Source organism: Mytilus galloprovincialis, chromosome 5 (genome assembly GCF_965363235.1).
Source record: "Mytilus galloprovincialis chromosome 5, xbMytGall1.hap1.1, whole genome shotgun sequence".
Classification (NCBI taxonomy): domain Eukaryota; kingdom Metazoa; phylum Mollusca; class Bivalvia; order Mytilida; family Mytilidae; genus Mytilus; species Mytilus galloprovincialis.
In genome coordinates this window covers 8,542,958-8,775,885 of record NC_134842.1, presented here as the reverse complement: position 1 = coordinate 8,775,885, position 232,928 = coordinate 8,542,958, and the positions used below count along the sequence as shown (strand labels likewise).

At 32.0% G+C, this 232,928-nt stretch overlaps 5 protein-coding genes and 2 long non-coding RNA genes across 8 annotated transcripts; 4 read left to right on the top strand and 3 right to left on the bottom strand.

The window, feature by feature from the left end:
- Positions 1-13,515: 13,515 nt before the first annotated feature.
- LOC143075086 (uncharacterized) lies at positions 13,516-36,792 on the bottom strand. The gene is made up of 5 exons (XR_012978226.1): positions 36,557-36,792; positions 35,306-35,454; positions 25,355-25,609; positions 22,682-22,765; positions 13,516-21,019 (listed from the first exon to the last, which is right to left on the bottom strand). It is a non-coding gene; the product is annotated as an uncharacterized LOC143075086 (long non-coding RNA).
- Positions 36,793-37,843: 1,051 nt separating this feature from the next.
- Positions 37,844-64,944, top strand: LOC143075074 (uncharacterized). Its single transcript, XM_076250334.1, has 2 exons — positions 37,844-37,895; positions 63,771-64,944. Exon 2 carries the CDS (start codon positions 63,776-63,778, stop codon positions 64,607-64,609), a length of 834 nt encoding a protein of 277 aa, XP_076106449.1. The 5' UTR covers positions 37,844-37,895; positions 63,771-63,775; the 3' UTR covers positions 64,610-64,944.
- A 27,880-nt stretch (positions 64,945-92,824) lies between these two features.
- LOC143074308 (uncharacterized) lies at positions 92,825-110,323 on the top strand. Its single transcript, XR_012977788.1, has 3 exons — positions 92,825-92,938; positions 106,253-106,333; positions 109,035-110,323. It is a non-coding gene; the product is annotated as an uncharacterized LOC143074308 (long non-coding RNA).
- Positions 110,324-115,265: 4,942 nt separating this feature from the next.
- Positions 115,266-129,262, top strand: LOC143075073 (uncharacterized). Its single transcript, XM_076250333.1, has 7 exons — positions 115,266-115,356; positions 117,589-117,738; positions 119,083-119,301; positions 120,594-120,875; positions 121,370-121,972; positions 122,201-122,428; positions 124,805-129,262. Coding segments are annotated over exons 1-7 (1,905 nt in total). The 5' UTR covers positions 115,266-115,355; the 3' UTR covers positions 125,227-129,262.
- Positions 129,263-131,652: 2,390 nt separating this feature from the next.
- On the bottom strand, positions 131,653-132,150 carry LOC143076989 (uncharacterized). The gene has a single exon (XM_076252880.1). It carries the CDS (start codon positions 132,148-132,150, stop codon positions 131,653-131,655), a length of 498 nt encoding a protein of 165 aa, XP_076108995.1.
- Positions 132,151-133,134: 984 nt separating this feature from the next.
- Positions 133,135-231,076, bottom strand: LOC143075072 (5-taurinomethyluridine-[tRNA] synthase subunit MTO1, mitochondrial-like; the record flags this gene model as incomplete). The annotated part of the gene is given in 16 exon segments (XM_076250332.1): positions 133,135-133,469; positions 148,575-148,632; positions 149,132-149,228; positions 149,797-149,912; positions 150,532-150,694; positions 151,095-151,299; positions 153,078-153,208; positions 156,779-156,895; positions 160,323-160,396; positions 225,899-226,011; positions 226,605-226,717; positions 227,193-227,369; positions 227,896-228,067; positions 228,918-228,973; positions 229,640-229,735; positions 230,833-231,076. Coding segments are annotated over 16 exon segments (1,995 nt in total). The 3' UTR covers positions 133,135-133,367.
- On the top strand, positions 177,112-209,204 carry LOC143075071 (uncharacterized). 2 transcript variants are annotated; one of them, XM_076250330.1, is made up of 2 exons: positions 177,112-177,236; positions 207,430-209,204. In XM_076250330.1, exon 2 carries the CDS (start codon positions 207,502-207,504, stop codon positions 208,777-208,779), a length of 1,278 nt encoding a protein of 425 aa, XP_076106445.1. In that variant the 5' UTR covers positions 177,112-177,236; positions 207,430-207,501; the 3' UTR covers positions 208,780-209,204. The 2 variants fall into 2 exon arrangements, with proteins under 2 accessions (XP_076106445.1, XP_076106444.1); XM_076250329.1 differs by lacking the exon at positions 177,112-177,236 and adding an exon at positions 182,422-182,703.
- Positions 231,077-232,928: the final 1,852 nt, after the last annotated feature.

Here is a 232,928-nt window from a genome sequence, read left to right as displayed (position 1 = left end):
TAAAAAATGTGTCCGATGACCCAGCCTGCCAAACAAAATGGCCGACATGGCTAAAATTAGAACATAGTGATAAAATGCAGTTTTTGCTTTATATCTTTGAAACTAAGACATTTAGGGCAAATCTTTCAAGATTTAAATGTCCATCAGAATAAGATCTATCCTCTCACATATTTTGAGTTGAATCGGACAACCTGTTGTTGGGTTGCTGCCCTAAAATTGGTGATTTTAAGGAAATTTTGCAGTTTTTGGTTATTATCTTGAATACTATTATAGATAGAGATAAACTGTAAACAGCAATAATGTTCAGCAAAGTAAGATCTACAAATAAGTCAGCATGATCAAAATTGTTAGAGGACCCCTTAAGGAGTTATTGCCCTTTATAGTCAATATTGAACAACTTTTCGTCATTTTTGTAACTTGTATAAAAATCTTTTTTAAAACGACTTGGCCAAATTTAACCAAACTTGGCCACAATCATAATACTAGGGTATCTATTTTAAAAAAAAGTGTCTAATGACCCCGCCTACCAACGAAGATGGCCGACATCAGTAAACACATTAACAGGTGAGCGACACAGGCTCTTGAGAGCCTCTAGTTTTAGTTTCTTCTAATGTTATACTTCTATAATACCACTGTTCCAGGTTAGGGGAGGATTGGGATCCCGCTAACATACTTAACGCCGCCACATTATGTATGTATGTGCCTGTATCAACTCTAGAGCCTGTAATTCAGTGGTTGTCGTTTGTTTATGTGTTACATATTTGTTTTCGTGTATTTTTAGCTCACCTGGCCCAAAGGGCCAAGTGAGCTTTTCTCATCACTTGGCGTCCGGCGTCCAGCGTCGTCCGTCGCCGTCCGTCGTCGTCCTGCGTTAACTTTTACAAAAATCTTCTCCTCTGAAACTACTGGGCCAAATTTAACCAAACTTGGCCACAATCATCATTGGGGTATCTAGTTTAAAAAATGTGTCCAGTGACCCGGTCAACCAACCAAGATGGCCACCATGGCTAAAAATAGAACATAGGGGTAAAATGCAGTTTTTGGCTTATAACTCAAAAACCAAAGCATTTAGAGCAAATCTGACATGGGGTAATATTGTTTAACAGGTCAAGATCTATCTGCCCTGAAATTTTCAGATGAATCGGACATTTCGTTGTTGGGTTGCTGCCCCTGAAATGGTAATTTTAAGGAGATTTTGCTGTTTTTGGTTATTATCTTGAATATTATTATAGATAGAGATAAACTGTAAACAGCAATAATGTTCAGCAAAGTAAGATCTACAAATAAGTCAACATGATCAAAATGGTCAGTTGACCACTTTAGGAGTTATTGCCCTTTATAGTCAATTTTTAACCATTTTTCGTAAATCTTAGTAATCTTTTACAAAAATCTTCTCCTCTGAAACTACTGAGTCAAATTTAACCAAACTTGGCCATAATCATCATTGGGGTATCTAGTTTAAAAAATGTGTCTGGTGCCCCGCCCAACCAACCAAGATGGCCACCATGGCTAAAAATAAAACATAGGGGTAAAATGCAGTTTTCGGCTTACAACTCAAAAACCAAAGCATTTAGAGCAAATCTGACACAAGTAAAATTGTTCATCAGGTCAACATCTATCTGCCCTGAAATTTTCAGATGAATCTGACATTCCGTTGTTGGGTTGCTGCCCCTGAAATGGTAATTTTAAGGAAATTTTGCTGTTTTTGGTTATTATCTTGAATATTATTATAGATAGAGATAAACTATAAACAGCAATAATGTTCAGCAAAGTAAGATTTACAAATAAGTCAACATGACTGAAATGGTCAGTTGACCCCTTTAGGAGTTATTGCCCTTTATAATCAATTTTTAACCATTTTTCGTAAATCTTAGTAATCTTTTACAAAAATCTTCTCCTCTGAAACTACTGGGCCAAATTAATCCAAACTTGGCCACAATCATCTTTTGGGTTAGTAGTTTGAAAAATGTGTCCGGTGACCCGGCCATCCAACCAAGATGGCCGCCATGGCTAAAAATAGAACATTGGGTAAAATGCAGTTTTTGGCTTATAACCCAAAACACAAAGCATTTAGAGCAAATCTGACATGGGGTTAAATTGTTAATCAGGTCAACATTTATCTGCTCTGAAATTTTTAGATGAATCGGACAACCCGTTGTTGGGTTGCTGACCCTGAATTGTTAGTTTTAAGGAAATTTTGCTGTTTTTGGTCATTATCTTGAATATTATTATTGATGGAGATAAACTGTAAACAACAATAATGTTCAGCAAAGTAAGATTTACAAATAAGTCAACATGACCGAAATGGTCAATTGACCCCCTTAGGAGTTATTGTTCTTTATATTCAATTTTTAACAATTTTCATAAAATTTGTAAATTTTTACTAACATTTTCCACTGAAACAAAATAATGGGCCAAGTTCATTATAGATAGAGATAATTTTAAACAGCAAGAATGTTCAGTAAAGTAAGATGTACAAACACATCACCATCTTGTCATGAATCCATCTGCTTCCTTTAATATTCACATAGACCAAGGTGAGCGACACAGGCTCTTTAAAGCCTCTAGTTTTTTTATATAAATAAGGCCGTTAGTTTTGTCGTTTGAACTGTTTTTACATGGTTATTTCGGGGTCTTTTATAGCTGACCAGGGGCGGATGCAGGAATTTTCGAAAGGGGGGGTGCTAACCCAGGGAACCCAGGGCAAAGGGGGGGGGGTGCAAAACATATGTCCCGATACAAATGCATTGATCGGCAAAAATAAAGGGGGGGTGGCGCACCCCGGAACCACCCCCCCCCTGGATCCGCCACTGCTGACTATGCGCTATGGGCTTTGGTCATTGTTAAATGCCATACGGTTACCTATAAATGTTAATGTCTGTGTCATTTTGCTCTCTTGTGGAGAGTTGTCTCGTTGGTAATCATACCTCATCTTCTTTTTTTTTTTATATTTATCCGTTTCAGATCCGTTCATCATCTGTTTTATCCATTATACGTCCGGTAGAAGTCCGTTTCACATTCGTTCAACATCCGTTTTATCCGTTAAATGTCTAGTAGAAGTCCGTTGGTGACTTTACCTGCGAGACCTCCAACGGATGTATAACGGAAACGTAACGGACGTGTACCGTACAAAACGGACGCCTACCGGACGTTCAACGGACATTTCATCCGTTAGTTGTCTGTTCAAAGTTTTGAACATGCTAAAAATTTTCCAACGGACATCAACGGCAAAAACGTACGCTAAACGGACGTGCATATGATATGGACGGACGTCTAACGGATAAGAACTAACGTCTAACGGACACGAACGGATTGAAAAAAAGTTATCCGTTAGACGTCCGTTCGAGCTATCCGTTAAGGTGTGTCAGTTGAAAAAGTAATAGTACCAAAAAGGACCTTAAACAATAATGGATATTATGGAGATTTGGTTTTTGATTGTATGTCCACGTTATGGCCGTTATTGATACAAGTATTGATGGGCTTTGAATGTTTGCGGTTTTCATTCAGAATTTCTGATGAGGGCTTACCTAGAAAAAGCTTCAGACTCACAGAATTTTACATAGTGTTATCAAAACATTGGTTCAGTGTTATCTGATCAATCTAGTCGTGGATTTGCTTTTTATTTTAATACTAAAATGAAAAAATTCTGATTGTTTACTACCTTGACGTTTTGACTTTGTCTGGATTTGTACACATGAGACACTTTCCCTGATTATATAGCCGGTGCTCTCCTCTGTATATTGATGTTGAATATTGAATTATTGGCTCATTTAAAATGAATTTATGAGATTAAACATGGATTAACTGTTGTAATATGGTAATTAAAAATTTTGTCAGGACGAAATTAACTATCCAAATGTATGTTTATGAATTTTTATGTCTGGAATATATTATATTTTTGAAGGCTTAGCATATTATGCATTGTAGAAGAGAACCGCCTTGCCAACTGTCCAAGCTTATCAAGTGTTTTTAATAAAAGTCAACACTCATCAAGGATACCACACTAACAGTTTAGAACACCCGCCGCCCGTTTTGTCTACATAATATTTATCCGTATACTCCGAACAAACAACAGTTAAAAACCACATCAAGATTTTAAACATTTATTTTCAAAACAAGTTAAACAAAACAAATACCCCATCTGCATGTTTAGTGGACCATGAAAATGGGATAAAATCTCTAATTTTTTATTCAAAATTAGAAAGATCATATTATAGGGAACATGTTTACTAAGCTTCAATTTGATTGGACTTCAACTTCATTAAAAACGACTTCGACCAAAATCTTTAACCTGACCTTGACCAAAAACTTTAACCTGAAGCCGGTCGAACGGACGGACGAACGGACGAACGAACGGACGGACGAACGAACGGACGAACGTACAGACGGACAGAAGGACGCACAGACCAGAAAACATAATGCCCATAAATGGGGCATAATAAATGGGACATAAAAATGAAGATTTTTAGTGAACATTGAAGGACGCTTTTAGAAAAAAAAAGTTAGCTCATCATTACATGCATATACAACTTTCCGTTAAACCTTTCCTTTTGCAGACATTAAGTCTTCGCGCCACGTAATTAATTTTTCAAATGTCTGAATGCGGTGATTGCTGATTCATAAATAATTTGGCCTCGTTGGCAATCATCGCATTGTCAATATTCAAAATAAAAACATTTTTTACAGAAATATCGAAATCAATGGTAAATTTAAAAAAAAAGTAATAAAAAATAAAAAACAAAAAACAAAAAACAAATGCTCGACTATACCAAACAACAGAACATATGGAAACAATTACACCATATTCTTGGCTTGATATAAACATTTTCGGATATATTCGGGGATTCACCTGGTTTTATAGCTAGCTTATCCTACCACTGGTATCACAAGGTTTTGATATTCCGTCATGTAAACCTACATAATTCGTTAACGTGACAATAATAAGGACCCAGTAGCTAAAATTCAGTAATATATATTATAGATATACAAAATAATCCAAACAAACATACCAATATATCTGACAAAGATGAAAAAAAGTTTTTGAAGTTGATATGAAATAATGTCACTTTATATGGGTCCTTAAAAATAGATTTAGCCACATCGCATATTTCCTGTTCTCGCTGATATAAGACGCTGAATGATAAACACAGTTGACAAGACACTGTATCATGTTTGCTCCAAAAAAAGATATAGGCGGTATTTATTGAATATTCTATGTCTTTGATTTCTTTGCATCATGTTAATTGATGAACCATGAACATTTAGAAATAAGGAAATGTGGCATGATTGCCAGTGAGACATCTATCCCCCTTGGCGTTGAAAAAATGATTTCGATAAAAGCACCTATAGGTTACTGTATGTCCTTCAAAAATCAGAGAGAAAAAAATTCCCTAAGGTCAGCTATATAAGGTCCCAACATAAGAAATTTTACCGTGCAAGGGCTGTACAGCCAGTCAATGTCGTTAAAAACTTCCATCATGGAAAAAATTAAACGAGAAAACTAACAGCCTAATTAATAGCTGGGCTTTGAAAATACCTATAGCACATGGACAAAGTTTCATGCTAACCATGAGCCGTAAAACTGACTTTGATCCAGGTTTTTAGTATGTACCGTTGAATTCAAACACGTGGAAATGTTTCAAATTGGAAAAATTAAAACGAATTTATTCTGAAAAAAATCATAGTACACCTATTTAAATGAGAAGGTGTCAAAAATAATTCTGATACTAATTTTTATCTTCTTTAACCTAATTTCAAATGTCGGTATATTGGTTTGGCGTTTGTCTACATTCTAGAATTTATACTTTGAAATTCATATTATCATTTTTTTAAATACAAGTGAGAGGTTTTGCTTGCTATAAAACAAGGTTTAATCCACCGTTTTTTACATAATAAATAGCCTGTTCCAAGTCATGAATATGACAGTTGTTGTTCATTCCTTCAATGTGTTTGAGCTTTTGGTTTTGCCATTAGATAAGGGACTCTGCTTTTTGAATTCAGTATTTTTGTGATTTTTAAAATTTAGAATGGAAATGGGGAATGTCTCAAAGAGACAACAACCCGACTAAAGGGCAGACAACAGCCGAAAGCCGCCATATAATTCTTCAATGTAGCGAGAAACTCCCGTACCCAAATGCGTGTTTCAGCTGGTCCATAAACAATTGTGTATACTAGTTCGGTGATAATGTACGACATACTAAACTCCGAATTATACACAAGAAACTAATTAAAAATCATACAAGACTTTCAGAGAAGTCCGAGTCCGATGTCAGAATAGGAAACAAAAGAAAATAAACAAAATGACAGACTACTATTAGTAACTTAAACTGGTTGAAAGATTATGTCTTCATCATATGAATATCAGGCAAAATCCCGCCTGTTAGGGGTTTAGTATTATACCATCATACAATATATGAGAAGAACATAAACCGTGTCATGCCAATAGCTGGTTTTAGAATAAATGTGTTTAATTCCAATGCAAAGACCTAGCTATAAGTGAATCAATATTAAAGCCAAGATGTGCAATCCTTAATGACCTGACAACAGTATCGTAACTTTATCCCTTCTTAAAAAGTCTGTTTAAAAGTTGTGTTAGCTTTTGAGGTGAATACAACATTTTTGTGAAGAATATTACCATAAAAGATTGGATGTGAAATACCCGAACGTATAAGATGTCTGCATGTTGAGTTATATTTGCGAATGATGTCCTTATACCAATGATAAAATTTAGTAAATGTTTTGACTAGTTTATGATATCGAAAACGCTGGTGAAATAATTTTTCAGTAATACATAACTTTCTCTTGCTTAAATCTATATACACGAGCGAATCGTACAAGTTGAAATATATAAACACCATAAGTTGGTGACAAGGGGACGTCACCATCTAAAACTGGATAATCAACGATAGGAAATGAAAAATTATCTCTTCATCATACATTTTGTAATTAAGCTTCTCGTTAATGATATAGATATCAAGATAGAGGAAAGGGAAGTGGTCATTGTTAGTATTAGTTTTATTTAAAAAAAGGTCAACAGGATAAATTTCTCTGATATACATACTGAAGTCGTCATTATTGAGAGCCAATATATCATCAAAATATCTAAACTTATTGTTGAAGTTTTGTATCAGAGGTTGTGTCGAACGATCCTTGCTGATTTTAGTCATACATTGTAACTTATAACAATACAGAACAGGTCTGCAATAAGTGGTGCACAGTTAGTCCCCATTGAAATTCCGATAACTTGACAATATACGAAATCTCAAAAACAAACAAAAATGTCATCAAGTATATATTCAAGGGCAGATATAGTATCAAAGCATGTCCAATTGACATAGTTATTTTGTTTGTTGCTACTAAAAAATGACCTACTAGAGTTTGAACATATGTATTAGCATTCTAACTTTTTAAATGCCCATTTAATTAGATGATTATGTTTTCTTATTAAGAATATGAGGCAAATGATTCATCAATCGATAAAGAAAAAACAAATCCGGGATACAAACTAAAACTGAGAGAAACGTATCAAATAAAAGAGAACTACGATACAACTGAGACACAACACCGAAATGTAACACACACAGAAACGAACTATAATGTAACAATGGCAATTTTTTTGACTTGGTACATGGCATTTTATGAAATGATGGGTTGAACCTAGTTTTGTGGCATGCCAAACCTCCCGCTTTAATGGCAGTGTTAATTATAACATTAAAATGACAACATTACACGACAGGGTTACAATAAATAAACAGATAAATGGGAGAAAATATAAGACAGAGAAACAAACGAATAATAGCCGTCTAAAGATAAAAGGTTAAACAATATTTTTATATGCCAGACGCGCGCTACGTCCACACAAAACTATGCTCAGATGTAAAAAGTTTAAAAGCCATAACAACTACAAAGTTGAAGATCGCCGAGGACTAAAAGTTCCAAAATGTTGTGATGCCAGGGTTATCCGCCTGGGAAAAAACATCATTATTATCAAGAATAATACATAGTTTTGCAAACGGTAAATCCTATAAAATGACTATATAACAGATAAACATGATTTAACTGAAGTGGTGATTAGCTTTAGAATAAAACCGAATACATTACAAAATCACAGCCCTGTTAGTTATAGTCAATGCAACGCCCAAAGTGACGTCATATTTAAATTTCTAAAATGTGTTCCAAAAATTAAGAAAGAATTTGGATGAAATTCAAGATTAAATTTGTATGACTTATCTAACTTATATTAATGACAGTGAAAATTATGATACTAATTAATATTCAATTGTAGTAGTAATTAAATAATCAATTGTATTATCTAGCTTTGAGGATGTTTCTTCTGATCAAAATGCAAGCCAAATATTATAGTGTAAATTTCGTTGATCCAAAATTAATTCTACCAAATGAACTGGATGAGTAGTTATTCCCAACACAACACACGAATACAACAGAAAAAAAAATACAATTTACAACTACAAACGCTTAGACATTTGACAAAATCCGATGACAACAACAAACACAACATCAAAACCCAACAAATCAATTTGGGATGGAAAATTACCGTGCCACGTTTTAAAGCAATACGAATTCACACTCAGCAAAACAGTCACATTCGGGAATAAGTCATGTTCGGTAATAAAAAGATCAGACGACGTGATCTAACACGTGGTAAAAATGTCCATAGTTAGTTTGGACAAAGATACATCGTATGGATCAACCAATTAGTAATGGTGTCCGTAAAATATACGGAGTGTTATTTTTAATCTGTCCCCCTTAGACGCCCCTAAGACGCGCGTCTGGCGTATAAACAAATTTTAGTCCTGGTATCTATGATGAGTTTATTTACTACCACTGGGTCGATGCCACTGCTGGTGAAGATTTATTTCCCCGAGGGTATCACAACCCCAGTAGTCAGCACGTTTGTGCTGACATGAATTGTCATTGATATGGTAATAGTTATAAATTTACTGTTTACAAAATTTAGAATTTTTTGAAATACTAAGGCTTTTCTACCTCAGGCATAGATTAACTTAGCTGTATTTGGCAACACTTTTAGGAATTTGGTCCTCAAAGCTCTTCAACTTCGTACTTGTTTTACCTTTTTAACTTTTTTGGATTCGAGCGTCACTGATGAGTCTTTTGTAGACGAAACGCGCGTCTGGCGTATATACAAATTTTAGTCCTGGTATCTATGATGAGTTTAATTATAACTTTGTTGGAGCAGTTTCTGCGTTAGGAGCACACTCCTTAAATGAAGTCCGTATAGTGTGAAAATGCACGAGAATAACGTAATAATTGAGATATGTAAATACCATACGAAGGGAGAGAGGGTATGTTACTGCTGAGAAATGGAAAATTGATAATTGGGAAGTTGAAATCGTCCCGTTTATCATAGTTTTTTGTGTGAAGTCGTCAATATGGGTCAATATTGAGGTCAAGATATGAAGCAGTCGTTCTAGTATCAGTAGTATCCTTAATTTCAAGTTCACTGGAATATATGAGATGCAAGTATTGGCTGAAATATGGGTTATCAAGTGAAAGGACATAATCAATATATCAGAAAGTGAAATTAAACAATTTCGCAATGTGCTTTTTCTGTTTGTCAGATCGGCTAGGCGGGTAGCACAATTAGTACCCATTGGAAAACCGATTGTTTGTTGAATATATTGTCAATCAAAACGTCTAGCATTTTAATAATATCTTCTTCAGTATATTTTCTGGTAGATTCAGGGTGGTCTTCATAATATATGAATCATTATAACCCAAAACAAGAAATTTGTATCTACGATTCCCATTTTTATAGAAATAGCTCTGTTTAATGAGATGGTGGAGTCGATCTTTCAACTGAGAATGGGGAATAGTAGTGTAAAGGGTCGAACAATCAAAAGTCTTCATGTTGCTGCAAAATTGCAAAGATTGTGAACGAAGATTAAGCAGTAGATCTTTCGAATTTTTTAGAATCCACATTTGGTTAACACCACTGGTAGAATAAATCTCATCACAATATTTTTGAAGCCCATCTTTAACTATAGAAAGAATAGTAGTCAGTACTTTATAAAGATGTTTAGTCGAACATTTTGACGATCAAGCTATGTTCTTTATATGGAGTTTTGTGTAGTTTTGGTATCCAGTATAATGATGGTAAATAAACTCATCATAGATAAATTTTCTCTGTTTTCTTTGATGTTGATACCAAAAAAAAGAAGGACAGATTCGTGATTTTGTGAAATCTTGACCTTGGTGAATGATGTTAAGGAATATGTAGGATTACCAGTTGTTCTATTTATTCCAAGCTCTGTTGTGAGACATTACACATAATGGTTTTTACAAATGAAGACAATATTATAAGAGGCTTTATTTGCTGGAACAACGACATATTTGTCATGCAAAGAGGATAAAGCATCCACAACATCTGGATCCTTGAAAGGGTTAGCAACTCGCGCGTCTGGCGTATATATACAATTTAGTCCTGGTATCTATGATGAGTTTATTCGTTATAGTACATCGTAACTGTTGAATGCGCATCTGAATGCACGATCGAATAGCTTTGATCCAATCAGACAAGGTGTCCAGTTCTGGCTCGTCTGGTATGCGCCTTACCCATTTCCTTGCATAGTCCTCAACTGCATCCATCAGTAACTTGAAGTTCTTTTTCCAGTTGATGGGCTTGGGAATTCTATATGTTGGTCCCTTGGCTAACAACTCTCTAAGTTGTTCATTGGTAACGATGACAAGGTCACCTGTAATTACATGACCAGCTGGACTATAATTGAATTGTGACGATGCAAATGAGCAATCCGGAGGCTTGGATTTCACATCTTTGAGGTTAAAGGCCTCTTGTGGTTGAAAATCTTGGATGCAATAGACTTGGTGTAAGTATAAAAAATAACAGGTGTAGCTTTATTTTTGAAGTAATCAGATATAGTTTTTTGTACAGATTTCTGATGGAAAATATTGCTAATATTTACAGCATCTAAACCTTTATTGGCAAATTCTACCTTAAAAAAAATACGTTTTTTCTCATTTTTGGATGTAGTCGATATTGGTTTGAATAGTCTGTGGTAAGCAATGTCCATGACTATTGCAACTTATCTATACAAAACAGAACGATAATCAGTAACGGAAGTATGTTTGGCTTCTTGAAATAGAAACTAGATGTGTCAAAGCGACATGAATGGCACCCGTCTCGAAAATTCGATAAATCTGCAATTTCCATAACACCTGTGGACACAAACATAATGATAGTGTCACATATTAAAAATAAGCTCAAAATCTGGAGGCGTATAGAAAAAAGTCTGTATAACTGTGATGTCCTACAATTTTTAAAGTTGTAAACCCTTTATTTTGGTAAAAATTAGCGGAGCGGAACAAAACTTAAACTTGATCTGAAACTCATCATGGTGAACTCACAGATCAAACATCAGCCAAATATCTGAAGGCGTTTAGAAGAATAAAATGACGGAATGACGGAATTTCGGACAAGGATAACACTATATCATTATATGGCACCGACAACTTCGTTGCGGGGCCATTAAAAAAGTTTTAACAATTGAATGGAGTATAATTTAGTTCTAATTTGATTGATTCCTAAAGGTTTTTGAACATACATTAACAAACTATTAATTGTCACGGTGTGCATAGTGGGTGGTATATATTTTCTGTGACCATGACTTCTATTCCGTCGAGCAGAAATGTTAAATAATTGTAATGTATTGACAGTACTACACCTCGGACTAGACAAAATACCTTTACCTTCAATCTTGTCATTGCATCAATAGGTAATAGCTGTTACCAGCTCTCTTATCCAAAAGTTTACTCTTTGTAAACGATATGGTGTACACAATATGGGGTCATTTGTTAAATGATATAGTTTCTCTATAATCCGGTCTTTCATTGAAACAATAGAATGGTCAGGCTGATGAAATGTTTATAGAGAAAGTTGTTGTTAGGATCATTTACATTGGATCGATGATCATTCATTCTAAAATTGAGTCCTCGTCGAGTTTCCCCGACGTAGATCAATCCACAAAGAGTACATTCAATACCTTACACAATATTGGAAGCAGTGCAATTCAAATCCTCATGCCTGTGTGTATTGAAACTTTTGGTGGTTAAATTACTTTGAAAGAGAGTATCAGATATTAGTATATCACAAGTTGTACAATTTTTACGGTTACATTTGGAAATAGAGCAATATTGTTGGTTGTCATGGAAATCCAAAATATTTGAAAGTTGAACAGTACAGGGCCGAATATAAACGAACTTGTTAGAATTTCTATAGTTAAATGAGGATTAAGAAGACTGCACATGTGTTATTTTCATTACAACATTTAAGATGATCCTGGGGACACTTGATAAAATCGATGTACTTGACAACAATCGATTGACACCTTTTTATCCTGGGCTTTTTATCCTGGCAAAGTAGTATATAGGGTAGAAAAATCAAAACTTTAAAGAGATTCAAAATCACCAATATATATGCATGCAATTTATCAAGTACTTCCAACAAATTGTTGACACTCCAAAAGTAATTAATCTCACTATTTTCAAATGCCTTATTTGAACAATTTATTATCAGGTTTTTAATTGTACCAAGCTAAATGAACTAGTAAGTAAAATAGACAATTTAGTAATGGAACAATAGCTTGGAGACGAAACAAATCTATATTTGTAAGGTGATCTGGAAAGCTTCGGAAGCCAGAACATATGATTTTATTGTATTTGGTTCTGCTTGTACAGAAGTAGCTGTTAGTTTCTGTTTTACATATGTCGTTTTTTTCTGAAAATGAAGTCAGTTGTAATGTTGGCGAATGGGTGATTTTCTTTAACAGAAACTCAATGTAAAATTTACGTCAAACAATAATGGTATAATTAGCAGCTTTATCAACCGGGACAATAACAAATTCCTTGGATAGATCTTTTAGTTTTCGATACGAAAAAATAGGATGTTAAGGGTTGTTGGTAAGAGTAAAATGTTCTTTAAAATGTTGTATACGTATATCAACTATCTTCATAGCTGAATTAAAAAACGAGTCATTTTTCCCGTTTTATCCATTTCAAACAGTAAGTACGGAGTAAGTTGTGGACGATTATACGACACTCATCTCAATTAATAATTGACGGGGGACGATATTTAGGTCCTTCTCTGAGGAAAATGATTTTAACTTTCGGTTGCGAACGATGTCAAGGTCTTCTGTTGTAAAATGGGAAAAGGGGCCATAAGTGTTTTTGGAATAACTGCAATTACATGACGTATGTGTATTTTCACTTATATTTAAATCTTTACAGACTTGGCTATAATTTAACACAAATGTCCGGGTAGATTTCTTGTAAATATAGCAAACAAGAGGGAGTTCAGTATTACCAAAATATCCAGGAATTTGTTCTTTAACAGAAAGGTCGTTAAAAATACCGGCAATATATACCAAATCAAAACCTTTATTGACATACTTTATTTTAATAAAATATCTTTTATGATCTTCAGACCGATCAGTTTTGGGAAACAGTTTATAATAACAATATGCCATTGTAATTTGAAAAATTCCATACTTAGGACTGCAATATTAAATTGTGTGTTGCTATCCTTTAAAATTTTATTTTATTTATTTATAGGTAAAGAACAGAGTTTGGTTCATAGATAATGTCTGTCGTTGTTTTTTTAAAATAGAAATTAGGTCCGAAATATTTGTATGGTTGGTCCGAAATTTTATTTCAAAGTAATTTTTCTACGTGTATGATAACGGTTTTAACGAACAGTTTTAGAAACTATACCCAAAGTATTAACAGAATCGGTTCGAGATATATAACCAATTCATGCAAGTCATTTTAAACTCATAAGTATACACAAGAAACTTAAAGTAAAAATCATACAGGACTAGCAAAGGCCAGCTGCAGGTCCTGATTTGGGACAGGCGCAAAAATGCGGCAGGGTTAAACATGTGTTTTGAAATCTCTACTTTATATTCACCTGAGTGCAATATAAAAAAGGAAGACAAACATAAAAAAAATCACACATACATCACATCAATGCAAAAATAAAAAGACAAACATAAACAATATACGCATATTTAAAAAACAACAAGGTAAATAAATCAAGCAAATTTATAGTACAATGTTTAAAAATTGAAGAAAAATATACACAACAAAATACTAGTACCCAAAAAACAAAACAACATCCCAAAGGCATAAAGGCAACAGAACTATACCCTGTTCGAAAGTCATAAATCGATTGTGAGAAAACAAATCCGGGTTACAATCTTAAACTGAGGGAAAGACATCAAATATAACAGAAACACTAAAGTGCAACAAAAATTCACAAACGACAATGCAACACGCACAAAAACGAACTATAAGATAACAATTGACCTTTTCCTGACTTGGTACAGGATATTTTAAGAAAACAATAGTGGGTTGAACCTGGTTTTGTGGCTATCCAAACCTCGCTTTAATGGCAATGTTAAATATAACACTAAAATGACAACATTACATAACAGGACTACAATTCAAATAAATGGAAGATCATTCAAGATAGAGACATACACAAATTAACAATACAATAGAAATTACCACATGCTTATAGTTATTTATGGTACCAGGCTTACACTATAATACGCGACACGCATGTTTCGTTTACATACGACTCATAAGTGACGCTAACTTTAAGGCGCACAGTTTCTCTCTGCTTTCAAAATCTTTATGTTTGAACCCGTCCTGGATTTCTTACTACAATAAACTTATGAACACTATTTTTTATTTAACTTTTAAAAGAAATTTATTATTAAGAAGACAACGATCTTGTTATATTATGTACTATAGTATAAGATGTATATGTATAAAGGGTTAAAAAAAAAAGATATATATGTATGTATATATATAGAATCAACAACTTGAATTAAATTAAGTGGGAACATGGGGATCAAGAACCACATTTAAACAAAATACAATAGCATTGAACCATAAATCAACAAAATACAATAATAAATATAATAAAGTGAAATATCTATAGAGGGCATTATATTATGAAAACAATTGATCTAAGCGCTTCATTAAAAAAAAAAAAAAACCAACAACAACATAACAAAATATAAAATATAAAGCACTACAAACACTACAATTGAAAACATTAATAGATTGTAATCCATACGTTAGCATATCTGTGAATGTATGACCCTAAATAACATTTCTAAGTGAAACGTTATAATAGTTAATGTCCTTAATCGCTCAGGCGTACACGTTTAATGTTCATTTTTTATAGTTCATAATCGATCTCGATTTAATTTACGACCAAATTTGACGACATGTAATTGTCTTATTTGAACGTTAATTGTCACATCAGAAATCAATTGAAAGTATGTCAATAATGTTTTTAGTTGACTCATTCAAGTAACGAGGCAGGTTACATATAAGTGTATTTTTCTTAGAAAATATGATTTATTTTTTAGTATGTCTTTTAACATGAACAGTTATTTTCTATAATAATTCATTCACACGTGGTTGGTTTTTGTTTAAAACACCTTTTCTCTTCGTACTGCGTTAGTTTTATACTGTTCATTTTAATCACTGTACAATGTCCTCTTAGTTTTGTCAACCATATTTTCCACTTAATACTGGTAAAATGAAGCAATCGTTATTTTGCAAAACGCATCCCTCAAAGAATTCCTCAGAGAGACTTGTTAGACTTTCAAAATATGTCTTGATAATTAAACCCTCATTGTTTGATGAGCTTTCGGTGACAGCTCATAAATGAAATCAAGAAGGGTCTTATTCGATATGTTTTCGTTGTGGACGTTTTTAGATTAAGATTATGATTGACTGATATTTAAGATGCGTTATCATCCTATAGTCTTGATTAGGTAAATGTTTAACGAATTTACTGTGATCAATATTCAATGGCAATGAAAAAAATTAGATACACATTTTTAAAGATTTGTTTTCCAAACTAAAAGTGTGTTAAAATTTGTGGTACTGATCCTCTATATCAATTGTAAAGCTTATTCAGCAAAGATAACAATACCCAATCAAATTAAATACCAATATTTCAACGAAAATCATTACATCAAACGGTATTTCATAATCTCAGCTCATCCTCTTTTTTAACAGCGAATATTACTTATAACATTAAGAGAACCTATTGCCTCTTTTTGACTTTTATTTTCCCACTGTGCCAAAGAGTCCGGTAATTCTTCATCGTATTCCATGACAAAATTGTCTTTATACTTGTGTAAAATGTACATCCAGTAATCTGAAGAGTCCATTTGCATAGAGGGTGGAATATCCCATTCTGGAATAAATTTTCTGTATTCCCTAAATAAATGTTTTTTTGGACTGTCTATTGTTCCGTCACATTTACCCGACTTTTGACAACACCTCTTGCACAAATCACAAATAAATTCACAATTTTTTGATGTGATTAAGTAACTGCATGTTTCTAATCGCAATAGGCCAGTTTGTTGATCGCTGACTCCATGAAGAGCCAATGGTCGATGTTGTATGCATGTATGCGGTTCTCCTTTATGGTCTTTTGACGATTTTTGACAGGTCTCCCCGCAAAATGGACACCGTTCATTGCAACCCCAAACATATTCTAATATTTTGTGTCCTTGAATATGTGATTGATGATCAATAAAATTGTCAGCCGAATTTGCAAACTGACCAATCAAGTTTGTTCTATCATGATCTAATTGTGTATGTAAGAGTCTCTTGAAATCCGAATAATCTTTAATTCTGATATCCTCAACAACTGTTAATAAGACCTTCGAAATAGGTACGTCTTTAGAGAGCAGGTATTTATGAAAATATTTTATCCACGTATGAATATTTTTCTTTTTGTCAGATTTCATAATCTTCTGTGTTGCATCGTCTATACAAGATTTTATAGAAGAAACATAAGAGGTGATTAGACTGTCAGCTAACAATTCGTACCTAGACTGTCCTTCGACATGTTCATTCATCATCTTGTTGGAGGCATATTTCATGACCCAGAAGAAAGCAAAACGTTCCGGATCTTCTATATAAGACTGTATATCTTCAAATTTTCCATTTTTTGCGAGATCAGCCATGATACGAGTTGTAAGGACGTATTTTGTTGTAAATTCCTCTGTATATATTATGTTTCTTATTTTTTCTGGTAAATCGTCGTTCACAGATGTTTTGATGAAATCTTTCATCTTTTCACAGAGATTGCAAGCCACTATGAATTCAGTGCTCTTTTCGTCTACAGTACTTATAAATATTTTCCATATAGATGTTTGGTATTTTTGCATTTGAACTTTAACATTGTGTTTCATTTGGTAAGCCTCATCAGCTTTAGTAAAAATTACTTTCATGAAACATGCCACATGTACATATAGCCTGACACGCAATTTTGCAGTAAACTTAAAATCATAGTTTTTATTTTCATTGTGACTTCTTATCTGGTCATGTAATTTTCGCAAAATTTCCATCGCATATGTTTGGTCAAAAGGATCATCATTTAGTAAAAGTTCCTTGATTTTATCGTCAATTACTTTGAACATATCATTTATGACAGTTACTGCTTGATTCTTGCATACTCTCTTAACTTCTTTCTTAGCCTTTGTTTTTAAATACAGACTAATGTCACGATCTACTTGTATTTCCTTTACCATTATCGAGTGTGCAAGTATTGTCATTCGTTCAAATATTTTTTTAATTTTTTTAGAATTTTCCATCTCACCAGGCAAAAGTACTCTGTCATCAGATTTAGTGAAGTCGTATAAGATTTTATCTATTTCAGCATTTATAGATTTTGTACTAGGTGAAAGGGATAACTCAAGGCCACTAATCCACGATTGCCACATTTCATTAAAATTAGAACGAAGATCAACTCCTGAAAGTCTCTTCCCTCGATACTGTTCTGCTAAACGCATTGACTTTTTCTGAATCTCCTTTTCATGTTTGTCCTGTTCACACCTTTGAATAAGAGTTAAAGCATACTGTTTTTGCACCGTTTGAATATCGTCATCTCCTTTCCGAATTAATCGATCCACTTCTTCACGTAAACGACATACTCTTGATTCCTTCCACTGTACCAGAATTGCGTTTGATGGATTTTTGTCTATAAAGTTATACCAGTCTGTGACTAATTTGTTTAAACATATTTGAAATCTGGATCGCAAAATAGCTTTTAGATCCTCTACCAACTCACTAAGTTTTTCTTTTATTTCACATTCAGCAAACTTTAATCGTACCGTCGACCTGATAAATTTCTGCAACATGTCAGCAGTTTCTAGAATCATGCCTTGATATTGATCTTCCATCACATTGAACGCTTGAATTTCAAGAGAGTTTCGAAAGCTATAAACAAAATCATCCGACATTATACCTTTCCAAAGCTGATCAATTCGCAATGAGAGCTGTGAAAGAAAAAGGTTATTACATTTTGTTTGTTCAATATTAAAAATTCTTTCTTTCAGATTCGCAACATCTATACTGTACCCCTGATTTGCATGGGCCATAGGAGGATCACCACTCCAAAGATCAGAAAAATGAAATACAAGGTTTTCAAGGTCCGTTTTTAAGACTTGATTAAAAGATTTAATGTCTGCTATTCCGAGCTGTTTCGCCGCCGCTTCGGTCATCCCATCCAAAACTTCTATTAGCTTAATGTTCCCTGGCGATAAATGAGTGCTTGCATTAGCAGATGGGACGTTCTGATGGACAAAAACACAGGTTTGGCAAACATCAATTCTAGGGTTTGTCATCTTCAGTCTCAAAAATGCATGAACAGCTATCTCTAAGCAATCTTTCATTTCATTTGTATTTTCTCCCTTGATGTTTATAATGGTCAGTTGTGCTAAGCCTAAAACAAATGTTGCTAATTCATTGTCGTGGTCATAATTGTTCTGAATGATTGAAGTTGACCTTAGTCCTTCAGTATCTATGACTAGGACAAAATCGTATGGCAGGTAACCTTTTTCTACCTCCACCAGCTGTATAAATACTCCTTTGGTACAACTGCCGGCTCGGACAGAAAATTGTAACCCGAACAGTGCATTTAATAAGGTGGATTTTCCTGAGCTTTGAATTCCAAGAACAGCTAATGTTAATATTTTCTTATCGTTCAAATCATTTTTCATCTCTCTAAGAACAGCATTTATCCATGTACTGGGGATCATTGATGTATCTCCATCAAGTATCTCAAAAGGATATCCACTTTGAATCAATTTGCTCATAACTTTAGGAAACTTTTTCACCTTTTCATATTCAAATGCGTCAACTGTTGACTTCTTTTCAATAATTGCTTCATAAATTTGACCGACTTCTCTTATGACATGTTCTATTCCAAATGATGCTTCTAATAGTTTTTGTTCAGAATCATTGAATTGAATCCTTAATTCGTTAATCTCATAATTTTCTATTTCATCTTTTGCTACTTTCAACTGCTTCCAAAGTTGTTGATATTTTTGTATTCGAGTAGGCATAGTCATTTGAGTAATACCATCGATGTAATATTTTAACCATGAAAGAAAAAACTTTAATCGAGTTATGTGCTCATCTTCTATGTAGAAACTGTCAAGAAAATCATTTAAAAACGGAACGGATTTTTCTAAATAGGTCTGTATCTGTTTTTTCCTGATTGTGTCAAATTCAGTGTATATGTAGCAGTCACTATCATTGTATTTAGCCTTCAGTTTCTTTCTCTTCAAAGAACACCATTCCTTCCAGTCTGGTCCTTGTAGTTTCAATAAATCCCGTTTTGGTAAATACTGCATTAATTTTTCTGATGCTTCCTTCTTTGTTGTAGAAGTCGTCTTTATGCTTTCTTTTTCTTCATTAACCCAAGACGGTAAATTACATATAACTTTAAGTGCTTGCTCTTTTCCCTTTTTACAATCGATGTTAATATTCTCGTCATCTTCACAAAGGCTTAATGGTAGGTTTGCTAAACATTTCTCAAGCTTGCAAGACGGTTGATCTCTGAGCTCTTCGTTTATAGAACAACGTAGATCATTAACCAAATCAGAGAGACCCATTCCTCCTAACTCAATCATTATTGTTCTTTGGCGGTCTTCTTCTCTGAACTGATTCTTAAATTCTTCTAAAACACGATCATCAATTTCATCACAGTCAAAAACACAAATTATTTTCTTTTTGAAGGAATGTATCACCTTCAACTTTTCAACAAATAACTTGTCTGTCAAATAGTCTACTGGAGTATGTATTATAAACATACTTGATAACTTGCAGAGAACTTGGAACTGCTTTTCAAAATCCAAAAAATTTCCTCTCAAGTTTAGTGTCATGATTAAATCACTGCACCAACTGGAAAGACTTTTGGATGGAATAAACCACGATGCTTCTACACAGCCTTCTGCAATCACTCTTTTTGTCTTCCCAAATCTGCATTCACGCCAGAAAAAGGTTGCGTGGCTTGCATTTATTATGCTGTTTAAAAGGTTAGACTTTGATAGATTAGTTAATTTCCCTGTTCTCACGAATGCTATTATTTTTGTATCTAAGCATACAATATTGGTTTCGTATCTGTTTTCTAAATTTACATCTATACCTCGCAGCGGCCATTTTGATAAAACTATTTTGTTATTTGTATTTCTGTAAAGGAAAGGAATTGCTAGTCTACATGTAAACATTTTGCGTGCTAGTTCTTGTTTCAAAAACGGGTCACAGCATTGAAATATTATCATAAAGACATCCATAGGGTTCCAATTACTTACGCGGGAAGCTAATTGTCTCGATTTGTCTCTTTTCCTCGAGTTAATATATTCCAATTCGGACTCTCTCGCTGTTAAACATAGCATAATTAGTTTTTTCAACATCCTGAAAGGAATATCAGCCTCTGAGATATTATCTTGTTTCTTTTCGGATATTTTCATGGCTTCTTGTAAAGACAGTTTTTCCGGAAAGTATTTTTCCAAAGAAAACGCTTTGAGAAGTTTTATGCTTTTTTCTTTGAAAAGTTTGTGGTCAGATGTTTGTTCTTGCGGAGTAATTCTTTCTCTCGAATACAGCAGATCTGTTGCAGTACGGGTAGTCTCTCCTGATTTATGCTCTTTAACAGAAAAAAATGATTAGATTATTGAAAATAGAATAATTAAACAGTTAAAAACAAATAAAGAGGTCATTTTTGATAAGTAAAACGATTCCGATATAATGTGTAATTGTCCCGAAAAGTATGCGTTTTCTGCTCAACATGTACTTAGAACTTTCTTTGTAGCATTGATTATATCCGGTATAGAAATGATTATATCATGTTTAAGTATACACAAGAGTGCATACTAAATAAGTATAAAACATTATGATATGATGTGAAATCTTCCTGAAAAGATGCGTGTTGTGATCAACATGCTCTTAGAAAAGTCTTTGCCATCTTTTGTTTTATCCAGTATTGAATCGGATAAATTGTGAGTGGCTTTGAAGTAACTGTCAGTAGCTTTGAGTTCTCTCAGATCTGAACTCAGTGTAGTTTTGTTGTAGGGATGTACAAGTACCCAGCCACGTCAACTTGTGTTTATGTAAGATGTATTTTTATATGTATCAATATGATGAGTTAAGACTTTTTCGACTGATTTTTATAGTTCGTTTTATGTTCTACTGTTACACCAGTGTCCCATGTAATTGAAGGGTTGTATTCCTCGTACATAGGTAACCCCACCATATTTCGTATATATGTACCTGTCCCAAGTCGGGAGCCAGTAATTCGGTTGTTGTCATTTGTTGTCATTTGCTACATATTTGTTTTTCGTTCATGTTTTTGTACATTAATTAGGCCATTTGTTTTCTAGTTTGAATTGTTCTATGTTTGTCATTTCGGAGCCTTTATTGGCTGACTATGCAGTATGGGCTTTAATCATTGTTAAATGCCGCTTAGTAACCCATAGTTGTTAAATATCACCTCATCCTCCTTTTTTATAATAATTGATACCGGATCACAGAATATAATTTTTGCAATACCAATTGTCTTAAATATGTATCCAAGGTTTATGTTGCCTCCCTGTTAAAACAAATGATCACAAGTGAGATCTTCAAAGAAAATATGATGACATGAAGGTCAAAATTTGGCTGCCATTGGAAAGTGAGGGCAGAAATATTTCCTCTTAAAAGAGGGGCGAAAGATACCAGAAGAAAAGGCAAACTCATAGATTGAAAACAAACTGACAGCGGCATGGCTAAAAAAAGACACAAGACAAAGAAAGCACACAAGACACAACATAGAAAACTAAAGACTCGGCATCTCCCCACCAAAAAACGGGTGTTGATTGCAAATGCTCAGTAAGGGTAAGCAGATCCTGTTCCACATGTGGCACCCTTTGTGTTGTTCATGTTATCAAAATCCCGGTAAATAGTTTTAATCGGTAGGTGACATTCGTAAAAAGGGAACGGGATTGTAGTTACGACATAAGGAACATATCCGATATCACCGAAGGGATGATATCCTGGTACCTTTGATAACTATTCAACTTCACCATTTGACCTCACCATTTTTATGAATTATCGCAGGAGTTCTTTCGTTTACCAAGAACTTCCACTCCCTTCACAACGCATCTATACAGTCTGGTGTTACAACCTGTGTAAACAGCTAGCACATGATAATATACGACCCTTTTCAGCTTGAGTTATACTGCCGGATAGATGAACATCTTTAAATACCTCTAACAGCAACTCTTGGGAGGGGTTTAGAAGTTTTAAAGGTATGTCTTCCTAAAACTATTACCTTTGACTGAATGTATACTTATATCTCTGTCAAACGTGATGCACTGTAACCTACTCCAAAGAACCTCAGGTAATGGTCCCAGGCCTGTGAATAAATAAGATATTTATATTGATAATTATGATATTTAAAGCAAATTATTTTTAAACATTTTGAAATTCTGTTTTTTTTACATAAACATTCACACTTGTTGATTATTAAACTTGAAACTTACTTGAATAAAGATACGAAAACATTATTTTTTTAGTTTGTGGTTAAATATATTACTTTGGATATAAGAATAAGATTATCTTACATTGATATAAAAATTTTTTACAGATATTTAATAATAAATAATGTCATCACTCGTATACCGCTGTTCAAAACTCGTAAATCCATGGACAAAAGAACCTTTTCTATTTTTAAAGGATACTCATATACATGTACTTCCGGTTGAACAAATATCATTCCAGAAATCGATAGAGCGATTCAAAATATATGATGAATTTGTAGTTATCCTTCATGTAAGGTATAATAATCTGATGTTCAGTAGTTGTCACTTGTTGATGTGTTTCTTAAGTGTTTCTCGTTTCTTGTTTTTTTTTATACACATTAGATCGTTAGTTTTCCTGTTTGAATAGTTTTACAGTAGTACTTTTGGGGCTTTTCATAGCTTGCTGTTGATGTGAGCCAGTTCTCCTTGTTGTAGAATGTATTTTGACCTATAATGGTTTACTTTTATAAATTGTGACTTGAATGGAGAGTTGTCTCATTGGCACTTATACCATATCTTCTTATATCTTTTGTTGTTATATCACAGTTATTCTAAGGTTTCTTTGTACTTTTGTGTAGAATAAGGAATTTGAAGAAAAAAAATGAATGTGAACAAAATCAAAAGATGTCTTCGCGGAAAGGTTGAAAGACAATAATAAACCCAAACTAATGAGTATTATTATCTATAGTAACGACTAATACGATAATAAAGATATTACTGTGTGCAATTTCTCTCAAATGCAGTCTATCAAAAGGATAGAAATACTTTTCAGACAAGTATTAAAGTAAATACAGCACTTGCCTTAGTTACCTAAAAGCTCATCAATAGCTGCAACTTTATTACTATAAGATGTGTTAATTTAGAAGGAGAAATACACAAGAAAATTTTGCAAACATTTGGTAATGTAATTAGAAATGATAAATACATTGAAAGAAACATTGGGAATGAAAAATGAAAAATCTTCGTTTCGTGTGTATTTGAGTCTAGACGCCATCTAAGAAACTGTCGAGTTGACCTCCAAAAACCTCCGATAGCCATACAAGCGATATAAACATAACTATAGATATAAGTAAATATCAGGGGTCGATTTCACAAAAAAACTTACGACTAAAATTTATCGTAAGTATACTGATTTGTTCATGACTTAAGACCAATCTTAGTCGTAAGTTGTTTTTGTGAAATCGACTACCATACTCGTGCATATTATAGATTAATATTGTTTTAATTGGTATAAGAAAGATTTTTTTGTGGATCGATTTAGTCAATCAAAAGATTTAGCTTTGTTTCATTTATAATATTGACATTCACTTTCTTTGAATAATTCAACACCCACAATGCATGCGGTATCCATCTCTAGCTAAGGGGTAAAACTGAAGTTCACATAAACACGGATTCAATTAGGTAGAATAATTCACTTGCAAGTGAATAGGTCATCATCAATGTTTCTTAGCTTATATCGTTAAATAATTGAACCATACTGGCTACTTAAAGCGATATATTATTTCACTATTTCACTTTCAATCATGATTGACAAAAAAAAATCATGCGAAAAGGTACAAAAACGAAAACATTACGAAATTCTAAAATGTGTGCAGACTTGTGATCTATCAAACACATTTACTTTTCCTCATATCTTAAAGCTGTACGCACCTTCAGTTGCTGACCCCCTCCTTTGTTTTATAAAGATTTTTTCAATAATTTTCAATGTACAGTTTAAATGTCTCAATTTTCCAATTCCAACTCCGGTAGCGGTGGGGATAAGGCTCTCGCTTACAAATAAGATATCAACGCAATCTAACCGGGCAACAGGTCGAATCCCATGCAAGGACAGTTGATCTCTATACTATTGAATAACTTAACTTAACTTAATTTAACTTAAATTGAAATTTCAAAAACACAAGATGAAAAAGTGTTTGTACTTTCCAACATGTTTAAATATTGTTTTCCTTTCTTTAAACATGTGTACAACTTATGAAAAATTACCTTTTATCTCTATAGTGTTGTACATGGTTATTTTTTCGGTCAGTATAGCGTTGTTCCGAGAATCAAATGATTTTACACTTGCTCATATAAAACAACACAGATATTTCTACATCTTTTTCCCATTTTGATTGACAAATTCGGGATAGCATTGACAATTTTAATTCTGTTTACATTTGTTTAATGTAAATTTTTCGGATACATTCGTTTTTCAAAAATATTTTAACAAGCTTTAACAATGTTTCCTGTAAATTTTAATAAAAGGACTTTTTGTACCTTTTCGCATGGACTGGCTCATATTATTTTATATCTCGTAGCTAGCGGCTCTTTAACAATCTCATTTAGCAGAAACGTTTCAGTGATTACCTTACAATAGGAAAAACAAACAGAAAACTCGACTTCCTACCAGTAAATCAGCCACTAATTTAGGCGTGTTCACATACCACTTGTGTTAACATCAAGCCAATCAGCTTGGTCTTTTTTGTCTGCAGTCGTCAGTTGTTTGGCCAAATGCTCTCTCTCGTTTAGATTTAAGGCTGCTACTAATTGACACCATTTAAGAAGCATACAGAAATTTCTTGCATGAGGATTTTTGTCGTATATGCTCTCTAACTGATCTAGTTTAGCTTTAGGAAATCCAAACATAATACCAAGAGTTTGCCACTCATGACCAATATGTCCAGCAATTAGTAAAAGTTCTGAAAAAAGTAATGTTGAGTATTATAAACTAAAAAATATACATTGGTTCATAATTTGAAGATATATAGCTTTAGTGTAAGGCGATATTAAGATCTTTTAAAATCTCTGTGAAACGTTTCACAGATGAGATACCACCAATCCATATGACACCCATAATAATAGTCTTCCCGACAGAAACCTTTGGCGTTTGTGATCTGATAATAGGATATTGCATTGTTATACGCTGGACGCATTGTACTGATCAAAATAATATGTTGATAAATACCTTAAATTGGTGACATATAGAGTAAACACTGACAGTTACAAAAAAATAAATGGTCCGTGCCTAACACGGGATATCAACGTGGTGTCATTATACCAACCCTCAGGGAATGTGTATCACAAAGTTTTTCAGTGTAAGGTCAATCCACATCTTATTTCAGGTGTATTCGTACTCAGAACAACGCCGATATATAAGTGGGCTGAAAATTGTATGCAATAATATATGAATTGGGGTCATATTCCAGCCACACTTCTGTAACCATTTTTAATCGAAAACCGAAGTAACCCCCCATCCCCATCCTTTTAGGTATACTTTCGCTGAGGAGACCATAACTTGCAGACAAAGCGGAAATGATGACGGCACGAACATTTTTACTGATTTATCTCATTACATTTTGCAACATGTTACGCTCCGCGGAACAAAATGTTTTGCCTAACATTCAATCCTGGATCCGCACCTGATAACTTGTGTTTCCGTGTTCAAAACCACCTCCATACATGAGTGGGCTGAAATTTCTTATACAGATATAGGCAGATGTGGTATTAGTGCCAATGGGACAACTCTCCATCCAAGTCACAATTTATAAAAGTAAACCATTATTGGTCAAGGTACGGTCTTTAACACGGAGTATATGCTCACACCGAACAGCAAGTCATAAATGGACACAAAATATTACTAGTGTAAAACCATTCAAAAGGGAAAATCAATAGTCTCATCTATATAAAAAACGAGAAACGAGAAACATTTATGAACAACATTAACAAACGACAACTACTGAACATCAGATTCCTTACTTTAAAAATTCGAAATATAAATATCTTTTCGGGTTTTCCTAAGCTCACATATTAAATTGACAATAAAACTCGCGGTTGATACTTTCCTTAGAAATTTGCACATTCTCGGTTCACACTTAAAAATACTACAATATCATTTTGAGTGGTGGTCTGGTAACTTGTTAAGGAAAAGGAAGGCACATTCTTTGACATTATCCTTCTTCATCATCTTTGTGCTCTGACACTTGTGGCGTACTATTAAGTCTGAGTTGTAGCTGCAAGTTCTTGAATACCGAAGAAGTTGAGAAAAGTATACTCCATACTCGGGTGAAGTCTGTGTATTGATGCTAAATAGGATAAAATCTCTAATAACAACATTAACATGTTGTTTGTCATTGATTCAAGAACTGAGTGAATGCATTTGTCGAATTCGAGGTATAAGTATGAAGATGAGACAGAGGAAGTTGTGTCTGTTGTTTCTTTTATTTCTAGTTTTATATAAATGGAACCCAATCAGAAAAGTCTGGATTGTTAATGATACAAGGGTATAACAAATAAAACAAACATCATGAAAATATCATACGTTCAAATTACACCTCTGCACCGAATTAAGAACACTCAAAGACAAAAACTAGATGCACAAGTACCAAACTTCGTCTAGAGATGTTCTACCAAACGTATCATTGAAGTACAAATAAAATTATAGGGACTACAAAGTAAACAAAATGATCCACTACGGCACAACCTACAATTTATAACTCAGGACCATCCAGTATATTTGTAAAGTTAACACTGAATATTTATTTATAATGATAAACATTCATGAACTTTTTGAGAAAATATACTAGAGTTCATGTACAACAACATGGCTCATTAACATGTTTCACAGATATTGATGAAGTTTTACGAAGTCTGAGTAGCAGTTGAAATTGAAGTCGTCTCGTTTGTCATTCTCCAGTACTCAGATGACTACTTGCATGAATTCGAGTTGTATGTTAGCTATTAGTCGTGTGTGTCTTTGTCAAATATGTTCTCCTATTATGTTGTGTTGTCATTTTAATGTTATATTTAACATGGCCATTAAAGCGGGAGGTTTGGCATGCCACAAAACCAGTGTCAACCCACCATTCTTTTTCTTTAAAATGTCCTGTACCAAGTCAGGAATATGGTCATTATTATATTATTGTTCTTTTCTGTGTGTGTTACATTTTAACGTTGTGTTTCTGTTGTGTCGTTTGTTTCCTCTTATATTTGAGTCAGAATTAACATTATTATAAGACGTGTCTCGGTACTTTTCTATCCCAAATTCATGCATTTAGTTTTGATGTTATATTTGTTATTCTCATCGTATTGTCTAATGCTTAGTTCGTTTCTGTGTGTGTTACATTTAAATGTTGTGTCGTCATTCTCCTCTTATATTTAATGCGAATCCCTCGGTTTTGGTTTGTGACCCGGATTTGTTTTTTTCTATTGATTTATTAGTTTTGAAAATCGGTATACCACTGTTGCCTTTATGTATGTCTTAAATTGATCCAGAGAAAACTGTTTCGGTGGGTCTTTTTTCCTATAGTAAAATGAAACAAAACTAGAAATGTTTGAATTGTTTAATGAGAGAACATCATTGAAACACTTGTACGTGAATTAAAATAATAAATCTTATTTTGATTTCTTTTATTTCTATAAGCATCTGAGGAATATCCTACACATATAAAAGTCCACAAGGAGAGGCGTTTAGTTTGGTCCTATAGTCTCGATGGCAAACTCTAACTTTGCATTCATCAATTATGATGACAATGAGTATATACAGTATACTGATCACTTGTTCTTAGGTGAAGCATATTTTATCCTCAGGTTCACTTTTAACAAAAGATGCCAAAGGAGTAGGTCCAGTAAGGGCCGGTTTTGGCCTCAAATTTCAAGTTCATCTGACGAAAAAGATTTTGGACACTTTCTAAACACTTAAATGTCTATTTCAATTGATTCAATTATTTTTTGTGAAAGATTTCAACTGATTCACTCATTAAAAACGCTCCGATTCTAGCTTAAATATGAAAAATCTATCAAATATGCCAAAAACTGTCACTTTTTATATGGTTTTTGTCAAAAATGAAAGTGGCCGCATCCGTGTTTATCCTCGACCTTTATGTTATGTATTATCATTAAACACAACTTACATTTCAATATCAAGAATGAACACGAATGCGGCCACTTTCATTTAAGACGGAAACCGTCTAAAATTTAACTAAAATACTGAAATTGTAAAGCTTTCAGTAATTAAGCATGACTTAATGATGCAAGTACCCGATATATGTGCATTGTAATGCCAAAAACAGCCCATATTTATGTAGCAGAGGCATTATATTTTCCAAGAAATAACTAAAAGTTTACATTTAAACAATTTTGTAAAACTGCTATATTTTGGGGCCAAAAAGGGGTCTTACTGAACCTACTCCTTTTATCCAAGTAAAACAAATTGGTAGAAAATAGTATTTTTTTTATGAAGAAAAGCACTGTTTATATATCTTTACAGCACACTGACTTGAGTGTATAGTTAAAAGCATTTTTTGTTATCTTCCTTGTTACATGAACCATGTAATAGTTATTACCTAAGTTAATACCAACCATGCATAGGTCTTCAGCAATTTTTACTCTGTTAATAATTCTTTTTATGTATTCAAGCACACACACAATATGCCTGTCAATTAGTTTGTAATTAGCACTTGGTTTCAAATTTAGATTGTTAATATATCTTAAAATCTATTTTATATAATATACTGTGTTATTCGTTGTATCATATATTTAGAGTTTACTAAGCTTACAGTATTGGGACAAGTTAATAGGGTGATTAATTATTAGAAATTCAGGAGGAATGTCTAAGAAGTGTTATTTAAATGTAAATATTAAACATTGTAATATTATAAATCTTAGTAAATATAAAATAACTCTCTCGATTATATATCAGCATGTATATCAGAAAGATACAAGATCTCAACCGTTACAATAACGATGATTACCAGTATGTGTGTATGTTTAGAATTAAAATAGTCTAAATTGAAAACTACGTTCAAACCTATGATTGCGTTGGATAAAAACCGAAATTTGTATACGTGTACATTTAAAACAAATTTAGTTGTAGAAAGGTCTAAATACAGCACAAACAATATTTTCCAAAAAAGAAAAACATAAACTTGTGGCAAGATGTTGTACCACAAACATGCAAGAATTTATACACCGATCCGGATTTCGACAATAAATGTCTCTTCAGTGATGTCAGGGATCGAAACGGTTTTTGGAAGGCCATATAATTTACCTCAATTTAGGATAGACTCTTGAATTTTAAAGAGTCAAAATAGGATGAACGGATCATGTAACCGGAGGGAAAATATGATACAAGCCCAAACGAAAATATATTTGGAATTGTATATACCGTTCCTAACACAAGTATCATTTTAACGGTTTATCTAAATTCTGTATCTGATCTTGATGGCATATATTTGCCATAGCATTCTGGTTTGCGCACTTCTTTTCATCCTATGCGTAATTCGTAACAAATGTAATACTGGTTTATTTTACAGTATTTTTTTGGCAAAAAGGAATTCCATTTAAATGTAGCATCAAATAGTTATGCTAAAGGCTTATATCAATTTTATTTTGCATAAATACATTATATTTGGATACGAACTATAAGTAACAAAAGGCAATCGGTGAATCTTATATGAACAATGTAACCATTGTTCATATATTAAGATTCACCTATTAAACCAATTTAATTCGTGAAAAAACTACTTTTTTTATTAGATTAAATTGCTTTAGGACAATATGGCAAATTCTGTAAAAAGTTAACAAAGAGGTAAAACATGCTACACCGAGGAAAAGTCTCTCCTTGTCGAGTTGGAGTCCCTTCATATACTTGTCAAAGAACAAACAAGACAGCTCATTTCATTTTTATTTAGGTTCCATTGACAAACCTCGAACAACTACAAACTAAAGAATCAATAGACACAGCTATCTCATTTTAAACTTGTACCTCGAATTTCACAAAAGAGGTTATCGCAGTACCAGAATCTAGTACAAACGAGACGATTTTAATGATGAAATTATAAATTCCCCAACCTTAGCATCAAAATGCTAACTTCCCCTGCATATAATATATACTTTTCCCAACCCATTCGGTAATCAAGAGCTTGCAGTTGCTAGTTAGACTTTATAAAAAGTCAACAGTGTCCGAGGAGAAAGTAAATGAACAAAAGTTACGGCATATGTAGTCTCGTCCCTTAAAGAGTTAATCGTGTCTACTTCATAAATAATACATGATTGTCTCGAAGTATACATTCTAGGTAAGAATGTTTTTTTTTGTATCTTAATAAGAAGCTAATCGACCAAGTCTAAATATATAAACATCACAAGATGACGACAAGGGAACGCCACCATTTAAAAATGAATAAATGAATTTAGGAAATGAAAAATCTTCTTTTTTGTGGTAAATTTTGGTATATAGCTTCCTGCTTAAGATATAGATATAAAGATCTAGGCAAGGGATGCACTCATTGTAAGCATCAGCTTTACTTCAAGTCAGTTTAGCAGGATAAATCTCTTGTGCGCATACTGAAGTCGTCATTATTAAGAGCAAACAAATTATCCAAATATCTTAAATCAATTGTTACATGTATTTATTTTTTAATCAGATGTTGTTTCGGTCGGTTCTTTCTGATTTTATTGTAAATCGAACAAATTCGGAAACAAGTCTGCAATAAGTGATACACAGTGAGTCCTCATTAAAGTTCCGATAACTTGGTGATATACGGAATCTTTGTAACAAATACAAATGTTATATAGTAAGAATTTGAAAAGTAGTTATCGTATCAAATCATCTGTCGTTGTCAGTTTATTTTTGATTTATGAGTTTGACTGTTCCTTTGGTATCTTTCATCCCTCTTTTATTAACATAGTTCTTGTATTTTCTAAAAGGGCATAAAAGAAACTAAGCAGATATTTTTGTATTCTGACTATTTAAATGACCATTCATTTTTTTTTGTAATTTTACTTTTTGCTTTGTACATTGTAAATGTGGTTTGCTAAGGACGCATTATTGAAAAATCTATCAATACTTTTGTGAAACTAATATGTATCAGTTTTAATCTGCATCATGACAAATGTGATCAAAACCCTTACAAAATTTGTAACACTAAACGAAACCATACCCATATCTTTATAAAACAATGACAACTATCAATATCATGCGTTTAATATTGAAAGTGTGATTGAAACATTTAACTAATAAAATTGAGAAAGGAAATGGTGAATATGTCAAAGCGACAACCACCCGACCATAGAGCAAACAACAGCCGAAGGCAACCAATGGGTCTTCAATGTAGCGAGAATTCCCGCACCCGTAGGTGTCCTTCAGCTGGCCCCTAAAATATGCATAATAGTACAGTGATAATGGATGTCATACTAAACTCCGAATTATACACAAGAAACTAAAATTTAAAATCATACAAGACTAACAAAGGCCAGAGGCTCCTGACTTGAGACAGGCGCAAAATTGCGGCGGGGTTAAACATGTTTATGAGATCTCAACCCTCCCCCTATACCTCTAGCCAATGTAGAAAAGTAAAAGAATAACAATACGCACATTAAAATTCAGTTCAAGAGAAGTCCGAGTCTGATGTCAAAAGATGTAACAAAAGAAAATAAATAAAATGACAATAATACATAAATAACAACAGACTACTAGCAGTTAACTGACATGCCAGCTCCAGACCTCAATTAAACTGATTGAACGGTTATGTCTTCATCATATGAATATCAGGTACAATCCCTCCCGTTAGGGGTTTAGTATCATACTATCATAAAATATATGAGAAGAACATAACCCGTGTCATGCCAACAACTGTTTTTTTTAGAAATAAATGTGTTTAGTTCCGATGCAAAGATAAACATTTTATTTACTCTTTGCATAGTAGTACATATGTGTAACGAACTTCGAAAGGAAAAACTTTTAAGACCAACTGAACCAAAACATGACAAACACTTTTCGATATAACGACGTGACTACCTGTGATTAGTGTCTAAAAATATATTAATTGTGTATCAACAGGTTATATTTCCATTTAAACATTTCAAACTTGTTTTAGGCATTGACAAATAAACCTGTGAGTGTGTTTAAATTTCATTTATATTCTAAAATTCCTTTCCACTTGAGAACACATAAAGGTTTATCTTGTTTATAAATGTCAAATAGTATTGCACATTTGATGTATTCATTATTCATCTCCGGATTGATACCTTGAGTAAGCAATATTTGCACATGATGATTCTTTTCATTGTTTTAAAAGAACTTTTTTGCCTCAAAATATTTTGCTAATGCTTTGGAAATAAACTTAAAATCAATATCATGATTGACATTTTGTACGCCGAATGTGGTTTCGTCTACATCAGACTCACCAATGACAATCGAATAAAAAGATTGAAAGGCTAAACATAGAACAAAGTTAAAGATCTAGAGATTTGGTAAATTAAAATTCCTGAAACATTTGCAAAATACATCTTAAATAACTTATTCATAGCATATTTGAAGAAGGCAGTTTTATCATCGAATTTGTCTCCTTAGTATTTGAGACTTTTGTATTAATTATTTAATTTCAACTTCTGAAACGCAGACTAATCAATTATGATAATGGTAATTCTAAAAGGTAAATTTCACAGTAGTTCCTCGATCCAGAATATTGTTGTTTCAAGGAAGTCAAGTTGTATAGTGCCACATTATAGTAAAAAATCACGTTAGATTCTAGGCTGCAGCCAAGATTTTCATAAAGATTTTGTGTGCTCAATGTTTTATTTTTGAAGTGATTTTTTTTAACCTGTTGTAAATTTTTCTCGTAATGTTTCGGTTGTTACGCCCTGGTATTGCCAGTAGGTTTTCGACTTATAAATCTGAACGATTTTTACTATTTCCCGTCCCTATTTTAAGTGACAATGATGTTTCTTTGATATATTTCCGTTGAAATGGTGAGGTTTAAATTTTTTTTTTGGCTCTTATGATTTCTTATTAATAAATAAGTCCCTGGTGCAAAAGTTCATTTTAATTTTAAAACAAGTATCTTAATTTTACATTTAAATACACAAATGGTTGGAAAAATATTTTGTGTTTTTATAAAAAGAACTAAAAGTTTAGACAAACGCTTTATGAATGGATATAGATACAAGGAGATATGGTATGAATTCCCAAATAAACAAGTTTAAATGAAGTGAATGTAAGCAATACTATGCAACCGTACGACCTTCAACACTGAAAAAGTCCATACCGTTTTATCGACTTTATAAGGCCCCGACATGTAACGTATGACACATCTCATTTGAGAAAACCAACGGCCTAATACCAGTATAGAACAAAACCATTTGCAAAAAAAATATGACAGACATGAACCAACGACAACCACAGAACTACAGGATCTTGAATTAAGACAAGCTCATACAGAATGTGACAGGATTAAACTTGTTTGCTTGTGTCAGACCCTCCTTCCTACGTATTGACAGTAGTGTAGCATAACAGAATAACCTATGAAAGGTAATTGAAGAGGACTTAACTTGTTCGGTGTGAGTCAATGCTCTGTGTTGAGGACTGTACTATGGCATATCATGGTTTACTTTTAAAAATGATACTTGGATGGGGAGTTGTCTCTTTGGCACTCATACCACATCTGTTTATATCTTTTAACTAATCCGTTCGATACAAAGCAGATTACATATAACGAAACGACGACAGACTGCATGTTGCAGCGTATCTATACACACAAGACGAAAAGAAGACATTAAGTATTGATTTGAGATTGCTCGCAGCTTATGTCAGCTAGTAAATAGTGAATTATAACTATAAGATAGACCAAAGGGAAACATTTAGCAACTTCCGGTTTACATAGTCATATCGGGTTAAAAACTTCAATTTAAACCGAAACGTTTTTGTTTAAACATACTCTGCTTGAAATAAGAAAGTCAGTTAGCTAAATACAGTACAAATACTTCTTCTGGGGCCATATGAAGATTTTTCTTTATAAAAATTATATAACTTAACAGTTACTATATTATGTTTCAATATTAAGTTTCTATTTGACGTTAAGCAATCAACAATTAATTAAATATTATAATATAAAGTTATATAATAATGTGTTCAATTCAATCCTTGTTCACCTTTTTCTATTATTTTTACTAAATGCCCATTTTTTTATTGTTTGAAGTAACCATATATAAATCTAGATCTACAAATTTAAACATTGCAAGGAGAAAAGCAACTATAGATTTGAAATATTGTTTCAGACCAGAAGGAAGAAGCGGACATTTTGAAATAGTTCTTTGAAACGTTCACTGTATTTTAAGGGGAGATGTAAGAATAAGCAATGGTCATAATTAAGAAAATGATCTTTTCATTTGTCCATGACATCAACTTTTAAGTAGTGATCCAAGAATTTAAAGGTTATGATGGTGTAAATAAAAAACAAGGAGCATAGTAAATGACGAAAGGGGGAATGTCTTCTTAAAAAAAGCCATTGGATCGATGAGGTAAAAATTGATCGAAGTATCTCATATTGTTCTTTGTATGGTATAATTGGAATATATGTTTGTATCTATCTTTATTGTATTTTTACCATATGTTTTCTTACCTTCTTCTGTTATTGTTTTTAATTCACTTTGTCTGTCTTGTTGTTGAACATCTTCCTCTGCCGAAAAATACACTTCAACGCCTTCCGGGTCTATGGTATTATTCTTTTTTGAAGCCATTATAATGCAAATGCGGTTGCAAATTGATTATCTGAAGTAAATAAAAGGAATGCACATACATAGTTCTTTATTTTTAATATTTTGTCTGTTTTTATATCAGTACAACATTTTCAGTAATCTCATACGCCTAATTGGAGCACTGAATACTTATATTCCACTAAGAAGTGGCTGACCATATTTTAGTGAAAAGTATAACTTCAGGGATATGTTATTTCTGTTCATATCAAAATAACTTCTCTTTAATATTCAAGCTAAGATTACAATAAATGTGTGCTGCTTAACCAAATACACAAGAGTGTCCACTATGAAATAGTTGGCCCTGTATGAACGAATTTTACATCTAACATGAAGGGCTTAATCAAATTAATTAGTTGATATCCAATGATCACACGTAATAGTGTCAAGTTCAGATTGACCCTGGCTGATGTATGTATACATAATGCCATTATTTAGTACACCGAAAATACTTGTTGCGTTATCTTATATCATTATAACTCGTTACATTAAGAAAGGACCTTAAAGATGAACTCAGGGTAAATGAATCTACAGAGTTCAATACATTATTCGTTATCCAAATAGATTATCAAAATAGTGTCAAATTTAGAAGGACCCTATCATGTACATGTACGCATCACAATCATTATGTACATCAACAATACTAGTTGCTTTTTTCAATATCAGCGAAACGAATCCATTTCGAAACGTTACATTGCAAACGGATCGTAAATTGTGATCAAAGTGCCATAACAATAAAAGACGACTGGTATATATTGGATTTTCCAAATTCCATATCTGCCACAGAAGTTTTCAATTGCAAATACAAAAAATCCAAGAATGATGGACGAAATTATAATGTATGCAACAATTTTCCTAAAGAGTTAGACCTAATCATTCAAGAAAATTTAAATGATTCTACATGTTATGTCTAATTTAAACTGTCAATATAAATTATAAAAGTTACTACCAATTGTTATCAAATGAACTGTAACCTCATAGTGATGAAAACCATCTGGTACCGCCTAGTTTCGCCAGTGTCCCATGTTCTCTCATGTTTTGTTTTGCTCATTGTTGTAATGAAAACTCCTTCCCAGATCCTTTAATATATATGAATATGGATAATATTTGATACTTACGTCACATTTCCTTCTGATTTCTCCTACCTACTAAATGGGAATTAAAATACAAACGTTAACTTGTATAACCAGTAAAAAAGTTCACGAATTTGTCCAGTACTAGCCAAGAAACATTCACACAGTTTTCAAAACATATAACGGATTATTTTTTCAACAGTATTTGTTCTCCAAATTGCTGTTTATCTACACATACTAAAACAGTTTATAATTTTTGCCATCATGACTCCGAAAATGAATTATGGTACGTATATATCTGATTATTAAACTCCTTGTGAAATTGAGAGGCGTCGCTACTGAATTGAAGGCAATCATAGGGCTTACAACAAAATGCTATCAAAGTTCAGAAAGTGAGATAGCGAGTTCAACCATATAAAAAATTGCCACCAAAAAATGTTTAATTCTTCAACGGAAAGTATTGATCGTTTTAGAAAACAAAAATACATATTTAACCATTTGATTGATCCCAGTTGTACCCCAAAAGAATAGAAATTTCCGGCATTGAATACCGTACGTCATTCTACTTGTTTTTGATATTTGGAATCCCCAAATTTGTTTTTTTAATACCTACAATCGATGACCCATATATAAACACTAGAGATAAAACCTGACGGTTGTATACTTATGTGCCCCATTCCCATGGATCACTAGTGTTTCATATGATATTACTATGAATTAAAATCTACCTTTTAGAAATTTGAAAACATACCTTTAACGTTCCGTTTGAGTTAAAAGCTCGTTTAGCCAACAAAGATATAGTTTCAATAATATGAAACTTATTAAAAACAATCATATCATTAAATAAAAATGTTAGGGCAATTTCTCAATGTTGTTCATCAATTCATAGTTTATTGGAAATTACTTAAGCAGATTTTTAAAGTATTCCTAGCTGATAAATCTGCTGGCATTCATAACTTTCCTCAAATCTGTTCAGATATACATATTAAACACACATAGCTTCTTCTTTTACCATTATCTCAATCTTTGTCCCCCCATTCTTACAGTAAATCTTTCTATTTACCCTTATTCAAGACCGTTAATGACTACTAAAATTAACGGTACCAATTATTTAGCACTTGAAATATTCGAAAATCCAAAACCTAATTAAAACGTTGAGAATCCATCAAATCAAAATGGAACTAAATCATGGCCAACTCTGGGCAGGTTTTCATGACTATACATGAAGAATATAATCCTTAGTTTAAGATTATTTCAAAAACTTTGTAACGGAAAATGTCATTCTAACAATATTAGTATTTTCATTCCAGCACCAAAGCACTGGCTCCTGATATCGTGATTCCCTCGAGGACCAACAGTCCACCTGAAGATGTATTGACCAATTGTAAGTAACAAATTATTGTTAGCAATGTACTGCGCCAGGTGCGGATGCCGAAAATGAATATCATCAGTTTTTGGCGGGATTCGTGTTGCTTAGTCTGTAGTTTTCTATGTTGTGTCTTCTGTAATATTATTTGTCTGTTTGTCTCTTTTTTTAGCAATGGCGGTGTCAATTTTTCTAAATCTATGAGTTTGACTGTCCCTCTGGTATCTTTCGTCCCTCGTTTTTAAATGATGCTCAGGAAGAAATTTTGAAAATTTAAAACGTTTAAAAGCTGATAAAAAAAGACATAAAATCGTGTAACAGCAAATTTCATTTTAACAATTAGAGATTTTAATGCCGTACCGAAATTCTTGCTATTCTGCTTGTGGCCATATTTGAATAATGATTCACCAACAGATGTATCGAACCAGTGGTAGTAATAAAAATACCAGTTCCAATTTAGCTATCCTTAATGCGGATCTCGACAGTAAATAACTCTTCAGGCCGACATATTTGAAATTTCAAAACTTAATATCAAAGAGATGATCAGACTAAGATGGACCTCAAATAAAGCCTAATCCGTACAAGGAATCAGATTTATATTTATGACACACAATTTTTTCATCACTGCTGGTGGACGTTTCGTCCCCGAGGGTATCACCAGCCCAGTAGTCACGATTCGGTGTTGACATGAATATCAATAATGTGGTCAATTTTTTAAATTCCTGTTTACAAAACTTTGAATTTTTTGAAAAAACTAACGATTTTCTTATCTCAGGCATAGATTACCTTAGCCGTATTTGGCACAACTTTTATGATTTTTTTTAATCCTCAGTGCTCTTTTATCTTTAAACTTGTTTGGCTTTATAAATATTTTGAGCGTCGCTGATGAGTCATTTGTAGACGAAACGCACGTCAGGCGTACTAAAATTATAATCCTGGTACCTTTGATAACTTATTGCAATATATTTAACATTAGACACTGTAATACTTGAGTTGTTGTTGGTGGAACCTCCGTTCCACGTTTTTATCCGTTCATTGTTATATTGTAATATGATGGACTTTTTAACAGGTATTTTGAGCGTAACTTTAACATATTTTTTTGTTTTACAACCTTTCGGGTTGACATTCTTTAGACATATAGAACCGATATAAGACATACATTTCGTTTTGTGTGTTAAATGATTGATAAATGATCTATAAGAAAGTATCATTCAAAGTAAACTTAGAGATAATTTATGTTTTTGCTGTCAATATGGGTATTTTGATATTGTAAAGTGCTTATTAACCTTTAATTTTTGTATCTCAGTCAAACATTTCATGTGTATTAAAAAGATAAAAGAGCATATTGACTGATATTATAATTTCATATTGTGGGTTCACAACCCTATATGACAAGTCGAAAATAAACTTACAACGCCATGGAAAAAAGAAAAAAGACAAACAATAGTATACAAAACACTACATAAAAGACTAAAGATTAAGCAACACGAACCCCACCAAAGCCTGAGATGATCTAGTGTTCTAGAAGTGTAATAAAATCCTGATGATCATGTAAATGTAGAACGTACGTGTGTGATTAGTCTTAAACACTGGACTTCTTGCACATTTATAATTCAATATTTTTCAAAACATTATGATAAATAAAGATTAAATGTGCACTGAGCTAAAATATTGTTCAATGTTATTTTTTATACAGAGAAATGATTTTTTATGATATCAATAACACAGATGTTAAACTGCTCCTGATTTGAAATAATGCTTCAATAATAAAATGTTATTGCCAAACATACGCCAGTTAGTATATCTCATATCGGCCTCTGTAACATTTGTATCAACAATATGTTATAGTTATTTGTGTCCATGTCTGCATGTCGGAGCCATGTAGAACGTTTTTGTGATATCTACTGTTTTTATTGGGAAAGCATGTATTCATCTTGAATTTGAAGATAAATTTTGGTTTATAACCATAATGATCGTGACTCAGTTGCTATTGTAGCAAAACGCTAATCTGCCAAAGGAGTCCCTAAGCAAACACCAACGATTTAGTTCAATTGCAAAGAAGAAAATCTTGGCATTAAATATTGAAGCCTAAGAATAGTTTTTCTTGCCAAAGTAGTAATATTATCATCAATTTAAAAAATTTGGAAAAACTATAGTCTGTTTCTAAAATGTTTTTTTTTTCTGCAAGAAACGGTTTCATTCAAAGCCATTCTTCAAAATTAGATGTAGCTTTTCCATATCAGTACGGTTTTGTCGACAATCTGATCAGTGCTGGATGACCTTTGAAAAATTAAGCCAGTAAATAAACATTATCTTCATGTCTTTTTGAACAGTACTGTATTTGGTGAAAAATCAGTTCCAATTTTTGGCCTGCTCGGCGGCCAAAAAACAATTTTCCACATTCACAGAGTGATCAGATAATGTTTTGAAGATGTGATTTTATCTAGATAAACGCTAGCGCTTCTTGTGCCCCGGGCGCTTAGTTTTCGAAAATTCTTTTCATAACAGTACGTGTATAGGTTACACGAGCGCAATTATTTGTCTATATTTTACCGGCAAGTTTTTTCCCCAAGATGGTACTCAGAATAAAATCCTATACAGCTTCTGATTTGATAATACAGGATTGGAATTACATTTAATGGAAAGCTTATCTAATTCGGTTTAAAAATTGCAGAAAATAATATTCACATTTTACAAAATATAGAAAATATCTTCCATTTCTGCACGTCGGAGCCATTAAAGACCCTATATATATTCTTTTGGTTGTAATGCAACACTGGCATTTCTGAAAACAGAAAATATATTTATTAAAGTTATGTACACCGGTATGTAAACATTACCACGTGTATTAGTTTATAAATGTTCACTTGTTTTGAAAGCATATAATAGGCTAAATGTTTTTCATTGGTCGAGTTAGAACTGACCATTATATTTGAATAAGGTCATTTCAAATAGTTCGTGCTATACTTTTGGCGGTTTTGTAAATTAAAGATATTGTCATTATAGGTTCGCTTTTGGTGCAGTAAAGTTGTAAGCTTGTGCTTAACCTGAGTATGTCTAAGAATAGAGAAAGAAGTCCAATGTCTGAAGGTGAAACTGAGTATTCACACATTTCAACCGGTAAATCACAAAGTAGCAACCACATAGTATACGAGCGCCGTGATTTAGCCGATACTTTTGAACTTTTTATAGTGTATTTTGATAATAAGCTAGTAGATCTTAAATCAGATTTGGTCCGTGAACAGGACGTTATTTCCAAAAAGTTAATAGAAGAGGTTTCCCTTAAATTCAAGCACGAGGGCAACAAAATACAATACAAATTTAACGAGGAAACTATTACCGAGTTAAACAAGGTTAATAGCTTTGTTCCCCGTTCCGAATCAAGGTTTCTCGTATCATCATAGACCTCATAGATAAGGTTAAGGATAGAAACAAACTGATACGCATAGCAGATACTTCTGCCGGTGGTTGGGCTACTGTCAGAGAGTATGAAGCAAATGTTATCGCTTCAGACTCTGAAGATGAAAAGACAATCCTCCAGGCGGAGTCAAGAGCAATGCGTTTGACTACAGGCAAATCCCCTCGCCAAAATCTCTACAAGACAAATTCTAGACCGGCTCCTGTTGAAACTGCTCCTAATCCTTTATATTCCAATCAATATCAACGTCAGAACCCGCTGCCCTTTCGAGCTGGCAGCGGGCGGCGTGAGCCGTCCCAGCAAGATATGTGCCATGCCTGTAAACAATTTGGCCACTGGAGGAAGGACAGTCCATTTTTCAAACGCAACCAGTTCAACTTCAGCAATACACAACAGAACAATTAACAACGAACAGTTAGTTAATGATAAGTATTTATATGTATTTTATGATTTTGATAATGATAATTGTTTCAATCATGATATTGAGATTTTGCTAACACAATTCAGATTTTTTGAAAATTTCAAATCTAATACAGGTATTTTCTCTGGTGTAAAGGGAAGGTTAGCAACAAATATTCACCACTGGGAGCATATTGGTCCTAATTCTTTATTTTAAATACATTCAAAAAATGGTTATCTTATTCCATTTATTGATAGCCCTTCGAGCATGTACATGCAAAATAACAAATCTGCTCTTCAGAATAATGATTTTGTTAGAAAATCTGTAAATGAACTTGTCCTTTCATGTTGCGTCATTGAGGTCCCATTTCAACCTTACATTGTCAATCCGCTCAGTGTAGCTACTCAAAATTCTGGGAAAAGGCGTCTAATTTTAGATTTGAGCACTTTTAATTTATCGGTAAAAAAATAAATAAAAAAAAAATTGAAGTTTGGAAAATTTCTGTGCAATACTTTAAGAAAAATGATTATTTGTATAAATTTGATTATATCTGGTTATTTTCATTTTGATATATGTCAACAGCAGCATACGTATCTATGTGTTTCGTGGGGAGATACATTTTATTGTTTCACTGTTTTAGCATTTGGTCTTTCCACGGGTCTTTTCATATTTACAAAGTGTCTCAGACCATTGGTCAAGTATTGGAGAAAAAATTGTATAACAATAGTTTTATATCTTGATGATGGACTTGGTATGAATAACGAAAATAACGAATGTATCAAAGATGCTAAATTTGTGAAACAATCACTTTTGAGTGCGGGTTTTCTTCTTAACGAAGAAAAATCAGTTTTTACTCCGGTACAGAAGTTGGAGTTGTTGGGAATCATTTGGGATTCATGTAATTTCACTTTTTGTATTCCTCAAAGGAGAATTGATTCTATTCATAATGTTTCAGTGAAATTCCAAATATTTCTGCCATAAATTTAGTCCGGGTAACGGGTAGCATTATAAGTATGTCTCCTGTGGTCGGAAATATTACTTGAATAATGACTAAATATAGCTTTATGTCTGTGGAAAGCAGAATGTCATGGGATAGTTTTTTAATTTTAGAACGTAAATTTTTGTGATATCAGAATTAAAGTTCTTGCTTGATAACATTGCTAATGTAAATTTTAAAACATTAAATCAATATAGTCAGTCGCATGTAATGGTATACTCTGATGCTAGCAGCATAGCTGCCGCAGCAAGTACAGCAGAGTTGGAAATTAAAAATTTTCACACTATGTGGAAATCCACTGAAATGTTAGAGAGTTCCACGTCGAGAGAACTGAAAGCCATATAATTGGCGTTGATGTCTTATCAACATGCATTTGCTTGAAAATCCTTAAAATGGCTAACTGATTATCAAAGTTGTGTCAAAATTGTTCAAGCAGGAAAAATGAAAGGAAAACTGCAAGATATAGCAATTTCCATTTTTTCTATTTTACAAAAGGGAATCTCCATTCACATACAATGGATTCCGAGAGGTGAAAATTCGAAAGCTGATTATATCAGTAAAATCATTGTTTATGAAGACTGGGGTGTTTCAGAATTTTTCTATTCTTTTATTAACGACCTTTTGGGTCCTTGTACAGTCGATCGTTTTGCTAGTTCTCGTAACACAAAATTAGAAAGATTCAACTCTTTATTCTGGAATGTAAATACAGAAGCTGTAGACTGTTTTACTCAGAACTGGTCTGGTGAAAACAATGGATTGTACCACCTATTTACTTAGTGTTGAGAGCTATAAAACATGAAATTGATTATAAAGCTAGAGGTACTTTAATTGTACCAAAATGGATATCTGCGACCTTTCATTTTTGATAAAAATATGAATTACAGAGATTACATATCTGATGTTATTGAATTTAAAAATACTAGTGGTATTTTTGTCAGTGGTTCTAATAGAAAATCCATTTTTGGAGTTGAGCCTTTTATTGCTCCAGTATTGGCAGTAAAATTAGATGCGACAAGGATAACAAGGCCCTAGTGCACTTATATGTATTGTAGCTGACAAGGTCAAAGTAGCGAGGCCCTAGTAGACGAATATGTATTGTACCTGGCGAGGTTAAAAAGGCGAGGCCCTAGTACACGAATGTGTATTGTAGCTGGCGAGGTTAAAGCAACGAGGCCCTAGTATAAATTTCCTGTATATAAAACTTTGAAATTTTTGAAAAACTAAGGATTTTCTTATCCAAGGCATAGATTACCTTAGCCGTATTTGGCACAACTTTTTGGAATTTTGGATCCTCAATGCTCTTCAACTTTTTACTTGTTTGGGTTTAGAAATATTTTAGATTTTTTAGCGTCACTGATGAGTCTTATGTAGACGAAACGCGCGTCTGGCGTACTAAATTATAATCCTGGTACCTTTGATAACTATTTACACCACTGGGTCGATGCAACTGCTGGTGGACGTTTCGTCCCCGAGGGTATCACCAGCCCAGTAGTCAACACTTCGGTGTTGACATGAATATCAATAATGTGGTCATTTTTATAAATTTCCTGTATATAAAACTTTGAACTTTTTGAAAAACTAAGGATTTTCTTATCCCAGGCATAGATTACCTTAGCCGTATTTGGCACAACTTTTTGGAATTTTGGATCCTCAATGCTCTTCAACTTTTTACTTGTTTGGGTTTAGAAATATTTTAGATTTGAGCGTCACTGATGAGTCTTATGTAGACGAAACGCGCGTCTGGCGTACTAAATTATAATCCTGGTACCTTTGATAACTATTTACACCACTGGGTCGATGCCACTGCTGGTGGACGTTTCGTCCCCGAGGGTATCACCCGCCCAGTAGTCAACACTTCGGTGTTGACATGAATATCAATAATGTGGTCATTTTTATAAATTTCCTGTATATAAAACTTTGAACTTTTTGAAAAACTAAGGATTTTCTTATCCCAGGCATAGATTACCTTAGCCGTATTTGGCACAACTTTTTGGAATTTTGGATCCTCAATGCTCTTCAACTTTTTACTTGTTTGGGTTTAGAAATATGTTAGATTTGAACGTCACTGATGAGTCTTATGTAGACGAAACGCGCGTCTGGCGTACTAAATTATAATCCTGGTACCTTTGATAACTATTTACACCACTGGGTCGATGCCACTGCTGGTGGACGTTTCGTCCCCGAGGGTATCACCAGCCCAGTAGTCAACACTTCGGTGTTGACATGAATATCAATAATGTGGTCATTTTTATAAATTTCCTGTATATAAAACTTTGAACTTTTTGAAAAACTAAGGATTTTCTTATCCCAGGCATAGATTACCTTAGCCGTATTTGGCACAACTTTTTGGAATTTTGGATCCTCAATGCTCTTCAACTGTTTACTTGTTTGGGTTTAGAAATATTTTAGATTTGAGCGTCACTGATGAGTCTTATGTAGACGAAACGCGCGTCTGGCGTACTAAATTATAATCCTGGTACCTTTGATAACTATTTACACCACTGGGTCGATGCCACTGCTGGTGGACGTTTCGTCCCCGAGGGTATCACCAGCCCAGTAGTCAACACTTCGGTGTTGACATGAATATCAATAATGTGGTCATTTTTATAAATTTCCTGTATATAAAACTTTGAACTTTTTGAAAAACTAAGGATTTTCTTATCCCAGGCATAGATTACCTTAGCCGTATTTGGCACAACTTTTTGGAATTTTGGATCCTCAATGCTCTTCAACTTTTTACTTGTTTGGGTTTAGAAATATTTTAGATTTGAGCGTCACTGATGAGTCTTATGTAGACGAAACGCGCGTCTGGCGTACTAAATTATAATCCTGGTACCTTTGATAACTATTTACACCACTGGGTCGATGCCACTGCTGTGGACGTTTCGTCCCCGAGGATATCACCAGCCCAGTAGTCAACACTTCGGTGTTGACATGAATATCAATAATGTGGTCATTTTGATAAATTTCCTGTATATAAAACTTTGAACTTTTTGAAAAACTAAGGATTTTCTTATCCCAGGCATAGATTACCTTAGCCGTATTTGGCACAACTTTTTGGAATTTTGGATACTCAATGCTCTTCAACTTTTTACTTGTTTGGGTTTAGAAATATTTTAGATTTGAGCGTCACTGATGAGTCTTATGTAGACGAAACGCGCGTCTGGCGTACTAAATTATAATCCTGGTACCTTTGATAACTATTTACACCACTGGGTCGATGCCACTGCTGGTGGACGTTTCGTCCCCGAGGGTATCACCAGCCCAGTAGTCAACACTTCGGTGTTGACATGAATATCAATAATGTGGTCATTTTTATAAATTTCCTGTATATAAAACTTTGAACTTTTTGAAAAACTAAGGATTTTCTTATCCCAGGCATAGATTACCTTAGCCGTATTTGGCACAACTTTTTGGAATTTTGGATCCTCAATGCTCTTCAACTTTTTACTTGTTTGGGTTTAGAAATATTTTAGATTTGAGCGTCACTGATGAGTCGTATGTAGACGAAACGCGCGTCTGGCGTACTAAATTATAATCCTGGTACCTTTGATAACTATTTACACCACTGGGTCGATGCCACTGCTGGTGGACGTTTCGTCCCCGAGGGTATCACCAGCCCAGTAGTCAACACTTCCGGGTTGACATGAATATCAATAATGTAGTCATTTTTATAAATTTCCTGTATATAAAACTTTGAACTTTTTGAAAAACTAAGGATTTTCTTATCCCAGGCATAGATTACCTTAGCCGTATTTGGCACAACTTTTTGGAATTTTGGATCCTCAATGCTCTTCAACTTTTTACTTGTTTGGGTTTAGAAATATTTTAGATTTGAGCGTCACTGATGAGTCTTATGTAGACGAAACGCGCGTCTGGCGTACTAAATTATAATCCTGGTACCTTTGATAACTATTGTAGCAGGCACGGTTGTTGCTGATAAGGTGTGTATATACATTGTAGAAAGCATGGTTGTATTCTACACGGCACTAATGTATATAGCATTGTAGCTGGCATGGTAAAAATCAGTATTGAACAGTGGCATGGTTCACTTGTATATAAGTTTTTATACTTTGACATTATTCGAGCGTCACTGATGAGTCTTTTGTAGACGAATGCGCGTCTGGCGTATATACTAAATTTAGTCCTGGTATCTATGATGAGTTTATTTATAATGTTTGTTTTCATGATTGCACATTTTTCAGATATTTTTTGAGTTGGAAGATAGAAAGAGAATTCAGATATTTCAGATGAATTTTCTACATTGAAAGCTAGATTACCAGAGTACTGCTTGAGCTCACGTTCTTTGAGTAAAACGTAACAGTATGCCTTTAATGCTTTCTGTAAGTGGACTTAAATACAAAATATTACTCCATTACCTTCATCTGATTATACAGTTTCTCTATATTTGATTCACATTTCACAGAATGCAAAATTGGCTAGCAAGATAAATATAGTAATATACGCCATTAGATGGGCACATAAACTGGCTGGATTTAATAATCCTTGTACATCTGAATTAGTAACGTTTGTTAACGAAGGAGCAAAGACAAAATTGGGACATTTTATTACTAAAAAAGATCCTATTACACCAGACATTTTGCGAAAGATTGTTCATACTTATGGTCATCTTAATAGAAATCTTAAAAACTTAAGAACTGTTTGTATGTGTTTATTAAGCTATGCATGGTTTTTAAGGTTTGCAGATCTAGTTAATTTGAGAGGTATCGATATAACGATTTATTCTACACAGCAAACTCATATTTGGCGAAGAGTAAAACTGATATTAACAGAGAAGGGAAGGATGTGGTTATTTATAGAACTAATCTTGTAACTTGTCCTGTCTCTATGCTAGAACGATATCTCAAATTAGGTAGTATTACATCAAATTTAATGAATTTATTTTTAGATCTGTTAATTTTTGTAAGTCTGATAATTCTTATAAACTTAGAAGTACAGGTCCGTTGGCATACACGAGAGCTCGGGAAATACTACTTTCAAGCTTACAGAGTATTGGCTTAGATAGTAAAAAATTTGGACTGCATAGTCTCCGTTCAGGAGGGGCATCGGCTGCTTCAGCGGCTGGTGTAGAGGACAGATTTTTCAAAAAGCATGGTCGGTGGAAAAGTGACACAGCAAAAGACGGTTATGTTAAAGAGTCGTTGAAAGATAGACTTTCTGTAAAAAATAACATTGGAATTTTAATATGTATTTTTTCTTTTCTTTTTTCTTTACCCTTTCTTTATTTTTCGAAGCTTTGCTGCACACTGTCAGGCGATCAGATCCTATACAAAGGTTTTGAGTTTGTATTGTAAATAATTTATATTCGCTTGAAGTTATGAATTAGAACATAAATATTTCATGTACACCGGTATGTAAACATTGCCACGTGTATTTGTTTATACATTTACACGTGTTTTGAAAGTATATAATAGGTTAAATGTTTATTTGTCGAGTTAAAACTGACCATACTATTTGAATAAGGTCATTTCAAATAGTTTGTGCTATACTTTCGGTTTTGTAAATTAAAGATATTGTCATACGAGGTCCGCTTTTGGTGCAGAAAAGTTTCCCACCCTCCCTTCCAACTTAGTGTATTTTTCTTGTTTTATTTTTTTTAATGTGAATAATAATATGTGGAAAACAGAATCTTTATTTGATTCATAATATGTATTTGCGTACATAATGAAAATTGTTTATATTTTTGTAGATTGGTTTTTGTGTTTGTTACCTGCAGCGTCCTATGCAGACAGTAACACTGATGAACATTTATTGCATTGCATTTGTCTTTAATAAAGCTTTGCTGGACATTGTCAGGCGAGCTGATCCCATACAAAGGTGTTGAGTTTATTTTGTAAATAATTTATGTTCGCTTGAAGTTATGAATTAGAACATAACTGCTACCCGTTTTCCCCTAGTTTGTGTAGTCTTTGAGAGAAAAAAATACGGAACACCAGTGGTACCCTATGGAAAATACATTTCGAATAATTGCGCTCTTGTAACCATGAGTCAGAATAAAGAACAAATTCCATATCAGAATAAGAGAAAGAAAGACATCTTCGATTTTTTTCAGTCCAAATAAAATTAATTATCCAAAAGCTACTGTATTATCAAGTATAAGTTGAAGACCGTTATGGAAAATCTGTTTCACAGATGATAACGGTTGTGTTCTTAATTTCGTAACTACAATCCTGGGCATTTCCCCGAATGTAATCTGCCAAATTATAGACTTTTTACTGGTTGTGTACTCCAATGAGCAATATGACGTGTGCTATATGTGAAGCAAAATTTGTTAAATTCTCTGGAGCACCTGAGATCAACCCAAGTGTTTGGTGGGGTTTGTGTTGCGTAGTTGTAAGCTTTTTCTGTTGTCTTTTTGTACTATTATTTGTTGTTGGTTGTTTTATTTTTTAGCTATTGAGATGTCAGTCTATTACAACTGACGAGTTTAAATTTTCCTCTGGTATCTTTCGTCTCTCTTTTCAATTCTTATCCTGTTTTAGGCAAAGTTTTTATTTCTTCATCAAAATCACATTAATCAATGGTCGTTACATTACGCGTACGGTATATATAAATGTCATTCGTCAAATATTTTTTATTGATTTAAAAAAACTCACGATATGACAATAAAAAGTACTAGAATGTAAGTACTTTTTGACTTCCATTTTTGATTATACAAGTACTTTATAATCAAATAATAATAGAGTTTGTGGGTATCGTGTTGCTCAATTTTTATTTTTTATTTTTCTATGTTGTGTTGTGTGAACTTTAGTTTGTCTGTTAGTCCTTTTTGGTTTCAGTCATGGCTTTGTTAGTTTATTTTCGAATCCTGATGAGCGTTAATCAAGAAAAGCGCTTTGTGCCCATAAAAGATTTAATGAGTATCAATTTGTTAGAGGAATGTAACAGCTAAATATTTTCTTGATGTTTAAATAGAAGATATGGTACGATTGTCAACGAGACAACTCGCCACAATAAATCAAATGACACAGAACTATATGTCACCGTATGTCCTCCAACAATGAGAAAAGCCAAAACCGCGTAGAACGAAAAATAAATGTGAAACAAAACAAAAAACAACAACCACTGTATTACAGCCATTCGGACAATCACATATACAGAATGTGGTGGGTCTAAACATGTTAGCGGGCTAACTTGGCACAGTATTGTAACAGTACAATATAAGAACCAACTATACAAATTTATTGCTTGGATACAAATGGAACAAAAATAAAAACAAAGATTGGACTAGGACCGGTACTTGTACAGAGACACCAAGTACATATAAGAGGAAACTAGCAGTTACTTACAGGTTGCTAAAAGAGAACTAAAAACAAAATCTTGAATCTTAGCATAATAAGTTGTGTCCATATTATCTTTGTATAATTGCTGCAACTTCATCAAAAGCTTTAGATGTAATAGCAGTTCATGTGCACATTTTTATTTTGTTTAAGAACTGAAATTCTTTCTCTGTCTGTATTTTTTTTTTACATTTTAAGTTAAGCCCACTTATCATTGTTTTTTCAAATAATATGTAAAAAAGATTTTTATTTTTAAAACTGCCAAGCCTTATTGCTTTTATTTTCAATGTATCCATTAATTGATAGCATCAAATTAATTACTTTTATACAGTTTTGGTTGTAAAGTTATATAATATTATTACATTGGTTGCAATGAATAACATTGATATTCCAGTGAAATAAAAACCGACAATTTCACATGTGAAATAAACTTGGTTATTTTACTCCTCTGACGTCATACAGCGTTGTCAAGACATGGGATCAAAACCAATTCAGATTGCGTAGAGAAAATTATGTATTGTCTATTTAAATTTCATAAAAAAGCCATTTGCCAATGAAATTAAAAGAAAAACTAATAAAATAACTCAGATATAGAAATATATTCAACTCGTGCCCGAACAAAGCTAATAATTACCTCATGCGCTACGAGCATTCGTGAATTAATGTATTGTTCGGTCACTCGTTTAATACTTTTCTTTATTTAATTTCTTTGATTAGTTACTCTATATTTCTCTACCTTACTAGTGTTATGTGAATGAACAATATATAATATGAGGTGCATTTTCTTTCATCTCAACCATACCAAAGCAATATAATAAAAATCAATGGTCAGATACCCATTTACAAAAAAATGATGTGTGCATGTATAACATACATTGAAAGCATACTATTAAAAGTTGTACAAGATGCGGAGAGTATCTTTTTGTACTGCCTACAGTTTTATCAACAAAAAGAAAGAACTCAATTCCTTTAAGAAAAAGTATCTATCAATGCTTATTTTCGTAATTAAATTACAGTTAACAATCTTATTACACTAGAAATAACTTTCTGAAAATGGTAGTTAAATTTACTCCCTTAATTTACAGAAAGTATTTAGAAATCATATAATTGTGGATTCAGAATATATGCTCTATCATCTTTTTATTTTACAATACAATTGACAGACAACTTTTAACTCCTAACAAAGATCACAAACACTCATGAAATTAATTCATGTATTTGTTTTAGCATGCTTCAATATCCAATAGTTATCTTTACAATGTATATATATAGCAATGTTAGTGCCAAGGGAGGTTTACTCTAGACGATATGGCCTTGTTTTAATTCTCTAAAATATCTCCTTTATCATGATTAATTTTGCATTGTAAATCTAGGTATGAACGAATATTTGTCAAATGTGCTGAGTTGATTTTTTTTATCTACATCAATGAATGTGTATGTATGAAAAGTGTCTGTTTATTAAGTGTTTTTTTTTCATTTCTACAAATGTATCATGTAATTTGAATTTTGGTTTCAGGAATACATGGTTGGACATAAAGGGTCACTTTCAATTATAATCTGGATGATAAAATATTGTTAGTAATATATCGAATTCCACTTTTAAACCAAAAAGGTAATAGGACATTCAGAAGTTAGACTCCATTGTTGGTCATCAGTTGAATTAAAAGCGTCTTTCATTGAAAAGGATGACCAATTATTACATCCAATTAACCTAGAATTTAGTTACAGATGTTATAGAGCTGTGAGTTAAAAAAAATGATATAAAATTGCGAAATACTATAAATATTTTAGAAATACGTGTCAGTTTTGTGATATTGTGAGATTTCTGATTGAAGCAATTTAAAAATGTATGACAGAATTTTGTGGTGATGCAAGGTATTATGTGTATTAAATAACGATATCTTTATATAAATGATAATAAAATATTTATTGAGAAGCAATTTGTTTTCATCACATGCAAATACAAGGCTTTGTTGGATGCATATCAGTGGGATGATAACTCTACCTAACACCGAGGACACAAACAATATCATATAAAGATTAACAAGATCTGTAAAAAAAAATATGAAATATGAATATAAATTTGAATATATAACAGGTATTTAAGTAAGGCCTATAATTTACTTGACACATTTCCAATAACCATCTGTAATTAATCAACAATTTAGATTAGTTCACTATTTTTTTTATCAGGAATTGGCTTCAGACAGTTTTAAATTATAAAACTTTTAATTAGAACAAACCATTGTTTATTAGTTTATTTCCAATCAATCATTATGTCTATTTTAGTTATTTGAATTGTTATTAGAAGGGAACATATATTTTTGCAATCAAGAAAAAAAACCATTTCAATAACATAACTTGTTTATTTTGTTTACCTTGAAAAAGTACATTTTCAATGCCCTGTGTTGAAAAATACTTAAAAAAATTGATCAAAAGGCACTTTACAACTTTTAATCTTCTATGTCGTTTAACCTCTTTTCAACTTACAAAATGCCCCAAAACAACATTTGTAGTTTATTTTTGTTGACACTTTAAAGTTCTTAGCTGTTGGTCTAGATTTTATGTCTTACAAGGATAGTTGGTAACATTAACTAGAAGAAATTTTGATATAATTGTTTTTTTTTCCAACATGTTCAGAACAAGATATTAACTGCAGTTTTAGTAAAATTGTGCAAATTAAGAGACCCATATTATTTAATTTGCGCTCATTTTATCCTCATACTAAAAAGCACGATTCCCTCTAAAGACCGGCTGTTAATGCAATTTTCAGCAATAGTGCTTTATTAATGTTCATTTTCCCCCACATTCTATAATATGAAAGTATTCCCACCACTCTTCTAATCTTTTTATGAGTGATTTCCATCACTTTGATTAATAAAAACCAACACTCATCAAGGATACCACCCTAACAGTTTAGAACACCAGACGCAAGTTTTTTCTACATAATATTCATCCGTATACTCCGAACAAAATACAGTTAAAAACACATCAAGATTCTATACATTTATTTTAAAAACAAGTTAAACAAAACAAATATCCATAGTAAAAATGAAGTTTTTTAATGAACATTGAAGGACGCCTTTAGAAAAAAAAGTTAGCTCATTATTACATTTATATACAACTTCTTATGTATCTTTTCAGTCATTCCTTTCCTTTTGCAAACATTAAGTCTTCGCGCCAGTATATGATTTTTCAAATGTCTTAATGCGGTGATTGATGCCTTATGAATAATTTGGCCACATTGACAATGATTGCTGGTAAATATTTAACAAAATAAAACATATTTTTACAGAAATATCGAACTCATAATAAATTTTAAAAAAGTTTTAAAAAAGCTGACAAAACCAAGTTTTTGACGATATCAACCAACGGAACAAGGACAATACAACCACACCATATTCCTTTACTTGCTACACACATTTTCCGTAGAAAATTGGAGATTTACCAGGTTTAATAGCTAGCTTTAACCTCCCGCTTGTTTCACAAGCTTTTAATATTCCGTCATATTTACAGAATTTAAAAAAAAAAAAAAAAATTGAAGTTGATAAAAAAAATGTTTTAAAGTTCAGAAAAAATAGTTATCAAAGGTACTAGGATTATAATTTAATACGCCAGACGTGCGTTTTGTCTACACAAGACTCATCAGGGACGCTCAGATCAAATTAATTGTAAAGCCTTACAAGTACATGTACAAAGTTGAAGAGCATTTAGGACCCAAAATTCCAAAAAAGTGTGCTAAATACGGCTAAGGTTACCTATTCCTGGGAAAAGAAAATCCTTAGTTTTTGAAAATTCAAAAATTGTAACAGGAAATTTATAAAATTGACAATATAATTGATATTCATGTCAACACCGAAGTGCTGACTACTGGGCTGGTGATAGCCTCGGGGACGAAACGTCTACCAGCAGTGGCATCGACCCAGGGGTGTAAATAGTTATCAAAAGTACCAGAAATATAAGTTGATACGCCAGGCGCGCGTTTCGTCTACACAATACTCTTCAGTGACGCTCAGTTCAAATTAGTTTTAAAGCCAAACAAGTGCAAAATGGAAGAGCATTTCGGACCTAAACTCTACAAAGGTGTGCCAAAAATGGCTAAGGTAATCTATTCCTGGGTTAAGAAAATCCTTAGTTTATTGAAAATTTAAAAATTGTAACAGAAAATTTATAAAATTGACCATATAATTGATATTCATGTCAACACCAAAGTGCTGACTACTGGGCTGGTGATACCATCGGAGACGAAACGTCCACCAGCAGTGGTATCAACCTAGTGGTGTAAATAGTTATCTAAGGTACCAGGTTTATAATTTAATACGCCAGACGCGCGTTTAAAAAAAATTATTTGAAATTAGTATAAAAAAAATGATTTTGAAGTTGATATAATTATATATCAATTCGATAATGAAAATAATGGCATTTGATATGGGTCCTTTACAATAGATTTAGCCACAACACATATTTTCTATTCTCACGAATATTAGACGCTGAATGATAATCACCGTTACCAATATCATGTTTCCAAAAAATAAAATGTGCGGTATTTATTGAATATCATATGTCTTTAATTTCTTTACATTATGTTAGTTGATGAACCATATGCATGAACATTTATAAATACGGAAATGTGGTATGATTGCCAGTGAGACAAGTTTCCCCCTTGACGTCTATGAAAGCACCTATAGGTCACCGTATGTCCTTCAAAATTAAAAAAAAAAAAATCCCTTATATTTAGCTTTATAAGGCCACGACATTATAAATGGAAAAAAAAACTTTTACTATTAAGTCTAATTTTGGATATATCCATTTGACATTGCTCGGTGCTTATACATACCGCCATTGTTATATTGTGCTATGGTAAATTTTTATATGCTTGTCTTTCGTTTTGCTCATGTGCTATGTCTATATGCCTATTTGTTTTTCCTTGTTGACACATTTGTTTGCTTTGAAAGTGATCAAGATTATAACAAATAGTGACTGCTGTACCCGTATTTTTAACATTTTTACCTATTGTAACTGTTTGATTTTGTTCGCACATTGTTGTCAATATAATGAAGTTTTATGCAACTATCATACAAGTGAGAGGATTAGCTAGCTAAAAAACAAGTTTAATCAACCGTTTTCTACATTTGAAAAAATGCCCGTACCAAGTCAGGAATATGATAGTTGTTATCAATTGGTTTGGTGTGTTAGATATCTTGAGTTTGTCCTTTGATTGTAGAAGTTCCTTTTGAATTTGACTCGGAGTTCGGCAGTAGTGTGGATTTACTTCAAAACAGTGTTGTATATAGATATACTTTCTTTTATACAACTAATGTTTAACCATGAAAATGGCTCAAGAAATAAAAATCTCCCCCACTTGTCTGACAATATAAAAAGGAGATTTGCCTAATTCGTAATTTACTTTGCAAGACAGAAAATTGAGGATATGTTTTATAAAGAGGAACAGAAGTCACTTTCCATTTCTAAGTAGCAACATCCCAGCAGCACCTGCATACGGGGTATATATCTCCCAATTTCCTATCATGATTCTCTTGATAGAGGGTTGCTGCTCACATGGAAGCTATTAAACCAAAAGTTCCAAATCGTGAAGTTGAAATCGTCGCTTCGTAAATTTTACTGACGCCATCACGAGTTGGTTGACCATTATGGAATAACCGTTTCACAAATGATATCGGATATGTTCCTTACATCGTAACTACAATCCCTTTCCCTTTCATGAATGTGACCTACCAAATAAGACTATTTACCGGATTTGTTATCACATAAGCAGCACGACGGGTGACACATGTGGAGAAGGATCTGCTTACCCTTCCGGAGCACCTGAGATCACCCCTAGCTTTTGGTGGGGTTCGTGCTGTTTATTCTTTAGTTTTCTATGTTGTGTCATGTGTACTATTGTTTGTCTGTTTGTCTTTTTCAATTTTAGCCATGGCGTTGTCAGTTTATTTTAAATTTATGAGTTTGACTGTCCCTTTGATATCTTTCGTCCCTCTTTTATTGGAAATTCGTTGTAACACAACCTCGAAGACAAATTTCAATTATAAACAGTTCAAATGAATTTGTTCCGAAGAAATATTACGTCTATTTAAATGACAACATGTAAAAAATAATGATGCTCCTTATTTTCTTTATTGAAATACTCCCACATGGGGATTAAGAATTCCTATTAAGTAAAAACCAATATCGATGCATAATTTACACGGGGTTGTTGGTTAAGATTTATAACACGACACGTGTCTCGTATTAAGCAGGATTCTATAACTTTTTCAGAGCAACTAATTTCTGTGTAGTTTTATTGGTGTGATTCCGGTTGCTCTGTCTAAAGTTTATCTTTCTAGGTTGTGTTTTTTTTCTCTCGATATAAAGGAACTATAAACAACTTTTTTTGACATATAGGGGGTTTAGCTATTTTTATGCTTTCCTCCTTCAACCCAAACAAACAACGAGAGGTTTACCTTTCACTTGAATGAATCGGCGAGTATCTCATGTATTTAACATTAATTGGACCATTTGGGCAATGCATAAATGAAAAGAGAACAACAAGAAGTTGAATTGCAATATTTTTACTTATTCAGAGTAAAAATGTTTCTCATACAAAAATAAACAATATATAATATATACATATACATTTTCCAACAAGATAATAACAGAGACATATAATGTATTATATGTCTCTGATAATAATGAATGCAAAACATAAAACAATAATAAAATAATACAGAATACAATAGCTTGGCCTAGGAAGGGGTCAACTAAGCCATATAAAGATATAAAATGATAGATGTAACACATGCTACATAAGCATACAAAAATGAAGATGGTAGCCAACAAACTTAATAAACTGGCGTTATTACCAAAATACATTTGTAATCGACCAAAAATATATATGAACATCTAACCAATATCTTAAATAAAAAGCTAAAGGTGTTGAAAGGGGGAAGGAGGGTGTGAAAGTTTATAAAATCTCAAAATAAAAATCTTGTTTACAAAACTATCGATCTGTAGATAAGCAAGAAAGTGTAATAAGATACATAGTGAAGAAACTAACCAATGGGCATCCAGTCAAAAGAGCGTAATGCAGGGGTTTCCCAAAGGATTATGAAAATAATCAAAAAGAAATGAATTAATGGTTTTCGTCGTTTGCATAAAATAAGTTATTAAAATAACTTGCCTTTGTGCTTTCCTCCTTCAACCCAAACAAACAACGAGAGGTTTACCTTTCACTTGAATGATTCGGCGAGTATCTCATGTATTTAAAATTTATTGGACCATTTGGGAAATGCATAAATGAAAAGAGAAACAAGAAGTTGAATTGCAATATTTTTACTTATTCAGAGTAAAAATGTTTCTCATACAAAAATAAACAATATATAATATATACATATACATTTTCCAACAAGATAATAACAGAGACATATAATGTATTATATGTCTCTGATAATAATGAATGCAAAACATAAAACGATAATAAAATAATACAGAATACAATAGCTTGGCCTAGGAAGGGGTCAACTAAGCCACCAGGAAAGATGAAATAAAATAAATCTTTCCTACCCCACAAAGGCCAAGCACTTGGCAAAATTCAGAACTGTTCGTCATATTTGATGTTTAACAAGTTATTTATGCCTTCACAAGATGTTCAATTTCTCATATTAGTTTCATTAGTTCAAGCTCAATCTATGTTTGTAACTAACAGTGAAAATACTGAATGTGATTAAGAATATTTGAAAAACCTATAAATAAGTTGCAATACAGTACCAGCCCAAGCAAGTTCTGCAAAATAACAATGAGACAATGTCCTTGTCAACAATCTTTTCAGTGATTATATATATATTACAATATCAAACTACAATAAAAGACTGTTTTCACCTAAACAAAACAACTATATGAGCAAGACATATAAGCAAATATCTGAATGAGAGATTAAATCAAGCATTCATTTTGTAATAATGGCTATTTATAAAACCAGATTTAACCAACTATTTAGTTAGCGTTTGATTTTGTCAGTTTTATGAACTTCCTTTTTTTAATTTGCCTTGGACTTTGATATTTTTGTTATACTTTTTATTTGTAAATTGTTGTTTGTCATTTTTTGCCATGGGATTTTAACTTCGTTTTTGACTTTTGAGTTTGAATATTTCAGTTAATTTCGCCTCTCTTTTATAATTCTACAAATCAATTGTTGGTGCAAAATTAAGTCTTTGACACTAGCTAGGTCAACCTATCAATAATACGCAAAACCAATTTACTCAAATAAAAATACACTTCTGCACTATTTGTTCCGTATACTCCAGTTGATCCGCGAGGTGTCTATGCAATACGTTTAGCTCTACATTGCATCTAGTCAAGCAAGATGAGTAAAAAATTAACAGTATCGATTAGAGAATTTGTCATCAATACTAAATACTGTTTATAGAAGTTTAAACTAAATGGTTTTACCGAGTACATTGCATTACAATTGCATATTTAAAATTTATTAAAACAGCAGACTGATTTGATGATTGAGAACAAATATCGTACATATCGTTAACAATGAAGATATCAAGACCTACTAGAATGTAAATTTGCCAAGCACTGAACTCATTTTTATTTTTCAAAATTATTAGAATAAACGCATTCCAACAAGGATATTTCAACAGGTGCGGAAATAATTGTTGCCATCTTTGTTCATACAATGCAATTTCTAAATTTCAAATCAATTTCAGAAATTACTATAACCTTGACTGATGTTTGATTATATTAAAAAAGAAAACCACTTGACAGAAAAACAATCGAAATCACGAGATTTAACTAAGTGCATAAACATGGAAATTGTTATAAGTGTATCACTCAGTGAATGACAAAAAAGGATTCAATAAGGATGGATAAAAATCAAATGTTTAAGAGGATGTCCATGGAAAAACCAGGCAGTGGATGGCACATGACATATTTTGTTTTCAAATTTTTTTCATCTATTTCATATCACAAATCATTCTTTCTCAAAGTTAAATTTTGTTTTTTTATTATCTGCAACAAATAAAGAGAAAAAATACATAGAAAGCACTGAAAATTCATTGAAAAGGGGAGATAACTCTTCATTTTGTACAAAATTTTGTTGCATTGTTAGTGAACTTTAAAATCATTTTCTGAGCCATCCACTATTGATTCAAAAATATCTTTGACATACATATCCTTTGTATGACATAAACATTGCATTGGAACCAAAAATTCAGTGGGAAAAAATTATTTTGTGCCACCTATATCATAGGATTTGCCTGATATTTACTTGGAAAGCCTCTTAATACAATACAATGTCTTAATTTCACAGTTGACAATAAAATAATTGTATTAATATTTCTTATGTTAACATTGATCCACTTTCTTAATTTAAAATGTAACAAACTTCACTTACATCAATAAAAATTTATGCAGGTTCAGTGAAAAATACAGAAAAGCGTACAGAAACCAAATATTATGCCCGCGGTAGACGAAAGACGATGGGAAGGAGAGATGGGGGGGGGGGAGAGGGTCTATTTCGTGCGTTATTTAACTTTACAAATCAACTTGATGCATGCGCTAATTGTTTACTTTAATGTGCCCTTTTCATATATAAACGGCAGATAACGGTTTTGGCCTTCGACACACATCTCACTAAACATGAAATGTGATAATTTGAAGTAGGTACTTTCTCATGTTAAAGTTTTATGGTAATGATAGTTATATTTTCGCGCGTATTTTTAATGTATTTTTTTCTCACTTTTGTACATATTTATTACCTGCAGTATGATGCGCAAAACATGCATCTGCATCCTGTATTAGACAAAGTTATTTTTCCATCAAAATCACATTCCCCATGGTCTTTCCTTTACGCTATCAAATATTTTGACGAAGACTATGTTTTATTTATCTTAATTACAACCCGTCCTTTTTTCCCCCGAATGTGATCTACAGAATTGGACCCACATCGGGTTTGTTCTTGTATGAGTAACACGACGCCCGGTTTAAGGTGTTATTAAGAGTTTCAAAAAACCGAAATGGATTTGCGCGTTTAAAAAAAAAATGATTCTATGTATAAATAAGAAGAAGACAATTATCAACTGGAAAAAAAATAATAGCTTACATTAAAAAATGTTTTTTTTTTAAAACAATAAAAGCATCTCGAGAGCTACACACAAAAAAACTACACCAAAATATGATATCAATAACAACAGTAACAACAATGTTAAATAAGGAAACAAATAAAAGATATAAATAAACAAAAATCATTAAAAATCAGAAACAAATCCATATTGATTTTTTTGTGCTTGATTTAAATTAAATCCTAAAAATTGTTGATGTGAGGAATTTTGAATATTCATTTGATTTTACAAAAACGAAACTTAGATGCTGGGTTAAAATTGATGATATTTCATTTTCATTGGTTATTAACCATGGTATTTTGTTATATAACTGGACGCTTTTCTGTATTTTTCACTTAACCTGCATACTTTTGTATTGATGTAAGTGAATTTAGTTACATTTTACATTTAGAAGGTGGATGAATGTTAACATAAGAAATATTGAAAAAACTATTTTATTGTAAAAAGAAATAGCTCAACACACTTCTAATCGTAATTATAGTTTCGTGGAGAATTAAGGTGTTTTGAGTTTTCTTTTTTATCGTACATATATGTCTTTTCTGACATGCTCAAAAGATTTATTTTTAAATAGCTATTATTGCTTATCAGTCACACAGTTGACCAAAAAAATCAATTTTATGCACTGACGGCGGTTTCATTATTCATGTAAAAAGAGCAAATGATACATTCGAGGACATTCAAACACATAAGTCGAAAATAAACAGACAACGTCATGGCTAAAAAAAAACCAGACAAACAAACGTACACAAAACACAACATAGAAAACTTAAGACTGAGCAATACGAGCCCAACCAAAAACTGGGAGAGATCTTAGGTGCTCCGAAATGGTAATCCGATCCTGCTCCACATGACACTCGTGTTGCCTATGTTAAATTAGTACAAACCCGGTATTAAGTCTAATTCGGTAGTCACATTCGTGTAAAGGGGCCGAACTTGTACTTACGACATAAGAAACATATATGCTACCATCAATGAAACGGATACTGCATAACGGTCAACTAACTCTTGATGGCGTTAGTAAAATTTCCGAAGGGATGCTTTCAACTTCACCACTCAGAACTCTTTGTTTAAAAGCTTCCCTGTGAGCAGCAACCCTCTATAAGGAAAATCATATCGGTAAAAACAAGCCCTGCTATATCGTATCAACTGGGAGATAAATACTCAGTATGCAGGCACTGTTGGATTGTTGCTACATAGAAATGTAAAGTTTATAGTTAGATAGCTGAAATCATCTCTTTTGTCGTAAAGTTTTGCTTTCAAACGACCCTCATTGTCCATTTACGGATGTAAGTCAAGGATGAGGCACACTTTACTGTATCTGAAGTATATATATATATGGTTTGAACGTAGTTTTCAATTTAGACTTGTTTATATTTTTTCGTTTGAGGTTGTATCATATTTTCTCTCCGGTCTATATGATCCGTTCATCCTATATTGACTCTTAAATTTCAAGAGTTTAACTGAAATTGAGGGTAAATTATATGGCCTTCAAATTACCGTGTCAATCATTAACATCACTGAAGAGACATATATTGTCGAAATCTAGATCTGGTGTACAAAAAAAATATTGACACCTTGTGTTTGTGGCATAATATCTTGGCCACAAGTTTATTCGGTTTTCTGTTTAGTATTAAATTTATATTAAGATTCATTTTGTTACATCTTGTGATCAATTTTATTTGGCAATCACCAATGGCAGTCAGCAAGGTTTAAGAACATCAGTTGTTCGACCTGTTAGTCAAATGTGTTTTGTTTAAATATATTTTTTCACATTTTTGGTCTTTTGGAAAATGTTGTTTGTGCTGTATTTAGGCCCTTCTACAACGAAATTTGTTTTACATGCACACGTATAAAAATTGCAGTTTTTGTCCAACGCAATCATAGGTTTGAACGTAGTTTTCAATTTTCAACAACTCGTCTAAACATCAACCCAACAATGTTAGATCTGTAAATTTGCTTTCGCAAATTTTTGGTTCTTCACTCGCCGGGATTCGAACCCATGCTACTGTGATATCGTGACACCAAATCGCCTGCACTGTAGCCGTCCCGCTAGACCACACGACCACCTGGGCTCTCAAAAAAAGAGCTTTCACTGGCCGTGTGTTACCTTTCCTCGTCAGTTTTAATCTAGCGGCGTACTACAGTACATGATATATAAGGCATGAAGATGTTATTGTTACAGATCAGCTAAATTATCTATAGTAAAGGATCCTACAAATTAATGTAATATACAGTCACAGAAAATAATTATATTTATAAGTATACGTCTGAGTCAGTGACAACTCTACAACAGATGTATCCATCGGATCGCCATCAATGATGGTGATACTTGGCTGTGTACATAATGTATATACAACTCGTCTAAACATCAACCCAACAATGTTAGATCTGTAAATTTGCTTTCGCAAATTTTTGGTTCTTCCCTCGCCGGGATTCGAACCCATGCTACTGTGATATCGTGACACCAAATTGCCTGCACTGCAGCCGTCCCGCTAGACCACACGACCACCTGGGCTCACAAAAAAAGTATAAAAGTCTATAGAAAGGACCAACCAGCAAATTTACTACGTACCGGATCGTCTAGAATAGGCGATACTATGCAGATAAGGAAAAAATTATATCAGTCTAAAAATTTGGACAACGGTACTGATATAAGATGTTATAATACGAAAATTTTGTTATTAAATCGTTTTGACAAATATTTCGGCTCAACAAATGGCCTTCTTCAAGTGTCACAAGTTTAAACAATACTGAACAGTGCATCCAAAAGTTTATAATTAGATAGCTCAAATCATCTCTTTTGTCGTAAAGTTTTGCTTTCAAACGACCCTCATTGTCCAATTACGGATGTAAGTCAAGATATGAGGCACACTTTACTGTATCTGAAGTATATATATATGGTTTGAACGTAGTTTTCAATTTAGACTTGTTTATTTTTTTTCGTTTGGGATTGTATCATATTTTCCCTCCGGTCTATATGATCCGTTCATCCTATATTGACTCTTAAATTTCAAGAGTTTAACTGAAATTGAGGGTAAATAATATGGCCTTCCAATTACCGTGTCAATCCCTAACATCACTGAAGAGACATATATTGTCGAAATCTAGATCTGGTGTACAAAAAAAATATTGACACCTTGTGTTTGTGGCATAATATCTTGCATAATATCTTGGTCACAAGTTTATTCGCTTTTCTGTTTAGTATTAAATTTATATTAAGATCCATTTTGTTACATCTTGTGATCAATTTTATTTGGCAATCGCCAATGACAGTCAGCAGGGTTTAAGAACATCAGTTGTTCGACCTGTCAGTCAAATGCGTTTTGTTTAAATATACTTTTTTACATTTTTGGTCTTTTGGAAAATGTTGTTTTTGCTGTATTTAGACCCTTCTACAACGAAATTTGTTTTACATGCACACGTATAAAAATTGCGGTTTTTATCCAACGCAATCATAGGTTTGAACGTAGTTTTCAATTTAGACTTGTATATATATCATTTTTAAAGAAAAAGAATCGCCTATAACGTTTCGTATATTTTTATAAAAAAATATATATAATGGTTTTTTTCTGAGGAGGTCATTGATCTTATAACTTGCATGACGTTTGCAATAGTTGTTAAAGCACCGATAATATGAATATTTGTCTTTTCAGATAATATGGCAGCAGAAGCATCTACAAAATTGTTTAACTCTTTTATAATAAAAGCAGCGATAGAAACAGCACGCGAACAATGTCCAGAAAAGACTTTGGACCAAAACACAGTTGCAAATGCACGGCAAAAGGCTGCATCAACAGTAAATGATCTATCCCAAATCTTACATAAAATAAGAAAGGAAGGAAAGAACGGCGAAGAAGTAGTTTCACATTTAACACCTGAAAGGATAGCAAAGATAAAGAAAGCCCTCGACATGAAAACTTATCAAATCAATATCAACGAAAAAGAGAAGAAAGCTCAAATTAAAAGAAATGGAAAAGATATGTATCCTGCAATTACGCTTGGTTCATTAGGAAATTTGAAGCAGGCAAGTGACTATCAAATAGCAAGCATTGTAGTAGAAGCTATCATTCTTGTCCTGGAGTTGATCGGAGTTGAAATTCCTGATGACGAAGAAGAAATTAAGAAAGTTATTGATATTGTTATTATAGAATTAGATAAAGACCATAAGCTGCTGGAAGACGTTGAACAGATAAGGAAGGATAAGGACAATTACCCAGCTATGGCAAAAGATATTTTCGTTCTGGTAGTTGATACCTTTGAAGACGGTATATTCTGGCAGATTGTAAAAACACTTCTTTCTAACATGCCTTGGTATGAGTGGGTGGCGACCTCTGCACAGATTGCTGCCTTCATTGCGATGTTGGTTGCTACCGGTGGAATTGCAGACATCGCTTTATTAGTTGCGAAGTTAGTAAATGCTGCATTCTTTTTGGAAAAGCTTGTTAATCTAGGAACCCTCAGTAAAATGAAGATTTCTCTTTCTGCATCTTAACTTTTCGAATGTAAATCCAACTTAAAAAGAAAGTGGAACAATTGCGATGACTTTCATTTAATAATAATAGCTTCGACTCTAGAACTTCCAATATTCTATAAGATACAAATAGATCAATAAAAATTACCATAAGAGAAGTGTACAAAATCAGCTCATATACCGTATCTTAATACATGCAATGTATGTAATATGTGATGATCTGTTACAAAAATCAATGATATGATAATATTTTATCATCCGTTTTTTTTTTTTTATTTATTTATATTCTTATATCTACAGTCCTTATGTTCTAATCTTGAAGACAAAAAAATAAACATTACAAATAAAAATCTGTGTCAATATTATCATTGATGATTAACATCCGAATTATGAAAAAAAGGAGTGTGTTGTGAACCAATGAGGCAAAAATCCTTGAATACCAAAATGCCAGAAAAAATATTTCGAGAGTAAAAACTAAGGATTTTCTTATCCCAGGAATAGATTACCTTATCTGCATTTGGCACAACTTTTTTGAATTTTGGGTCCACAATGCTCTTCAACTTTTTACCTGTTTGGCTTTATAAAATTTTGGTCTGAATGTCACCGATGAGTCTTAGGTAGACGAAACGCGAGTCTGGCATATTTAATTATAATCCCGATACCTTTGATAACGTAATACACGATGTTTGGAAAGATGCTTGACTGTGGTTATGGAATATCACAGTTTCACATTTGACGACGTAATGTTCGAATAACTACAATGTCGTCATGTTACAGATATCGGAGATGAATATCACTATATTTCTGTTTGCCCAGCTTTATAAGATGAAAGAAGACGATTCATTCCAAATAAACTAATACACAGACATAACATTAACACACTGTTTAATTTCAAACAACCGAAAATCTGACAAAAATCACAAACTAGAGCCTCTAAAGAGCCTGTGTCTATCACCTTGGTCTATGTGAATATTAAACAAAGGACACAGATGGATTCATGACAAAATTGAGTTTTGGTGATGGTGATGTGTTTGTAGATCTTACTTTACTAAACATTTTTGCTGCTTACAATTATCTCTATCTATAATGAACTTGGCCCAGTAGTTTCAGTGGAAAATGTTAGTGAAAATATACAAATTTTATGAAAATTGTTAAAAATTGACTATGAAGGCCAATAACTCTCTATCTATAATAATATTCAAGATAATAACAAAAAAAACATCAAAATTTCCTTAAAATTACCAATCCAGGGGCAGCAACCTAACAACCGGTTATCTGATTCATCTTGAAATTCCAGGGCAGATAGATCTTTACCTGATCAACAATTTCACTTTCAGATTTGCTCTAAATGCTTTGGTTTTTAAATTATAAGCCAAAAACTGCACTTTACCCCTATGTTTTATTTTTAGCCATGGCGGCCATCTTGGTTAATTGGCCGGGTCACTGGTCACATTTTTTAAACTAGATACCCCAATGATGATTGTGGCCAAGTTTGGTTAAATTTGGCCCAGTAGTTTCAGAGGAGAAGATTTTTGTAAAAGTTAACGACGACGGACGACTGACGACGACAGACGACTGACGACGACGGACGACTGACGACGACGGACGACGGATGCAAAGTGATGAGAAAAGCTCACTTGGCACTTCGGACCAGGTGAGCTAAAAATGACAAAAGAACTCCCTTAAGATTAGTGTACTTATTCTATTATTTCTTTCTTCTTATTTATCCTTTCTTAATTTGTATATAGAAAAAAATCGAAAAAAATCTTAGTTTTAGAGGAAATTGAAATAGGAAAAGAACAATGAAACATTTATGGACTAAGTGATACGTACTTTATTTTGCCTTCCGAACATCTTTTATTGAGCGTCGTTATTATCAGCCCAGTAGTCAACATTTCGGTGTTGACATGAATATCAATAATGTGGTCATTTTTATAAATTGCCTGATTACAAAACTTTGAATTTTTCGAAAAACTAAGGATTTTCTTATTCCAGGCATAGATTACCTTAGCCGTATTTGGCACAACTTTTTGGAATTTTGGATCCTCAATGTTTTTCAACTTGTACATGTTTGGCTTTATCAATATTTCGATTTGAGCGTCACTGATGAGTGTTAGGTAGACGAAACGCGCGTCTGGCGTACTAAATTATAATCCTGGTACTTTTGATAACTATTAGTATTTTGTTGACAAAAACGCGTATGACGTTGTATTTATTAATGCGAACTTTTCGACAAAAACGAATTCCTGTTTCCGAATTCATAAGAACACATCTGCTACGTGCGAGATTCGAACTCGCAACCTCCGTGTTGACAGACTCTTTCTGTCAACCATTGGCCTCACCAGCCATCTCAATTATCTGATAATCAAGCATTGTTAAGTATATCACCAATTAAAAACCCTATTAGTAGCTAAATTGTTAATACATTTTACATGTTTGTGATTCCTTAATTTCTGGTGTAAAAGTCTCTTTGGAATTGTCGATCAATTCCAAAATCTCAAACTTCATTCAGTATTTTCCACTTGAGAATCCTGCAAAGTATGGCTCCTATTGACAAATTCTGTTTTGCAGAGGGTGGTTTTACAAAATCTGATAATGTACTGAAGATGATGGAATCAAATTGATGACTATATTCCATACAATAGTCGAGTCAGCTGTCATTTTAGTCTCATGTTTAAATATGTCTTCGCCTAGACCCACTTAGTTTGGTAGGCAATATATAAATAAGATATAACCAATTCAAAAAATTGAATTCTTAATCCATTTTACATATGCAGGATTTGTTTATTGCTCGACGTAAATCAAGATAAAAATCATAAATGATTGTTTTATTGATTGATGGTTTTAAATAATTCATTCATATTCAGAACGAGAACAAACGAAAAAAAAAATAAATAGGTAGATCTTGTTAAAGAGGCTGTCCGGGATAAAGGTCGATTGAAAGTTCGATAGCCACTAGAAAAGAGGGTATATTGGATAGGGGAAGAATTATGTTTTGCAACGGGCCTTCTATGGATTCATCATAGAGTTGTGTTCCTGATGTGTTTTTTTATACTCAAGTTATCGAATGGAACGTTCCTATTCTCACTGGATTGATCTGCGTACGTGTATTGTACATCACGCACAGCCAGCCAGATGGACCTCAGGCAACTTTGAAAACTGTTCCTGTTAGTAAAAGATACCTATCGGTACATTATTTCTATTCCACAGTCACATTCCTTGCGAAACCACAAATAAAATAAAAAATAAAAAAAATACATATATCTTGTTCATGAAATCACAATGTCCTGTTTTAATTAATACCTTGATATAATTTTGTTAAATATCAGTATACGTATATCAAATAATTAAAACGTTCTTATTTTGCTTAGGCTAGGTGTTTACTAAGACAGAATAAAGAATAAATTGAATAGCAAAATAGGAGATATAGGAAGAAAGACAACTCGAAATATTTTCAGTCCATATGAATTAATATCCCTCACTAGTATGCTTTAGCAAAGTTACTTTTTCCAAAGTGTAATATCAAGTATAAGTTGAAGATCGTTATGGAAAATCTGTAATAACAGATGGGTTCTTAATTTCGTAACTACAATCCTGGCCACTTTCTCGAATGCAATCTACCGAATTATAGACTTAATACCGGTTAGTTTAAACATATTTTATTGTTAAAAATGACAAAAGAATCAGAAACAAGTTTTACAACTTAGTAACGTCTTCTCAAAAACAAAACAAAATATACACATTAATTAATTAACACATCAAATATTTCATACTAACATATAATTTAAGAATAAAGACATGAAAACAAAAGGAAACTTTTTGAAGCGAATCAATGGATTTTAATCGAGTGCATCTTTTTACAGTATAAATAAGACGCAAACACACCGAATAGTTAGTGGAATTACCTATGCGCAAATTCTTTTCGTGTGGACATAACTTTAATAAGTGTCTGTGTTTTTCTTCGATTTTGAATAAAGGAATAACATATGCAATTTTCCTTTGATCGGGAAATACTCCATCATGAAGTGATTTATCAAAAAGTAAACATAATGGTTTTGAAATTTCATGTCTAACAGCAAGTACCATTCTGTTGCTAACAATATCTGGTTCCACCGCTTTATTTGGATCAAGCGTGGAAACAATATCAAGTACATCTTGTTCACTAACAATTATTTGCGAAAGAAAATCATGACAGCGATCATCAAATTCCGGTAAATCTTTATTAGCATCATCTATATTAGAAATAGAACAAAAATATTTATTTAAAATCTCAGACTTTTCTGTTCCTTCATACGCAAGCATATGCAAATATTACCGCTTGTGCACCCCAATGAGCAATAATACGGATGCTATATGTGGAGCAAGATATGTTTACCTCTCTGGAGCACCTGAGATCAACATCAGTATTTGGTAGAGTTCGTGTTTCGTAGTCTTAAGCTTTCTATTTTTTTTATTACTATTTCTGATTTAGCCATTGCATTGTCAGTTTATTTTCAACTTATGGATTTGAATGTCCTTCTAGTATCATTTGTCCCTCTTTTCAATTCTTATCCTGTTTTAGGCCAAGCTTTTAATTTCTTCATCAAAATCACTCTAATCAATGGTCGTACCTTTACGGTATATATAAATGTCATTTGTCAAATATTTCTTTTTGTTATACATAAAAAAAAAAAATAAAAACACGTTTAGACAAGTGAAAGTCATAGAAAGTGAACTCTTTTTTGTCTTCAATTTATGATTATACTTGTAACTTTTTTTTGTTGCTCAGTTTTAAGTTTTCTGTGTTGTTTTTTTGTGTACTTAGTTTGTCCGTTAGTCCTTTTTTGTTTAGCCATGGCTTTGCCCGTTTTTTTCCGAATCCTGTTGAACGTTGATCAAGAAAAGCGCTTTGAGCGCTTGAAATTTATAATGTGTTTTAATTTTTTTGAAGAATGTAACAGTTACATTGATAAATATTTCCCCCTAATAATCAAATAGAAGATGCTGTATGATTGCCAACGAGACAACTTTCAGCAAGAAACCAAAGACATAGAACTTTAGGTTCATGTTTGGCCTAAAAAAAATGAGCAAAGCCCAGAGCGCACAGTCAGCTATAAATGGATCAGAAATGAAAATATAAATAATAAAACAATCCAAACGAGAAAAATAACAGTCTAATTCATGTACAAGATAATGAACGAAAAACAAATATCTAACAAAGCAAAAAAAAAAAATCAAAAAAAAAATCAAATGAATTACAGCCATCTTGACAGGCACATACTGTGGCGGGTTTAAACATGTTAGTGGGCAGTATTGTAACAGTACAACATAAGAACAAGCTTTAAAATTCATTGGAAAAGGCTTGAATACAAATAGAACAAAAACAAAACCAATGACCGGACGTGGACCGGTACTGGTACAAAAAGACACCAAGTACAGATAAGATGAAACTCGCAGTTACTGACACTTTGCTCAAAGCCAATATCAAATAATAAAAAAATGAAGCATTTAAGCCCAATAAGTTGTGTCCGTATTATCTTTGTATAATTAAAACACCTTCATCCAGTGCTTTAGATGTAATAGTACACTGAAAAGAATGCACATAGAAGTTCTAAATGCAGAAACAAGAAAGTATCGAAAACTCTTTTACAAAAAGGGAAACACAAAATTGAAACTACTGATACATACCAGGTAAACAAGTCCAGACAAAAAATGTTTTGCACTAAGAAATCGAATTAACAATTTTGGTAAACATTGAATTGACAGGAGATCAGTATGTCCTCCCAAAGGGTTAATCTATTGTATAAAAGATAATTCCTCATTGTAATGTGTAAAGCATTGTTGTTAGTGTATATGTGTGGTGTATCACTAGTTTATTGCTGGAAAGAAGATCTGAATATATTTTCAAATAATATGTAAAAACAACTTTTATTTTGAAACTGCCAAGCATTATTTCTTTTACTTTAAATAATTTTAATGTATCCGTTATTTAAAAACATCAAATTGTTAACTTAAACATTTTATGGCTTTAAAGATTCATTTTATCGTTCATCTTAACTGTGTTTTTTGTAAGTAAACAATAGATAATTTTGAGGTGTACATTCTTTCATTTTATCCATACCTAAGCAATTATTAAAAATCTATGGTCAAATTTACAAAATTGTGCTTGTATAACATTCAAGAAAAACATTTTATTTAAAGTTTCACAAGTTATAGAAAGCAGTTCTATCTGAACTACCTAAAGTTTTATGAACAAAAAAGAAATCATTTAATTCATTCAAGAAAAAGTACCTAGCAATAACATATTTTTGTAATCCGTGGTATTTGACACAACGTTTTGGAATTTTAGATCCTCTTCAACTTTGTACTTGTTTGGCTTTATAAATATTTTGATATGATCGTCACTGATGAGTCTTATGTAGACGAAATGCATGTCTGGCGTATTAAATTATTATCCTGGTACCTTTGATAACTAATTAAGTTAACTATTGTATAACAAAATAAGGGACTTTCTATAAAATGGTAGTAAAATTATCTCCCTTGATTCATAGAAAGTTTTTAGAAATCATATGTGTTTGGAATCAGTATAAAATACCAAAAAACTTTGAACTCCCTGCAAAGATCAGAAACACTGAGTAAATTGATTCATGATTATTTTGATTTAACATACCTTAATAGTTATATATGTATAGCATTGTTAGTCCTCATGGAAGTTAACTCTGGATGCTATGGTCTTGTTTTTGTTCTCCAAAATATCTGCTTTAACATGATTAATTTACCATTGTGATACTATGAATAAACGAATATTTGTCAAATGTGTTGAAATAATTTTTTCTATATCAATTAATGTGTATGTATAAGAAGTTGTATCAATTGTCTGTTTATTAAGTTGTTTTTTTATTTCTACAAATGTTCATACATATTCAATGACATAAATATCATTTTACTTCAATTTGAAAATTTGGTTTTCAAGAATAAATCTTTGTTCATAATGGTTAACTTTCAAATATAATCTGGATGATACAATAAATTTGGCAATATATCTAAATCCACTTTTGAAACAGGAAAGAAAAAGAGCTGGTGATATATTGTTGGTCATCAGTTGAATTCCAAGCTTCTTATATTGAAAAAAAGTAGACCAATTATATATATTATCATATGTTAACCTGGGATTTAGTTACAGATGTTATGGATCTATGAGTTTAAAAAAAAGTTATAAGAAATTGGGAATTATAACATTTTTAGAAATACGTGTCAAATTTGTGATATTGTGAAATTTCTGATTAAGGCAATTTAAAAAATATATGACAGAATTATACCATGATACAAGGTATTATGTGTATTATATAACTATATATTTATACAAATGATAATCACATTCAAATTAATACAAGGCTTTATTGGATGCATATCAATGTTATGACACCATCAAGAACACAAAAACATCATATAATGTTTGATATATAAACACTTTAAGATTCGTCGGAACAAAATGTTGTTATATGTCAGTCGGATTTAGGGCCCCTTCTTGTGAAGCAACAATGATAACATTGTCAGGTTGAAGAGGTGTGTTACTAAGGGACATTAAAAACTCCTAAGTAATAGAAAAACTAACAAAGTCATGATAAAAACGAAAAGACAAACAAATTCACAAAACACAATTATTAAAACTAGATTGAGCAAAACAAACGCCACAAAAAAACCCAAACTGGAATGATATTTTTTTCATTTCATCTTTTATACATTTGTTTATACCAGAGCCTGTGAAAAATAAAATAACAAAAAAAAACGAACTCTAAATTCAAAACGGGAAGCTCCTCAACAAATGGCAAAATCAAAAGCCCATAAAAATCAAATAATGGAAACGAATGTCATATTTCTGAGTATAACTGAGGAGTAAAAGCTGTCTACATGATATAGATTTTTGGTCATTCTATAGCCTGTTCTGTTTACTATAGTTTCACGACATCCCTGTCATTTGTTCTCTGATAGATATTTATTTTAATTGCAATCTTGCCACTTCTCCTTACACAATATTTTTTTTCAATCAACAAAAAACAAAACTATCAAACATGTTTATAAATCATAAAAATCAGCATTTGTAAAATCATTCATTAAAACAAATCACTACTGGTAATTTTAATGACCGGTTTTTGAACATTAGTAAACTAGTATTGCTTTAATTTATAAATTAATTCTGCTTCGAAAGTTCGATCATTTTCTGCAATTTTACGATTCACGATAGATGAAGATTCCTATATCACTTTCAGAAGTACACAAGATATTATTTCATTTTGTCCTCGAGGTCATCTTCAGCCTTTAACAAGGAATTGTATATTTAAATATACAATTCCTTGAAGGAAATAATGAAGAATTTTCAATACACATTTTAGGTTTTTTTTTAAAACAACGTGATAATTTGATATGTTATTTTCTTTACATGTGGATTTTTGTTAAACCTTTCATTTTGAAGACATTTCGTGTTCATAGCATTCAAATACTCTTTTCAAATTTCCTAATCCGGTGATGACTGATTATTTACAAAGTATATTCGAAGACAAAAAACGTAACAATATTGAAATCATGTCACTGGATTTAGGACCTTCAAAAATAGATGTAGCATTGTACATAGTACCTGATCGTCTACTAGAATTCGCATAGACGCTGCTTGATTAACTTCGATATTTATGTGACATTTTCACAAAAAAAGAGTCGGTTGTATTTATTGAAGACGTCATTGAATATCATATGAATTCTTTCAACACATGATAAATGTTGCACCATGAAAATATATAGGGTAAATGTATGATTGCTAGTTAGAAAATATAAACCTGAGTGCAAATGAGGTCGACGAAAGCAACTTTAGGTCACCGTACTGGGTCAACATTATGGAGAGAAAACCATCCCCTATAATCAGCTATTAAAACCCCCGACATGAAAAATGTTTCAGAGTATATTCGTGCCTGGAAAATTCATAATTAATTACAAGTTTTCGATTGCTTACAATATTTTTTTAATTTGCGCTGAAAAGCTTGTAATATTATAAAATTTAACCATTGTTGACAATTTCTACTGCTCCATTTACTGAGTTTCATATGTTCTATGAAGTACAAAGGTCCTCTGTATGAAATAGGATAAAACATGGTAAGACAATCGTGTATTATCGTACAACACGGAGTTCGTAAATGTTCTTCCACTTAGAATATTATTTGGCATTTTTTAAAATTTGTTTTATTCAAACGTAATTGATGGGTCTTTTAAGGACAAAATGCGATTCTAAGGATTGTTATTTACCATGAGTTTATTTATAGACTCATGTGATTTTTTAAAAATATTCTTAACAAACGTCCATCAGTGCACCGTAAATGTGCCATTATATGGTTGATCACAACATTGAAGCTGAGTGATAAGACAATAACAATCAAAATCAAGAAGTAAACAAAGACTAAAAAAACCAAAGGACATTTACATCAACAGTTATAAATAAGAAATAAGAAACAACACGAACTCCGCTAAAACAAGAGAAAGTGACATGTTCATAAGAACTAGATCACAATTTAGTGATCGCCTTTTTGTCTTATCTTTATGTTTGCCTCCTGTTTTTTAGTTTTTAATTGTAGGTTCCGGTATATGATAGTGTTTGTCAATTTAGTTGCCATTTACTTTTAGATTAAGAGATAGATTGATTGTACATAATAAATAACCATTGGTCGTTGTCTCTTTGGTTCATTATCTAAATCAACTATATAAATATTTCTGAACCTGAAACTGTCTTAATTACTTCCTTAGTATAAAGAACATTTATTACAAAATTTCGTGTAATGCAAACAGTAAATATTTCATTGATGACCCCCCCCCCCCCACACACACACACACACACACTTTGGTGAGCATCAATAGTATAGATGATAACAATACACTCAACATTATGTAAAATAAGGAATAATAATGTATTTATCTTGTATGATGTAGTGGATACAATAGGTTAATTATCGTATATTAGTTACTATCACAAAAAATATATGTTTTAATTTGTAGATCTAATTCAGTTTAAGCCTGCGAAAAATAACAATATTTTTTATGACAAAAAATACTCGTTCGGTACATATTTAAGTATTTTCGTCAAACTGCAAGCAGGGGCTTTTGAAAGAATGAGGATGATTACTTTTTTCTCGATTGGGTACCTCTAACAAAGAGAACAACACTCTTAATAATAGAACACATACAGTGTGTATAACAATTTAGATCAGAGTTGTGCCGCTTTATCTGACAAATGTTAAATAATAATGAAACTGACAAAACATATAAAATCACACACTTAAAATATTAACGTTATCTCTTCCTGTCTTAAAATATCTTTTACAAATCTTGAAAGACTGTTAAAAAGTGATACATGAATTACAATGGATACAACATGTGGAGCAGGTACCGTCGAGTCGAAACCACTAATTATAGACTGATTATCCTGAAAGGAATTGCAAACACACTAGCTATTAATTAAGTACTGACATAACATACAAATATTGTTCGATTGAAATATTATGCTTTTAAATTTTTTTAAATATATTCAAATTGAATGATATATATCCCTGCTTCAAAGATCTGATTAAGTTTTGGATATTGTTGTTTTATAGTTTTTCATTTGTTCAGTGTTTGTATTAGACATTGTAACTTTAAATCTTTTGGCCTTCAGTTTCCGTAGTTGTCGAAACGAACATCCGATGCAGTACATTTGGTACCAATAATTTTTTATGGATCTTTTTAAATATGCACTCCGCCATAAGTTAAGCACCACCAATATTTTTATCAATAAGAAATTTTCAAATCCAAACATTCAATATTTTTGAATAAGAGTTAATCGTGTTGACATTGGTTAAATAAAATGTAAATATTGTGCAGTATAAAAAAAATAAAAGTTAGGTTTTTTTTATGCTTTCTGCTGTGTGAAGGGAACTTTCAATTTTACGTTAAAAACAACAAGTTAAAATCCCTATAAAATGTTTTAATTTGTTGATCATTTTCATTAATTTCAAATAATGATACAGTTTTGAACTTTTGGGAAAACAATCAAGTATACATTTACTGTCAATTAAGGTTCATAAAGTCAATATCGTGTATAGCTTACGCGCTTCCGGTAGAGATTCAATACACGTCTCCTCATTCCTTGCACAAGTCGTCGTAGCCTATACTGTGGAAATCTCTGCCATTCCTGTACCAAAGCGACCCTCAATTCTGGTATTGTTGCACATTTTGGTTGTCTCTGGTTAAGTTTACGGCCGATTAAGTCCCATACATGTTCAATTGGGTTCATGTCAGGTGACATGGCCGGCCAAGGTAAAGTGTCTATTGATTCCGACGTCAGGTATGCGTTGATAATTCGTGCGCGATGAGGTCTCGCATTGTCATCTTGAAAGACCGGTCTATCAGCTAACGCGTGATTGTCAAAATGAGGCGATACAATGGTGTTCAGGATGTCATCCCGGTACCTTTGTCCATTCAGGGTACCGTGAAGAACATGCATATCAAGCTTACAGTCATGGGAAAAACATCCCCATACTGTTACACCGCCGCCACCGAAAGCTGTTGTACCAAGAATGTTATTGTCCCGATATGCGGTGTTTCTTTCCCTCTAAACACGTGTTCTGCCGTCGACGGGCTTCAGCAAGAAACGACTTTCATCGGACCTGTGAATTCTTCTCCAGCTGCGTAAAGTCCATCGGCGATGGTTCCTAGCCCACTGTTGTCTTGCTCTACGGTGTCTTAAAGTTAATTCCGGGCGCTTTATTGGCCTCCGAGCCCTTAGACGGAAACTATGCAACCTACGTATCACAGTCCGCACACTTACTCTACCCCCAATAGGCCAAAGGCTACGAAGCTGATCAGCAGACGAGAAAGGTTTCAATCTTGCTTGCCGGGAAAGATTTCTGTCTTCTCTGGGAGTAGTTTTACGTGGTCTGCCTGCTCTAGGGCGGTCTTCAACTGACCCTGTCTGTCGGTATCTCTGAACGAGCCTGATAATCACAGTATGGTTAACACCAAAATGGACCGCTATTCTACGGCAACTTAGACCTGTATTTGCCATACCTACAACTTGCCAGCGTTCCGCAATACTCAGTTTTCGTCTTGCCATCTTAAAAGTTTGATATCAATAGCTAATTCAAGTTCGAAATGCACGTGCTAAAATCATTTGTGTTTAGGCAAAAACAGTAACGCGAAAAACACACAAGACAGGTTGTTAAAACTGGTTTTGAACAATCAAAATGTAATCGATTGACATTTTACCTGTATCCAAAAGTTACCTATTGTTTACAGGTTTAATATATAGTATTTCTTTTATAAAAAAAATAATTAAGAAAATAATTATTTCGAAATTAAATTGGGTGGTGCTTAACTTATGGCGGAGTGTATAGTAGGTCGAATTATCGAAATTTATTTTCGACCTGTTAGCTTCAAATAAATAAAATATTTTTTGACCTTATGCAAGATATGTTTATTTCATCGCCTCCACCAGCCTAGTTCCTATATGAGTTTATTCAATTCCACTCGTCAGTGTGTGTTACGAAATTTGAATATCGGTAATCAGTAGGTATTAAAGAGATCGTTGTTTATTGTTACTTGCCGTTTGAATTTGAATTTGAAATTGATATTTTTCTATTTCTTACAATTGTAATGACGGTTTTGATCACATGTTTCTTAAATGCCACTTTCTTGATAATTTCTGGAGTAAAGTTTAAAAACTCCTAAAAAAACTGAATATTAATAATAATATTCTAACACTAAAAAATTTAGTATGGGGTTATAAAATAAATGAACAATACTTTGAAATTAATTAATTATTTGATTACAATTATAATGTGTTGTAGATATGTAGGAATCAAATCTATGGTGGGTTCCAAAACGGTCAGATTCCAAATCTATGGCAAATAGGACGCCATGCCATCCTAAATCTATGGCATGTTTTGTCATTTCCTAAGCTATGTCGAATTTTTGTTGTTTCCAAATCTAAGGCAGAGTTTGCGGTGCAATTGTAGAACAAGGCAGTACATATACAGTCACTAGTAAGTTTAAATGTACAACAACGGGAGCATGTCTATTACATTTGTGAAATAAAAAAATCCATAATGGTCAACCACAGCGTGATGTCAACCATAAAAAAGGTATAGGAGTGATATACCATAATACAGAAATCAGGATTCAAATGATCTTCCACGGACAAATAAGCATTTACTAATCTGTGCATGGTACCTGTTTGATCAATTGATTTAAAACAACTAGAAAAAATGGACGTCCCTTAACAAACAAGAAAGCAGTTTTTTTTATATTTTTATTTGAACGTTAAGGAATAAAACCACTAATTAATTGTCCCATTGCTTTCTATGTTAAATTCCTTGATTTCAAGCTTTCATAGCTCTTTCGTTTTAAGTTCAAATGATATGACACTCATTCTATGTCAAAACAGTACCTTCTGGTAACCCATGCTGGAAAAATCATCATACCTTTAATTGCATATAAGGACGCACTGGTTCCCCGAAGTTTGAAAGTACTAAAACACGTACTTCAGATCTGGGAATCAGGCAATAAAGGCCCTCATGTTTCAATTTCATACAACTTTTTTCTTATTTAATATAATCATTCAACAAAGGTTCTACAATGACCCACAGTCATTCACCTTTCATTTGATACCAAAATTGCCAAAATATTTTACAAATTAAAAAAGTTACAGCTAAGCGATGAACTCTTTTGTTTTAAGGTAGCACAATACAAAGATTTTATAACTCCAACTCCCAAGTTTTAAAATGCTGTAACTTTCTTAATAATGCTTGAAAATTTATAAAAGTGGTAGTTTTGGATAGCTAACAGATTACCCTTTCAAATTAATGCAATGTTAGTATTATGCAACAATTATGTAACCAATTATAATGTTAACTGTGTCTAAAATATTTTTTACCAAATTTCCACTTTCAAATGAAATTAGCTTCTGCAAAGGTATCCCTAGAGGGTTGATTTTATTATATGTTGTTCCTATGGCCATTATCTACAAAAGGGTGTCTCAGATTTCAGATAGAAAGTATAAAACAAATTTTACACCTAATTAAACATTATCTTCTTTTATGTGGTTAAGATGTTTACACTAATTAGAGATTTATGAGAGAATGAAATATCATAGAGACAATCTGAGACACTCTTTTGAAGCCCATTATGTGTTGATTAAGATTTCGTTAAAATGTTCTTTACAGTTAAAGAGATGATAGAGCTAAATTCATTCAAGTGAACTTACCCATATTTTGCCCCGAATTACATTATAATTGATTACATAATGGTTGCATAATAAAAATATTGCATTCATTTAAAAGATTAATCCTTTATCTATCTATGTATACCTCTTTTATTATTTTCTATGCATTCATAAGAAAGTTACAGCATTTCAAAGGTTGGTGATTGGAAGTAAAAAAATCTTTGTATTGTGCTACCAATATGTACTACTTTCTTGTATGTTCTTTCAGACCGGGCCCGAATTAGTGGTTCTATACCTTAATCTTTTTTTTAATTGGTAAAGATTTAAGTCAGGATGGTATCCTGTATTTGTATGTTATCATGTGCTTTAAATACTTTGCCAGCCGTAGACGATAAAATATAGACTATATCTCCATTCCTAAAATATACACTACAAAAACAACTGTGCCTTTCTTGATCGCGGGATTGGACGGTATATCACATATTATTGTCCCTCCTATGGATAAAAGATCTCATCTTCCTTTAAACCATCGGCAAATTGTTCTAGAGTGAAAGCGGAAAGAGTTTTCTTGAGTATATTTAACACAAGACTTCAGGAAAGTTTGGAAAGTCAACTTGTTTACTGGAGTCGGCGACGTCTTATACATGCGTTATTTTATTGTGACGTTATATTTTACTCTTTTAAGTAGTCCCTAAATCTGCCATAGATTTGGAGACAACACAAATCTGCCATAGGTTTGATCTGTTTGAATTTTGTAACGTCTCATTTGCCATAGATTTGGAATCTGCCATAGATTTGGAACCCGCCATAAATCTGAGTCCTACATATATAAGGCAAATTATACGTCTGAACAGAAAACAAAATTTTTAGATTTATATTCTGTATTTAAAGCAGAATTCATGTACAGCTACAAACATTCCGTAAATGATGAATCCATAAGACTTAATACAGACTTACTGATTGAAATGATGCGCCCCGTAAAAATAAACATTTTTTTAATCTGTGCATGGTACCTGTTTAATCAATTCATTAGTATGTTTCTTAGCAAACAAGAAGGCAGGTTTTTATATAAAAAAAGATAGATAAAACTGAACAGTTTGATCTTTCACATATTTATTTTTCATTGTTAATACTTTTTTTTATTTGATTGCAATTTAAATCCAATTGGTATCTGGTTATTTGATATTTCACTTATTAAACTCCTTTTCTAAAATATCCGGTACTGAAAACAGCGGTGTCCTTATTCATCGCGGGCTTCGGTCGGTCCAGCACATTTTATAGTTCGCACCTTCTTTTAAACCACCCGCAAATTGTTGTCGAGGGAAACACCTTCATTTGGAATGGTATTCAAATCTATGTGTTCCGCAATCGTAAGCGGCGGTGACGATGTAATGTGGCGTTATTGAATTGTGACGTTATGAAAAAGATCTGCCATATATTTGGAGAAAACAAAAATCTGCCATATACCTGTTTGTAACGTCACATTTGTCATAGATTAGGGATCTGCCATAAATTTGGAACCTGCCATAGATTTGAGTCCTACATATCTGTTATATATTATATTCAACAGTTTCTGCATACATGTAATAAATGTAATAAATAATAAATAAAAATAAAAAATAATAAATAATAATAATAAATAAGCTTTATTTAGAGTCGGCAAAGTATACTTTTAACCTACATACAAGACATTTATAACAATACAACACATAATACACATGCAATAAATTATACAGCACAAAATGAAGCACTAAAAGCATGGTTCATGGTTGTAATAAGCATGATAAGCTAGATATTAAAGCCAAAAGCATACTATAGGTATGAACACAAAGTTTAAATACTGTAATTATAACATAACATATAACATATATACAAAAAGTAAGCACTATAAGTTCTAACACTCAAAGTCAATTTGGTGGTGGTCCGTAAAGTTTTAGTCACTGAACATTGGCACACTCCTTCAGGAGTCTGGACGCGGAGATGCTGTTGTTGCAGTACTCGTCCCACACAGCAAAAATATTTCAGTTCTTTTGTACAGAGAGTTCAATCAGTAGAACCTGTATGTTTTGACATTTAAACCTTGTCTAGATCAAGTACTTAAACAAACTTTGGGTAGGCCTATTCGTTATACAATAAAAAGTGAACAATAAATACCAAAATATTAAAGTACTGTAACTCTGGGAATAATACATGACCATGTTATATGTCGATATTAACTGCATCGCGCTATGTCTTGACATATTTTAAAGACTGATATTTAATTTTTTTTTCATTTGCATGTGGTATAAAATCATGATCCATTTGTTTTTAAAAAGAAAAAAAAAGAAAAAAAACAATAGTGTATATACCAACATATTACTGAAATGATAGAATAAATTTGTCAACAGAGGGAAGTAACTAGTAAACTACTATAGGGACATCTTGGTCGAAAATTTTACATTTTATTTTACTATAAAACCATGTTTAATTCAAAGTTTTCTACATAACGAAAAGCCAGTACCAAGTCAGAAAAATGACAGGTGATTTCGACTTTCCGTTTAATATGTTTTTTTGGAGTTCGTTGTTTTTTTGTTTTTTTTTGGGGGGGGGGGGGGGGGGGGCGGGTATTTAACTTTTTGCTTGCCCAGCAGAACTTGATGTCTTAGATATACTTTTATATATATATCTAATACATTTACACGTCCAAGCCTTCTCCTTTGTAATTTAAGGCTACGCAAAATAAAGATTATAAACACAATGAGAATGTATTCAAATGAATGAAATAATATAGAACACATTGTTAATGCGCTATTTATCAAAAATAATATTATTTATTTATTCATATATAACTTTTCTTTTTCTTAAAATTGAAAGTAATAATTCGTCGAACATTTACATAAAAACTACATGAACGGAAGAAGACAATTATGTATTTTTAATACGAATAAATCTGTTTCTGGGAAAATTATGGAAGGAAAATTTCTCTAAAAACCGACAACTAAAGCATAATTCTAAATGGTTATATTTCCACGGTATCTGAAGTTTCAGGTTTTATATATATGACCAACCACGACATATCTAGGCTTATGGAGGTAGAACGTCATTGTGAGAAAACGCCGTTAACTATATGTGACTAGCCATTTCCAGGCTTAGGAGAGTACATTGCCTAAAATTTGATTTTTGAATATTCCGAAAAAAAACTCTCTGTTATGTTATTATAACATATTTGTTGTAATAGCAATGAAACGAGTCATTTCAAATACCGGTATGAAAATGAGACTGTTCTATGACGACTTTTATTAATTGAAGGCACTAATTTATAAAACACAAAATTATTGTATTTGTTTGCTTTTAGTGATGTTCAATAGCGTATTTGAATAAAATTTCAAAGACTTAAATTTACTACAATGCAAACAATTCTTAGCTCTATTTTAGAACATGTTGAAATAAAGTTAGTTTAAAATTTGTCAAAGTAAGCTTTAAGAATTCCTTTTTTTTAAATTTAGAATTATTATGCATGTCTCTATACATAGTATGCGACGCGTAACAGTTTATAAGTAGGTGTTCTCTTATATGCATTTGATACGGTGCATTTATTATGGATATATTTCAGACTTCATTTATGAAAGGAAATCTATAGAGCAGAATTTTGATTTTTTTTTGTACCAATTTAAAATGTAGATTCAAATATTTTTCACTTCAAACGATAAAGTAAAACTTCTTCAGAACTTATATATGATGTATAGTTCGGCGTCCGCAAAAAAGAAGCCAAGGAAAGTGTTTATCTCTTCTTCACAAATACGTATTTCCTTGAATCTATATATTTATCATGTTTATAATTTTTCTAACAATGACGTTCTACCTCCATAAGCCTGTAAATGTTATGGCGGGTCACATATATCCAATCAGGTATAATACTAAAAATACTTTTAGTCTTGAGTGTTACAATAACGTACCAGTTTGTTACTTTTTTTCATTTTATAAAGAGAAATTAAAACAAAACAGGATTATAGAAAACAAGAGGCTCTAAAGAGCCTATGTTGCTCACCTGTCTTTACTGATGCTTTGGAAATCATGTAAAATAAGGTTAAAATCATAATTTATAGTATAAGCTATCATTAGATACTATACTAATATCTAAGATAATAGCAAAAACTGCATAATTTCCATAAAATTACTATCTCAGAAGCAGCAACCCAACAGGTTGTCGGATTTGGATGAAAATTTCAGGGCAGATCTATCTAAAAATGATGAAAATGTTTGCCACCAGTCAGATTTGCTCTAAAAGCTTCAGTTTCAGAGATATAAACCAAAAACTGCATTTTACCGTATGTACCATGTCTGCCAACTTGGGCAGGGTCATTGGACACATTTTTAAAACTAGATACTGTTATGATGATTGTGTTACATTTGTAGTAGTTTCAGAGGAGAAGATTTTTGTAAAAGATTACAAAAATTTAAGAAAAATTGGTAAAATAGACTATAAAGGGCAACTCCTGGTCATTTGACTTATTTGTAGATCTTACTTTGCTGAACATTATTACTGTTGACAGTTTATCTCTATCTATAATAGTATTCAAGATAATAACCAAAAAACGCAAAATTTCCTTAAAATTACCAATTAAAGGGTAGCAAGCCAACAACGGGTTATCCGATTCATCTGAAAATTTCAGGGCAGATAAATTTTGACTTAATAAACAATTTCAACCATGTCATAATTGCTCTAAATGCTTTGATTTCAGAGTTATAAGCCAAAATCCATCTTTTACCCCTATGTTCTATATTTAGCCATGGCGGCCATCCTGGTTAGATGGCCGGGTCAACGGACACATTTTTTAACTACATACCCTAATGGTGTTTGTGGACAAGTTTGGTTTAAATTGGCCCATTAGTTTCAGAGGAGAAGATTTTTGTAAAAGATTACAAAAATTTACGAAAAAATTGTTAAAAATTGACTATAAAGGGCAATTACTCCTTAAGGGGGCAATTGACTATTTTGATCATGTTGACTTATTTGTAGATCTTTCTTTGCTGAACATTATTGCTGTTCATAGTTTACCTCTATCTATAATAATATTCAAGATAATAACAAAAAAACGGCAAAATTTCCTTAAAATTACCAATTTAGAGGCAGCAACCCAACAACGAGTTTTCCGATTCATCTGGATATTTCAGAACAGATAGTTCTTGACCTGATAAACAATTTAACCCCTTGTCAGATTTGCTCTATCTATAATAATATTCAAGATAATAACCAAAAACGCAAAATTTCCTTAAAATAACAAGTTAAAGGGTGGAAACCCAACAACGGGTTATCCGATTCATCTGAAAAGAGAGATCTTGACTTGATAAACAATTTTGACTTTTTTCAGACTTGCTCTAAATATTTTGGTTTCAGAGATTTAGGCCAAAATCTGCATTTTACCCCTATGTTCAATTTTTAGCCACGGCGACCATCTTAGTTAGTTGGTCGGGTCACCGGACACATTTTTTGAAAACTAGTTACCCCAATGATGATTACGGCCATATTTGGTTTAATTTGAAGATTTTTGTAAAAGTTAACGACGACGACGAAGACCTGCGGGCCAGGTGAGCTAAAAATAAAATTACAACATAAAGAGTTTGAAAGGTTGTTATCCTTTACATAGTAGACTTTACATAGATAAATTCAGCCGTATTTGACGTGAAACTGTACTTATGTGTCCCGTCATACTTTGAACCACACCATTATTTTATTTATTATTTTTACTGTAAGTCTGTTTTTTGTTATATCTACTTTACATGAGTCTGCATTTATGTATGCCGTCATACGACAAAATTATTTTTATGTCTACCTGTGCGAATTTCAAACGCGCAATTTTACACCAGTAATGAAAACCTTCTTTCATTTATGGGTAGACTTTACATAGATAAATTCAGCCGTATAAGAAAAGCAAAATGAGAATGTTAAATTTGATGTATGCCTTTTTGTGCTACTTTGTTACATTTGTTGTTTATGTAGTGATATTAAGATGATAACACAATATTGACTGTTGTACTCCTATTTTTGACATTTTTACTCTTTGAGTATGTTTGTTTTGTTCATGCATCGTTGACAATGTAATGGAATTTGATGCGACTGTCATACAAGTGAGAGGTTTAGCTAGCTATAAAACCAGGTTCAATCCACCATTTTCTACATTAGAAAATGCCTGTACCAAGTCAGGAATATGACAGTTGTTATCCATTCGTTTGATGTGTTTGGACTTTTGATTTTGCCTTTTGATTTTTGATTTTCCTTTTTGAATTTTCCTCGGAGTTCAGTATTTTTGTGTTTTTACTTTTTATCATTTAAGCCTGCAATCACAGGAGATATTTTTGCGAGATCTTAGATCTGTAGACACATGTACATTTTGTGTATTAACACCAAGTCGTCTAATTTTTGGTATCTATTTTCAAATCGTGGAATTACAAGCACCAGTTCAGTAACCGAATCTAGTATAAAGTATACATGTAGTATTATAGGGCACAAATAGGGTAAATTAGTTCAAACTGTATGCATCATATCTTTTTCTTTAGAAAAAAATGATATGTCATCCCGTAAACAACAAATATTTACATAATACAGTTAACTCTCGTTGTCTCGAACTCGGTTGACTCGAAATTTCGGATGAGTCGAAGTTTTCACGTGGTCCCAAACTTTATTCCATACAAAAGTATGTAATTCGACTCCTGATGAGTCGAAATTGGATGAGTCGAAATTTCGGTTGAGTCGAACTAAATTTACGGTCCCAAGGATAACAAAAGCATTCAAAATTCATTTTTTATCTCGAACTAATACACATATGTCAAAACATGACCTCCGGGATTTAACTGGATTGAAGAGTTAATCTGACAATACACGTGTAATTAAATTTCAGGTCACTGACCACTGTATTGATTTATGACATGCTATTTCCATGAGTGTTTACCTAAGATTATCTTTTATAGAATTTTTATAAATAATTAGTGATACATTGTTAATGTTCATGAAAAAGTATTTAAAATGTTTACAAAACAATTTAGTTTTGATTTACACTAATGAGCTTGGGTGTGTTTAAAGTGAGGATTATGGCTTCCGTTGATGATCACCTAAAAACTACTCAAACGGCGTCTTTAATCTTGTTATATTTTCTTTTGAAAAGAAAGAGTGAGATAAAACAAAATGAATAGAAATCAAATTGTTTTTAACTATTGTATCCGAGAATAAACAATTTTGTCAGCTATAATTAACCGACCTGAATAACGAAACTATAGATTGGAAATTACTCTCTTGGAAAAGCCATAGGATTTTTTTTATTTATTGATACAATTGAATAAGTAAAAATAATGTCATTATAATAATAAAAGACTGTGACATACAAATACATCGATCTGATACTAAAATATCGATCCCCTTGCCATATTCAACCGGATTTATTTTAGCTTTACCAAGCTATAAAGCAAGAGTTGTGTCCCTTAGATTGTCGAACTTCCGGTGTTCGTTTGAGTCGAACTACGTGTATCTCGAAATATTTCTCTGGTCCGGCTGACTTCGACATAACGAGAGTCGACTGTATCTACATAAACGGATACGGATTAAACAAGTTTTGACAAAGCATTCCTCTAAAAACCCACAACTCAATGAATAATTTAATGAATTGTCGTAACTTGAACATCGTTCAGTAACTGTTGTCAGCGTTGGATATACTTATAGTGCACTTAGCACATTGCCGCCAACGACTTCTCCTTTGAAGGTTAATACTATTACAAAATAAAGTTTTCGTGGAATTAAAAGCACGACGTTAGCATCTGCATCTTAAAAAGCATACAAATAAATGCAGTTTTATAGGGCATTATGTTCTTTTGATTAACGCCTAACTCATGTCATGTTTCTGAGAAAAATTATTGAAAGAAAATTCATATAAAACCGACATCTAAACTACAAATTTTAACGTGAAAAAATGTCAAAGTAGATCTATTATCACAGACCCTGAATTTCAGGTTTTTATATTCATGTATCTCCTATCAGATATTATATCCAAGAATATGACAATACTTTTATATATCTGTTAACTCCTTTGAGTTGTCAGATTAATAAATAAGTTGAATGAAACTAACGCGAGACACGCTTCCGATTTCATAAATCTTAATACTTGTCTCGTCTGTCTCGCTCTTGTATGAATTTAGGCGATTCCTTCTATTCGTTTCGGTGATGTGGAAAATCAAAATAATTTATAACATTGAAACATTAGTAAAGTTATTGTGAGTTTGTTTACAATGCAAAACGTTGATTGGCTTTACTTATACGTATGTTAAGTGCATTATATCATACCATATCTTCTTTTTATATTAACCTTCTCCTGTGTAATTTAAGGCCAACACTAGCAAAGATCTGTTTTATTTTTCTTAGGAATACATGATAGTTATCAAAGGTACCAGGATTATAATTTAGTACGCCAGACGCGCGTTTCTTCTGCATAAGACTCATCAGTGACACTCAAATCGAAATATTAATAAAACCAAACAAGTAGAAAGTTGAAGAACATTGACATTCATGAGCAAGGTGGCTGAATTGAGTGATGTTGTAAAGGGCACAATAATTACACTTCGTAAGCATATTTTTTGTTCGTTTCTTTTATATATATGTAGAAAAAATATGCCATACCTCTCATTATACACAAACATGTTAATACTTTTATCATTGTTGTTCAATTTACAAAAGATTCATTACAATAATAAATGAGGTATCTGACGTAAATATGAAATTTCAATCCTGGTATCTATGATGAGTTTATTTACAACCACTGGGTCGATGCCACTGCTGGTGGAGATTAATTTACCCGAGGGTTTCACCAGCCCAGAAGTCAGCACTTCTGTGTAGACTTGAGTTATCATTGATATGTTTAAAATAATAAATTTACTGTTAAAAAGAAAATGAATTTTTGAAATACTACGTAAGGCTTTTCTACCTCAGGAATAGATGACCTTAGCTGTATTTGGCAAAATGTTTAGGAATTTTGGTCCTCAATGCTCTTCAACTTCGTGCTTTATTTGGCCTATTAACATTTTTTTTATTCGAGCGATACTGATGAGTGTTTTGTAGACGAAACGCGCGTATGATGTTAATATGAAATTTCAATTCTGGTATCTATTATGAGTTTATTCATATCTCCTACTTGTTATCAAACAATAAACCATAACACTCAGCATTTTATTACGTCTTCTACTCTTGAAAAGCAGTCGATTTATTTCATCTTGAATGACAAAAAAATACGAAACGTGGTCGTAAATAATTAATTTCAATTATGGGTTGTTATTTTGTCTTAAGTTTAAATTGTATGAGTCCTTTTTATACCAAACCTATATCTTATCCTCAACTGTGCTGAAAAAATTCAACATACATTTCATTGTATATTACAAAGCACTGGTTCCAGGCAGTTGGCTACTACAAAACAGAAAGTATTTCTGTTCTGAACAACACGGAACCCGTTCTCTCATAATTTAATTTTCTCTTTATCAAAAAAGGGTCTAGAGTGATGCACAGTCCTCAAGTTTTCCTTTCGTACAAAAATTACTGAAATGTTTTAATTTTTGACAAAGTAAAATCTAGGCATAGGAACTAATAAGTACTTCTTTCGCCGATATTTTTTGTGACCGGGTCTGGATGAGAGGCTCTATACCATTTTGATCGAGGACATTTTGTCCGTACCAAAATTTATGAAAGGTTAATTATTGCCAACAACTCAAGTAATACTAAAACAAATCAAGATGGTTTGGGTATCTTTCACCATCTTTGATTGTAAAAAACAGAGAATTCAAGGTCCAGTTTTTCAATCATGTAAGCAAAATTTGATGCAGGAATGCAAATAACTAATGTGAAATTGCATTTAAAAGAACACATAATAAGATTATAACTTACAAATATTAATATTTTTACAAGTGCAGATTGTTTTGCTTGATTTGTAAATGTTTTCAAAATGGCATTTTAAGGAGATGGTAACTCTGAAATAGTGTATAGTTTGCTATTTTGTATTTTAGCTAAAAAAAGACACACGATGACCCAATCTTTTCTTTTGATATTCTTAAAGCATTTTTCAAAAGCTTTCATATAGTATTTATTTTACAATTCTATCATTTAGTTGAAACTTCTAATCACATAATAATGTTTTTTCCTGTATAATTAGTTATCAAAAGTACAAGGATTATAATTTTATACGCCAGACGCGCGTTTCGTCTACATAAGACTCATCAGTGACGCTCAGATCAAAATAGTTAAAAGGCCAAATCAATACAAAGTTGAAGAGCATTGAGGATCCAAAATTCCAAAAAGTTGTGCCAAATACGGCTAAGGTTATCTACTCCTGGGGTAAGAAAATCACAAAAAATGTGCCATTTTGTCACAATCTGTAGCTTGAGGAAATGTGCGGTGACCTATCATTTTTATTATAATTTTGAACATGTATCAATCTCTACTACGTTTTGGCAAAGTATGAACAAATTCTATCATTTCTAATTTGGAATCCTATACCACATTAAGAATTATTTCGATATAATCAATCTAGTTTAACAAGTACGCAATTTGCAGTATTTTATGTTTCTGAATAAGAATTGGGTTAAAGATTGAACGTTTACTTATTACTTTCTATGTAAAATTGAGAATGGAAATGGGGAATATGCCAAAGAGACAACAACCCGACCATAGCAAAAAAACAACAGCAGAAGGTCACCAACAGGTCTTCAATGTAGCGAGAAATTCCCGCACCCGGAGGCGTCCTTCAGCTGGCCCCTAAACAAATATATACTAGTACAGTGATAATGAACGCCATACTAATTTCCAAATTGTATGTATCATTCTAAATTTTAAAAAAACCCACATATTCTTGTTTCGAATCTCATCTTTTAAAATGTATCGTTACCATAACATGCACTGTATTCAAGTTTTGATTATCAGATATGTAAAAAAAGCAGTAGCTTACACAGTATGTGAATATGGTATAAGTAAGAGTCAAAATATTAAACAACTTCAAAGATTAATCTCACTGAACAGCTATCTAAACTTCAGTCATGAATAAGAGGCTGCTTTAGGTGATTTATATACGAAAATATATTAAGTTCTAAATAAAATTAAATGTTTAGAGCTAGAGAGAAAACAATGTAGAGATTAACAAGAATAATTTGGTTGAAGCACGTTTAATGGCATCTGACACTTCATGTTATTGATATTATGATGATATTAATATCAAATATTTTAGAATTATTGTTTAATGAAATCACGAAACACAATACGAAACAAGTGTTCAGATTTAATACCAGCATTGTATTTTCCCTATAAGTTTTTGTCAATTAGCACATTTTCAAACATTTGATGGAATTATCTATGTTTCAAATAAAGAAAAAAATGGTATGAGTCTAGTTTTATGCTGTCCATTACTACAGAAAAAAAATCACGTAGCTTTTCATTGCATATAAGATGATAATCATCTTATGTACAAGCTTAAACAACCCAATAAGAAAACATAATCGTGCTTTGAAAAACCCAAGATATATATCTTTATGACTCAGAATTGTTTTTGCAATGCGATGTAGAATTAATTAAATAAAAAATTAGAACAAAAAAAACAAAATTTTAGCATCGTTATACACAAAAAATGTGAGAATCTTTTGAGTGCAAGAAACTGTCTAATTAAAGATATACATATAAAAAAGCAAAATAATAATAAATAACAAACTATACGGAAAATTCAAATCGGAAAGCCCCCTACCTAATGAAAATATCAAAAGCTCAAACAAATCAAATGAATGGAAAACAACTGTCTTATTCCTGATAAGGCATATGCATTTCCTAATGTAGAAAATGATGCTTAAGACCTGGTTTTAAAGCTAGCTATGCCTCCCTCTGGAATAATAGTCGCATCAAATTCCATTACATTTACAGCAATGGGTGAACATAACAGGTAAAAAGTATACAAAAAGGGGTACACCAATCAACATTGTGTTATAATAACCTTGATCACTGTAATACAAACAATAATGTAATAAAAGAAAAACAAAGTAGTATAAGATCAACACACAAAAGAAAAAATGAAAACAGTTGGCAGAATGCGTAAGTACCAAGCCACGACAAAAAGATATTGATAAAAAATGTACCGAACAGTAAAGGTAATAATTTACTAATACAAGTTAAAAACCATAACAGCTAAAAAAAAGTAAGAGCAAAAGAAAATATAATGTCTTTTTCAGATTTTTCGCAAACTGACAATTACAGTCATATTATTAGAAAATAAGAAAAAAAACAAAAATACACAATCCATAAGCTAATATATTTCAGAAAAAGAAGCATGTGCTAAGTCCTTTTCTATGACATGCGAAGTGGAATCAATCGATAAAATCTAAAATTTGTATTAGAAGATTTCAGTAACGCCGCCAACAGTAATTGGTTAACCGTTATGGAATATCCGTTTCACAGATGACATCGGATATATTCCGATTATCGTAACTACAATACCGCTCCCTTTTCGCGAATGTGACCTACCGAACTAGACTATTTACCAGGTTTGTAATAACGTGAGGAACACGACTGGTGCAACATGTGAAGCCGGATCTTATTACCCTTCCGGAGTACTTGACACCACCTCTAGTTTTTGAAGGGGTTCGTGTTGCTTAGTCTTTAGTTTTCTATGAGGGACAGTCATACTCATAGATCAAAATAACTGATATCGCACTGGTTAAAAAAAAAAAGAAAAAGACTAGCAGACAAATAATAGTTCACAAAACACAACATAGAAAACTAAAAACAAAGTAATACATGCCCCAACTAAATCTAAAGGTGCCCCAGAAGGTTTAACAGGCACTAACTGATTCTTTATATGCTATATAAATCGTTGGAAATGTCCTTACATTGATGACATGTAACCAGCACGTGTCTTGCTCTTTGTTTCTTGACATACTTTATTTTAAATATATTACAGACGACACAAAGTTGAACAACCAGACTAAACTTCTAGAGAAATGTCTAATACCTATCAATCATGTTCGTCACATATTTATATAAATACTCACCAAAATGTTATACAACAAATACATAAAGGACTGAGCGTATATACATAAAATTCATGAACTTAAAGCGCAATTACTACATAAGTAAATCGCCTACCAAAACCAATAATACCAAACACAACAATTTATACAAGATAAGACGTAACTAAGATGATAAATTACGTCAACACCCAGAATCTATACTTAAAGATCATCATGTATTTTTCGTGAGGTTGAGACGGAATATTTACCATCAAGTTCATGGTATTTTTCGATGAACATTTTTGTTTAGAAAAAAAAAGACGTGACGTTCTTTGACATAACCTTGGTTATATATTTACGGCTCTTACACTGAAATCATAGAAACCAATCAAAAGGAATCATCTTGACTAACAAAATAAATATATAACATTTTATTTTCACATGCATAACTTGCATCTGGGGGTGGGGGAATATTGTTATATGTTGTTGAACAAAAAGTTGACATACTGATATAATAATGCATGCTGTATGATTCATTAAGTTATTGAGATAGATCGTTTTTGTAAAATGATAAATATCAAGAATGGAGTAGTTTTTATTTTCATAAAGATAGCTCTTTAAAACAAATGAGAAGCAACCATATCAATTTAAATTTTGGTCATGCAAAATCTTTCATTAAGAGAAACTCGCTATGAGTCCAAATGAAACCAAGCACACCAACAATTATTACCGCTATAATAGATGATTTAGTTGTGGGTTCGATTAAATAAATTTTCTTTAAACATGATAATTTTCATTTTTTTTATATATTCTTTACCCGTCCGTGTAGATACAATACAATGTTTGCTATTATAGGATGATATATTACTTTTTATCTATAGAAAAGAGTAAAATTTAAATGAAAACATCAACGATTTAATGTACATATGAAAAGTTCTGCTCCGTCAAACTACATTTATTTGTAAACTGTTTCCGATTCGTGTATTAACCTCGTGTTTGATATAGATCTTTATATGTCGATTATATAAAACATCAAAGGAGAAGGCTTGGTGTTTATGTATTAGGTGCAGTAGCTATAAGTATATTGAAAGTCTGTGAATTTCATCATTAGAACAGACAGTGTTTGACCGATGAGAAGGGTTTGTATGAATTCTGCTTTATATGCCGACTACAGGTTAAAATTATACTAAAAAAAAAATACATTTCAATATTATTTTTGGTCTGCTTGGTTTCATTTGGAATCTGTGCGTGTTTCTTCTAATAATAGATTTTGCACGGCCTAAAAATTTAAATTTATATTTTTGCTTCTCATATGAAATACATTTGTTTAAAGAGCTGTCTTTTTATTGATATTTATTATTTTACAAAATGATCTATCTCAATAACTTACACTACAAACAAGTAACAGTCTGAAATGGCCTATATCCGTACTTGACTGTACTGATTTGAATTTTACTTGACATTACTCGATCACAGTCTTAACCGTACTCGACTGTACTCATTTGTACTTGACCCTTATCTTTGACATTGAAAATAGTCTGAAGTATTTCTTGACCAGTCTAAAACAGTCTTAACCCGTTCTTGACCTGTACTCGGCCTATTTTTTTTGCAGTCTTAACCATACTCGACCAAAGGTCTGAACAATACTCGACCTGTCTGAACCATTACTTGACCAAACAACCTCCACTTTTTTAAAATTTTAACTGTTAACATAAATTTCTTTTTAACTGACATGACAAAGGCCACAATGAAATAAAGATATATACTAGTATATAAAATCAGATTTTTACATCGTTACATGACTCTCAGATTTATCAAATAGAGAAGGTTAAATCAGATTATCTTATATAATAATGTTATTTAATCAATTTTAAAGTTTGGGAGTTTAGAAAAATAAAAGATTTTCTTTTACCAAAAAACTACACTTATACTGAGGGTAATAAAACCTTATGAAGGTGCCAACCTTATATTAGGAACATATCTTTTTATTATAATTTGGAATATATTATATGTGATATAAATCAAATTGAAAAAAGAATAAAAAATTAAAGAAATTAATAAAATAATAAAATTGTTCTTCCGATTAGTGTATACATTAACAAATCCTGCTTGGGGCAAACTTATTATACAGATCACACCTGGTCAGAGGATATTGAATTCTAAATAACATTCATGCAAAATTGCAAAATTCTGTACAAATTTAATCGCAAGCCCTTTTGAATTCACCAGATAAGTTATACACGAGTTTAAGAAAAGTAGGATTTGCTTTTTAACTGTAAAACACACAAGTACTGATGTAATTAAATCTTATTAATTGCTTCTTGTATTTTGACAAACAATATTTAAATTTAAATGAAATAAACGGATATATATTTTTTTTAAATAACTGCAACTTTGGAACACATTTCCTTTTTAAAAGGTCATCAAGGATTGCTAATTTCTTTCAATTAATTTTATAAATTTATGGTTTTACAAAACAAAGGTGTAATTTTTAAATTGATTAAGTTGCTTTATATACTAATTTGCATGTATATGCATTTTATTATAAAAACAAAAATTCACTGCATTATTTACATTACTAAACTGACACCCTAAATCTATACTAGGCTTTAGTTTAAATGATTAAAATTGTCCAGTATATATTAAACCATAAAATATATCTGAAGATTCAAAATGTTTTAATAACATTGAAAATATTAGTCACAAAGGTTTTATAGTGTAACTGTTGATAACTATGGTGCTGAAGTAATATTATGATTATTGTGAAATTTTGGTTTTAATGTTATAATGAATACATATATAATTTGAAATTGTTGTTTACATTTCCAGTTCCTAAATTGATATAAAATACAATGTATAGCTACCAAAATGATAGGTCTAGGTTGGTTAAGATTTGGTCGAGTATGGTTCAGACTAGGTCGAGTATGGTTCAGACTAGGTCGAGCATGGTTCAGACGCGTTTAAAATGGTTAAGTACAAGTTCAGACTACTATAAATTATGGTTCAGACTACAGTCCAGTATTATTGAGTAAATTTCAGACCAATACAGACAGGTCGAGTAAAAATCAATACAGTCGAGTACAGATATAGACCATTTCAGACTTTTACTGTATTTTTTAGTGTTAATAAAATAACAGTATGCATTATTATATCAGCATGCCAACTTTTTGTTAGAACATATAACAATATCTCTCCAAAATGTAAGTTATGCATGTGAAAATAAAATGTTAAATATGTATTTTGTTAGTCTAGAGGATTCATTTTGGATGGCTTCTATGATTTCAGTGTATGAGCCGAAAATATTTTACCAAGGTTATTTCAAAGAACGTCACGCCTTTTTGTTTTCTTAAAAAATGTTCATCGGAAAAGAACACTTTGATGATAAATATTCCGTATCAATCTCACGAATGATACATGAATGTCTTTAAGTATAGATTTTATTTATTGACGTTATGTATCATCTTAATTACGTCTTATCTTGTATTATTTGTTGTGTTTGTTGTTGTAGTAATTGCGCCTTAAGTTCATTTAACATAAATATTAAGTATATACGCTCAGTCCTTACTGTATTTGTTGTAAAACATTTTGGTGATAATAAACCTTCTTTAACATTTTTTCACGTTAACATTTATGATGTGGCTTTAAAAGGTATTTTCTATCAATGATTTTCTCAGAAACATGACGAGTTATTTTTCATCAATAGAATATAATGTACTACCCAAGTTCTTGCCATGCCGATGTGTATATACACATGTTGTTTAAGGAGTGACATATCACTTTCTATTTTCAAAAAGAAAGATATATAAGGTATCTGAACAATTAACCGATATATTTTATTAACAAAAAGCAAATTAACAATGTGTGTCCTATAAAAGTGCATTTATTTGTATGATTTTTAAGGTCAGGATGCTAACCTCGTGCTTATAAAAAAAGATGTGGTATGATTGCCAATGAGACAGGTATCGACAGATTGTAGATCCATGAACATGTATATGTATATAACAATAATATTTATAAAAAAGAAGATGTGGTATGCTTGCCAATAAGACAACTGTCCACAAGAGACCAAAACTACACAGACATTAACAACTATAGGTATCCGTACTGCATTCAACAATGAGCAAAGCCAATACCGCATAGTCAGCTATAAAAGGTCCCGATATAACGATAACATCATTTCGTGGAATGTTCGTTTTATGTAATTTACCACCCTAAATAAATTGAAATGGACTGATTTGGGTTTTTTTGCGGTAGGATAGAGATAATAATATTGTATCTGAATCTCGGTCTACGTAAACTGAGGTTTTTGATGTCGAAAATTGAAAATACCTGGTAGTATAAATAATTTAAGAGTGACGCGGAACAGCCGGTTTTGTGTATTTATGTTCTTGCGCTTAAAGTAGATATACTGTGATTATACTGGTTGACGATAATAGGTCGTCATATTAGAATCTACCCTAACACCTTCATCCAAGGGGAGAATGTTTAAAATGTGAGATTTTTGTCACAGTTACTACCTTCATAACTACTTCAGAAGATTTGGGCCTTACCCTTTATGAATTAACAACCATTAAAACGAGATAGGTATTCTTAACGTTAATAGTAAAAAATCTTTTAAATCTATCATAACCGTTTTATTTTTGCGTTCTGTACTACGTTTTAGGCATAGTAGGTTTCTTGATTGTTTGTGAAGATCTTTACTATTATGATGCATACTTGCTTTAAGCGATGAATGAAAATTTGAAGATTTGTATTTGCACCCTTAATGAACACTCAAATATCACTGATACTTTTAATGAAAAATGTGTTTTGCAAAGGTGGACAACATGTGGGTGTGATCTGTAATCGTAGTTGTTTTACATCTCTCAATTGCAGTGTTTTTTTAATTTAAAAATTTGTCACAAATTCATTGTTAACAATTAGAAAATTCAGAACGTGCATTCAATTTAAATGCTAAAACAGATATTTCACACTTAAAATCGTAAACGAGCTGGTGCATACAAGCGAAGAACGAACAGTTTGAGCTTGGTATTTGCAACCTTAATGAGCACTTAATATCACTGATACTTTTAATGAATATTGTGTTTTGCAAAGGTAAGACTACATGTGGCTGAGATCTCTGTCGGTAGTTGTTTTTATATCTCTCATTTGTCTTGGTCTTTTAATTTACAAATTTGTCACAAATTCATTGTTAATAATAAGAAAATTCAGAACGTGCATTCATTTTAAATGCTAAAACAGATATTTCACACTTAAAATGTGACTCGTAAACGAGCTGAAAAAACTGGAAGAACATGTACCTAGTTTCGGCTTTCCATAACCATTTCTACTTAATTTAATGAAAATATAATAACATATTTTTCGCAGAAGTTTGTGTACGAGGATCGATTCGATTTCTTAGAAGTACTCAATTAAGACATACCTATAAGAAAATATCTGATCTATTTCGATAGAAGTCTCATACAATGTACGAGCAATAATCTGTAATACATTTATACGAATTGATTATTTGTCGTCATTACATCAAATATTACTTACAATAACATATAAATTATTATAAAAAACTGTAACCAGTAGCAAAACATTAATATAATATTAAAATCATATCAAATACAAATATTTGTGCGTTCACATTTATTTTCGTTTATTACTTGTCCACAACGTATGACTGACAAGTCATACTTCATTCAGGGATTTATGATCGAACACTATGGCTACGAATTATTTTTTTGTTTCGACATGGACTTTTACCTGGTGACCCTGTTATCACAAATAACTGAGTCAAGTTTTATAATTTGTTTTGTGTTCTCCGTGCGTTCCATTTTTGAAAGAAAAGCGTTGTAATAGTTTTTATAAAATAATTAAAACTATCATTTTTTTTTCTCTCCGTATTCGTCGATTCTATCACCATTCCACGTTTGTTTACTTACTTTCCATCACATTTTCCCCTTCACACTTCGAATTTTACTTCATCACTGGGGTCGATGTCACTGCTGGTGGACGTTTCTGTCCCGAGGGTATCACCTTCGGTGTTGACATGAATATCAATTATATGGTCATTTCTATAAATTTCCTGTTTACAAAACTTTGAATTTTAAAAAAAAACTAAGGATTTTCTTATCCCAGGAATAGATTATTTTAGCCGTATTTGGTACAACATTTTGGAATTTTTGGTCTTCAAGGCTCTTCAACTTTGAACTGGTTAGTCTTTATTATTTGTTTGATCTGAGCGTCACCGATGAGTCTTATATAGACGAAACGCGCGTTTGACGTATTAAATTATAATCCTGTTACCTTTGATAACTACGACCAACACAAAAACTAAGGCCTTTTCAATGATTAACAGTTAACTATAATCAAATATAACAGACATGAACCAATGACAACCATTGAATTACAGACACTTGCATTTCTTTTCTTGACCTTTGAATTTTGCCATTTGATAAAGGACTTTCCGTTTTAATTATTCCCTGGATTTCGGGTTATTGGTTACTTTACTTTACTTTTTAACACAATTATACGAGAATAAGCCAGGGAAGTAGTGATTTAGCACAACATTAGAATAAACACGCATACTTGAACCTCAACAGATCGGTACGAAGCAAAAAAAAACCCAACCCATTTATATAACCCCGAGAAATTAGACTCAAAGTATCGAAATAGGTGTTATCACAATTAATGAAGGCTTGTTTTAAACCAAATAACAACAATAAATAAATCCTGATTTCAGAGACTTAAGAACCAATCAGTACACTACCGAAGGATTTATTGTAAAGACATCATAAACAGTTCGAGTAAGCAAGGCTTGTGTAATTCGTGAATATCATTGAACAGTATTGATTGGATGTAGGTTATTAAAATATATAAACTGTACATGATTATATATATCATTGTATAAAATAACCTATGTTTAAATTTTTCTTTGAGGAGGATTTTTATAATCACAAGGCACATACTTCTTGATTACTATAAGTCCAGAGAAAGGTGAGAGAAAGACCGAGGGACAGTCAAACTCATAGATCAAAACATTCGCAGAACACATCGAAATAATTTTATACTTGTCAATCTTTTCTCGAGACGATAGCTAAGTACATTGAATTGGATTTTTTCTTTGATTTCTCTTCCGTAATAATTAAGAGATAACTGTATTGTATTTGATGCTTTAAGGACGTCCATCGGTAGTTTTACTGTCGCAAATTTAGTTTACCTGGCGACGCGGAGCGGAGACAGGTAAACGGGTATTTGCGACAGTAAAACTACCGATGGACGTCCGCAAAGCTTCAAATACAATACAGTTATCTCTATTCTAATGCAAATCGAGTTCATAATTGAATTTCAATCATTATTTCAGTCTTAAACGTTCATTAAAGAAAATTCCGCGAAAAGATGTTATCTTCTTTGGTCCCTACACTAGGTGACGTCATTGGTATGCTTCCGGCGTCAAACACAAACACCGGGCGTTTTCTGGATTCTGTGCCGCTTCAGAATGTAATAAAATTTGATAAAGAGAAGATTTTTAGGTGCAACATGTGAGTTTTTTGGCTTATTATTGTAGAAACTACATGTCAATACATTCAGCAATTCAAAATGTCGGCTTCCTTAGTTACAGACAAGGAAATAGAGAATTTTACGCTTACTGTCATCCAATCAGAACCATGGATACAAAATAATTGCATTAGAATATAGGATATCATTTCCCTCATTTTATCCTTTTATCCCATGAAAACAAAAACATTATAAAATGAAGAAAGTATGATCGGCGCATTTACTTGGTACCTAAGGATTAGATAAGTAAAATTCTCCAGTCATTGTAAACTAAATTTGGTGTAATTTCTTTATACTTTACTTAAATGTAGTTTCAGACTTTTTCAAAAAAGTACAAAAATTGGAATACCGAATTTATTTTTAAGTTTTAGAAAACAGGAAAACCAACGATTTTTTTTTATAAAAAGCAGAGAAACGAGTAACACTTATGAAACAGATCAACAGACGACAACTACTAAATAACAGCTCATTTGTACATTTCTCTATAAATATTATTATTTTTCTTCTAGTTATCCCCCCTGATATACATGTAACGTGTTTAAATCGATGAAAACAATTTAATTTAATTGAAAAAGAAATTAGATATTCAGCTGTTAGATATAATTGGACGTCTCGACGATACATTTCTTTTGCATCCTTTAACTAATGCAGTCTTGAGTGACCATTTTAATTTATTTGCAAACTCCAATGTACTTTAAAAGTATATACATGTTATTGTTATTCAAGTTCAAAAATCAAAGATGTATTTCATCTTGAAGGACCACACACACACATAAAGGTTTTGATGAATCTGCATATGAACAAATATTTGCATAATTTCAGCATACATATCCTGGTATAAAACGTCTTGCAATTATTTCTATTATGGGTAAAAAATTACGTCAAAATTATTCCTGAAATACTAATAGGTTTTATTTGCTGTACACATAACGCGTAATTTTTTTTAATCGTACAATGTTTGTAATGTTGAATTGGTCAAATATACTTTGGTTCAACAAAAAATGAGAGTATTTTTTTATGAACTATACGTGTGTAATTTTTCACAGTGATTGTCTACATGATGGGTTTCCAATAAGAAGAATAGAGAAAAAATAGATTATTGAGGAATACAAATTTAAGGAACCCGATCCAAAACTTTTAACATGAACGATTTATATTTGACACGCGCTTCACATACGTATATGAAAAAACAAACAAGTGTCAAAATTATTCATATATATGTTCCAGACCATATGAGTGTTTGGACCCTACGCGTACGGTCCGGACCGTATACGTATACTCGTATGGTCCAGTACGAGCTGACCATACATGTTATTATATGGGTTAAATTTACATTTAAACAAACATTTATCACAATCTTTATTTTTAGTTTTACGAATTGTTATTATTTCAATAAGATGGATAAAATGAACAAACGAACATTTGAAATTAAATATTTGTTTAATTCTATATCTGGGGTGGTGTTCTCGAAAGTATCCTAAGATTCGTCCTAAGTCATAGATAACACCAATTTTAGGATGGACTTAGGAGCAATTTAGGAAACTCTTAAGTTGTGTCTCGAAGCTATCTCAGACGTATCTTATGTTAGGACGTCGTAAACATATCCTAAGACGAAATTTTAAATCGTCAAATTAATTTTTTGATAAAACATTTATTAATGACTAAACCAATTAATAAAATTGTTTACGAATTTCATAATTACAATCACAGAATTAAATCCATGATTTTAAATGTTATAACTAAAATTATATCAGAAAGGATTGTAATTTAAACTGGAAAACAATTTGTTATGAAATGAGAATTGAATTGGTAATGTTATCGTAAAAACGAAATTCAAAGTTTAAATTATGCATTATATTTTTATATACGAGTCAAAACCGATGGTGCGTTTCATTTCATGTTAATCTTCAGGTAACAAAATGAACAAAAAGCGAAATCCAAACTTTATTATGTGTGGATGAAGATGGGATGCTCCTAAAACACCTAATTAGGTGTCCTAAAGTTAGGACGAAAACTGCGATATATCATAAATTAAGAGAGCTTCAAGAACACGACTTTGGACAAATACATGTCATAAGATGGACTTAGGACACGTCCTAGTCCTATGATAGCTTCGAGAACAGCACCCCTGAATCCTATTTTGGTACTCTCATCCAAGGTGACACAAGTTACGTAATATATTTTTACATTTACATGTTTGCAGTTCATGCATTTGCATATTTTTTGTAAAGTTGCTCAATATTCTAAAACAATTGTCCTCCCACATTATGTTTTCCTATATCTTCAATTTTAGTGATCATAATTCAATTAATGTATTACAGATCGACATGCTAAATACAAGAGATTAACAGATTTAAAATTAGCGTGAATTAAAAAAAAAGTTAAAATATAAAGTTTTTATTCCAATAATAGCTGTATTTGGCAACACTTTTAGGAATTTTGGATCTCAATGCTCTTCAACTTCGTACTTTATTTGGATTTTTTTAAAAAACATTTTTGGATTCGAGCGTCACTGATGAGTCTTTTGTGGACGAAACGCGCGTCTGGCGTATATATAAAATTAAGTCCTGGTTTCTATGATTAGTTTATTTACAACTACTGGGTCGATGCTACTGCTGGTGGAGATTTATTTCCCCGAGGGTATCACAAGCCCAGTAGTCAGCACTTTTTGTGCTGACATGAATTATCATTGATATTGTTATATTTATAAATTAACTTTTGACAAAATTTTTTGAAATACTAAAGCTTTTCTACCTCAGGCATAGATTACCTTAGCTGTATTTTGCAACACTTTTAGGAATTTTGGATCTCAATGCTCTTCAACTTCGTACTTTATTTGGCTTTTTTTTCTTTTTTTTTCTTTTTTTTTAAAATCCTTTTTTGATTCGAGCGTCACTGATGAATCTTTTGTAGACGAAACGCGTGTCTGGCGTATATATAAAATTAAGTCCTGGTATCTATGATGAGTTATTTCCACATTCCTACATCATACGATTTGTATCACTTTTCAGTTCAAGTTAAGTCCTGGTTTTTTTCACAATATATTTTTTGCTAATTCATGCATATTCAAATTCGAAGAATTGTAAATTCTCAAAAACCTAATTATTTGTGGTATTTCCTAGAAAATCGGTCGGTAACATTCAAAAGAGATTATTTCAAACATTGGATATTAGCCAAGATATTTGGTATATATAAAGGGTATTCAGTCGTTTTGACTTAAAGTCCGACGAATGTTCTGAACGTAAGTACATCTTGCTACTTTTTAGCTGTTTTATTTATTCAATTCGAAATCTAGTAAGACATTTACGATTACATTTCGAAATTGAAAATAGTAAACGGTTTACTAATTACGTTTTATTAATTTGAATATTGTTTTAAATGTTTGTTCTTCCTATCATAAAAGGTACATTTTTATTTTTATTTTTGCTTTGAATTAGTTTCGTGTTGTATGCAGTCCTGACATATGTATGAGTACCAATTTTTAGCACCCAAATTTAACACACGATACTACCTTCACTTTTTTTTATATTTTCATTCTTTCTTTACAGATTTATCTGGTTTTAATATGGTCTATTTTTGTTTTGAAAACAAATTATATTGGCTTCATTTTTGAATGAAATATACATCTTTTGCTTGAAAGTTTGTGACAATACGTAAAACATTGTAACTTTATTTTGATCAGTTCAAATATCTATTATCTACATAATTAATTTATACATGTTTTAAATGGTAACACTTTTAGGGAGAGAGATGCAGGGCCATAGACATGATCAATTATATCACATTCTATATGTGCTTGTGCCATGTCGGAGTTTCAAATGAGTGGTTGTCAATGGTTGTTGTATCTTATTTTTGCTTTTTAGTTTATTGCTGCCATAAATCAAGCTGTTTTTTCGTTGACATGTTTTTCTCATCTGACAATACGGTATGATCTTGCTCAATTTTGAATTTTCTATGGTGACACAATGTTGCTTAATAGTTATCAAAGATACCAGGATTATAATTAAGTACGCCAGACGCGCGTTTCGTCTACATTAGACTCATCAGTGACGCTCATATCAAAATATTTATAACGCCAAACAAGTACAAAGTTGAAGAGCATTGAGGATCCAAAATTCCAAAAAGCTTAAATCTCATTCATTTGGGTATTTGTCACATTGACATTCATACCACACCTCTCTTTATTAGAAATATTGTAAAATAGGTTTATCTAATGATAATCGTCATGTTAGAAATTTATTCATTTTTCCATTCTGCTTTAGAAAGAGGTCATTTACTTAATTTACGAAATAACGTTTTGGTATTTTGAAAAAAGTAGTCAAACAGAAAAATATTTCCAACAAAAAACTGTTGTTTTCATAGAATAAAAATACAATAAAAGGCCATGAAAATTGTATTCTGGCTTCAAATCAAAAAAGATAAAGTTACTAAACATTCTTACCATAAAATAGATTATCTGAATTATTTCCCGTTATATGGTTGAGATTGAAACTATATTCAGTCTGACAAAACATATTCTGTTTAATTTGTAAAGCAGTTTTTATAATACTATAAGTAATCTTTCTAAATTATCGTACTCCTTGAAAGTTTGCATGTTTGATTTAAGATTTATACTGATGACTTTCTGCTATTTGAGGTGGCAGAGTAGTATTTCCTGGCCCATCGGAACGATAATAGCCTTCTTAAAATGTTCACCACTGCCTAACACGGTTCAAAATGTTACATACACAGTTAATTGAAGAACTTTCATTATAATATTGAAAAATTAATTTTGAATATGTTTCATGACCGTTTACTTTTTTTTTGCTATCTTTAAAAACCTAAGAACACTTGTGCTTTTATGTCTTTTATCATGCAGTGAAATAGTCATTTTCACCCGTAGGTTAAATTGTTTTATATTTTTCTACACCTGATTTATCCTTCAGTTTGGCAAAGTATTTCAATTGATACTGTATCTTTTGTCAAATCACACTGTTCATATACATTGACTTAAGTAGGGTACCCAAAAAAGCAAACTTAATTCCGGAATGCAATAACTTCCATGCTACCTGGACAATTAAAGATAGCTGTAGATATCAAATGTATCTTAATCAGACTTGGGGTAATTGTAATTGTAATCGTTAATCAGCTGTAATTGATTACAATTTTTCAAGTAATCAGTGTAATCATTAATCAGCCAAAAATCTGATTACATGTAATTTAATTTAATCAATTACTTTTCAAAATACCCTGTAATTATGATTACTTTTTGATTACATTCTGATTACAATGAAAAAAATCTAAAATTGTGTTTTTTGTCATTAAATGAACCTCTTTGTTATTCCTATTTGATATATTTTTAACATACTAAAATGGTTTGGTTACTTTAAGCATGTCTACTTCAGTAAAAAATAAACTGTTACAGTACTGAAAAGTCATCATTAGCCTAAGCATAGACATATAATACAATTATATACCTTTTATCTTGGTAAAAGATATTGTACATACATGTATATTCATCATTTTATAATGATCTTCATATCAATATTTGATAACTGTTATATATTCAAGTAATACTTTTCTTTAAACCTGAATTATAATCTTTTGTTAATTTTTGTGATTTTTGTCAACTTTGAATTGACAGGTAGGAGAGTAATTAAGGTTTGTTTTTATTGCAATTACCAATTGAGTATAGCTGTAGGGAAATATATATGATAAAAGATAAATCAGACATGAAAATTTATCTTATTAGCACAAACTAAATTAAAAGTTGGACAAATATTTTGTTTAGAATTTTAAAAAATTGGACTTGACATGTAAAATGCAATGATTTTTAGTACTTGCATATATTGTTTACAAGTTGGTTAAACATTTCTATTAAAACATAGTTTTAACCGGTAACTTTATTTCATCCATAATTAAACTTCCATAAACTGCAACTTGGAATACATATAAATTATGAAAGAGGTCAGAAGACAAACAAAAAACTCTTATGATATATCTTTATTAAATTTAATTCAAAATAATTCAGAGATCATTGGTGATAAAGTGTAATGTATATATATATGAAGTTAATTTGGTGTTTATTTAAATAGATGAAGTTTAATTTGAAGTTATCATTTTATAATTGAACCAAATAAAATACTTTCTCAAAAATGCTATAGTTATATTGAACGTTTATCATTCACATCATTCAAAATGTTTTGTTTTTAAATTCATTGTAATCAGATGTAATCATGATTACTTTGCCAATGTAATCATTAATTTAATCAGATACTTTCAGAAATGATGTAATCATTAATTTAATTTAATCGTACAAATGACAAAGTAATTGTAATTTAATCAATTACATTGAAAGTAATCGGACCCATCTCTGATCTTAATCAGATATAGACATTGTGACTTAGATGGAGAGTTCATTACCATTTTTCCCGAATTGAAAAATCTAATTTACTAGCTATTAACAATTTGCTCTTTCAAGTACAAAATCCAACTAACAGATAGCTGATATATCATTAAACATTATTTATTTGTAAAAAAGTATCTCCCCAATAAAAATTTAAAAAATGACAAAAAGATACGTGTTTTCCATATTTTGTTTACTCCAGTTTTAACGACTAGGTTTGATTACTAGTATAACGAATTATTGAAATATTTCGAAATTCAAATCAAGGTTGGCGTTCTTTGGTAAATGGTATCTTCTACCGCATTGTGCTTCTATGTAGATTGTGCACCTTCTTTAGACAATAAAACAACTAAATTTCCCCTATATGATCAGTCGTAAATCAAAAAAGATCTTTTTCATACTTTCACCTGCATCATCGAAAAATAAAATTAACTTTTACTAATGAGATGAATATAATTATGATGACTTGTTCTTCCTTATGTAGCAACATCATTGTTATTTTTGAGTAAATTTGTAATTACAGGTTTGTGTCCCAAAAGAAAGTGTTACCAACAGAATTCTCCCGTGAAGAACAATTGAACATTAGAAGAAACCTCTTAGTCAGGTTTGTACTATACTGTACTGATATCATAAATACAAAGTTCTACGGTCGTCAGCCCTGACTGGTCGATAGTTCTAAGGTTAGGTTTATCTTAATTGCAATTGATTGCTTGAACATTTCTTTCTGTTAAAACTACGAATAACGTAACTTCAAATACTACAAACGTTGGGTCCTTAAATGAACGCGAAGGAATGCTCATTAATTGCAAAGCGTAACTTAATTTTATTAACCTTATGATTACATTATTCCATTACTTCGGTACTCTTCTCCTTGCATGTCCAATAGTGCTTCACGTTTTTACGACGACAACCATTCTTGTATATTTTAATACAAGTTGTTTATAATTGTAAAAACATGGTATTTCGCTGTTAATCATTTAAAAATTATTAAGAAACTATGGTTAAAATTCTCTCGGGCAAAGTTAACCTTTGTAGGATTTCGAAATTATCAGAGCATATTTCTATTTCAAAAACCTTTATTGCCCCATCACTTTCACCGTTGCAAGTTAAACAGAAAATCAAGAATCAATCAATGTTTTCATAAGAATGGGGTCTTTCATATTTAAACTTTCTGTCATTTATTGCCTATGGATCTTTATATTGAAAAGAAAATATATTGAGCCCACATGATGCAAATCTATAAGTCAATGTCCATTATTTCGAATAAACAATTCAAATACCATTGTAGCTCACATGGCCCGAAGGCGCGAATGTCCATGTGAGCTTTTCACATCACTTGGCGTCCGTCGTCCGTAGTTTGTCTGTTGTCGTCCGATGTCATCGTCTGTCGTCGTTAGCTTTTACAAAAATCTTCTCCTCTGAAACCATTGGGCCAAATTTAACCAAACTTTTCCACAATGATCATTTAGGGTTTTGTTTTTTAAAATGTGTCCGATGATCCCGCTTGCCGACCAAGATGGCCACCATGGCTAAAAATTTATCATAGAGGTAAAATGAAGATTTTGGCTTATATTTCTGGAACAAAGGCATTAAGAGCAAATCTGACATGGGGTTAAATTGTTTATAAGGACAAGATCTATCTGCCCTGAAATTTTCAGACAAATCAGACAATCTGTTGTTGGGTTGCTGCCCCATAATTGGTGATTTTTAGGACATTTTGCAGTTTGTGGTTATCATCTTGAATATCATAAAAAATAGAGATAAACTATAAGCAACTTGATCAAAATTGTCAAATAACCCATTAAGGATTAATTTCTGTTTATAGTAAACTTTTAACAATTTTTCGAAATATTGTAATCTTTTACAAAAATATTCTCATCTGAAACTACATAAACAAAGGAGTAGGTCCGGTAAGGACTCATTTTGGCCTCAAATTTCAGTTTCATCTGACGAAAGATTTTGACCACTTTTTAAAGACTTAAGTGTCTATTTCACTTGATTTAATTAGTATAAGTGAAAGATTTTAACTGATTTAGTCATTAAAAACGATCCGATTCAAGCTCAAATATGAAAAATCTCTCAAATATGCCAAAAAACGTCACTTTTCAGATGGTTTTTGTCAAAAATGAAAGTGGCCGCATCCGTGTTCATCCACAACCTTTATATATGTTATGTATTATCATAAAATACAACTTACATTTCAATATTAAGGATGAACACGAATGCGGCCACTTTCGTTTTACAAGGAAACCGTCTAAAATTTAACTAAAATGATAGAATTTTGAAGATTTCAGTAATTTATCATGACTTAATGGTGCTACAACCCGATATATGTGCATTGTATTGTAAAAAACAGCCCATATTTATGTAGCAGAAGCATTCAACTGTCCAATAAATAACTAAAAGTTTACATTTTAACAATTTTGTAAAACTGTTATATTTTGGGGCCAAAAAGGGGTCTTACCGGACCTACTCCAAATTTAACCAGACCTGGCTACAATTATCATTAGGGTATTTGTGTAGAAAAAAAATGTGTCCGATGACCCCGCCTGCCAACCAACATGGCCACCATGGCTAAAAATAGAATGTAAAGGCAAAATGCAGTTCTTGGGATTGATCTTGGACAGTAAATCATTTAGAGCAAATTATACAATGAGTTAAATTATACAGCAGGTTAAGATCTATCTACCCTAAAATTTGCAGACGAATCAGAAAACCTGTTGTTAGATTGATGGCCCTGAATTGTTATTTTTCCGTAAATTTTGCAACTTTTGGTATCTTGAATGTTATTATAGATAGAAATAAACTTCAAACAGCAATAATGTTCAGCAAAGTAAGATCTACAAATAAGTCAAATGACCAAAATTGACAATTGACCTTTTAAGGAGTTATTGCCCTTTAGAGTCAATTTTTAACAATTTTTGTAATCTTTTAAATCTACTCCTCTGAAACTTCTAAACTAAGGCCAAAATCATCATTAAGATAACGAATTTGAAGATATGACTGATGACCCCGACTGCCAACTAACATGGCTGAGATAGTTAAATATAGAGCATAGGGGTTAAAATAAAGTTTTGAGCTTATATCTCTGAAACTAAAGCAAAAGTATAATGGTTGCATTATTTCTTGCATCAGTTGTAAACAAAAATATTTAGTTAGTTAATTGAATCGGAAACATACAATAAGTAGCTCATTCAAGAACAATATGGTTTGCACTTCAATAGAGGATAGTTAATCTAATGTTATTTACAATTAGTTTACACTTAATTAGTTTATGTACTGAATTTTCAAAAATTACTTTACAGCAAATATGGCATCTAAAACAACTGACAAATTGTTCCATTCATTCATAACGAAAGCAGCTATAGAGACTGCACGAGAGCAATGTCCCAATAAGACTTTGGACAAGGAAACAGTTGAGGGAATCAGACAAAAAGCCGACTCAACAGCTAAAGAGCTATCGCAAACTTTACATAAAATAAGGAAGGAAGGAAAGAACGGCGAAAAGGCAGTTTCTCATTTGACCCCAGAGAGGATAGCAAGAATGAAGAAAGCCCTCGACATGAAAACTTATCAAATCAACATCAACGAAAGAGAGAAAAAAGCTCAAATTAAGAGAAATGGAAAAGAAATGTATCCAACAATAACCCTTGGCTCATCAGGAAATTTGAAGCAAGCAAGTGATTTGCAAACAGCTAGCATTGTGGTAGAAGCTATCATTCTTGTCCTTGAGATAATTGGAATTGCAATTCCTGATGACGAAGAAGAAGTAAAGAAAGTTATCAAAGTTGTCATAGAAGAACTAGGGAGAGACAATACCCTGCTGCAAGACGTTGAACAGATACGTAAAGATCAAGGCGATTTTCCAGCTATGGCAAAAGATATTTTCATGCTAGTAGTTGATTGCTTTGAAGACGGCTTATTCTGGAAGATTGTAAAGGCACTTCTTTCCGATATGCCCTGGTACGATTGGATCTTGACATCTGCGAAAATTGCCGCTTTCATTACGATGTTGGTTGCTACTGGTGGACTGGCAGACATCGCAGTATTAGTTACCGAGTTAGTAGATGCTACTTTCTTTTTGGAAAAGCTTTCAAATCTTGGAACCTTCAGCAAAATGAAAAGTCTGTAACGGCATCTTAAATCTTTTTGTATAACCCTGTCTAACAAAAACTGTAGAACAATGCCGATGACTTTCATTTAATATTTACAACTTAAACTTTTATTATATAACTTTCAATTTTATCTTTTAAGATATCAATGTATCAAATAAAAACTATCATGAAAGTAGTGTATTTTTTTAAAATAAATCTGTAAACTGTATCCGCATATATACATTGCAATGTTTGATGTGTAATGATTTTACATGAAACTATGACATACTAACATAAATGCATATTGTCATCATTGGTTTTTTGCTGAACTATAATTTGTTTTAATATATTGATATATACACTTACAACTGGGAATTTGAATAAAAAATAAAAGGAAAATCTTTGAAAAAGCTCTGTGGCTTGATTATTATTATTGTTCAATTTCATACTTAAAAGGGAAAAAAAAATTGAGGTGTGAATCAATGTGGAAATAACTCTGAAATATATCAATTCTATGAATAAGCAGTTCAGGAGTAACAATAGGTCAGTGCAAGCACAAGAATGGCAAGTTCTAAATTGTATAGACAAATTTGAATACGCTTAGTGCAACATAGAGTTACGTAAGACGAATTAAAAAAACCAACATTACAATTAAAGAATGGGAAACTAAAATAAAATGAAAGCAGTCCAGTGTGTTAAACATTTGTGCAGATTACTGTAAAAAGAAACAGAAAAAAAAAAGAATACAAATTCGTGGCTACGATAAGTTGAACATATCCATAGATATAAGAAAATGGTGCATTAGTGCCAATGAGACAACTCTCAATATAAGTTTCAATTTGTAAACCTGTATAGTAAAAGTACGGCATTTAACACGGGACCATGGCTCACACCGAACAGCTAGTTTTTAAAGGGTTCCAAAAATAAAGGACTAGTGTTACACCATTCAAACAAAAATATATTTATATATAATTCATAAAAAAAAACGAGAAACGAAAACACTTTTTGCCCCTGCCCTAAATTTTTTTGTTTTTAAATTTTATTTCATTTATATGTTTTTGAGTTGAATGTTGTAACGTCAATTTTCATTGAACTTATACACATTTTTGTTTATGGGCCAACTGAAGCCCGCCTTCGAGTGCGGTTTTCTGCTCGTTGGTCGGGTTGTTGTCTCTTTGAACCCTTTTTCACTTCCATACTCAATTTTATGATATATTACTGTCAAAAAATTTGTTATAGTATCTTTTCAAATTCCTTTTAAATTTCTAATTTAATGTGTGTTATGTATTAAAAATTTGTGTCGTGGTTCTCCTCTTATATTTGATGTGGTTTCCCACGGGTTTGGTTTGTAATCTGGATTTGTTTTTTTATCAATCGATTTATGAATTTCGAATAGCGATATACTACTTTTGCCTTTATTTACCTTTAAGTGAGGTATTAATAAAATTGAGAATGGAAATGGGGAATGTGTCAAAGAGACAACAACCCGCCCAAATAAAAAACAACAGCAGAGGGTCACCAACAGGTCTTCAATGTAGCGAGAAATTCCCGCACCCGGAGGCGTCCTTCAGCTGGCCCCTAAACAAATATACACTAGTCCAGTGATAATGAACGCCATACTAATTTCCAAATTGTACACAAGAAACTAAAATTAAAATAATACAAGACTAACAAAGGCCAGAGGCTCCTGACTTGGGACAGGCGCAAAAAATAATGTTTGAATGTTGTATTTTTTCCCCTTGTTTTTTTTCTTCTCAGGAGCTTTAGCTTGTTTTGATGCCATTTTATTCTTTATTCATTGTTAAAAAAACCCAACTCTTTTGTTACCAGAGGTCCAAATAAACTCATTATATATACCAGGATTAAAATTTTGTATTTACAACAGACGCGCGTTTTCTCCAAAAAGAAAACAAACCCCAACACTCATCAGTGACGTTCGAATAAAAATAAATATTAAAAAAGACCAAAAAGTGTATTGGTGGAAACTGTGTAACCTGTTCTGTTTTCTCCAAGAAGCAGTGTTTTAACTATCTCTTAGTATATCCTTAATTGGTACATTTTGTTAACTTGCTTCCATGGTAATAATAGATAGTGATGCAGTGCCTTTCATATTATTTGAGTGATTTATTTAGACATCAAATTTTCAGTTTGCAGATTATGAAATGTTACTTATACTATGGTAGTAGATCCTTTGAACAAAGCTGATCTTAGTCTATAATGATCCATTTCTCTTTGATGTTAACAATTGAAATGTCTTTTACATGAAGCTCTCAAACTTTTTATCTCAAGCAGATCTTTCCTTATTTCAGAAAATTCAGAAAAGTATATGTTTTCAAGCTTAATGAATCTAACATGTAGTAATTCAACATTTTTTTTTTACCCTAACCTACATTTCATTCTTTAACTAAATAGTTGAATCCTAGATCTGATTACTATTGATCATTTCAATCATTTTCAAATTCAATAATGTAAATGCAGAGTCTAAATCAATAAAACTTTTGTGTCAGCCTAAATCACATCAAAAACTTGTATGACCTACATTGTAATTCTTTATTCATTGAAATTAAATTACTTCTCCGAGTTTTGCACATTTCATTAGGGTTCAAATGAGAAAATTAGTGAAAGATAACTGTGTAAAACTTGAATAGCTATAGCATTATGTTACAAACTAATATTTCCAATCAGTATTTTCCATAGAAGTTATACATCAAAATTACACACCTGGTTTGACAATTTGAGCCTTGTCCAGTCCTGCAATACTCTGTACCAATCTGACTTGATGTTCCTCTGGCATGGTTCAGGATATGCCATTAGGGTATATAACATCCATGCTTAAACCTTAAAATATACAAATTATACCATTAAAAAAAGTTACAGGAATCAGAACGTTTATCATATATCCTGATCGAGGACTATTTTTTTTTATCCTGGTCAAGTTGTTAAATGGAGATTTGTTTCTTACTTTTGACCGACTTTTTGAAAAATTAGGGTGCAGTACAGGATTGTGGTTTGTATACAAGTCAGGGATTAGCTGAGCCAAAGAGGATGCTGACTTATTCTATGAGGATCAAGCGAAAGTCTAATTTAATTACCGATAGTGCCAGTGATTACCAGCCAGTCAAGGTCATTAAACACTACCAGTTAGGTAGTCTAACTCCATCCATTGGTCATCCGGGATCCTGTGCAAGAGATAAGAAGCTTTTTGATTGAGGTTTATTTATACCTTCGGGTAAAGATCGATGGTCTTATTATGTCTCAGTTTACTTCAGATTTGTGATAGGTAAGGTTTTGAACATCATGCAACTTGATAAAAAAATATTCCTCGTTAATAAGTTATTAACCCTTAACCACAGATGCAGGTAACTGTGTCTGTCACACACAGAGCAGCTTAAATAGAACATCAAACTTATCTTTCACACTGAGAATAAGATAACAAAACTCTGGAACTTTTAGCAGATATATTTCATTTGCCTTTCATGCTCTCATAGACTGAAAAAAATGTCCAAAGACTAATAGAGATTCTTTTATGATTTTTATTTCATATTTTATACATACACAAAAAAAAACCAGCCATCATGTATAGGTCTTAATATTTCATATTGAATATTATTAGTTATATTAGCAATATATGTACTATACATTCAAATTCAGTTTTAATGGCATTTCTGTCAGGGAAAACAACATGTATACATCATTACACAATTACACATCTTTTTCCAATCAGAATTGTTTGCAAACATGTTTTTTCATATTTTGGATACCAAGGAAGCATGTATAAATTGTAAATCAAAGGAAGACCTACAGTATTATAGACAATCACTGTATAAATACTTAATGTCCAGTGGAAAATATTTCTTATATATTTATGCAGTAACATGTTACTATCTTATCATATCATATTGTTCTTTTCCTAATCTACACTTTGATACCTCTTATATTTGAGTATCAAGCCCCCCCCTTTTACATGAACAAACAGATTGGCTGCTTGTAAGCAAATTTTGCAATTTGTATATTTATAAAAGGCATAACTCAAGAACAGAAACAGTGACAGCACCCAAAGTTAAACTTGATATGTGCTTGTTGTTAATCAAAAATTGTTTTAAAGTTTCATACCATTTGGTTGAGGCATAGTAAAGTTAGAGAACAGGAACCAATTTCTAGATCTACTTACATAGAGATAAGGGTAATCCCTAATGATACCTTCCCCTAGCAGCAGAAGAATGACCAACAAGTTTTACATTCATGTATCTTTCAATTTTAAAACTTGATGAGAAGTTTTCCTATAAGTCTTAACAATTTTCAGAAAAACAACAACATTAAATGTGACTCCCATGTAGAACTAGTAGGTACATTCTGTTTTACGGGTTTTGATGGCGGAATCAATTGGAAGACAATGACCTGTTACCGTCCGTCTAATGAAAAAAGAAATGACACTCAAAATACTTGTTTTATCTCTATACTTATATATCTACAAGGGTCCCAAAATGTGTTGCTTAAATATCTGAATAGACGTAATAAACATAAGCTTATACTATTCTATAAAACACTAAATGGGATGACACCTGCATACTTATACTAGTGAGTCAAGCCATATCTTCCCAGACAAACCCCTTATACTTTGAGGAAGAAAAATAACACTTTTCACCCGCCCCTTGCTAGAACTAGCTCTTATTTTAATAGTTTCATTACTTTGGAATAGTCTTCCTTTAAGTTTACAAAAATCACCACGTTTGAGTATCTTTAAATCGCGTCAAGGCGTTTTTGTCCGATCAAGTTAAATTCGGGTCACTAGTGAATGCTTATCAATTCGTGTCTGGAATCATACTGTCTCATAACACCAAATAATTGGGATAAGATTTTGTAAAATATTTTACGAAGGTTATATCAATCTGATTGGCAATCGGACGACATCATCATTTTAATGTTAATCAATTCATGTCTGGAATCGTACAGCAACATTACACCTAATTATTGTGATAAGATTTTGTAACTTTTTTATGAATGTGATATCAATATATTCGTGTTCGTAAAAATTATTTAGGAAGATGAGGTTCGAATGTGTTGTAAAAACACATATTTGAACCAAAATGTTAAGGGCAAATGCATATAATTCATTGGAACACAGTGACATTCATTTCTTTAGTATGTGTTTTATATAAATTTAATTTTCAATTTGATATATGTGATTAACCGGTCTGAATTTTCCTTGAATTTTGGTATTTTTGTTATTTTTCTTTTTATTATCATAATAATATTAGTTAGGATATTCTTCAAAAACAGTTTAACGGCAAAAATCGTTGCCATTACTGAAAGTTGAATTACGTAATATGTCGTAAAATTTCTATTTTTAAAAGTGTAGACTTTCTGAAAATCTAATTCACATATATATCTATTTTCACTTTCATTTTGCATATGCACAGTCAAATTTTCAGTGACTTGCGCAGTGATATGTCTGGTAACTATCATCTGACTTGCGCAATAATGGTGTGGAAATATTTTAGAAAATTGGACTAAATTTTAACTCCTTTCGACAGTAAGAATCTTCACTCAAATTATAAATATTGTAGTTATATGATGTTTAGTGGGAAAAAAACCATATCAAATAATATCCTTCGTGTCTTAAGTTTTCACCTTGAAACTAAGTAAACTAGTACAAAGCGCTAAAAAAGGGTTGGACAATGTCTTCCTCATACGTCATAGAAACCATAGGAAACAGTAAAATATGAGGCAAATTTACTAAAAAATATTGATTCAATGGCGATGAAAACTTAATTTCAGAAATAATATTGTACACAATGCATACTCTGCTTAGACACAATTTTTTGTGTGAAATGAATTCATCATATATGATCATATCTCGACCTGCACCCCTATATTAAATTATTCAAACATGTTAAAGAACTCTTTACTATTCTCTGGTTTTCTGTCTTACAAAATACATTGTCTATTGATCTTATTTTAATTTCATTGTTAAAAGGGATCATTTGGGAATAAAAACTAACCCTTATTTACAAAATTCAAAATGTAACTTGACATTAACAGATTCATATCTCTGGAAAAAACGCGGAAGATCAATGTTCCGCCATTTTTGAAATGACGAACAATGATATCCTCAATCTGGTTTAGCAAATTGTTTTGGTTGATAACTTCCTATGTGTGATAACAGTTTCTCTTACTCTTTTTTTTTATCATATACTATCATAAAGAGTTCATGTACCAAAAACAGTCTGGCCATTGAGAACTCCATATAATAAAACACGTGTTGAATCATGTTTTTGTTACTGGTCAGAGAACGGAAAACTTTCACACAAAGATCGATCGCAAATCCGTAACAATAATTATAAAAACCATGTGAATTATGACATAATTGGAAAAGAAATTTCAAATTTTGTTTTAAGTTAATGTCGTTCACATGGCAAAGTGAGGTATATCAAAATCGAGCAGCCATGCATAATATGTGTCAAAATGAAAACAAATAACCTTTGATGAAATGAAATTATTGATTTGTCGTTTCTCTTAACTATAGTTGTATTTGAATTGCTCACATTTGGTAAATTTTTTACCAGTAAGAGAATTAAATTAATCCTACTTTTTATATCATTCGTTACGATTTGAAGTAACTCTGTTGTAATATAAACAGAGATAATTAGTTCAATCTTAGTTATCCAAAATCAAAAACAGTCATATTTATCTGTGTAATTGATTGGATTTAATTAAAAGAAGGAGACGGACGGAACCCAAATTATATTCCAACGAATATGTCGAATTCAAATTGACAACGTCATGACAAAAATAGCGATAATGGACCACATGACAAACAACAGTTTACAAAACACAGAAAAAAGAAAACTTCAGACAGAACACCACGAACCCAACGAAAGACTGAGGATGAACGTATTGAAGATTAAGCAGATCCTGTTCCACAAATGCAAATGAAAAAATAAGATTGGCAGGTTATAATAGAAACATATATGGATGTACTGACAAATTCAGCCATAAGTTCTGTTGTAACATCAAACACAAAAAAGTTTGGAACGACAAATAATTTTATAGTCTATTATACTGAAGACTAGGAAATAAATGTTTCTATCTGAATTGATTCATTGAGAATATAGTATAGCAATGGAAATACTCTCACCGAAACATAACATACTTCTTTTATAATATTCTATAATAACCTATGTTATAATGTATCTTTATCTATAACATGTATAAAAATTGCAGAACAACTAGACCACAAATTTTTAAATCGTCTTTGTCTTGTTCCTCTTTTAAACCATTTTAGTAAACGGTAGATTTATTTTTTAAACTGAATCCAAGCTAAAATCCAAGACACACATGGATCATTCTCAGTTTGATAATCGACAGGAAACAATCGGACATATATTTTGAATTTAATACAAATGATAATAAAAACTCGTTTCTAAACTACTTCTTTATATAAATAAAGAGTATTTAAAGGAATATGTGAATATGAAATTTTATAAGAATCTCAAAGTTCATCATTTTCATAACGTGATTACGTTTGAGACAAGAATAGTTTCCACACCCTCTAAATGATAATTTCAGTTGTATGACAGTAATTCACAAACCATCATCTCAGTAAGTACCAGATTAAAAGGATCAATTAATTTATCAAAATCTAAAAATCAAACGAGCTTTATAAAATTGATACTGTTCGTGTTATTACAGGAAAGAGTTTCTTTAATTTGATTTAAACTAAAGCAGTATTTCGAAATAAATCATCTATAAATTATGTTTGCAGTGTCACAGGAGGAAGCCAACTCCTTCAGGGATGATGAATTTCATTTACCAACCATACCTAGTGAAGACTGGCAAATGAACGTTTTCTTGAATGAGTTGGCTGACGAACTGACAGCGGAAGATCTGAAAAAGATGAAAAATTTACTCTCAGGTGAGTTAATTCACTACAGAAAAAACTTGATAAGTGTTTAATAATTTGGTAATTTTATGTTCTATATTAATGTTAGTTTTCTTACAGGAAGAATATTGCTGCTTTTGCAAACCGAGTTAAATTCATAAATATATGCACTGAAATGGAGATATAATAAATGAAAATCAACTTTAGATATATAATTTTGGCGAGTCTGATAAGTTTTCTTGGTTTCTCAGAATTATAGACGCTCGAACCGAAGTTTCATAAACATTCTATAAAAAAAATGTAAAAAAGTAAAAAACAAAAATACCGAACTCAAACTAAAATCTCTACGAAGCTGTGTTTGTGTACTGTCCTAAATCAATTTTAGTTATTCGTTGTTATTCTGTGGTTTACTATTTACTATAACATTATTTACTTAACTCTAACTTCCCGTCATGTAATGTTGTCATTTTAGAAGTATATTTAACATTGCCATATATGACGTTTGTCTAGCCGTTAAACCAGGTTCAACCCGTCATTGTTTTCATAACATGTTATGTACCATTTCAGGAATATGGCAGTTGTTATCTAATAGTTCGTTTTTATTCATGCTGCATTGGGGTTTGTGTTTTGTTGCACTTCCGTGTTCTGATATAACGTTGTTTTCCTCTTATAGTTGATGTTCTTCCCTAGGTCTAGTTTGAAATTAGGATTTGTTTTCGTTCAATTGATTTATGACCTTTGAACAGCGGTATACTACTGTTGCCTTTATCTGCAGTATGACGGTGGTATACAATTCCATCATACTGACAACAAGGTGTGATTAACTTGTGATGTCATTTGAAACTGTATGTAAATGTTAAATGAAAAAGAATAAATCGATCTATCAGTTTAATCAGCAAGATTTTGAAAGTATATTACAAGGATTTTGTTTCAGATATTATCTCTTTATAACAAAAAAGCTTTATTAAAGTGATTTTAATTTTATTTTTAAATTGAAAAAGTAGTTGGTGTCCATAATTGTTGAACTATCCAGATTGTATCTACGTGTAAACTGCAAATAACTAATTTCTTATATCTGTAGAAATATGAAAAAAAGAAAAATGTTTTTTGCTCTAGATACAATCTTCTGATCATTATAAAGTTTCTGTCCAAATTTCTTAAATTCCGTAAAAGTTTTAAAAGTTAAGTTTTGTTGAATTTATAAGAGGATTTTAAATTAGCTATATTTATAAATATCCGAATTTAAGTTTTAATTCATCATTGAATCGGACTTTTTTATTTGAGTGTTTCTGATGAAGACAAATGTTAATGCACACAATTTAAATCGTTTTATCTATTTATTTAATTTAATCTAAGAGAGTAACTCTAATATTGTAGGGTTAAATGGAACTGCAAAAGGTGTACTTGAAGCAATTCAAGATCCTTTAGATTTATTTACACATTTAAGACAGAAAAGAATTCTTACAAGAGATAATGTCGTCTTCTTACAAGCGATGCTATGGCACACAAAACGCAAGGACTTGTACAACAAGTTTGTAAAATTTGCAAAACAGCGGGGGAATATTGTTCACTTCTATAGCCCAAGCGAAAGACCAGGTAAGCATCATTGAATATATTATATTGTATTTATATATGAAATGATAAAACTCATCAAGTTCATAATGCAGTTTTGATTCAAGTTTTATTTGAAATCAATTGAAAAAAATAATAGTATTTCAAACGCGCTGCGAGTGAATTTATAACATATTGTATAAAGCATATAATTGGGTTTTTTCAATATTTAACCATTTTTTTCAATTTATAAAAAAGAAAATGTAGTATGATTGCCAATGAGACAACTGTCTATAAGAAACCAAAATGACACAGAAATTAACAACAATAGGTCATCGTACGGCCTTCAACAATGAGCAAAGCCCATTACGCATAGTCAGCTATGAAAGGCCCCGAAATGATTTAGCCAACTAGAGACAATTTCATAATCTGAAGAGTTTTCATGAAAATTAAAAATTAATTTAAGGATGAGAAGGCCTGTGATTTAAAACATAATATCATATACATCTTATTTTAAAAACACTAACTGAATGCTTTATCACATGACATGACATAAAACATATTAATAATGTGATACAACATTTGTGATCGTGACTGATATTGAAATCCTCATTGATGTCTGGTACACAATGATTCAATTGAGTGTACAACACATACAACTGACATTATATATGTACATAGCATGCATAAGTACAGATTAAAGCATTTAAGTAAATAGTTACAAGACAGAACTCTTACAATGACAGTATTTAATACACATTACATTTCCCTTGTGTAAGAAAACGACATAAACCTCCTCAGATGCACAATTAGACCAATTAATTTCTTTTCAATTATGCTTGCGTCCAAAATATTTTGAATGTCATGAAGTTTGAGAAGAGCTGATAAATCTTAAAACGACAAAAAAAAATAAAAAAAAATGACAAACTATAAAAAGAAAACAGAGATATGCATCAACGAAATTTACTCTTACTTGGTGGCGACATGCAAACAAGAATTCTGACGAGCGGACACTTCCCGTTAATGAGGTCTAATTGAAAAATAATTTGTCCGATAATATTTCAATTTTTTAACGTTTCGGAAATTCATTTGTTAATACATTTAAGAGTAAATGTTAAAATGTTGAATATTTGAACCTTGAACCGATCTTTTAAGAATCATTTGTAAACATCTCGTGAATTGCATACTTTTGCGTTCATTTGAACCAACGAGAACCTGAAGATCGAATATTGCACACCTTGTAATCCCTTAAATATTTAAAAACAACCGATACACCTATGGCAAACAAACTGTTTTTGTTATGTAAAAAAAAAATAAAGATACATATACAATTGTAGAGAATGGGTATGAGTATGTAAAATTTCACATTGGAGGAAAAGAGAAATTGAATCGACATAAACTAGAACAGTTAAGGGCGCTTGTCAGCTTTGCAACATGTGTGCCACTGGACTTTGTGGTTGTGAGCGGAATAGAAGCTACAAACAGTATCCTAGTTACCTTCATGATCCCAGAGGGATATGCTCATGTTTTATCCGAACTCAACAACAAAGAGAAAGAATACTTAGGTTCCCAGGGGGTTGATGCAATATGGTACAATGGACAGCTGATCAGTTGCATAGGTATTTATATCAACGAATTCTACATGTACTTAGTTATCATTCATAACTCGTCAATGGAAGATTATTTTCTTACTCATTTTATCTGATTGTCAAGTTAATACAAATAATTGTTTAATTTATTGAATATATATTTGTTCTTATTTGTCTTGTCCCATACGTTAACTGTTGTGGCTTTATTGATATCGTATTTGATATATATACTTGACGAGCAATAAGTTAAATATTTCAGACTTTTCATAACTAATTCTCCTTTATATTAACATACCCTTGCCTTTTTTTGTTCATTCGGTTCTATAGTTGTGCAATGGTATACATGAGGAAAAGTAACAGGGATATATTAAATAAATATACAAAAATATTACTACATGCCAGAAAGTGTTTTTTGTTTCACATTTTTTTTATCATATATTTAGCAAATTGCTATGTTATGTCCAATATGTTGAGACCTACATCTTAAATCTACATAAACCCATACCTTTTTTTTCTTTTTTTAGATATCGAAATCGGGGAAGTTGACTCTATACAAAAAGATGAAGAAATAAAACTTCTGCTAGACCAAAAGGTTAATCTCGACATTGAGGTGGAATCATTACAGATACAGGTTATAGAACTTCAACGCGGTCTTCGTAAATGTCAACAACAATCACAACGTATCCATACAAATGCAAGACTTCAAATAGCAACCATTACAGCGAGCCTTATACAACAATACATGGACGTAAAACATTCTACGAACGCTCTCAATCTCAACGACCTTGCATTTAAAAATGCAACCAAACACTTTACACATATTTTAAAGAAAATGGAGAAGCTAGGTTATGATACCAATCTAATCATGTACCTATTAGATGCCAATAGTACGGTGGTATCGTTTAGACAAAAGAATTATACTGCATGGATAGAAAGGAAGCAACAGAATAGAATAAAAGAATTGGAACAAGATTTAAGAATGCTACAATACAAATGTGACAAACTAACTTACTTTTTAAGGACTGGAATCTCGAAACCTGTCCTTACAGAAAACGAGGAATTTTTCCTAAGCCTATCTGCTGCACATATACCCATGCCGTTTACACGCACAACTAGTGTTTCTGTTGGTAAGTTAATCAAAATATACAAACAAATAATCGTATTTCATAAAATCGTTTATTACAAAAGCATAATTGTAATACGAATAACTTATTTATTTGCTTTAATTTTTCAAAATAAAGCATGTTTTAATTCATATACCTTTACATTCAAAGTTTTCTTTTTTTTTGTTTTATAAGTTTGAACGTGTTTTTTTGTTGGTTAAAAAGTGATTTATTTATTGACTAATTTTACAGAAATGCAAGGAGAAATTACAAAAGAAATTGGTATAAGAAGAATGCAGGAAATTATGTTCAAAATTCTAAAAACATGGGATGACGATCTCAATGCAAAAGAAAGGAAAATTCTAATGAAGAAGTTCTTGCCAACGGACATCGCACAGAAGTCCTTCATGGAGTCCAAGGTTCCATTACTAGAATTCTTGTGGGCCAATCACACTAAACAGCACAAAGAAGCGAATATTCGTAAGTTTACATAATTGTAAACAAGATTTTTTTCTGTATCTCGTAATTTCTGTTCCACTTCTAAAATATTAAAACAACTTATAAAAATATTATGAAACAACTTCTAAGGAAAATATTAAAACAGCTTCTAAAAAAAATATTAAAACAACTTCTAAGGAAAATATTAAAACAATTTCTCAGGAAAATTTTAAACAACTTCTAAAGGAAATATAAAAGTCGTCTATCAAAACCAAGTATAGGCAGACATTATTGCAATCCATGTTTTACCTATGGAAAGATGAAAGATAGTGAACAACTTTTAATAAAAAATAGGCACAAAAAAGATATAATAATTCATTGTTTTTCAATCTGAAACAATCGGCTTTGAATGATTTGTATTGGTAGACATCTAGGATATTTAATGTAGTATTCGGATACTAAACCATGAAGAACCATTTCTAGCAAACTATTACCAATTATGTAGGTCAATATAATAAGTTTAACGTTTTTTTTCTGACATTAAAAGTTCGATTGTCGAAAAATTCTCTTGAAAAAAAGAGGGAGAGATATATGTCCTTATACATACTTAAACACAATATTAAAGTCAAACATGTTCATTTGCAAAATGTCATGTTGAAAGGAAGACTACTTCCTTCTTTTAAACCTTTCTACATTTGCTCGTTTATAAATTTTGAAATTATACAGAAACTAAGGTTTCAACCCCCTCAGGCAAAGTTGGCTAGAGGAATTTGGCTATTATTTTCAATTTATTGTATACTAGTAGCTCTGCAATTGTTTTGGCTTTATGCATCCTTGCCTTTCAAATATTTGGTTAGCGGTTTTCTGATGAAAGTAAATCCAGAAAAACAGTCCGGACGCATTAATTAACAACGTGCTGTTTTCATTTTTTACATCTGTGGCTCGATACTTCTGATAATGAACTATCAGTCCCGATGATATCAACTGCTTAGAATTCAATACTTCGGTACTGACATGATTAATGACAAACCTAATATGCCCGTTTATTTTATTGAAAGCCAACATCTGTACAGATGAAAACAATTTTCAAATAACCTTTAAACATACGTTTATTCAAAAAGAGGCCGAAAGATACCAGAGGGGACATTAAAACTCATCAATCGAGAAAATAAACCGACAACCCAATGGCTAAAAAAGAAAAGACAGACAGACTATAAATAATAGTACATAAAACAAAATATAGAAAAATCAAGATTGAGCACAACGAACCCAACCCAAAGACTTGGGTGATCTCAGGTGCTCCGGAAGGGTATAATCAGATCCTGGTCCACATCTAGCACCCTTCTTGTTGCTCATGTTAGTACACACCGTTAATACGTCTAATTCGTTAGGTCATATTTGTGAAAAGGGAAAGGGGTTGTACATACGACATAAAAAACATATCCACTATGATCTGTGAAACGGATATTCTACCAACTCGTGATGGCGTTCTTAAAATTTAAAACGGATGATTTTGGAACTCTTGGTTTTATAGCCTCCTTGTGACGAGCATCTCTCTATCAAGGAAATCATGATACAATATAGAAGCCCGGGAGTATCGTATCAATTGAGAGATGTCTATTCCGTACGCAGGCGCTGCTGGAATGTTGAAAAGGATCGATAAGACGATATTATTTAAATGCTAGAAATTTTGATCGACAACTTAATTTTGTTGATTTCAAAACTGAATAAATTGTACAGTCAACATCATGAGTTGGTTTTCTGATACAGTTTATTTTGTTCGAAATTCACAAATCAAATGTTCTATGCAGTCTTAGATCTTCATGATCAGATATAAGAAAAATAGTCTGACATACATTTACCGATTGTGTCCGATTTTTGCATTTGATATGGGACTTTACGTTCGGAATTTTTCCCGGAGTTCAGTATTGTTGTCATTTACCTTTTCTATTCCCACACCTAGTGTTGATCCACATAGAAGGTGATGCATAAAAACAAAAGACACTATAGTAGCACCTTGTCCGTATGTGATTTATATAGTCATAATGGATTAAATGTTTACTAGAATCATTTGAAATTAGTTTTTTTATTTTAACCAGATGTTGTCTATGAACTAAAAAATACTAAAACCCTGTTGTTTAATTCTAAATTCGAAATTGTACTTCGAATATTCCAATGTAACTGAAACGTTTGTATTTCCCTATAATAATTAATTACGAATATGCCATTCTTTTAGTGGAAAGTAAAAATAACAAAAATACCGAATTCCGATGAAAACTTAAAACGAAAAGTCAAATGGCAAAATCGAACGCGCAAACACATCAAACGAATGGAGATCAACAGTCACAAATCGATTTTAAAAGGAAAATTTATTTTCCATATTTGTAAACATTAAATTAATGTACTTTTATCATACAGATTTATGGATTGTCACATTGCTAGCGGAAATAAAAAGAATGGACCTACATGAAATATGGGTTAAAAAATCAGATTTACTGATTAAAGCCTTTAAGAAGTCTGAGAGTAATGAAGAAAATCCCTGCTCGGACTTTGAAGATGACCTTGACGACTGGCAGCTTAACAGACGAAATAACAAGAAATCCAGATCAGAAGCAAAATTCCAAAGCAGAAGAAAGAAAACACCTGCCGTCGAACAAAAGTGCAACCAGCCAGTCAGTGAGGTTGTATATGAAATGAGAGAAATGTTAGCCAGAAATTTAGAATTAACAGAACGATTTACGAACTTTGCTTTCGATCACAATTTAACCAGAAAGAGCGAATCAAGCATTTTAACTGATTTTTCAAAATCATATCAAGGCAAGCTATTTACGCCAAACTAGAAAGGAAGGACAATTGAGTCAACTTATTTCTAATTGTAATTACTTACGTACTTTATTTTGACCTTGAACTGTACATAATACCAGTTTTTTTGCAAGTAAAGAAAGTTCGACAATTGAAACTAAGTTATGACTTGATTAAACATAATTAGGTAGGCGTATCTAATGTAAAAGTTGTTTTGATGTAATGCATTTAATTCAATAGAAAAAAAATATCAATTTACTTAGCAAGGTTTTTCAAAAAATTTGGAATTTATTAAATAAGGAAACATGCAAGATTAATGGTATGTCACCTCCTAAAAATGAATATTATGACAGTTAGGTTCTACGATTCCTTTAATAAACTATTCCCTTTCCTTAGATTGTTGCAGTTGTACCAAAATACTGAGATTTACTGTGCATATTACAGTATGTTTGTTTAATTTATATTTGCTAAGTGTATATGGAGGAGGGTTGAGATCTCACAGAACATGTTAACCCTGACTGCATTTCTGGCCTGTCCAAAGTATGAAGCCCCTGTTAGTCTTGTATGTTGTTTTTTGTTTTATTTTATTTCGTTATGTTTTTGGTTTAGTGGAAGTCCATTTTACTGACCCATTTGCGGCCTTTGGCTGGTTTCTGCTCTGTGGCCAGGTAGTTATCTCTTTGACACCATCCCCATTTTTATTCTCCATTTTTCTTTTGAAGGGTTGTAGTATTTTACTATTTTTTCTGCTTGTAAATGGCCATGCATATCATTTTAATTTTCAGGATAACTATTTAACGGTAACTTTTTGACGAAATTTTCTGTGTTAACAACATGACTTCTCCGTATAGAGCTATATAGTATGATCAAGATAAATTCATTTAATTTTTTACAAATATCATTCGAATTCTAGCTTTCTAGAAGCTGCTTTTTAAAAAAATCCTAAATTCACATCCGCGATAAACATGTACCCTTGTTTTCAAATTCTAGAAATAGAAAAAAATATAAAGTAATAGCGCAATTTTATTCTATTACAGCATTTGACTTTCATTATTGTTTTTACCACATTCCTATATGCAAGAAATGTTTCATTTTAAAGCTACTCATGCAAAGTGACCAATGAAATTAAGCTGATGCATCTATTTACTTCTTGAAAAGTTGAACCATCAAAATTGTAGTTTGAAGTAACAGCTAATGAAATTTCATCTCTAAATTTAATTCATTTTTAACAAGTATACTCCAGTAACATATGTTATACTATATGGTAACAAAAAAAAAGTTATCAAAAATGAAATGAAATTTTGTTCGAACTGTTCCATCATTTTTAAAAGTGTAAATGGAAAGACCTCAAGTTTTATAAAGCATTCGTTACATTAATTACCGTTGTTGTACTCAAAATGAAACACACGTATGTTTCAAATTGATATTGTGAATTGAAGTGTTGACGTTATATTCCTTTTTACATATAGCATATTTATGAAGTTTTAACCCATATTTCATGAATGTTTTGTATGTGATGTGTTAGAACTATGAATGTTATGCATTGTGGAAAAATTGAAATGATCGGATAGTGATGAATCATGAGCTATATAACATAACAGATGACACAAAGTGTTATGAGAGGATGTAAAAGATCAATTCACGGGTCAAGGTCTTAATGCAAAAAATATGTTTACAATTTCATTAAGGCATCTATGTTTTAAAGAATTCAGTTTTGGAAATGTAATGGTCTAATAGAGCTGCTATGGTGTTAAAGATAACCAAAATGTGTATTATAATGTAAATAGGTTCATATGCAAACAAAACCTGAATATGTGTATGTCGGAAGTGATTACGGTAAATAAGACAAACATCTTCACATATAGATAGAAAGGGCGTATTTATTGAATGTAGGTATACATGTCATTTAGATTTCACTAGATATGCGATTTCTTTTATTTTGTATTCTCATTAATTGTATTTTCACATGCCAAAGTTTTAACGAAATATTATTTAGTAATGAGATGTATTGAATTCAAAGTAAACAAAAATGTGGAAATATTACAAACTACGGAGTCAAATGTCGGTAATATCAGAAGTCTATTTTGAAATACCGAATCCTACAACTCAATTGGTCGAAATTACTCAATTATACACATGGATTTATTTAAGTACAGTTTTAATTAAAAAATAGGGTAATTTAGGTACTTAAAATGGTCAATGTTAATTACAGGTAATTACTAATAGACAAGTTAAATTTAATGAGAGGACGTATAGCATCGGTGATTGGAGTAAATAGTATTTTCGTTTAATGAATATTGTGGTGTTTTTTTAACCATTGACACATATTTTACAAACAAACAAAAAAAGTTGTGATATTGAATTTTTCTTCACGTAAACATTGTTAATGTTAGTAACAAAGACATCATCTTTTTTTACAAGAAACAAATTTATTTAAATTCGTTATTTTTCAACCAATGTTTTAAATCTTTTGTGAATGTGGATTTGTCAATATCAAAGTAGCGTATTTGTATACTTTCGGGCCTTAGATAAAAGTTATCATTGTAATCATTAATCAGCCAAAAATCTGATTACATGTAATTTAATTTAATCAACTACTCTTCAAAATACCCTGTAATCCTGATTACTTTTTGATTGCATTCTGATTACAATGAAAAAAAAAAAATCTAAAACAGCGTTTATTGTCAATAGAACACGAAATAAATTAATTCTTAATAAAATCAAATGCTTCAATTGGGACTTTTACAATTTGAAGAAATAAAATAGAAAAATTCATAGTTTTTTTCATGATCCCTCTGGCGACATATTTATAAAAAATGTTTGAAAGGTAGATTTTTAAAAATAAAGGCGAAAGATACTAAAAGGGAGAAGCAATCTCAAAGGCCGTAGTTAGAAAAATTAAATATCGCTTGATATTGAATATTGCAAGGCCTGTTTAATAGTCATGAAGTTATATTACTCATGTCAAAATCAAGCATTATCTAATCTTCATGAGTTCTTAGATCTCTTTCATTTTTTGGTAAACAGTAATTTCTTTTTTTTTTGCTTTAATGTTTTTACGCATCATCAGCTTATTCGAGAGTTCTTTTTGTGATTTTTTGATTTAACAATGAAACAATTTTAACTGCATTTTTTTCATACATTACATGCACACAATTTCTCCAAAAGACTTTTGAATCAAAATGCATTTATTGCACAGAGATGTATCTAATTATAATCCTGGTACCTTTGATAACTATATAAGGAAGATTAATAAACATCATCAAGGAAGTAATTTAAATAGGAAGGGTGAATATTCCAGTCCAAGTTGTTATGATCTAGTCAATTTTTAATGAAAATATTGTAAACATGCTTGGTTTCAGTGATGTTGACAACTGTATTGAATTAATGTTTGTATGATATTGATATGCCATAAAATACACCATGATGTATGCCTTCGAGCATTAAAGAATCCTATGTGATAAAAAGACAATGTGCAATATAGATCCTATTTTTGAAAGAATAACCTACTTTTGATTCAAGATTCATTAGGGTATAAACCGATTGGTGGTATCATGTTTGCTTGTCTGTCTTGATTAAGGAATTTTTAGATAATTAGAGACATATGATACATATGTGTCTGGTCAAACCAAATATTTCAAAGCGTATATTTGATGTTTCTCCGCCAAGCAAGGTGAGATTATGGAGGAAGAGCACAGTAACTCGGCGCAGAGTAAAAACAATGTATCTGATGATGGCTATATTTTTTCTCTACTCCTTAATGCTGCGTGCTTATAGGATAATCTTTTGTTTAACACACTCAGTGATGATACACAGTACCTGCCGCAAGCAAGACAAGCAAGCTACCACGAAACTACCAAGGCGGTTTAGAAATACTGTTTTAAAACATCTTGAACAATATGATATATATGTAACGATTCTATTATGAGACTTCTATAACACATGTGTGTTATGTGTACTATAACACATGTGTGTTATGTGTACTATAACACATGTGTGTTATATGTACTATAACACATGTGTGTTATAGCAGTATTTCCTGAAAAAAAACTATATTAAAATATCTGAATAGTTTTAATGTGTTTATTATTTTTACCTATCAGCAAATATCAAACTACAAGAGTAAACTATTATCATGTTATCATCACCGATAGCATTAATAGTTTAGGTAAGAGAACAGTAGATAAGCCAATCATGATTATATATACTAGTATTTAGTCAAACAGCTCTTATTTTGCGATAGATGGTATCTTAGAAATCAGATGTTACCGTACTCATTAAGCTTATGTCTAAGTCCTTAACTTCCACTGTTTCAAAAGAAGATGTTATTATAATATCAGAGCAAGTGAAAAGATTTACACTAACAACTTTTTTTGTAATTTATTTTTATTTCATCTGAAAATACACCAAGTATATATTGTGATACATAATTATATAATTAATTCATAATACATATAATGATATTAAATTTTTCAATAACAGTCTAAAATTAAAAAGTTAGTTATGCTTATTGTTCTAAATTTTCTACTGGATCATACACATCCTTTATCACTCTGGATTAGAATACCTGAATATGCTGATAAGGTTAATGATTGCATCAGCCCTCTCCTATAGCCACATGCATCACTGCCTATACAGTGATGTAAAACATGAGAGGTACCAGGAGAGGCCACCAGAGATCATTAACAAGATAACATATTGGACAACATGTTGGACAGAGTCACATAATAAATGTCAACCTAAGTCAAGGGGAGATAATTCAAATACAATCAAACAAAAACTAGTATATCAAAATATATATATAACAATAGCAATAAACATAGATAGTACTTTTAAGATGCACACAAATCACTGTCCAGTTGTGATGTGCATCAACATATTATTAATTCTACATGAACTATTATAAAGCCTTAAGTAAGTACATAAATAGAAAGATCTATCTTCAAATGTGAACTAAGTTTTTAATTAATTCCCATTTACTATCAAATTTCTCTCTTGCTCTAGGGGATCTGTAAAAGGAGGTAGATATTTTTTTCTATTTGGTAGGAATTTTTAATCATAGCTATGACACCTTTAAGAGTCGTTAATGAAGTATTAAAGCGACATGTATAAATATAATATTTAACCAGAATAGTGAATAAGTTTAGGGAAATATCCCAAGACTCTGACCCAAGAACAATATTTTCCACATTAAGAATTAAAGTTAAATTATTTTCAACTAGAAAAAGTGCTGCAATTTCTAACCACAAATTTCTAACTAGCATACAATCCCAGAAAAGGTGACTTATAGTTTCTTTAGTTTCATTACAGAAACTACATAAGTTAGTTTCTTTTAACCCGTATTTCTGCAATAATGCATTTGTAGCGAGAGTTCTATGTAAAATCTTAAACTGGAACATACTAAATTTGTTGTTTTTAGTGCAACAAAAGGGTAAACTATAAAAGAACTCCCAATTTTCTATATGAGTGCCTAGTTCCTTACACATTTTGTCTTCTTGTTTTGTAGGACGTTCTGTATACATTGACAAGAATTTTTTATAAAAGAACTGACATGACTTTTTATTGTTTTTTTATAAATTCAAATTTATCGTTAGATATGTGAGTAATTTTCTCTGAAGTAGTGATTAAATTTTTCCAGTCTTTTGGTATCATATGCAGCAAAGAATGGTATTCCAAGAAATTAATATTAAGATTATATTTTTCGCAGAATTCTTTTAAAGTAAAAAAATTACTGTTTTCATCAAGTAAATCACCTATAAAGAAAACTCCTGATTCAACCCACCTCTGGTAAAAGGCAGTTCTATTATTAATTTTCAAACTCTTGTTTAACCATATGGATTGTTTCATGATCCCTTCAGCAGTGCCATTAGTGACAGTGTTTAAGATATTCCAGTTTAGTAAAATATCTTTCCAGAAATTATTAAAATTTGAAGAAATCTTTTGGATACCATCAGGGGTCATCAACCATATTTTGTCTGCTCCTAATCTGTTGTATTGATCTATTAACAATGTTTTCCATGGGGATATATTCAAGGGGTCTAAAAGTTTATTTATCCATGTCATCTTTAATGAATAACAAAAGGATCTTATATCTGGCATTTTCAACCCCCCATTTTCAAATAACCCTATCATAACTTTTCTTTTAATCTTGTCTGGTTTTCCTGACCACAAGAAACTAAAAAAAATATTTTGAATTTCTTTTATTTTATCATCCGGAGGATTTGGCAAAACTGTCAATGATTGAATTAGAATAGGTAGAGCTAGTGATTTAATGACCTTGATCTTTCCCAAATATGTTAAATCTCTATAAACCCAGGAATTTAGCAGGCTCTGTATTTTTTTTATTTTGTCTTCAAAATTTACAAGCGTTTTATTTTCACTGAACAGATCAATTTTATTCCTAAAAGTTTAAATTTTCCTGAATGATTCCAGTTCAAATTTCTTGTAGTTGTTAGTTTATCCCTTCAGTGAATCTTTGACCCAATCCATATGGCTTCTGTTTTATCAAAATTAGCCCTAAGTCCCGCACACTCAGAAAATTTTTCTAAAGTATATAAACATTTATCTAAAGATTTCTCATCCTTGTCTAATAAGAGACATGAGTCATCTGCATACTGGCTTAGTAGATACTCAGAATCATTTATTTTCATACCATTTATATCTGGGTTATTTTTAAGTGCAGCACTCATAAGCTCTAAAGATAATATAAAGAGATATGGAGATAGAGGATCACCTTGTCTAACACCCCGACCAATATTAAAAAATTGAGAACAATGTCCATTATTTATAATACAGCTCTGAGATTCTGAATATAAGGTCTTGACCCATCTACAAAAAATAGTACCAAATCCTAGAAAAGACAAAGCCAAGTCTATAAATGACCACTCAAGAGTATCAAAAGCTTTCTCAAAGTCTAATAAAAGTAAAAAACCTGGTAGATTATCATCTTCTGCCTTTTCCATAATGTCAAAAATAAGCCTGGTACATTCTCCAATATACCTCCCCTTTATGAAACCTTGCTGTGTTTCACTAATTATATCCCCAAGAAAAGGTTTTATTCTATTTGCTAATGCAGCTGATGCAATTTTTGTATCAACATTTAATAAAGTGATAGGTCTCCAGTTTTTTAATTGAAATTTTGATTTACCCTCTTTTGGAATGCATGTTATTACTCCTTGTTTCTGACTAACCGAAAAAGATCCAGTTTCTAAGCTATAATTAAAAGATTTTATAATAAACACTAACAACTGATGCTCATGGAACTGCACGTATTAAAAGGAAAATAAACTTTTATTTCAAGGGGTTCATCTAACTGGATGCTTGGAAGGCAAAAACACTGAATTTCTAATTTCTCCCTTTTTAATGAGTTACAATTTATAATGGGAAACTATAGTTATTATCCAAAACCAATATGACTACGAACTATATGTTCTAGGCTTTATAAAAGTCAGGTATTAAGTAGCCCAACTTGTTTCAAATATGTAAGCATAAAAACATTACCCCTTTTGGCCATAAACATAAAACAAAATTGGCAGTTGTTCACTTGTCAGTGGCATATTCAGCAGGGTTTGAATCAATAGTTTTATTATACACCCAAAAAGGAAATTAAAATGACCATACTGACAACTTTAAAACAAATGTATTTTTAATTTAGTAACTTTGACTTTTATCTTCAACACTAATTCATAAGGCTTCTCCCTCTTACACTTGCATTCCAATCAATACAGAGAAACTCAAGTTACCAATGCCAGAATGCCAGAATCACAATTCATCTAAAAAGACTCAATAATGATCCATCAAAAGTTGACTGAGAAAAGCACAACCTTGTGCGCTATCAAAATATGTAAGACCATAAGGGTTGATAACTAGATAGCTAAATAATTAAAGCTGTGTAGTAAACTATAGAGATTAAAAATTTATCGCACTGATAAAAAAGACAACATTCGAAGGTTTCAATTTTTAATGACATATCCTTGGTAAAAAGGCAACAATCATACCAGGTATCATTAATATCTTTCATATTATTTTCATAAAAAAGTTTTGACTGAAAAAAACTCAGTATATCAACTGAATTGTGACCTGGACTTTGAAAACATTGCAATCTATTGTCATCAACCAAGGCTTTGTTGCAGCAAAGTGAAATAGATGTTCTCTTCACAGGAAGGTTAAGATATATGGATTATCTGTTGGCAAAATTAGATATCTGCATCATTTTGACATATTTTAGTAGCTGTACAAGGGCAGCTGGTGTCATTCCAGGGATACGACTGGCTGCTGCTATCTGAAATGTAAATTGGAATATTTTAATATACAAATATGGGACTAAATGAGACAATTATCCACCATAGACAAAATGAACGTAATGTAAGCAACTATAATTCACTTTATACTGCCCTCGTTCTATTTGAGCAGTCAAAATGGGTTGACTGTATATTTCTATGTCATATACAGTCACCAATATGATATGACTTTTCCTCATGAATATTTAAATAGAAATTGCCGAAATTATAATTAATTATTCATACGACCTATTCAACTTGTTCTTGTTTTCAATGTATACAAGGACTCAAACTTTTTTCTTTTATAATTTTTATAAAAAAAACATATTTCACTTGTTAGTATTGTTGGTCTGCAAACTATAAATCATTATGTTTTATGCTTATTGTTCATATTTTATTTCATTCTCAAACAAATTGGTTCACCATCGATTGCGAATTTCAACAGTTAATGTAAATTTCATTGTGTTGTATATTTCTTCACCTGCATGATTTGAGGCCTTTAATAAAAGGGGGATATTTCATAATATTTAAATCAAGTGATAACATTAACACATTATACACCAATTGAAAATGATTTTTTTTAGATTGCAGTATAAAGACAATAATAGTGCATTGACTTGACATATCAACGATATAAGGATGAGGCTTAGAAACTGGGAAATGGGAGGCTCTATGTACAGCCTTCTTAACATCATTACTTTTTTTCTTCAGATATATGATTTGGTAAAAATAGTGTTTATTGGAAGAATAACTAGTCTGCTATGATTATATTTTGAATATGTTTCACTTACTATCACACTTTTAATGATTGCAAATGCAACTATCCGACAAAACTTCAAATGAAGTGGATGTTAACAGTTATAGGCAACCATACAGCCTCATATTCCAACTTATTTATATTCAACAATGAGAAAAAACCCTTATCATATAGTCAGCTAAAAAGGGCCCCAAAATGAAATCAAAGAGCTGATAGCTCTGAAGTGGAAGAAGGTGAATAAAAGGTAACTTGAATTACCATAAAAGCAGCCCCACTTACCCAGGCTGCTTTGTTCCATTATCGTTAAAATGTATTTTTTTTTCTTCAAACAAGAAAAGGTCATAAGTACATGGATTTCCCATCCGTACAATCATTTTCTATGTTCAGTTGACTATGAAAATTAGGTAAAATCTTTAATTTGGCAGTAATTAAGAAGATCATATCAAGAGGAACACATGTGTACTAAGTTTCAAGTTGATTGGATTTCAACTTCATCAAAAACTACCTCGACCATAAACTTTATAACCAGAAGCAGGACGGACGGACAGACTAGAAAACATATTGCCCATAAATGGAGCATAAAAATAGTAAGACTTGTTACATACCTGCCAACTTTTGAAAGTTCCCATATGGTTTTTTACTGCACAACAATTTTAAAGGTTACAATTTTTAGCGACGTATTTTGCAAGATCTGGATTGTCTAGAAAAAGTGTCATATTTGTATGATGAACTTACATGCCTTTTCCTTAAGTCTGTTTGCATGATTCTAGTTATATATTAAATCGGTAGAAAAAATATACATGAAGCTAGCAGACCAGGGTTTATTTTCCAGATTAAGAATATTAGATGCTTGTTGAAATTTCCAATTTTGAATTATGCACAAAGATGGACCTTTAACAGGTTGGGAACAACACTCCAAATGAGGGTAACCTAACTGGAAGATCATCACAACCCACTGTAAAAAATGAACACAAAATAGAATTTTTCAATAAAATGCTGAAAATAGGCTTTAAAGTATTAAAATGCATTGCAAAAAACAAGTATTTCATTAAATAAATTTAAGTAGAATATTCCTATGATATTCCTTTTCATATTGGATACAAATTTTATTGAGTCTACTGCAGACACTTTGTAGTCAAAGTGTTTCAACTGAGGTACTACACAGGCGTCAAAAGGCGTCATTATGGAGTAAAGGGGGTGGCGTCAAAAAGCGTCATTATGGAGGAAAGGGTTAAGTACTGAATGGTCAAAACATCATGTTTTTTTATCGACATAAATTTTGTCATAAATGTAACCAAATGATGTAGAAATTGTGTTTTTTCTTCAAATTTCCATCAAATTTTAATGTTTATAGTTCCATTATTGCCTCTCTATTTGAATAAAATAAAATAATAAGAAGAATCTGTTTCTTGTTTTGTTTTGTTTTGTTTTTGACAAATGATTGTTCACTGCTAGCAAATGAATCATTATATTTATATATCTTATCTGTATATATTTTTGTTCATGTCTTCAACTCCTTATCATTTGTAAATGTATAGACAAATAAGAAAGAAATAAGCTCCACATGTATATTTGCAACATCGTAAATTATTTAATAAAAATTATGATATAAACTTCAATTTAATCCTTGAAAGGAGGTCTAGATTGCTAAAATAATTTATAAATTTTAATTTTTTTATTTGTCCAAAATCATTTAAATTCATTTAATCAACATCCTTTTATGATTATTTGATTAAAATATTAATCATTTATAGTCTTTTTACAATTTACATTTTTAAAAGCAAAATAACTGAAAACAGGATAAAACAAAGGGAAGTAACAAAAAAGTATTTCAATATTCCCAATACACATCGTTTTGATAACACAACGACAGTTAGCCGGAGGTAAACATCGTTGATTACAAGTATGTTTGACACCCAAGCTGTCAAGTGAAGCCATATAATTATACATCTTCTTTGATGTTCAGGTAAAATTTAACACAGGTGTCAATTACACCCGTACAGTAGCAGAGACATGTATACTAAAGAGATGCGCGACTTGTAAATCTCGCTGACTTCACGCGTGTAAACTCGTACCCAGCATCCTCTAATCTTATGATAACGAGATTAGCGGTAGTCTAGACAATCGATAAATAATCACTCGGAACACCCCGTTATTTTTCTTTGTTTTAAGGACCAGGACAAAGACCTTCAGAATTAAAATCTTGTATTGTAAACAAATTCGCAGGTGAATGATAATGACAATATTTACATGTAGCATTAATCGGTCTGTTAATTAGGGGGTCCCATGATCAGGTGTGTATATTGAAAATTATTACCTTTACAGGAAATTACTGTGTAATGTCAAAGATGTCAGCAGGCGAATTTCCCCTTTTAAAATTAACTTTCATCTCAATATTTATATCTATATTAAAATTGATGCTTGGTGGTTGTTGTCTTATTCACGATGTCCAAGACAGATTTTTTATCATGGGACGACGATTTAGATTTAGATATATTGTTAGGGGAATACACAGATACTGACCCAATTGTAGATAGTGACGACGACTTTGTTCTAGAGACAGTTGTGCACCCCCCAAAAAAGGTCAAGGGAATTGACAAGAGTTTAAGTGCAGATGGAACTGCTACTGATGGTTACAAATGTCCTGACTGTGACAAGATTCTGAAATCTATCTCTGGGTTCCGTGGACACACTTCAAGACAACATGGAAAACAATTGAAAGGTAATTTAGGCGAAAATGTTTTTTTTTTTCTTCATCTTTTTAACAAGGACGCATTTGTTTTAGAAAAAAATTATGCTCCAAAAATGAATTAAAAAATGTTTTCTAGTTTTTCAAGAAATATTTATAAATAATATTAAAGAGAAGGGAAAACAACATTAAAATGTTTTTAAATCTGATAATAGAAATTTATTTGTAAAACACAATTAAAGGAAAACGTAATTATTTATAAATTTATTTATAAAATATGAAACAAGAAATTTTTTTTTATAAATTCGATCTTTTTAAAAAGAAATAAACCATGTTCCAAGAAATAACTGAAATAAGGTCAAAGTATTATGAAAACATTTAATGAAAATATTTTTTTTTTAAACAAAGGGAAAATATATATAATTATTTGTATTAAAGTACTTACATTTTAAAATATAAAAGAACAAAAATTTAATGTGGCTGTCAATATGTATGTAATATTTGCCACTGGAAATCATCCAAATCAATAAATATAAACCATTTTTTTTACTTTTCAGCAACAGACCACAAGGCTAATAAACCAGACGTACTTGTACATGTACAGGAGAAAGAAAATACACACTCTTCAACTCCCCAGATATCCATAGATGAGATTTTTCCAAATGCATACCTGTCAACATTTAAAGCCCTTGAAGATGACCCTATGATAGCTTTATTTGGATCAACAGATTTTTTGCCCATTCTTCAGGTATCAAAGCATAAGCCAAAAGTTGAGGAATTCTTTTTCATTGCATTCTGTGCCATATTCAAAGACAATGCAAGCATCACCATTGAAGCTGACAGGGAAACCATTTTTTCAAGTTTTCACCGCATACGTTTAAGCGACACTTTACAGACTGGTGGTATCACCCTCTTTCAATCGCTTGGTTTTATGGACTCCTCAGTCATAACAAACTTTGTACAGACATTTCTGCTCGAATTGATGAATCAAGTCCTAAAGGAACATTTATCCAAAAAAATGAAGCAAACACAAGCCTTTGACAACTCTCTTACAGATAATGACCAGAAAATATTGTTTTATATTGCTGGGTTCATCATTCAGGCACTCCATAAGAGATACAATAAACTGAAAGTATCAAATCTTAAAGAAGAAAAGTTATTGTGTGTTCAAAGTTTGCAAGAATCATCAGATACCAAAACATTTCTAAGTAAATTTAAATCATGGACAGTTAAGAAAGATCGTGGTGGTCTCAAGTTTCCAACTGATAATTTTTATCTTCTGGTCCGTCACATGGAGATTATTGTAAGACAGAGTGTAAATTTGGATAATTTAAGTGCATCTTCTCTCTGTAAAGACTCACTAAAAGAAAAGATTATGGATGCATTCATGGTGAAGCACTATGCCTCTGAGCTTTTTCCAGCCAGTGACAATACTTTGTGTTTAATGGAGGACATTGTAAATGTGTTTTTAACTGTTCGTGGAAATGCAGTGAGTAAACTTCATCGCAGAAAACTTGCTAAAAGCAACAAACAGAATGCCAAAAAGCCTTCCAAGCCTTCAAGTAGTTTACGACAAGTGCTTAAACCTAAAGTTACTAATTAGATAAACTTTTATAGTCATATCAATTGATCAACAATTTAATTTATGTTAAATATTGACAATCATATGTATACTAGCTATAAGTTGTGTAGCAGGAACTATTCTGCGTTTTTAAACAATGTTAAAGTGGTTGGTGATAGAAAAAGTATTGTTTCTTGTCTAATTAAAACATCTCTATGTTTGAAATTTGATCCTAATTGTTTATGTATCGTGGCAAATTTCTTGTGAAAATATGAATAATTCCCAATAAATCAGTATACATGTATGATTACTGTAAATTCAGATAAAAGTGTAGTTCTTTTCTGTCAAGATTATCAGGTTTCATTACACGAAAACTATACTGGAATAATAGCACTAGAATTATTTAAAACAAAAAAACTTGAATACAATGAAAACTGAAATGTCCATGTATATGAAGATGTATGGGGTTCACCAATAAGACAGCAACCAAGCAAATAAAATATACAAACATTAAGATTTATCCATACATATATATGTAGTGTTCAACCATATAGTACATGTAGTATGATACCAAAAGGACAATTAAATTCTTAAATTGAAGTTAAAATGTACTATACAAAGCCATGGCCCATTTAGCCCTGAATTAAAGCTTGATACAAGTGTAAGCTTATGCTCTATGTTGAAGGTCGTACTGTTATCCTATAATTGCTAATACATCAACCATATTTTGTCATTAAGAATTTTCTCATTGTCATTCATACCCGTTCTTATGTGTCTTATTTTACAAAAGCACACCACCATGCTTCCCTCATCATGAGCAAAACCTATTCAGTCTGCAGGAAAGTATTTTGCAAAGCTAAAAATAGGTAAAACACAAACACAAATGTAAATAAATTGATCAATTTACTTTTTGATAACACTGATAAACATTTATATAAACATACATAGAAAATATATATACATGTATATATGAAAATTATACATCATGAACAGCACCATTTAGAAGTGAAATACAACAGAGTTAAATTATCCAAACCCTTTTACATCATTGATGTAACTATAAAAAAAATATCTTCTAACTTCTATTTCTTTCGGAGGATGTTGGGAACAAAATTGCAGGATTGCATTATATAGTAATGGGTTAAATTGAGACATGTGAACCAACACCTTTTAGCAGAATATGTAGGTAGAGTAATCTAAATTAATGTTTAATTCTGACAGTATTGCTCTGATAAGCAGATAATATGTTTAAAAAAATATTATGTACATCATTTGATTATAAATACAATATAGTGAATTATATACATTTGTATACATGTAAAGTATACATATTTTCTTGAGCAAAACACTTATTTAACAAGGTCATCTTCAGTTTTCCCTTCATGACAAAAAATGAATTTTTAGCCACCCCATAAAGACCTGCCTTAAGTTATTGAACAAATTGTTCCAATTTTAAAGATTTTTTCCTGAATTGTATGCTTATCTCATACATGCATTGAACATATGTTGGTGGGCACTAAAAAAAATCTTTCCTACCAGATCTTAAAAGCATGTGAAGGCGCGTGCCATCAACCATAATTTTTTTCATGGTGGCATAAAAAAAGGGGGGGGGGGTGTATTTGGATTTAATATAAGTCCCTCATTGACGTAACAGTATTGAAGGTTGACTGACTATTGGAGTATTACATTGATAAAAAATATTTGTCCAAATTTTAAACAATTTTAAAACATATTACACATAATCAATTTTACCAAAAGACAGTTAGAACATAATTGCACGGCGACGTGGCAATTTAGTATTGTCAATAACTCTGTTTATGTTGCCTCTTTGAGTATTTCCACGCTTTGGTGCTAATGCTTGGGCTCCTATTGTTCTTATTTGGGTCATTATATTTCTTACTTCATACACTGTTGGGTTGTTGTTGGCTCCAGTTTTGTGTCGTAAATGTCCAAAGTGTTGCTCCAGAGGGTCCTGATTGAAATTGTGTGTGAGAACAAATGGAGCACCTTCATTCAGGAGAAATTCTGTGCATTCTGTAATGGAGTTCACACTTATTTGCAACCCTTGCAATGTCTGGTAACTTAGCTGCATCCCAGCTTGCTGTGATTTAGTGAAATTACCTTGACGATTTACCACAGAATCTTTCCATGTGCTCAAATAGTTCATGAAATCTGTCTTCAGCCAGTTTAAGCGCACATCTTGTAGGTTGCGGTAAGGATCCAGATTTGGGTTCCTTTTATTGCGACCCTCAAATAGACTACGGACGTTCATACAATCAAAAAATTTGTTCATGTTACGGATAAAATTTACTGTCTCTGACACTTGCTCATCATACAGTTCCTCAAGAGCATTTGCAACTGTGTCGCTTAAAATTTGAGCTGCTAAGTTAACCTTCATGTAGCTAAAAGCTGTCATGTCAATATGGCCTCGAGTCAATTTTGGACATGGATTGTACAAATCCAGTTCACAATGTTCCTCGAACAGTCTAACTAAATGTAACCAGGAAATGTCTTTTCCATCTTTCCACAAACGTCTTGTATTTTTGTGAGACTGCGAATTACTGAAGCAATTCCTGGTGGTTTTCAGTAGATGGGGAACATCAGACACAAAGTATAAATTTCTACTGGTATCGTGCGGATTAACAGTGTAGTATACCAGTTCATTATTTAATCTATGCAAGTTAAAAAATCTTCTGTTTGGTGAAGCACCGTCACATGTGAGGAAAAGTACTTTCAACTTAACAAAACTTTCCAATATCTGTACTGCTTTCCATATAATCGGATATAGGAAGTCTGCTGTAATGCTGGTCGTTGCAAAAGCAGCAAAGGGAAACTTAAGAGAAGTTGTCACACCTCTAACCATTAAAACCAACATAAACTTAGCAAGTTTTGATGATGTATTGTTTGTTACCTTTTCAATTTCAAGAATTTGGTTGCCCACAGAATCAAGGTCTACATAGCCAACAAGTTCTCCTGTATTCTTGTCATATACAAGGTCTTCTTTAACTTTTACTTCATCAAACAATAAACCAACATACGACTTCCACTGTTCATCAAACAGTCCAATCTTGGCCGCCTCCTCCTTCAGCATCTTTACAACATCTGTCTGGAAACCAGTAGCACTTTTAATATAATGAGAGTAATCAAATAATGTTCTGGTGCTAGGCAAATTTATAAACCCTGCCTCTCTCACTGCATCATACGCCTTACTAGACTTTTGTCGGATAAAAAGACACCAGCGAATAATCATTGGATGCCATCGCATTCCATTACCAGACCCGTTAAACTTCATCTGTTGCTCCCAGAATAGTCTTTGAAAGGAATTCTCATCCGGATATGCCTTGTATACTTCTTCCTGACAAGTAGACATCAAATCTTTAACTTCATTGTTTTGAATTTCACCAAGTGTGACACCTTTCTGAAGAATGTCTCTTTCAACTGTTCGTTTCATCTTTGAAATTTCACTGTCTAGTGTCTGAATATGTTTCTTTTGTTGTTGCAGTTTATTGGTTAACATTTCCCTTGACATGTCTTTGTGTTTATAAGTTGAATGCATAAGATCTGTACCTTGCTTTTGTCTGTTTTCTGCCTGTTGGTTGAGACGTTGTTTTCTTAACTTCAAAGACTTCCTATACTGTGAGCATGTCTTACAACGGTTATGTTGCACAAGCAAACAACAAGATGATGATCGTATTGTTGAATGGTATGTGAATGCTCCAATAGATGCACAAAAGTCACCCTCTCTGTATGCAACAATGCCAGGTGAACTTTGATGACTGATACCTGCACCGACTACTGTCACATCTTGAAATTCTTCATCCGGATTTCCTATACAAACATTGTATTTTGAAAGTTTATTCAGAAGCAATACTACAGCTTTAGCAGAGGTGAAACTTGATGGCATTCCTTCCCATATCTCGTGGTCAGCTGACACAGTGATCTGATGTATACTTATATTTACTTTAAAGTTTCTACAAATGTTAATAGCAGATTTAATGACAGTTTTTCCAGAGTTGTTGTAAAATGATAGGATCTGAATATCACTACTTGTAGAGTTCAACATATACGGTGCAGGTAAACTACATCTCAATGCTTCATAAAGTATCTCATATGTACCTGGTGATGTTTCTATTTCACATTGTCCTTGCACTGTTGTCATTTGTAGATGGCAATCACTATGTCTATGCACATCGCTTAAAATTATTCCACTTACATTAGAACACATGTCTACCTCATTGCTGCATAATGTCTGACCATTGTTTTCTGTGTCAATAGTGTTCAAAACTTCAGCCATTATCGAATGTTCATAATGTGCACTTGCAGCTGTAGCTTTTTCACCATCTGAATAGTCATCAGATTCAGGGTGGGCACAATAGCTGTGGTCCAAATAAGGGTACTCTGTATCTGAATTAACATTTGATTTATGTCGTTTATCTTTATAGCCTTTCCTTCTCTGGGCGATGGGTCTTTTTTTTGGCATTCTGAAATTATATGAAAAAATTATTAAAGACTTAGTTCACAGACTTCAATCAACATCATCGCATGACATGTTTTTTTCTTCAAATGACCATAACTTGTATATATATCAGATATTCTGTAGATATGATACAATACATGTACATTGAATGTAAAACATTGTCTTATTCAAAATGTTCCAATCCTGGGAAATCCCATTTTGTGAAAGGACATGGTACTATAACAAGCATTCATTACAGCATGGCAAAACATAGTCATACATGTTAACTCTATTATATAACATAAATATCAAATCAGTATCTTTAAGTATGACGAAAAAAGAGTGGAAAACTGATTATTAGAGTGCATTTTCAACTCAAGGGACCCTAACTCTGGACAAAAAAACTATATACCAAATAACAAATCAATATCTTAAAGCATGAATAAAAAAAAGCGTGGAAAACTGACTTGCAAGATGGATAGACAGAGTGCAACCTTAAGTCCCCTTAGAATTGGGCAGTGAGTAACAAAAAAAATGGAAAGAGTGCATGGATAAAATTTGAACAATTCTCTTAGTTTCATGAAAAATCCTAGTCCTCATAATCAGTCCAGGACCAAAGTACATGTCCTTTAAAAAGTTTTTAATTCTTTCCTAAGAAAAACTTTAAGAATCATCAATTCCGTCATGTAAATGCCAAACCCTTATTTCTATGACGGTTCCTAGCATAAGATAGTAATGGCCTGTCAGTTGAGCCTGTTAAGTCACAAACTACATTGTAAAACCTCAGACAGTGGAAGTATAAAAAAACTATTTAAAAAAATTAGAGATTTTTTTTTAAAACTGCTAGAAAGTCAAGCAAATGTATTATAGTTGATGTTATCAGTCAAATTTAAATCTTACTGCAGTAAACATGGTAAGAAGGAAGTAGAGGAATTCCATTCATAATTTTACCTTTACTTGTCCAGGTCATATATATGTAATTGTTTAAAATGAAGTTTTATGGGTTTACTTCAATGTAAAAATTAAATAATGGCCAAAATATTAGAATGTAGGACAGAAAGTCATGGACAAAAAGTCACAATTCAGTTTTTAGATTATTTTTCTTTGAACAAGAAAAAAAAAATTTTGAAAAGATAATTAAAGTTTTTTCTTGAACTTAATAATTATGTGTAAGCAACTTTGAAATTAAAATTTATTCAACAAATATCAATAATGATCGAATAATTGTTATGAAAACAAAATGTCAAAGTGGCTTGGTACTTCATTTTAATGGTTTAATGGTGCATGTATGTCTCTGCAATTGCAAAAAGATATTTCCTTCTTCAAACAAGAAAATTTATAATATTTAATATAATGCATAACAATTTGACAAGATATGTTGGGCTACTTTGCACGGTGATAAAAATTTTCAAGTTCTAACACCAGGGATTCACACTACCTTGTTTATGGTGTTAATTATTAAACTAGAAAGACTTCATCAATTTGTTAACAACAGGTGACATTTCTGCATGTCAAAGTGGTTTAATTACATGAGTTAGATAACTTATTAAGAGGAAGGATCATAAAGCTACTGATTACCAAAATGTTTGATCTTTACTTCATGTACCTTACAGGATGTTTACTTATTAATAGGTGTCAAATTATAAAGTTTTATTACCATAATCAAGATTTTTGAATTACCAGCATTAAGACCCGAATGGAGCTTAACAACAAGAACATTATTAAGAACTGATTAGCATGTGTTTAGTAATTTAATTATCATTGCTTTAATTTTCAAATAAAAGAACATTATGACTCTGATTATGTCAATATCTTAAAATTTAAAACAGTATGTGAAATGTTCTTAAAGTCACATTTGATGAATAAATAGACATGGTGTAATCTTGATCAGACAACAACTAAGAACACAAAAATATCTTTCTTTAAATATGCTTCTTTCAGATGAGCATGTAAAAATGTATGCTTATACTGTGATAAACTCAAAGATTATATACCATGAATAAAAAAGACTGTCAGTCAGCACGGTTAGCCACTAGTTCGATGCCCCAGACTAGTAAAATTTCATTAGGACTAGTGAGTTTTTGCGAAACTTTGTTTGGCCCAATAAGAAAAATGTCAGAGTATTGATCTTCGGACTAGTAATTGAAAAAGTATTTAGTGCAGACTGGACTGTTAATAAATATATAGCTCTCGGCGAGAGCAGTCCTGAAAACTAAGCCTCCAAGAGCAAAGAGATATATTAAAACAATTTTTTAAAATATTTCACAGCTTCATATGTGTGGATATAAATCCTCACTCAAAATGTGTGAAGAGCATTTTTTGTTGCTAAATACATGATGGATTTTTACATGTCTCTTTTAGGTCAATATTCACATGTACATTATCATGATTATAACAATCATTTAAGGTCAACTTAATTTTGTTTTAAAAATGTACCTTATGGTTGACAAACAAAATGCAAAAGTTGTTTTTAAATCAGCAATGAGAATGATTAACATGAGTATTAAATTAAAATATGTGAAAATTGATTTTCATTTATAACAATGTCATGAATGTACTACCGCACATACATATATAAAATTACAATGTCATGAATGTACTACCAAACAGACATTATGTATGTATGTGCCTGCCCAAAGTACAGAACCAGTCATTCTGTGATTGTCGTTTGTTGATGGGTTACACATTTTTTTAGGTCATTTTTTAGTACATAAATTAGGCCATTAGTTTTCTTGTTTGAATTGTTTTACATTTGTCATTTTGGGGACCTTCAAGATATAGCTGACTATGCTGTATGGGCTTTTGCCCATTGTTGAAGACCGCTCAGTGACCTATAGCAGTTAATTTCTGTGTCGTTCGGTCTCTTGTGGAGAGTTGTTTCATTGGCACTCCTACCACATCTTCCTCTATTATAAAAATGTATTTATACATAGAACTGCCAAACTTTCAGAAGAGTAGCAGTTACAAAAAATCTTAATGTTATAAGGTCTATAACAATATAGTCAATCTGATAAAAAGAAAATATCACAGACCTAACTTTGGCAAGCAGTTTTGTATTTAATAAGTTACATTTTAAATCATCTACATGTGACCTGCTTTAAAAAGTAAGGTATGTGCATTTGTATAAATATAATAAAATGCTCGCTTTTAGTGTCCAGCGTTAAATTCTGCATGCATGCATGTTCAGGACAAAATCAAATTAAAAAGATACAATAAACAGGATCTGTAATAGAGCTCAAGAAGGATTGCAAATTTTGACAGACAATGTAAATTCATATTATATGAGGGTAAAGATAGAAACGGAATTGCAACACGTGCATGTTTATATTTTCTCTGTCACTTTATATATGATATGCAGTTTTGTGAGAACAGATATCTTTGAAGGGTTTCGACTTATGGAGCTACATCATGTTTAATAACATTTGTCTTAAATGTACATGTACATACTTTAATATATCTTTCATATGTCTTATTTGCTTTTTAATATTAAAATCCTGAATCAATATGGATCGTTCATGAAAAGATGCTGTTGGGTCTTCGATGCTAGTATTTAAAGTCATGTATGTAATAAAAAGATGTTGTATGTTTGGGAATCAGACAACTCTCAACCAGAGACCAAATGACTTAGCGATTGACAGCAAGTTGCCACATTGCTTTCAACACCGATCAACACCCATGCTGCTTACCAAGAATGTATATAGAATTTTAGTTACAAACGATATGTCTGCAAGCTTGATAAGACAAAAAATGACCAATCTATAATTAATGCATCATTAAACATATTTATCTGCAAATCAATTAAAACAAAAATACAAATATGTTATAAAGCATGCATACCTGATATGAATCTGGGATCTTTAAGCAATAGCAGATGTGGAAAAATAAAGATGAATAAAAAGGGAGTAAAGAACCATGATTTATAGTTTTTGAATAGACATATCTGTCTTTGTCACAATGTAAGATATCAAGAATCCTATATAAACAATGTTTTAAGGTGATATTTTATTCAGAATGAGAATTCAGTAGGACGACATTGTGCTAAATAGTGACCCCGAGGAGTCATTTTGAAACCATTCAAGTCGTTTTTTTATCAAACGATAATTTTATTCAGGATTATCCCAGTCCAAATATAATATGAGAAACCGTTTTATAAACCTTATATGTCATTGTTTAAACACGCACAACCTCGAAATATTGCTTAGTTTTATTTATTTTTGTTCCAAAAGTCGGGAGGCTTATCGAGTTCTGAACCTAAAATTTGGGGTTCTTGAATTGGGATATAAATTCGCCTATAATTTGATTAAATATTACTAAAGAAGGCTAAAAATAACAAATAAACTATGCCTCTATATAAAATTAAGTTATTCTTACCTGAATTGTGTTGATATAGGTTGTATTTAATTATAATATGGTTGTTTTCTGTACGTTATAGCTGTTTGTAAATAATCAATATGGCGGATAGTTTGGCGGATTTTCTACTCTCGAGAAATCTCGTGCACACACGTGAAGTTGACCGCTGGGTAATAGCCGTAACGATAAGTTGCCAATCTCTGTATTTATATGTCTCTGACAGTAGTAAGAAATGATCAAATATGGCGTCTGAAAAATTTCATACACGGGAGTTTTTTCTCCTAAACGGGAGGTTCACATGTATGTTACGAAGGGCATCTAATTCACATGACAAAGGAAAACCATGAATGAAGACAACACTTTATATATCCTTTTTATTCATATAAAAACAAAATCTTCTTGTCTGCAGGATTGCAAATTCGTAACTTCAAGGGCGAACTTGTAAACAGGGCGAGTTGTCCCGATACCAAATTCACGCATGCGTAATACAAATATCTACAGTTAAAACATCCTGTTACAAGTAAACAAATAACGTTCATGTGGATGAGATGAAATCTAATAATTTACATAAATAAAAGGGTCATATTTACGATAGTGATTGTTTTACAATCATAATTTACAAATTAAATGATTCAGATGCCTAATCATGTGTAAAAATCGGTGTCAGGAATCTAAGTTGTTTTGAAATTGTAATACACGAAATGAATGCGGCATACGGAGACTCAATGCCAATGGTCAGCCCCTTAAGTCTTCAGAAGACTTGACGTCTTCTTCCACTAAAAATGTGACATACATGTACCATCAACAACCACTGAACTACATGCTCAAGACGAAAACAATCTGACAATGCAAAAAGAAAAACCCAACAGACAAACAATAGAACACAAAACATAACATGAAAAACTAACGACTGAGCAACATAAACCATGTAACAAATAACCATCAAGGAAGAGCATTTACTAGAAAAAAAATGCATGCACTTTAAGTCTCAGGTCCCTGTAATAATCATGACAGAATTTTATTGTAAACACAATTTATCATAATGAAACACTTTTTCATTAAGATTACAACAACAGGGTGTTTTTCAAATATGGAGATGTTTTTTATGAAAGTTACATGTTTAGTGTCATTCATCAACTTGACATGTTTGGGTTATTAATGACGTCATATGGACACATTATTGGGATCAGAACCTTTTATGACAGACTTTTCTGAATGTTACATATTTACTGAAAACATCTACTTGTTTATAGAACCACATTGCTCCATGACCATGATCATATTTCATACTTACAGTAAGAGGTCTCACTTCAGTTAGTTTTACTCTAGCATCAGTAGATATGTCATTCATACTGTAAATATCAAATAGTTAGTTTTATAATTTTTCATGAATAAATATAAATTTAGCTTTAAAAATAAATCCAACAAGAGTAAATAAATATATACAAATATTTTTGTTTTTTCCCTACCTGTTAATGTTCTTATAAATGTGAAAAGATGCTTTACCTTGATAGTTACAATTTTTTTTTATTACGTCTAAACTTTGATTGAAGAGCATCACTATTCAGTCTTATATAGACAAAACAGGAGTATTTGATGCATATCTTCAGGAACCTGACATCTTTATTTCAACTCAGCAACAATAGTGATTTTTCATATAATGTATCCAGTGCAATCCACTTATACGACCTCATAAAAACTAATTTTTACTTTATAAAAAATGTTTACAAGCACATTGATTAACTCTAACCATTTAAAAATAACAGATATTCAAGTAATATACTCCTTCTCTCAAGTCATTGAACTAGGGGATTTTAAAATATTGGTTATTGAGATAAAAGTTTCGGTTACCTCATATAATCTAAACTATCTGGTAATACAAGCTGTTCATCTTTACGGACTTCATTTATTTCTTCCATTTGTGCTTCCATCTCATTGGCATATTTAGCTGAAATATTTAATATAGTTTAAAACATATTTATAAAACCTATCTTAATCAGCCTTATCTTTCATCATTTTGCCTCTGAGATTGTAGGGTTATCTAAGGATACAAAATACGACAATTACATATCACTTTACTCAATCAACAATAAGTTAGCTGTTCGTTTTCTGAATGTCCATGTGAATATGTGTAAGATACTAGTTTTTTTTAACTAGCTTTAATATATATTTCTTAAATCAATCTTTGAAAATATTATAGTATAAAAATGACATTGAGAAACTGTCAAGCAGAGTTCAAATGACATAGATATAAGCAATCATAAGTTACTAAATGGCCTTGAACAATGAGAAAATCATACTGTATAGGCACCAATAAAATTATATTGTGTATAGCACTGCCATAACTGTTTCATCCATAAATGAAAAGTAATAAAGGGGAAGGAGGACTTTCTTCTTTAATATTGTCCACATTTTTCTATATATCCTTAATATTTAAGCACTTTTTTGTTTTATCTCTCTTTAATATTTTGACACTTATTCTATATTTTGAATCCTCATCCAGACTAATATCTTACCTTCTATCTCTAGTTTCCTTTGTAGATATTTATTATTCCTAAGATGACCAAACTCCTCAGGACAATGTTCAACAAAGTCGGCCATAGTATATTGATTCAGCAACAAATCAAATGCACTGCAAACAAATAAATGTATGTGAAGAAAATACAAAAGTGAGTGTGAACCATTGCATATTGTAAAGTAAAAGTAAAATATCTGATGTAGCAAAGAGTTTGAGACTAACCAGTTTCTGTTACCTTTCTGAACTTAATGTAGACCAGATGGCTTGGATTGTATAATAGCAGAAAATAATTGGTCCTTTTGTCAAATGGCAACTTTATGTTTTCTGGTCTGTTTGTCTGTTGGTCCATTTATTTGTCCCTTCTTTCATCTGTTTGTTCATTATTCGTTCATCCTTTTTTCAAGCTTCAGGTTAAAGTTTTAGGTCAAGGTAGTTGAAGTTGAAGTCTTATAACCACATTTTTTCTGTTTTGCTTTCAGAAAGCACAATTTATTAAAGCTACCTACATATATTTTATCCTGAAACTCTATTGTTTGATTTTTGTCTATATAACCCACAAAATTGGGTTTTTCTTGCATCATCTTCTCACTTTTGCACAATCTGTATTTGAAAAGTCCTGTGACCCATACTTTTGATAATATTTTGGAAAAAGCATGATATAAACTACATTTTGTCAAATTAATAAAATTTCTATTGATTTTAATTTAAACTCCCCATCTCGATAAGACCATACCTTCTTGAGTTAACATTACTGTTGTTTTCTCTTTTCAGTATCACTCTCCATTTTGTTACTGGTTTCACAATAGATTTTAATAATTCCACATTCTCTATCAGCTCTTGTTCTAACACTTTGGATCTATTATATCTGTAGTCACTTACACAACCAGCTTTATAACCTAAAATTACAAAGATATAAATTTAATACAAAATTCATGATAATCTAATAGAGTTATGTCCCATTGTACACTTTTTACAGATTTCCAAGTGTCTTGTGTGCATCAATTCAGTTTATATTTTCCTTTCAAATTAACTTTGCTATTCCCTTGTGTTAATTATAATAATAATAATTATAATATACATGTAAAATCTGAGAAAGTTCAAAAAGACAGCTGATTGCCATGCCACAATCAATTAAATCTTGTTTGGCCATTAATAATTTACTCATAATTTTTTGAAACAGTCAAGAAGCATGCAAGAAAAACATTGTAACCAGAATCATTCTAAAAATTCTTAATTTACAAGCTTGAATAAACTTCATAGTATTTAAAAGAGTTTCTTATTTATTTGTCATTTGACCTTTTTCTGTAAGCCTCCTGTCAGCATTATCAGGTCTTAGGGCCAGTCTGAATTCTGATCGACTTGTAAACATCCTGTATGGTTCATTAGTACCCTGGGTAGTCAGGTCGTCTATAAGTACTCCTATATATCCCTCTGTTCTATCCACAATCATGGGGGATTTGTTTTGTACTTTTAAAGCAGCATTGATCCCAGCTACTAATCCCTGTTAAAGAAAGAATAGATCTATATATATATTTATTGATACATGTATATGACTTTTATAGTGTTTAGTTGTTAAATATCATGTTGCTCTGTTAAAAGTAAATGTATATTAAGTTTCAACTGTTACAGATTTTATAAAGTCAAGAAATGGCCAGTCCTGTTTTATTGCCATTTTTAAAAGGCATAAAGGGTGGAGCCTGTTAATTTTACCTGTTCACTTGGTTGCTGTCTTCATTATGTATTTTTTTTATTTATTTATCTTTTTATCATAAATCAGGTGTTAGTTTTCTCATTTGATGTATTTTACATGTTGTCATCAGTGGAACTTGTAATCTATGTCATTTGGTAATTGAGGGATAGTTGTCTCATTGACAATAATACACTAGGTCACTAGAAAAAACATTCTAGTGCATTGAGAAAATATAAGATAAGTCGGCAATGATGATATTTAAGGAACCTGAAGCTATAGCAAAATTTACCAATCAATAGCATCACACACGAAAAAAATTATATATTTTGTTATTCTGAATCATAATCTTGCAATCAAAATTGTACCACACAATCTATGGAGTAAAGACACAATATAATTCATGGCCAATAAGCTAATGGTATCACTGGTCACCTAATGGTTTTCCTGGACATCTGATCAGTATCTCCTGGAATAATTTACCCTATTATCACTCTACCATCATTTATTATAATAAAGTGCCAGTACCCCATTGATTTTAAACCGGTTAAATAACTCAACATGTCAAGTGACTCAAGTATGAATGAGAAGGTTTTGTTGTTTATTTTATTTACCAGAACAGTTAAGGTCAATCAAGAGATAAACAATATATTCTTACAGATTTCTAATCAATGAGGTAAACCAATAACTCAGTCATTCTCTTTTCTCCTTCTGTTTCCAAAAACATATGTCATTGATAAAATTCTTATAATACAGTCACAATATTAGTTGTGTAAGCAAACACAAGAAGGAGTAACAGAAGGAAGGGAGATCTAGTTAGATGAATGAATAAACAATGTCACTGATGGTCTGGTCAGTTGATGACTCTTCATATAACAAATCCTTTAAGGTGGTGCCACAAACACCTTGACTACAATTAATTCGTCTGGTTTAATTTTCATAAAGTTTTGAAAAATATTTACTTTGACCATTTGATAAAAATATAATAAATTCAAAAAATTTGAACCACACACTTTGTGATATTGGATATTAGCAATTTGGAAAACACTAATTTTGATCATTGAGTAGCTTAATATTTCCTTAAAAATAGAATGATTTTTAAACGTTCAGCTGATTTTATAGAGTTATCTCCCTGTAGTGTTATGTACCACCTTAACATGCTTTTAAAGTATTGTTACAAATCTCAATTTTAAGTAACCAAGAACTTCAATTTGAAAGAATATCAACTGATAAAATTCTATAACAGAACAACAGTTATAGAACAATTTCAGATACATATAATGTCCTTAAAACTGAAACAAAAAAAGATGCTGATATTTTAATTTACATTCTTATAAAAAGTGAAAGTTTCCATATAACGATTGGAACCAACTCTTAATAGTTTTAACACTGATACTTCAGAGCTATTGGTTTTTCACGTTGGTTTTACACTTGTCATTTTGGGGGCCCTTTACAGCTTGCTGTTTGGTGTGAGCCAAGGCTCAGAGTGTTGAAGAACATACTTTGACTTGGATGGAGAGTTGTTTCATTGGCACTAATACCACATCTTCTTATATCTATTCAAATTACATTAGTTTATCATTAGTATTAACCTGAGCAGCAGCTTCCTCATAACCTGTTGTTCCATTGATCTGACCAGCAAAGTATAAATTTTGTATCCGTAACGTTTCTAAAGTAGGTCGCAGCTGTCTAGGATCCATAAAATCATACTCTACTCCATAACCTGAAAATGTAAAGATTTGTTTATTATTATTGCATGAGGTTCAGGTTGCATTTTCAATTTACCCTTATTGGTCTAGCTATCTAGAAACGAAAATACTGATACCTGCAACAGTCATCAAAAAATTCTAAGAATTATTAATCTCTTCATACTTCAACAGCAAGATTTTTTTATTGAAAAACTTCCCCATTTGATAAAATTTGCTGTGTGAAACAACCTCAAATACTTCGATAATAAATGAAAAATTGATGTGAAATTCCACATCATATAAAGAATTTCTGCTAATCGGATTAAAGAGATAAAAATGTATACATTGTGTAAATAAATCTCTTCAGTTTTGTTCCATTTCAATGGAACTTGTAGGATAATTTTTGTCTTGATACACATTTTCTGTAAAAACAAGTCTGTTGAATTTCTTATTATCTTTTTTCATTATCATATTGAGAAGATTTTTGTCAAGGGGCAAGCTGAAGCTCACCTTCAGGTGTTGGACTGTCTAGCTATGATAGACCCATTGGTGGCCATGGGCTGTTTTCTGCTCTTTGGTTTGGTTGTTGTCTCTTTGACACATTCCCAATTCCAAAATAGAAAGAAGGAAACACAATTCCTATGGTATCATTATGTGGAAGAATGTTAGCAATGAATTAGGTCAAGAAAGGAAAGTAGGATGTGATATGAATATTTAAAATACTTTATCAACCAACATACAAACTACAGTAATAAAAAGATAAAATATTCTTATTATAGATGACTACGTACTGGATAAATTATTACAAACATAAATTAATAATTTTATGAACAAACTAAAATTGTTGATGGTATAATATCTGTAAACCTGTAAATTATATCAGACTGACATATTAACTATTGATAGAGGAGATACTAGTCATGATAAATATCCTTAACTGCAACAGAGAAGATACTATGACATAATCTAAGGGCAATAACTCTTCTGATACAAATAAAATATGATTGATGTCTCCATCTGAAGTATTCATGAGGCAACCACAGTCTTCAATAATTGCTGTTCAAGGAAAATAAAAATTGTTAGAATTTTTAATATTTTTGTAAGCCTAGTGCAATAATGAAAAAATTAATTGAAATGATCATGTAGCGCAACTATTACACATCATTTATCTGTAATTTTAAACTATATTCACTGGTTCTTTACCTCAGCTGATGGATGGATTATTTTATCCGAAGTTACCACAGGCGGATCTAGGGTGCCTGGAGGCCAGGCCCCCCTTTTGTGGGGATAATTTGGTTGAATATATAGGGAATCACTGAAGCTTGACTGGAGCTTACGTCAGTCTGCTGGCCCCCTTCAGAAAAGTTCTAGATCCACCACTGGTTACATTAAGGAGGTTTAATAGAGTTTCACCAAAAGAAGGTCATTCTAATATACATATATAGGGCTCTATCACATGTATGGTCTCTTTTAAATCAATGTCTTTTTAATACAAAGAGTCAGACATAAAATGATATAATATGATGTAAGAATGTATCTATTGGAGTAAATGCCTAAGAAAAGACTTTTTTTAAGTTAACTATGACCTAATGTTATGCTCCTTTCACTTGTTGAGTCTGATGTTCAAGCAATATATTTAGATATTAAAAGTAAATTACAGTCTGCCCGAGAGCCAGTGCTTTCCTATTATTTAAGTGATGTATCTAGACACCAAATAGCAGTAACAGATTATAAAATGTTACTTATACTATGGTAGTAGCTTCTTTAAACAAAGCTGACCTTAGTCTATAATGATCCATTTTACTTTGATGTTAACAATTGAAATGTCTTGTACATTAGACTCCAATTTTATCTCAAGCAGATCTTTCTTTATTTCAGAAAAAAGTATAGGTTTTTAAGCTTAATGGATCTAGCAATTCAACAAAAACATAAATTACCCTAACCTACATTTGATTCATTCACTATAGGGTTTAATTATGGCAAGCCGTTCTCGTCAAAATTATGTTTAAACCATTTTTAGAAAAATTTACACACTGAGAATTACAAAAAAAGCACACTGAGATTTAAAAGCTTCAAAACGCACACTGAGAATTGAAAATTACACACTGAGAATTGAAAATTACACACTGAGAATTGAAAATTACACACTGAGAATTAAAAATTACACACTCAGATTTCATTAAGACGCACTGAGATTACAAAAATGAAAAACGCACACTGAGAATTGAAAATTACACACTGAGATTTCAAAAAGACACACTGAGAATAAATAAACTGAAAACACACACTGAGAATTTGTAATTACACACTGAGAATTTAAAATTACACACTGAGATTTGTGCGCACTTTTTATGCGCACATACCTTATTAGCATCCTTAATCTGAATTTATTACAAGCTTAAAACAACAAGGGGACAGAACTCATTAGTCCTTCGATTTGGTTCCAAATTATTAATAATTTTTTTTTTAGAAAAACAAGAACAAGAAAAATACCCACTTACTCTTATTACAAAATATAACCAAATGGTGAAACACTTTATTAAAATTATAAGAAAACATTGGAACAATCTAAAAACGAATGCAGTGAAATGTTTACTCAAGTGTCTATTATAGCATATAAACGTAACAAAAATATAAAAGATTAACTAGCGAAATCAGGGAAACAGTTGGACGAACTTTGAAAAGGGACACATGTTTAATTACTGGTAGTAATGATCTGAATTATAGGCAACAAACTTATGAATATGAGCAATGTTAAGTCTTGAAATTTATTACGAATGTTGGTTGAAGGAATCGCATTTCATTATAATGACAAGAGTTCTTGAGATAAAGATATCAATTTGTTGAATTATTCATCTCATGAATATTCATTAGTAATTTGCATATTAATCTCAGTGTGTATTTTTGAAATCTCAGTGTGTAATTAACAATTCTCAGTGTGTGTTTTTCAATTTATTTCATCTCAGTGTGTCTTTTTAAAATCTCAATGTGTAATTTTGAATTCTCAGTGTGTGTTTTTTATTTTTTTAAATTTCAGTGTGTAATTTCGATTTCTCAGTGTGTTATTTTAGGTTTTTAAATCTCAGTGTATATTTTTTTCGAAAAAAGGGTTTAAACATAGTTTTGACGAGAGAGGCTTGCCATATTTAATCCTTGATCTTATTTATCACTTCAATCATTTTATAATTTAATAATGTAAATGAAGAGATTGAATCAATAAAACTTTTGGTGTCATCCTAACATACAGCAACAACTTGTATGAACTACATTGCATTCCTTTATTCATAAAAATAACATCAAAAACATGTATGACCTACATTGCAGTTCTATTTTCATTGAAATAACATCAAAAACAAGTATGACCTATATGCAGTCCTATATTCATTGAAATCACAGCAAAAACATTATTGACCTATATTGCAGTCCTATTTTAATTGAAATCAAATTGACTATCAACCTAGTTTTGCACATTTGATTGTGGGAAGAGGAGAAAATTAGTGAAAGATAACTTTGTAAAACTTGAAAAGCATGATGTTACAAACTAATATCTCCAATCAAATTTCCAATCAGTATTTTCCATAGAAGTAATATATCATTTTACAAACCTGGTTTGACAATTTGAGCCTTTTCCAGTCCTGCAATACTCTGTACCAATCTGACTTGATGTTCCTCTGGCATGGTACAGGATATACCATTAGGGTATATAACATCACTGCTTAAACCTGAAAATATACATCACAAAACAGATAAGTAAAAGGAATCAGCATGTTTATCATAGTGTGAGAACTTTGTTATTTTTTTTTTATCCTTTTTAAGTTGGTAAAATGGAGGTTTTTTTCCTTTCTTTTTTTTACAGACTATTGTAGATTCATTATTATTCATTGGCTACCAATTTTCGTGGTTTTCGTGGGTACAGGTGAACCACGAAATTAGATGTTCAACAAATTTCTATAGGATTGTATGCAGACTTGGGCAAAACAACTAAAATTTAATATCCACGAACATGCAAGTATTCCTTAATCCAAAAAAAATTGGTACCCACGAAAATAAATGAATATGCAATATTTGATAAATTGAGTCTCATGCCAGGATTGTCATTTGTATACAACTCACTGATTGTAAGAGCTGTTGAGGATGATGACATTGCAATAAGTATTTTATACAGTCTAATTTCATCCATTGGTCATCCTGTTCAAGTGATCAGAAACTGTTTGTTTCAGATTTATCTATACCTTTTGGTAAACATGGTAAAGGTGTATGGTATTATCATGTCTTGGCCTACCTAAGATTTGTGAAAGGAATGGTTAGGACATCATGCTTTTTAGTTAAAAAAAAATATCCTTCATTAATAAGTTATTAACCCTTAACCACAGATGCAGGAGACTGTGTCATTCAGTCACACACAAAGCAGCTCAGATATAATATCTAACTTATCTTTCACACTGAGATTAAGATAACATTTACAATGATAGTGCATAACTCTGGAACTATTAAAGGACACGTTTCATTTGCCTTTCATGCTCTCATAAACTGAAGAAAACTTCATAGATATCAAGAAACTTTCTGATTTTTTTTTTAGATCTTATACACACCTGATAAAACAGCAATCATGTATCTACCTCTACCATTCATATTAAATATTATCAGCTATCTTAGCAATACTATACATTCAAATTCTGTTTAAACGACCTTCAATGCATGTATGATTGCTGTTTAGTGTGAGTCTAGGATCTGTGTTGAAGTCAGTACTTTGACCTATAATGGTTTACTTTTACGAATTGTGAATTGGTTGGAGAGTTGTCTCATTGACACTTATACCACATCTTCATATATCATTAATAAGAAAATATAGGTCAGCAGAAATACTTGTCTTTCTATCAGGAGCATATATGGGACAAAGAACCAAATAACATTGTAATGCTTGACTGAAAATTATCAAAATATGTCCTTGTTAATACTAAGTTTCTTTGTAAGCTTCTTTGTAAGCAGCAATTTTCTATCAAGGAAAAATCATGATAAATTAAGAAATGTAAGCTCTGAAATATCTTATCAACTAGCAGATACATACTTCACATGCAGGGTGTGGTGTTATGTTATGCTTCATATTTAGAAATGGAAAGTTCACAATTGGAAAGTTCACACTTGGGAAGCTGAAATAATCTATGTAGTCAACAAGTTTTGTTCTAAACTTCACCTTATTGTCAATTTTTAAATGTAAGTCAAGATATGAGGCAGATGATCCTTTATTTCCAGTTTGATGGAATAAATGAATTCAACATAGTGACACCAAACTTTGAATTATTAAGTGAGAGAACATAATTTTTATAGTGGAACTTTAAGTTGAAGGCTAATGCTAGCTCCTTTTTATTCTTCCTAAGAAGCTTCTGTATGAAGGCTGCCACAAATAATTAAAGGAAAAAGTCAACGGGAAGAAGAGCACATTTGTTTCCCATTGGATACTAAGACATACATAGGACAGATATTAGAAGACATACAAGTATCACTGACACATAACATAACCAAGAATAGTTTAAACTATACTAAAATCCTCAGACAAAAAAACCTGTCAAATACTCTGTCATGTTGGTTAGAAAATTGGTAAAGTTTATCATGTATCAAATATACAACTTGATGAGAAGGCTTTAGATCACCCTAAGCCTAAACAATATTTGTTAACAATAATTTAAAATTTGAATAGATTTCTTCATTACATAATAATTTAACTGACATCTGCAGAACTGCATGGTTTTGGTTATTAACCTTACAATTCCTGGTACATAAACAAAGATCCAGACTTTCAGAAGAACATTAAGATATTTTATATCAATTTGTTACATAATGACAAAATGGTTGGTTTAATTTAAACATAAGATTTATCTGTTCTCATCAAGCCCAATAAACTGTAGAAGATAATCTGTTACAGAACAATAAATCTGTATGCATCCAGTCAAAGGAAGCATGCAGACCTTCCCATTATAAGAAACTCAATTTACTGCATATTCTAATTACAATGTTTATCTTTTCAAAGATGTCCTATAAATCTGATTAGATGGTCTGTAAACAAGAGTGCATTAAATGTGACTGCCATGTAGAACTAATATGCACATTCTATTTTACAGGTTTTGATGGCTGAATAAAACAATCATGGTAAGACAATGACCTATTTCTGTCTGGTGAAAACAGAAACCACACTCAAAATCCTTGATCTAGTTCTATACTTATATACCTACATGGGTCCCAACATTTGTTGCTTTAATATCTGAATAAATAAACAAATGAAACAAAAGGAAAGGATTATTTTTAACAGACTATGTTGGTACCTCCCATACCCTGCCTAAAGGGAAAGAATATATGTATAACTCAATGTATAATTCAGTAGTTCATTGAAATACATGTACATTAAAAATGCTCAGATAGCATGATTAGAAAAGCCAATTCTGTAATTTAAATCAGTGTTTCAAGCTGTTTATTTACTATTTCAATGGTCTAAGGGAAAGATTTTTCTTCATTATTTTTTGAAAGATGTATTGTAGTGTATTTCAAAAAATAATGAAGAAAAATCTTTCCCTTAGACCATTGAACTAATACTTTTACAGTTTTTTGCTTGTCAGAGAGTTAATATCTACTAGGCAATATTTCAATATTTGCTTTTTTATATTTACTGCAGGGTTTGTTACTCGTTAATTTATGTATCATTGTCATTTTGCTTCGTTTCTTCTGTTACCTTAATTACAGACTCAGACTTCTCTTAAACTGAGTTTTACTGTATACATTGCTGTGCATTTTTTTTTCTACATTAGCTAGAGGTATTGGGGAGGGTTGAGATCTCAAAAAACATGTTTAACCCTACTGCATTTTAGTGCCGGTCCCAAGTCAGGAATATCCTGCCCTTTGTTAGTCTTGTATGATTTTTTAATTTTAGTGCATTAAAATATTTTGGAGTTTAGTATAATGTCCATTATCACTGAACTAGTACACATTTTTTATTAGGGGCCAGCTAAAGCACTTCTCCTGGTTTGGGATTTTCTTGCTGTAGCTGTATTGAAGACCAATTGGTGGCCTTTGGCTGTTTTCTTCGTTTTGGTCAGGTTGTTGTCTCTTTGACACATTTTTCCATTCTCAATTTTACATAAAGATCTGGTCAAATACCTTCAGGTTCAAGCCATATCTGATGTGTTCTTCCTTTAAATCTCAACACTTTAGATTCTAATGAGGGACAAAATCTGAAAATATAAAGTAATTATATATCTAATTTGTTTTACATGTGTATATATTACACTGTGACAATATACCTACATGAGACAAGCTTGTAAATCCAACAGAAATCTTGAAAAAACAGATATTACAGAAACAGGCCACTATAATTAAAACTATTTCTCTGCACTTGCTCTTAATTTTCTTTTTGTTGTTTATAAAAAATTAATATGCATCGCAAGGTATCAAAACAACTAAACAAAAAAGAGAAGCAAGTCACTGTGGAGTACTCAATTTTAATTATATTTTAAGTTATTATATTGTGAATTAGGTCATTTTTTGGCCCTTTCAATTCAAAAATCACAAAATACTATGAACAATATCTATCAAGTAACATCAATAAGATGTTTACACCACATTATATACACAAGAAGATGTGGTATAATTGTCAATGAGACAACTCTTCACAAGAGACCAAATGATACAGAAATTAACAACTAAAGGTCACCATGCTGCCTTCAACAGTGAGCAAAGCCCATACTCACATAGTGAGCTATTTAAGTTATATGAGTAACAATAAAATTGATACTTGGTTTTTACTGTTTAATGTTGTTATATGAGTAACAATTAAGTTTTGATATTTGGTATTTGCTGTTTTATACCATGTATACAGCATTCAAGTATAAGAGTATCAATTTTTGAATACAGGGTCTGATTTAGCATTTTGAGCTAGGATCACAGATCTTCTCACAAACTGTTGAAATGTCAGCTAGCATGTTCAAAATGTGATTAAGCAATGTCAGTCTTGTAGAAAGCATAGTATCTTCAAACCATTAATACTATCATCCTAAATATGCATCTACTACTTGTCACTATACATTTCAGTTGGGAATCAATCCATACAAAAATAGTTGACCAAAATGTCAGTATAAATAACAACATCTTGTAACAGTATTGATGTATAACTCTCAGAATATCCGTTTATCTAAAGCTTGACAAATAAATGTAACAAACTTTGTGCAGTGTCAGTGCAATATGAATAATGTCCAGAATTTCCATTTAAAGTGATTTTATAAAACTTGATTACAATGAAGGAAATCAATGGAGCAACCAATCAAAATATACAGGGATAAAATCTTTGTCAATAGGGACAATCTATCTTTTTAATACTGTTTAATTATCAATGTCTGTCAGGTTCAAAATGAAAAGTTTTTATCAAGGGGAAAAAAAAACAGCATTTCAATGGAAAACAAGGAAAAGCTCAAGTTTTCTTAAAAAATTGAGAATGGAAATGAGGAATGTGTCAAAAAGACAACAAACCGATCAAAGAGTATCAAACAGTTGAAGACCATACACCAAAATTCCCCATTACTGTACATATCAGTTTTAATAGTAACAAACAGTTGAAGGCCATTCACCAAAATTCCCCATTACTGTACAATCAGTTTTAATAGTGTCAATTTGATATTGACAATATTTTAAGATGGACAAAAAATTAGATCTCAATCTTTATGTAATTTACTGAAAAGCTGCATAAAACAATGAAATTAGTATTTAAAATGAGAGTTCTAATTCATGTGATATTATTATAATTCTGTCATATGATAAATTAAAGTCATATAATAAATGAACGACCGGTGAAAAATAATGTTATTCCAATTCTTGAACCAATGCATACAAACATCATAAACTTCTGTGCACGATTTTATCATTTTTTCCCGCATAAATTTCGTATAATTGTCAAATTTTTTTCAATCGGTCCGACAGTGTTGTTGTGAAAATATGACAGGTAATTAAAGTTCTTGTTTTGATGCCAAAGTTAAATGATTGTCACTTGTTTGTCAACAAACAACAAAAAAGCATGAAAATTGAGCAGGTGTTTAATATGTACAATCAGATAATAGTTTATTTTAAGGACATCCATGCATATTGCGATCACCGGATTTTTACGAGATGGGTCACACTGAGGTCACTTTGCATACGGAAAATATGTCCGGAATTGCTTCATGGAAGGAAGCAATGAAAATAAAGTAAACTTCTTCTAATTATGAACAAATTAAAGAATTTTCTTCAGAAAAAAGTATGTGTACATAAGTTTTATTATGAAAACTATCCATTGACTTATAAAAAACACATGCATTATTTTTTTTTTAATTTGAGGTTTCTTATGACTTTAATAACATAACAGAGTACAAATAAATGTAATTGCAAAAATTTCGTAAATTTTAAAACTTGAATTACACATGTTCTAAATCATCAATAAAATACAGTGACTCCATTTCCTTCACTTCATTCAAGAAAATTCCAATTAACAAATACAATTTGAATCATGGTAGTTAGATGTATGGAGGAAATGGCCTGCAGTCCCATACATTGTAATTAGAATCCTCACTGAGAACTATGTCAATAACATTAAGTCCAAAGCAGTGGGTTGGAATTACACTTGAACAGCAGAACCAAAAACAAAGTAAAATTAAATGCGAAAAAAACCCAAAGAAGCAAATAATTCTACGGCATCATTGACTGTACTTTTATTTCTCTCCAGTTATCAGGTCTCTTGCATATTGTATGAAATCATCGGACATCACAATATGTATTATTTCAAATCAAACAAGAGTCTGTCATAGCAACAGCAAACCAAATTTTTGAACAATTATTTGTGTCCTGGCATTTTTCAATATCACAAGGACCATAACTCCTGAACAGTGAAATTTTCAACATTTATCTTGACCTCCATTTTGTCATCAGTTACAATGTTTGACATATATATATTAAAATTTAAAAAGCTTTGGTTGAGTGGTTCATGAGTAAATGAACATACACTGATTGGCAGTCGCCCACCAAGATGTCCCCCTTGCCATTCATCTCCAAATCAGTAACTGATTTTTACTTCTCAAATATGGTTAACTGATTGGCAGTCGCCCACCAAGATGTCCCTCTTGCCATTCATCTCCAAATCAATAACTGATTTTTACTTCTCAAATCTGGTTAACTGATTGGCAGTCGCCCACCAAGATGTCCCTCTTGCCATGCATCTCCAAATCAATAACTGATTTTTACTTCTCAAATATGGTTAACTGATTGGCAGTCGCCCACCAAGATGTCCCCCTTGCCATTCATCTCCAAATCAATAACTGATTTTTACTTCTCAAATATGGTTAACTGATTGGCAGTCGCCCACCAAGATGTCCCCCTTGCCATTCATCTCCAAATCAGTAACTGATTTTTACTTCTCAAATCTGGTTAACTGATTGGCAGTCGCCCACCAAGATGTCCCCCTTGCCATTCATCTCCAAATCAGTAACTGATTTTTACTTCTCAAATATGGTTAACTGATTGGCAGTCGCCCACCAAGATGTCCCCCTTGCCATTCATCTCCAAATCAGTAACTGATTTTTACTTCTCAAATCTGGTTAACTGATTGGCAGTCGCCCACCAAGATGTCCCCCTTGCCATTCATCTCCAAATCAGTAACTGATTTTTACTTCTCAAATCTGGTTAACTGATTGGCAGTCGCCCACCAAGATGTCCCTCTTGCCATGCATCTCCAAATCAATAACTGATTTTTACTTCTCAAATCTGGTTTTGAAGATAAATTGATTGATTGGTGTTTAAAGACATTTTCAGCACAATAATACACATGACAGGTGGAATTCAGTGTTTATTAGTGGAGAAAGCAGGTTGTGTCCTGAGAGAACTACCATAAAACTGCAATCATATTCAAAGACCACTCAAGACATTGGCTAACATTTGTATGATTTATGCTGTAATTATAATAGTTAAATACAACTGGCACATTATCTTAGCTATAACTCATACCCAGACAGATTAGTGAAAATTACCCAGGCCAAGTCTTCCTTAGAGTAATAGGCAAAACAAACAAACCAATTTGTAAAAGTACTTCAAGCTTCATGTTAAAAATTCTAAAATCAATAATCAGATTGTCAAAATTTAAGTATTTCATAATATGCATTTTCTACATTTATAATAATTTTGGAATCTTTAGAATAGTTTTCAGTACTTTTTATAGAGCAATTATCTTTTTTCAGCTCATAATATATTTCTAATTAATATCAGCACATATCCCCTCATAAATCATAATGACCTTGGCACTGTAACATGGTGATAACATATTGTGTTATATAATATGATAAAAACTATGACAATTATGTTCATTTTTGATCAATGTTAAATGGGCTGACACTCAGAATTGGCAGAGTAACAATGGGAAAACCATCTACCATATTTTTGCTCTTCAGTCAGCTGAGAGAGAAATCATGACGGAAAATATGAAAGCATTTAAGACCTATTGGTTACCTTCTGCTGTTGTCTGTTTTATGGCTGTGTTGTTGTCTCTTTGACACATTCCCCATTTCCATTTTTTATTTGTTGGTACCTCATTGATTCATTTGTCATATTTAAATCAAGCAATGTGAGTGCTGCAATATGGACCATCTTCTTAATTTGTTCACATGTAAGAAACAGTAACTGTTGGTGGCTAAAACTTGTAATACATGCTACTGGACATTAGGCACTAATCTATTATAATCATCAAAATGTGATTTTATTTAACAGTATTGTGTGAAATATATGAATGAACATTAATAAGGTTAAGGAGTATAGACAGAGGAAAAATCATGTTTTAGTTCAAAGTATGTCTGACTCCTTCACACCTTTGACAACTTTCAAGAAATTATTTTACACATTTATTGTAATGTTCTGATGCAAGAAATATTAACTCTGAATGTAATGACTTATATAATAAATATTATCTGCCAATCTTCTGTAGATATTTTATGCAATAAAATATTAATAACATTAATCATGCAGCCTTCACTAATTCAATAAAGGTTTAATTACTATAATATTATTAATTATTCAATATCACACGGTGAGAATTAATAACCAAAGTAAGAAAAATATGCACTGTCATAAATAAATAAATAAAACAAAAATAAAATAAATTAAACACTATTCAATTCATTATTATTAACAAAAATAAGAAAATATGTATGTAATAAACAAATAAATAAAATAAACAATGTTTAATTCATCTTATTGCAAACTTCTTTAATAGATAAAAGATCCCTGAGTTCCACTTGTAGAAGATATAGTAAAGTATTATAACCTTGACAAGTTTTTATCACCAGTCTCGGCAGTCTAAATAGCTACATGCTGAGACTTTCTGTCTTTGAGGTATTGCCAAATACTTTACTTTCCAACTGAATGAGAAAAACAAAAATTGAACATTGTCTTTTTCTTGAGAATAGCTTGTATTTTGAAATGCATCTGTTTATTATTTTTATGAATTGTACTGAAGCTCCTGTCCAAATTTTGAGGCTAGAGAGTACATGTTCAAAATCTAGGTTTCAAACATGTGGGGTAAACAGATTATAAGACTGTACAAAGCGTAAGAATTTCTCATTTTCTTTTCTTGTATTAATCATTTTTTATAAAAACATATGCATGTGTCTGATCATCATAAACATTTATTGAACTCATTTCCATAAATGTACGTTAAAGTAAACCAAAACTTTATTCTGATGGCCTATCATGCTGCTATTTTTCTAGAAATCAAAAAGAGTTCTATCATTTTTAATGCCAAATTGCTGTATGCATGGCTGACAGACTATCAAGTTTGCAGTACAATGACAGATGAAGATGAATGACATCATCTGCCCACATGTCCTCCTCTATTGACAGGACCATTACCAACATATCAATTATCTTAATCCACTAGCAATGGATTTATTTTAACTATTAATTTCTTTCACCACTTAAAATTCAATTTAATCATTTCCAAATCAAAAGTGTTCAACATCCACAAATTAGTATTTTTTTCTAGATATCTTAGCTGTAAAATGAGGAAAAGCAGTTTTTTGAAAACTTCAATTTTTAACAGGTTTGAGATAACATAGGAGAATAACAGTCATATGTGATATTTGCAAATGTTCCATACCAAACTGATACCTCGACAGAAATTGTACTAGCTGTAACAGGTTTAAACAAGCTGAGAGATTTTGTGAAGACATCAACAAGAAGCATGTCTATCATAAGTTTGATCATATAACTTCAAGTTTACAACAACAAAAAATTGAGAGAAGCTTATTTCAAAAACAATTAATCTATTCAGAATCAAAGATTTCCTCTAGTGGCTTTAACATTGTTTTCATCTGAATGGAACTAACTTAATAACGATATCATTCAGAATCCCTTACACATACCTGTACTGTAAAGTTTCAACTGATTGGCTTAATTAGAAAAGTGTTTTGAAAGAACATATATAAACTTAGAATGTCAAATATCAAGTGATGGAATTAGCTCACTTTGCCCCACTTTGTTTTGTATTGAACTCTTATGTTTTGATAATAATTACTGTTAGGCTTTGCTATTGCACTCAGCTTCCAGGTTTTGGTAATGTACTTTTGGGGTTTGTCATTGTACTTTTAGGGTTTGTTATTGTACTTTTAGGTTTTGTTATTGTACTTTTGGGGTTTGTTATTGTACTTTTGGGGTTTGTTATTGTACTTTTAGGGTTTGTTATTGTACTTTTAGGTTTTGGGGTTTGTTATTGTACTTTTAGGGTTTGTTATTGTACTTTTGGGGTTTGTTATTGTACTTTTAGGGTTTGTTATTGTACTTTTGGGGTTTGTTATTGTACTTTTAGGGTTTGTTATTGTACTTTTAGGTTTTGGGGTTTGTTATTGTACTTTTGGGGTTTGTTATTGTACTTTTAGGTTTTAGGGTTTGTTATTGTACTTTTAGGGTTTGTTATTGTACTTTTAGGGTTTGTTATTGTACTTTTAGGTTTTAGGGTTTGTTATTGTACTTTTGGGGTTTGTTATTGTACTTTTAGGTTTTGGGGTTTGTTATTGTACTTTTGGGGTTTGTTATTGTACTTTTAGGGTTTGTTATTGTACTTTTAGGTTTTGGTACTGTTTTTTATGTTTTGGTATTATTTTTGGTGATTGCTGCTGTACTTTTATGTTTTGGTACTGCTCTTTTAGGTTTTGATATTATTCTTTTATGTTTTGGTATTGTACTTTTATGTTTTGGTACTGTACTTTTATGCTTTGGTATTGCTACAGTTCTTTTAGGTTTGGGTACTGCACTTTTATGTTTTGGTATTATACTTTTAGGTTTTCGTATTGTGCTTTTATGTTTTGGTATTGCTAGTGTACTTTATGTTTTGGTATTGCTACTGTACTTTATGTTTTGGTACTGTTATTTTATGTTTTGGTATTGTTCTTTTATGTTTTGTTATTAAACTTTTATGTTTTGTTATTAAACTTTCATGTTTTGATATTGCTACTGTACTTTATAGGTTTGAGTTCTGCACTATTATATTTTGGTATTGTACATTTGCGTTTTGGTATTGCTATTGTACTTTTGTGTTTTGGTAATGCACTTTTATGTTTGTTTTAGTTTTATAATTTTATGTTTTGGTATTGTACTTTTAGGATATGGTTTTGCAGTATTAACTGTACTTTTATGTTTTTGTATTATACTTTTATGTTTTGGTAATGTACTCTTATGTTTTGGTATTGCTACTTTACTTTATAGGGTTTAGTACTGTACTTTTATGTTTTGGTATTATACCTTTAGGTTTTAGTATTGTACTTTTACGTTTTGGAATGGTATTTTTAAAATTAGGATTTGTTGATGTTTATAAAAAAAGAAGATGTAGTATGATTGCAAATGAGACAACTCTCCACAAGAGACCCAAATGACACACGATCTAACGACTATAGGTCACCGTACGGCCTTCAACAATGAACAAAGCCCATACCGCATAGTCAGCTATAAAAGACCCTGAAATGATTTGTTTGGGTTTTGGTATTGTACTGAGAACAGATAACTGAATCTTCGAAATGAACATTGTGCATTGACTTAATTTCATATGTTGTTATTTCATATATATAGAAACCAAGGATTAAAATACTTAGGCAATAATGACTAAAATTTTTATTCTATCTGAAAGTTATTAAAATTAAACGGTAATTGTTTGTTCAAGTTTTCTGTACATCAAAGACTTTTCAAGACAAAACAATTAAATCATAATTTAAAGCCTGCATTTAATTGTTTTAAAGCAAGGTCTTTTACTAGCAGATACATATATCAAACTACAGAACACCCATTATTTTGTTTGAATAATTTTGAAAACTGATAAAAGACTGTAAAACACTTAAATATCAATTAAACCCAACTGGAAAGTTAGCAGGGAGAGTAGTTATACACACATCATTAACTTAGGGAAACATTAGTCAATTTTCAACAACTCTAATGACAGCAAAGTTCATGAACAACATTGAGAGAAAATTTAAGAGAAACTAACACAAGCAAATCATTATATCTATGCCTTTCTGAAAGTTTTATTAACATCAAAAGTGATAATTAAGAAGTGTTGAAATGTTCGACATGTATTGAATTTCAAACTTTCCTTGACACTATAACCATGTACTGCATACTTAATTGAAATGCAGTGGATAAATGATACCAGATTTTAACTTGTAATTATCTGGTTGTCTCAGATTGTGTTTTAATGATGATAGTGACTTTACAGTGTATTTCAGTTTTTAGAAATCTTAGGAGTAATTAAACAAATCAATGATCACAGAACTGTTAAATCAACAACATTTTGTCTTTAGATTCACCTTTACAATTCTTGCAGTTATATTATGAAGAAGGAGAAACTAAACTCACATACCTAATTTGAACAGCAAAGTTGACCAAATGGTTTCAGCTGTTTGAAAATTCAGCTCTGATACATTCTATATTTTGAACTAACTTCCTGAAAAATCATGTCCACAAGAAAAATCATACCATATCATTGTGTTTTGTAAGCTCATCATAAATACCAGACTCAGTTTGATATAAAAACTTGAAGGCTGTACCTTGATCTATAATGGTTAACTTGATATAAAAACTTGAAGGCTGTACCTTGATCTATAATGGTTTACTTTTTATAAATTGTTACATGGATGGAGTTGTCTCATTGGCATTCATACCACATCTTCCTATATCTATTAATATGTTATAAAAAAACTAGTATTAATATTAGTTTAGGGGCCAGTTGGAGGACGCCTTTGGGTGCAGGAGTTTCTGGCTGCATTGAAGACCCAATACTGGTGGCCTTTGGCTGTAACGTCTGCTCTATGGTTGGGCTGTTGTCTCTTTGACACATTCCCCATTTCCATTCTCAATTTTATAGACACTCACTCTTACTTTTTTAATAGTCCTAGCTCTGTTTAAAGTTAGTGTCAACCTCTTCTTTAGGGCTGAAAAAGTTGAAAGTTGCAACATTTTGCTGTTTTGTTGATGTTTTCCCCCTATCTCCTTTTGTTCAAAATAAACATTATTTTATAGCATACATCTTTGCCTTTTACATAATCTCTCTTTCTCCACTCTCATCAAAATACCAGAAATTATTCACATAAAAATCTATTTACCAATATGATATATATGCTATTTTCAGAAACCTTCAATGCATTATGACTCCTGAACTGAACCAAAACTAAAATTGCTGTTTAATGTAAACAAGTAGGAGTGTTGTTGTGGTAAACAAGAATTATTGCTTCATGACTAAGTATATCTCTGTTTTCAGAATAATGACTGGCTGTAAACAAAATCTAATACAAATGAGCTGCATTGGATAGAAAGTAGCTCTTATTCAAGTGAACATAAATATGTACATGTATAACACTCTGATTGATTTTGGAATATTCATATACAAAATACAATAAAATAAAAGATTATGTTTGGTCCGTTTTGTTGCATTCTATAAAGGTGTCACACCACCAATTACTCCCTATGTATGTGAAAGTAGGCCTACTTACAAAAAATAGTGCATTTGATGTCATTGTTTACTTAAACTAACCAACAAATTGGCAGAAATGAAACATTTGGTGAAAGAGAAATATATTAAGACCATTTTGAGCTAAAATTTACTTGTTTATGAGTTTGCATTCAAAATTGAGGATTAAAACACTCCATAGTATACTAATTTAAGATTTCCAGAAAACCAGGGGTTATTTTTAGTGGTACCTCTATATGGAAGACCTCTTCTTTCTGATATGATTTTAAAAATCTGTTGAAAATTGGCATGTTACAGAAAGCTGATACATGTACAATTCAGGATATAACTGGTTTCTATGAAGTTAAACTTAAGGTAAAATATTTAGAAAAACTGTGAAAATTGGAAAATTTGGTTGAACAGATAGGGAGTTTTAATTGGTGGCCAGTGACACCTTAACAATTAATCTTGCAAACAGTCCCAGACTTTCCATTAAAAGTTATAAATCAAAATGGAAATAGCTAGGTTAGCAGATATATTGGTGCTGATTTGTATAAGGTCAATTTCTATCCTACACAGCTCAAATATTATTTTGTTGGATGATGGTGGTTGATGAATACCTGTTGAATACTTGCTAAAAGACTACTGTTTAAGGCTGCTATTAAATTACTTTCTAGCAGAATTTAAACAAAAAACAAAAGGACTCCGTTATTGATAAAAAAAATAGAAAAATGTATAAATATATGTACTCACAAAACTAAAAGCTGATTTGTACATTAATATTGGTTTATCATCATATTCTTACATACTTGATAATTGCTTGTAAAGTCTGAAAACATTATTCAATTGCTATTGACATTCATGCTTGGATGCAATTAATTTTCACTTCAAAATTAATAATTATATACGTACTAATTTCAAACTACAAATTGTTTACTTTTCATTATAACATCTAAACCAAGAATATTTTGAATTACTAGTGAAATCCAAATACTGGAACATTAAGAATAGCTCAAAGTGTATACTAGGTTAGATCCAAGCTTATTATATACCAAATTCATTCACTTTAAAAAGTAACAAAGAATTTGACATACATTAAATCATTCACATCCAATAGTAAAACTTTTTTGTAACAGATTTCTGTTTTCTGTAGGTATGACCTAGCTATAGCTATTGCTTATAGTTTAAAAAAACCGGACTGAAACACAATATCTGGACACCTCCACCGGATCAATATTATCCCTATGTTGAGCTTTCTGTGACAAAAGTAACAAGAGTCAAAGGCTTGACAAAAAACTTTGTATTTGTAACAGATTTGCCTTGTCTGTAGGTAGAAAATTAATTAATTGAAATAACAATGCATCAAATCTTCCACTAATACCTGTCTCTCTTATCACATGATTGTAGCCAAAATTGTTTGTTTCATCAAATATTTGTATGCGAAGACAATCTGCCAAAAATCTTACATGACATCCAAAATTAATGTCTGTAGAAATAACCATATTATTGGGATAATATCTATAATACACAGAAACTGAATTACTTTACCATGCTTACTTCACAAGAGTACAATACACAGCGGGTCTTGTGGAGGAGCACCTCTACTTAGACAAACAAATTATATTAAATAAAAGGGAAGTAACTATGGTCAAAGGGAGATAACTTGATAATATCTATTATACAGAGAAACCAAATTACTTTACCATGCTTACTTCACAAGAGTAGAATACACAGAGGGTGTTGAGGGAGAGCACCTGTTTATTTTGAAGTTAATTATATTATTTCAAAGGGGAAGTAACTTATTTGTCTACAACAAAGGGAGTTAACTTGATAATATTTACTTATTCACACTAATTGGTTAACTTTACTATCTTTACTATCATTACTTTACAAGAGTACAATACACAGCGGTGTTGTGGGGGAGCACCTGTTTATTTTGAAAAATAAATTATATTATCTAAATCTAAATGGGAAGCAACTGAATTATCTACATCAATGGGAGGTAACTTTATACACAAATAAAGGCAACAGTAGTATACCGCTGTTCAAAACTCGTAAATTTATGGACAAAAAACAAAATCGGGGTAACAAACTAAAACTGAGGGAAACGCATTAAATATAAGAGGAGAACAACGACACAACATTAAAATGTAACACACACAGCAGCGGACTAAGCATTAGACAAAATCCGATGAGAATAACCAATATAACATCAAACATTGGTAAACTGTACTGTACTTACTTAAAGTCTTTATAAGCATATTAAGATCAGATAAGATAATATATTTTGCACAGAGGTGGTTTTTTTGGGGGAGATAGCACTTGTTTACTTTGTCAAATAAACAGAAATATCAAATAAGGGAAGTAACTGAATTATCTAATTCAAAGGGAGATAATTTGATAATATTAATATATGCTGTACAGAGCAATTTATACCAGGCTTAAATAACCAGAAAAGTATAATGCACATTGAGCTTTCTAGCCTTTCTACTAGTATATCTTTTTGCATCTGAATACATAAGGGGACATTACTGCAGTATCTACTCAAAGGAAAATAAAATATCTTTTGGATAGGGCATCTGGCTGGACCTCAATTATTATGATGCATGGTCATTTCACAAGTGTATATGTTATGCCAGAGGCAGATCCAGGATTCAAAATCCTATTTCTTAAGGTTGCATATTTTGGCATGACCTAAAGATAAATATCAGGGGTGGATCCAGCCATTTTAAAAAGGGGGGTTCCCAACCCAGAGTAAAAAGGGGGGGTCCAACTATATGCTCCCATTCAAATGCATTGATCGTCCCAAAAAAAAGGGGCGTTACATCCCTGGAACCCCTCTGAATCGGCCAATGAATATGGCAAAAAACAAAAGACTTATAAATCAGAAACAAAAATGCAAATCTCATGAGCTGAACATTTATTTCTAGATAGATAATCCAAGAATGAATAATTAATTGAATTATATGGTTAAGTTTTTCACACATTTAACTCTGTATTAATAGTCAATTTATTCTTTTGTATGACCTTGTTATACATGTAGAAATCACAATACACATATGTCTGTTGTCAGACCCAGATAAATTACTTATTAATAAAGAACATAGTGACAGGCCACTGTCAGCTATCTATTATCAGAGAATTCTCCTTTGTCATCAAGATTTATATGATAATCTATATACAGTTATAAATTCAATCTCTACTGACCAAACAAGCCATTTTATTGGTTGTATTAATTGATGAATACATTTTCTGTTGCAATAAGAAAGACAGAATATTGTTTCCTTCAATCTACTAAAATAATTAATAAAGAAACGAGAGAGGACATGTAAGGACATCCCTACTTTTATAAAGATTGAGTTGTATGTCGAAAGACTTTGGATGAAGGCTTTAGTTACTACAGATATAAAAAAAACTTGATATATATTACAAAGATCATTGAAAATAATTAGCCAATTTAGGTTAAGGTCGTATGAACCCTGCCAGAGTGCAGACATTTGCACGTAACAGCACTGCCATACATTAAATATAGTTGACTTAAATTGCTTCTTATAGTATATGAAAATGGACCTAAACACAAAAAAACTTTACATCAACCAATGAACCATGAAAATGAGGTCAAGGTCATTTAACATTTGCCAAACAGTTTTGTACACTTTACAGTCATTGCATGAAACAATGAGTTGACCTTTAGAGTATAGTATCAGTGAAGATACCTTATCAAGGAAACTTTAACCTTGATCACTGAACCATGGCAATGAGAATTACCATGGCAATGAGAATTAATCAAATAAATGAGAAGTAAAAAAGTCACATGATTAAAAAAACATGCAGTTTTTTTTATGTAGTTGCCAAACCATGAAAATGAGGTCATGGTCATTGGACATCTTAAGAACAGATTAATTTGCAACTTGATTCAAAGAATAAAGTTAGCAGGTCACAGAGGTAAAAGATGCCAAAGGGACATACAAAACACATAAATTAACAAGAATGTGTCCATAGTACACGAATGCCCCACTCGCACTATCATTTTCTATGTTCAGTGGACCGTGAAATTGGGGTCAAAACTTTAATTTGGAATTAAAACAAGAGTGCACACGCTGAAATGTCTCGCCTTCTTTACTAATCATTGATATTATGTTGATAGTCCTAAGTATAAAGCTAAGCTTTATTACAACTATCACACAAACAGAACATTAACCAAGATAACTAAACAAAGACCAATGAACCTTGAAAATGAGGTCAAGGTCAGATGAACCATGCCAGGCAGACATGTACAGCTAACAATGCTTCTCTACAACATATATAGTTGACCTATTACTTATAGTATAAGAAAAATAGACCAAAACACAAAAACTTAACACTGTGTAATGAACCGTGAAAATGAGGTCACGGTCAAATAAAACCTGCGCGACTGACATAAAGATCATAAAATATTTCCATACACCAAATATAGTTGACCTATGGCATATGGAATTAGATAAAAAGACCAAAACTCAAAAACTTAACTTTGACCACTGAACCATGAAAATGAGGTCAAGGTCACATGACATCTGCCCGCTAGACATGTACACCTTACAATCATTCCATACAACAAATATAGTAGACCTATTGCATATAGTATGAGAAAAACAGACCAAAACACAAAAATTTAACTATAACCACTGAACCATGAAAATGAGGTCAAGGTCAGATGACACCAGCCAGTTGGACATGTACACCTTACAGTCCTTCCATACACCGAATATACTAGCCCTATTGCTTATAGTATCTGAGATATGGACTTGACCACCAAAACTTAACCTTGTTCACTGATCCATGAAATTAGGTCGAGGTCAAGTGAAAACTGTCTGACAGACATGAGGACCTTGCAAGGTACGCACATATCAAATATAGTTATCCTATTACTTATAATAAGAGAGAATTCAACATTACAAAAAATCTGAACTTTTTTTTCAAGTGGTCACTGAACCATGAAAATGAGGTCAAGGACATTGGACATGTGACTGACGGAAACTTCGTAACATGAGGCATCTATATACAAAGTATGAAGCATCCAGGTCTTCCACCTCCTAAAATATAAAGCTTTTAAGAAGTTAGCTAACGCCGCCGCCGCCGGATCACTATCCCTATGTCGAGCTTTCTGCAACAAAAGTTGCAGGCTCGACAATTAGAAAGATCATATCATAGGGAACATGTGTACTAAGTTTCAAGTTGATGTAACTTTAACTTCATCAAAAACTACCTTGACCAAAAACTTTAACCTGAACTTCGCACTATCATTTTCTATGTTCAGTGGACCATGAAATTGGGGTCAAAACTATAATTTGGTATTAAAATTAGAAAGATCATATCATGGGGAACAAGTGTACTAAGTTTCAAGTTGATTGGACTTCAACTTCTTCAAAAACTACCTTGACCAAAAACTTTAACCTGAAGAGGACGGACAAACGGAGGCACAGACGGACAGACGGACGAACGGAGGCACAGACCAGAAAACATAATGCCCCTCTACTATCGTAGGTGGGGCATAAAAACAAACTGATACCATATAATAGAAAAAAGGAAACCAAAGACAAACAACAGTATACAATACACAACATGGAAAACTATTGTTTCTGCTTGTTTGGTGGTGTATATACTCCAATTTCATCCACCTTTGGCTAATCATTGCACCCCGAATGTTCCAACCATGAACCTCTATTGCATGAAAACGAAATTGAAAATCTAGTTATTAAATAAAGAATAGAAGTAATAGAGAACTTGAAGTAATAATCAGAAAAGTACAATTTGAAAGAAAATGACAAATGCTTGCTTTCATACTTTAAGCTTTCGATGTTAATCAAAATTGTACAAATGTTACAGTAATTGTGTTCTCAACTAGACTCCAACATAATCTTTCTTATTATCATTCATGAAACATTAAATTTGAAGAACTACTTCATAAATTTATCTGGCATTAAATAAAAATAAACAAACAAATAAATAAACAAACAATTTTTGACAGTTTCTGGTTAACCAGTTTCAAAATCAGACAGAAAAATGAAGACAACTGTTTTTCAATATGATGTGAAAAAAATTATTTGTAATATATAGATACCTTACCCAAAACTCAACAGTTGGTAAAGACATTCATTATGTACAATTAGACAAACAGAAATAATCAAACAAAAATAATAACTGGAAAAATTTCAGTTTGGCTAAAAAACTACTTTCATTCTTGCCTACACATCAACCAAGAATGTTTCAACTAGTAAATTTTAGTCCTTCCTCAATGAATTTATAGGGATACCACTTTTTCATGACATCCATGGGTGAATCACAAATTTAATTTCTCAATAAAATACAAATTTTAGCATAGCTTTGATAGGTAACCCAAAAATAATATGATAAACAAGAATGTGTCCCTAGTACACGGATTCCCCATCTGCACTATCACTTTCTATGTTCAGTGGACCATGAAATTGGAGTCAAAACTCTGATTTGGCATTAAAATTAGATAGATCATGTCATAGCGAACATGTGTATTAAATGTCAAGTTGATTGGACTTCAACTTCATCAAAAAGTACCTTGACCAAAAACTTGAACCTGAAGCGGGACGAACTGACGGATGAGTGCACAGACCAGAAAAACATAATGCCCATAAATGGGGCATAATAAAAAGAAATTGGTGAATAAATAGGATGGTGAGTATTGTAGACCCTCATCTAACACAACATGTCCCACTGAGGAAAGTATTTAATTCAAGATATCATTTGACATATTATTGAATGTTACTAGAAAAGACCGTCACCAAGCTAACCCATCAATATTATAACTTATTTAATGCTACCCTATGCATGTGACTGTTACCACATTTTAAACTTTTTAATGATGTAGACCCTCACCTAACTGTTCCCCTGCTGAATGTTGATACAGTACCAGTCTAAACTGTTCAGTGCTATATCATAATTAAGACTTGAGAATGAATAGGAATACTACTTACATACAATCATAACTAATATTGGAAATTATTAAATAATTCCATGTTGTGCTACGGAATTTAATAATCTATACATTTATTATTTATTCTGAGGTAAGACTATTAAATATCTTTTTTAAATTTCATATTGGTTACCATGGTAAAGATGTAATTAGTTAGGAAGACACACACTTTCTTGGAATGCCTGTCCCTGGAGAAAAGTCAGGAAAATGAAAGAAAAAAAGAGAGGATTTTTCTTCGCAATCAATGTTAAAGTATAATAAAATTCTGCTGGTCAATTAAAAAAATGACCATTGAAATAGGTATATAATATATAGAATACATTTTTTTCTAAATTCTATATAAACTGACATATTATTCAATGTGGTCTGATTGGAAAAATTAAATTAAAAGGGGATTTAAAAACAATTTCTTTTCCATTTATAAAACCTATAATACATAATTCATTTACACTTGAATTCAATGATTTACAGAGCTAGGTCAATATACCACTGCTGGTGAACTATCTGTCCTGAGGGTTATAATCAGCAGCTCAGTAATCAGTACTTTGGTAAAGACATGATATATATAAAAACCTTCCTTGGATTTAATGTAGGTCTATAAACTAAAAAATTAAAAGAAATTTAGCTTCAACTCCCTCAGGCAATGAAAGTTGACCTCAGATGGATTTGGCTATAAGTTTTAGGTCCATTGGTTGTAAAGTTCTTCAACTATTTCAATTCTTATATATCCTTGACTTTCAAGTATTCTGCTTTGAGCATTCCTGATGAAGGTAAATCCAGAAAAGCAATTCAGATGCAGAAAATTAATAAATTGTTGTTTTTATTTTTTTTCTAACACTACAACACATTATTTTCAAATATATAAAGATAATAAGTTTTGAAAATGTAATTGAATATAATACAAGGACCCTGATGTGCTGATATCTTGTCTGATTGTCTTATTATTAAAACACAGAGAATTTTAAGTGATAAGATGTCTAAAATTTCTACGATATTAACATTCACAACAGCCTGTATTGAACTCCTGAAGATTTAGTGATAATTAAAATGTTATTTGTGTAATAATCTATGATTTACCAACCATATACTTATAGTAGCTGCACATGGGGTGGAAAGATTAAACTCACCACTACTAGCTTTTAGTAAAAAACTGGAAAGATTAAACTCACCACTACTAGCTTTTAGTAAAAAACTGGAAAGATTAAACTCACCACTACTAGCTTTTAGTAAAAAACTGGAAAGATTAAACTCACCACTACTAGCTTTTAGTAAAAAACTGGAAAGATTAAACTCACCACTACTAGCTTATAGTAAAAAACTGGAAAGATTAAACTCACCACTACTAGCTTTTAGTAAAAAACTGGAAAGATTAAACTCACCACTACTAGCTTATAGTAAAAAACTGGAAAGATTAAACTCACCACTACTAGCTTTTAGTAAAAAACTTTGAAATTATTCATTAGAACCACCACGTAAATTATCTCTTCATTTTTGAGATTTTTGTTTAGATTTGTTCACATTTAACTGGTGTTTTATATTTTTGCTTTAAGTTATTCAACTTTTAAAAAAAATCCAATTTTTCTGATTAAATGACATCTGTGGGAGTCATCCAGAGGCAAATTTAGGAGGCCCGCCACCCCTTTTGGTGGGAAAAATAATATAGGGAATCACTGAAGCATGACTGGAATGGGCCCCCTTTTATTAACTTTCTGGATCCACCATTGTCGTCTATGTGATCATGAATCATTTTAGTAATTGGTTCAGGCCAGTTGCCGCCACTTCTAGTTGATAAAAAAACTAATATTTCTGAGAAAGGGATGAGGTCAACTTATATGAAGCAATTTTATTTTGGCCTGAATTGTTGGTACACTCTCATAAAGGTTTGTTCTACTCATTTACAGAGAAGGAAATGAACTATTACCCTTATAAACTTGCCATTTAGAATATATTAAAGTAATGCTTATAGGCTACGTACTCTAATGTAGATTTGTTTCAAAAGGGAAAACTTTGTATTTAAGAATGAGACAGGGTACTGACTTATGTTGCACAAACATTGCTGAGTCCGAAGTCTGCCTGGAGACTCTTATAGTGATACTAAAAAATAGTAATTATTTCAAAATTGTACATTCCTATATATATCCATAAAATAGCAATGGAATCTATACCCCTGTAAATCCGATGCCCTCAAACAAACTTTGTAGCTAACCTAATTAATAGTGCACTGTAACCCATGCTGAACTGATACCGGCTCCTGACATATTAAACAAAATATTCTATTGTAAGCTTCCGTAATGATTTATCATATAATTGGAATAAATGGAATATTGATTGGAAATTAACGATAAATATATATCATTCTGCACTGTATACTCAATGTTTCTAGATAAATATATATCATTCTGTTTTCTATACTCTGTGTTTCTAACTAGCTTTCTGACTTTTGCATACAGCATAAAATTGATTTTTGACATTAAATATGATTGCCTGCACGAGGCTAATAAGAAAACCTTGATTAGAACCAAACCTGCTAATAACATTAGTTCTTCACTAATATTATTACAAGGTTATCAGAATATTTCTTGTTAGGGCTAAAATTTAATCCTCAAATTCTAAAGATTTAAAACATTTTGGTTGAAAAACAAACAACCCGATGACTGTACAATTTTGTGTTAATCACTGAAAAATTGGAGGACTAAATAATACGGCTCAAGTCATTCTAAACGTGTAAGATCAAGTAATTTAGTGTTTCAAATCAAATATATACCTACAATAAAGAAACTGAAAAAGAACAGTGAGTGAACCGTCTTAAAATGGTTCATTTCAATAATGTAATATATTTTCCCTTTTTGCATTTTGTTTCTTCTGTTAAATTTTTATATTTTCTAATGTCAGGTCCTTTTTATAGCTGACTTTAACTGTTATACAGTACAAGTTTTGCACATTGTTGAAGGTCATGCAGTGACTTGTAGTAACTTACATCTACATCATTTAGTCTCTGACAGGTAGTTGTCTCATTGGCTATCAAATTTTCATTTATGTTACAATTTAAATCAGTTTTCTTGGTTAACCTTTAGTATCATAGACTTATCATGTTAAAGTCATAAGAAACCTCAAATCAAAAAAAATAATGCATATGTTTTTTATAACTCAATGGATAATTTTCATTATAAAACTTATAAATTATGTACATATACTTTTTTTTTAAGAACATTCTTTAATTTGTTCACATTTAGAAGAAGTTTACTTTATTTTCATTGGTTCCTTCCAGGAAGCAATTCCCCGACATATTTTCCGTATGCAAAGTGAACTCAGTGTGAACCATCTCGTAAAAATCTGGTGATCGCAATACGCATGAATGTCCTTAAAATAAACTATTTTCTGATTGTACATGTTAAACATGTGCTAAATATCTATGCTTTTTGTGGATTGTTGACAAACAGGTGACAATTGTTAAACTTCAGCTTTAAACACGAATTTTAATTACCTGCCATATTTTCACAACAACATTGACCGATTGGAAAAAAAATTGACGATTGTACGAAATTTATGCGAAAAAAATGATAAAATCATGCACAGAAGTTTATGATGTTTGTATGCATTGGAATAACATTATTTTTCACCGGTCATTCGTTTATTATGATTTTAAAGAGGATAAAACATAATAATTTTATTCAGTAAAACATACATAAATATTATCCTCAAAATACTTGAATGTCACTTAATGTAGAACAGTTTAATAGTTTGTTCCTTATGGTTGTAATATAAATGAACTTGAAGATGTTCATAGAATAACTGATTGATGAATTATTTTATTATTCAACCAAAGTGCATAATGACAATGTTATAGTCAGTTAAACTATTTTAAGAAAAAGGAGGACTGCATAGTACTTGAAAAGCTGTGTAAATTATGACTAGATGTAACTTATTTTTACTCATGTAAGATAAATTGGCATACTTTCATTGGTAATATATATACATGTAAAAAGTAGTAAAATATACATAATTGATACTTATCATCATCAATATTGGGAGTGAAAGGTTACATCACCTTTTGTGACATGCTTTTTCATATAGCAAGACCTTTTAAAGCTGACTGATCATTTATGTGGTATTAGTTTTGCTCATTGTTGAAAAACATATGCTGACCTACAGATTCTTGTATCCACATCATTGGAGGATGGCTGTCTGATTGGCACTCATGCCTGGCAACTCAAAATTTTAATATTGCTTGGTGTGCTAGAGGTTATGGGATAAGGTAAACACAAATTTTGGGTAAGAGCAAAGACTGTTTAGCTCAGAGTAAAATATCATTTCAAAATAGGCTGCATGCACGATATTAAATTCCTGCTAAGCTAACACATTTAAGCTCCGTCTGTACAGCATTAAAAAATAACCTGGAACTTTCTTTAAGATTATTTGCTCTGCTGAATAAACATTAGGTTAGTACGAGATTTAGAATATATATAGAGGGTTTTAATGCAGACACCTCTTTAAAATCATATTTTTATACAAAATCTTTAAAAATATTTCAGGTCTTTTGGCTCACCTTTTTTTAATACTATTCTAGAAAGATGCGCCCCTTTCTAAATAAACCCTGGACTAAGCAAAACTTTGTTATATAAGTAGTAAATTTGCAATAACATTTTTGTATATGAGGAGAGTTTGAAAGAATATCATTTATATTAAATTCATTACCTGTCAAAGACATTCTACATAACAAAGGACTAAACAAATTCTAAAATTGTAGGTGTTTTGAGTTTTATAAAAGATCACAAAACTTGTATCAATTCAATGTCAAATTAAAGAACCCACTTCAAAATTATAATTGAGTATTTCTGTACAAATGTGTTATTGACTATATAAAAACAGGCTGGTACAAATTTATATATATATATATATTTATTGTCAGATGTAAATCCAATAAGACTTGCATGGCTTTCATACCAGACAATATAATTATATCAAATATCTGTCAATGTAATAAATGGAACCTTTGAACTGCACATGCTTAGCAAACACAAACCACATAAGTGTGAAATTATATAGATGACATATTATTAACATTAATATAACATGTAATTATCTCTAAGATTAAATGGATGGGTATTTCGTAAGTAAATATTCCTTCAGTCAGGTCTCATATATATATATAACGTATTCAACGTAAAAAAACATGTTTATACAACTTTTTTTTTAAACCGAAAAGGAAAAGTATTAAATAATCTCAACAATTGGAGTTATACATCAGCTTTTACAATATTCTCCACTTGACGATTCTGTAGTAGAAGTCTTACTACAAAGTACAGTGTAATTAAAGCTATTGAAACCAAATTACATCAAAACAAATACTTGAAAGGTCTTTACTGTTGCAGGCAGCAGGTTTAATGATACAGTAGACTATTAAATCTTTATTGATTGACTTATGTTGTTACTAAAGTCTACCAAATGTTACTGAATGCATTGTGTCACATGGAGGAGAAGCATTGATTGTGTGGACTTACTACTCGTTTTATATGTTGTGTCTTTTCAGCGGTAAATATTGGAAAAACTTCCTTAAAGTAAGTGGACAGAATGTAATTATTTAACTGATTTACAATCACTCTTGACAAGAAAGTCCATTTTTTGGGGAATTTGTCATGGTAGGACATTTTCTTTAAATGCATGTTGAATAGATCAAAATCAAAGTCTTCATTTTTCAAAATTGTAAAAACTATCAGTCGTTTAATGTATAAACTACTGAATGAAGTTTGTTCTCAATGAAAATTGATCATACTACACATTAGTTCATTGATTGTTTTTTTTAGATACATATATATAAATTGATTACAGTGCATGGGTTATTTTGCAATTTTATAGTAAGCATACAAATATGCAATAAATTCAATCAAATGCACAATTCAGAACTATGCTTCTATCTCAATTTTCAAAATCTAGTTATTAAAAGCCATTTACCAAATACACTGATGAACCTCTAACAGCAGAGGTGTATTACAGGGTGGGGCAGGGGAGACAGTCCCCTCCCTGATGGAGCTTCATATACGATAAATTTATAGACTTTGTACTAGTTTTACTCCTAACATTGGCTTGATAGATCTCCCCCTTTTTTTCCAATATGTAAACCCCACCTGGACAGTATGTTACTTTCAATATTTCTTGATCCCAATTTGAATATAAAGGGCAAAATATTCTCAACATATGCAGTATGGCTTTTGCTCATTGTTGAAGACCCTAGAGTGTCCATTATGTTCTTGTATCTTAGTTTTAAGTCTCTGATGGATGGTTGTTTCATTAGGCATTCATACCACATGATTTGAATGACATGTTTTTAAGGTTCTTCATTCATTCAGTTCAGTGGCGGATCAAAATGTGGTGGGGTGATTCTGGGGGTTGGAACCCTCTTTTTTTGGAAAATCAATGCTTTTGAATGGGAACATGTAGTTGGAACCTCCCCTTTTATCCTAAGTTGGGAACCGCCTTTTAAAAAGTAGCTGGATCAATCCTTGGAGTTTCAATATCAATATATATTGAGGGTGAGGGCCATCCATTCTTTTAAACTAAAACATATTGAACATATTGAATATGCCTGAAGATAAAACATATTGAACATTCAGGACCTCTCCTTCAGCATGCATATTTTGGTAGGGTAATTGATACATGGGTATTACATCTATGATCTCTACAAACATATCAAGTATTGAGTACATCAATGACTAGTGTGAAGAACAAAGACACAGCATGTTGTTTCTCCAGACCTTCATGTTTTACAAACAAGTTGTTATAAATATATATAACAGACAACCAATATGTTGTTAATCCTTTATAATCAGGTATTGATCTGTGGAAACAGATGGTTGAAAAATCATTTGTCAATCAAGGCTCTCAATACTTCATTTTTACTTTATACTTTGGGAAATGTTTTGATATTTTAACCATTTTGTAAAGAGAAATGCTAGTGCATAAATCTCAACATTTTTATATTATAATTGAGAGTTTCATTTCACACTATTCACCTGAATGATTCTGAATAAGACTGCTGAGTTAACTGGTATATTGAAAAAAAAAAAGATTACACTTGTTTAAATGTTATTGCCATTTCTGAACTGTGCAGGGACATGCATAAGGTTTCATGGTTCATTGATTAATGTTAAGTTTAATTAATTATATAAGTTAATGTTTCTCGTGCATTTTAGCACTCTTGTAATGGGCGTCAAGTTGGTTACCTATTCCCTATTCCCTATTCGTTACCTATTCCCTATTCCCTATTCGTTGCCTATTCGTTACCTATTCCCTATTCCCTATTCGTTACCTATTCGTTACCTATTCCCTATTCCCTATTCGTTACCTATTCGTTACCTATTCCCTATTCCCTATTCGTTGCCTATTCGTTACCTATTCCCTATTCCCTATTCGTTACCTATTCGTTACCTATTCCCTATTCCCTATTCGTTACCTATTCGTTACTTATTTGATTTTTAATATCCTTCCCCCTTTTTAATTATGGCATGGAATAGTTTAATATGGCTGCCGTTACCATGGAAACGGCACAATTGTGAAAAAAATGAGCTTTTGGTTTTTGGTGAACTGTTTGGATATGCTTCAACTCAGAATCATAATATTTTAAAACAATGTAGGTGCCCACTATATACAGGTGTTGGATGATTTTGGCGATCATTGGAACTACTATGTTGCCATGGAAACTACACCAAAATTTTCAAAATTCTCAAAATGCTCAAAACTTCATGAAACTTCACAGTAATGATGAGCAACATTGGAGTTGGAATTTCCAAAATAGGTCTTGTTACCATGGAAACAATGCAAAAAGGTCAAAAATTTCAAAAATAAGAATTTTCCGCAAACTGGATGAAACTTTACAGGAATGGTAACTGGCATAGGCAGAGTTGGATTTTGATGAGCATAGCCCAAACCGTGTAGTCACCTATAAAAGGCCCAGACATGACAACCTCATACAATTCAAACAACAAAACTGACGGCCGTATTTCATATACAAAAAAATAAACGGAAATATGTAACACAAAAACAAACGATAACTACTTAATTTCAGGCTCTTGTCTAGGGACAGGCACATACTTACATAATGTGGTAGAGTTAAACATGTAAGCAGGGTGTACATCGTTTCGGAGCATGCTATTACCTTGTTTAATTCGTTCCATCACTCGCTTATAATTCGCTTATAATACGTGTATCTTACGTTGCACCTTTTAAAACATGATTTTCAATTGGTTTGTTGTCTCTGGTGGAAGATTTGGGCTCTTAGAGGTGATATCACTCTATAAGTGCATTTGTATCCGTTCCAGCGGTCGGATAATACCCTGTTAAATATTCGTTACTAATTCGCTTTTAAAAAGTTTGTTGTACGTTGCACCTTTTAGAAAAGGATTTCCAATTGTGTTCATATCTCTGGTGGTAATAATGTGTTCTTATAGATGAAATACCCCTATAAGCGCATATGTACTCGTTCCAGCGATCGGTTAATACCCTGTTACCTATTCGTTACCTATTCGTTACCTATTCACTTATAGTACGTTTGTTGTACGTTGCACCTTTTAGAAAAGAATTTTCAATTAAATTCATATCTCTGATGGTAACAATGTGTTCTTAGAGATGAAATGACCCCATTAGAGCGCATGTACCCGTTCCAGCGCTCGGTTAATACCCTGTTACCTATTCGTCACCTATTCGTTACCTATTCGCTTATAATACATTTTTTTATACGTTTCACCTGTTAGAAAAGGATTTTCAATTATGTCCATGTCTCAGGTGGTAACAATGTGTTCTTAGAAATGAAATTACCCTATTAGCGCTCATGTACCCGTTCCAGTGCTCGGTAAATAATCTTGTTACCTATTCGTTAACTATTCGCTTTTAATGCGCGTGTTATACGCTTCAACTTGAAATAAATCGTGTTTTAATTGTGTTCATGTCTCAGGTGTTAACAATGTGTTCTTAGAGATGAAATGACCTCATTAGAGCGTATGTACCCGTTCCAGCGCTCGGTAAATAACCTGTTACCTATTCGTTACCTATTCGCTTTTAATGCGCGGGGTATACGGTGCACCTTGAAATAAATCGTTTTTTAATTGTGTTCAGGTCTCTGGTGGTAAGAATGTGTTCTTAGAGATGAAATGACCCTATTAGCGCGCATGTACCCGTTCCAGCGCTCGGTTAATACCCTGTTACCTATTCGTAACCTATTCGTTACCTATTCGCTTATAATACATTTTTTTATACGTTTCACCTGTTAGAAAAGGATTTTCAATTATGTCCATGTCTCAGGTGGTAACAATGTGTTCTTAGAGATGAAATTACCCCATTAGAGCGCATGTACCCGTTCCAGCGCTCGGTAAATAACCTGTTACCTATTCGTTACCTATTCGCTTTTAATGCGCGGGGTATACGTTGCACCTTGAAATAAATCGTGTTTTAATTGTGTTCATGTCTGGTGGTAACAATGTGTTCTTAGAGATGAAATGACCCCATTAGAGCGCATGTACCCGTTCCAGCGCTCGGTAAATAACCTGTTACCTATTCGTTACTTATTCGCTTTTAATGCGCGGGGTATACGGTGCACCTTGAAATAAATCGTTTTTTAATTGTGTTCAGGTCTCTGGTGGTAAGAATGTGTTCTTAGAGATGAAATTACCCTATTAGCGCGCATGTACCCGTTCCAGCGCTCGGTTAATACCCTGTTACCTATTCGTTACCTATTCGTTACCTATTCGCTTATAATACATTTTTTTATACGTTTCACCTGTTAGAAAAGGATTTTCAATTATGTCCAGGTCTCAGACGGTAACAATGTGTTCTTAAAGATGAAATGACCCCATTAGAGCGCATGTACCCGTTCCAGCGCTCGGTAAATAACCTGATACCTATTCGTTACCTATTCGCTTTTAATGCGCGGGGTATACGCTGCACCTTGAAATAAATCGTGTTTTAATTGTGTTCATGTCTGGTGGTAACAATGTGTTCTTAAAGAGGAAATGACCCCATTAGAGCGCATGTACCCGTTCCAGCGCTCGGTAAATAACCTGTTACCTATTCGTTACTTATTCGCTTTTAATGCGCGGGGTATACGGTGCACCTTGAAATAAATCGTTTTTTAATTGTGTTCAGGTCTCTGGTGGTAACAATGTGTTCTTAGAGATGAAATGACCCTATTAGCGCGCATGTTACCGTTCCAGCGCTCGGTAAATACCATGTTACCTATTCGTTACCTATTCACTTATAATACGTTTGTTGTACGTTGCACCTTTTAGAAAAGGATTTTTAATTCAGTTCATATCTCTGGTGGTAATAATGTGTTCTTTTAGATGAAATACCCCTATTAGCGCGTATGTACTCGTTCCAGCGCTCAGTTAATACCCTGCTTCTTATTCGTTCCTTATTTGCTTTTAATGCACGAGGTATACGTTGCACCTTGAAATAAATCGTTTTTTAATTGTGTTCATGTCTCTGGTGGTAACAATGTGTTCTTAGAGATGAAATGACCCTATTAGAGCGCATGAACCCGTTCCAGCGCTCGTTTAATACCCTATTACCTATTCGTTACCTATTCGTTACCTATTCACTTATAATACGTTTGTTGTATGTTGCACCTTTTAGAAAAGGATTTTTAATTGTCTCCATGTGTCTTGTGGTAACAATGTGTTCTTAGAGATGAAATTACCCTATTAGCGCGCATGTACCCGTTCCAGCGCTCGGTGAATACCCTGTTACCTATTCGTTACCTATTCGTTACCTATTCACTTATAATACTTTTGTTGTATGTATATATGCACCTTTTAGAAAAGGATTTTTAATTGTCTCCATGTCTCTGGTGGTAACAATGTGTTCTTAGAGATGAAATGACCCTATTAGCGTGCATGTACCCGTTCCAGCGCTCGGTGAATACCCTGTTACCTATTCGTTACCTATTCGTTACCTATTCACTTATATTACGTTTGTTGTACGTTGCATCTTTTAGAAAAGGATTTTTAATTCAGTTCATATCTCTGGTGGTAATAATGTGTTCTTTTAGATGAAATACCCCTATTAGCGCATATGTACTCGTTCCAGCGCTCAGTTAATACCCTGCTTCTTATTCGTTCCTTATTTGCTTTGAATGCACGAGGTATACGTTGCACCATGAAATAATTCGTTTTTTCATTGTGTTTATGTCTCTGGTGGAACGGGTACATGAGCGCTAATAGTGTAATTTCATCTCTAAGAACACATTGTTACCACCTGAGACATGGACATAATTGAAAATCCTTTTCTAACAGTTGAAACGTATAAAAAAATGTATTATATGCGAATAGGTAACGAATAGATAACAGGGTATTAACCGAGCGCTGGAACGGGTACATGCGCGCTAATAGGGTAATTTCATCTCAAAGAACACATTCTTACCACCAGAGACCTGAACACAATTAAAAAACGATTTATTTCAAGGTGCACCGTATACCCCGCGCATTAAAAGCGAATAGGTAACGAATAGGTAACAGGTTATTTACCGAGCGCTGGAACGGGTACATGCGCTCTAATGGGGTCATTTCATCACTAAGAACACATTGTTACCACCAGACATGAACACAATTAAAACACGATTTATTTCAGGTTGCAGCGTATATCCCGCGCATTAAAAGCGAATAGGTAACGAATAGGTAACAGGTTATTTACCGAGCGCTGGAACGGGTACATGCGCTCTAATGGGGTCATTTCATCTTGAAGAACACATTGTTACCGTCTGAGACCTGGACATAATTGAAAATCCTTTTCTAACAGGTGAAACGTATAAAAAAAATGTATTATAAGCGAATAGGTAACGAATAGGTAACGAATAGGTAACAGGGTATTAACCGAGCGCTGGAACGGGTACATGCGCGCTAATAGGGTCATTTCATCTCTAAGAACACATTCTTACCACCAGAGACCTGAACACAATTAAAAAACGATTTATTTCAAGGTGCACCGTATACCCCGCGCATTAAAAGCGAATAGGTAACGAATAGGTAACAGGTTATTTACCGAGCGCTGGAACGGGTACATGCGCTCTAATGGGGTCATTTCATCTCTAAGAACACATTGTTACCACCTGAGACATGAACACAATTAAAACACGATTTATTTCAAGTTGCAGTGTATACCCTGCGCATTAAAAGCGAATAGGTAACGAATAGGTAACAAGATTATTTACCGAGCACTGGAACGGGTACACGAGCGCTAATAGGGTCATTTCATCTCTAAGAACACATTGTTACCACCTGAGACATGAACACAATTAAAACATGATTTATTTCAAGTTGCAGCGTATACCCCGCGCATTAAAAGCGAATAGGTAACGAATAGGTAACGAATGGGTAACAGGGTATTAACCGAGCGCTGGAACGGGTACATGCACGCTAATAGGGTCATTTCATCTCTAAGAACACATTCTTACCACCAGAGACCTGAACACAATTAAAAAACGATTTATTTCAAGGTGCACCGTATACCCCGCTCATTAAAAGCGAATAGGTAACGAATAGGTAACAGGTTATTTACCGAGCGCTGGAACGGGTACATGCGCTCTAATGGGGTCATTTCCTCTTTAAGAACACATTGTTACCACCAGACATGAACACAATTAAAACACGATTTATTTCAAGGTGCAGCGTATACCCCGCGCATTAAAAGCGAATAGGTAACGAATAGGTATCAGGTTATTTACCGAGCGCTGGAACGGGTACATGCGCTCTAATGGGGTCATTTCATCTTAAAGAACACATTGTTACTGTCTGAGACCTGGACATAATTGAAAATCCTTTTCTAACAGGTGAAACGTATAAAAAAATGTATTATAAGCGAATAGGTAACGAATAGGTAACGAATAGGTAACAGGGTATTAACCGAGCGCTGGAACGGGTACATGCGCGCTAATAGGGTAATTTCATCTCTAAGAACACATTCTTACCACCAGAGACCTGAACACAATTAAAAAACGATTTATTTCAAGGTGCACCGTATACCCCGCGCATTAAAAGCGAATAAGTAACGAATAGGTAACAGGTTATTTACCGAGCGCTGGAACGGGTACATGCGCTCTAATGGGGTCATTTCATCTCTAAGAACACATTGTTACCACCAGACATGAACACAATTAAAACACGATTTATTTCAAGGTGCAACGTATACCCCGCGCATTAAAAGCGAATAGGTAACGAATAGGTAACAGGTTATTTACCGAGCGCTGGAACGGGTACATGCGCTCTAATGGGGTCATTTCATCTCTAAGAACACATTGTTACCACCTGAGACATGGACATAATTGAAAATCCTTTTCTAACAGGTGAAACGTATAAAAAATGTATTATAAGCGAATAGGTAACGAATAGGTAACGAATAGGTAACGAATAGGTAACAGGGTATTAACCGAGCGCTGGAACGGGTACATGCGCGCTAATAGGGTCATTTCATCTCTAAGAACACATTCTTACCACCAGAGACCTGAACACAATTAAAAAACGATTTATTTCAAGGTGCACCGTATACCCCGCGCATTAAAAGCGAATAGTTAACGAATAGGTAACAAGATTATTTACCGAGCACTGGAACGGGTACATGAGCGCTAATAGGGTAATTTCATTTCTAAGAACACATTGTTACCACCTGAGACATGGACATAATTGAAAATCCTTTTCTAACAGGTGAAACGTATAAAAAAATGTATTATAAGCGAATAGGTAACGAATAGGTGACGAATGGATAACAGGGTATTAACCGAGCGCTGGAACGGGTACATGCGCGCTAATAGGGTCATTTCATCTCTAAGAACACATTCTTACCACCAGAGACCTGAACACAATTAAAAAACGATTTATTTCAAGGTGCAGTGTATACCCTGCGCATTAAAAGCGAATAGGTAACGAATAGGTAACAAGATTATTTACCGAGCACTGGAACGGGTACACGAGCGCTAATAGGGTCATTTCATCTCTAAGAACACATTGTTACCACCTGAGACATGAACACAATTAAAACATGATTTATTTCAAGTTGCAGCGTATACCCCGCGCATTAAAAGCGAATAGGTAACGAATAGGTAACGAATGGGTAACAGGGTATTAACCGAGCGCTGGAACGGGTACATGCGCGCTAATAGGGTCATTTCATCTCTAAGAACACATTCTTACCACCAGAGACCTGAACACAATTAAAAAACGATTTATTTCAAGGTGCACCGTATACCCCGCTCATTAAAAGCGAATAGGTAACGAATAGGTAACAGGTTATTTACCGAGCGCTGGAACGGGTACATGCGCTCTAATGGGGTAATTTCCTCTTTAAGAACACATTGTTACCACCAGACATGAACACAATTAAAACACGATTTATTTCAAGGTGCAGCGTATACCCCGCGCATTAAAAGCGAATAGGTAACGAATAGGTATCAGGTTATTTACCGAGCGCTGGAACGGGTACATGCGCTCTAATGGGGTCATTTCATCTTTAAGAACACATTGTTACCGTCTGAGACCTGGACATAATTGAAAATCCTTTTCTAACAGGTGAAACGTATAAAAAAATGTATTATAAGCGAATAGGTAACGAATAGGTAACGAATAGGTAACAGGGTATTAACCGAGCGCTGGAACGGGTACATGCGCGCTAATAGGGTAATTTCATCTCTAAGAACACATTCTTACCACCAGAGACCTGAACACAATTAAAAAACGATTTATTTCAAGGTGCACTGTATACCCCGCGCATTAAAAGCGAATAAGTAACGAATAGGTAACAGGTTATTTACCGAGCGCTGGAACGGGTACATGCGCTCTAATGGGGTCATTTCATCTCTAAGAACACATTGTTACCACCAGACATGAACACAATTAAAACACGATTTATTTCAAGGTGCAACGTATACCCCGCGCATTAAAAGCGAATAGGTAACGAATAGGTAACAGGTTATTTACCGAGCGCTGGAACGGGTACATGCGCTCTAATGGGGTCATTTCATCTCTAAGAACACATTGTTACCACCTGAGACATGGACATAATTGAAAATCCTTTTCTAACAGGTGAAACGTATAAAAAAATGTATTATAAGCGAATAGGTAACGAATAGGTAACGAATAGGTAACAGGGTATTAACCGAGCGCTGGAACGGGTACATGCGCGCTAATAGGGTCATTTCATCTCTAAGAACACATTCTTACCACCAGAGACCTGAACACAATTAAAAAACGATTTATTTCAAGGTGCACCGTATACCCCGCGCATTAAAAGCGAATAGGTAACGAATAGGTAACAGGTTATTTACCGAGCGCTGGAACGGGTACATGCGCTCTAATGAGGTCATTTCATCTCTAAGAACACATTGTTAACACCTGAGACATGAACACAATTAAAACACGATTTATTTCAAGTTGAAGCGTATAACACGCGCATTAAAAGCGAATAGTTAACGAATAGGTAACAAGATTATTTACCGAGCACTGGAACGGGTACATGAGCGCTAATAGGGTAATTTCATTTCTAAGAACACATTGTTACCACCTGAGACATGGACATAATTGAAAATCCTTTTCTAACAGGTGAAACGTATAAAAAAATGTATTATAAGCGAATAGGTAACGAATAGGTGACGAATGGATAACAGGGTATTAACCGAGCGCTGGAACGGGTACATGCGCGCTAATAGGGTCATTTCATCTCTAAGAACACATTCTTACCACCAGAGACCTGAACACAATTAAAAAACGATTTATTTCAAGGTGCACCGTATACTCCGCGCATTAAAAGCGAATAGGTAACGAATAGGTAACAGGTTATTTACCGAGCGCTGGAACGGGTACATGCGCTCTAATGGGGTCATTTCATCTCTAAGAACACATTGTTACCGTCTGAGACCTGCACATAATTGAAAATCCTTTTCTAACAGGTGAAACGTATAAAAAAATGTATTATAAGCGAATAGGTAACGAATAGGTAACGAATAGGTAACGAATAGGTAACAGGGTATTAACCGAGCGCTGGAACGGGTACATGCACGCTAATAGGGTAATTTCATCTCTAAGAACACATTCTTACCACCAGAGACCTGAACACAATTAAAAAACGATTTATTTCTAGGTGCACCGTATACCCCGCGCATTAAAAGCGAATAAGTAACGAATAGGTAACAGGTTATTTACCGAGCGCTGGAACGGGTACATGCGCTCTAATGGGGTCATTTCATCTCTAAGAACACATTGTTACCATCAGAGATATGAATTTAATTGAAAATCCTTTTCTAAAAGGTGCAACGTACAACAAACGTACTATAAGTGAATAGGTAACGAATAGGTAACGAATAGGTAACAGGGTATTAACCGATCGCTGGAACGAGTACATATGCGCTTATAGGGGTATTTCATCTATAAGAACACATTATTACCACCAGAGATATGAACACAATTGGAAATCCTTTTCTAAAAGGTGCAACGTACAACAAACTTTTTAAAAGCGAATTAGTAACGAATATTTAACAGGGTATTATCCGACCGCTGGAACGGATACAAATGCACTTATAGAGTGATATCACCTCTAAGAGCCCAAATCTTCCACCAGAGACAACAAACCAATTGAAAATCATGTTTTAAAAGGTGCAACGTAAGATACACGTATTATAAGCGAATTATAAGCGAGTGATGGAACGAATTAAACAAGGTAATAGCATGCTCCGAAACGATGTACACCCTGCTTACATGTTTAACTCTACCACATTATGTAAGTATGTGCCTGTCCCTAGACAAGAGCCTGAAATTAAGTAGTTATCGTTTGTTTTTGTGTTACATATTTCCGTTTATTTTTTTGTATATGAAATACGGCCGTCAGTTTTGTTGTTTGAATTGTATGAGGTTGTCATGTCTGGGCCTTTTATAGGTGACTACACGGTTTGGGCTATGCTCATCAAAATCCAACTCTGCCTATGCCAGTTACCATTCCTGTAAAGTTTCATCCAGTTTGCGGAAAATTCTTATTTTTGAAATTTTTGACCTTTTTGCATTGTTTCCATGGTAACAAGACCTATTTTGGAAATTCCAACTCCAATGTTGCTCATCATTACTGTGAAGTTTCATGAAGTTTTGAGCATTTTGAGAATTTTGAAAATTTTGGTGTAGTTTCCATGGCAACATAGTAGTTCCAATGATCGCCAAAATCATCCAACACCTGTATATAGTGGGCACCTACATTGTTTTAAAATATTATGATTCTGAGTTGAAGCATATCCAAACAGTTCACCAAAAACCAAAAGCTCATTTTTTTCACAATTGTGCCGTTTCCATGGTAACGGCAGCCATATTAAACTATTCCATGCCATAATTAAAAAGGGGGAAGGATATTAAAAATCAAATAAGTAACGAATAGGTAACGAATAGGGAATAGGGAATAGGTAACGAATAGGTAACGAATAGGGAATAGGTAACGAATAGGCAACGAATAGGGAATAGGGAATAGGTAACGAATAGGGAATAGGGAATAGGTAACGAATAGGTAACGAATAGGGAATAGGGAATAGGTAACGAATAGGCAACGAATAGGGAATAGGGAATAGGAAACGAATAGGGAATAGGGAATAGGTAACCAACTTGACGCCCATACTCTTGTATGCATCACATTCAGAAAAAACAGCGTCTATGCAAGTTTCATAGCAAATGCTCAACTCGATTTTTGTAAAGTGTACAAGTCTCTATAACTTCTGGTCATTTAATACAGTTTCAGGAAATTAAAGAAAAAACATTTAAGACTAAAACATTGCATTTCATTATTTAACGAAATCAATGACCATTAATGACAAAAGAAATTTACATGCTTTAATGTGGAAAGGCCTTTTTGGGAAACAAAATGAATGAAGAATAAAGAAAAGAGAAACCAACATTTTTGAGTTCAGCAGTACAAGGAATATGTCTAAAAGTGGAAAGTTTCAGACAAAAACAAGATATTTGCAGACCTGTTGACTGTTAACACTTTTTTCTTCTCAGTAATTAACTTTCCCAATTAATTCCTGATTCTGTTGAGCATCCGATTTAATTGATCAATCCTACTTACAGGAAATAAGGATTGACCACTATTAGCATGTTACTTGAAAACAATTGTCACTTAAATTAAATAAGTATTATCATATGTCATCATTCTAAGCTATTTGTATATAAATTCAATAACACACAAACAAAAATATCATTTCAATTATGAAAATCTCTCCTTATATATAAGTCCAGAAACTTTGAAAACAATTTCATGAAGTAAAATATAACCTATAGAAATCATCCCTAGGAACCAAAAAAAAAAAATACAAACTTTATCCAATAAAACAGTATGCATCTTAAAATGAGATGACCAATGACAATAATGTATATATATCTAATTCCATAAGGTTTTATTCTACTGTACAAGTGTCAAAAATAGAAATATTCCATAAATATATTTGCTAATATTTTCAACATGTTTTTAAAAGAATAATTGAAGTTTGAACCTACCATATGGAAAAATTAGCCAAAAAACCCTAAGAAACCAATGATTATATCAAGTAAATACTCTTTTAACATTTAAGTCACAATCAGTAATGGTTCATTTTAAATTGATTTCAGATTATCAAAAAATATACTTTATGTTTATGTTATGATTATAGTGCTCTGAACTCAGTGACATTGACAGATACTCATGTTATCCCAACCACAGGAGTTTGAAATCCTATCAATAAGGGGGTAAAAATATACCAAAGTTGACTATCGCAGTAGAGCTTCTCTCCCTTATTAATAGGATTTCAAACTCCTGTGTCCCAACCTACTAGATCTTTATACAGATATTATCCAATCAAATAAAACTTACTTTCAAATCTATTTCACTGTAATCAGTGATATAAAAAACCTTAAAAACAAACAAACCCTAAAAAAACTTGATTACATTGTAATCAATGAATGAGATGCTGCTATGATAGTTATGCCATGATAAGTTATGGCAGTCGTACACTAGATACTAAATATATATATATTTTTAAAAGATTACTGATATTTTTCTTTTTTTCTAGCAGATCATGAGTGAATCAAACCAATGTAACATGACTATAAAAGTAAAAAGATGCTGTATGATGGCCACACCATATGCATAGACCAAATGATATCAATGATAGCAATTATAGGTCAATGTACTGCCTTCAAAAATAAGCAAAACTTGTCTGGACAAATGTTAAACAATTCAAACAAGAAGACTAACAAATATTAAGAATTAAAATCAAAGATTTATGTCAAAAGACATAAAATGAAAACAAATATGATAGTAGGCAACATGGAACCACCACTGAATTATAGGTCACTGACTTTATACAGTCACATATCAAATGTGATAGGGTTAAAATGTATGCAGGCATCCAAACCTTCCATAACCTTGGACATTGACAATGACTGATGAATCTTTCTCTGTATCATAAGTTTTAAAGTTCAGTAAAAAATCTGCAATAGTGTCTTCCTATAATGATGGATGCAGCAAGATATTCAATGATTGTAATAAGAAACCTAATTTTGGACTTAACATAAACAATACTCTTAGTTACTTATAAAACAAATACAATTCTGAATGAATCAAGTATCTAATTAGGGGGCAATAAGTTTCATATACATTTTATGAGAAACAATTTATCTTATCATGATGAATGTAATGCCTTATGCCTATTTCCATCTGTTCCATCAGTAAATATCATATGGGTACTGAAGTATCTATCAATAAACATTACATTTTCCCCTTCTTCCAACAAAAGAATGTCCTTGAAAATCACAACTGTTATTGACTCACTGCAAAGTAACATGAAATCATGTTGATGAAATGAAATCATCCGTTTACTGCAGTATGAAATCATGTTGATACAATAAAATCTTTCCTTTAATCTTCTATTGATCCTGTAACAGATGGTTACATGTATACAATTAAAAGCATGTCTGACTTGCCAAACTTCTTTCTTTTAATCATAACTTTCTCTGGACACATTGCTTTTTCGTTGATGTGACCTTTGCTTTAATTCGACCTTTTATCAAAGAAATGAAACTGTATATGATATATCTGATTCAATGAACTCTTCCTTCAAATGTAAAAGAACTGCTATTGCAGCTAACCATGTAAAGTACAAGTAATGTCACAATTTTTTATATCCATTTAAATCTTCTATTTTTGTCAATACAAACAGGGCTTCAATAATTGATTTTGGTTGCATTTATTGAGAGCTTGAATCTCCTTCACAAACCAGGAGCAATTGGCAAGTAATGTTTCAACTTATATGCTATTGAAACTTTTTAAGTTTCCAAACACTTAAATTTCAACTTCTTGACATACAGTATATCAATCTAAGTCCTTACAGTATGTTATTTATCAAAATACATGTACTTGGAAAACACAATCAGCTTCGGAATGCCTATTACAAGTGAATGTAAAGCATTTGGGACAATATCCCTAATGCTCCTTGAAATGAGGAACTCAAAAGTCACATGTAAACAAAAAATTTCAGTGTAGTGATATTTGACACATTTCTATGATAAACAAATGACTGAGCTGAACCATTTGTGTTAATTTAGAAAGTAGGGGAGCATAGAATAAATGTGTAAAAACTATGGAGCTATTAAATGTGTTCAAAGTATTAAATTTTCAAAGAAGTTATTGTGTTAAATGTGGGATTTTTTACCACGAGGAGCCGCATCACTTGGGGTTTGTTAAGGAGTAGGGGCATTAAGGCCCGGTTTTTGCCCAAGAAAATAAAATCTTTGACAACTATTTCAAATTTGCACATATTGTTTGGAAATGCACAGAGTAAGGAAATATCAACAAAAAACATAAGATTTTTTATATGATGATGTCACAATTACATCATCGTAGTAATACTGTTTTCATGAAAACGATGAAAAATGCAGAATTTATGCAGTTTTCCTTCTATATTTTCTTTACCGAAACATCGTGTGCAGACAAGAAACAACAAAATAACTTAAGAGAAGCGTTATTATAACTATTGATATAATCTCAACAAATGTAAAGTTGTTTTTTGCGTGCGCACATACTTTGTCAATCTAAAATATACTTAGAATTTGATGAAAAACAAGGAAAATCAAGAAATTTTACAAAATATACAGATTTCGTCATGGTTTGTTGCCATGGTAACTTATTAAACGTGATTTTTTTTTATTATTTTCTGAATACCTTATAACTAAGTCTATTTATGACAAACTTTATAGTATGTTTGAAAACTTTTAAATTTGCAGTAATAGTTGGGCCAAAACCAGGCCTTTAAATGCCCCTACACCTTTACGGAAAAAGTAATCTCGTTTTGTACCCTGAAAATTTAACCACATAGGTGAAAATGTCTCAGCTTCGAAAAGAGCCATCATACATATCCAAGTTAACGATATGGACTGAGCAACAGAAGGAAACGTTACCATTACGGCCTATGGAGAACCTAATACGCATCTTGACCCTTATATGAAAAGCAAAAATGAATTATTTACTCACTAGGCTGAAATTGTTATGAAATTGAATATAATTGATCCATAACAAAAGACTGTATACTAGTAGCAATAATATTGTTTCAAGATTACTGATTTGCAAGTGACCGATAAAATTTGACCCAAAAATTCAAATAACTGTTCTCAGGCTTATAATTTTTTTTATTTTGGCCACTTGAAAACTTGTTATGTCTAAACTGTGACCTTTATGTACTGAATAATAAACAATACCCGAAAAAAATCCTCATATGGTTATACAGTCAATTAAAACTAAGACTTTATGAATGAATTCTTTATTCATGAGAAAATTACAGTTCTAGCACAATTTAATATGTTTTAAACTTAACAGAAACATGAATCACATTCCAAAGACTTTCCCAGTTCCTGTAAATCATAAACAAATTATAATTGTAGGATAAATTAATAAGTGTTATTCCATAATCATAAAACATAATAAACTCTATCATTATATAAATATAATGAAAATTTGGGATAAATAAGCCATAATATCGTATAATGGAAAATACCATGAAGATTAATTATTACATCATAGTTATATCAAAAACATTGAAAGTGATGTAACTGTTGTTTTGTAATGAAGTGTATAGGGGCATTACGTAATACGTAAAAAACATGATATCCTCATTTGATAATATCTTCACTTGTTCAGTGGCTGACTTTCAATGCTTAGAGATCTAGAGGACTTTATTATCTAGGTAGTTCATATACAGAGATCACTAGTCTGTCAATACTGACAGCAGTGGATCTAGGAGGGAGGTCTGGGGTTAGAATCCCCCTTTTTTGGACGATCAATGCATTTGAATGGAGACATATGGTTGGAACCCCTCCTTTCTCCTGGGTTGGGAACCCCTCCTTTTGAAAATGAGTTGATCTGACTGAGTTGTGAGTGTTAACCCTGTTCATAACAAGATGTGTTCAATTCCAGCTTTAATTGACTTAAATTTAAATCTTAAAAAAGATACCCCAATGATGATTGTGGCCAAGTTTGGTTCAATTTGGCCCAGTAGTTTCAGAGAAGATTTTTCTGAAAGTTAACGACGACACACGACGGACAATGCCGGACGCCAAGTGATGAGAAAAGCTCACTTGGCCCTTTGGGCCAGGTGAGCTAAAAAAGGTTGGTGCACTAAATACTGTGAACCAGACCATCATATCCCTATCCTCATAAAGGTTTGTGTACAAAACACTTCCAAGGTGACCATTCAATCCCTGTTCTCAAAAGTATAAGCTATATCATCCATTATTAACCAAAATATCAACTCCCAATAGACTCCAAAGTGGGAGGTTCTATTGAACACCCTCCATTCCCTTGCCTTCGTAACAAATGGCTACACCATACAGGTTCAACCAAACTCCCTGACCTACAAAATATGGGATACTAAACATTGTTAATTAGACATGCCACTAAGTTGTTATTGCCAGTAAATGTTGGTTGCTTTCACTATAAACCAAACAATTCAGTTGATCTTCTTCATGATCAAAACAACTACAAAAGTCAACAATGTCTGCTCTCAAAATTGAAAATGTCTTCAGGATCATCCACTCATTCCTTGATGGTTAAATAGCAGTAAACACTTATCGATAGATGGATAGAATTCTACAGCTACATGCCTCAATTAACCTGAGTGACAGAGTACTATCTGATACAGATGGACATATAATATAGAGGGGAAAGACATCAATGAAAAATACAATAAATTTCCATGGACTGATTTACTCCAATGAAGTGAGATTGCAATGCAGTCAAATAACTGTATCTTTAAATGGATTAATTCCCCTGGGATGATTGGAATGTTATATTATGTCATTTGATGTTCTTTCTATTGTTATATTGGTTAAAGTACCCACAAGTTATGTTTGTTGTCTTCACAGAAAGACAAAATAGCATTGACCTATAAAAATATTCACAATAGACGATCTATAATCAACGAAGTAATCTATTTATCATCTGGACTTGTCTTTCAGGAATAAGACAGAATATGAATACAAGATTGATGTTGATATTCTACCAAATTATAGGCAGAAAAGATGTATATGCAATTGATTAAACTTTATATCATTTACATTTATTTGAATGCAATTCACTCATGAGAGTTTATAAATGGTTCCTATAATAAACATGGATATTATACATGTATCAAATTAAACTGTGTTACTCAGTGACTACTCAGTGCACATTAAATACTAATTATTATTCTAATTGAAGCCTCAACCATTATATCATCTACATTTCATGCAATTCTGTCATGAGAATTTATAAATTGTTCCTAAATATATACATGGATAATATACATGTATCAAACTCAGTGATTACTCAGGGCACATTTAATACGTATTGTTATTCTAATTGAAGCCTCAACCATTATATCGATCATCAATTGTTTTAATTTATACATGATAGCATCATTTTCTTTTTTTTTTCTGTTGACTTGATTTGAGCTAGAGATTTGTAGTTTCATAAATTTTTTAAAATAAACAAACCTGTAATGGGTACTTAAAGAATAAAACAACATACATCACATGTGGTAAACATTTTTTTTTTTACACTAAATCTGTTGGATGTATACTGATTGATACTTTAATCTGGGAGTATATGTATATTTATTGGTTGTTTTTTGTTAACTGTTTTAAAATAAATTAGGTTGTTCTTGTTTCAAATGTTTCTCATTTTTTTTAATACCTTTCATAGCAAACTAACTATATGGTATATATGTTTTTTTTTTATTGTTGAAGGCCATACACTACAGTTGTATAAAATTGCTTACATTCTCTGTTGGATAGGTGTCTCAAAGAATTAAAGAAAAAGGTTTACAGGTTTAAAGAATACTGAAATAAAAAACCCTCTCTACAAAACTAAACCCTCGTTCAAATTAAGTATTCATCAATATGCAATCCTATTATTAGCAGTCATATTACAAATCCAGTTAAAAACTTATGCTTTTATTGATAACTATCAAATGGCAAGACATATATATATATATATGCTTAAAAAATTGATATAAATAATATTTTCAGAATAAAGTTATTGCAGCACTGCAGCTGTAGCAAAGTATGAAATGAGGATCAGAAAATTAATTCAAGGACAAAATATTTACAAGTATAACATTTGGAATCAATATATTTTTAAATGTGATCTAAAAGTACCTTCCGAATGTTTTGGTATGAGCTTAGTCTAATTCCCGAAGAAACAATGTCTAGAAAAGTGCATCCATGCAACACAACAAAAAAGTTTTTTTTATGATAGTCGTCACTCGTGTGAATTTTAAAAACAAAATAATTTCAACAGCAGTGACAAATCCAGAACTTTTTATAAAGGGGAGAGGGCACTGACTGTCATAAGAGGGTGCCCAGTATAGTCATGCTTCAGTGATTCCCTATATAATAAGCAAAATTTTTCCCACAAAAGGGGGAGGAGGCTATACCCAAAGGTCCCCCTGAATTAGCATATGAACAGTAATACTGTGTAAAAGTAAAATATTCAAAATATGACAGATTTATTGTTTTCTCTAATTTGTAAAAAAAACCAGTTGAAAATGAAATGCCTTCTGCTTGAAACAGGCTAGGTTGTCGTGGAGTAAAAACAAGTAAAGAAAGTAAAAAAATAGTTTTATACTGTATTTTACATCTATAAAGTCAAAATATCTTGGTTAGAAAGTAAATGAAGCAATGCTATTTTAAATAGATATGCTGGAATACAACTAAATTCCAAGGCAGTGCTGTTGATATCATAAACAAGAAACAGCATATTAATCTTATTTCTGATGAAAAGTTAATTTGAAACTGAAACCATAAAAATCAATATGTTACAAATGAGATAAGAGTTAATCAGAGAATAGAATATAAAAGTACATGTGCACCTCAAACATCAGCTTTGTTCAAAACTCAATCAGTGGGTTGCATCATTATAGGCTACACAATTATTAAAAGTTTAAATTTAACAGGTTTGCCTTTCTGGAGAATGACAATCTGCATGCAACTTATGTCAAACAAGAATTTGTGTTTATTGGTAAAATAACACTCCTTAGGCCAGCTTAAACTATTTTTCTGTGAACAGTGAACTGTGAAATCTAGGTGAAAAATTGAGAAAATAAGAAGTCCCTAACTCTAGGTGCAAGATTTTATGACTATGTTGAAAACCAATTGGTGGCCTAATGGGCTGCATTTTGCTTGGTTGTGTTATTGTCTCTTAAAATGGCGCAATCTGTGTTTCCATTCTATCAACTATTTAGGTCCTGTATGTCGACCTTCAGATTTTACCAGTTTTGAATGTTGTTGGATTGTTGTGTTAGTTTATTTCTGTGTTATCAGCTTGCTGTGTCATTGAGGTTAAATCCAATATCTCCTTTTACTTCATTGAATGATGAAACCAGACAAGTAGTAAGAATATCAACTAAAAGTAATTTGAAAAGATGATCCAGATAGATCAGTGATACCACTGAAAACATAAGTGATATTTACATGTGTTATGCCCCTCCTATTCATTTACAGCTGTTTTACTATTCATTGATATGCAATACTTATTTACTTTGGTCAATTACCTGTTTTCATGAAATGATTAAAATCTATATTCTTATATCTTGCATTGATTTTATAACTATATATGTTAACTAGCAATGTACAATTAAAAAATTATACCAGCTGAACTGTAAATAGAAAAAAATAAACATTTATATTAGTAATTGACTTTGTCTTCTACACATTTTATAATTGGCTGCAAGACTGTGTTCTGCATCTGTTCTAAATAATTAAAAAAAATCAAAATGAAGAAATACTTTAATATCCAAAAGCAGATATATATATTTATTATATACTTAGTAGTAAATACAGATAAATTGTATGTGTAATACAGTCAATGGCAAGCGTGCTGTATCAGCCACCCGTGATGATATCGATATCAGCACGGTTACAAAAGCTTTATCACACCTTTAATCTGTATGACGTCACGTCATCGATTGCAGTCACTGTTGCAAAGCTTTATCAATCCCTAATCTGTATGACGTCATGTCAACTTATAATCTGTATGTCGTCATTTCAAAACTCCTTATCTGTATGACGTCATGTCACATAAAAACATCTACTTGAGGTTAATGTATATAATAAAGTGTATATGATATGGCTTTTTCAATATCACACACCGTATCAATCCTCAACCAATATAATCCCTCGAGCAGAGCTCTTGTGATTATATTGATGTCTCGGGTTTATACAGATGCGATATTGAAAAAGCCATATGATATTCTCTATTTATGCAATTCTTAAACCCAGCTTTCCACTCTGAACTGAAAGTGGACAATAGTGAGTTATGTAGAAAAACACTTTTCATTGCCCAGACCCCAAATAAACAAATAAAAAGGATGAAACAAACATTTCTTTTTGTCTAAAAAATAAATGGTTTTGCTAGCCCACAAATATTGCCCTATAATGATAAAACCACTGTATGACCTTGTGCTATATGCATTTGTATTAAAAGTAGATTTGTATGACTAAAGCAGATCTTGGTAAGAAATAAGGTCATGGTTTTAACCAGTGTGTAAATTACTAATCAGAAGGGAATGATACAGTAACCACAAGAATGCCTTAATCACAGGTTACATCTGAAGATATACTGGAAGGCAAAAAGTTGTGTTAATTTACATCTTAAATGTGTCATTCTCAATACAATGCATCCCAAATAAGTATTTGTTTTACTCATTGTTGAAGGCTTTACCTATACTTGTTAATTTCTATGTCATTGGTCTGGTCTCTGGTGGAGAGTTGCCTCACTGGCAATGATACCTCTTCTTCATATTTTTATTTAAAATATTTGCCATTGGACAGTTTGCAAAACCAATAAATATAAATAACAACTACAACCACTGTATATTGGTGTATATTGATTGTTGTTGTTTATAGGTACTATATGTTTGGTCATAGTATGTTATTACATTAATAATAAACCAACTGTAGCCAATCTTTATTAGATGTCAATGTTAACAAGCTAGTATATATGAGACAGACCTGAGTGTGTATCAAAGCTAAGAATGTCTGAGAATGGTTCCAATGATATAAAACAACTCTACTTGCCTTAATTAACAATGACATAGGGACCTAAATGAACTCATGTAAATCAAATTAGAACATAGTTCAACATAATGTATGTTACAACAGAAATAAATAACAAAATCATTTATCATTATAGAACCTATTAACCTTAAGGTTACAACTTCAGTATGTGATGTTTGATTTTCATTTAATTGGATATATATATCAACTGTAATGTTATTTCACTTGACCATGTTACAAAAAAATATTATGATATATATATATATATATAGGCTTAGCTGATGAAATCAATATTTGATCTATGAACAGCATCTTGGCCATGAGGTATCTTTAACAAACAAATGCAAGACATATCTGAGTTTTGTCTGATCAGTTTAACAGTTAAAATGTCTAAACAGCTGTGTGCTATGTTTTAAATTTTGCAATCATTTCAGCTTCAAGACAAATTCAGGTTATGTTCTGCCGCAACACGAATTGTATTTTGCTATAGTGCAAATTAGTTATATATACATATGATTATATGTCAAAAAGTAATTGAAATCACTAACATTTATAAATCCAAATATTGTATTTCATTTGTATTTTCAGCAATGATTTACTTAGGCATAATTGTCTATGTATACCTATTCTGACCTTTAATATGATAATAATATATCTTAAGTTAATTTAGTTTGTACAGTGTCTACGGCAATCAATGCGGTTTTCTAGGTTTTTATCCATTAATTTTTACAACATATATCTAATAAATCCCCTAATGTTTATAATAAGTATATTATGTAAATAATAAGGTGATTTTCAATACAAATATATTTTTTTATACTCAATCTAAATATTTGAATGTACTGTCTCACCAGTATATTTACATGTCAAATTTTAAAATATTATGTAATTCATTGTTGAAACTATCAACATTATAAGAAAGGGACATAAGACCCCCACATAACAATGCTACAGAGGTTTACTGGTATTACAGTACAAATCTAAAAATATTAGTAAATATGAGGGGAGAATATAGAATCAGACTTTTAAATTACTTTCATTGAACAAAGTTACAAGTAAAGTTATCCTGAAGTTCATAATATCTAACTTTTAAATTTTTTTATGTAAATCAAATATTTCTTTGTTTTCATGTCTTTGTATTCAAACAAGGTCAAAAATTATAAGACCTTTATAGGTCTATACCTTCGTAATCCATATGGAAAAAAAGTCACAAGCTTCCAACGTAAATAATTCCTGCAATCAGAACTTCAACAGCCAATGTTGTCAAATAAAAAGATTTATTAAGAGTAGACAAGGAGAGAAAAACCTGAAGTACCACTTTGATACATGTATGTAAAACTGCCATCACTTTGGTAACGTTGTATAAAAATTATCAACAATTTGTCTAGCATGGTCTTAAGAATTTTTACTTCAAACATTAAGCACATTCTCTTAATTTCCCCACTCAAGTAAGTAATCTTTAAATATATACAATCAGAGCAACAAACAACTTTATTGTGTGGTATGAATATGGGTGGTCAGATATTTTATGGCCATTTTACCAAATTTCCATGCCATAGGAAACAAAAAATAAGGGAAAAACACATTCATAGTGAATACAATAATCCATTAATTTGAACACATCCTAAGTGTTTTATCAACAATGTAAGTCTTGAGCTGTTAAGATTTGCAAGATGTAAAATTTATTGCTGTTCAAAGCGATACTTATGTTAACTTTAGTTTACAAACATTTTGATGTTTTTGAACAAAAGTATGAGAGGAATGTCTTCCCTATATATATATATATAAAATCACAGACTTTTAACCAGAATGCATTCTTTTCCCTGATCAGGAATTAAGTAAAGAATATCATCTAATTCATGTTTTCATCGAAGTAAGCTACATATGTATTATTTATTCTCTGAAAGCTCAGTACGTAAGTACTTTGATTTTGACAAGCTGACACATCTCTTACATTTATTCATTATTTTTCTGAAGGACGAAAGGGGAATAGAGGTATTTGTTTGTAACAGAAATGGGGGAAGATACTTATAGGAAATTATGTCCATTATATACATCCTTGAATATTTGTCAAGACAGTTTCTTTGGATTAGCATCTAGTATCAAATTTATGATAGAAAATTAAAAAATCTTTTTAGAAAAAAATTCAAAGGTGGAAAAAATATATAAAGAAGAGGGAGGCATGGGGAAAGGTATATTTCTTATTTAGTTTATAACTATAGTTTTGAAGAAAAAAAGACTAACATGGTATAGGCTTTGCTAATTGTTGAAGGCTGTACGGTGACTTATAGTTGTTAATATTTGTGTCATTTTGGTCTCTTGTGGAGAGTTGTCTCATTGGCAATCATACCACATCTTCTTTTTATATAACATATCTTAGCTGTTTATACCTTATACATGTATTGTAATTGAAAATGTTTTAAACTTGATGCCTTTTTTGCTATTGATTCATGCCTATATGTTATTGACAATATGTGACATGTCATTAACATGTTCCCCGTGCGTAATCTTGACTATTTGCATATTGTTTTCCTCCTAAAGAAAACTTAGAATATCTGTCATTAACAACACCTGCACACTCAACGAGCAAAAGCTGCTACAATTAACATGCGAGTCTTCTTCAACAAGAAACATGCCAACTATCTGGTGATTATATAATAAATTAACTATACAAATTGTTATATAACTCTTATCAATATTTTTTTCCAATCGTTGCAGGCTATGGAGTAGTGGTAGCATGACGAATCACAGCACAAGAATAAAAACAATCCTTCTACTGACAAGATCACAATGGTTAACCACTCATATGTGATTCCAGTCCCCGACGAAAATTTCCTCCAAGATGACCGAGCTATCCAAACCTATATGGAAAAATCAGTTGAGGATAGAAATGACCATTCCATAAAACATACCTTCCATCAAGAGGCCTACTATCTCTACTTTGTGGCCGTGCTTGGGATATTACTAAACCTTGTGGTGGTATTGTTTGTCTTTATACGACAAACATTGAGGAAAATGACAAGTGCCTTTTTAATACATGCATGCTTTTTGGATTGCCTAAAAGCAGCTTATTGCATTCCAATAGCAAACAATCTTGTTACGCAGAAGAAACCTGCCGACTGTGATTTCTTTGGAGCAACTTACGTATTAATTGTAACTGCCTCTGTGTTTAACATGCTGGCCATGGTTTGTACAGAGGCATACACATTTGGAGAAATAAATATCGGTGGGAATTCACGAGGATCATTGTGTTGTATTCTTTTTGGAATAATACTTGTTTACATAGCTAGTACAGTGTTGCATCTTGGTCCAACGTTGATCGGTGGATATTTTGATTTTCATCCTGAAATTGGCAGCTGCTCATTTGTCTTGGGCAAAGAGACAGGATATGTGGCTCATGCAATGTGGATTGCAATATCCACCCTAGCAATAATAGGAATAATCCACTTCATATGTAAGTTATATAAAGAAATTCAAGTGAATCATACAAATCGTGTATCAATGCTTGTCAGGTCCTCTCTTACAATAACGGACGAAACACTGACTTCTTGTAATGTTCAAAATTTCATAAATGATTCCAGCCATCGTGCAAAAATTTTCATTCTCAACACTATTGCCTTTGTGATTTGTTGGTACCCGCTATTTTTGTTACTATTAATAGATGTGCACTTCAAAGTATCTCCGAAAGTTTACCAATCATTCAGTTTCATCGCGTGGACACAAGGAAGTATTCAACCAATGATCTACATTCTGTTCGACAGACATATTCACTTACTAGCAAAATATATCTATTGTGATCGTTACCGACAATACCGCTTGACAACAATTGCCAATCTGATGAACCAACAAATAACCGCTGCTGCCGCGGCAAACAATGCACCAAGTTCCGTTCCGTGTTATGATATCGAGGACAATGAAATAGTATATGGTGTCTCAAACAACGAAAATCAAAGTTCTCATAGTACTTCTCCCAGTACAATGTTACAACTAAGCCATGAGTCTACACCTTTATCAAATATTCAAATAGAAGACCGAACATTGAACCAAGACATTGGACTGCCATGTTAGCTGTATATATATATCCATAATAATCATATCAATTTCGTATGAAAAATTAAAAATTATTCAATTTTCTGAGGCTGATTGAATGCATTTACATTGCTTGGCAAGAAATATTTTCTGAAACAGTAAAGTTTTATAGGATAAAAGACAGCTTTTTGATTGATTGGTGAATGTTTTACGTCTCTGACAGAACACATTTATTGGGTATGGTATATAGCTTTTTTGGTAGCATTTGAAAGTAAAGGCTATAATAATAAGACATCTATTTTTTTTTATATATGAATCAAGCAGTTATCTCTGTTTTAGGAGTTTAAGGTACATCGCTTTGCATTACATTTTTTTTTATATTTGCTGATATCAATTTTATTTTGATGATTGTTAATTCAGTTTTACTGATAGAATGTCAGAACAGTTATTACAATCATAAACTGAACACAGTAATAAGAGTTATATCTCCAATGTGTTGTATCTGCCAAAAAATGAAAAAAATCTGAGATTTTAATCTACAAAATAAGCTTATATTTAGAATATGCATATTATTGATTATCAAAATTTAAGTTAAATCCATGTAACAAAAACACTTAACTTATGGATATTCAAAAACATCCAGCAAACTATATATATAAAAGAAAAAAGCAAAAACAACAGTCTAAAGTTTTTTTTAAAGTGCTCTAAAAGGGTAGGCATTTCCAGGAGTGTTCTTCTGTTGGCAACCATTAAAGTGCTCTGGAAGGGTTACTATACATATATATAAGCATTTCTTCTTCTTCTATTGGCAACCCCTTAAAGTGCTCTAGAATTAAGGCTAAGCATTTCCTGTTCTTCTGTTGGCAACCCTTAGAGTGCTCTGGAACGGTTAGCATTTCTGGTTCTTCTAGAGGGAACTGTTCTGCTACTTGTATGGCAAGTACAAGAGGACCCCGTTCTGGCAACATATCTCAACCCTATCAAGACTAAATACCTTTTTTAATTCAGAAGACTGGTCACAAAATCATTCATGTAACAACTGCATGTAAGGAAACAGTAATGGAATCTATACAAAAATCTATCAATCTAAAATTGTAATGACTAAATCCATTTTTTTTTATGAATGAAAAATGAGAATAATTCATCCTGAAACCAACAAATTATCAAATTTGTTATTTATAAGTTTCTGTTACAAGAGTTTTCTACAGCATACAATCATCATGGTAATCTCATCTAGATATTCTGGTGCCAAATCTGGTTATCTTTACTCAAGGACTATTGTAGAATGCCAAGCTTTGGATAACAGATTGTTATGGGAATATGTTTTGGATCACTCAAAATTCCCTGATTTAATTTTATGATTTTTATGAATTTATCAACATCTATCTGAAGTATTTTATCTGTCCCAAAAAAAAATAATTAAACATTGGAAAGATAAATCCTCTGAAATAAAATGTTCTTCTTTTTTCCATCTTTTAAATCAACCATACAATCATTAACAAGATGCTCCTCTTGGAATATTCATAAAAAGATCTGCTTCTGTCATTTATAATTTCAGATTTCCATGTAGAATTTAACAAGATTTGATAAATGTAACTGCTATAAAGCAGTTGTCAAAAATTTAATGCTATTTTACTGCCTTGACATAAAAACAACTAGGTTTCCTTATCAAATCTTTCAACAGATACAGTTTTTTTTTAAACTTAGATTATGTAATGATTAGAGATTTTTCAATGTTAATATGAATTTGATTAATTCCGTATCAGCTGATTCTCTAATGATAGGATATTGACTTTGTAAAAACTCATTTAAATGTAAATCGTTCAACAGTTGCAGCTTGGCTTTAACTATAAAGATAGGAATTTATTACAAACACAATAAAAAACTCTTTTTAAAGAACAGAATTTTTCTGTCATTTGTTAGAAAGATTTTAAAAAAACAATATCTGTCTTTTTGTTTCCTAGAACTTATCTTGCATATAAAGGATGTATGCTTTCATTGCTGTGGAGTCATTTATTTTCATGGGGACCAATTTTCGTGGATTCAGAAAACTTGACATGATTGTGGATATTTAATTTAGTGGTTTTGCTTAAATTTGCAATAATACAAGACTTTAGAACATTTGGTATTCATTGACCATTTAATTTCCTGGTTCACTGGTACCCACGAAATCCATGAAAATTGGTATCCAACGAATAATAAATAATCCACAGTATGAAAGGTATTTAATGCAGCAAATCAAATAACAATTAAAGGTCCAAACTGAGTGTGTGGTCTGTTGTATATTGCATTATTTCTAGTTTTATCCCTTTTGTGGCAGCAAGTTTTTCTAGTTTTAGAACGTGTATCATCAGTAAAACTATTAATCCTTATCAAATAAGAATGGTGTCGAATGCATCTCCCATCTATATATGTATATAGGATTTGAACTTACAACCTTTAAGTGTTCTCTGGTTTATTGCTCACTACTAACTACATAAGTATAACTTTCAGGTAGAATCTTAAAGGCTAAATGGAGACCTTATATCCATGAGAGTAGAAAGAACCTTTGTTGTCTAAAATAAAAACTGTTTTTGACTCTCAGCCTTGGCCCCGCGGCATCAACAGGGGATTCTTCAGTTGATTTTCTCAGGTACTCTCCATAAGGTAGATTAGCCAAAGCTAATTGAGTCTGAACCCTCTTTAAATAAAGTCAATTACTTACTTACTTACTTACAAATTATGTTAAAAAGTTTATATGTGGCATTCACTCAATTTTACTGCAGATTTCATGCCAAGAGTTTTACAAAATCAATTGACTAAAATGCAGATTTCAAGTATCAGCACAAATATGATTTATTTTATAGACAGAATCATTCACTAAACACAAATCTTTAAACAGACAACAACAGCAATAATCAAAGGGCAATAAACTTGTACAAATGTATGGGAAATACCAATAAAGCAGTTGTTACTAATGTATCTACCTACACACATATTTCTATAGTAATTACTTGTATCTTTACTGACACATGTCACATCAAACAATGACTTTTTCCTCGCCTTTTTTCTCACATATACTGTGGTATAGAGAGTACAGATTGATAGAATTCTGTTATAATCTGGTAAGATAGAGTAGGATATGATATGATAGATTGTTTGTTAATCTGTAAGAAATAAACAAATAGACATCTATTAAATCAATACTAATTTGTTTGATAAATAAACAATCATGAATCCTCTAAGATCAGACAGAGGATCAAAGGTATAGAGTATAATGAGGATGAAAGGATAATTTTTATAACAACTATCTATGTTACATGAGTGCAAGGTGCAATGTGAATCTAATGTTAAAGATATAAGTCCAGTACAGCATTACATTAAGAGATGTGGTATGATGGCCAATGAGCAAAATCCTTACTGTATAGAGTTCTCGTAAAATGGTGGTCTGAAGAACCTAGCCACTAAATTTTGCAAAGGACAGACCAGTTATGGTGTTTTGCAAAAGAAATAATAGTCAAAGGACCAGCAGATGTCCTTCAAGAACCAACAGGGGAAAAGATTTCAAGAACTTATGATACTTTATAGCTAGCTACAAAATTCCAAGAATGACAAAATAAAAAAACAATTCAGACAAGAAAACTGACTTCTTGATTTCAGGCATGTAAAATCTACTGCTTTGCCTTTAAAAGCTATATATAAAAATCAACAAAAATGACTGACAAAACTCTCAAACTTCGGAATTTAATTAGAGCTAATTTCATAATGCCTGTAGAGTAAGACTTTGATTGGCTTGCTTGCTGTGTATGAATATTGTACAATTGTAATTGGGTCCGATTGCGTTTAAATGTAATATATACAGGATAAACTATGCCCATTTATACCGTTTGTCAATCTTAATTACAATGCTTGAGCAAACAGTTATACAAACTGCAAAGCAAGCAAGCCAACAAAATTTTACTCTACATGCATTAAGACATTAGCTCTAATGCAATGAACCCTTCACCTGTGCCAAAAAAGGTATCCTGTGAATAATATCAAATATACAGTACCTCAAATACCTGTTAATAACCAAAAAATACTTTGATCAAAAATATTTCAGAAGAGATAGATTATATTTCTTTGAAATGAAAAAGTATATGGTAGATGAAAATAAGATAATATCTTATAAATGCATGGAGTGAAAAACAACAGAAGCTAGTTGCACTCATGGTGTGTGCATTCCATACTGTAACAGAGTTAATTTGGCAAGATTAAAGACTAATTTGTTATTCTAGAGAGTATAATGCAAAATAAACTGAAAGATTAATTCTCTTATGATGGTATCTAAAGGAACTACAACAAGAATTCAAATTGTTTCCAAATTACCACATTATACATAAATCACAACTTTTTCATCAAAGTAATGATATTTGCATTATATTTGATATAAACAAACAACATTTCACAAAAGATGGTACAAATTAAATTATTCGGCCCATTAAACTTTAATTAGTTCATGATAAATTGGCTATACAAAAGTTGAATCATACCAATTGGATGGATCATAGTTCCATTTGTATGAAAGAAATCAGAATTAAAATGTGTGTGCTTAAAAAGACAAATATGAAACAGTGCTATTGGACACTCACATTTAAGTTTAGGTCATGATTCTTCAACCCAAGTTTATCTGACCTCAGTAATTAACTCACCAAATTCTGAACTTTCAAGTTTAAAAATGAATCTGATTCTGACAATTGAATGAAGTAAATTTAACTTCACAGCAAAAGATTTTCAAAACATAAATTTAATTTTCTGGTATTTTAAGCCATAAATATTTAGGTGAACTGGTATTTTTTTTAAACTTGGGAAAACAAAATAATGTAGCTTGGATGTTCCAATCCCCCCAAAACTCTCATTAGGAACTATGATAAAAGATTCTATAAATGCAAAAATTAATGCTTATTTCTAATCAATGTCATAATGAGATAAATGTATTCACAAATTACATTTTATTAATTAGGAATGCTTTATTCTTCCAGAGGTCTTTAATTTAACATCATAGTAATACAATGCTGTATTGCTTGAATGTGATATGTTATCTATAGATTGTGTAATGAAGGCTACAAATGCTAGAAACAAAATAGTATTTCAGAATTTAGTCTTTACTAGAATAGTGAACTTGTGGTGAGAAAACTGTAATAAAGTTTTTATTTAAAATAGTTTTAAATCACAATCATTAATTACTAATTATATAACGTTACTTTGAATGATAACTAGCCAGTTGTAAAATCTAGTTCTTACATTTATTTCTAAATTAACAGCCTATGGTTTTGCTGTAATGTTAATATGTCATTTCAGTCAAAATATTTCTCAATAATACAAAATTCATATTGCAACTACCAATTATGTCAGGCTAACATGAGATCAATACTGTTTAAATGTTAATGGAATTCATTTAGTGATTTTTTTTGTTTCTAAAAGACTTTATATGAGGGAGGACCCATTGGTTTTATATATTCCTGTGGATTTAGAGATTTTTTTACCTCTAAGAAATAGAAGGTTTGCAAATAATTTAAACTGAGTGGCCTTTTATAGCTGACTATGCGGTATGGGCTTTGCTCATTGTTGAAGGCTGTACGGTGACCTATAGTTGTTAATGTCTGTGTCATTTTGGTCTTTTGTGGATAGTTATCTCATTGGCAATCATACCACATCTTCTTTTTTATATTTACTGTGTGTATTGTTGTGTTTGTTTTTTTCTACATTGGCTAGAGGTATAGGGGGAGGGTTGAGATCTCACAAAATGTTTAACAAGGCCACATTTTTGTGCCTGTCAGAAGTCAGGAACCTCTGGCCTTTGTTAGTCTTGTATGATTTTAATTTTAGTTATATATTTCAGAGTTTAGTATGACGTCCATTGGTGGCCTTCGCCAGTTTTCTGTTGTTTGGTCAGGTTGTTGCCTTTTTGTCACATTCCCATTTTCCATACTCAATTTTATTATACTTAGAATTTCAAATTCAAATATTCCACAACATAATACAAGTTTTTTAAATCCAACCAAAATCAGAAAAATTCGTAAGGGTTCCACGGAACCCAGTGTCTCGCCTACTTTTGCTGTTAATTGCAGACTCATCAAAAATGAGGAAAAACATCAATAAAAATTTCCCTATCGATACTGTCTTTTGATTGAAAGAAGCTTCCAAGTTTGGTAAAAAATCCAGGATAGTTTATGAATCTAATAAATGTTTTATAAACTTTAACTGCAGACTGTATGTAATGTTAACTGGAAGAAAAACTAAGTCCATTTATAAGTAAAATACAGAAAAAGTGAATTTTTTTTTTACAAAATTTACTTCTGAATAATATCTTATGATCAGAAACAAGCTTTTGTCTAAGTTTGGTAGAAATCCAGGATAGTTTAAGAACATTATAAAAATTTTAAAAACTTAAACCACAGAGTGAATGTTATGTTTCTGGCAAAAAAACTAAGTCCATTTATCATGTTTATAAGTAAAATACGGAAAAGTGGAAATTTATTTTCACAAAATTTTCTTCTTGATACTATCTTATGATCATAAACAAGCTTCTGTCCAAGTTTGGTACAAATCAAGGACAGTTTATGAAAGTTATTAAAATTTTAAAAACTTTAACCACAGAGTGAATGTAATGTTTCCTCGCAGAAAAACTAAGTTCATTTATAAGTAAAATACGGAAAAAATGGAATTTTATTTTTACAAAATTTACTTCTGGATACTTTCTTATGATCATAAACAAGCTTCTGTCCAAGTTTGGTAGAAATTCAGTATAGTTTAAGAAAGTTATTAAAATTTCAAAAACTTTAACCACAGAGTGAATATTTGTGGACGCTGCCGCCGACGACGACAACGCCGACGGAATGTAGGATCGCTTAGTCTCGCTTTTTCGACTAAAGTCAAAGGCTCGACAAAAATCCAACAGCTGATACAAGGTTCTTAAATGGTGACTTATACACACCGTCAATCTCACTTGCTAGAACATATATGGGTTTTTCCAATGAAGTGAAGCAAAACTATCTTTTAAGGGACCTGGAAAAGCATCAAACAGAGTACCATATATCAATGAGCAGTTGATGAGAAAAATGTTACCAAATCAATGAATTTCTATTGCAAGTTCTAGACTTATGTAAATTGTATGAGATTGAAAAGGGGTGGTGGTTGATAAATACCATTTTTTCCCCATGCTGGTGTTGGGAACAATATTTGTGGTAATAATTTTAAAGCATTTTACGTTAATGGCAATTAAGTTTGATTATCTATGTTTATTGATAATAAAGAGATGTGGCATGATCGCCACAAAAATTCAATTGGACTCACTGGATGTTAGCAATTAAAGGTCACTTTATCAAATTTATTTACAGTAGATATAATAAGATGTTGTATTAGTGCCAATGTGATAACTCTCAATCCAAGTGACAATTTATAAAAGTAAACCATTATAGGTCCAAGTATGCCTTCAACGCACAGCCTTTGTTCAATTTTTTTTGGAGTCTGGACAATTAAGAAGTGATATATTGTATAGATGCGATTGTCTGTCTAATATTGAAGACAGTATTTTGACCTCTATTGATGTCCTATTGTTATTTGTATTGTTTGATTGTTATCATTGACAAATACATCACATCTCTTTATATTCATATTGAGTGTAAGGCCTGGATTGGACAAGGGATATGATAATATTGATCAACATTTATCATTTATACATTTATGCTACCAACAGCAAAACTTAAAAACCTGTAAAAAATATATTTGTATCATATGTAGAATTAATTTAAAATGTAACATATTTCTTTTTCAGTCAATGAATATAAAATCAGACAGATATTATGCTAAAAATAAATCTCATAAATTCCAAAATAAAAATGATATTCTTTTTATGTCATAACAGCCATTCATCAGTTTTATCTTGATGTAACTACAGGGAAGATATTTGTAAATACCTTCATTACAATCTGATTATAAAGCCACTACAACCTCAATGATTCTCTTTTAACATTCTGTTTAACTTTGGTGTACTGAACATGATTGTTATGTAATAAAAACACAAACAGTGTTCACACCCATACAAACCATACCAATGGCACTTTTAATTTTTTGTACATTTACCTTCAAGCTAAATAGGCTTTACTTCGAGAGAACATGAAAAAATCAAATGGTTTGGATTGAGCATATTTTTAAAAGAGAGAAAAGATACCAAAGGGATACTTAAACTTATAGTTTTACAAACTGACAATATAATGGCAAAAAACAAAGAACAACTGAAAGACAAACAACAGTATATATAAGTGATGGCTGATAGCCATGGACACACTCTTACATATTGTCTCAATTATTCTATAACCATGGACACACTCTTACATATTGTCTCAATTATTGTATAGCCATGGACACACTCTTACATATTGTCTCAATTATTCTATAGCCATGGACACACTCTTACATATTGTCTCAATTATTCTATAGCCATGGACACACTCTTACATATTGTCTCAATTATTCTATAGCCATGGACACACTCTTACATATTGTCTCAATTATTCTATAGCCATGGACACACTCTTACATATTGTCTCAATTATTCTATAGCCATGGACACACTCTTACATATTGTCTCAATTATTCTATAGCCATGGACACACTCTTACATATTGTCTCAATTATTCTATAGCCATGGACACACTCTTACATATTGTCTCAATTATTCTATAGCCATGGACACACTCTTACATATTGTCTCAATTATTCTATAGCCATGGACACACTCTTACATATTGTCTCAATTATTCTATAGCCATGGACACACTCTTACATATTGTCTCAAGTATTCTATAGCTCATAGCTATCATATATAGTGTTCATCTCAAAAAGGATGTTGGTTATAGATAAAATAAAAAAGCACAATTCCAAGATATATTTTTAGGCCAGCCTTCAGACATCTTGCTGTTCAATGAAGTATATAGAACATCCCCCTTTTTCTAACACTTTAAGATAAAGTCAGGCTAATATAAGAGTAAATAAGAATGTGTCCATATCACATAGATGCCTCACTCCTACAATCATTTTCTAATTGAAATTGGAGTCAAAACTCTAATTAAGCATTACAGTTAGAAAGATCATACCACAAGAAACATCTGCACTAAGTTTCAAGTTGATTGGACTTCAACTTCATAAAAAAATACCTTGACCAGATTGAAGTAACTGACAAACAGACACACAGACCGAATGGCATCATGCCCCTAAGTGGAGTATAACTTTATGTTTTTTATCATATAACCTTATAATAAGTTCTGGTTTGACAAACTGGTCAAATTTATGACAGCTCTTTAATTATATGCTGACACGACAAAAATGACTTCTGTACTGGATGAATAACAGCTAGCAGGTGCAAAGTGTCTTCATGAAAAACTAGAAACCAATCAATATAATATTATCTACACATTAACAATATCCTATATAATAACATATGCATGAAAGAAGATTCATTAAACATATGGCATTAGCAAGTTTAGTTCATTCATACATCAAGAAATTTAATAAAAACAAAACAAGAACAAGAATGTGTCCATAGTATACAGATGCCCCACTCACACTATCATTTTCTTTGTTCAGTTGACTGTGAAATTAAGGTCAAAAATCTAATTTGGCATTAAAACTAGAAAGATTATATCATTATCATAGGGAACATGTGTACTATGTTTCTAGTTGATTGGACTTCAACTTCATTAAAAACTAGCTTCACCAAAATCATTCACCTGAAGCAGGACAGACAGTTAAACTGACAGATGGATGAACAGATGAACGGTACAACAAATGGACACCCAGACGGGATAACACAATGCCCTTAGACGGGGCATCAAAATATATCTCCATAAAACACAGACTCCCATTGCAGAATTCGAATTATTGTTCAAGTTCAGTGAACCATAAAATCTGGGTCACAACCATACTTTGACATATGATTTTAAAAGTTCACAATATGACCCAGATGTGTTCTAGGTTTCAAGTAGATATGGCATATTTCAGGTGTCACATTTCCAAGATAAAAATCATCAGTTGAGAGCAATAACTCTTAATATGAAGTCATGTGACAATATTGTGAAAATGGACAGCAGGAGCAGATTTCAACATTTTGAATATATTTATACCTGACAGATTGAAGCAGTTTTCAAGACAATTGACAAAAATGTCTTACCAACATGGCTCACATGGCTATTAATAGAATGTATAGTTCTATTAACAGCCATGTGGGCCATGTTGGTAAGACATATGAAACCCCAATTAGTGGTGGATCCAGAAAACTGGAGATTTGAACCCCTCCCCTTTTTTTGTACAATCAATGCATTTTAATGGGGACATATGATTGGACCCCTCTCCCCCATTATCCTGGGTTGGGAACCCCTCTTTTCAAAATGGCTGGATCTGCCCGTGCTGATATTAATTATTGGCAAAGTAGTTACAGAAGAGACAAGGGATGACAACTGTCATCTGATGAGAAACTTAACCCTTTTGGGTTAAATGAGCTAAAAAGAAGATGTGCTATGAAATGCCAATGAGACAACTGGACAATTTAGGGACCAAAGGACAAAGATGTACACACCTACATGTAACTATTCAGAATAAAATGATGGGCAAATTATTCTTGCATAGAAAACTATAAAAAAGTTGTGGATTATGAAATGTGAAAAAAAATATAATCCAAACAAGAAAGGAACCTGGACTGTACAAATGACACAGGAATGGAATTACACAAGGTCATCATAATTAGTTAATGGAATTACACAAGGTCATCATAATTAGTTATTGTTCACAATATAAATAAGAAGATGTAGTATGTTTGCCAATGACACAACTTTCCCCTTGAGACCAAATGACACAGAATTAACAGCTAAAGGTCACTGTATGTTCTTCAACAATGAGCAAAGCTCATACCACAAAGTCAGCTTAAACAGGCAGAGAAATCACAAATGTAAAACAACTCAAACCAGAAAAAAAAAAATGGCCTGATTGAATTAATGTATAAAAAATGAACGAAAAACAAATATATAATTTTAATGTGCGCATTGTTATGCGTTTACTTTTCTACATTGACTAGAGGTATAGGGGGAGGGTTGAGATCTCACAAACATGTTTAACCCCGCCGCATTTTTGCGCTTGTCCCAAGTCAGGAGCCTCTGGCCTTTGTTAGTCTTGTATTATTTTAATTTTAGTTTCTTGTGTACAATTTGGAAATTAGTATGGCGTTCATTATCACTGCACTAGTATATATTTGTTTAGGGGCCAGCTGAAGGACGCCTCCGGGTGCGGGAATTTCTCGCTACATTGAAGACCTGTTGGTGACCTTCTGCTGTTGTTTTTTTCTATGGTCGGGTTGTTGTCTCTTTGGCACATTCCCCATTTCCATTCTCAATTTTATATGTAACAAAAATAATCCAAAAGAAAAACATTATGGTTTAACATGGAACTTAAAAAAGACTGACTGAAAAAAAAAGTAATCTACAGTGGTTACCTCCCTTAACGGTATCCTCACAGGTGTTTAAAATTAATTCTCTTTTATATCTGGATGATTTATACAAAACTTATAAGACATCTGTACAATATAATTATTTGATTGGCTATATATTAACTTGAATGGTGGAATTAATTTGTATTTTGACATTTTAATGTATATCTATATGACTAATCACAAGATAAGTTACTATTAAATAAGATAGATTGGAATAATTCAATGATGAACATTTGGTACAGATGCTGGTGTATACATGTATACTGTTAATAGTCTGCAGTAGTGAAAGACTTTTAAATCAAAAACTCTAAGGTTCAAGGAGATAAATTCATACATATAACAATCTGCATCAACATACAGACAAATTACTTGTCAGTTAAATGACATGAAAGTTAGCAATTATAGGTCATGTTTGGCCTTCAATAATGAGAAAACCCCATGATGTTTATGAACAAGCCAGAATGTCTTGTTTACTAACGTGTCCCTTCAGCAACACCACTCCTGAATCATTGTGAATTGCATGGGCAATTAATTAACAATGAAAGAAAAAAAACAAGAAGAGAAGAATTTGCTTTTAAGCCTGACCTTCAAACCATTCTTTGATATCAAAGCCAAACTTTATGAATGACTGATGAACAAATGAATAAATGATCATCAACTAATGATTTGCTTGTCACTGTCAAAACACGGAGGCAAATTAAGAGGGGCCCAGGAGGCCTCCCCCTTTTGTAGGAATAATTTGGTTCATTATAAAGAGGGAATCACTGAAGCATGAATGGCTCCCTGTTAGGCAGTCAATAGAAAAAAGTCATATGAAATTTCTGGTTCCACCACTGAAACAGTTCTCTCTACCTTCATTCAACATATATTTCGCCCTGTACTTTTATAAATTACTTTCTAATGAAGAAACAAGCTATATAATAAAGTACTATCAGCTGTTCCTGAAAACAAAGAGGGAATTCACATGATTGTTGGCATTATGTAATCTACACATGCTTTTGTAACACTTTAACTTGTTGCTTCAGAAACATGCCAAAAAAAAGCCACTTATTCTACTGTCTACAGAATCACTGTTGGAGTTGTTTATATAGCTTCGGCTAAAATAAAATTGCAAGTTAGGAAGACAGATTGTAACTTAAAGTTAATATTTAAAATGTTAAAATTAAAACAGAAAATGACAAATGTGCTAGGTCCACATTCCCAGATTTGCAATTTTTTAAAAAAAGTTGAAATGTTTGCCATTCTATCATCATTTGAAACTTTTGCTAACACTTCTATTTGAAAAATATTGCTAACATCATATTGTGTATTTGTCCTGTGAGTTGACAACACTATATTGTTTGTTAGATGCATTCCTTTTTTTATCACTTTTCAATGTTTTTTAAGCTTCTCATTGCCTTAAACAAGACTGATTACTGAAATTTATCCTTTCTATTACATTTCAGCAATTGAAAACAAATAACTCATGTTCAAATGACAATGACCTTTATATGCACATTTTTAAACTCCACTTTGATGTTTTCCAATTATACAAAGCACTATCTAGCTAACCAAATGCAGTTGGGAAATCTTGTTAAATATAACAAAACAAATTACACTCTGGTAAGTTAAAATTGATCCAAATATTGATTATTCAAAGTGTCAAAAATAGTGAATTTCATCGCCAGACATCCTCTATAAAAAGCTTTTGAACCTTTTAACTCTTTGTCTGCACCATAAGGCACCTTTTGCCATTTTTTTCATCTCAACGAATTATTTGTCTCTGGTTTCCATCAAAACAACCAATATAACAACACCAGTTTTTCACTAAATCAAGACATTTATCATGTCTTTGAACACAAGATTTAATTTAAGTGGACAAAGTCATTGAAAAATGATCTTAATCTGGTTTATAAGCATTGATTTTATTCAGATCATTTGTTATTAATGATTAGGTGTCTACTAAGCTGAAGAGGTTGATGGCCAATGCTTTTTAAACGAAAATTTAATTAATTATTGATCTTGAATCTTGTCATCTAACCAGCAGTGTCAGATCACTGGTGAATTAGTTATTTTTCAAAGATTGTGACATATGAGTCTTATTTTTTTTTTCTAGCTTATGTGTCTTTCAATTTTTCATTCACTTAGTTTAAACATATTTATTTCTAGTGGATTTCAACTTATATTAATCCCTTTCCACTTTGCAGATGCGAGTGCTGCCTTGTAATTGTATTAGCCTGCTCTATTTTGAAATCTACAAGGGTGTGTTTTATGTGGCTCTCTCTTAACACGAGTCAGCCATTTATCGTCCCCTTCTGACAGACTATCATTGTTTCTCAAGACCTTCACTTATATATTCATAGCTGTTCGTTACTTATAAATGTCTATTTATAATCATTTTATGTAACATACCATTTATAGGCCAATGATTGAATTTTATAAAGTTAATTATTTGTATCAGTATTCTCTATTTTTATCCATTACTACTGTGAAAATATATTCTTAATATATATATCAATTACAAACGAAAGTGAACCAACGCCTGGTGAGTCTGTAGTACGTTAGAGTCCATAAAGTGGATACCCGGGAGTATGCAGGGTCGTTATGATAAAAAACATAAAATGTAGAGAGTCTTATAACAACAACACTTTAGGGACTGCTGCAGAAATTTATTACACACCCTGACAACTTATTGTATTATTCTTTCCACGATGCAAGAGGACAAACACATGTTGGCAGAATAATTTGAACAAACAATTTCACAACAAATACATTTTATTTTAATTTCTTTTTATAGTTTATTTACATACTTACAATGAACTTTCACTTTCAGTTGCTATTAATAACTGTTATTGTAACATTGTGACGTTTAAATTTTAACAACTCTCTACATTTTAATATATATATGTTTCATTACAATTTGTTGGCTTTAAAATATTTGTCTTTGAGAGTCTCTAATGATGGTGAATCTCTACAAAAGTCTATGTTTGTTTAAAAAATGAGTTGTTATAAGAACCTTTCAAAACAGATGAAAATTCATCTTTTATTTGGCATTTGACTGTTCCAAAATCAACCAAAGTTTAATATACATGTATATGTGCACTTGCTTAAGGCTGATTTCTAACCAGTGCAGCTCATATTATGATTTGTCCAAGAAGAACTTAGACCTATTTTTTAAACTGAGAGAAGAAATTTGTTTTACAGTAACTGATTAACAAGGGAAGTCATTTTCAACATAAGTGAGAAAAAGCAATGAGACACCTATATTTTTGGTACTGCAATAGATCTGCAAAAATCATTATTGCCTTGAATAACATTTTTTTAGAATATAACAAGAATGTGTCCATAGTACATGGATGCCCCACTCCCATTATCATTTTCTATGTTCATTGGACCGTGAAATTGGGATAAAAAATATAATTTGGCATTTACATTAGAAAGATCATAAACTAAGGAACATGTGTACAAAGTTTCAAGTTGATTGGACTTCAACTAAATAAAAAACTACTTTGACCAAAAACTTTAACCTGAAACTTGCACTATCATTTTCTATGTTCAGTGGACCGTGAAATTGGGATCAAAAGTCTAATTTGGCAATTAAATTAGAAAGATCATATCATAGGGAACATGTGTAATAAGTTTGAAGTTGATTGGACTTCAACTTCATCAAAAACTACCTTGACCAAAAACTTTAACCTGAACGAACGAACAGACGAACGAACGGAAGGATGGACGGACAAATGGACGCACAGACCAGAAAACATAATGCCCCTCTTCTATCGTAGGTGGGGCATAAAATTAAAAAAAGTGGTATGATTACCAAAGAAACAAATCTCTACTAGAAACCAAATGACATAGAAATTAACTACTATAGGTTACTGTATGGCCTTAAACAATGAGCAAAGCCTTTACCCCATAGTCAGCTGTAAAAGGCCCTGAAATGACAAATGCAAAACAAATCAAACCAGAAAACTATCGATATCCACTTAAAGTAGTCTTTATCTTGAAAAATACTACTGCAGGTTCTATTGACTACAGGACTGAAGCTTTTGTTTTCCATTCTGATTCATCAGAGAAATTCTCGTTAGGATATTCAAGGTCCCTTTAACAAAAGATTTGCTATTGATCTTCTTACATCAGCATTACAATCAAGGAACTTATTAATTGTCAAAATAACATTATTTCATACTTATGTAATGAAATTACTAATCAATATCAACTGACTAACAAGGACTTATATGATGTAACCAAATATTATTTAAAAAAAATTAAAATATTGTTGTAATTGAAACGGTATCTTTTAAAATGAACTTATTTTGGTTGCACTTTTGAATATAGAATTGCAACAGGACCAGTTTCCTGTGACATTTTGAATAGAACTGAACCCTTTGATGAAAGGATGTGGGTCTTTTGTAGAACTTTAAGAAGCACATGTCGTTGTTTATCTAGCCATAAACTTCTACCACTAACAATCCTTTACTTTGACAGTTCTGAGGTTTTTATTGGAAAATCAAACTTGCTTTCAACATTTTACATGTAATATAGTGACTCTAATTAAGTAGGTCAAATAAAATATTTAAAAATTTAGACATTTGTTTTTAGTGTAATCAAACATTAAGTTTAAGAACAAATCAAACATTTGCTCACATTGGAAAAATATTTGTATAATGATTCAATAAAATTGTCTTTTTATCAATATTTTGGTTTAAGTCAGAATTTTATTATTACTAAATTCAATTAAACCAGAAATATTGAAACATCAATTAGCTTTACATATATTTAGGGAATCGCTATAAATAAACTCTAGAAATGGTGAAACATAGACAAAAAATACATTTGTCACAGATTTCATTAATGCTATGTACTGATACTTTTATATCATTGATTTAGTCAAGTTTACTGAAAACAGATATATGGTATGACTGTGAAACAAGAAATGAACAAAGAAAGATAATGCAAAATCTCCAACCAAACAACTGAACATTATTACAAGTGAAACAGGTGCTTGGTTATTTATTCTATTATGGATATGTTAACATGTATGTTAAGGCATTTAAGTTTTTTACTAAATAAAACTGGTCTTACTTCAATATATAGCCAAAATATATTGTTTTTCCAACATGCTATTTTAATATATATTACATAAACTGGATGTTTTTCAATCTACAGGTTGCATAAAAACTTTATTTTTACTTTTCACTTCACAATTTACTTCTTTAAAAACAGGAATTCTATCAACCATACTACAATGGCTGAATTAAGTTTGAAGGTAGAAATTGTTTGCCAAATATTTTTTCCTCAAATTGAATGTGTTATTTAACCAATTTACCGGAGTTTGGCAAGAACTCCATTATAATAGAAATAGACTTGAAACTGAAAGACAGAACTATAAGTGTGAACTGATGATTTGTTAACCCAGAAAAACTTTTTATAACAAGTTAAAAGGACTCTAAATTGGTTATTCAATTTTCATGGTGCCTTCAAGAGAAGAATATAGGTTTTGATTCATCAGCCTTTATTCTATTCATATGCTGATTCCATATACCTGGGTAGTTATTCTGGTTTCATGACTGGCCTTGCATTAACTTGAAGTTTAGAAATACACAACTGCTGGTGTCAAGAGTCAATAAAACAACAGAAACACACACACACAGATTTACAGCTAACACCCAATGTTACCTTGGACCATTTACTTCTTCATGTACATGTCTGTTTAGGTGTAAAGTCTCCATACATATTCTATCTACTTTTTCATTGGTTCTTGTCATGTGACATATCACCTGATCGCAAGCCTATTTATAGAAAAAAATAATAGCAATTATTATTCAATTTTTATATTTCATTACGATCTACCAGAAAAATAAAACATCAAAGTCACTATAATGATAATGAGCAAATCCTTTCACAGAAAATCTAAAAAAAGCTATAAGGATCCTGCTTACATGTTTAACCCCACCATATTATGTATGTATGTTCCTGTCCCAAGTCAAAAGCCTGTTATTCAGTGGTTGTTGTTGTTGCTGTGTTACATATTTTTTTTTTGTTCATTTTTTAGGCCGTTAGTTTTCTTGTTTGAATTGATTTACATTTGTTATTTCAGGGCCTTTTATACCCAACTATACAGTATGGGCTTTGCTCATTGTTGAAAATCATATGGTGACTGATAATTGTTCATTTCTGTGTTATTTGGTCTGTTGAGGAGAGTTGTCCCATAGTTTTGTTTTCATTTAATCATGGGTTGTGCATAAATTTTCACTCTTATTTTACCCCTTGCTGTTGATCAGGACAAAATATATGAATATAAATGCCACACCCATGATTTAAGGAAAACAAATCGATGGCTGCCATGAATTATTTCTTATACTTCAACATATGTCACACTGACCTTAATCCATACTTGATCATTAATGAAGGAGAATGGTTCGGGAGGATCATCGCCATACTTTATTTCTGTTTTGGAGAAATCAATTGTCTTACCATCTAATCTAGGTGGTGTACCTATAAATAAAACTGTATGTTAAGTCACAAAAGAGACAGTAAACATCAAATTTCAGTCATTAGCATAGAAATTCTCACAATCTAGTCCTAATAATGCTCCTAGAAGTAAATCTGATAATGGTTCAATTTTGATTGATTGATTGATTGTTGGTTTTAATGCCACTTTCGGCACTCTGCGCTATTTGATACAGGCTAGTTTTTACTTGTGGAGGAACCTGGAGAACCACCATCTTTAAATGAAAACTTGTAATTCTAGTTTATTGAGATCCAAGTCTAACACACCTTACCACAAGTTGGTTCCAAACTCATAACCTCAGGACACTAATAATGAGACTTTACATACTGTTGACTTATCAGTGTTTAGTTAGATTAAGGAAATATTGGATTTTTAGGGATATTTAACCAACATTATCTGTTGACTGGTCTAACATTAAGATATCCACTGCAGTGAATTGCTTACAGAACTATACAGTACCTGTTTTCAGTCTACCCATTGTAAATCCTGCATTTTCAATACTTTTAGCCAGACCAATGGCAGGCTGATCTCCTAGTCGGCCAGCTGGGATGACATCTAAACCAATATTTATACTTCCTCTCAAAAATGTGCCCGCTGTTAGTATTACAGTTTTGCCATATATTTCTTTACCATCACCTGCAAACAATAAAATCTTGAATCTAAACCAGAGGTTATAATGATCAATGACAATTTGTGGTACTTTTATTTATCTCAACAGTGTGATGAACCTATGGCATTTGTCTCCGGTTGAGAGTTTTCTCGTTGGCTAGCATACCAAGTCTTTTTATTTTTCTTGTATAAACAGACAAAGAACGTATCATTATATTAATTTGAGGTTGGGAAAAACCCAGAATAAACATGAATAATAATTCATTATATAAAAGCATTACTATATCATTTTACTGATTTAGCCAACAAAATATTCTTTTTAACTTTCATATAAAACTTTAAAGAATTAACGTCTCAGAGATGAGTTAATTTTAGTAATCCTATAATTTAGAAAAATTGGGGTTTTTTTTCAAAGAAAATGCAGACAAATAACAGGGACAATGGTGTGTCTAGTACAATTTTGTTAAGATTTTTGTGTTGTTATGCTAGATGGAGTCTTGCTGATATCAAACACTACACTGTCATTGATTCATTTGTACAATATTATCATTACCCAGTTTTACACCACAACATTCTTGTTTCATTAAATCATGACTAGGGTGTGTAGCTGTTTTCAAAATCAGATCTTCGACTGGGGACACTTCTATAGCTAGGTTTGCTGTGGTCTCCACTTCTTCTTGGATGTGTTTCTTATATAGCATCCTGTCTATCTGTGCTCTAGGGCCCTTAAAATATAAGGTAGAAAGTTTAATGGTTCTATCTAATGACATGGAAATTATATCACATATAAAGGTTATTTGTTTATTTCTCAAAATTAAGTCTAAGGCTTAATAATTTACTTCCTCTATTTGACACTTCTTGACAAAGTCTCTGTTTGCTCATACATTTTCATAGCATCAATTGTCAAAATGAATGTAACAAACGATGAAGCCTTAAATTTGAAAAGCTTTGGTTGAACAGTTCATGAGTAAATGCACCGACACGACTGGAAACGCCATTTTTCAATCTCTCAAGAACCATAACTCCTGAACGGTGAAAGTGAAAATCGTCATTATTGAACTTGACCTCCATTTTGTCATCAGTAACAACATATTAAAATTTGGGAAGCTTTGGTTGAACAGTTCATGTGTAAATGCACGGACATGACTGGAAACACCATTTTTCAATCTTTCAAGAACCATAACTCCTGAACGGTAAAAGTGAAAATCGTCATTATTGAACTTGACCTTCATTTTGTTGTCAGTAACAACATATTAAAATTTTAAAAGCTTTGGTTGAACGGTTCATGAGTAAATGTACGGACAACATTTGATTGCCGCCCGCCCTCCCGCTCTCCCGTCCGTCCACCCGCCCGCCCGCCGTACATCCCCAAATCAATAACCAACATTTTTGTCACAATCACTATGGTTGTTTGAAGCAGAAATAATGGTCAATAATTTTAATTCTCATTTCCAGAAATCAGAATTAAATAATCTTGGAGTCAGTGAAAATGTTTTTTTTTTTTTTTTTTTTATAGTTATGTATTATTAAGACCTGACCATAGGTCAATCAGGACATTTTACAATAACATCTTACCCACACAGCAGGTCCCTTCTTTTTGTTCAGTATTCTATACTGTATACCCGATTTATCTGAAAAAGTAAAAGATATCGTTTGTATTGTAGACATCTATCATGGTGAATCTCTGATATATAAAAGAAAATGTTCAGACTTAAGGAGGGTCTTTATAATGGAAATAACAGAGCTTGTTTTCATTTCATATAAGTATTTAACAAAATTGAAATTAAATTTGCTTTGCATTCTCTTTAAAATAATAATCTGTCAGAGTTATCTCCCCTTATATAGCAACCATCAATTCAGCCTCATCAATCTTCATTTGAATGTCAATATAAATACTTTTAAAAATCAAATGAAAACTTTAAAATAGGTCAAAATTTGATAAAAAGATGGAGGCTGCAGATAATAATGAAAACTTAGTGTGTTAATTTGTTTAGTTAGCGTATAGCTTATTACACCGGATCCACCTCCTGTTCTTGACCAACTGCAACAGGAAATATTCAATACTCAGCAATTACCTCCGGCACGCAACAAGGGCTGTATTGCCAGTAAAAGTCGTTAAAAACATTATCATCACCCAATCCTATGCTATTTTCTGCATTCTATTTCTACCACTAAATCAAGACTTCAAATGCTGAAATGTCTGACTCCATTTTTGGTTCTGTTCAATCTGTTTTTGAAAAACTTTATAATTAGGTATTTCAAAACTCAAAGAAGAACTCTGAAAAACATATACCTACCACAGATTCTGGCACACACTCCATCTAAAGCATCTATTTCTTTCATGAGATGACCTTTACCTATTCCTCCAAATGATGGGTTACAGGACATTTCACCTGAATAATATAACATAATATTCATAAAATATAATTTATAGGCATTGAAATTGTTCAAATGAGCTGCGTCGGATAGAAATCGACCTTATGCAAACGAAAATCAATACTTCTGTTAACCTATTTTGGGTTGAAATAATTTCTACGGAAAGTCTGTAATTGTTCCAAAAGTAGGTTTTTATAAGAAGATAACCCTTTTAAACGGACCAAAATGCATCTTTTATATCTTAATTAGTCCAAAATCGATCAAAGTCTTATACATGTATCTGTGTACATGCACTTGTAAAAGGTCGATTTCTATCAGACGCAGCTCATATTATTTAATCTGTCTTGATTTTTGGAAACCAGATTTTTTTTCATGCTTTTGATAAAAGTTTTTTGTTTAATGTTTATTCTGACATTGCATAATTATGGCTTTCAAAAAAGTTATATGTTCATTCAAATTCTATGACAGTTAGTAATTTATTTGTAACAAGAAAGTTATTTGAAAGAATTGTGTAGCTGCCATTTTTATTTGGTTCAATCTAAAATTTTGTATTCTCACAGAAATCTACTATTGCTAAGGAACAAATGTAGTCAAACTAGTTAAAAAGCAATACAAGGTTGATTTCTTTAATTTTTTTTGTTATCTTTTGGTAGGGGACATTATTTCAATAAATCCCTTATAAAAAAGAAAAAGAAATAAGAAGCAGACTTTTTATTTCTCGTCATTTTACATAAAAAAAAAAAGCCAAAATTAGTTAATTTTCAGCGATATCTAAATAAATTAATTCATTGAATTGATTATATTTTTGTAAAATATCTCCCTTGTGTGAACACATTTGTGTTTACATATTTTGTGCATGCATGTACCTTTTTGCTAACCTGCTGAAATGGTGAAAGTAATTTTAAAAAATAAGTTATTATTTCTTAAAAACAACAACATAAAATACTGTTAACAAATTTGTTTTCAATTACATGTATACTTTGCCAACTTCATGGTAATTAATTTTCATGATTTTTAAATTTTCTTGATGTATTCTTAGATTATATAAAATTAGTGTGTTTACAGTACACATATGTAGCAGTCAACCATTGTATGTAATGACATTATAATTTACCTATGGTCTCAAACTTGTGTGTAACTAATAAAGTCTTCACTCCCATTCTAGCTGCTGCACAGGCTGCTTCTGTTCCAGCATGGCCCCCACCAACAACTATAACATCATAGGGTAGGGCAGTTGTCCCTTGGGTAGAGCTCAGTAATCGTCTTCCTGTACATCTAGCATACTGACACACATGGCCAAGTTTCAGTGCTGTTCCCATCCTTTGATTAGCTTAAACTGTAAAGGTTATACATCTGAACTGAAAAAGGACACATGTGCTGTAGAAAAGTAACAATTACTAAAACTGAAATACACATTTGTTGATTTTGTGAAAACAGTCAATATGTAATTCTTATATTTTACTGAATGAAATAAGATTCAGTTGACATATTGCTATTTTAGTTTACATTGGCCAAAGAACATGATAATGGGGTCATGGTCAGATGAACCATTGTTCAGAACTTCCATTTGTAATATATTGTTAACCTTTTGCTTTTAAAAAAGTATTAATATGAAAAATAGAACTAACCACAAAAACCTTAACATTGACCAATGAACCATGCAATTTAGGTCAAGGTCAGACAAAATTTGTCAAACAGACAGTTTCTTTGTTACATATTTGTTTGTTTTTATAGTGATTGAGATTATAACACAATCTTAACTGCTGTACCCTTAGTTTTGACATTTTTATTTGTTTTGTTCACACATTGTTATCAATATAATGGAATTTTATGTGACTTTCATATAGTGAGAGGTTTGGCTAGCTATAAAACCAGGTTTAATCCACCAATTTCTACATAAGGCCAAATAAAATAAAATGTGTGTTTCCTATTACATCTCTGAAAAAAACATAGGGTTGGTAGGTCATTGTAGGTAGGGAACATTTTTTTATTTAACAATTTTTTTTGTACATTGTGTATAGTGGAGAGAAATTCTTACTTTTAACAGTGCTTATTGAAAAAAGACACACAAAAAATTAAGTCTACTAGGCTATTTCTAAGCTTAAAATAGAGGGTAGGTAGGGAAATATGAAACACACATACTTTTTTATTCAGCCAATGACAATGACCATGATGACTGTATCAAGTCAGGAATATGGCACTTGTTATCCATCTGTTTGATGTGTTTGAGCTTTTGATTTTGACATTTGATTAGGGACTTTCTGTTCTCAATTTTCCTCAGAGTTGGATATTTTTGTGATTTTTTTTTTATACACCTTACAACCATATATACTAGGAATAGGATTGGACCCAGTACACTGCTCTGGGGGAACTCCTGATAGTACAGGTGTTGTGTTTGATCTTCAGTTTTGAAGGACGACAATTTATTATTGCTGTGTTCTGGTGAGTTGAAAATTCTCTAATCCAGCTGTGAAGACTAACCTGTATTCAGTCAGAGAATTACTTTTAAAACATTGTCTCAACATTTAGTAGCCAACCATGATAACAATCGCAAGCATTCAGACATTTAGTTTACTTGCATCATGAATGAACAAGGTGTTAGAATCAGGGATGGGGTAATTAAAAATGTAATGGTAACTAGATATCATTGAGATGGGAGCCATCTCTGTGGGCCCCGCTGTGAATAATGTGCATTAAAAAATTGTATCTTTACCATAGGACATGGGTTTGTCAACTGAAATCAAAGTTTTTGACCTTGACCTTTGACCTAGGAAGTTGTAAATAAATTATGACACACCCTTTGGTGTTGGTTTATAAACATGTCAAGTATAAACTTTGAAATGATAAAGGTTCTCAAGATATAGAGCGGACACGATCTTTACCATAGGACATGGGGTTGTCAACTGAAACCAAAGTTTTTGACCTTGACCTAGGAAGTTGTACATAAATTATGACATACCCTCTGATATTGGTTTATATACATTTCAGGTATAAACTTTAAAATGATAACGGTTCTCAAGATATAGAGCGGACACAATCTTTACCATAGGACATGGGGTTGTCAACTGAAACCAAAGTTTTTGACCTTGAACTTTGCCCTAGGCAGTCGTTCATAAATTATGACACACCCTCTGGTGTTGGTTCATATACATGTCAAGTATAAACTTTGAAATCATAACGGTTCTCAAGATATAGAGCGGACACGATCTT

Excerpts from the sequence above, each read along its gene's own strand:
- LOC143075073 (XM_076250333.1), top strand. Across the intron at positions 117,739-119,082 it reads GATGAAAAATTTACTCTCAG|GGTTAAATGGAACTGCAAAA; the intron begins GTGAGTTAATTC and ends CTAATATTGTAG. Across the intron at positions 121,973-122,200 it reads CACAACTAGTGTTTCTGTTG|AAATGCAAGGAGAAATTACA; the intron begins GTAAGTTAATCA and ends CTAATTTTACAG.
- LOC143076989 (XM_076252880.1), bottom strand. The coding sequence starts at position 132,150 with ATGGAAAAGGCAGAAGATGATAATCTACCAGGTTTTTTACTTTTATTA.
- LOC143075074 (XM_076250334.1), top strand. The coding sequence starts at position 63,776 with ATGGCAGCAGAAGCATCTACAAAATTGTTTAACTCTTTTATAATAAAA.
- LOC143075071 (XM_076250330.1), top strand. The coding sequence starts at position 207,502 with ATGGTTAACCACTCATATGTGATTCCAGTCCCCGACGAAAATTTCCTC.